Consider the following 243,793-nt stretch of genomic DNA (forward strand, 5'->3'; position numbering starts at 1 on the left):
ACTAAAACTCAAATGGCTGGCTAAACCTGTGAGAGATTTATTTTATGTATTCACTTATTGAAAAATAGATTGTTTTTATATAATATATTCTGATTACAGTTTCCCCTATCTCTACTCCTTCCTGATCCTCTCCATGTCCACTCCCTTTCTTTTTCTTTTTCTTTTTCTCATTGGTTAGATCGAAGGGGAGGTATTCCCCCTCTAGGGACCCTATCAAGGGACTAGGGAAAGGGCATAGGCTGGGAAGAAGGAGGGTGGGTGGTACTAGAAGGAGACAAGAGAAGGGCTATAGTGCGCACACAAAGTGAATAAATTGTAATAAATTAATTATTTAAAAAAGAAAACAGTCTCCTAAGGGATTATAATAAGATAAAACAAAAACTGTGATATTGGAGTTGGGCAAAACAAATAAGGAAAAGAGCCCAAGAGAAGGCACAGGAAACAGAGACGTACTTGTTTCCACACTCAGGAATCATCATGAAACTGAAAAGCTTCTGTAAAGCAAAGGACACTATCCTCAGAACAAAACGACAGCCTACAGATTGGGAAAGGATCTTCACCAACCGTATATCTGACAGAGGGCTGATATCCAGTATATATAAAGAATTAAAGAAGTTAAACACTAACAAACCAAGTAATCCATAAAAACACTTAACTGGAAGCCATAATCTAAGGACAAGGCCTGGTGCAGACCCATGCAAGTGCTGGGCCTGCTGCCTCCATCTCTGTGAGTTCATATAAGCGTTGATCATGTTGATTTAGAGGGCCTTGTTTTCTTGGTGTCCTCCACCCTCTCTGGTTCTTACATTCTTTCTGTCTCCTTTTCCCTGGGGATCTCTGAGCTCTGAAGAATGGGATTTGATAGAGACAGCCCACTTAGGGCTGAATATTCTAAGGTCTCTTGCTCTCTGCTTAATGTCTGGCTGTGGGTCTCTGTGTTTACTCCCATCTGCTGCAGGAGGAAGCTTCTCTGGTGATGGCTGCAGAGGCCACTAATATGAGTATGGCAGAATGTCATTAGGAGTCATTTTGTTGATATGTATTGCTTCTGACTTGTTCATTTTGTTTATTTATTTGTTTTAGAACAGTGGTACTTGGTTTTTACTCTAGTCTCTGGTTCTTGGTAATTCAAGCAGTGGCAAGTAAGACTTGCATCTTATGGAGTAGGCCTTAAGTTAAATCATATATTGGTTGGTTGCTCCCACAAGCTGTGTGCCACCATTCACTGCCTTAGCTTATCTCTCAGGCAGCATACCAATTTGTGGGTTTGTGGGTGACTTGGTGTTTATATTTATCTTTTGGTAACATGCAGAGCACCTTCCAGTACCAAAGACACTAGCCAGTAGGGGTGAAGCTCTCTGTAGGAAGTACCTCAACTTCTCCACGTTCAGTGAGTTGTTTAGGTGTTGGCTTCAGTAATGATGCCTGGCTGTCAGTTTGTGGAGAGCAACTTATAGTCTTGGCAACAACCTGGGTTATTTGTGGATTCACATGTGAAGTCCGAAATCACTGCACCAAGACCACCACTCACATATGCAATGGGCAAGAGTGTCTTATTTCAAGAAAGCCTGCACCAAGGGTTTTCAAACCATTTTACAAAATGGTGACCCTAGACAAAGGTACACAGGCCTTTTTATAGGAACCTAGGAAAAATCTAGCAAGGGCTACATAATCTAAAACCTCATTGGTGGGTGCCAGGTGGTTGGTGGTCTGCATTCCTGTGCCATGACCATTTAACTACAGGATGAGATAAGGCTGCCCAGCATAGATGCCCCATCCTGAGATAAGATATTTTCCCATTCTTGTGTTATCTTTAGGCTGTTCCTTGAGTAGAAAATATTATGGTCCTGTTCCTGGAATTGGTGGCCTATGGCCTAGTCCCTGGGATGGGTGACTTATGGCCTGATCCTAAAATGTAGACAAATTGGAGCTTATGTCATCCTCTCACACACAGGACCCCTTTGGCCAACAGCTCAGTTAGATGTAACCCAGTCCGGATACTGGCATCTTTATTTGGTGATAAGAGATGACCACTTGGTGCTATTCCTGCAATTTACCATTTTGGACCAAATTTGAAGCAAGCTTTATTAAATATTAAATACTAACCAATAGATATGGACTTTGGTCACAATCATTCCCCAGAATTTTCCAGTTGAAATGGCTTTGAGCAGGGCTTATGAGGACAAACCTATAGGCTACCATACTTTCCCGTGAGGCTTTGTTATTTGTTAAGAACTAAAATTCCTGGCAATCCAGGAAGTTACCTGGTTCCTGGGCAGGTGGGGACCACAGGTTAATTTTGAGCATTACATTGGGACTCTGTCTCCTCCATTATTTGACAATTTCACTTGGATAGCTTTTTTATATGTATATATTTTAGGAAGTTATAATGTATACAGTTCCCATACTACTTCTCAAATGGCCCTTAATTTTAGCTGTCCCTGTATTTCTTTTCCTCTTACCCTCCCCAACTGACCTTCAGCTGTGCCTCCAATCCATCTATAATTATCTAATCTACGTCCCTTTCCTAATGAGATCTGTATGTACCTCCCAGTCCATCATTCTATACCTAACCTCTGAGATTTATTTTAAATTATCAGTTACATCATTTGAAATGGGAAGACCCACTTTCAATCTGAATCTTTTTGTTTGTTTGTTTGTTTATTATTTTGCTTTGTTTTGTTTTGTTGACTTTTTGAGCAAGGTTTCTCTGTGTAGCCTTGTTGATCCTGGAACTCACTCTGTAGACCAGGTTGGCCTCAAACTCAGAGATCCTCCTGCCGCTGCCTACCCCTCTTGAACACTAAGATTAAAGGCATGTGCCACCATTGCCCTGCTTGATCCAGATCATTTGAAGTAGGAAACTCCACTGTTAGTTGGGATGTACTTTCTGGTGGCAGTCTATACAAAAGGACATGGAAAAATGTAAAATTTGCTTTTTGCCTATTTGCCCTCACTCTCATTGTCGAGTTTATTTCTTCACTGGCATTAGAGCCAACTTCTTCAGGATTCTGAAGTAAACACAAGACTAGCTGAGACATCTAGTTGTATAGACTGAACAACTACTGGATTCCCAGGCCTTCCATAGTAAGATGCTTATTGGTGAACTAACCAGATCACAGCCTATAAATATTCTAATAAATCTCATATATATATATATATATGAGAGGTCCAGGCCTGACCCCCAACAAAAGTCATCAGTCCCAGGAATTAGGCCATAGGTCATCAATTCCAGGAATAAGACCATGAAATTCCCTACCCAAGGAATAGCCTGGAGGTGACCACGAGAATGGGAAGGCATCTTATCTCAGGGTGGGGCGTCTGTGCTGGGCAGCCCACTGACCTAACATTCCTGATAGATAGCTCCCTCAGTGTTAGTTCATTAGCCAATCATTTTGTAACAAGCTTGCCCTCGCTGAATGTCACCCAGTCTTGTAATTGCTAAGCTGGGAATTCCTTTTTCTTGCTCAATCCTCAATAAAAACCCTGCCATGCAGCTGCTCGGGGCTCTCCTCTCTGATCCACTTCATTGGTGATGGTGAGAGACTGAATTTAAGCCCAAATAAAGCCCTTTGCTCTTGCATATGTGGTCTGGCTCCTGGTGGTCTTTGGGGAGCCTAAAATCTGGGCATAATATATTAATTCTATAAGTTCTGTTCTTCTACAGAACCCCGACTAATACACTCTGCTATTCTGCTTTTCTCTGCTCCCAACAGAAAGCCATAGCCATGTGCAGTCTGCTTGATTTTCTTTTTGCTTTGTACTCTTCCCAATGCCTCTGTATGTTCTTTCTCTTTTACCTCAACAATAAAAACCTCCTAATCATGGTGCAGCCTTCTCAGTGGCTTCCTTACTGTGTCCTGGCTTACAGTGAGTGATCTGGTGGTCATAGCCCATGCCTTTAATCCTAGCACGTGGGAGGTAGAGGTAAGTGGAGTTTGAGGGCATCTTGCTCTACAGATCAAGTTTTAGTACAGACAAGGCTGCACAGAGAAGCTCTGCACCCTACAGAGAATAAGGAAACATAAAAAGAACAAGACACAGAAACCATGTCTATTTGAAAGGATCCTATGAGGGACTAGGAGATGGCTCAGTGGTAAGCCATCCAAACTTGATACCTAAGTTTGGATCCCCAGAATCCACATAAAAGCAAAGGCAGACACAATAGTGCAGACACTGGAATTCCAGCATAGCAGTGAACAAGAGCTCAAGATGGAAGGTGAGAAGTTTGCCTACAAACTTGCCTACAGGCAAGTTTGCCCTGTGTGTTGGGATCCTTAAGCAGGCATCTCTACAGCCAGCCCCCAGGGGACCCGACGTCAGGCATTTGTGAGGCCACCTGCAGACCACATGCAACCACCTGTGCATTCGATGGGTCACCTTATAGTGGACTCGCCCCTCCTTCTCTCTGTTTCTCTTACTGTCCCTCTCCTTCCCACCTTGTGCAGAGATGGTCTCTATGACACCCCCCTCTTTCTCCTAAGAAACCTCCCATGTGGAACCAGTCACATGGGTGTGACTTATGAACCTGCCCTATAACACACAATCCTAACACTATGACCTTCATACACACATTGTAGCAGACATATACCAACACATATACCAACACACACACACACAATTAAAAGAGAAGAATCTAACAGTTTTGCAAGAAAAGGTTCCCAATGAGCGTAAGGATGGGAATTCATGCATTAAAAATGTCCATAATGAGAAGCACTCTTCATTAAGTCGTGGATTCTAACTATAAAAGGAATTGCTTTTCTAGGGTGAAGTGGGTGGTGAACATTAACATGTTGGAAGGACAAGAAAAGATGAGAGGGTGAGGAGAAAAGAAGGACTATTTGTGGTAAAATTTGGAAATAGTAGAGTAAAAGGCACTATACTGGTTGATATGCATTACTTCCTTGTACCCCATTTTGTTCAAAAAGCAAAACAACAGCAAAAAAAAAACCTTAAGGTACTGGCTTCTGAAGCTCATTGAAACACAAATCTCTCATTGTGGCCACCACAAAGGGGTGGGGACTTCCTTTCTGAGTGGACAAAGCCAGATTTAAAGATAGGGCCAAGCCATTCAGAGGCAGGAAGGTGGGGCTGTTCCTCGAGGGCTCCAACCCGGACAGTCTCTTTGATCAACTACAAGTGCAAAGCAGTGACCTCCCAGTGAGCCAACAGAGAGGAAGTTCTCAGTTAGGGCCTTTGTGAGAGGAGAAAGTTAAAATCTAAGGCTTATCACGTAAGATAAAATGGCTCTCTTTCTGCAACTGGAGGGAGGGAGAGAGAATTTAAAATACTTTGGTGTTATTTGGACTAATAGGGACAAGTATGTGAAAATTGCTTCCTCCTGAGATGACCATTTAAAATGAAATTTCAGATAAAATAAGTGTCTATTGCACAGGGTCCTGATGAATAGTCAAAACATTCTAAAAGAGAAAAAAGAAGTTGTTAGTATTTATTGAAAAAAAAGTCACGTATACAACAGATCCTATATGAAAGAGTTTTATTGGGGGGTGGAATTAGGTGAACCATTAGGGCAGAGAGAAAGAGGGACAGAGATGGAGGCAGGGGGTGCCCCCAAAGAGAAACAAAAGTAGAGAGATCAAGAGAGCGACAAAGTGGTGGGTTAGTCTTAGTCCTTTTTATATATCATGAGCAGCTGAACCACATCTGCCAGGTGTGTCTGCCACACATAGGAGGGCAACACATGATGACATTATAGGTTACTAGGCAACCCAGAAGCAGGCTGCCTATATGCTAACATTCCTCCTTTTTTCTATAAATTAAAAAAAGAGAGAGAGAAAGAGAGAATGTTGGACCGCTTCTCATGTAAGGCAAGTTATGACAGACTAAAGAATCAAAACTTAGATTTTTTGGGGGGGGTTATTGAATTAAAGTTAAAAGCACAAGCCTGAACAAAGGACACACAGGTGGAAACAGTCCAGCCACCTTCAGGGAGGAACCAGCCTTACTGCATTCTTTTCTTGCCCACTAAAGATACAGTTGCTAGGAAACCAGCTCAGATCACCCCTCTCCCCTAGGACAGCCTAACAAGGGAAGCCAAACCATTAATGGTTTCGGGGCCTTCCAATAGCTAATCAATTCAAAATGCGACATCCCCTTTTGTATTTCAACCAATAGACACTTGCCAGGCAGGAATTCCCCTGCTTTACTGGGAGGGACCGGACTCTTTAAATCAACCACCTAACCTGAGCACAAGGTTCTGTTCTGCCCAGTTCAAGAACCCCAAAAGACCAGGAACAAACACACTCCACTGTAAATACATGAGGTTCTTTTTATTGTAAATTACAAGCTGCAGCTTGCCCCTCTCCCCCCCCCCCCCCCCCGCCGAAGCGGTGGGAGCTGAACGCACTGCACCCAGGTTAGTTGGGTGATTTAAAGATTCTGGTCCATCCCAACATGCCCAAGGCAGGGGCGATTCCTGCCTGGCAAGCATCTATTGGTTAAAATGCTACATTTTGAATTGATTGGCTATAGGAAGGTTCCCAGACCATTAATGACCTGGTGTCCCTCCCTAGGGGGATGGTCCAATTTCCTAGCAACTGTATCTCTAGTGGGTGGGGAAAGAATGCAGTGAGGTGGCCCTTCCCCTCAGGGCATTACTAGGTTTCTTTACCTACCTTCTTTAGGCCTTAATAATAGCTGCTAATTTATCTTTTGGTCTCTCAGTTCTAGGCTCTCAACTCCTACAGTGGTGAGGGTGTGTGAGGCCAAGATATAGCTTGTAATAAAAAGATCCTCATGTGTTTTGCAATGGACTTGACTCCTGATGGTCTTTTGGGGTCTCACAAGTAGGGCTCAACAGTTAAAGTATATACATGTAGAGTCATTGGAAGCAGCTCTTGGTCGCCATGAATGGGGGCCAGAGACAGAAAGAGAAAGAGAGATAGAGAGAACCAAAATGTCCAGATTAAATGGTGAAGAGGAGGGAAAGACCCTGCCCTGGAAAGTTTAAGGTAGAGTGTGGGGTTTGCCAGCCAAGCCCAACACCAAATAGGGATTAAGGAATTCTGGGAGAACCTGGAGCTGTCTGTTCCAGGCCTGTAGCACACCAGAGTGGCTACTCAAATACCTTACATTCAACCAAACACTAGAAACAAATGACTAGGTTCAGCTAACACTAAGTAAAATTATGTTCTTAAATGAAATTGTTTTATTTTGGTGGTGCTTGGGATGAAAATCAGACAATTGCTCTGTTACTGACCCAAACCATTCTCAGCCCTTTAAGTATCCGAGTCACTAAATAACTTTATCTGGTAAGCACCAAGGTCGGAGACTCAAAGGAATGGCCTTTTGATTCCGTTGTTGAATATGTGTGCTATTGTTATGCTCATTCATGGGAAATTCCTACTTCTGATCCATTGGGCACTGAGGAAATTGGAAAAGAAGGTTAATTCTCAAAGATGCAGCCTAAATTTTTTAAATGTTCACATTTCAGCAAATAACTCTCAAACTGCTGTAGCTGATTATAGCAGCATTAAGGCCCATTCAGGGAAAGCTATTGTTTCCCAGCCAAAGGAATGGAATCTTCCTCTAGGTGGAAACAAGCCATTGTTCACTTTCTTAAGACTTAGTTCAGTTGGGCTACTCAATGCCTGGCTAAGAGATCATCCTCTCACTAAGTGTGTGTGAGAAGTGGTTCCTACTTGTTGCTATGTTAAAGAGATAGAAGTAATAATTAGTGCTTTATGAGACAACATATTTTTCCCTCCCAGAATTCCTGCCTCCTTAGCCCTGTTCTTAAGAGCTGCCATGAGGTTCTGTTGGTTTGTCCACCTGTCTGAGTCAGAAACATTTTGTTTTTGTTTTTTCCTCTCTTCTTTCTTTCTGATGTTGGTCAGAATCTACGTATACTTTCTCTCTGACTTTCACTCTTTCTAATGCTCTTCTTTCCTTGCTTGACCAACATGTGGTTGACTCCAATACCATGCCCACTTAAGCAGCCTGGCTTTGAGAGACCAAAAGATAAAGTAGCAGCTATTATTAAGACCTAAAGTAGGTACGATAAAGAAGTTTAGTAATGCCCTGAGGGGAAGAGCCACCTCACTGCATTCTTCCCCACCCACTAGAGATACAGTTGCTAGGAAACTGGACCCTCCCCCTAGGGAGGGACACCTGGTCATGGTCAATGGTCTGGGAACCTTCCTATAGCCAATCAATTCAAAATGTAGCATCTTGACCAATAGATGCTTGCCAGGCAGGAATTGCCCCTGCCTTGGGCATGCTGGGAGGGACCAGAATCTATATATCACCCAACTAATCTGGGTGCAGCACGCTCAGCCAAAGCGGTGGGTGCTGTGTAGGCCCAAGCTGCAGCTTGTAATTTACAATAAAAAGACCCTCATGTGTCTTGCAATGGAGTCAATTCCTGTAGATCTTTTGGGAGCTCTCGAACTGGGTATAACAGCTTTATCTTTCTCTCTTAAATTCCCACCTCTGAATCTCTTTGTCTCTAAAACTCACCCTTGGTGGTTCATGAATTTCACTCTTAGAATTTGGCAGGATAAGAAATCTTATGTCTCTGTCTTGGGATGGCTCTGGTAGTCACCAAGTTTCCAGAAAGACACCTCAACATTAGGTTGAAGATGAGCCAATGAAATGGGCTTTAAGCTGCCCACAAAGATAAAAAGGTAAATGATAGTCAACACAGTTGTTACCTTTGGTTCTAAGGTAACTACTGAAAAGTAAGCTCTAGCCATATCTGAGAGCCCATCTATTACTTTTATTACTGATGGTATGGTAAAATATCTTCACAAAGTGTGTGCTTAAGGAAGGAAAGGTTTATTTGCTTTACAATTTCAGATTATTGTCTACTATAAAATGAGATGAAGTCTGTCTTCTCTTTATGGTAGCTGTCTGCCATATTTTCTTATACTAATCTGAAACTGGCTAGCAAAGTGTCATTGAGAATGTAACCAAATATCCAAATGCAGTGGCACACACTTGACATCCTATCACTCAGGTGACTGGTGTCGGAGTAGAAGAAATGGCACAATGGTTAAGAACATTGAGTGTTCGACCAGAGGGCCCAGGTTCAAATTCCAGCACCCACATGGAAGTTCACAACTGTCTATAACTCTAAGATCTGACACCCTCATACAGACATACATACAGCCAAAAAACCAATGTACATTAAATAAAAATAAATAAATCACTGAAAAAGAAAAAAAGTTCAAGACCAGCTTGAGCTACAGAGCAAATCTGAGACAGCCTGAGCTACATAGTAAGATTCTGCTTCAAGCAAAATATGACCAAATATTACAAGGAACAAGAAGAAATTAGGTAAGAATCTTGAAGAAGGAATGAGAGGAGAGAAAAGTTAGGAATCAAAGAGGAGAGTGAAAGATAAGAACAATTATATAGTAGAAAAAAATTGATAAGCTATCATATACAGATATTTTAATGGTTTATAGTCACTTAACTGATGCAAGCATATTCTTATGTTAGCCACATGCATCAGAAATACCTCTTTACTCATAACAATATGACTATGACCACATGTAGTAGAAAATCAAGTAGAGTCATTGTTTCTAGTGAAAACATCAGAATGAAATAGTTGTTTTCTGGAAGTCCTTAGACCTTGAAGAATACTTGTAGAAAATAGTGATTGTTTTCCATCATTTACAGAGTTGGTTTTTTGAGGGAGGGTTACGCCTTTGCATGACTTTAGTCACAAGGCAGTCCTGGCAACCCCGGAATGTCTTCCATTATAGATTACTGCAAACAGTGCACAGTGAGGACAGAAACTGCAAAGGTGAGGTGCTCCTTCAAGAGACACTGTAGAGGGTTTGGGTCTTAAAAAAGAAAACATTTTGAGTGAGGTAGATATAAAATAAGTGTAGATGAGGGCTGGAGAAGTGGCTTGGTGGTTAAAAGGACCACTGTTTAATTTCCAACACCTACACAGTGGCTTACAAACATCTGTCACTCCAGTTCCAGAAGACCCAATGGTCTTTTCTGGCCTCCAGGGAATGTGTATATAATACACAGACATTTGCAACCAAAACACCCATACATACAAAATAACAGTAACTAAAGTAAGTATAGATGAAAATATGCATACCTATGCTTTAGAAATGGATTAAAACTGAAGAAATGTTTATCTAGGGCTATAATGTATGTGTATGTGTGAAAACATAGACCCAGGTGTTTGCATTAGGGAGAAGGTAGGATGTTTACACAATCCCTACACTGTATTCCTGCAACTTAGTGAACGGGGGTCTAGCTTCATGGCGAAGCACTTGCCCAAGAGGTACTCAGCACTGGGCTTGATCTTCAACACTGAAAGAACGAAACAAGCTTGGCAATGTCATAGTTCCTGGATGAAGTTGTACACAAAGACCCTTTCTACCACCCCCACTCCCACCTCAATGCCACCCCCCCAACATACATACAAGGCTGCTGCCCCCAATTCAGGCAGACTCACTCTGCTCAGGTTCAGGCCACAACAGTCAGAAGAAGAGAAATCCCCTGCTACACCAAAGGCCAAGCTAATGCAAGAAGTCCAGTCCCCAACCTGGTCAGAGATTCCCTGGTGTATCAGAGGTCATGCAGGCCACCAGAAATCCAGGTCACAAAGACCAGAAGACCAAAGAGGAAACAGAAATTAAGGAACAACATACCCATCTAACAAAGACAAATCCAGGAACCAGCACTTAGACCTATAATCATCCCAAACTCAGATGCCTAAACCCCAGTGTAAGAACATAATCAACAACAGCCAGGAAAATATGGCACCACCAGAGCCCGGCTATCCTACTACAATACTACAACAAGCCCTGAATATTCTAACATAGGTGAAACAGAAGAAAATGACCTTAAAACCAACTTTATGAAGATGATAGAGCTCCTTAAAGAAGAAATGAAAAAAAAAATACCCCAAAGTAATCAAGAAAAGGACAAATTAAAAAATTGAAAGAAATCAAGAAATGCCTTTTAAAATGCCAAGAAAGAAAAAACAAGCAACAGGTGAAGGAAACTGTTTAAGACCTGGAAATGGAAATAGAAGCAATAAAGAAAAGACAAACTGAGGGAATCCTGGAAAGGAAAAATCTAGTCAAGTGAACAGGAACTACAGACATAAGCTCACCAACAGAATTCAAGAGATTTAAGAATCTCAGGTACTGGAAATATGATAGAGGAAACAGAGTTACCAGCCAAAGAAAATATTGAATCTAAAAAATTTGTAACACAAACCATCCAGGAAATCTGGAACACTATGAAAGTACCAAACACAAGAATGATAAGAATCAAAGAGGGAGAAGAATCCCAGCTCAAGAACCCAGAAAATATATTTAACAAAATCATGGAAAAATCTCCTAACCTAAAGAAGGACATGCCTATAAAGGTAGACAAAGCTTACAGAACACCAAAGAGATTGGACCATAAAGTAAGTCCCTGTGCCACATGATAATCAAAACACTAAACACACAGAACAAAGAAAGAATAGTAAAACTTGTAAGAGGAAAAGGCCAAGTCACATATAAAGGCAGCCCTATTAGAACTACACTTGGATTCTCAATGGAGACTCTAAAAGCTAGAATGGCCTGAACAGATGTCTGGAATACTCTAAAAGACACCAGATGCCATCCCAGATTACTATACCCAGCGAAATAATAGCCATAGATGGAGAAAACAAGATATTTCACGACAAAGTCAAACTTAATATCTATTGATAAATTTAGCCCCATAAAAAGTAGTAGAAGGCAAACTCCACCACAAGGATGTTAACTACACCCACAATTACACAGGTAGTAAATAATTTCACACCAGCACACCCCAAAGAAGGGAAATACACACACACACACACACACACACACACACACACACACACACACACATTACTACCACTACCACCACCAAAATAACAGAAATTAACAATCATTGGTCATTGACATAATCTCTCAATATCAATGGACTCAATTTCCCCAATAAAAAGACATATGCTAACATAATGGATGTAAAACAGGATCCATTCTTCTGTACAAGAAACACACATCAAAACCAAAGAGAGAAATTACCTCAGAGTAAAGGGTTAAAAATATATATATATTTAAACAAATGAACCCAAGAAGCCAGCTGTTATAGCTTTTTAAAACACAACAAAATAGACTTCACATCATAATTAATCAAAAGAGATAGAGAAGGACATTTCATACTCAACAGAAAAATCCACCCAAATGACGTTTCAATTCTTTTTTTTTTTGGTATAATTTTTTATTTTTATATTAATTAAAGTTTATTTACTGTGTGTCCCAGCTGTAGCCCCCTCCCTCACTTCCTCCCAACCCCACCTTCCCTCCCTCATCTCCTCCTTGCCCCTCTCTAAGTCCAATTATAGGGGAGGTCCTCTTCCCCTTCCATCTGACCCTCGCTTATCAAGACTGGCTGCAATGTCCTCCTCTGTGGCCTAGCAAGGCTGCTCCTCCCATGGGGGGCTGGGAAGGTCAAGGAGCTAGCCATAGATTTCATGCCAGAAACAGTCCCTGTTCTCCTTACTAGGAAGGCACTTGTATATTGAGCTGCCAAGGGATACATCCCAGCAGGGGTTCTAGGTTACATCCATGCATGGTCCCTGGTTGAAGAATCAGTCCAGACAAGCCCCTGTGCCCAGATATATTTGGCCCTTGTGGAGCTCCTGTTCTCTCCAGGTCTTACTAACTAGAGAGTTAGTAAGGAAAGAAGAGAGTTCTTTCCTCTCTTCCCTTCACGCTGCCCAAAGTTTGGTTATGAGTCTCAGCATCTGCTTTGATACACTGTTATGTAGAGACTTTCAGAGGTCCTCTATGGTAGGCTCATATCTTGCTTCTCATTTTCTCCTACTTCCAATGTCCCTCCTATTTGTCTTTCTAAGCAAGGATTGATCTTCTTACCCTGGGTCCTCCTTGTTTAGCTTCTTTAGGTGTACAGATATTAGTATGTTTATGCTATCTTATCGTATAGGTCTATTATCCACTTATAAGTGAGTATAAACCATGTGTGTCTTTCTGCTTCTGGGATACCTCACTAAGGATGATCTTTTCTAGGTCCCACCATTTACCTGCAAATTTCATGGTTTCCTTGTTTTTAATTGCTGAGTAATATTCCATTGTGTAAATATACCACAATTTCTGTATCCATTCCTCAACTGAGGGACATCTAGGTTGTTTCCAGGTTCTGGATACTATGAATAAAGCTGCTACAAACCTGGTTGAACAAATGTCCTTGTTGTGTACTTGAGCATCTTTTGGATAAATGCCTAGGAGTGGTATAGCTGGATCTTGAGGAAGCACTAATTCCTAATTGTCTGAGATAGCGCCAGATTGATTTCAAAACTGGTTGTACAAGTTTACATTCCCACCAGCAATGGAGGAGGATTCTCCTTTCTCCACAACCTCTCCAGCATGTGATGTCACTTGAGTTTTTGATCTTAGCCATTCTGATGGGTTTAAGGTGAAATCTCAGGGTCGTTTTGATTTGCATCTCCCTAATGGCTAAGAACGTTGAGCATTTCTTTAAGTGTTTTTCTACCTTTCTACAAACCTCTACAGTGAGTTCACTGTTTATCTCATTACCCATTTTTTAATTGGATTACTTGATTTGTTGCTTTTTAACTTCTTGTGTTCTTTATATATACTGGATATTAGCCCTCTGTCAGATGTAGGGTTGGTGAAGATCCTTTCCCAGTCTGTAGGCAGTCATTTTTGTTTTGACGACAGTGTCTTTTGCTTTGCAGAAGCTTTTCAGTTTCATGAGGTCCCATTTATTTATTGTTGATCTTAGAGCCTGTGCTGCTGGTGTTCTGTTCAGGAAGTAGTCTCCTGTACCAATGAGTTCTAGGGTCTTCCCCACTTTTCCTTCTAACCGATTTAATGTGTCTGGTTTTATGTTGAGGTCTTTGATCCACTTGGACTTTAGTTTTGTGCAGGGTGATAAATATGGGTCTATTTTCATTTTTCTGCATATAGACATCCAGTTGGACCAGCACCATTTATTGAAGATGCTGTCTTTTTTCCATTGAATGGTTTTGGCTTCTTTGTCAAAAATCAAGTATTCATAGGTGTGTGGGTTTATTTCTGGGTCTTCTATTCGGTTCCATCGATCCACTATTCTGTTTCTGTGCCAATACCATGCAGTTTTTACTACTATTGCTCTGTAGTACAGCTTGAGATCAGGGATGGAGATACCTCCAGACGATCTATTGCAGTACAGGATCGTTTTGGAAATTCTGGGTTTTTTGTTTCTCCATATGAAGTTGAGAATTTTTCTTTCAAGGTCTGTAAAGAATTGTGTTGGTATTTTGATGGGAATTTCATTGAATCTGTAGATTGCTTTTGGAAGAATGGCCATTTTCACTATCTTAATCCTACCAATCTATGAGCATGGGAGATCTTTCCATCTTCTGATATCTTCTTCAATTTCTTTCTTCAGAGACTTGAAGTTTTTCTTAAACAGGTCTTTCACTTGCTTGGTTAGAGTCACACCAAGGTATTTTATGTTATTAATGGCTATTGTGAAGGGCGTTGTTTCCCTAATTTCTTTCTCGGCCCTATTGTCTTTGGTATACAGGAGGGCTTCTGATTTTTTTGAGTTGATTTTGTATCCAGCCACTTTGCTGAAGGTGTTTATCATCTGAAGTTCTCTGGTTGAATTTTTGGGGTCACTCATATATACTATCTTATCATCTGCTAATAGTGATACTTTGACTTCTTTTTTTCTGATTTGTATTCTCTTGATCTCCTTTAGTTGTCTTATTGCTCTAGCTAGAACTTCACATACTATGTTGAAGAGATATGGAGACAGTGGGCAGCCTTGCCTTGTCCCTGATTTCAGTGGGATTGATTTAAGTTTCTCTTCATTGAGTGTGATGTTGGCTATAGGCTTGCTGTATACTGCCTTTACTATGTTTAGGTATGTGCCTTGTATCCCTGATCTCTCGAAGACTTTAAACATGAGTGGGTGTTGGATTTTGTTGAATGCTTTTTCCACATCTAAGGAGATGATCATGTGGTTTTTCTCCTTCAGTTTGTTTATATGGTGGATTACATTGATGGGTTTCCATATATTGAACCACCCTTGAATGCCTGGGATGAAGCCTATTTGGTCATGGTGGATGATAGCTTTGATGTGTTCTTGGATTCAGTTTACCAGTATTTTATTGAGTATTTCTGCATCAATATTCATGAGAGATAGGTCTGAAGTTCTCTTTTTTTGTTGGGTCTTTGTGTGGTTTAGATATCAAGGTGACTGTGGCTTCATAGAATGAGTTTGGTAATGTTCCTTCTGTTTCTATTTTATGGAATAGTTTGAAGAGAATTGGAGTTAACTCTTCTCTGAAGATCTGGTAGAATTCTGCGCTGAAACCACCTGGCCCTGGCCTTTTTTTGGAAGGGAGACTGTTGATGACCGCTTCTATTTCCTTAGGGGATATGGTACTATTCAATCTTTCTACCTGATCTTGACTTAATTTAGGTAGATGGAATCTATCAAGAAAATTTTCCATTTCATTTAGATTTTCAAATTTTGTGGCATATAGAATTTTGTAGTAAGGCCTAATGATTGTTTGGATTTCCTCTGTAGTCTGTAGTTATGTCCCCGTTTTCATTTCTGATTTTGCTAATTTGGATATTTTCTCTCTACCTTTTAGTTAGTTTGGCTAAGGGCTTGTTTATCTTGTTGATTTTCTTAAAGAACCAGCTCTTGGTTTCCTTGATTCTTTGAATAGTTTTATTTGTTTCTAATTGATTGATTTCATCCCTGAGTTTGATTATTTCCAGCCGTCTACTCATCTTGGAGTATCTGCTTCTTTTTTTTTTTTCTAGGGCTTTCAGTTGGGCCATTAAGTTGCTTGTATGAGAAGTTTCAGATTTCTTCTTGGAAGCACTGAGTGCTATGAGCCTTCTTTTTAGCACTGCCTTCATTGTGTCCCATAAGTTTGGGTATGTTGTGCTTTCATTTTCATTGAATTCTAGGAAGTCTTTAATTTCTTTCTTTATTTCTTCCCTAACCAAGCTTCCACGTATGTGCAGGCTTTTTGCTGTTTCTGTTGTTGTTGAGGTCCGGTTTTGACCATGATGGTCAGATAGGATACAAGGGATTATTTCAATCTTCTTGTATCTGCTGAGGCTTGCTTTGTGACCAACTATATGGTCTATTTTGGAGAAGGTTCCATGAGGTGCTGAAAAGAAGGTATATTCTTTTGATTTTGGGTGAAAAGTTCTGTAGACATCTAGTAGGTCCATTTGATTTAGAGCCCCTGTAAGTGCCCTTATTTCCCTGTTTTGTTTCTGACTGGATGATCTGTCCCTTGGTGAGAGTGGAGTGTTGAAGTCTCCCACTATTAAGGTGTTGCGATCAATGTGTGATTGCAGTTTTAATAATGTTTCATTTACAAATGTAGGTGGTCTTATATTTGGGGCATAGATGTTCAAAATTGTGATGTCCTCCTGTTGGAATTTTCCTTTGATGAGAAGGCAGTGACCTTCCTCATTTTTTGGTTAATTTTGGTTGAAAGTCTATTTTATTAGCTTGTTTTCTTGGTCCATTTGCTTGAAAAATATTTTTCCAGTCCTTTACTCTGAGGAGGTGTTTATCTTTGTTGCATAGGTGTGTTTCTTGGGTGCAGTAGAATGTTGAATCCTGTTTCTGCAACCATTCTGTAGTCTGTGTCTTTTTATTGCAGAGTTGAGTCCATTGATGTTGATAGATAGTAGTGACCAATGACTGTTCCTTTTATTGTAGAGTTGGTGGTCTTACTGTGTTTCATTGCTTGTTTTCTTTTAATTTTTGTTCAGAAATTATTCGTATCCTATATTTTCTTTGGTGTAGTTATTTTCATTGGATTGGAGTTTTCCTTCTAGTATCTTCTGTAGGGCTAGGTTGCTGTGTAGATATTGCTTAAATTTAGTTTTGTCAAGGAATATTTTGTTTTCTCCATCTATGTTGATTGAAAACTTTGCTGGGTATAGTAGTCTGGGTTGGCATCTGTGTTCCCTTGAAGACTGTGTGACCTCTACCCAGGCCCTTCTGGCTTTCATAGTTTCTGTTGAGAAGCCTGTTGTGATTCTGATTGGTCTACCTTCATATGTTACTTGACCTTTTTCCCTTTCTGCCTTTAATATTTTTTCTTTGTTCTGTAGATTTAGTGTTTTGACTACAATGTGACGTGAGGTATTTCTTTTCTGGTCTAGTATATTTGTTGTTCTGTAGGCTTCTTGTTTGTGTATGGACATCTCTTTCTTTAAGTTGGGAAAATTTTCTTCTATCATTTTCTTAAAAATATTTTCCGGTCCTTGGAGCCTGGAGTCTTCTTTTTAATCTATTCCTATTATTCTTAGGTTTCGTCTTTTCATGGTGTCCTTGATTTCTTGGATGTTTTGTGTTTGGGACTTTTCCGATTTTACTTTTTCTTTGAGGGAGGTATCAATTTCATTAGTGTAACTTCACCACTGGAGATTCTCTCTTCCATCTCTTGTATTCTATTGGTGATGCTTACCTTTGTGGTTCCTGATCTTTTCCCCAAGTTCTTCATTTCCAGGGTTTTCTCTGTTTGTGTTTTCTTTATAGATTCTAATTCTGTTTTCATGCTTTGCACCATTTCCTTCATTTGATTAAATGTGGATTCTTGTCTTTCTATAATGGCTCCTATTTTTTTTTTTTTGTTTCCTCTCTATATGCCACTAATTATTCCTCTACATGGGCAGTTATAGTCTTCTGTATTTATTTGAGGAACAAAAAGAGGAAATGAACAGAGCTCTCAAATAAATACAGAAGAATATAACTGCCCATGTAGAGGATTAGATAAGCAATTAAAATAGGCCTATAACCCCTAAGGAAGTAGAAGCAGTCCTTAAAAGTCTCCCAACCAAAAAAAGCCCAAGGTCAGATGATTTTAGCAAATATTTTTACCAGACTTTTAAAGGAGAACTAACATCAATACTCCTCAAACTATTCGACAAAATAGAAACAGAAGTAACATTCCCAAATTCATTTTATGAAGCCACAGTCACTCTGATACCTAAACCAAACAAGGATTCAATAAAATAAAAAAATTACAGACCAATTTCCCACATGGACATTGATTCAAAAATACTCGCAAATTGAATAAAATACTTGCAAATTGAATCAAAGACCATAGCAAAAACATCATCCACCATGATCAAGTAGGCATCATCCAAGAGATGCAGGGATGGTTAACCTTATGAAAATCTGTCAATGTAATCCACCATATAAACAAACTGAAAGAACACACACACACACACACACACACACACACACACACACGTTTATCTCATTAGATGCTGACAAAGCATTTGACAAAACCCAACACCCCTTCATGTTAAAAAGCCTGGGAGAGATCAGGGATGCAAGATGCCTGCCTAAATATAACAAAGGCAACATAAAGCAAGGAACAGCCCACACTGAACTAAATGGAGAGAAACTTACAGAAATTCCACTAAAATCAGGGACAAGGCAAGGCTACCCACTCTCTCCATTTCTATTCAGTACAGTACTTGAAGTCCTAGCTGGAGCAATAAGACAACTAAAGGAGATTAAGGGGATACAAAATGGAAGGGAAGAAGTCAAAGCATTGTTACTGGCAGATGATACGTTAGTATAACATAAGTGGCCCCAAAAATTTTAGCAGGGACCTCTGACAGCTGATAAGCACCTTAAGGGAAGTGACTGAATACAAGATTAACTCCAAAAAAATCAGTACCCCATCTAAATACAAAGGACAAATTGTCTGAGAAAACAAAACAAAACAAAACAAAAACAACCCAAGACCCTTCACAATAGCCACAAACAATAAAAATATCTTGCAGTAATCTAACCAAACAAGTGAAGACCTATATGATAAAAACTTGATGTCTTTGAAGATGGAAACTGAAGAAGCTATCAGAAGATGGAAAGATGTCCCATGCTCATGGATCAATAGGATTAATATAGTAAAAATGACCATCCTATGAAAGCAATCTACACATTCAACACAATCCCATCCAAAGCCCAACCCAATTCTTTTTTTTTTTAAGATTTATTCATTTACATATATGAGTACTCTATTTGTATGTATATCTGCATGTCAGAAGAGGGCATCAGATCCCATTGTAGATGATTGTGAGTCACCATGTGGTTGCTGGTAATTGAACTCAGGACTTCAGGACAAGCAGCCAGTACTCTTAACCACTGAGCCATCTCTCCAGCTCTCCAACACAATTCTTTACAGACAATACCCAACTTTATATTGAAAGCCAAAAAGCCCAGGATAACTAAAACAATCCTGTATAATAAAAGAACTTCTGGAGTTATCACCATCCCTGATATCAAGCTGTACTACAGGGATATAGTAATAAAAACCGCAAGGTATTGGCATAAAAACAGACACGTTGATCAACAGAACTGAATCAAAGACTCAGATGTAAACATAACTATGGATACTTGATTTTTGATAAAGAAGCCAGAAATAAACAATGGAAAACAAAAGCATCTTCAACAAATGGTGGTGGTCTATTTGGATGTCAGTAAGTAGAAGGATGCAAATAGGTCCATATTTATCACCTTACACAAAATTCAACCCCAAGTGGATTAAAGGCCTTAATGTAAAATCGGATACATCGAACCTGATAGAAGAGAAAGTGGGGAATAGCCTTGAACTCATTGGCACAGGAGATAAGTTACTGAACAGAACATCAATAGGGCAGGCGCTAAGATCAATAATTAATAAAAGAGACGTCATGAAACTGAAAAGCTTCTGTAAAGAAAATGACCCAGTCAATAGGACAAATGGCAGCCTACAGAATGGGAAAAGATCTTTACCATCCCTACATTCGACAGAGGGCTAATATCCAAAATATATAAAATCTCAATAAACTGGACATTAAGAAATTGAATAATCTAATTAAAAAAAAGTGTACAGATCTAAGGAGATAATTCAATAGAGGATTCTCAAATGGCTGTGAAACACTTAAATGCTCAACATCTTAGCCATCAGGGAAATGCAAATCAAAATGATTTTGAGATTCCATCTTATATCTGTCAGAACAGCTAAGATCAAAAACACAAGTGACAGTTCATGCTAGCGAGGATTTCTGTGAGCAGGTAATACCTCAAGTAGAGAGACTGAGACACCAACCCAGCCGCAGAACCTTCAACCTACAACAGGAGCCTAGCAAAATCATCATCAAAGAGACCAGAGAAACTTCATCCAGAGACTGATGGGGGCAGATCCAGAGTCCCACAGTCAAACATGAGGTGGAGCTCAGGAGGTCTGTGGAGGAGAGGCTGAAGGAAGGATTGCAGGAACCAGAGGGGCCAGGGACACACTACAAGAACATGGCCCACAGAATCAACTGACCAGGATTCTGGGGAGGCACAGAGATCAGGGAGCCTGTAGGTGTATGACCTAGGTCCTCTGCATATATGTTATGGCTGAGTAGCTTGGTGTTCTTGTGGGAATTCTCACATGGGAGTAGGGACTGTCTCTGACTCTTTTGCCTACTTGTGGGTCCCTTTTCCTCCTACTGGGTTGCCTTTTGCAGCCGTGACGTGAGGGTATGTGCCTGATCTTACTGTAATTTGTTATGGCCCATTTGGTTGATGTTTCTGAGAAGCCTGCTTCCCGCCCTCCCCTACCACCACCTGAGGGGAAGGCAGAGAAGGGGTGGATCTTGGCAAGAGGATAGGTGGGGGAGAGACTTAGGAGGAGGGGAAAGAGGAAAAACTGGTAAGAACATAATATATGAAAGAAGAAAAAAAAAGTCATGAGATGGGAATTCTTTATCTTCTGATTTTCTGATTGCAAAAACTGTCCAACCTTCTTCCATTCCACAGGCTTATTTCATTGATGGTTCATCTAAGGGTACAGGAGGGAGTCATGTTCTAGATAGTCATCGATCTATTCACACTTCTTCCTCAGCCCCACAGGCAGAACTGGCTCTTTTGATTCCTCTATTAGTGAAGGAAATACCCAAGCTGGTGATGCACTAACCTGCCCCATTTTTACTGTTGAAGAAAGCTGGCAAGAGGTGTGCATCTGTCATTGCAGATGTATCCATTGAAACATGGACTCTTCTTCATCATCTCCAGCCCGCCCATCAGGGATGAAGATGGAGGTGAGGAGACAGTAGAAGTCACAAGAAAAAATAGCAAGCCTCCAGGTAAAGAACAAAATGACAGGTCAACCTTATCTGTTGATATAATATTCTTTTGAAATGTATGCACCTTACCCTTGTTCATTCAAATGCTGATTTCTCCCCACCACTCTCTGGTTTCGATCTGGATATTGCATTGTGATACTTATTCTAAGCATCCTGTCTCAACTGTGTTGTAAACAGGCCAAGATAAAACAACTAGCCATAATGTTGTACAAAGGGTGGAGCCAGAGGACAGGAAAGAGGGGAGGAGCCAGGGGGCAGGAAATAAGTGGGAGGAGAAGGGGCAAGAGGAGAGCTAGGAGAGAGAGCTGGAGAGGTCTTGGAACAACGTAGAGAAATGGACTGTACCTAATATATCACAAAAAGCAAGTATTGAAAGGGTTAGACTAACTTTGTAACCTATATGTCTTCTAAAGCCTATAGTTTTGAGTTTTAGGTCCAGGTTAAGCTAAAGCCTCTTAGTACCTTTCCAGAGAACGGAGGAATGTGACCCTATCTGTGAGGACAGATATAAAAAAAGCAAGCAAGCAATGACCTTCACTCAGCAAAAAGAACGACCAGACCCTTGTCTTCAAGATAGTGTTTCTTAGCAACAAACCAAGATGGCCTCAATCCTTCTTCTGAGTAGCTCCTGACCTCCAGCCAAAGGCCAGCCCTAATCTTCAAGGATGAGCTAACCACCCCACATTCAATTGCAGCTGCATCCACACTTGGCAGGACTGGCCAAGCTTGAGCACATAAGACTAACCAATTATCTTACTTTATAGCTTCCTCATCCAATTGCCAAAACTGCAACTTCAAATTTCCCACAATTTTTCTTTTAAAAACCTAAAGCTTTTGTCTCCCAGGGCCACTCTTTGCTGACCAGCAGGGGTGACCTCATTGCACAATGGTTAATAAACCTCTTGCTTTTGCAAGCGTCGTGGTTTGGGGGAGTTTCTGGGAAGGGCGCAATCTTGAACTCCTGAGCTGTGAGACCCCAGGTCTTACAGTATAATGGGTAAAATCTAAATGTTAGGAAACTATGAGGGCTTGGAGGTTTAGGAGGGAGTAACTATTGCCCAACATTGTGTTCTAGGTTAACTTCTGTGTGGTGATTTGGTTATACAGCTATTTAGGATTAACAGCAAGTGTTACCAGAAGATATATCAATAGTAAATATTAGCGTCACCTACAACACTTATCCTCAGAAATCAAGTCTGCCCCCCTAGGCCAAATGAAGGCTCTATGCACCAAGGGAGAAGTTACTTTACTGACATCTCTGTTTATGGCTGGACCCCTGGATTGTAATAGACTTCTTCACTCATCTGGAGAAAGGACTTTAATTTTTCCTTAGGATTTGAATCACTTCCCATTTGCATCAGACATCATAAAATTTGTATTTCGTTAAAGGCAAATATGGGATTACATTCTACAAGATGCTGGAACTACTAATCATATGGGTCTCTTTTCAAGCTGTTCTCTAGATTTTTCTCATCAATATAATAATGTAACTAACAGTACTGGACATAGTTTGGATCTCTGTTCTTGGTGGCAGAGTATTATACACAATGGTTTCACTGCTCTAATGGTCAGGATGATTATAATTTGCTTGTTTATAGGATACTCACGAATCAAATGGCAATTAGATTTATGTACAACACCTCTAATCAAAAGCAAGCTGGACATCCTGCTATTAAAAAACAAAAAAGGAAGAGATGTCAGAACAGTCCAAGAATGGAGCTGTGCAAGGGGAGTCCTCAAAGCACAGAATTATTCTTGGAATGTGTTTTCATGCCACAACCAGGTGTAGCAGATAGGAGTGTACTTCAGCTGTTGTTACTCATATGCTTCTATGGAAAAACATATCTTTTCCACATGTGGCTTGCTCTTGTGATTGAACACCTTACTCAGGTGATTCTTAACCCTAAAAGCATAAATTGTCGAATGCTCTGAATAAAATGGGCTATTACTCTAGAGTGCCTCTCTTTTAGGGTCCCCGCTCCCAGGTTCATGCTGTCAACCAGAGCAGTAAACAGCAGTCATATTATTCACACACACATGAAAACTGTGCCCCCTCACTGGTTGCATCTAGCAGATACTTACATCCTAGAGACAGCCATTTGGCTCTAAAGCTTCGTCACTTAGGAGTGTAGAAGGTTAGTAAGATAGAAGGAGAGCAACTACAAGTAATGCGCCATGGTTTTGTGCTTTTGGCAGAATACAAAAGGGATGAGAAGAACATTCTTTTAGAACAGGTGAAATTTCTAGAATAACCTTTCCTTTTTCTTCAAATCTAACCCTTCTGATAGAGTTAGCATGAGCTGGTGAGTGGGAGGGTCACCTTTCGCTTCCCTTCCCAATTCCTGGCCCCCTATCTCTGTGCACTCAGTCCAGCTTCTCAGACTCTTCCTTACATCTGCTCGGGAGAAGACTATTTGATCTCGAAATGTACTTAAGCAGGCTGATCCTTAACTGTTTTTTATCTATTAAAATATAAATGCTCCTTTTATGGCTGAAAATATTACTCAGTCATAACCTGACTAAGCTTGCTCAGTGGGCACAGGGCTCTGGGTCTAATCCCAACAGTGAAAACAAAACAATTCACAGACTGTTTGCAGCTGGATATCTACAACAAAAAACCAAACTGTTCTTTTAGTGATGTTGACTATGAATGTCATTCTTGCATCTCTGTATTCCAGGAAATAAAAAATGTTATGTCCTATAGATATTTACACTGAGACAAGGAATGGAGAGGACAAGTGCTACGTGGAGCCTCAAGAAACGTGGAAGAATCTGAATGTGGTTTATTTGCCGCTAACGTTAATGGTATTAATTTCTTTGACTCATTAAAGAGCCATGAAAAGGAAAGAGGCTAACTCTTTAGCCTCCGGAGGCCCAGTCATGTAGAGAAACCTTTTCTTCATTTCAGTAACAAAAAGCATGCACAATTCATTAAAAATTTAGACAAGGGTTTATGTTATATTTATTTATTCTCCAGCTTATACAAACTGGATGTAGAAGCATAAACATAGTACATTTCTACCATCTTCAACAAAAATATAACCAATATGTACAATTATTGTATTAAAAATACAAAAGGGATACAGACTCCACCAATGTCTTTCTAAAAGACATACAGGTACAAGTAGTATCAAAAGTATGAGGAAATCACCAGTTAATTTTACATTCTGCACTTGACATCACAGAGCGAACTGATATTAGCAGTCCTATGTTCTACAATTACTTAATGTTTAGATAACATCTGTGCAATTTGTGATAGAGCTAGATTTTTGTCTTTCTATATGCACATGAGGTCCATAGCCTATAGAGTAAACCTGGCAGTAATGCATATTACATGTAAAATTACAAATGCGTAAGTGACCATGTGATACATAAGTAGACAAACGCCATGACATAGAAGAGAATTATTAAATAAAGCACTGACATTGTTTGACACAGTGAAAAAACACTGCAATTCGACCTTTAAAATTTGAAGCTATTTACGTTTATCTACTGATCAATATGATCAGCTGAATTTCATGGAAAAATCCAAGACCAGCAGCCCCTCACATGAGTACTACTCGGATTGGCAGCCTTCACTCTTCCGGAGTCTGTGCAAAAGCAACACAAAAATACAACGGTGGGGTCATTTTCAGTCCTTCTAGGGTTAATAGCAGCTGTGAGCAGATGGGCGCTACATTTAGGCCTTCTCTTATGCAGCGTCCACGAAGCCACTTACAGGTCAGTCTTTTGTGACTAACCCACCTTGAAAAGGCTGGTGTATTTAACCACGTTTGTGACCTTTAACCATGTTTAAAGACATACTCTCTGGTGCCAATTCAACAAGGGGAGGCTGTCTTGAAAGAGCAGTACGAACAGCTGGCATTTGCTCCAACACCCCAAGCTGCTTCACTGCGATGCTATCCAGTTATAAAATGTTTCTTTCTTTTAAAAAATAAAAACGAGAGCTCTAAAAGTCTAAATTAACAAAACTCAAAAAAAAAAAATCAGTAAAGAACATCAACACAACAACAACAAGAAAACAACCATAACTTAAAAACAGGGGTTGCCATCCATTGTAATTGAGCAGGACACACTCTCAAATAACACCGCCCTGCCTCATAAGGCTCAGACAGGACACAAGTCCTAGGTCCCCCCCTGGCCATGTGCAAAGAGTTTTACATTAGAGCCTCACCCACTGGGGAAGGAGCAGGTGAGCAGTCTTGGTATTTAAGTAATTGGCTAACGTTTGATGCTTCTGGGATAGGGCACTTCACGGGCAAGGCCAGAAGGACGTGGAAGACAGGGTCACTGCCAGGTCTCCCCTTGGTGCGGCCATACCCTGTCTGGCATATTTGGTTTTTCAGAAACCTAGGCTGGCAATCCTACTTAAGGTTCAAAATAATACTGTAATCATTACATGGATATAACATTTACTCTCTGAACACAATCTTTAAACTTATTTTTTTTTTTTAAAGAATATTGTAAACAAGTGGACAAGCACTGTACTCAAAGGATTTCATATCTGTCTTTGTCTTCCTTGGTGGGTTCAAGACCCCAAGTAGTTCAAAGGCTAGAGTTTCTCATCATCCAAATGAGATCGAGGGCTAGGACTGGACTGAAATCTAAGAGGAAGATTGAAAGCTCCTTCCAGGCATGGAGAAGTGCAGCCAGAGGGGATCACCTCATGGCGGTCGTGGAATTCGGAATGATGCTGCGCGATGTGGCAGGCAGCAGCTCGGAAGCCGCTGGGCTGTGCATTCCAAGCGACAAGTCTGCAAAGTGCCAGGGCGATTTCTTCACAGCATTTCACATGCAAAGGGGAAAGGAAGGAAGGGAGAAGAAGCCCCATGCTGCTTTAAGGCAGGGAAGGAGGCAAACTGGTCCACCATCCTCAGGATGTGCGCGCCAAGGCTCCAGTGCTTGGGACGTCTTCTTGTGCTCTCCTACGAGTGGCTCACTCTGGCTCAAGAAGCCTGCGCCTAGACAGCAGACACCTGTTCGTCTTCTGCAAACACAGCGAGGGAAACCAAAATAAATAAAAAGCCAACACCTAGAAAAGTTTTTGTGTGTGCTATGTTTACTTAAGTTAATAAAAATACACATTTAAAGAAGCTCACTTAAACCCCTTGCATTTCTGGCAAGCAACTATTCGTAGTTTTAAAAGTTTAAAAATGGGGGTATCACCAGGTACAATGGTGTATACCTATACTCTTCAGCACTTGGGAGGCAGAAGAAGGCAGATCTCCAAGTTTGGGGCCAGCATGGTTTACAGAGCAAGTTCCAGGACAGCCAGGGCTACACAGAGAAACCTTATCTCAAAATAAAACAAAACAAAACCAAAGCAAATAACAACAAAATGGGTACACCATGTAAATCTTTAAGCCCATACACAAACTACGTATAATAAAATCCACATAAATATTTTAGGGGTGGGTTGAGACAGGTTTTTTTCCATGTAGCCCTGGCTCTCCTGTAACTTCCACTGTAGGCTGGCCTTGAACACAAAGGGATCCTCCTGCCTCTGCTTCCCAAATGCTGGGATTAACTTTGTGTACCATCATACCTGGCTTACGCACACTAAAAAGGCAGGTAGATATGTTCATTCAACTATAATTCCAGCACCTGGGAACTGAGGCAGGAGGGAGGATCTGAAGCCAGTGTGGCCTGTCTTAAAAACAATTGTGATGGCCAGTCTAGGTCGTCAACCTGACACAGCTGGAAAGAGGAAACTTTGATTTGAGAAACTGCCTCCATTAGAGTGGCCTATTGGACATTTTCTCGACTGTTGTTTGATATAGAAGGGCCCAGCCCACTGCAGGAGGTATCCTCACTAGGAAAGTGGGTTTAGACGATACAGGAAAGGTAGCTGAACAGAAGCCTGGGAGTAATCTGGCAAGCAGTGCTTCCCCATCATTTCTGCCGCAGTTCGTGCTCCGACTTCCCTGAATGATGGACTTTTATCTGGAGTGTAAGATGTAATGTACACTTTCCTTCCCCAGTTCTTTTGGTCAGAATGCTTTTATAACAGCAACCAACTAAGACGACAATAAATAAGTAACGTACACTGTTTGCTTACTGGTTGGGAAGCTATTTGTTACTTAAGCTGTAAACCAAGATGTATTCTCTAAGATTTATTTTTAACTATATGTACGCCCATTTCTGTGGGAGGTATATGCACAGTTGTCCATGGGAGCCAGAAGAAATAAGTAGATTTCCTGGAGTAATATTTTAGGCAGTTGTGAGCCACACCTACATGGGTGTTAGAAAATGAACTTCGTTGCAAGATCAGCATATACTCTGAACTACAGAGCCATCTTTCCAGGCCTTCCTTTAAAATTTTTTTTAAAAAATTGTAGGCGGTGTGTCTGTGTGTGTGTATATACATGAGTGCCAGTGTTGGGGGTTGGTCTGAAGCTCTGTATTCAAATGCTAAATGCTGGCTCCCAAGACCTGGTTGCTGCCCAGATGCACACATTCTCAAGTACACTGAGTGATGCTGTATAAACTTTGTCCACCAATATTCTCTGATTGGTTAAATAAGGTCGCTGACCGCCTGTAACTGGGCAGAAGAGAAAGTAATAGGCAGAGCTTAGGTTCTCAGGCCTGGAGGTCAAAGAAGGACCATGAGGCTGGGAGAAGGTGAGAGAGAAGCAGGAGAGGAAGCTAGAGAGAAGAAAGTCGCCATGGGGCAGGATGGACCTTGAGCAGGCCGTGAGGGCTGGCTGGCCTGATGGAACAGAAGCGTTTCAGGCAGGAACAATTAATGCAAGTAACTTGGGGTGTGTACCTGGGAAACAGCAAAATAGCTCAGAGGGTTGATATCTGCCCAGTTATGATGCTTTAAAGCTTTTATAAATTCAAAAGCTCTCTGTGCCTTTCATTCGAGAACTAAATGGTCTGAAGTAGGGTAGAAAACTCAGATATTTAGAAGCACAACTCCAGTCATGTCTATACCTTCTTACAAGTGAATCTAATAATTGCTGTACTTCTCATTTTATTATTATTATTATTATTATTATTATTATTATTATTATTATTATTTTTCGAGACAGGGTTTTTCTGTGTAGCTCTGTCTGTCCTGGACTCACTCTGTAAACCAGGGCTAGCCTCAAACTCAAGAGATCCACCTGCCTCTGCATCCTGAGTGCTGGGTTTACAGGTGTGTGTCCTAACAGCCGGCCGCTGCACTTCTTAAACTAAAGAGAAGTTCTTCCCAAGAAAGAGGAAAAAAACAAAAAAGCAAACATATAAAGAACAAACTCCAACCCCCATCTACATCAGGCAGTTAAAAGTCCTGGGGCCACCGACCTCACCCTCCTAAGCTGCTCAAGTGGGAACCAGAGCGGGCAGTGGGTCACCCCAGGAGCGGTGTTTTGGGGTGGGGGAAGCCTACCTTCCTCCTCAGCTCCGGAGGTGAAGCCTTGTGGTTGGAAGGGTGCAAGGCGCGGGTCTGCATCGCTGGGCTTGTGCCACTGCGGCTTGCTGCCTGACCGGCTCGCTGCAGGTGGCGTCTGGCCGGGTCCTGGGGCCTCGGTGGGTCGTGCCACCATGCGGGACCGCTGCAGGGCCACGTTGTAGTCAGGAGGTTTCCTGGCTGGGTGGCAAGGTCCCTCGGGGAAATCTGCAATGGGGATTCCCACGTATCCTGGAGGCGTGGGAGGCGGCTCTCGGTACCTGCCTTCCTTCCGTGCTGCAAAGACAGGGCAGGTGTCAGATATAGGGCCTCTGAGGCTGCATAAGGTGCAGGGTGGAGGCACCATTCCAGATGGCAAACTAGGCGGTCTGCAGGAAAAACCCACCAGGTCCTTTCTGTGTAGTGGTGTAAGCACGACACAAGGCTACTATTGCAAACCAGGGGAGTTCAACTAAAAATGGCTGACATTAAAATTGCTGAGCACCTAACTCTTAGCCCTACTGTGACTACTAAAACAAACAAGGCACAAGCCTGCAGCATATCAGCATGGGGTAAATATCCCCTTTCCTCTTCTCTTCCTGTACTGGAGAGGGAGAACAGTTCATGTTGGCTGAGTATTTCACAATATTATCAAATGGAGAACCAGCTCCATATTCCTCTAGGTCCCTAGGTTTCACTTTGGAAACCATTAAAATAAAATTAGAAGAATGCTACAGGATGACAATTTAGAAAGTCCTGGATTCCTCTGCTTTACTAAAAATTCATTTCGTTAATGAAAAACCATTAATCTATGTCCTGCAACATGAAATTTGTGAAACTGGATACAATTCATGCTTTCTATTCTTGATTTTGTTAGGAACTAGAAACCATTTTTTCCTTCTCTTCAGCAATAAAAATTCTGAGAATTAGTTTGTTAACAGAAAACGTCTCAAAATAATCAGCCTAAGAACCCTGAACTGCGGCCTCCTGACTCATCTTTTAGGGGTATTAAATTTGACATCGATATGTCACTTCGTTATGTGGCCACATAACTTTTTCCTCACAAATACAAGTGATGCTTGTAGGGGTTATATTCGAGAAGTTCTTCTCTATGCCTGACAATCCACTTTGCAGTTCCCCTAGGCAGACATTCACACAGGCTGTGGAGAGTGTAGCTGGAGACTGGGGGAAACACAGTCTTTCCACCAGAAAGGGCACCAGCATCTTTCAGGTGCTCCCGATGCACTGGCACTGTCCTTTGCAGAAACCTCTTCCATCCTCACGCTAACCCTACTAACATAACACTACGGGGATTAGAGAGATGGCTCAGTGGTTAAGAGCACTGGCTGCTCCTGCAGAAGACCCGGCTTCAGATCCCACTTGGCAGCTCACAACTTTCTTTAACTCCAGCTCCAGGGGATCCAACACTCTCACACAGACATACATGTAGGCAAAACACCAAAGCGTGCAGACTAAAAATAAAGAAGCCATTAAAAAAATAATAAAATTAATGAAGCTCCTTTTAAGAATGAGCAGGCAGAGCAGAGTGTCTGAAGTGTCATGGCAGGGACTCCAGGGCGGCCTGACACCCAACACCCACCCCGAGCTTTTACTCATGTCTCACTTCTTCACTCATGTTCTAGGACAGGCAAGGAATTGGTTGAGTGGAGAAACAGTGTGTCTGTGTGCATAACAGAAATCAACAACAACAACAACAAAAACCCTCAATATACAAAGGACATAGAATTGTCACTACAATTCTAGGGGGCAAGAGAATAACAAACTACTTTTATAAGTTTCCACGAAAGGAAAATACTCCTCTGTGAAGAATATAGGCACCCACCTTGATTTTCAGGTGAAGCGAAAACAAAAGCAGAGATGGTATCCACCATATCCATGCTACTGATCCTGGGGCTAGGCTTTATCAGATGTGTGACTGCGCGCCTCTGAGCACAAAACCCGGCTGCTAGGCCCTAGTCCTGTCACAGCTCTGACCACATAGCTGATGCCGAACAGTATGTGGCAATGGACAAACCGAGGGGGAGCCAACACCACAGCAATTACGCTACACCTACGGTTCAGGTGTGCCCCAGTGTTCCCTTTCCACACTCACCAATGAGCCCCTTTGCAGTGCTTGGCGTCACAGCTATGTGTGCGGGCATAGGTACAGGTTTAGCTTCCTCTGTAGTCACAGGCACCAGGCTACTGCTTTCCGCCTCAATGGAGACGTCCTTGCCCCCCCTTCGCTTGATAGTGCCCGTGTCTCCTTCTGAGTCTTCTCCCCAGTAGCCAGTGGAAGACGCCCAGCTTGCCCGGGACTGGGCCTGCTCCAGACTCTCTCTACTTTGATTCTGTCTGTTGTATTTTGTGCTATGATCAGAAAACATAATTTGGTCCATATGGCCACCAGAGGCCCATATTCCTGCAGCGTCCCCTGAATAGTCGAAGTGAGTATGCCCGAATGGCAGTGTTTCCCAGCTCCTCTGGTGCTGGATGGTCTGTATGTTGTCGTGGGAACCACTTGAACACGATGTCCAGCTCCCACGGCCACTGTCTGCAGCATCGAGGGAAGCGCGGTCCCCTTGGTCATGGGAGAGCTCTTCCGCACTAGGAGAGGAGATGACAGTCGCTGTGGCATACAGGCCTCGGCTTTCAGACCCTGGGGCATATGACCTACCCAGGAAAACAAAGAAAAGGTGTGAAGTCTGTTAAATACCTTTCTGCTGACTTCCTGTTTTGTTTTGAGACAGGCTCTTAGTTTGAAGTCTAGGCTGGCTTTGAACTCGTGAACTTCCTACTTCAGCCTAAATGTTAGGATAATAGGCATGAGCCACTACACCTACAGAACATTTTTCCTCTAGTAAAAAGACTTTCCTCCATCCCAGAGTGAGGAAGAAAGTACTCCTGACTGGGGTCAGAGTGGCGGGTTCTGCCATTTCGTTCATTCTGCTCCTTACAAAGCAAAGAGAGGCACTTGTTTCAGAAAAGGAGCACATTCCCAATAAGGCTTAAGATGGTAGAATACGCTCTGGTGACCCATGAAAGCAGCTCAGATGAAGGCTAGGGTGTGTCCTACTGTTACAGTCTTCTTCCAGCCCAGAGCCACAGTGACCTCCTAGAATAAACACAGCTACAAAAGCAGACTGTACAACCAGAACAGCACGGCACTGAATAAGAGACCCGCAGCAGGAGAAAAGAAAGAAGGCTTACCCTAAGCTGTATTGATCAGGCTCAATCAGGGCCCGGCGCTCCATCCTGCCCACACCTAGGTTGGTTTCCACAATGCTGACAGAATGCCTCTGGCGCCGTTCATCATGCAGAGAGACTGGCACGGAGTCAAAAGAAGAATTGCTGACGATACTGGATCGTGAAGAAATTTCACTGTGACCAGAATCTGAAAAATTATCCACAGTACCACTGGGAGCCAAGGAATAACCTGAATGAGAAACATAAATTCAGTAATTAGATGCTTTAGGCTTCTAAAATTAAACAGGCCCACCAAACGAGCAAAAATTGTATTGTTGACAGTGAGATGAGGGTTTAGTCAGAATCTTACAAGTACCTGGTGACTGAGATTAAAATTTTACCCTAATAAAGTATAAGTTACTTAATTCAATGGTCAGAGAAAACTACTGTTATCCACCATAGATAAAGAAGAAGAAACTATGGCGTGCCTTGACTATTCTTGCTTCCTTAGCTACAAAAGGCAGTAAACCCAGCTGAACACAGTTTAAAGACAGGGCACCTGGCTAGCATGCCTGGGGCACCAGTTCCATTCCCAGCAGCATAAGACAAGACAGACAAGACTTCTCTCTAAAACCTCCCAAAACTAAATTCCATCAAGGAGAACGGATCAGTCTCAGAAGTGTGGACCCAACCGTCAAACTGCTGTCAGTTTTGCTTGTTGGTTTTTCAAGACAGGGTTTCTCTATGTGTTGCCCGGGATGTCCTAGAACTTGGCTGGAAGGCCAGGCTGGCCTGGACCTCAGAACTCTACCTGCCTCTGCTGGAATTAAAGTTGTGTGCCACTATACCTGCTTTGAGTATCTTTTTTTGGTTTTTGAGACAGGGTTTCTCTGTATAGTCCTGGCTGTCCTTGAACTCAGACAGAGATCTGCCTTCCTCTGCCTGCCATGTGCTGGGACTAAAGGTGTGCTCCATCACCACCTGGCCTTGAGTGTCTTGTTTTCAACTGACATTTTAACTTTTAGAGGATGGCACGAAAGTTCAACAGGAAGTATCCACACATTCTTAAAATTTTAAGTGGACACATGAGTAAAAAAGAGTAAGATCTGATTAAGATATTTTTGGATTTCTGTCATTTTTTTCAACATTAATAATGTATTCTTGGCTGACCTACAAGATAGCTGTTTTGAGGGACGCAGGGTGCATTTCCCCAGCCCAGCACTGGTAAGTGGCTTAATAGATGTTCATTTCCTGTGCTGAAAGGACTCAACTCTGAGCTGTTCCTGAAAGCAATTTTGAAGGTCACAAGGTTCAGGAAGAGAAGGAGCTTGCAAGTGACATTTTTATGTTTTTAATGAACACTTTCTCAGTCTTTCTCAGTGCTCCATTTTTAACTTTCCATAATAATACTAAGGCTGGTAAACAGCGATAATCCCACACAATGTAAACGTCCCCTCTTTTAGGACTGGAGTCTCCTAGACAGCCCAGGTTGGCCTCCTCCAATCTTCCCGTTGCAGCTGCCTTTTAGGACTGGAGTCTCCTAGACAGCCCAGGTTGGCCTCCTCCAATCTTCCCGTTGCAGCTGCCTTAGTGTTGGGATTAGGGGCCTGCACTACCTCACCTATCATAATATAAATTTTTTTCAATGCCACTTAGAAAACAAATACAACAACAGCAAAACCTGAGCATCTGAATGACAGATTCTGTCCTTTCCGTCCACATGGAGGCCTGATTTACATTCTAAAGGCTACACAGGTCTTGATGAGATCTGGCACTGTCATTTACAGTATGTCTTTATAAGTCACACTCTAAGTTCCAACACACAAGGTTAAATTCCTCCTCAAAGAGTCTTCTCAAGGCTTGGTGCTTGGGGATTCTCCATTTTCTCAGCTCTGAGCTAACAGCTTTCCCGCCAGGTTTGGTTCTAACAGCCACACCCACCCTACAGCTCCGGGGGCACTGCCAAGCAGCAGACCTCAGCTGTCTTCCACTTCCACCCAGCAAGAGGAATGAAAAGCACTCCTGTTTGCCTCAGTGAGGCCTGGAGCCCCCTCACAGGGATGCACTGGGCTGGAGGGCTACAGTAGGCAGCTCTGTCCTACACGCTTAGCTCCTTTCAGGAAAACAATCTCCTTCACCACAGGCTAACTCACACTCAACTGAAAGGCCAGGGGAGGGAGCAGCATGAGGAGCTGCAGAAAGAAATTATCAGCTATTTTAATCTGAGAAAATATCAGCCTAAGGATAGATGTAGTCTCTTGAAAACAAGAAAGGCAATCAAGACCCACATTAGCATAAATGAAAAAATAAGGAACATCAAGTTTTCACATTTTCAAGGCCTCCTCTATATTACTGTGGTATGTCAATTTAATTAGCACAAATTTTAATATAAAAATAATTCTCTTTACACTTATGTTTAGTAAAAAAAGGGGGTACATGGGATGGGGGAGGGGAAGGCTGGGAAAACTGTGGTCAGAGTGCAATATAAGGGAAAAGAATAAAAAATGTAATAATAACAGAAAAATCTTTCAAAGTTTGCCAGCGGTGGTGGTACATGACTGTTGATCCAGAACTCGGGAGACAGATGGCTGCAAGTCTGAGGCCAAACAGGTCTACTTGGTCAGTTCTAGACCAGGCCGGACTCACAGCAAGAGCTTATCAAAAAACACAAAACACTCCCCACCCACAAAGTAAAATGTTTCAAATAGTTACCAAGTAAGCGCTGTCTATATCTAAAAGAACTATCATGAAAGGGCTGAAATGAGAAAATACGATACTTGGTGAGATAACCCAAGCTCCGAAAGACAAAATAACGATTTCTTCTAGTGTGAATCCTATCCTCTAATCTGATTTCTTGGGTTTGGCTGTAGCAGGAAATGGATAATCTGTCTGCACTTTTCTGTGGTGTCTTATTAGCACACTACTTGTAGAGTCTGTCTTTGATAGCTGGTTAAGGGGACCATAATTTTAAAAATACCAGCATTCTTTCAATCACTGTCACATCACGTTAGATCATTTGCCTACTGTATTAAAGCTTCTACAGTGAACTGCTCTGGAATCAGCAAACTGTGTGGGCCTGAGAAGGGCAGGGTCACTGAGCCCTACCTTTCCTGGGAGAGCTCTGAGGCGAGGTGGGGGGTGATGACAGCTGCAGAGATGCATTTGATAGTGTGTCATCTGTTTGTTTCCTGTGACGCTCCAAACTCCCTTCTTCAGACAAGGACAGGATTTTCTTTAAAGCTTGTGGAGAGTTTATGCCTACAGAAACAAGACAGTAATTCAGGCACCCATTTTAGAGATGGGAAGGAGCTGAGGGTGTGGCTCAGTGGTAGAGCACTTGCCTAGCATGCACAGGCCTTCAAACAAACAAGCAGACCAAGTAAAAACAGACTGAAAGGATGTTATTAAATATTAGAAGCCTTCTGTAATGTCAACGTTCAGTACTGCCAGTTCCAATCTATTTACCATCTCAAGGTTTCATATGCTCTTCTAGTGTACGGAGCCAGGCATGGGGTATGTGTAGCTTAGTTTCTGACTCATTATCGGACTACTCTTAACAGACTGTGTTTGATATGTTACTCAGATTATGAACCCCAGTCACCGTATTTATCCAGCAATGTTTTGATAAGCAAGAGTGAGGGGGAAAGCCAAAGAACCAGACAGCACTTGAACTAAGGATGAAGGCAGCACATCCCATTTTAATTCTAGTTGAGACTCAAGTTTGTGTTAGGAACAAGACATTTTGGTATATTTGTCAGCTCCGAGGAAGAAGTAATTGGTGGGGGTTGGGGTGGGAACAAAGTAAAGGGTCAAGAGTTAACAGGAGCTAAACAAAAAATTTTAGTTAAAGGGCTCTGAGGAATGCCATGCTATTAATATTTGATCAAATAAGGAGAGGGAGAAGAAGGCAGGAGACAGCGTGTCTTCTGTACTGCACTCCAGAAGCCCACAAGGGGTTTCTGAAGGGGTAGATGGAGCCTGCGGCAGTACAGGAGTTCAGAAGGAAGCTGGAGGAAACGGAATCGCCCATACCAATGCAGTGAAATGAGGAAGTCACATTAAAATGCTTTATAGATTCATTATTTTCAGGCTGCTTTTGAACAACCAAGACATTTCTGGAAAGTCGTAATAGCCTGAAATTATCTTCTGTCAGGACTGATTTTAATGGTCACAGACCCATTAGGGAGGAGTCAACAAAACTCAACCCTTCAATGCATCTTCTATATTAAGGGTTTGATGATATTTTGTTTTATTTTTTACTTGTTTTGAAACAGGTTCTCACATATCTCAAGCCAGCCCAGAATTCTCTATGTAGCTGAGGAAGGCCTAGAACTGATCCTCTTACACACTGAGCCATCTCACTGACCTAAGAATGAACAGTTTTGATAGAAAACTATTTCCTTGGCCAGTGTCATACACACTTTCCAAAAGACTTCCATTATCTTTCCGTGGCTGTAGACGAATAAAGATGCTACACCATAGCAGCCACATTTGGCCTTTCAAAATGGTTCTAGTAATGATCTATTTACTGTTTGAAACAGTGCTTCACTAAGGATCTCTAGCAGGCATTGAACTTACGGAGCTTGGATATGCCACGAACTCAGTGCTCCTGAATGCTGGAGTTACAGGAGTATATAACCACACCTCACAGCTGATGGCTCTTACTAAGGTAACAAGATGCTGGAAATGTTTAGAACAAAACATTTCATGAAATAGAATGGGGAAAAAAAACTCTTAATATCCTTAAATAATTATTTTATAATGCTTTATAATACATTGAACTTAATATCTTAGGATGACAAGTGACATCTCATCCACATTAAAAAGCTTATAAATTCAAATGAACCCAGAAGATATTTTGAGAGACATTCTCTTTGAGAAAATGGGAGACAGCTTTATATTCAGGAGCGCCTACCTCACGTTAAATATAGCTAATGGGGTATTTCTAGATAAAGAGAACGACAGTATTCCATATGCAAAGTTCAGCACAGAAGAGAAGACAGAATCACACAGCAGAGGATTGAGGAACATATATAGAGAATACAGGTAATAGAAAAAATATGTAATTCATCTTGTTTGTCCTAATACGAACACAAGAGTTTGAAAGGGAAAATATGTCAAGTAAAGAGTCTCATTTCCCCAACAAACCCAACAAATGACAAAGTCACACATCAGGAGGAGAGAGCACAGGAGGGGCACACTGACTCCTATGAACTCATGAAATGGGAACAAGTTTCCAAATATAACTTAGAAGTTATGTTCTAATTGTTTTCTTCTACATTGATTCAGAATGAAGAACGGTTGTATGGAAAGTCATTTTGTTGTGTAGTTAGCAGAGAACCAGAGAGAGGGGTACTGCTCTTGGGAATAAGATCCCAGATTTCCTTACTGCTCAGGTATTAGCTGCATCCTTTGTCCCCTAAGTTATAGAATTAGTCATCAATCCTCCTTCATGCCTGGCATGTACCTTGGTTTAATTCCCTAGCCCCAAAAATAGAAAATAAAATCACTTCAGACAAATAATTTAACTTAGATATTTTGCCTAAACTTCTGTAGTTTATTGATCACATAGCAAAATTTGTTTAAAGGATGAATGTTAGTGAGGCCAACTTTTGTATTTGTTAAAGCTTAAATCAGTAAGAGTACAAAGTCTCTTGTGTGTCACCCCTTATTTCTGCCATGACATATGATGTAATGATTAAATAAGATGAACCTACAAAATGGAAGGCTGTTTTGTTCAAACTAGTCATCCAACAGGGAGTAATATTCAGAGTATATAAAGGACCCAAGAAAATAAACACTACAAAAGTTACATTAAAAAATGAATTGACAAGTACACAATAAGGACATTTGCTCAATCATGTTTGTAGCAGCTTTATTTGTAATAGCCAGAAGCTGAAAACAGCCCAGATGCCCCTCAACTGAAGAATGGATGCAGAAAATGTGGTATATCTACACAATGGAATATTACTCAGCAATGAAAAATAAGGAAATCATGAAATTTGCAGGTAAATTTGCAGGACCTAGAAAGGATCATCCTAAGTGAGCTGTCCCATAAAAATAGCAGAAAGACGCACACGGTAAATCTGTACATCTAAAGAAATTAATCAAGAGAGAGGACCCTGACTAAAATGCTCAATCCGCATCCCGAATGGCAAAGAGGAAGGACATCAGAAGAAGGAGAAAACAGCAAACAAGCTAAAAACCTGCCACAGAGGGCCTCTGAAAGGCTCTGCCCTGCAGACTATCAAAGCAGACGCTGAGACTTATGGCCAATTGTTGGGGCAGTGTGCATGGAATCTTATGTACCAAGTGGGAAATTGTAAGATCTGGAGAGGACAGGAAGTCCACAAGGAGAGCAACAGAACCAGAAAATTTGAACACAGTGGTCTTCCCAGAGACTCATACTCCAACCAAGTACCATGTACGGAGATAACCTAGAACCCCTGCACAGACGTAGCCCATGGCACTTGAGTGTCCAAGTGGGTTACATAGTAATGGGAAGAGGGACTGCCTCTGACATAATCTGATTGGCCTGAGGGGGGAGCAGCATTACCAGGCCACAGAAGATGACAATGCAGCCACTCCTGATGAGATCTGATAGACTAGGATCAGAAGGAAGGAGAGGAGGACCTCCCCTCTCAGTGGACTTGGGGAGGGGCATTCGTGAAGAAGGGGGAGGGAGGGTGGGATTAGAAGGGGAGGAGGGAGGGGCTTATGGGGGAATACAAAGTGAGTAAAGTATAATTAATAAAATAAAGTAAATTTAATAAAAAAATGAATTGAACAGATAATTCTCCAAAGAAATGCAAATGGCCAATAAGTACATGAAAAACATTCAATATCCCTATCCATAAAGGAAACCCAGGTCAAAAGTACACTGAGATTCCATCTCACCCTAGTCAGAATGACCAACATTAAGAAAACAACAAGTGCTAGTGAGGATGGGTGTGGAGGAGAATCCCTTATACACTTAGCAGCAGCCTCTATTGAGTCAGTATGGAAGGTCCTCTAAAACTAAACAAGCACCAGCATCTGACTCATCCATACAGGTGCCACCCACATTTACCACTGCACACTTCAAAACAGCAAAGGTATGGACCCTGTCTAGACACTATCTACACAGGAAGAAAGAACGTATGGACATACACATAATGGAATACTATTCAGCCACACAAAAGAATGAAATCAGGTCATGTGTAGAAAAGTGGATGGTGGGAGAGACCACATTAATTGAAATACTTCTGACTCAGAAACACAACTATGCAGTCTCATTGAGGACAAGAAGACATTAAAGTAGAACCGGGACTGTTGGGAGAGGACATGGGAGAGAAGAGGGTGACAGAGGTGACTAAGATCACAGGGTATTAATACATATACATTTATGACAAGTGTTACAGTGAAACCCACTGTACAATTAATAGATGCTAAGAAAGAATGAAACACTGTTTATAAAAATAGCCATGAAGCATAACATGCAAAATGTTTGTCTTATTAGAAGATGGTCACAGAGAAATAAAATGCCTTAGGCAATGTTATCCAGGATAAACATTATTTCCCAACTTTGTTGTGGATATAAACATGTCTTTGTTAAATCCCAGGTGTGGGATATGGGAGTGATTCAGATGGTCCAGAGCAGTAAACAATGTACCTCATGCTGGCTCTAAGAGGAGCTCTTTGCCAGCTTCAGATGGTTTAAATCTTGAGGACTTTGGAAAGAGAATCAATGCCAGAGCCCAGAGAGTGTTGGGGACCTCAGAGGAAGAACAAGGCTGCTGCTGCTTCCCCCCTGCAGCTCCTGGGTGCTGTTGTCACAGTGAGACAAGAAGTTGTAGATCTCCTGAAATGAGGACTGGATCCAATGAACCCAATGACCCTAACCAGCAGGAAGCAGCTAAGAGAATTGTGCCCCCTCTTCCCACTAACCCTTTCTCGCTCTTACCTGGTGTTGGGGTGTTGGAAGGGATAGAGTAGGGAGAAAGAGATATAAGAACTGCAAATAAAAGAGTTTTTAAAAAGTACGCCAAGACAACCTGAGGAAGTTGTCAGCAAATATCACCTGTACAGGATGCTTGGAAACTTACCAAAAGGCGGCAGATCCTTCACTGGCACCTTCTTTCGTGAGGGGTAGAGGGACACGGCGGGCACCTGCAGTCCCTGGCTGACCTTAGGTGGTGGCTGTGTCAGCGGCTGCTGAGGCTGCGCTTTCTGCTGTGGGCCTGCACGTGGAGCCACCGGGGAGGTCTCAGACTTGACAGGCTTCTTGTCTCCGGGGTTCTTGGGCACTGGTCATTGTTTGGGGTGAAAACAGAGCATAGGGATATCAGTGTAATATAGAGCCAAGTTCTGGGCCACAGGGCCTGTGCTGCTAGATCACCAGCATGTACTCCCATCCTATGGCCACACTGAGGGCAGAGAGAGGGGACACCCTAGCTACTCAAGATTAGGGGTATTGCAGGACAAGGGTATTTATTTGCCTTATGAACAGGTGGTCTCAAAGAGAATTAAGCTGCTGGGCAGCTTAATTGTTTATTTATAAAAATAAACAATGAGGACAGTCCAATGCCAAGTGAATGTTAGAAACACAAACATGTGGGCTGGAAAGTTGGCTCAGCAGGTAGGGGGTGTTGCTGCCTAGCCTGACCATGGGAGCTCATCGCCAGAACTTATATGGAAAAAGGGAACCAACTCCCACAAGTTGGCCTCCAACCTCCATAGGTATAGCAAAACAAACGTTGTAAATCAATACATGTTAAACAAACAAACAAGCCATACATGATAAAACCGAAATGGGAAAAAATCAAGAATTGTTTTAACATGGCACCTGAAACTCTGTGGCACACTTGAGATGGTGAGTGCTACTAACTGTAATCTACTTAATGTAAAATCCTCCAAGGATGCAGCAGTATCTTTGAGCCAATGGTGGTCAAGGCTGCTTAGGAATTGCAAGATGGAAGGTCCTTTCCAGGAATACTCCATGCTGGACGCGTCATGGGCAGAAATGGCTGACGCCACATGCTCAGAGACCAAGGGTGAGAAAACTCAAGCTGCCCACCTAAACTAGCTCTGAGTCATGACATGTGGGACCTTCCTAAGTCGTGCGTACGGCTTGCACTGAGTGTGGGCCTAGTACCTGTAAGGCCAGAAAGGAGCACTGGATCCCCTAGACCTTGAGTTTTTGATGGTTATGAGCCACTGTGTGTGCTGGGAACTGTACTGGGGTCCCCTGCAAGAACAGTGAGTGCTCTTAGACACTAAGCCATGCACTTGGTAAGCTGAATCAGGTGATCTTCTCAAGTTATCTATGTCACATTTAAATTTTCAAGAAAATATAATTCAGATTTGCCCACAGAAGTCCCCAGAGTGTCCTTAATGCAAAATGCTTTAATCTTATAGAAACAGAGAGGCAAGTTCTCCACGTAGAGACTGACCACATTTTCATTTTTCGTTTTTTTTTTAATTTTTTTATTAATTACACTTTGTATGCCCCCATAAGCCAGATCCCACCTCCTTCTTCACGTATGCCCCTCCCCAAGTCCACTGATAGGGGAGGTCCTCCTCTCCTTCCTTTTAACAGTCATGTGTCACCATGTTGTCCAGGCTGGCAACTGAAACCCTGGGCTCGAGGGATCCTCCAACCTTAGCCCCCTCTGCAGCCGGAGCTACAGACATGTGCCACCTTATCTGGTCCATAGCCTAACTCGTTCTTTCAAGGTTGGGAACCTGCAGATCAGGCTGAGAGGAGCTGCAGTGTGCAGTGTTATCACTGGGTTAGTCATCAGGTACCGATGCTGTCTGGGCTGAGGAGGACCCAGTAGCGGGTTCACCAGTTAGTGCTGCACTCCTCTGCCCCAACAATCCCTAACCAGGTGACACATCACTTTGAGAGTTCTTCTGTGAGAAAAAGGCATGCCCACTGGAGCCACAATCACCTCTCTGTCCCCTGCCTGTGGTGCTGGCTATCAGATGAGGCCGAAGGAAGGGGGTTTGAGCCGGAGTCTGTGTACCGCACTAACGAAACTGGACACTAAGCTACGTCGAGCATAAGGACGGTGTGTGCCTCTATGCTCGAAGCCCCCTTCAGTGCTCCGGCGTCACAGCTGGGACAGGCTGCGGCAGCTCCGGGGGGGCACTCACATGTGCTGGTTGCTGGCTCGCACTGCAGCGACAGTGTCTGCAGGCTCTCCTCATCCATCTCCAGCTCCAGGTTGGACAGGTACTGCTTCACTTTCCTAGCCATCTGGGCATCTTCATAGAGCTTTTTGGCATTGAGGAAGGAACTACGGCGCACCCTCTTCTTATGCCCGCCTGTCTGAGCAACATCCAGCACTGTGGCATTGGCACTGCCCTGACTCAGCGACCTGGAAGACGAGAAACAGGAATGCAACTCTCTGGAGAAAGGTTTGGGCTCACCTGCCGGAACCGCCAGTCTTGTGTAAAGACCCTATGCTTCACACATATACACAAATACGTTCGCATATGTTCTGTTCCTACCAGTAAATTCTACTTTTCATCTCACAGAGCACTCAAAGTCCGTTCTCTCACAGAAGCCAGAAAACATATTGCATATAAAAGCTCGTGCAAGGATACTGAGCAATCACAGTGACAACTTACATAATGAAATTTGGTTTTCTTAATGGGGTATCTTACACGGATTTAATTAAACTCAGCTGTACTGTTCACAATTTGTGCTGTTACTCTGTGGGTTGAATGCAGTGAGTTTTTAAACAGTAAATCTGTTAATACAACGGTCATGCAAACGTAAACATATGTATGGAAACTAGTACATGAATTGTTAAGAATTATTTTTCAAAGGGGGCTGACTTGTATAGAATGAAAACAACAGTTAGTTGAGCTGTCGAAAATTTGGTTTTACGGCATGGGGGTGGCAAACAAGACCACATTCCCTTCTACATCTGTGCAATCGTGTTTCGGCTGCACAGTTTCTTCCTTCTAAAAGCATGCTTTGCTTCCCCGCTTCCTTGGCTTTTTCATTTCAAAACACATTATATTAAAAGGCAATTTTTCTGATAGCCAAGAAATATGGTCTACATTTTCCCAGAATAATTATCAGTCATTTTCCAGAGTAATATCAATCATTTCACAGCTCTTGTGGACCTGACTTCAGCAATGCCCCGACAGATTAAATCTGAAGTCAGTTTGTATCTAAAATTCTGATAGAGTGAGAGGGTTAACAAAAAAAAAAAAAAAAAAAAGGAAAAGAAAAAAGCAAAGCGTCAGGAAACAGAGCAGGTAAGAAAACAACGCAACAGAGTGAGCAAGAGCTGAGTGTGCAAATGCTGTGCACTTACCCCAGACTCCGCCACTTCTTCTTCCTGTGAGAGCCACGGAGATTGAAGCATGGGTGTAGAAAGAGACAGAAAGGTCACAAGCTCAGAAAGAAAGGACCAGACTTTTGGACAAGCAGTTCTAGAAGCCCACAAACATTAACTGCATAGTCACCTCACACACATCCACTGCAAACCTCTCTGTGGTCAAAGCACCGCTGCCTCCCATTTGCTCATTCCCTCCACTGAACTGCTGCTTCCTGCCGCAACAGATAAACTCGCTGTGCGGATACTAGGACAGCTCTGTTCCAGTCCGTGCTACACATTACAAGCTCTAGCTCTGCAACTCAGGGTTCTAAAGAACAAGAAGCAAGCTCTTGCACCTAACGTTCAATTCAAACGGTCTGAAGGACAGGCTGCACAGCTGTATCTATCACATGTGCCCTGGATGTGTGAGAGACATCACCAAAGACAGAGGCCTGAAGGTGAGTCTGTCCGCACATCCTAACGTAACTCCTGAATTCAAGTATTCGGCTTTTCCTCCCTGGGGGCAGACTCACTCTAACCTTTCTAAGCCCACGCACGCCAAGGCCAACAACTCCCTTACCGGGTCCTGAACATAAGGGCAGGGTCCATGTTGACGGAGGCCATTCGACCGACGTGACGGATTTCTTTTGCAATCATCCTCAGCTTCTCAAAGTTGACCAATCCATCGACTTTTGAGTCGTTCCCTGAGATTAATAGAGGGAGAACAAGAGGTCGCATCGTGTTTGTTCTACGCTCCCACCTGGGCAGACAGAGCCCTCCCATGCTCACCCTCATGGAGGAATGTGAGGTCCTTCTTGATGACGGGGAACAGGGGGATGACAGGAGGTTGTAAGTTCTGGCCACTCAGGACATTGCGGTACTTTGCCATGTTTCGGGAAGGATCAAACAGGTCTTGCAGGTCCTGGAATAGCTTTTCGTATTTATTGGGGAGTTTTTCCCACGTGGTTCGTAGTCTTGCCACCGGTGCCAGGTTTAGGCCGCTGGAGAGAAGAGAAGTGGGATACGATTAAAGGACCTTCCCTGAAACAAAGGGAGACATACAAGGCAACACCTCCGTTCATAAACTTCACGGGCATGGAAGTTTCCAGAATGGCTAAGAAGTTCCTACAAAGTCTGTCTAGGTCTTGAGAGGCAGCTAAAATCGAGGTCAAGGCCAAAGCATTTGCCTTTATATGTATTAATTTTATGTTCAATTAACATTTCTAAAATTCATTCACTCACTCACTCGTTCATTCATGTGAGTATGTTGGGGGTGGGGCTGTCCCAGCAAGAACATGAAGGAGAGAGGACGACTTCCGGGAGTCAGGTCTTCTCTTCTAACAGCTGGGTCCAGGGATTAAACTCAGGTGACCAGGTTTGGCAGCTGGCCCCTTACAAGCTGGCCCTTCTGTTTTGATTGCTTGTTTTCTTTCCACTCAGGGTCTTGCTGGTATCCCTGGCTGGCTGTACTGACCAGGATGGCCTCACACTCAGGGATCTGCCTGCCTCTACCTCCTGAAGCATGGGGACAAAAGGTATGCACCACCACACCCAGCCAGCTGGCCCTTCTGTATGCTCTCTTGATCTGCTCACTCGCTGCTACAGTATGGATCTGAACTGGGCCCCAAGAATCCTTGTGCGGCTTAGTCCACAGGGCATTTAATACTGGAGGTTGTAAAACAACTTAGAAGAAACTAAGTTGGGAATGTGGCAATGCCTGTAATCCTGAGCACTGGGGAGGCTGGAGGATCATACACCTGAGACCACTGATCTCCAAAGTAAGACCCTGTCTCCAAATAGGGGGGAGGGAGACTAGTGAGAGGTCCTGTGGAATTGGGGAAGGTGATTCCCCTATCCTTCCTTGTTTTTATGTTCCAGTCACAAACAGCTTTATCCCACCAACTGCTTCTGCTGTGATAATCTACATCTTACCACAAGCCCATGCTCAATAGAGCCACATAATTGTGGATGGAAGCCTCTAAAACAGCTGGCAAATGAACTTTTATTTTCTTTATAAAATAACTATCTCAGGTATTTTATTATAATAACAGATAGCTGACTAGCACCCTGATAACAAAACAAACAGAAGATAAGAACTGTTAATTTGGAAATATTTTGTGTTCATGTGTTCCCCTCCAAATTTGTATTTTTTTTTTTGCATTGCTAAAATTTACCATGTAATGCTGAAAAACACTTATTTATTTGTTTATTTGGAAGATAGGGTTTCTCTGTGTAGCCGTGGCTGTCCTGAATTCTCTTTGTAGACCAGACTGGCCTTGAAGTCACAGAGATGTCTGCCTCTGGGCCCCGTAAGTGCTGGGGTTAAACGCATACACCACCACACCTGGCTTGGGATACATTCATAAAAAAATGTGGTTATGTTATATAATGTTATTTTTAAGACATTTATCTCAGTGGTTCTCAATCTGTGGGTCATGGCTCCTTTAAGTGTTGCACAGAAATTCTGCATATCAGATTATCATGATTCATAACAGTGGCAAAATTAAAGTCATGAAGTAGCACCAAAATAATTTTATGATTGGAGTCACCACAACCTTATTAAAGGGTCACAGCATTAGGAAAGTTGAAAACCAGTATTTTATCATATGGTGCATATAGTGAAAACATATAGTGCAGTGGTGTTTCAACACATTTCATAAAGGAAACACAGCCATAAAGACGAAGAGCACAGTGGCTGGACATCAGAAGCTGTCAAGGACCAACTAAGAGCCACCATCAAGGCTGACCTTATATGAGACATTGCTAGGAAACTCGGGGTGGACCAGTCATGAAGCATTTGAATCAAATTGGGAAGGTTTGAGAAAGCTCCATAAATGGGTGGCTCACGAGTTTGGGGAAAATCAAAAGGATCATTATTTTGAACTGTCAGCTCTCTTATTTTCTGCAGTAACCAATGAACTACTTCTTCATCAGACTCTGAAGTGATAAGGATTGAATATGACGATTAATGGTGACCAGCTCAGTGCCTGGAACTAGACAAAACTCCAAAAGCACTTCCCAAACTAGCACCAAACAGGTCATGGCCACTGTTTGGTGGTCTGCTACTGGTCTAACCCATGGCAGCTTTTTGAATCCTGGCTAAAACCATCACATGTGAGAAGCATGCTCAACAGATCATGAGTTGCACCAACCAGAACCTGCATTGCCTTCAGCAGCACTGGTCAACGGTCTCCATGACAACCACCCAACCACACAATGGACACCAAGGGTTGAACAAACTGGGCTACAAAGTCGACCTTTATCCACCAGTCACCTGACCTCTACCAACCATTTACAGTTTCTTCAAGCACCACAACTTCTGTAGAGAAAATGCTTCCACAACTATCAGGATGCAGAAAATGTTTACACTTAGTTGAATCCTGAAACACACACTTCCGGAAAAGACAAACTTGTTTCTCAGTGGTAAGAATACTTTGACTGTAATGAGTCCTATCTTGATTAACATACATGTTTGACCAGAATTTGATGTGACAGCTCCTTCTGCAACAGCCTCACATCTACACAGAACACTGTTTGGCTCCTAACAAGTACTTAAAAAAAAAAAAAAAAAAAGACTGGGTAAATATCCCATCACAAAAATTATACTAGCCATGAGTATGAAGACTACAGACAGATAAAATGTCTAACAACTATTTTTAACACCACTTGCATTTTCTCCTAGCCCCACTGTAGGCACTTTTAAAAGGGAAGAAAGTTAAGAAAGTTAACTTTGAACAAGTATCTGCAATAGTGCTGTCAGATGAAATTTCAGACACATCATTATATCGCTCAATCCTGTTGATATTTGGGGGGAGGGGAAGCAGGTACACAGGATTTTACACAGGATTCAGATATTCAAATAACTTGTCAGAAGTCAGAGTAAAAAAAAAGATTGAATAAATGAATATGCAAGTAAGCGGTAGGCACAGATTTTGGTCTCCAAGCCATGAGAGATTTTTTAGACAGCTTTTAGTTCTGATTTTAGGTGCATGTGTGCATGCACAGGTGTTGTGTATGGGGTGCATAGCTGTATGCATACGGAGACCAGAAGTCAATACGGGAGGTGTTCCCCTCTCTCTCTCCACCCCATGGGACAGTCTCTCTCGTTACATCCCGTGGTCAGCATTTCTGCCAGCCTGCCTGCCTAGTAAGCCCCGGATCTACCCGCCTCTGCCTCCCCAGTGCTGGTGTCGGGGGCACTCCGTGCTCGGCTTCCTCTTGGATGCTGGGGATCTGAACTCAGGTCTGCAGGCTTGTACCGTGAGCATGTCACACACCCACGGCACCGTCTTTCCAGCTGTTTTGAAAGTTTAAGCTGAGGTATAAGAAACAGAGGAGGGCGTGGCGCAATACCAATCCCCAACATCTGGAGGGGGAAAAGATTTAAAATCAGAAAGAACTGGTTGTTGAATCAGTTATACCTCAGTGTGCATGAGGCTACAGATACCAGCAGCACACATACACCAGACAAGTGTGAACTATTATTATATTTCTGTAATTACATTGTGTCCCGAGACTGAGATTTTTCTCTTAATCTGCAACGTCAGCTTCACCTAGGACGGACACCCTTACCTGATGATTGCAAACATGGAGTTGAAATTCTTGCATTCTCTACAGTGCAGCGCAATCTTGATGAAATGCTTAATGATCTTCATTCTCTTTAGCTGGTTTGTCTCCCGGAGGATTTCAGAAGCCACCCAAAATGTTTCCTGGTTAATGACTTCCTCAAATTTCTTCAGGTTGGCACAGCTGGTTTTTGATTTGAGCTTGAAGAGATCATCTATGTATTCAGTGGGCTCGATGTTGCGGAAGAGCTCGAAGTTCCTCATGGAGAGCTGTGTGGCCACCTCCACAGTGCTGAGCTGAAGCAGCGAGATCTGGCTCTCCCGCAGCAGCTCCTGGGCATCTTCATCCGAGCAAAGCGTTTCCGTTTCCATGTTGTTCTTCAGGTAGTACCTGGAAGGGACAGAAACTCATCAGCAGTCCAGCAGAGCAGCGGGCCTGGGGTGGGCGTGGGAGAGAGCTAAGAGAACGATGCAGCAGTTCTTTTTGTCCAGAATGGGCAGTCCAGATGCTGCCCCAGCCACCAGGTCCGCGTTGCCAGCTCGCAGCCCCACCAGGTGACATCCACCCACTCAGCAGGTAAGCAGAGCTGAGCCAACACAGGAGATGCTCTTGTGCCAGTTCCGTAGTTCTTTTTTCCCTCCCTGCCATTGAAACACTGTTGGCTGTTTCCCAAAGGACACAGAAGAGAGCTGTTGACCAGATTAAATGAAGATCAATTAAAGGCTGTGACTCAGTTTCCCAGTGAGTAGGGAATCTGACAACTGCTGGGTCTATACTAGCTCAAATGAAGGCTCCTTATTTATGTAATAACAGCTGGGCTGGCAGGATGGCTCAGTGAGCAAAGATCCGCGTCATGCAAACTCGGAGATGCAAGTCCACAAAATTGTGTTCTGACCTCTACACACATGTAGCCCATGAGACCTTACAAACACAACACAACACAACACACACACAATACTGGGAGGGGGAATACCTAAAGCAATTTATTTTCCTCTACCTGATATTCGAACAGACTCTAAGTGTATTAGATTTGTTTTACACGAGAGTGCTGTGCCTCCACATTTGTGCACCTATGTGTGCCTGCTGCTCTCAGAAGTTAGAAGGAAGCACAGAATCTCCTAAATGGTTCTGATCTCTCACCTGGGTGCTAGAAACAGAATCCACATCTTCTGCAAGACCAGCAAGTGGTCCTATCGCTAACTCATCTCTTCTGCCCCGAGGTTTTACTTCTCAAATATCTAGATTTTTGTGAAACTCTAGTGAAGTGGAGGAATCACCCTAATTTGTCAGGATGGGAAGCAGGCAGCTGCAGCCTAACAGCTGGTCAATATGGACAGCAGTGTGACCCGCCTAAGAAACTCGATGAAAACAGTACCCTGACATTTGCTCTGTAGCTTAGCTATCTCCTTTTTTGGCAGGCAGATGCCTTCTTCAAGTGAAACTCTATGAACAAAGACACATAAAAAGCCCAGTGGGGGTCCGACTAAATGGACTTTTATGTATTTCACAAGGCATTTGGGACAGAGAAATATGCCCTGTCCTGTAACATGTACAGACTAGTGTTCTCACTGTGGTCACCCATACCCTGATTCTCCTGACTCATGAACGAATGGGAGTCGTGAAGCTCAAACTCAGTGGAGACTTGCTTGGCTACAGATCTATCAATGCATTCGCTGAGGATGCCCAACCTCTAAACTCTTAAAGAGTAGGTGAGAAAGTCATGGTTTAGGCCCATAGCATGTAAAACTCAAGAACAATAGCATATTCCCAAGAAAACTAGAAAACAAAAACAAAAACACCAGTTACTCATGTGACTAATTTCCCTTCAGCGGGAGAGTGCTTGGCATGGCCATGAGTTCAAGATTCACCACTGTAAAAACAGAAGTAACAGACACAGCACAAGTGTTGTGTCTTCAGCTTGGATGCAGGCTTGGAGAAGAAAGGACTGTGCTGAAACAGATGAGTACCTTCCGCTCAGCTGGATTCTGTCGGCAAGCTTGGAAAGCTGATCTGGGAGTCGGCGCTGTTTGATAACTCCCTCTGGTGTGACGGAGACCTCACACAGGGAATACTGGTCTGGGGTGGCAGTAACGGCAAACTCTCTGATGGCCTGGATGACCACTTCCTTTGCCGTGGTGTCTTTACTGATCATGATGTATCGGCTTTGCTGGTCGGCCTTGAAAACTCTTAGTACCTGATCTGGCAAGTCTGGGGGAAGGACAAGCATTAGGGGTGTTAACAGATGGTAGCATAATTAATTAAAGTACCCCCCCTCCAAGGGTGATGACATCTCCCTCCCTGATAGGGCTGTGACATGCTAACTGCAAAACCGCATCTTCCCCTACAGATAACTGCATGGTTAATAGACAAATACAGACACGTGAGCACATACACAAGATGCCATGTGAACATAAAAAATAAATAAAATCTAAAGTCAATCTTCATTATAAGGAAAAGCCCATTTTTAGCTTACCTACTTTATTTACTTGATATAACTTAGTAATAAATGCACAGCGTGTTAGTCTTCGATTTATCAAAGGGTCAACCACACCAAAATGATTTTCAGAATGCAACAACAAACTGGTCTCAGTGTTTGGAGTTTGAGATTCATTCTGGACCTTGGTGGATGACAGCCACCCATGCCAACCCACCAAACATGCACACAGCGTCGGTCAGGACTGCATCTGAAGGAGAGAGGTCTATGAGAAGGCAGGGAGGCCCGGCACTCACCAGGGGTAGCGCTAAAATCCAGAATCCGGTGGTGTGACTGCAGCAGGTCAGGGTTGCTCGAAGACAGCGTCCCACTGACAGGCAGGGCCGCTGGGATGTGCTTGGTCTGCCTCAGGCCCACGATGCTATCATCTTGAGACTGACCAATCCCAATGTCACTGCAAAGAACAGATTTTAAGAAAGAAATTATAGCAAGGTAAAGGCTCTAAGTCGTTATAGATCATGAAATACACCGTCTTCATTTAAACTTGCAGTTAATGTAACACTGTGAAAAATGGCTGGAAACTGTAAGGTTGTTATGGCAAAACATAGTCCAACCAGTTCACTATCTCTTAAACAGATAGTAGGTTTCTCTAAAACCTGTCTTTTTAATGAGCCATAACCATAACCAATATTCCCTTTTCGGTATGAAAGCACAGTAGGGAAATGTGCTCCTGTGTCTGAATGAATGCGTAGAATGAACCGAAGACAAAGCACATGAAAGAACCACTCGAGTTCTTTGTACCAAGAGCTTGGCCACAACCGGCCCAGGTGCTTTACGATCTGGTCTCCAATATAACGGACCTGGGAAACCAGACAGGGGAAGAGAAACCCCAAACTGTCCTTCTCATATTCTTCTAGGTAGAAGACCAAATCAACATGAAGGCCAAACGTGAAGAAAACCTGACACAGACCTTGCCTCTTAAGGACAGAGCATGAGCATGAGGGGGTAAGGGGGGGCATGGACACCCTGCCTGGCACTGAAGGGCTCTGCAGAGGCACTGGCTCACTTCTAATCCTCCTCTCAAAGTCTTAGTTACATGTTCAGATTCTCTGGAAAAACATGAACACTGTTGATGGCTTCAGACTCTTTGTGCTTATGGAAAATTAAGTTACTTTTTTGTGGTTACTTTTGTATCTGTGAAGGGTCTTGCAACATGGCTGGGAGGGCTGTGGCTCTAGAGCCTCCTGCTTGTGCCTCTCAACATGGAATTACATGTGTGCACCACCACACCTCAATTGTGACAATGTTCAAAACACAACTTGACAACAAATGAAATTATTTCTTGATGGAAAGATAAAGTGTTGCCAAAAGAAAGCATACAATAAAACAAGTATACAACAAAAAAATAACTAGATCCTATGCAACTATCTATAGTTCTAATTCCATAAACACTTAAAAAAAAGAATTCTACTAAAACTGGGATATAAGTTGTGTATCACAAATGAGACAATTTTAGTATAAATTTTCCTTTGCATACAGGAGAGCCCAGGACAAAAACCAAAGTTCTGCCTAAGCACACACAGCTGGGCATATAAAGACCTAAAATATTAATGTTCTGTGCATGATAAATGTCTCTACACTAGTGGGATTTTATTTTTCAATCACATAAATGTCTTTGCCAAAAATATGAGATGTGGCTATATATGATAACTGTGGCTAAAACACAGGCATGTCTGACCATGTCAGTCATGACAGAAATGGCTGTGACCATCAGGATACTTCAGGCACACCCTTAAATATGTTTTCTCACTGCACTTTCCAATAACTCATGCAATAAACTGACCCTCACCCGGCTTCTTGATGCCTCACCTGTACCTCAATACCCACAGACATAAGGTTATTCTTGGACTGAAATTTTACACCTGTGAAACATCCCTCTTGGGCATATCCTCTTGTCTACCCTCTTGATCTGGCTCACTGTTACTGAAGCAAGTCTGCTGATTTTAAGGTTTGTTGACTAAGCCTTTCTTACTCCCGGTTCACTTGGCTTTGCTCTTTAACTTACTTGGCATCCCAATTTGAATTCTATTATGCTTGTGACCTGCTTCTTGCTCCAAGCACATCTTATATGCACCCCTTGCTACACAATAATTCATGCCCTCCCTTGCCAATCTGAGAGTCTCTAGCTCCTTACCCTCTGTAATATAGGTACCATTTAAGGAGGGAAAAGGAATGTGTCTGATAACTAGGACATTTCACCTGGTTCAGTGATGGAGCACTTAGCATGTTCAAGGTCCTAGGTTTCTCCTCAAAGCTCCATAAACCTGTGCTGATGTCCCGATAAGCTGACATGGTAGTCAGAACTAAATTCAGGCGATTATCATATGGCAGATGATCCAGTTTCCTGAGCCTGTGTTTAAAGATTACTTTCCTTTCAACACTGATTTTTCAAATTGTTTTCATAAGAAAATACTTAAATGAGTCACACATTTGTTACAACAGTCCCCTAGGGTCTTAAGTCAACATAGCTGTTGAGCATCTTTGTAAGCACACACAGCCACAAATCCACACCCAACTTCATACTGCATTCTCCACCAACATCCTGACCTGTAGATGGAGTGCAGCCTGCTTCTCCCATGTCCAATCTCTGGCAATACTTACTTACCAGGGTCACACTTAGTTGAGGTTTTTGTTTTTCTGTTTGTTTTGGTAAAGGTTCAAATTTAACTTTAAAGATCTTTTTATTATTATCCTGCTAATGATTCTGCTTTGAGATGACTTTATGTCTTGATCCATTTAAAACTAAGTTTTTATCAAGGAGAGTCTCTTTAAAAATTGATTTCCTAATTTTTGTAACTGTTACTGTCCCAATCCACTGTCTCTAAGAAACATACTCAGGATAAACATGTTCTCAATTTCATATTTATAGAACATCACACAACGATGGTTATCTTTAGGACTCACAGAATTTAGAAACCACCAATCATTACTCTTACTTTAATTGGATAATGTAAATTTGACAAGTATTCAATAATGTTTTAGGTCATACCTATCTAGTTAGTGACTAAAATTTTTATCTGAAATGTAATTAAAGAAGGAAAGAAAGAAGAAAAGACAAACTTGTGTATATGCATGCACACGTGTGTGTGACAGTATGTGTGTGAGGGTGTGCATGTGTTTCTATATATGTATGTATGAAGTGTGTGTGTGTATGAATGTTCGAGGATGACACTTTATTCTTTTCAGCCAGGGTCTCTCCCGGAACCTGGAGCTCACCACCGTTCCCTCATCCACCAAGCCCAGCAATACGCTTGTGTCTGCCCTACACAGTCCTACGACTGCAGACATGTGAGAGATCTTGCCTAGCCTGGTGCTGGAATCTGAACTCAAGTCTTCCAGATAAGGGGCATGCCCTCTTACCAGTGAGCTGTCATGCCAGCCTCTGAATGCCTCTATTTATTGCTTTTCTTTAGAGCCATTACTTTATCAAAGAAATAAAAAGGCCAGTATCAATAAAGTGTAATTGATGAAAAAAAAATAGCCTAATATATGAAGGAGAATCTGTCAATACCAGTTGTAATATATTTACTAATAGCAAGAAAGTTCACTTCAGGTTATAACTTATTTGAAAGGTATAACAGTGTTGAGTATTAAAATATTCTTTCCACCTTGAAAAAAAAAAAAAAAAAAAAAGGCCAGTATCTTTTCAATTTGTAGTTTGGGGAATATGTCACTAAAACATTTACATTAGTAACTGAGCTTCATAAAGAGCATCAGACTCAAAACCTACAATGAAGAAAACGGCAGCAGACAAGCAAAGCTGAGCAAACTCAGGGACACCTAAAGCTTGGGTCGTCTGAGCTCCTGACAGGCACACACATCCAAGAAGAAATCCAAGAATGCAACTAAACCACTAACTCTAGAAGCACCCGAGGGTGAAGGAAAGAGGCCTGAATTTGGTTGATGATGTCTTTCCAAACAGTTAAGTAACTGAAGAGGGGGATACAGCTGTGATGAACATGGGTGACCATAAGAAGCAATGACTGGTGAGCAAAGAGAAGAAGCTGGGGAGGGGACACCAAGAAACACAGAAGCAGTGAAGCAATGGGGTAGGCAGGAGGTCAAGAAACCCCTTGAAGAAGTTCAAATGTGGGCAGTCTCAGCTGCCTCATGTGAAAACTGGGAGCAGGCAACCACGTGGCAGAGCAGAGCTAAGCAGACTCAGCTCTCCATGACTGCTTCTAAGACACTCTGCTGAAAGGGCTTTTACTGGACTCCTAGGCATCACTCACTACGTCAACACACTTCTGTACAGGCTTCTACTGAACACAATAAATTAGGTGCTGAAAATGACTCCACATACTTGTATGGTTTCTGAGGTAAGATGCTGATCCGTGTCTTGTCCAGGATTTTCTTTAACTTGTTTCTTCCTCCCACGGTGTTGGCTTTACTCTTCTTGTTGACCTTCTCAAGCCCTATCACCTGCTCCACATCTACGGCGAGGTCTGGTATGGAGTAGCGACTGGCCTTCTTGATGTCTCCGATTTTAGGGAGGTGGGGCGCACCGTTTCTTTTCTCTTCAGACAATCTTGTCAGAAGTTCTTTAAATACTAAAACAAAAATACCACAAAAACATTAACCTCAAAAAAGGAAACAATGTTGGGCGAACAGTGGAGCTCACCACTATACAAGAAGTGCACACTAGCTATAAAAACCAAAACCCTGTAGAAAAACTAGTCACTGTTAGATGAGCCTAAAAACAAGGAAGAAGCCTTTCCACCTGCAGCATGACTGTATTCATCAACAGAAGACAGGTTTTACTGCTCAAAAAAAATCACTCCATGGTCCTCAAGTTGATTCATTTTTTTCTAAATATAAATAATTAATACTTACACAAGGAATTCTATATTATGCATTTCAGCATGGCCGTAGAAAACACTAGAATCCTTACAAGTTTAATATTTGTAGAAATTTCTTTTTCCAGGATTAATATTTAAATATGAGAAACAAACTGCAAAAGCAGTCTGACTTCGCAGAATACTCACCAAATAAGTTGGTTTTCACAGTGATGGACAGATGCGTGTTATTTCTAAGAATTTCCATTGCCTTTGAAAGCTGGATATTTTCAAAGTTTTGACCATTTACTTCTAATATCTAAAAATGAAGTTATAAAACTACTGTCAATATCACCATTGACTGAAGAAAAACAGGCTCTGAAATTCACATGTACCCAGGGGTAAGCCCTCTTACCTGATCCCCACGCTTCAAGCCTGCTTCAGTCGCTTTGCTACCTGAATCAACACTATCCACAAAGATGCCAAAGCCCTTTTCAGAGCCTCCCAGTAAGATGAAGGGCAAGGGGGCTTCCCGGGATGGCTTGGTTAGTGTCATCAATCTTCGTTTTGCTTTAGCTGCACATGCAATGTTTAACAGCCTTAGATGTCCACCCATTTTCTACAAGAGTTCAGGAAGAGTTGCATCAACTCAAGGACTAGCAGAGAAAGATAAACTTAACACTATTCATAAAAACTCACACATAGTACCTCTCTTTCCAGATTATTTTCAAATTCTTCTAGAAATCGAGTCATTGCAGGATCTCCTTCAAAGTCATTGAAGTGATTATTCACCCACAGTAATACTACCCGTGTCACCTATAAAAGCAATTAAGTTCAGTATGTTTTTTGTTTGTTTGTTTGTTTTGGTTAGTGGTAAAGATTTGTGATTTAAATCACTTTAAAATCTGTAATTTTAAACATTTTGTGGAAAAATATTGAACATGAGAATAAATAAAAATAAACCATTAAGCATGGATTTTACACTTGTAAAACAAATGACCTTAGGCACTGGAGAGATGCTGCGTTGATAAAGTGCATGAGGACCCACACAGATCCATTTAAAAAGCTAGGTAAGGCAGCGTGCTTGTAACTGCAGTGCTGGGAGGCAGAGAAGGGAGCAAGCTGGGGGCTCACTGGCCAGCCAATCCAGCCCCCGTCAGGGAAACTGCAGATTCAGTGAGGGACTCTGCGCAGAGAATAAGGCAGAGAGTAACAGAGGAAGATGATGCGTGTCAACCTCTGCCCTCCAAATGCACACATGTGCACATAAAAATGTTCACACACAACAGCAACTGACCTTTTCAAACACACCTTTAAGTACTGACTGATACTGCTCTGCCTTGGGGATCTTTAAGATCTGTGGAGATATTTAGCCTACATTGCTTTATTTTCAAAACATGCAATGAAACCAACAGGTTGGTACAAAATTGGACAGAAAGTAAGCGCACAGTGGTAGACTAGATAAGGAAAACAGTCACGATCCAGAAAGGTCTGTGTGGGGAAGGGTTGTGAGAGGAAGGAGCCAACATCACTCTGAGCAGCTGATCATCCGGCGTGGCCTTGACAGAGCTCACAAAAGCTGAGGGATGGTCAGGTTGGAGGAGGGTCCCAAGGCCTTAGCAGCACAGAGGTGGGCTGCTCCAGAGCTCCCAAACATCTAGCGCCCACCACAGATACACTGCACTCCAAACCAGTGGCTGCAGAGCCTGTGGCATGCAGGCCTTAGGTTATGTCCTACCACATTCCGAGGAGGCCACAATACTGGCCTCGCATAAAAGGAAATGTTCTTGTATTTCATTAATTAATCTGCACATAACTGATGTCCCAAATTTTATCTTTCAGAAGTTCACATTTAGGGGCTAAATTAGACTGCATTTCCCACCTTATCCCTGAGGCTCGGGTCATTGAACCACTCCAATAACTTCTTTCCCACTTCCATCGGGCTGGATAGGAAAGTCCGGTATGTCAACAGGAAGTCTTCTATGAAGGTTGGATCCACTACAGAATGCTCTTCCACCAAATGCATGGTCAGCCTCTCCGAGGTGCCCTGCGATAGTAAGAGGTCTAATCACCATTATGAATGGATGACGGATACGGACCCCCAATTTCAAACCTTTCACATACAACAAGCTAGGTAGCCAGACGGATTAAAAAATAATCTGTGGCCATTTATCAACCAGTAGCCAGTAACAGGTATTACACTGGTTGGCAAAGGAAGGGGGAGTGACGGGCAGAGTGAAATCTAGTGACACCTGTGTATGACGGTGATACGGTGAACCTACCACTATGTATGACAATCTAAAATATTTAGAAGAAGAAAGAGTGAAAAGGGCACAAGAAAGTAGTCAGCAAAGCTCTTTTTCCCTCCTAGTTAGCCTACCTTGATGACGATGTGGCCCTTCCTGGTTCCAGTCCGATCGAGTTCCCGGTGCTCCTTCACCATGACTATTTCTCCTTCCTCCTCAACCTTTTGCATGTTCTTTTCTACTTGGTTCAAAATACGGCAGTAATCTTGCTGGGCAATGCAGACAAACTGGAATAAAAGGTGAGCACGTGCTAATGATGAAGGGCCTGCAAAAGACCTACCTGTCTAGTGACTCAGTTTTAATGATTTAATACTGACATTTCCCTTCATCGTGCTCCTACTTTCTAAATCAATGCAGGAATGAACCTCAGTCAGACTTCTCTGCTTTTAATGCATTTCCTACTCAGTGCGCTTTTCTTTTTTAAGTTTATATTTTATATTAAAATATCTAACAATCTGAAATCTCAAAAACCCTCTACCAACCTTCGGTTAGAAAACACTGGTAAAAAGAAAAACAATCATAGGAAAAATATACTAAACAATTAACATTTGGCTTGGGCAATTTGAAAATGTTAAAAGAATGTGAAAATAGTGGCTTTAATTAGAGATTCAAACAGATGTAAGTTGGAACAAATATGTAACTGTGCTGGTCATATACATGGACAACAATTTTAGTCACCATCTTGCTTTAAAGAAGGTCACAGATGAAGTCTTGTATGTATGGTATTTCAGAAGGTTAATAATTTGTATTAAAGGTAATCCTCGCTCTTAAGAAAAAAGAGTTAACAGCAGCATGCTATCAGTCAATTATTACTCCATGATAATTCTCCATGGCTTGTGCGCTTGCCCGGGTCAGGGGTTACCTGTGCTTCTGTGGGTTTGCTGTGGCAGCCACAGGAGGACATGTGCTTCCCTTTATTCTCGAGACAAGGTCTCTCAATGAACCTGGAACTTGCTGGTTTTCTGCTAGGCTCATGACCTGCAAGCCTCAGGAATCCCCGTTTCTAAACTACCTTCCAATGCTAGGGTTACAAGTGAATATGGCCACACCCAACAGATTAACTCCAGTGAAATAAAAGTGGCAGATTTTTAACCCAACAGCATCATCTACTGACAAATCACCCAGGCATAAAACAAGCAACCATCTGAGTTAAATGACATGGTGGATCAAATTGACAGACACAGGACAGTCCATGAGTTTGTATAAACAGGAGTCAGAACAAACAGAATTGAAATAACCCTGTGTGTTCTACCTGATCACAACAGAATAAAACTATAAATCAGAAGTCCTAGATACTCCAGGACATTCACAACATCATGGAAATTAAATAGCACACCACTGAATGATGCACAGATAACTGAAGAAACCAAGAAGGGAGTAAGAATATCCTTGGAATAAAAGGAAAACAAACCACCCACACCAACAGGAGACAATGAAACAGTTCTGAGAGGAAGGTTTAGATCTCTGAGTGTCTGCATGAAGAAAGCAGACCTAAGCTGGGTAATGGCATACACCTTTAACCCCAGCACTTGGGAGGCAGAGGCAGGTGGATCTCTGTGAGTTTGAGGCCAGCCTGGTCTATAACAAAGAACAGGATTGATGTTGGAGTAAACAAAACTATATTCCACCTGATTAAGGAATGGCCCAGGACCAGATAAGTTCACTGCTGAATTTTTCCAGATTTCAAAAAGAACTAATTCTTATTTTTGTCAACCTAGCTCACAGTCTTGTAAGGAAGGGACTCTATCAACCTCCTTTTACCCCAACACCAAAACAAGACACAGAAACAAAACAAATCTCAACTTAGAAACCAAATTATAAAACACAGAAAAAAAGGTCACAATGATCAAGTCAGTATTATTCTAAAGAAACATGAATGGTTCAATATATTCATATCAGTCAATGTTACAAATCATATAATAGGACTGGAGGACAGAAATCCAATGGTCATCCTGAGAGATGGAGAAGCCTCTTGACGAAACCCTTCGTATTAAACGGCTCACTTTCTTTGGGCTTTTTTGGGGGTGGGAAGGGAGATCTTATTGTTCTTCTAATTGTATATTGTGGCTTCTATTTTAAGGTGTTTTTAGATTTGTTTGTTTTTAAAGAGAGAAAAATAGGGCACAGAGTTGTGAAGTTGGGAGAAGCTGGGGGAGGGGAAACATTTTCAATAAAAATATATTTTTTAAAAAGCTCAGAATAAGCCGGGTGTGGTGGCACATGCTTGTAATCCTAGTACTTGGAGAGGCAGAGGATGGTGGATTTTTGTGAGTTTGAGGCCAGCCTGGTCTACAAAGCAAGTCTGAGACAGACAGAGCTACACAGAAAAACCCTGTCTTAAAAAAAAAAAACAAAAAACCTACAGCCAATATTATATTCGATTTCAGAAAGTCACAGATCTCTAGTAAAACCAGAAACAAGACGATGGTGCCTACTTTCTCTATTTTATACAATATAGTACTGGAAGTTTTAGCTAAAACAATAAGACAAGAAAAGCAAATAAAAGAGATATAAGCAGCAAAAAAAGAAGTATCTATCTGTCATGACACAGTTCTATACATTAAAGGCCCCAAATAAACAACCTCAGTGAACTGGTAGGATACAAAACTAATAAATAGAAATCACTAGGCCTTCCTATACCAGTAACAAGCTAACTGAAAAAGAAACCAAAGAAATAATGTCATTCACAAGGCCATAAAACAAAACAAAAAACAAACACAAGAAATAACCTCAACACACGCACACACACACAAGCAACTTTTAATTAAACCTAAACCAAGGCTATAAAAGATCTCTCTAATGAAAGCTTTAAAACACCAAAGAAATGAACAGAAGACACTGAAGACGGAAAGAGGCTCTTGGACTGGAAGAATCGCCGCTGTGACATGGCCATCCCACCAAAGGCAGGCAATCTATAGATTCAATGCAACTTTAATCAAAATGTCTGTGATACTCTTCACACAACTACAAAACACTCTAAAAATTCACACGGAAGACAGGAGGCCACGAAGCCAAGGCAATTCTGAGTCCTGCTGCAGGTGTGCGTGGTTTCGGGTTGTTTTTTACTAAAAATCAAATCCACAGTGCCATGGATCTCATACCTGGCAGTCATCCACCTTTGTCCTCATCACGCCTTTCATGTGTTCTTTGTCCATGGTGGGTGAGACACCAAAACTGTTTCCCATGCACAGTATTTCTGCTTTACCATCTGGATATGTCACTTCCACAGAACCATTGAGAATCACTGACCAGGAATCCAGCTGAGTAAAAAAAAAAAAAAAAAGATAACACTGTGATCACCTGGCTTAAATGACAGAACAGCCCTCACTAGCTTACTGGATTTCCTGTCTTAAAGATGAAACAAGTTAGCTGAAAAATCATTAAAGCCCAGCACAAGAGTAAATATTCCCTAAAATGACACGTGAAAAAATGTCCTCTATATATCAAAGGAAATGTAAAGAAGATAAATTGGTCATCACAGCCTCAATACAAATAGCATTTTTTTAAAATATATATAACTAGGCTTTTTTTTTCTTTTCTTTTTCTTTTTTTTAATTTTTCATCAATTACACTTTATTCATTCTGCATCCCCCCATAAGCCCCTCCCTCCTTCCCTCCCGATCCCACCCTCCCTCCTCCCTCTGCATGCATGCCACTCCCCAAGTCCACTGATAGGGGAGGTTCTCCTCTCCTTTCTGATCTTAGTCTATCAGTTCACATCAAAAGTGGCTGCACTGTCCTCTACTATGGCCTGGTAAGGCTGCTCCCCCCCAGGGGGAGGTGATCAAAGAACAGGCCAATCAGATTAACAAATAGCATTTTATTCTGAGGAGACACAGTGTATTTATGATATATGGTGCAAAAAGTGAAGAGCTAAGACATCACAAAGTCTCGAGGCGGCAGTGTACCTCAGGGAGAAGCACTTGCCTAGCGTATGAGGGGCCCTGATTTGGGCCCCAGCATCAAAGCGACACCAAGATCTCCAGCAACATTGCAGAAAATGGTGCCACAATGGAAAATGGAAGAATGGACTTTGAATGCGGTGAGTGAATGAATGTGTGGTCATCAGTTTCCATTTACTCAAACTTGTTACTGCTGGGTTTTTAGAAGGGAGAAACAGGAACATGGTTCTGGGTGGGTGTCACCAGTCCTCAAGCTCTCTAAGCAGTAGAAACACCGGCTGACCTCTTCTCCATCGTTCAACACAATGGTTCCAGCTCTTTCCACTACCGCGAACACCATCACGGCACAGAGCTCCCGTCTCACGGACATGGTCATGTTGGCAAAGGCAGGCAGCTGGTGCATAAATTCCAGGAGTTGTTCTGAAAAGTAAAACCATAATTTATACTGAAAACAAGTCTTCAAAAAGAAATACCCCAGAAGGACAGAGTGAAGGGCTTCGGGCTTCCTCTACCCTAGATAACGCCATGCTATGTCTACATCTCAAGCCCTACTCTACATCTCAAGCCCTATGCAGAACGTTTCAGTACAGACGGCTCCGGTAACCAGTGGTGGGTGGTACTCCAGGATTCTGTCTAATACGAGAAGTCTTCTGAGAACTCTCAAAGTATAACTTACAGATAGAATAAGTTCTGTCTGGTGAATAGTTGTGTTCAGGCCATAAAATGCTTTAGTCTTGTAAGTAGCAACAAAATAATTCTGCAGTAGATGATCCACGCCCGAGCACCAGATAGGAAGGAGTTACGGCACTTATAAATGCAGTGGCCGAGTTCATAAGTAAAAGAAGATTATAAGACAATAAATTCTCTTTCAGAAACATTTTGAGTTAAATATGTACTTAGACAATAATGGGAATCAAGTATTCCTCTAAGTATGACTAAAAATGAAGTACACACTATAAATATCTTTTACTAATAAATGCTATTTTTAATGGATTATGTCTACTAAGGCCTTCTACACACTGGACAAGTACTTCACTACTGGTGACATCACCAGCCCTGCTAGAATGATTTTAGACAATCTTGCAGAGGTCTGTTCATTTGCTTCTTGCTAAGATACCTAATAATATTGAATGAAATCAACCTGTGAACAGAGAATAGCACTGACAAACGCAGCTGGGTAGGAACTGCCTGTGTCATAGGCAGGAATAAAGGTTAAGGAGAGATAAAGGTCTAATACACATGTATCCCATTTTCCAGATTCAGTTGAAATACCAAATTCAGGGGCTGGAGAGACAGGAGCTAAAAGCGTATACTGCTCTTGAAAAGGACCTGAGCTCAGTTCCCACCATCCACATCACAAAAGCCACAACCACTAAATACCTGAGTACCTACAAAGCCATGGTTTGTAGAACAAAACCAACTATGATAAATTCATTTTCTTCAAAGTACTAAGACAAGGGCATACATCCAGTGATGTTTGGGGACCCAAAGGCAAATTGTTTTCTTTTTTTCAGTTGCTAAGACAATGTTAGCAGTTTCATCTGCTTTGGCTAAAATGTCCATTTGTGTGTGTGTGTGTCTATGTGTGTGTGTGTGTATGTGTACCCACATCAGCTCTGTCACTTTGTTGCTGTGTAATAAGGTTAGCTACTGCAGAGGTGTGCATATTAGAGAGCAGGCCAGCCAGCTTCATGTTTATTTGGAGGAATATGAACAGCTCCTGCTTTCCAGGAATTCTGAGAAAGAAGACGTTTCAGATACAAAATAAGTCCTACATTTCTAGGAACAATAGACACACTGTCCATACTTTAAAAATCTCTCAAAACCATTCTAAAATTAACACATTAAAGAGAAGATACATCATTTAGTTTACAAAAAAAGATACCTTCAAATTGATGCATTTATACATAGTATTTAATTAAGCTTTTAAAATGCCTGTGGAAACTACTCTAGAATGAGAGCAGATGTTGAACACAGAGACTTTTCCTAGAAACTACAATAGATGGATTTGTTTTTAAAAGTTGGTCTAGAACAAGTATAGTGGAAACTAATTTTGGCCATTGGAAATAGATGAAATAAATGTGTGACCCAATTAAACCAAACCAACATTTCCCTGGGCCCAAGCTTCTGCCTCCTTGTGTTGGGGTTACCTCTGAAGAGAAACACGCCCTTCAGGAGGGAGTGGGCGCACCTGAAACCCAGAAGATAAACAAACATGGCAAGTCTAGGAAACCTAAACTCAGCTTCACCAGGATCCTTCTCCTGGGTTAAGGATGCCATAAAGAACTGCTGGGGGAGGACAATGGGGCAAACCCAGGAAAGGAGTCTCTGCCCTGCTCAGCTTCCTCCAAGTCATGCAGAGGGTTCCAAAGCTGTAGCTCTCATTAATTGTCACCTACATTCAGGTGGGGTTTTCAGTGATATGGCTGCCTTTGAGTCATCCACATCCATATTCCTGTAAGTAGCCCCTCACCAATATTTCTGTCACTAACCTCAAAAAGAAAGCTCACTGGCTCATCAAGTTAGATTTTGGCCCACGTATTTCTTTGGCATATCTCGAGTTTCCAGCCTGAGGTGTGAACACATGACAGACAGGAAGTCTGTCACACAACTCTAGGTCAGTCCAGCCGCTGCTCCATTTTCCTCTCAGAGCTCATTGCAGTAGCCATATCTCCCCAGCCCCCAGCACTTGTTCCTCAGCTTCCCTTGGCAGGGCAGGCTCTCATCTCCTTTCTTTACCCTGAGCTGCCAAGAACTAAAAGGTACCCTACCACAGGAGCTAAAAGACTCATTACCAGCACATGCTTTTCATCCCTCAGTGGTTAGCAGTTTCAGTAAATGACTTTAATTAGACACATGTAATTCAAAGGGCTGCCTTCCTCTTTTCCACTATATGTATACAGCTTAAATTCCCACAGTTTTCCCATGAGTGTGGTTGTTTAACTGGAACACAGGCAACAAGTTACTCATAACTCCCCAGGTCTGATCTCACTGACATTGAGTTCACTGAATTCTTCAAATATGCACTGGCTTAAATAGTTAATCAACTGTCATATAAACAAATCACCTGGGATGGGTAGAGGTAGTTACAGACCCTACAATTCTGGTGGGAAATGACTCTAGTCATCACCCGGTATTTTTAAGCAAAAAACAAAACAAAACAAAAAACCCCTAGGGTTGCCTATGCATTCAAATGCTATTAGTAAGCAAAAAAAGTCCTCCTGCTCCTATTGAAAGGGAGACAGAAAACCCCCTAAGGTTTTTAACTTCAAGGTGCACTTAAGGCCTCAACCACTACAAATCTGTGTTAGGGTTTTGCTGTGATAAAACACCATGACCAGAAACAACTTGAGGAAGAAAGGGCTTATTTTATATCTTGCAACTCTCAATTCATACTTCATCACCTGAGAGGAAAGTCAGGGCAGAAACCCAAGGTAAGGAAGATACCTGAAGGCAGGAAGCAGAAGCCATGGAGAAACAATGCTTACTGGCTTTCTCTCAACATGGAAGTTCCCCAAACAGCCCACCTGACAACTCACTGGCTTTTCAAGCCCAAAGTTCAAATGCCACCAAAACCCTGCAAGAATCACATGATTGGGTCTGTCACAGCAATACCCACAGTACCAATTTCTGACTTTGGGCTTCCATTACAGTGATAAAAAACCATGAAAAACTCCATAAGCAACTTGGAGAGGAAAGGGTGTGTTTCATCTTACACTCCTAGGTAACATTCTATCAGTGAGGAAGTCAGGGCAGGAACTCAAGCAAGACAGGAACCTGGAGGCAGGAACTGATGCAGAGGCCGTGGAGGAGCAGTGCTTACTGGCTTTCTCCCTAAGGCTTGCTCAACCCGCTTTCTTATGAAACTCAGGAACAGCTGCACAGAGTGAACGCTACCTACAATATCCCATTAAGCTCCGAACACGCTGCGTTTTCTAGTCTGATGGTCCAAACTCTTTCCACAACCTTCCCCCTGAACATGGTTAGAGCTTTCACAGAAATACTCCAATCCTGGCACCAATTTATGCCTTAGTTAGGGGACTTTTATTTCACCTTACAACTCTCAGGTCACGGTCCATCTCTGAAGGAAGTCAGAGCAGACCTGGAGGCAGGAACTGAAGAGAAGCCATGGAGGAATGTTGCTTATTGGCTTGCTCCCCAAGGCTTATTCAGCCTTTTTTCCCCTCCTTTTCATTTATCCTTCTATCATACACTACATTCTTATTTCAGTTCCCCTGATCCCAATTCTCCCCAACCTCCCCTTTCTCCAAATCTAAGGCCCTCTTTACCTCCCCTCAGAAAAGACCAGGCCTTCCATGGACATCAACCAAATACAGGACAACAAGCTACAGTAAGACCAGGTAGATATTCTTTCATCAAGTTAGATATTCTTATACAACCTAGGCTCATCAGCCCAGTGATGGCACTGTCTGCAGTGGGCTGGGTCCTCCTACATCAATTATCAATGAAGAAAGTGCCCACAGACTTGCCTACAGGCCAATCTTATGAATGAATTTTCTCAGCTACAATTTCCTCTTCTCAGATATGCCCAGATTGTGTCCAGTGAACCAAACCAAACCAAACCAAATAAAATAAAACAAAACCCAACCAGAATATTATCTACAGTCCTTTAACTTGGGAGCCTGAAACAGGATAGTGGGTTTGATGTCAGTGTGGGCCACATAACAAAACATACCTAAAACAAAAAAAAGCAAGTAAACAAATCCCACTGCATCATGATCATCTTAATTAGAAAGAATGATAGAAGAAAATCTGAACTCCACAGCCAACAGGCTACTAACTACCTCACTTTGCTATTTTCTTCCACCTAATTGCATCCTCATTCATAAGCATAAGCCAGGACCATTTGCTCACAGAATAATGCTTATACGAAAACTGCTGAAAGTAATACTGTGTTAAGATTACTTTTGGGCTGGAAAGATGGTTCAGTGGTTGAAAGTACTGTCTCCTTTTTCAGAAGTCCTGAGTTTAATTCCCAGCAACCACATGGCAGCTCACAACCATCTATAATGAGATCTGGTGTTCTCTTCTGGCATGCAGGTGTACATGCAAATAGAATAAATATACATATATATACTCATATATGTACATATACATAAAATAAATAAATCTTTGAAAAAAATCCTACTTTTAACTTAGTTAGAAGGGGTCACAAATTTAGACAGATGTTATGTGGAAGTTTCATTTTCAATATTATATGTAGATACTAGGACTTCTTTTTCATTTCTTTTTTTTTGTTTTTTGAGGCAGGTTTTCTCTGTGTAACAACTATGGCTGTCCTGGAACTCTCTCTGTAGACCAGGCTGGCCTTGAACTCAGAAAGATTCACCTGCCTCTGCTTACTGAGTGCTGGAATTAAAGAAATGTGTCACCATACTCCTTTCAACAAGTATTTTTTAACCCAAGGAAGAGCTTTTGCAACCACTATTCATACTAAGGGGACCCAGAGGACCCTGGCTTTGCAAAGCCTTCCAGACATGGGCTGTGGTGATTAGTACTAACCTCTCGATATTTCTGCCTGCTTCAAGGGTGCCTCAAGCACTTACCGATATCATCGTCAGTCCTGTCTATCGGGTCCTTCTCCAGGCAGTCCCTCACGATGTCCCTGCTCATCAGAGGGTCTGATGCCCTCTCAATGTCTTCCTCATCATCGTCGTCCTCAGAATCAACTGCCGTCTCTGGCAGTCCACTCAGGTCCATGTCACCAGCCTCACTCTCGGTGGCCTTAAATCAGATGCAAAAACAGATTTTAAAAACTGTTTGAAGTAAATCAATCTCGGGGGCACCCAAGTGGTAACAACGATTACAGCTCACAATAATTTGCTGTATTTCTATTTCTACACTTGGTTGAGAGTAGGTATCCAACAAGACGCTGTGCACAACATAAGAGAAATCTCAAAAGATGAGTGGCTATTTCCTATTAAAATTATGGGCAAAATAATTTTTGCCTCAGAAATTAGGATTTATTATAAGAAATGCAGAGGGAACTATAAAGTAAGAAGATAGTATTTGTTTTCAAAAGAGATGACACTAAGAGTTTAACAATTTCCTATTTTGAGTGACCCCTCTTCCAGGACTGCCTGGAAGAATTTTGCCTATGTAGGTCTTCTTGAGAGGATGAGCCATAAACTCAACGTAGATTGATAACCACACAGTCCACACATTACAACTACCTGGATTATTCCGATGGCCACTTGAACTTCAAATCACTAAACAGAGCAAAAGGCTACATATATACACCTGAAAGTATAGACTTCTCTGTTCCATTAGCACAGAGCTAAACAAACAGTTTGACTGCAATAAAAACACTAGTAATGGAATATTCTCTTAGTTACGAAAACCACTCATTTCAAGATGATCTTCAGCCTGCTTTGAAGACTGAAAACTACCATCCTTCAGGTCAATCTAGTCTTTAATGATTTATTGTTCCAAGGCATCCATCACTTTGGTCTTATGCTGTAACCACAGAACTCACTAAACTGCTTCTGCATGCTCAGAATGAATTTAAATACTTATTAACTGCATCAACTGTGAACATCATTGATGTCTTTTTCACCTGAAAAAGTAAACTTAGGAAGACAGTGTAAAATTAACCTTGGAAGAAACATGTTATTATAAAGTTTACTGACTTAAAATCATAGAACACATGATGCTCAAAGATAATACAGATAATTCAGAACTGGCCAATGTAAAAAAATTGAATATTAAGTATAATAGCAGACAGGCACTGAATACTTTATATGCTAAGCAATGCTGTAACCACCACATACATGTCATCTTATTTAATCCTTAAAACAAGTATGAGCTTTGTCTGTACCTCTTAGTATTCTCTAAACCTTCAGATGAGGTTTTTCCCCCAAGGTCATGCTGCTGCTGAACCATGAAGTGAGCAGAGACCCCAGGAATTCTAACTTTGGGTCTTAGTCATTTTCTTATAATTTAACTCAATATTTACAGAATGAGTTGCAGAGCTTCGGTTCTACAGTTCTGGGGATGGAACTCAGGGCCTTGGTATAGGCAGGCAAGTGTTCTGACACTGGGCTTCACCTCCCACCCTGCAGCATTTGCTTCCTAACATCTCGGTTCATATCAGGAGCATGAGATCTTCACCTTCCATCTTGAAGCAATCCACAAGCATCTAAACAATTTCCCTAGAGCACCACTTCCAATCGCATTTTTAGCTCGGATTATAGATTCTAAACTAAAGTAAGTACATGGTAAGAAAACTGTGAGAGGCAAATAACTGAAAACAGAAAAATCTAATATCTGTGAAGCCTCCTGAACAAGGGCCTTGACATGTCCAACCACCGTAAGCATAGTTGGTCCCGGCAACTCTGCTTGTCAGACGAATCTACCTGTCAACCAAAATGGGAATACAATGCAAAGCTGGAATTCACCAACTCTCCTGTGGTCCTATGGGGAAAGAGAAGAGCCAGGACACTGCTGCATGTCAGGGGTGTGGTCCCAGAAGACAAACCAATCAACATTACTCCCCGCCCCCAACTTCAGAAGCCTACACTATGACAATCTGCTAATCTGTGCTTGTTTTCATGCCACTCAAGATTACGTAAGACTCATCATCCTGTTATTTCAAAGACACCACCAGGCTCAGCACTCTGTGAAGGGGCACTACAAGGAAACAAATGGAAACAAACAAAAAGTCTTTCTTTTAAATAATAATTTGTGTGACTGAGGTCATGTGTTAATTTAAAAATAGGTAACATGTTAAAATACTAAATAAATATATTTCATGAAGAAATCGTTATCATGTAGATGAAATGCATTTACAATTTTTGTTGTTTTTGTCAACCGTCCCCTGCAGGTACTGGAATGTGCTCAACAAACTAGGTGGGCATCTACTGCCCAGCCACAGACTCAGTCTTTCCTTAGATTTCTCTTCAAAATCTGCTCATGTCTTTGTTACTCTTATTTTTGACCAGACTCTTGGCAATGTGTTCCTGAAGTTTTTCTCTGGTTTCCTTTATTATCTTTTGGCATATTCCAAATCGTACTTGTTTTCCTTAATGCACTGTTTCTTCAGTTCAACATGTCGCCATTTGTGTTGCAAAATATATGGAGCAACAAGACGTTGAGTCTTGTCTGTCCTGGTCCTGGGCTTCTTACCTTCTTTGACTACAGGATTTCTAACAGCATATTGTTGGACATCATCTTTATAGAGGCTGAAACACTTTTAGATTCTGCTAGCTCTTTTGGACCTTACTGCCAAAGCAGCATCTGTCAGCCTAAGAATACTCTTCCCCCACAAATAACCCCCTTAAAAAAATAGCCAAGTGGAGAACTCTCAGGCTGGACTCCACATCCATTCTAAACAGACTCCATCTCCCAAGTTGTCATAGAGAAGATGGCCCGTACTGCACAGCAGGTACACTAAGCTGTGGGTAGAAGAACAGCTTGCTTCATGGAAAAACCTTGTTTTTTGTCTTCATCACTAATTCAGACCACATAATCCTCCCACTTCTCATCCACAGCATCATCAGCCACTTCTGGAACCTGCTGTGGTCACGTGGCACGGGAAATATGAAGTTTGCATTCATCATTGTCCACTTCAATGATCTTTCCAGCCAGTGGCAAGGAAGGAGAAATTCATCTTGACAAAGCTGACCTCAAAATAAGAGCCTTCTTTAGTTGTCTATCAGACACGGTGAGTCCCAAACACTGAGTGGATCCCTCTCCAGCAGGAGGGCTCCACCTCTCTGAGCAGTGCTCACTATGGCTATGTGTGATCTAATCTTAAGGCAATGACAAAGGATCCAGTAACTTGGAGGACTGTTTTCATTTAAAATAAACAATCCATTTAATTTTAAAACAGTTAAAACTCCGTAAGAATACTTGTATGAAGAATGGGTAAGTGAAATTTCAGAAATTCATTCTTCAGAATGCCATTCTTACAAGAATGGGAGAAAGTCAGTTAACTTACTGAGTGCAAGTTGGTTTCCCTGATGCTTGATGCAACAGCCTCTGGTCCGCAGCTCCAAACGCCCCCCCCCCCCCCAGTCACTATGTGACTTTATCAAGTCACTGTGTCTCCATGAGCACTGGTTTTGAAATCTGTCACCTGGGGCTATGCCTTCTTATCCCTCACAGGAGGGTCAGGAATAGTCTCCCTCTGGGGCACACATTTCCACCCTGTTCTCACATGACTCTCCTCTCTCCAGAAGCCAAGAGCCCTGCACACAACTTATACTTGCACAATTACACAAGGCCTTTAAACTGTTGCTCTAAACTCACAGATACTTCATATTTAAAAGGTAGTCTGATGGCAGGTGTGGTGGCACACGCCTGTAATCCCAGTACTTAGGGAAACAGAGGCAGACAGGTATCTGTTAGTTCGAAGTAAGCCTGGTCTACAAAGTGAGTCTAGGACAGCCAAGGCTACACAGAGAAACACTGTCTCAATACAAAAACAAAAACCAACAAACAAATACAAAGGTAGTCTGATTATATCTGTTGAAAAACCTAAGAAAAAGGCTTACATCCTCCAAAGTAATTTGCCTAATATAGCTTTACCTCGTCACTGACATTTAATCATTAATGTTCTTTTAAATAACATCAGATAGGTGAATATAACAGGGCTTATTTAAAACAAACTGCATTAGACATATTACTGTGAACATATTTACAAAAAATTTACTTGGCATTTTTAAATGAAACCAAGAAAGACCTAATGAGACATTTAAAAGACTGTGTGTGTGTGTGTGTGTGTGTGTATGTGTGCACTTATATATGAATGTATGAATATGTGTGAGCTTATATGTACACATGGAAGCCACAAGAGGGCATCAGGTCCCTTGAAGCTGGAGCTACAGGTGTTTGTCACCTGGGTAAAGGGATCTGAACTTCAGTTACCTCATGATAGAGTGTTCTCAATCACTGAGCCATCTCCCCAAGCCCCAGACAGAAAATGGTAAATACCACAGAGCTCTCCTGAACAAAAAAGAGGAAGCTCTGGGAGCTTGAATGAAAGATGAAGGCATTTATCCTGATCTCATCATCACTGCTAACATTTGAAATAAGCTCTTTTTAATTTTTTTTGTATATTAATTACAGTTCATTCACTTTGTATCTCAGCTGCAGCACCCCTCCCTCATTCCCTCCCAATTACACCCTCTTCTCCCATGCCCCTTCCCCAGTCCACTGATAAGGGAGGTCTCCTTCCCTTCCATCTGACCCTAGCCTATCAGGTCTCATCAAGACTGGCTGGACTGTCTTCCTTTGTGGCCTGGCAAGGCTCCTCCTCCCTCATGGGGAGGTGATCAAAGAGCTACCCACTGAATTTATGTCAGAGACAGTCCCTGTTCCCCTTACTAGGACACCCACTTGGAGACTGAGCTGCCATGGGCTACATCTGAGCAGGGGTTCTAGGTCATCTCCATGCATGGTCCTTGATTGGAGCATCAGTGTCTGAAAAGACCCCTGTTCTCAGATTTTTTTGGTTCTGTTGCTCTCCTTGAGGAGCTCCTATCCTCTCCATGTGAAATGACTACCTCTTACAGAGTTAAGTTCAAAGTAAACTTAATGAGTCAAAACGATTTCCAAAGTTGTATTTAGAAATGCAGAAATATTTCTTTTTCTTACTCCCCCCCCTTTTTAGAGGGGAGATGTTGAAACACTGCAAGTTCGGAGTCAAATTATCTTGAATTACGTTTAGCTCCCAAGTAGGCATTTATTATCCACCTCTCTGTGTGACCTGACATCTTTTGCCTATTAGGTAAATCCTTTGGAATGTAGAAACAGAACACTAGCTCCCAACAACTAAAAAGCTAAGTAGGCTTTGTCTGTCTGGGGTTAGTCCTGCTGTGAAGAAATGCCATGACCAAAGGCAACTGGCAAGGAAAGGGCTTATGTTGCTTATACTTCCAAATCACAGCTCATCATCAAAGGGAGTCAGGACAGAAACTCAAGCAGGGCAGGAACCAGAGGCAGGAGTTGATGCAGAGGCCAAGAAGCTTGCATAGCCTAATTTCTATAGAATCCAGGACCACCAGCCCAGGGGTGCCCCACTCAAAATGGGCCTGGCCCTGCCCCTTCAATCACTAATTAAGAAAGTGCCCTAAAAGCCTTGCCTTGCTACAGCCCCATCTGATGCAGGCATTTTCTCAATTGAGATTTCCTCCTGTCAGATGACTTCTCTCAAGGTGACATAAAAGTGCCCATACAACTATCCATGACAGGATATACATAGACACAGGAAGATTTCCCCACTTTTCCAGGACGTGTCTACCTCATGTTCCCACCAATGTGCTTAAAAGCAGTTTTGATTTTCTTTATTCTGTTACTATACAACCTCATGAGATTATTACAATATTAGAACATGGAATTTGAGGTAACCTTGGGTCTGTGTTTCTGGCCCAGGGTCACTCATATTTGGCTCTAAATTGATGTTGTATTGCCTTTTCGGTGAGAGCTGACTTTGTGTCAACAGTTACAGTATTCAACTTGGAGCCCCAAGAATAATCTTTTCACAGGAGGAATCACCCTGATTGGAGCCAGGAACCAACACAACAGCACGGTCCTTTGTGCCTAAACTGTACACTGTTATCTCCACAGGTGAATTTGAGGATTTCTTTCTGGGAGTCGGGCTTTTCTAGGTTTGGCGGAGGGTCCACTTGTTCATGCTGAGCTGATTGCTTATGATCCTGTTGGGTGAGGATTGCTTTTAAAGTCTTTGGCTTAAGATATCCATTTCTGTTTATTTGTTTGCTTTGGAAGCACATATATATATATATATATATATATATATATCTTTGTTTGCTTTGGAAGCACACACACACACACACACACACACACATACACACACACACACACACACATATATATATCCCGGGCATTTGGTATGATATTTTGATTTTAGGGAGTGTTTCTAGTTTCTTTTTGTGTCTTTGATAAGACACTGTGACCAAAAGCAATGGGATTTTAGCTTATACCCCCACTTCATGGTCCACCATTGAAGGAAGTCAGAACAAAAGCTCAAGCAGGAACTAAAAGCAGAAGCACCTTTTTACTTGAGTCAGACTTATATACCCACTCTGTCTATAGACAAACGAATGAAGCATTTAGATTAATAAGAACCAACTCTGTTGTAACCACTCTAACATTCTGCCACCTGGCAGTAACTCAGGGGTAGAGCTACTTCCTAAAACAGACAGAGCATGGCAACGTCTGTGAAACATAAACAATGCCTCATACACATATATAGATCTTCTTCGTAGGTCTCATCTCTAGGAATTTCTAACCTCCAGGAAGCAGGTGAGAATGAAAAGCCCTCCATACCTGGTAGATATCAGAAAGACTGCTGCTGCCGGAGTCACTGGTGATGCTACATCCTGAATGGCTGGAGGAAACGTGGGTCACCTGTGGGTGGAGGCTGTCAGTGAGGTGTAGTTTTGTGAAGTCTGCAGGGAGCTATGGAAGTAGCAGAAAGAAAAAAAAAAGAACTTATAATTTGTATCAAAAACTTCAAGGAGACAGTTTTAAAAACTATGATACTGTACCCTGATACAGAGCACTGAGCCAAAATGTTATTAGAAAAGATCTATTTACAAATCCCAAAACTCTTCAGTATTGTCCTATTAACTCACATCACAAATGGTAACATTAAGAGCATACAATGAACCTTAATAATATTAAATTAGATGTCTAAATAGGTGGGTTAAATGATTAAGGGAAATGGATGACCATTTAATTTGGTAAACTACAATTTTCAAGTAACAAATAAATGAACAAATTATTCTGGTTCTGTTTGTTAGCAAGTGCCAACCAATGCAACTTTGTTACACTTTGTTACAACAGTTTAGACAGCCAAGGAAACAAGACTTATGGTTCATTCATGCTCAAATAACGTTTAAAAGGTTTTTTTTCTTTAATAGTTTGCAGACAACATTCACTTATTTACACACACACCTCACTCTACTTGTTCACATTTACATATAAACCATTTCTTGAACAGATTTCACTAGATATCCCTCAAGTGTTTTGAGCACACCTGATAAACACAAGAAAAAAAACACTATTCATTCAACAAATATTTACTGAGCCCCTTCCCTTTCACCATGAATGAGTCAATTAGTGAGACTGAGAAAATCCTGCTACATCTAGAATCTTGCACTCTTATCAGTTTTTTCTCTCCCTCTCTTTCCTTCCCCGGTTTTCTAAGAATACCAGAGTGGCCTATAACTCACAAAGATCCTCTGGCCTCTGCCTCACGAGCAATAGGATTAAAAGTTGTGTCCAGGACAACTAATAGTTTTGAAGCATGAAAGGAAACTAGATTTGTGTACAATATATCAATATCATTGACTAGTAATGCATTAAAAAACATACCCTAGCTGGTATGGTAAGACACCAATAATATTCTCTTCTTGCTGCTGCATACTGATCCTATTTAGCTAGTAAAATCTAGTACAGGCTTGCCTTAGAAACATTCTAGGCACTGCTCGGACTCTCATCCCCTCTCCAAAAATGTGATTTTGCCACATAGTTTAGAATAAGCTTTCCAAGAGAGATGCTTGGGCTTTAAGCAATAAGCTCTGACGCCTGAAGCAAAACAGATTTACATTCCACATTCATTCAGACTTGCCTAGAGACCAACAATCTCTCTTATGTACATACACTTAACAGTAATTACGAGTCTGTCTGGAACTAATTTTTAAAAAATTTTGAGAAAGTATAGAAAACTTAAACATGAATCTATTACATAGCATACAAGTAAACGCCAAATAAAAACTTCTATGTTCATAGAAATCAGAGTAGTGAATTTAAAAAAAAAACATCACAAATATTAACTGTTTCACGGAGAGTGTGATCACTGAAGATGCTGTGAAATACACATGACTTAGGAGAAAAACAATTTCTTTACAGGCACTTTCACAGCCAGTAACTACAAAAGAAATTCCTGCAATCTAGTGATTATCACTTACAAATGTGACTCGGATTGACACATGCCACACCGAATTTTTAAAATTAACTACATCAAATAAAGTTACAACTGCCCAGTGAATTTTTTCTCACTAATAATTGTTTATTCAAGGCTCACAGGCTCCTCTCCCTGCTCACCTTTCCTGTCCATCTTTACTGTGTGGAGAAGACTGGGAACAGTCAGAGCTGGAGCTCAGGACAGCACAGACCAAAGCTCAGAGCAGACCAGCCAACAGGAGAGACCTGCCCAGCTTTTATACGCTACTGGGGACTCACCTACACCTGCTCAGCTTCTCAGTATCATAGCTAAATGGTTCCCTAAGTCCAGAACAACAGTCTGTGGACTAAAAGAAAAACAGTTTTGCTCTTAACAATCCAGCTCCATTTACCAAGTATGTATGCTTCCCCACTAGGACAGATGCTCCGTTAGGAGCAGGGACAACAAAGATGAATAAGATGTCTGCAATCCAAACTACAACCTCTGCTAACCCAGAAGTCACTGAGACAAGAGATAATGAGCAGCAGGGAAAAAAATTAAAACCTATCTTTTTAAAAATGTATTCTTAAGTGCTGGAGATCTAACTCAGGCAAGCTCTCGACCCCACTGCTGCTCTATGGCCCGGGTCCTCTCGAGTTGACCCCACTGCTGCTCTATGGCCCCGGGTCCCCTCGAGTTGACCCCACTGCTGCTCTATGGCCCCGGGTCCCCTAGAGTTTTAACTCTTTCCCCACCATCTGTGTTCCTTGGAAGAGAGAAAAAGTAATGATGCACTAAACTGAGAGTACATGGTAATTAAAGATTTTCGTACATTAGAAATGCAAATGCCTTGTTTAAGAAACTTAAAAGTCTTTCGCCATAAACAGGAGCAACAACACAATCTTAAGTGATGTTGGACATGGGGATGTATCAAGGGCAGGGAAAGGCAAATGCTGTAAAAGGTGTCGCTGTGAGGTACAGTGGCATGTGTTTGGCATGGCCCTACCACGCCTGATGTCATTATCCCAGAGGCTGCTGGGATAATGACAGTTCTTAAGAGTCAAAAAAAAAAAAAAAACAAAACAACAACAACAAAATGTGGGTGTTGGGAGTACTGAGGCTGACAGGTGCAAGCTCCAGGCTCCAGCCAGGCCTCCCAGTAATCAGAGAACCCTGGGGAGAGTCCCCAGGAGTCGAGATTAACGTCTTCTAAAAAGGCAGGCTAGCTCTGACAGCAGGATTCAGCGTTGAGGCCTGCTCCAGCTTGACCTAGTGCTCACCTCAACTGTCACTACACTGTGTGATGGGCATCCTATCGCACTGAAATATACTTCTGGTAGACCACAGCTTGCTTGTTTGTTTGAGACACAGCCTCACCACATAGTTCTTGCTGTCCTGGAACTCACTATGTAGAACAAGCTGGCCTCTAACTAACTCACAGAGATTATCATACTTGACCTGGGCTCCTGGTCAACAAGGACAGTGACAGTAGATTTCTACTATCCTTGCTGTTTGGAAGTTTATTTGGTTTTCTTTTTTTTTTTTTGGTTTGTTTGTTTACTTATTTTTTTTTTTTTTTCCCAGACTGGGTCTTTCTATAAAGCCCTCGCTGGCTTAGAACTCATCCGCCTGCTTCTGCCTCCTATGGGCATGCATCATCACATCCTGCTTTAGACTACAATTTTTACAACCCACCATTAGATGAATAACTGGACCATAGTTTAGCCACCAACACTGCTAAATAAATAAGGAAGAAGAATATTTAGACCCGGAGCTGGAGAAATTGCACAGCAATTAAGAGCACTGGCTGCCTTTCCGGGGGCCTGGGTTTGAATTCAAACACCAACATGATGGCTCACAATCTGCCATAACTCTAGTTCCACTGGATCTGACACCCTCTTCTGACGTCCACAAACATGAGACATGTACATAGTACACATACATACATGCAGGCAAAACACTCATCCATACACATTTAAAAAAATTAAGGAATATTTAAGCCAGGAATAATTTCATATATTTAAATCAAATTATCTTAACCTTAGGTTTACATTCAGTATAGACATGTCAATTAAATAAATCTAAAAGAAATCATAGTTACTTGAAACTTAGGTACCCTGTGTCATGTTTTATTTAATTGAGAACACACAGGGACACTGCCCTGGTGGCTTTAAAAGGCTCTAAAGGACTTAAGCCTTACATATGATCAGGTGTTCCTAATCATCACTGTTGTGTTATCTTAATAGCTGGCATTTATAAAATCACTAGTTAATAATCTCTACTCAGAACACACATGGAATGTGCAGGAATATCCTTGTCTTGAAGCTCACTGTGACCCTGTAAGACTGGCCCAGAGCCCAACACGAAGGGGCTGCCTTCCTTCCCTCACCTGCTCTCTGTGGAGAAACCCCAGGCTAGGGATTAGCTGAGTAACTGCTCCTCAGACCCTCAGTGCAGCTGGGAAACATTCTGCGGGATTCTATTACCAGGCATGAGTGTTTGTACTCCACAATGCAGATCATATCTTAGAGGACAAGTCCAGATATATCGCTATCAACTCAGTGTGACTTAGCCAGCATTTTTCTGAACTAACCTCGGAACTGCTTTATTTCAGGTATAGAGTATAACAAGCCTTGGGAGATGGCTGCGATCTATCCAGCCTTCCCAAGCAGCTTACCCTGAGTAACAAAACCAATCAATCGTTAGTGACTAAAGACTAACCTCATATCAAGTAGATCAGTGAGGATTTACTGAAATGCATCTGTTATTCCCACCAGCACTGGAGTCTTGTGACCACCCTTTATGCTCTCCTTGTTAGGCTCCAGAGGGAGAACTGCTGTGACCCTGGGTTTGTTTCTGAAGTAAGAGTGTATGACAGTAAATTCCCACACATCTGTCACATTTTTTGCTGTTTGGGTTTCTGAGACAGAATCTAAGAGTACACTCAGGCTGACGTCAAATTTAAGCTCCTCATGCCTCAGTTTCCTGAGTGTCAGGGTGCAGGAAAGGGGAACAGGGGCTTTCTCTGGCATGAACTCAGTGACAGGCTCTCTGATGATCTCCCTCTGGGGGAGGGTGCAGCCTTGCCAGGCCACAGAGGAAGAAAAGACAACCAGTCCTGAACTCAGTTTTTAAAAGCAGTTCTAGGAGCTAGAGACGGCTCAGTGGTGAAGAGCACAGGCTGCTTTTCCAGAGGGTCTGAGTTCAATTCCCAGCTCACAACCATCTATAATGAGATCTGCTGTCCTCTTCTGGCATGCAGGTATACAAGCAGATAAAGCACTCATATACATAAAATAAATAAATCTTTAAAAACATAAAGTAAAAGCAATTCTAGCTGTTTCTGTTGGCATAGACCTCTAATGCCAACTACTCTGGAGGCCGAGGCTGAGATCACTATGGCCTGCCTGGCTATAGTGTTTGTGAAATGCCAACTCAGGCAGTTTAGTGAGCCCCCCTCCAACCCCCAAGTGGAGAGCTGGATGCACTTCAGTGGTAGAGCACCTGCCTGGTTTAAGTTCAATCCCATCACTACCAAAAACAAAATAAACTTAAAACCCACTCCCCTCACTATGTGAATGTAAGTTTTCTTTTCCTACTAAGGATCAGCCTATAATGCTATCAGTTTATCTATTTTAGATAACATCTGAAGAATAAACACTATTATTCATCATCATAATAAATTTAAGTATTCTACAACCACTGAACCCAGGCTCTACATATAAACCTGTAGCTGAGTGCTTCATCGTCAGTATTCCAGAAAGGAAACAGAAACAGTTTTGTGCAACATAAGATTTCTTTTCTTCTTTTTCTTTTTTCTTTTTTTTTTCCTTGGGGGAGTGGGTGTTAGTGGTGCTGGAGACTGAATCCAGAACTTTTTATGTGCCAGGAAAGTGTTTGACCACACATCTCTAGCTACATAATTTGAATGTCTTTGCTTACACACATACATAATGGGAAGAAGTGAACGTCTATCATGAGATATTAAATTGGCAAGTATTGTAATTTTTTTTCTAAGGAATCCTGCCAAACGCTAACAATCTACAAGACGTTAGGAACCTCTTAGCCTTCTACTGAGTATAAAAGGCCTAAGCCTAACATGAGACCCACACAGGTCACCCTCAGCTCTCCAGCCTCTCAATTCCAGTGGTTCTGGACAAGTTAGCTTACATTTAAGCACTTGTTTCTTCCATGAAATAAACAGCATGTAATGAACTCAATCACTGCTTCCTTCCTCAGTGATTTGCTCATCATTGCTCTACTCATGAGAACATCATAGGTGCTGTCATGGCTAAAACATTATTAGGCTCATAGCTTACATACTATACAGCTCCTGAAAGTCTATATAAGACTCTCAATAAATGATGTTTGCGTAGAGCTCACTGCTTAGCCAATCCTGACAAGTAATGAACACGCCTTTCAAGGTACGTTTATCATTCAATTACCCTTCTTTAAATAAATGATCAGGTTTTCATTGCTCAGAATTCTTTCAAAATGAGTAACATCTCAGTCGGTGGTTCAAGTGTACAGTCTTATTACATCTAATTGTAAATGCCTACAATATCTGCCCAGATGGACACTATCTAAGCACGAAACTTGTTTCTGCCCCATAGATGCTGCCTCCAGGATGGCCTGAATAGAAATGTCACTGGGGAAGCTAAAGAGGGCCTGTGCCCTATCCATCAGTTCTTCATCCTCTGCTACAGTGTTTTAGAAGCAAGTGTCACAAGACTTTATACAAGGATAGGGCTTATGTTCTTAAGTCTTCCGCGTGTCTGTCTATGCAGGAACCTCCATGAGCTGAGTTGAATTTTGCTATGGGTTGAGTATCTTCAATCTGAAAGCCTGAAACTGGGCACTGCTGGCATTACAGGGAGAAAATGCCGCATCTGACCTCACGGTATCTGTCAAGACTTAGGCGTGCTAACGACATTGTGTAAAATCACTTTTAGGCTATTTAAGGCACATGTGAAAGGAATGAATTGCATAATCGGAGTTGGGTCTAAGAGATCTTATGCACAGAGAAACAGTCCTGCCCCATCCCCCACCCTACCCCATTCCCCCCCAATAGAATCCCAAATCAAATGATCCCATGCATTCAGGGTATAGGACACTCGACATGAGTACAGGGGTTTTCTCCCAAGGCAGAAAGTAGTTTAGAATTGGAAACCTTATTGGTTACACTATTGGACAAATCTCTCTCTCTCTTTCTCTGACAGGCTGCCCTTGAACTCACTAGGTAATGAAGGATGACCTTGAACTGCTGATCTTCATTCCCCTACCATGTTTGGGATTAGGCATGCTGGGGATGGATCCCAGGGCTTTAGGTATACTAGACAAGAGCTCTACCAACATGCTTACTCCACTGGCCAATTTTCCTAAAATCTAATTCCCATATTTGTAAGATGGGGGTAATCTGAACATAAATGGATGCCTGGTATCTCTGACACGAACAAGTTAGTAAAACGATAGAAGAGAGGCCTCAGTCATAAAAGATGGATACTCCCAAGCAAACACTCTGGGAAAGTGTTTTCTGTTGGATGTTGAAAAGAAGCATTGGGTAGAAGAACATCTACATGATGTTCAGCCCAAATGGAAAAAACAGAAATCTTCAGTGGAATGACAGAGTGTATGATTCAACTTAAGTACCATATATTCTTAACTGCTAAATCCCACTCTTCCAAACTCAGGAAATAAAACTGGCTTTATCCAGACACTAAGTGCCAAACTCTTTTCTAAGTTATGAGATATGCATATGTCATTTCATTTAACTCTTACAACAATCTTAGAAAGTCAATAATATGGAAAAAAACCTGAGACACAGAAAAGCTAAGCTGTAGAGGTTCTCATTATCACAAAACAAATCCACCCAACTTCCACCTGCATGACTGGCAGTGACTGTGATGTCACAAAGGCAGCCAGAACCACCCATCAGGCTATAAATCTCTAACATTTGTGCTATCTATAGAGATGTGCAGATGCTACTGGCACACTGGTATGGGTAGCTGTGTGCCATAAATGGCTCACATGTGCTTCGTTTATATTAAATGTTCTTTGCAGCTTAGCTGTTTACTACTTTCTTTTTAAACTGATCTTTAAAATACTTATGGAAATATGCAACAAATGCACTGTTAAGGCCACATGCCCAGGAATCACCACTGAAACTGTGTGAAACTTCTTCAGGTCCGTTATACTGATGCTGTCATTCAACCCCATAGTTTGAGGTCGCTTTTGCTTTATGTTCCTTTTTGGAAAAGTACATCTCTATTCAAGGCTTTTCTTAAGGTAAAAATTAACTACATAAATAACAAAATAGTGGTAGTAGTAGTAGGCTTGAAATAGATAAAAGAAACTTTTTCTATGATAGCTAATTACATTGGAAGTAAAACCTTGTCTTTTGCACATATGTACCTAAAGATTGAGATTGGGTGGGCTGATGCAGTGAAGAAAAATCCCTGTGATTTTTTTACTCACTTATAAGCACTTGTGCAATAAACAAAAATTCCTCTGAGAAATTCCAAACTATTTCTGGGTCAGGTAGTCTAAGAATCCTCGCTGAAAAGCACGACAACTGGTGAGTCACTTTCTCAAGAAGCCCGAATGTCTAAGCCTCTGTGCCCCTATCTGCTTTCCTTCCCTTTCCTTCTTCCTTCTCTGCTCCCCATACTTGAATCTGTGTGAAGATTATCTATCAATAAACTCCAAACTTACTTTATAAAAGAAAAAAGAAACAGGGCAATTACTGGCAGTCACGGACTTGAAAAACAAATTTGTGGTCTGGAGAGGTAGATCAGCAGCTAGAAGTGCTTGCCAGGAAAGTTTGACTACAGTTCAGTCCCAGACCCCACGTAAAAGCAGTGGCACACATCTGTAATCCTAGTACCCCTGTGGGGAGCCAGAGACAGGAGAATCTGTGGGAAGCGTACCAGCAAGCAGTACAGTGGCAGAAACAAGAGAGACCCTGCCTCAAACAAGGTGGAAGCAGAGAACTCTGAAAGGTGGTCCTCTCACCTCTACACACACACACTGTGGCACACTCACTGTGGCATGCGCCCACCCACATTCACACATGCACACATGCTACACAAGTAAGAAAGAATACAGATTTTTAAAAGCCACCTGGCTGACATGTCACCTACTTGAAATCATAGAGGTGGCTCCTTTGCATGTCCTCTAACGTTAGTGACAACCACTGTCATTGCTTTGGATGTACACACCAGCACCTGGGCGGTACACTGTCTGTCCTACTATTTAGGAAGAGCCCAGGTGCTGCCCTTAACACTGCAGATAAGGAAGCTCAAACCAGCCTGTGGCTTGTCCAAAGCCCCAGGTAAGGGCTTCATGTGTTTACAACTATGTATAAAGGGCAGAGATTGAACAAAACACGAAACACGACTACACAGTTGGGCAAAGACAATGTACTCGGTAACATCCATCAGGACCAAGCTTGAGTTCTCAGCCTCTTGTTTTCCAGAGTTCCCTTGATGGCTGCCATGGAAGCAGTACTCCCTGAAGAGAAAGGAGCTGCTGGGAATATCAACAGGCCTTTTCTAGAACCAACCACAATGCAAACTTGATGAGCCTCAGAGGGACAGTGCTTAGTTATCCCAGATGAGAAAAGGCTCCGTGGAGTCCAGGAAAGAGAAGCTTAAAATCAAGAGAAAGATTCTAAAGGGCTCTACGGAGGATTCTAAGCTGCGCTCCTCATGAACAAAACTAAATGAAGGTATTCCCTTAAATTCTCAAATCCCTTGTACAAGATGGCATGACATTTGCATATGACCTCTGTGCATCTCTCCTAGACTTTACTCCATCTCCAGATTATTTGTATCTGCTATAATGTAGATGTTATACAGAGTTACATTGCATTGTTCCTAAAATAAAAACCTCAAAATATTTCCATGCTCTATATAGGTGTAGTTTTTCACTTTCAGTATTGTTGATGAAAGGCTGATAGGCAAAGCAAATCAACTGCAGTTGGTTTAAGGAGAAAGCCTCACACAGAATCACAAGTCTTAACTAGCAAGTAAATTTGAACTATTTGACACTCTACCATGTGCACACATGCGCACACACACACACAGATGTACTTAAATCTACATACAATATAATGGCTAGACTGGCTAGGTAGTCACTAGTACGCTCTTTTGACAGATACCTAGATAACGTTTCTCATCTTCTCATAAAGTTACGAAGACACCATGTTATGAGTTGAAGTCTTTGGTGATACGAATAATAAGGAGTGATTATGCCACTTCTATACCTCATTGATGACACTTTCCCCAAAGACCCTCTCTAATCTATTCCCTCCCTTAGAACGCCTCACTGCTGAACATGCTTTAAAGGAGGCTAATACTTAAGGCAGGAAATGCCCACCAGCCAAGAACACTGGATTTTACACAAAAGATAATAGACTTCCATTGTATTAGACCTACCATATTTGGTTTGGCTTGGTATGACAGTATATATGAACTAATGAAAGCTATGCTTATTTTAATGAACTTCCTGTGGAAAATTCAACACAATGAAATTTTTAAAGTATTTAACTTTTTTATGGAGAAAGCTCCGATTAATATTCAGAACAACACCTCTATAGGATCATGTACAATCGGGATTAAACAAATACTAAAGTTCATTTACTTATTCAGTTTATTATGAGGTCAAATATTTACTCAAAGCCAGGTTTGCTAGCTACAGCAAAAAGGAAAGCAGACTCCATGCTCTCATGAATCTAACAACTAATACATGGAGACAAATAATTAAAGAGAAAACTGTCACTTGGTGGTAGGAATAGCCTTCACCAATGATGAAAAGTAGCTGAAGTGACATGACGTCATAGCCATGGTGACTAGCTTCCCTAACATGTGATACAGTGAATAGTTTTTGTTTTTTAAATTGCAATTATTTTCTAATGGAGAAGTTCTGATCATACCACCTTCGTCAAACACATACATGTGAATAAACATAAACCATGTATATAACATAGGTTTTCACATATTTACCCACAGCATTTCTTATAAAGTATACTTGGTATAAAACTAAGTCCAGCAACATCATTAAGCCAAGAAATATAATGACTTGTTTATGAAAAATTCGTGTGCTGCTTATTCATCCTAAAGCTATCATCTTGGCTAGGCACAGCACATGCCTTTGATCCCAGGACTCAAGAGGCAGGTGCACCATGAGATGATTCAACTGTGAAGCTCAACATTATATGGGTATATCAGAAGATATGTCTGACAGGCACATTACCTAAGTAATTTTATGAACTGAAAACTCCTTGCCATCTCTCCTATTTCATATATAAATACAAATTCTATGCATGTCTCCACACATGCTCGCCTTAATCTTAACAGACAACTTAGATTCTTCTGCTCACAACCACTTCTCAAGAGCCAACAAGAAAAATACTATATATTATTATTATTATTATTATTATTATTATTAACCTAACACCAGATTTTCGTTTACATCAGTGAATAAAAATGCCCACTTTAGGATTTCTTTCAAAGAATGGTAAAGTATTTTACTTCACATTTATTTCTGGGGGTTTGGTTTATCAGCCCTGGCATACTAGATAATTCTGTAGCTTTGGTTGTGTGGAGGGCACTAAGACCTGAATGAACATTTGTGTGTATTATTCAGTGTCCAAGGCTAGTAGGAACATATTCCTAAAAACTACAAGTATAAGAAACTATTCTTTGTCCTTCATCCTTCCATTTTCTTTTCTCGAGACTGGCAAACCTAGACGCGCGTAAAATGAACAATCAAAAACATGCTGTGGACACAAGTGTGCACACTCAACTGGGGTGGCAGGTGCCACCCTGCTGCCTTCTGAGGCCACTGCCCAGCTTCTGCCCTTGTCTGCCCCTCTCAATGACTTCACATCCCTTCCTATCTTTTCTTCATGCTTTAATTGGAGCAAACGCTGAAGACATGATAGAAAATCCATACTTAGTCATGTCATTCACCTGACTATCTTTTACTGGCTTTTTTATATTGTTATTTTTTATTATTATAATTTATTACAATTTATTCAATTTGTATCCTGGCTGTAGCCGCTCCCTCTTCTCCTAATCCCTCCCTCCCTCCTCTCCCCCTATGCCCCTCCCCTAGTCCACTGATAAAGGAGGACCCTAAAACCCCCAGCTCAGATGTAACACATAGACTTAATATCCAAGTGGGCTCCCTAATAATGGGAACAGGGACTGTCTCTGGCATAAACTCAGTGGCTGGCTCTTTGATCACCAAAGGCTGCTCCTGAATGAACATTTATGTGTATTATTCAGTGTCCAAGGCTAGTAGGAACTCCTGGTAAGGGAGCAGCCTTACCAGGCCACAGAGGAAGACAATGCAGCCAGTCCTAATGAGACCTGATAGGCTAGGGTCAGATGGAAGGGGAGGAGAACCTCTACTGGCTTTCTTTATACTTAGTACACACTCCTAAGAGTCTCAACTCACTGCTTTTCCTGATCATTTCCCTTATCTTTTCCCATCAGTCTCTGTGCCGGGTACATACAAAATTAGTTTAGATAATTTCAACCACTATGCTCCACATTTCCCCCTCCTGGAAGAGTTCTCTCTCTCTCTCCCCTCCCCTCCTTCCCTTTCTTTCTTTCCTCCCTCCCTGCCTCTCCCTCTCTCCTTGCTCATTTTCTCATCACCTCAAACAAATTTCTGTGAGATGCTTCTATGACTTCTAGGATACCCAACATCATAGAATTTTCAGACCCTGCAGAGCAGCTGCTGGGTGTGCCTGCAGTGAACACCCTCTACCATTAGCCTCAAACTTTCATACAACTACTGTCAGCCCCAGTGTGGAGCCAACGGCACCTGGTCTGCGAGAAGTTGAGCAAAGGGGCCTGGCCTCACTGCTCTCTCCCCAAGATCTGTTGCTGTCCCTTTTACCATCAATCATATGGTGCCATTAGGATACAACTGAATGATTTTTACAGCACAGAGCAATGTAACTCTCTTCCTTTGCGAAATGAAGCAATATGGTTAAGCAACATATTTTAGATTCCCAGAAAGCCAGGACAGAAGAGTTAAGAATGGAACTTCTCAAATTTGTAAGTTTTCAACTTTCTGACTTTTGGATTGCAACAGAGAAGCCTGGCAGATGGCTCACAACTCTACTGAGAACTTCAACACTCACTCTTTCACTTAACTATTCAATAAGCCTTTGCTTAGAGCCACCAACAAGAGCCCACCATGACTCAGGAACGATTGATGTCAGCGATCAAGACTGGCAGAATCCCTCCTGCCTAAACTAGAGCTTAAGGGTAGTCTGGGAAGGGAGGAAAAGAACAATAAGTGGAGGAACTTGAGGTGCTAATAAGGACAACCAAAACTGGTGTGTCACTAAGGTGAGGTCTGGGGATGGAGGGCAGTGACGATCGAGTTGGGAAGGCTGCTCTGAGAAAATGGCATTGGAGGTGAAAAGTGAAATGAACACACAGGAGTCAGCCAAACCAAGAGCTGCAGGAAAAGCAAAGGACTGCAGGACTGGGAAGTCAGGAAAACTGTAGAAATTAAAGCTACAGGGTGGTGGGGCAAAAAGCGGGAGCTGGCCAGGGAAGAGGCAGTACAGTGAAGAACTGTGATAGCCACAGTTTGTAGTCTAGAAGGTAGAATGTAGCAAAGGCTAGAATGTGGCAGCGGGGACCAACACCACTAAAGCCACAGGGAGACATGGTGATAGCCAGTTACGGTTCATAATACCATTCTGGAAAGGGCTGGGGTGGAAGTGAGAAATAAGTCCAGCTGTAGTGCCAATGCCATGTAGACTACAACACACACAGTCTCTCAATAAACCAGACAGCATTCTGCAGGGGCCTCAGTATTCCATTATTCGACTCTTTCAAAAATTAAAATTCAAAGCTCTGTAAAGGGATCAAATATACACCAAGGATCGCCACTAAATCTTAAAATTCAGTACTGTTACATGAACAGATAACCAAGTTTCTAGAGCACAAGTGGTTAGCCCAGCTGGAATTCTCAATCACTATAGAATGTTACTTTATCAAATACAGACGCTTGTTTTGATCTGTACCTAACATCATCACAGTCCAGCACGGGCTTCGATGTGAAACCAGTCAGCTTCAGGTTGGCTGAAAAAAATCACCTTCATGCTTGGTAGTCCTTACTCACCAGTGTGGACCAGACAAGAGATCCACCCTCGCACCCAATCACAGTTGTGACTACAGAGAGGGCTGGGGCAGAAGAATTTCAGTGACATGGAACCCTAGGCAAACCCAAGTTGTATAAAAACACAAGGCTAGACCCACTAGGATTTAAAGGTTCATTCACCACCATCTCTTCATTTCAGTTTATGAAATGGTTATTTGGAAATAAATCACTTATGTACAGCACTGCTTGCACTGAGAGTTCAGGCTATACTTTTATGCAACACAAAAAATTTAAATAGCACTCAAATTTCTACATTGTAACTAACATCACTTTTATAACAATATTCCTTTTAAAAATACTAAAAGGAGCAGTGACTTGGAAGTCATTTTTGTGTTAATTGTATATACAAAAATTAACATACTGTTTTAAACTTAATTTTGTTATATATGCACATTCATATGGCTAAAAAATGTAAGGTCCAGCTCACATCAGTTAGGAAGGCAGAGGGTCACTTGATAAAATATGACTCCTCAGTGGCTTCAACCAACACAAAGCAAGCAAGCAAGCAACAGCAAATGCCTGAGTTTCCTCTCTTACACTCGCCACTGGATATATTCAGGTACTGACGCTTCCAAGACAGTTTGCTGTCTGATATGATCCAAACCTAAATTATCCCTAAGTAGAATGTCTGAATTCTAATACTTCATATAATCTAAAACTTCCTAAACATTGTATACACAGAAAATGTTTGCTCCCAAGGTAAACAATGTTTATTTCCACTTTTCAAAGTATCTAGAACTTGCAACAAAATCCTGATAATCAACAGTCCTAACCCTTGCTGCCATTAGTGCTGGAGATGTGCATAGTCAGTTGCTGATATTGCTGGCTACTTCTGCCTTTAGCCCACACTTCTATTTAAGTTTAGCCACAAGGGGAAGGGAAAACACACTTTCTATTAAACAAGTACGTGTGAAGCTAAATTATCAATGTTTACTTATACCTCAATTTTTATATTTTTATTGATTTACCCCTTATTAATTCACCATAAATACTTATGCCGTGTTTTCTTTTTTAAACTCTGGACCAGTGGTTCTCAACCTTCCTAATGCTGCAACCTTTCAGCACAGGTTCCTCATGTTGTGGGGAAGCCCCAACATAAAAATATTTCCTTACTACTTCATAACTGTAACTTCACAGATGTTATGAATTATAATGTAAATATCTGATTCCACCCATGGTTCAAGAACCGACATGGATATTCAAGGTAGAGAGAGTAAAAAACAGAAAACTCAAGGGGAATTCAAGAATTACAGTAGAAACTACCTGGCACTGATGCACTAGGAGAGCGCCACCAGCTGAAATCTCAGAGTAAGGAGTCAATAATGAACATGTACTGATTTTTAGGCAAAAGAAACACTTAGCAGGCTAGCTCTGAGTTTGCACCTGTTCTGTGAACCAGACAAAGGTCCAAGGGGAAGAGAACAGAGCGGGTGATGGTGTAACAGGCACTCACCGCTGCTTTTGCTACATTCCACACCGCACTGTAGGCCCCCTTAGGGAACTCCAGCAGACTGAAAGCCTAGCACCTCTCTTTCACTGTGCTGTCTGCTTCTTTATTGCCACACTGGTAACTCAAAGGGAATCTGTCTACCTAACCTATGCCATCCTCCTTCAAAAATGAAGTACGTCACTGTACTAAACGTAAAGGTATCTCAGATTCCAGAAACAGCAAAAGCTTCCCAGGACAGAGCTGTCCATTCACAAGGACACTCATTTATGATGGTGAGGCTGTACCCTGGATAGCCACATTGCTCTCAAGTGGTAAGAGCAGATTCAGAACTGAGATAATGATCAACCAGAGCACACTTGACCCAGACTACTTCATTAGGCATACCTCTTTCTCCCTATCCCAGTTCTTTCTTGACTTAAGTCTAGAGCTCAGGTTAGCTTCCGAAAGACAAACCTGGGATCTCTGGACCCCTTTTTCCAATGCACTTACTGAAATGGTTTTCAGTTTTCCCCATGACTTATCTCTGTCTCTGACAGAGATGGCTTCACTGCATCTGTTGGACTACTGAGCCAGGCTTCTGCTCTGAAGCTAATCAGGGAATCACATATTACTATAATATTAGTTATAATGATGATGATGATCAAGATGATGACTACGATATGAGGAAGATAGCATTTTGACACTGTAAGGGATAGATTCTTTGGGGCATCTTTGGGATTGTTAAGAGCCAGTGGATCAGGGAGTTTGCTATGAGACTGTGTCTTTTGCTAAAGTCAGAAAACTAAATCCATAAAGACTCACCAACATAACTGCCTAAACATGAATAGAACAAATATGACATCAATAGATATATCAATGTAGACAGGGAAAGCCCAGAAAGCCCCATCCCTATCCAAAGTGCCACAGGCAACTAAGGAGTGCTGAGAGTGGGGGAATCAGTGCTTCCCAGGGAAGAGCACACAGATTGGTGGTCCAACACCAAACAGTCACCCCTGAAAACAAACACACAAGCAACATTATCCAGGCTGAGCAGGTTGTATTAAGGAATATATATGTCTACACATAGAAGCATTACAACAATTAATGAAAGAAAAAAAGAGGTCACGAATTTTAAAGAGAGCAAGGAGTAGTATACGGGAGGGTTTAGAGGGAAGATGGAAAAGGGGGAAATGATGTAATTACATTATAATCTCAAAAGTGAAAGAAAAAAATTTCAATAATTAAGTAATGTTAACAGGAGATGAGAAACTCAAGCTGTTCTTCCTTTTGAGTTAAAGCATTAATTAAAAGTTGTATGTGTGTGTATACACATGTCATTTAAAAAAGCCATAGAAATATAAAACAGTTGACTTCTGTTTTTTAAGTAAACTTTGGTTAAACACCTAAGCTTCTGCTATTATAATCTTCTAAAGAAGTTGGGGCATGTGTAGTATCCCCCCAAGACAGAAATGTAATCAAAGTTCATGAAGTATGAGTGGTGCTGGAGAGTCAGCATCTGGATCACTGTCTTTGAAAATAAACCTCGATCTTCAGTGCTTTAAATGTTGCCCACAGGATCAACACGCTTCCTAAGACAGGCTCCTTCCTTAGGTATCCCACTACAGATCAGAACCAAGAAAAACTGAGACACACACCAAGTAAATCAGATATGTGCTCAACCAAACAAGGTCTGGTCCGGTCTTTCTACTAACTGTGGAAAACTAAAAAGCAAAATGGGAAAACCAGAGGAATGAAAAATAGTCTCTAGGGAACATTAGAGAGTTAATTAAGGTGGGGGGGATATGTTTAATTACAAGGTGAAAAATCAACTTATACTATGAAAGGAGGGAGACGGCAATACATTATCTGACTTCCAGGAGTTTGTATATTTCAGTGAAAGCAGTTCAAATCTGTGAGAAATTTTTAAATGAACAGACTTAAATACCCAGCCACATTTAAGTGGGGAAAGAAGGGACAGGTTACTATTGGAATAAATGCCTTCAAATTTTCCTATGACAGTGTCCCTTATCCCTGTAAAATGAGATGAACAAGTAGCAACCTTTCATTACTAAGTGACTCCTTTCCAGGTGACCATTTACCAGGGCCATAAACTTTTTTTTTCCTTTTTTTTAAATTAAATTTTTATTTTTTTAATATTAATTACAATTTATTTACTTTGTATCCTAGCTATAGCCCCTTCTCTCATTCTCTCTCAATCCCACCCTCCCTCCCTCATCTCCTCCCTGCCCCTCTCTAAGTCCACTGATAGGGGAGGTCTTCCTCCCCTTCCATCTGACCCTAGCTTATCAGGTCTCTTCAGGACTGGCTGCAATGTGGCCTAGCAAGGCTGCTCATCCCTCAGGAGTGAGGGGGAGGTCAAAGAGCCAGCCACTGAGTTCATGTCAGAGACAGTCCCTATTCCCCTTACTAGGGTATCCACTTTGGATACTGAGCTGCCATGGACTCCATCCACGCAGGAATTCTAGGTTATATATAATACACATGGTCCTTGATTGGAGAAACAATCTCATAAAAGACCTCTGTGCCCAGATATATTTGGTCCTTGTAGAGCTCCTGTCCTCTCCAGGTCTTACTCCCCCTTCTTTTATATGATTCCCTGCACTCTGCCAAAGTTTTGGTTATGAGTCTCAGCATCTGCTTTGATACACTGCTGGTAGAGTCTTTCAGAAACCCTTTCTGGTAGGCTCCTGTCCTGTAAACTTTTATCTACTCATTTACTTCTGAGATGTTCAATTTCTTGATTCCCAAAGGGTTCCTTGGGGCCTTGAATGACAGGAAGCTTCCTTGAGTTTTTTTTTTTCCAGGACAGGGCTGCAATGGGTGGGCTCAGTGGAGCACTATGCTCCTGGGCTAGAAAGACACAGGGTTGGCTGATGTTAGGACAAGCTCTGAAGGAACAACTAATATTCTGGGGAAAATGGAAGGAGAATCCAGAACAGAGGCTGAGCGGGGTGGGTTTTAGAGCACTCAGGTGACTTTGCCGACACAGAAACTTTAACTAGAAGTTGGTCACTAAGGCATGGGCAGTTTCACTGTGACACAGCAGGAAGCCCGACATGTTACACATAGCACATGAGGGTTTGGGCATTAGCTCTTCTGTACAGTTTCTCTGTCTTTTACTGCACGTAAATTTGGGGAGGGGGTGGAGAGTGAAGTCATGGCTCAGTAATCTGGCAAGGCCCTGAATTCCACTGTAAAGAAGCATCCATAAGAAGCTGAATCTGAGTCACTTAATATCAGGCTTCAGCTAAATTCTTAAATGGTTACATAACAACACTAATTTCTTAAGAACAAGAAAGGTTTTCTTTTAAAAAATATGTGATGGCTTCAGTACTTCCTTTCTGTTTTTCAGCTGAGAGTGTTATGTCAGATCCTTCCTCACATTAAAATTTAAAGCACATACATAAAATGCCTTTGCTTTTTCTCTTAAAGAATGAAAACTCACTCCTTAGACTGATGCCCATTATTAGTCAGATTTCCCAAGTAATGTCTTTCTTTTATGCTAAGCAACTCACTTGTTTCTCTAGGACCGCGACTTATGTTAGCAGTGTATGATAAAATAGGATATATTCCATTACATAATAAAAATATCACTAACTTTACATATCATCAAATAACTGTATTAAACACCACTAGCCCACATTTAACTCCCAAGTCCTCCCACCACATAGACAGTGCATCTGAGGGAACAGCAGAAGTTTTCACGCGAGCCCTGACAGTTTAACACACGCCAGGCACAATTTTTGAATTTGGGAAAACGAATATGGAATATTTACTTAAAATTAATTCATTCTCCTTACATGTCTATTTTATTTATTTCCTAAAACTGGCTGTAGCAAAATTGGGGGGGGGGGGAATTTCTATGTTTACGGTAAACCAAGAACATCCTCATAGGTGCTTGTCCTACCAGAACAAGTGTCACAGCACCACACAAAGACATGCATGAGCCAAAAGAGTGTCCTCTCACTACTGAAATGGGGAGAGAAAAATCAGATAGAAGATACCATCATGACTTCACACAAACACTGTCTTTAGAACAAGAAAGCAAATAATCATGCATTCTTCCTTCTATGCTCGGCATTAATTTAACTTTCAATTTGCACAACTAAGAAGTATACAATTCCCACATCTTGGCCTTTAATTTTTTTTCCTTTTCTAAGAAAACAGCACTTATGAGCTCCAATAATAATTGTCTTACATTCCCCAATCATGTCATAATAGCAAAGCAGTGTATAGCATAATACAAGATGGCACATTTAAATGCGACCCTGAATTGCATGCTTCTGCAATCTCTGTTAAGTTGAGAACAAATAAAAAGATTCTACTTAGATCATTTATCTAAGGAAAGGTAAACTAGAAAGATCGGCTTCCAGAAGAAATAAAATACATACCATGATATAGTCTCTTTCGTTAGGAAAAGGCAAGAAGAAGGGATTTAAATTAAGACCTGGTGTATAAAAGCTGAAAGCATAGAATTTGTATCCACATAATGAACTGATGTCTCCTCTAAAGACGTCAGATTGCTGCTCAGCTAAACTATCTAAAAATACCTCCTTGCAAACACACACGGAACGACTACAAAGACAGGTCTTACTAAGCAGCTCTACTTGCACAAAAATCACTTAATAAGTGAGGAAAATGGTGAAGTACTTAGATAAAAATTAACGCGATTTTTTTCACATCAACTGTGATTCTTTTATGAGCTATTTTGCAACCAATTCCAATTTGAAGAAAGCAGTTAATGATCTTAAAAATGAATTGCAGTTGATCTAAGATGTCCAACAGAGAATCATATCCTATACTCCAAACTGGACCAAAAAAAGTAAGTCTCCTTGCCAGGTGTGATGGCCCAGGCCTGTAATTCTGGCACTTGGGAGAATGAGGAAGAAGGACTGAAACAGTTCAATGTCAGCTTGTTTTACACCAAAAGTTCAAGGCCAGCCAGCGCTACATAGAGTGATACTGTCTCAAAGTGAAACAAACAAAGAGAAAAGAACAAAACAAAGAAATAAATTTTTGGATCAAGATCACATTGAAAACCAAGAAAAAGAAACATTTATAGCTGGAGAAGCAAGAGGAATTCATGGATGACAACTGAATACCATCCATCCCAGTGGCACATGTATGTAACTGACAGCACTTCATAGACCAGGAATAACAGTTCCAAACATTTAAATAATCTCTGAGTGTCACACAGTTAGAGAAGAGATGGGGTTGCTCCCCACTCATAAAGGACTGGTGAGGATTACAGTTAAGGGAGGAAACGAGCAATCACATGGAGTTAGCTATGCATAAGTTTGCAAGAAGATTCTGAGAACATGAGCTGCTGAAAACAAGCTTTTAAAATATTTACCTTATTTGAAACAAGCTACCATCTATAAACTACAAAGAATCCCATTATTGCCTCAATATATTTTAGGAATCATCATACATGAAGCACGTTGTAGAGTGATGACCATAATAATTTTCAAAACACTTGTAAGGTAGCAAGTATAATCATCATCTCCATTCTGTAGAGAAAACAAAACTTCAAGAGGTTTGCACTAACCATTGCAAATCTAGTCTGTTTCAGAACGTGCCTAACCATTGTATAATTAGACAGTACCAGAACAAAAAATCCAACAAATTTTGAGGTCCCTCACTACCCTACTACCCAGGGAAAATAACTCCAGGGATTGAACCCAGGGTCTTGCCTATGCTAGGTACGTGCTCTATTAATTAGCTACATTCCCATCCGTGTATGTGTGTGTGTGTACATCAAATGTACTCATTAGCTTTACTATAGATCACCTGAAGGTGTGTGGTTTTTATTTCTGTGACAAAAATCTCAAGAGAAACAACTTATGGGAGCAAGGGTTAATTTTGGTTCACGGTTTCAGAGATTTCAGCCCACAGCCACTTGGCTCAATGCTGCTGGTCCTGTGCACAGTGAGGCAGAGCACCACAGCAGCACACTGTGGAGCCCGGAAGCTGGAGGAGGTATCTGGGGATGTGATAAAGCGCTCAAGGGTAAGGCCGCAGAGACCTGCTTCCTCTAATCCAGCTCCCTCTCCTAACTGTCCACTCGGCCATGGATTGGTTCATCAAGGGGTTCCTCACCCACTGGTGGAGAAGGAGCCCCAACGCCAACCACCTAACAAGTGTTACCAGCGGAGGACAAAGACTTCCGAGAATAGCCCTCCGGAAAACACTTCATCTCCAATCACAACAGAAGGCAGCATCTTTGCCCTCCGGAAAACACTTCATCTCCAATCACAACAGAAGGCAGCATCTTTGCCCTCCGGAAAACACTTCATCTCCAATCACAACAGAAGGCAGCATCTTTGTTACGGCAGCCTCGATGGCACTTGGGGTACGGAATAACAGCGAGAACAGACGGAGGTGCAAAGCCAGCCCTTGAAGCAGCCCTTGAAGGAGGCGCTGCCCGGTGCGCAGCCCTACCTACCACGGCCCACACTCTTCAGGGAATGCGGGCGGGGCCAGAGCCAAGCCAGCGAAAGAGCAACCACCCTCCCCGGATTTGGGTTACTCTGCTACCGGCAGGTGAAAACACATTGTAACATAGTTTGCTGTTGTTTTTAGAGGTGTCCAGAGAATGAGCACTCTGGTTGACGGGGGTTAAAGACATGTTACAATTGCGACCAAGGTGGATACGATTATTTCTTTAATTATATTATACACAGCTGGGCTGCGACTGGGCTAAGCAGACTCAGAAACTGTCCTCTAGATAACTAAAATTAATGAATGACTTAACTGGAAACAAATGAGGAGAGAACTCCATCATCCAAAACTGTGAGCAGGAGCAGAATTCTCTAAACTCACGTCTAAGAAGCAGGGTGGCACAGAAGCCCCTGAGAACCACATCTGCGGGCAAGCTCAGCTAATTATATGTCTAAAAGGTTAGACTCATGAGAGAAAACCTTCATGTAACGAATTTGCAGATTCTTCAGAACACATCCTACCAAAGGAAAGGTAACAGCTACTACAGCACTCACATGAAATTGCTTTGAAACCAAAACAAAGAAAATCCGTTCTGAAACACGGGAGTGGCCATGCTTGTAAATTCTGTTAAAAATAATAATTCACAGACCCACAGAAAGCACCCACCACACACACACACACACACACACACACACACACACACACATAAATTGTCCACGCGGTGATCATATGTCCACAGGAAAAGTCAGAGGCCCTTTATACCGTTTCTCAACAAAGCTGCATGTGTATATCTGCATTCATGCATGGTGCACCAGGCCTATGTGTAAACACAACTCCCATGTGGGAGACAAGATGGCCAAGGTTTGTATCCACGTGCTACTTTGGGGGCATTACTTAACTTCTCCATGTATACTGAAGCCACAGAAAATTTACATTGTTGTACAGATTGAGATGACAAATAGAGGAGTTTAAGAGACAGAGATGGGGGGCCAGAGAGATGGCTCATCAGTTAAGAGCACTGACTGCCCTTCCAGTGGACCTGATTGCAATTCCCAGCAGCCACTTGGTGGCTTACAACCATCTCTAACGAGACCTTGTGCCCCCTTTTGGCATGCAGATGCACATGCAGACAGAAGGTTGCATACGTAAGTGTATCTTTTTCAAAGAGAGACAGACAGAAGCAGTGACAGTGTGACTGTTGGCTTCTTACTTTGGTACTGAGCTAGGAAGCAGAGGTTGCCTTTGAGGTACACACTGAAGAGGGGCCAAATGAACCCAGGAGTAGGAAAAGCCTAGAGAGGAGAAGTGCCGCTCTCTAACATACTGTCTGCTGTTGGTTTGATACCTTACATCTGCCTCTTGTCTTAACTCCACAAGCTCCGTACAATGGGGGATAAATGATACCTTAACGCTGTAAGAACTGCTCTTACCATGCACCTGTCTTCACACAACACTATGGTCTCCATTTTTACAAAGATTTTGTGTCACAGGGTCAAAGAGCAGGTGGTAAGACAAGTCAGTCATTAGCCCAAGTTCTGGCCCCAGAACCACTTACAGTTACTGCACTGTGGGTCATACTAATCCCTTCTCTGCATCTTTGTTCACAGACGACAGAACTGAAGTATTACTGCTACTGTTGGCACACATTTTTAGAGGCATTGAACCCTACCCCTGCACATCCTAGACAGAAACGATCACAGAGCTGCAAGCATTATTTCCGAGAGGGCCTCTCTATGCAGCACCACACAGACTTCTGAACTACAGCATTTAAGCCGAAATGAGAGCGGATTACATTCAACTCCATATCACCATGGGCTTCTATATTTGCTTGCTTGAGTTGCTCTGTCTGGTGAGACCGTGTATCCCAGTGTTAGTCTAGACAAATCTGAAACTGCCTGGTCTTCTGTTTCCACCTTCCAAGTGCTGGCATCATGGGCATCAGTGTTCTCAAAGCTCCAAATTCTACCTGCCAGAGCACCGTACTCTGTGTGTCCTTCCTGTGACCCCAGCTGTCCCCACATCTCCTCCAACTGTCCCAACACAAAACATCAGGGAAATTTCCATTCATAAACAGCCATGACAACTAAATGCTGGCACTCAATTTTTTTTTTGACAAGTTGAATCTGTACCAAGGAGGCTAGAAAGGCTAATAGACACCTCAGCCTACAACCGCCTATATGCCACTATTATTGCATGGGAATGTCATGAAACTAAACCTACAATTATATTAATGGCTAACATTACATTTAATTGATTCTAAAAATTTTAGTATCTCTGAAATTAGGATCCATCTTAGAAGTAATGAAAAGAAGGTTTTGTTGTGTCATAAAGGAAGGAGGCAATGGTATGTTAGATAACAGCTACCCCCCCAAGACATTTTTGTTAAAATACATAATAGTAAAAAAGTGAAGGAAAGTAATGCTAAGAAATGTTTGAGCCTTCCACCTGCTCACATAATATAGTCAGCAGTAAAAAATAATTTAGCATGCTCAGGTCAATAGAGACGGCTTGAGTCTACTGGTCACGCTAAAACCCAACCCTACTCATGAAAATTATAAGAGCAGTGGCACCTTGGGTACAACACACATCTTGTGTTAGAATCCTGCCACTTCATGTAATTTTGCAGCTCATTTCCTCTGCCTCTCTAAATCCCCAATGTCATTTCTCTCTTCACCTCTTTTTCAGGTGATGCCATCCCTCATTTCTGCTAAGCCCCCAGACACACTTCCTGTGTGCTGCTCAGTTATACATGCCATCCCTATGTACTGCTGTGTGCTTCCTGACACGATACCAGCACTCAAGGATAACCTGCTGCACCAGACGTGAAAACGTGAAGGTATTTTTCACTTCTTTTCTAGAACTCTGAAGTAAACCTACAATTTTAAAAAATGAGTTGTTTCATTATTAATATTCTTTTTTCACAAAGCAAATAATCCAAAATTCAAACTCTTCACAATGGTAACGAAATGTAATTTCTCTCCATTTATCACGATCTCAGTGTTGTTGTAGAAGACAGAAAGCGTTCTTGCATGAAAACATACTTTTTTAAACTACATGGAAATTTTTATTATCATAGATTTTTCTTCTTTGAGGACTGCCTACACATTTAAAGTACTCAAAAACCTAATTTTTTATTTCATCAATGCAAGGTCTCACTATGTTCCTCAGACTGCCTATAGGCTTGTGATCCTTTCATTTTAGCCTTCCAAAGTGATGGGATATACAAGCACATCTGATTTACATGGATTCTTTCCAGCCCGAGCCCCACCCCCACCCCTGACCCCTGAGACTGGAACCCACTATGTAGACCAGGTTGGCTCACCTTGAACTCAGAGCGATCCACTTGCCTCTGCAGTCTGAGTGCTGAGATAAAAGGTGTGTACCACTATGCCTAGCTATATGTCAACTTTTAAAATATTATTCAGCTAACAATGAAAACACTTTTATTGAGTAAGAACTATGATCTAATCTATGTTCTCCTGTTGGGGAGAAACATAAAGGAGATTTAAGTTAAGCATATTTGTTTTTCTAGAGCAAAACAAACTACACTGACTATCATCACTGTTCACTTTCATGGTTTATTATTCAACGAAGAGCTTCTTTAACTCCTAACTTATATTAGGTCATTACTTCTTTCAAAGTGGTGAGGAAATAAAAAGAAAAATATAAGGGGAAGGAATCTGGGAATGTACCCAACAGCACAATGAAAGATATATCTGATAAAGGCAAGTTATTGGTCACAACTGCTTAGCTGGGACATTTGTAATTTAACTTTTCTTTCTTCTGATATTGCACTATTCACATCCTATAACTTAAAAATTTGCTTAAGCGTCCCAAAAAAACCACAAGGTATGAATGTGGTAAGAATTATTAAAATCATATTGTATATTTTCCTATAATAAGGGCAGACATTTCAAGACGGGGTCTCACCAAATGACTGGCTGGCCTCGAATTCACAGAAGTCCTCATAGCTCTGCTTCCCCAGTGCTGGGATTAAAGGTATGCACCACCATGCCTGGCTTCTAACATTAAATGAAAGTCTTAGCTAAGTTTCTCTTTCAGTTAGAGCCATATAAATAATGTTGTATAATACTCAGGCTAGCTTTCAAAATGTTAACAAGAAAGGCTACAGTACAAGCTTCAAATATATTTAATACATTTGAATATAAATATATTAAATTACTAGCTTTTAAATACAACATATATATATAATATTGGGGAGAAAGGTCTAGAACAAAAACCATTATTAGGTTTTATGCTATAGTTCACTATGAAAACATTTTCACAATAAAAACGATCTATATACCAGTATGCTCTTATTTAAGATTTATAATAATATAATCTACAGTAATTTAAAATGGCAGTGGTGGTGCATGCTTTTAATCCCAGCACTCAAGAGGCAGAGGCAGGCAGATCGCTATGAGTTCAAGTCCAATCTTGTCTACAGAGTGAGTTCTAGGACAGCAAGGGCTCCACAGAGAGAACCTGTCTTGATAAGCCAAACATATATGTATGTGTATACACATATATACAAACATATATGTATGTGTATATACATATATACACACATACATGTATTTGTATGCTGTGTATGATTATGTGTGTTGTATCTGCTGTCATGTGTGTGTAGGTGTCCACGGAGGTCAGAAAGATGTGTTGGATCTCCTGGAGCTAAAGTTACAGGAAGTCCCAGGGTGCCTGGTGTGGATTCCATGAACCAAACTCAGGTGCTCTGGAAGAGGAGCAAGTGCTCTTAATGGCTGAGATGCCTCTCCAACTCCTATACTAATACAATAAGCAGGTTTTATCTAGAGAGTGAAATTGGATTCTTTTTTCCATCCTTGTCTGCATCAGGTATACATGCACATTGTACGTTTGTTTGGGAAACAAGGTTGATGTCAGGTATCTGGAATCTTCCTCAATTGCTCTTCCACCTTATTGTCTGAGTCGGGATCTTATCCAAAGCCAGAGCTTGCAGAGAAAGTCAGTTGCTCAGAGATCCTGGGTCTCTGCTTTCTGAAGCTAGAATAAGAGTTGGGTATCTATGCTCATTAGGCATTTACGTGGCTTCTGGGAATCTAAACCCTGGACATCGTAATTGTGCAGCAAGTGCTTTAACCACTGAGCAATCTCACCAGCCCTATTTTTTCCATTATAAATCATGCACAGGACTACCAATAGATGAGGTCCCTGAGCTAAGTGCTGCCTAAATAACAACAACACAGAATCGGCACAGGTAAATATGCAAAGTATTACAGTTTTATCTTCTAAACAAGAAAGATTTGGTGGGCTACTGTGATGCTCCATGGGTGAAGGCACGTGACATCAAGCCTGGTGACCCGAGATGGATCTCCAGATCCTACACAGTGATGGAGAGAAATGATCCCCATAAGTTGTCCCCTCATATCTCTATGCATGGTTCATTTGCACACATGTGTGTACAGATAAATAAATAAATACATAAATGTAAAACAATAAAAATTAGTTTTGGCAAGTGATACTTATAAAGTGGTATAATTGTATATTTCCAAAAATGCCATTCCTTTCAACAAGAAGCTTTATGCATTTGTATTTTAGATAATAGTGAAGGACCAAAGGCATCCTTAAAAGGCATGCAGACACTCATTGGATGTTCTGTCTACACATTCTCAGGGACTGGAAACACTGGCATGGACTGCACTCATCTCTCTGCCTCTGCTGACCTTGCCCCAAAAGCCACCAGCCCCAGGCTCTGCAGCCAGAGACCCCAACTTTAAGGCCCTTCTCACAGAACTCTCACTCCACAACACCCACAAAACCTGTGTGCCAGAACATCCACACTAATTTCAGTATGGCTGAACATCTGAGGAAAACAAGAAAGAGCACTTCCATGTATGACAAACACTGAAATCAAAGTTTAAAAATGTCCGGTTTAGGTTACTTTCTGGAGAAGAGGTGGGCAAACCGAAACTCTACTGGCCTATACTCCCACCAGCCTCTGTTAAACAATCGTGTTACATTGCCTTCCCTTATTATGAAAAGCATGATGCCGTGTCTGACGCTTTAATAAAACTCGGTGAAATGCTGGCCTACTGAAAATGAGCCATAATAAGGTGTCCACTGTAATCTGTATTTTTAAGACCTCATAAAAAGCATTTAGAAAATTAAGGCAGTTATCCCAATAGTTAGTATATGTCTCCCACCCCCTACAAATTACATCTGCTAAAAATAAGCTAAACAGCTACTTAAGCTAAGCAAAATTTTAGCTTTCACTAAATATCAAAATTAGAAATGAGATTATAGGTTACTTATATTTACAAAGACACACACCTCCCTGTGTATGAAATATGAACATGTATATGAACATGTATAAATGGGGGTATGCTTCAGTCTATCATCAAATCAAGTCTATATAAACAATAACGCATCTACGTACCCTTCTCTACAAGCCAATATAATCTTAGTAATAAAATTTTCACCTCACTTTGTCAATCAATAAAATACAAGACTGACGTGCGCCCCATGTATTTTTGTAATCAGCTTTTCTGATGAACAGGAGGGTCTGGTGCACTGATATGAAGTCATCTGCAGCATGTAGAGTGTTTATGTAATTACTGAAGAGTGAAAGAAGAACAGAGAGGCACACTCACACTGTGAGAACAAGATTCTATATATTATCTACCCAATCTCCACATCCTCCCCATCTCTCTCTCTCTCTCTCTCTCTCTCTCTCTCTCTCACACACACACACACACACACACACACATACACACACAATATGACATGACTGCATGTAAAGCCTATGATTTGAGGTTCCTTTTCTTTACTACACAGAAATGGCAGGGTGTGAATTAGTCCAGTTCTTGTGTCATTGCCAACAGGAAAGACTATGGGCAAAGGCTGTGAGCTCACAGGAATGCCCTGCCTAGTGCAAAAAGCCACTTTTTCTGAGTCCTCTGTTATATCACAAATTTATGTGCATTAGAGTGGCAGATGTGCATTTATGTTAACCCAATTTGTACATTAACTTCATAGTCTATATTCTGAGAACCAGGTACAATTCTTTTTAAGTACTCTGCACAACACTCACACCACTACTAAGCACTGGGACTGCAGTACTGTAAATGTTAATAATTGCAAACATGTTTCCAAAACCAAAGGCCATTTCCTAATGAAGAAATAAGCCAGGCATGGTAGTGCAAGCCTTTAATGCCAACACAAAGGAGGCAGACACAGGAGGATCTCTCTGAGTTCAAGGCCAGCCTGATATACCTAAAGAGTTCCAGGACAGCCAGGGCTATGCAGAGAGATTCTGTCTCAAAATCAAACACCAAACAAACAAAAAGATAAGAGAGAGCAAAGATCTTAGAACTAGGGATGTAAAAGAACCCTAAAGACACATTTATAAAAGTTCATTTAAATTACTCATATATGAAATTGTGTGTATATATGTATATTCACCTGGCTATATCTGTATCATACATAACTTACTTTATTTTGTAAATCTTTTTTTAAGTTCATAACCAAAATCCAAATGAAGTCAATACAGACTAGATATCCAAATAGGAAAGCTGTAAAAACACAAAGATTACTGCAGATACAACAGCAGCAAGCTGTTCTCTTTTCTTCAACCAAGATGGAGATCAAACATGGCCTCCTCCATGCTAAGCTCATGTTAACAGCGAGCCATTCCCCCAAGAGGAGGTCTTAACAGTTTACCTGATAAGATATGTAAGACTGTAGTATAAAAGAACATGGAAGCCTATATTTATGAAATGAGTGTACTTCTAACACTAAACTTCTGGAGCATCTAATTTGCTGAGAATTATTTTTCAGTACTTCAAAGACCTAAGTAAGGTAAGACACTGAAATTATGATCAGTGATCCTGTAATAGTTAAAGAGTTAAAGAAAAAAACCGATTGAGCTTCTAATAATGTACGTCAAGCACTCTCTTTTTCACTAATAAATCGATTTTATTTTCAGGTACTTTAAAATGGATCACTACTGAATGATATTTAAAAGCAAGTCTATGAAGTGTGCTGCTTCCTTTGGCTGATAGCGAAGCTTTCACTGATGTCTGCAATACAACGGAAAAGACCTTTTTCAGAACTCCACACATGTAAGCCGCACATGTAATGCCTTGGCAAGTTTCTAAATATATTTCTTCCCTTCTAACAGGGCTAAAAAGATCTAATTTGTTGCCAGGGTTTCTTGGCCCAAATCCAAGGCAAGATGACCTTGTCCTTGAACAATACAATAGGATCTCACTTCCTCTGAGCCTCTCCCTGAGCAAACACTGAGGAAAATCTTCCCAAGAGATAAGTTTATTTCATCTCAAGAAATAGATCTGTCATAATAGACAAAATAGGGATCAGATAAGAGGAGAAGGAGTTTTAACCTCTGAGAAGGAGTCCTAACTCACTACCTATAATTAGTTCTGGAGCTGTTTTTCATTGTTAAGGACAATGCATCCATCAACAACCCTAACCTACACTAACAGACAAGGTCAAACTGCTGCCTTGAGGAGTGTGTTCTTTTATCAATTAAGTGTTCTTAAACCTGGTCTGGTTAACATACATGATACTAATATGAGGTCTTCAGATTATAGTCTTTCATCTCAGCTACAGGCAAATGGACCTAGCTCTCCACTCTAATACAGGTCCTGTCAACAGGGCCGAATCTGCTGTCCTTGGATCCTGACTCTGTACAGGCCCCTGCTCTGAGTCCCACTTTACTCTGCCAGCTTTGAAAAGCTTTCTTTACCCTGTATTCCTAACAGGTGACAAACAGTTTTAAATTCCAACCATACTCATAACACAGAGTACACAAGTGGGGACAGGGGGGACTCATTCAAGGTGAGGTTTCTCTAATCTCCATAAAGAGACACATTTCCACGTACCAATCAGAAGAAATAACAAGATTAAATGTTTTGTATCGTGTGCTCCTGAATCCCTACTGCTGAGACAGAGTACCAACAAAGCTGGAGATGGAACAAGTCAGGCCAAGCAAAGTGCAGTGAGTGCAAGCTGAGAAACCAGAAAGGAAAATGAGCCAACTGTTCAAAAATCAGACCAGCTTGCCTGAAATTTTAAAGAGCATAGAAGAAAATCATCCAAAGAGAAAAAAAAAAATACATTTTTTAAAAGGCCCTTAGAAATTTAGACAATATAAGCTAAGTGATCTTTTATCTTTTTGGCCAGGGAATGTATGGATATAAATTCAAACACTTGGGAGGCTAAGGACAGAGGGTCTCCACCCCACCCCCAACAAAGGAAGAGGAAGAGAAGCAGCCTCTTCCTCTTTGAGATGTATTTCCAGTGGTAAAGTGTCTAGAGAACGCATGAAGCCCCAGTGTCCCTCTCCAGCAGGACATACACTAGGCGTGGTGGACACGTCTATAAATCCAGCACGCAGGAGGATCAGAACGTCAAAGTTATCCTCTGCCAGCCTGAGATACAGGAGACCCTGATTCAGAGAAGAAAAAAAGAAAAGAGGAGGGGGGAGGCGTGGGGAAGGGGAAAGAGTGGAAAGAAATGATTAAATTTATCTAATGGCTCATCCAAGCCACAGCTAGCATACACGGAGGGAGGTGGTTAAGTGATAAAGCTGGTGGCAGATGCAGGAACAGCAAACGGTGTATGCCTTCACTGGAGCCAAGTGACTATGCTGAGGTAATTAAAAGTTATAGAGGAATGGCTAAGGAGACAAAGATGTGACATTTCTGTTTACAGTCTTAAGCAGCAAGGGAGGAGAAGTGGCTGAGGCAGGAGGATCACTACAGTGTTAGCTGGGCAATATAGCAAGGTCCACGCAACCTCCAAAATGAAAAGAAATACTTGATTTTCTGTTTCTCATCTGTGGCTTAAAGCAATGGTGGGTAGGTTTATTAAAGAGCTGGGGCCTGGGGGTGGGGGCAAGGACGCAGAAGGCCAGGAGGAAGACCTGGGCTAAATGATGTTCTTTCCAGGCCATCCCACTCCAGCCTAGAGATAACTCATTTCAAAAACGAAAGATGAAGATTGCCAAGTGACATGCGGTTGTCCTAAACACTTTCATTGCAGTATCACTACTTTCCTAATCAAGATCGTGATGATGTCTTGTGTGCCAAGAATAAAAGGGTGGGGAAAAGGACAGCGCTTTTTTAAGCTTTGCAGTCCACTCGTTAATGCTGCTGCCAAGATAATCTCGTTTACACAGGTGTGTAAACGACGGGAGATTTGGCCTCACGAGTGAGGTGAGCTTAGGTGGTGGTAAACTTAGACCTAAGTTTAAGGAGGGTTGACAGCCTGGGCCGCAGTGATGGCCAAGGCATATTGCAAAGTACTGTGTACCTTTTTCTTTACTTCTGAAGGCAATTCTATGTCTTTCTTCAAAGCTCTGTTGTAGGAATTTAGTAAGATGCTGTAAGTGTGGTGCCTGATGTCCAGTCAATGCACAGCAGTGACAGCTATTGAGGTCATTCCTTCCACGTAAAGTAGCCATATTCCATTCTGAACACTGCCTTGTCCTACTATTTAATCATTACTTGAGGTATGATTTAAAATGAAAACAATGCAAGAATCAATACTTTCTGTACACTTGGAAAAAAAAAAAAACAACCAGGTTGTGAGTTTGAAGGTAGCAAGTCCATTATGTTAAAAGTGGCCAATTTAAAGGATTTACACAGTTTCAAAGTTGCCTCAAATTGTAGAAAAAAAATGATAAGGGGATTAAGGGGATGTACTGAGTAAAGAAGACATTTTGTCTGGTTGATTTTGAGACAGGGTCAATGTATGTATGTATGTATTCAAGCTGACCTTGAACTTGCAACCCTCTAGGCTCAACCTCCCAGTACTGTCATAGGTGTGTACCATCAACCTGGATTGAGTAGAGCCTCTTAAGGCTATCCTAACATTTTCTTCAATTTCCAGAGGCTGTGAAAGCTCTTCCCATAGAACACTGATTTGCGATTTTTACTAGTTTCAACCATGTTTTGTTTTGTTTTCTAAAATGTAGCTTTATAACACATCTCTGAAATGTGGACAAAGTTTTATTTTCAAGATGTCACAAGGTATCTGTATTTACAGAATGGCAACATTCTTCCAAGGACCAAGCACTACATAAAATTAAAGCAGTGCTGTGCTGATGGATTTCTGTAATTGTCCTCTTCTTATCAATGGCCCCACAGAAAGGGGCTGGGAATGAGAAAATACACAAAATTTAAATGTTTTAAAAGCTCAAAAGGTTAAATAAGATTTTACTAATCCAAAAACCCAATTAAATGAGAACACTAAAAGTATTTACTATGCATCTGCTTTGTGCCAAGCAACAGAGATGTCCACTGAGTGAGGCAGAAAATGAAAAATAAAATCTGAATGATGTCGAAAATTCTTACAAAACACAATAACCGAGGCCCTCAAACAACGTTTTCATTGTCTTAGTACCATACTTCCTGCTATAATCCCAGGCCAAGGAGGCATTTAAAAAGCCACAGAGTATATATTTGGTGGAAGTGAGCCTAGAGAAGCAAAACCTGAGATATTTTTGAATTTGGTGGCAGTGACTCAACTAAAGTCAGCAGTGACATTTTTCTGATATAGCATTATAGGAGGGGAAAAAAGCCTTCTGATCCATCCTGGTCTTCACTGTGGACTGAGCCACCACTGCCTGGGGGTCAGAGTGGGTACCCCTTTCCCAGCGCCTTCTACAGCCTTCTGAAGGCTGACTGTCAAGTGACAACCTGTCGATCAGAATGAACCAGACAATGGTCGGCAGCAAGACCTTAGGATTACAAGCTGCCAGCCCTGTGCACTCTGTGCTTCCGGTGGAAATCCTAGTATTTCATTTGTTTAGTAAGATACAAAGTACTTGTTGGGAAACAAGTCTGAGTGTGAAGTAAACCACAGCCAACCTGTCAATGAGCTGGCAAGTGGTGCTCTCTAGTCCAACAGCTCTTGTTTTCACAAGACTAAGAGGTTTTGCTTCCTTGACCAATCAATGGTTTTTTAATAATTTCTTTATTAAATGTATATCAGGAATTTAAATGCTGACCCTTCCTATTATGGGAAAGGTTAAATGAGAGAGGTGCTCACTGAGTTTATGATCCGAATACTTTGAGGTGCCTCAAGCACATATTAGCAACCACTCTTTGGAAGCTGTAACTACAAGGAGCTGAGTGCCAAAGACCTGGACTAAAATCAAACTGCAGTGGAAGTTCTCTTTGACAACCTTTCTTCCGTGAAATGAGGTAAATGGTTGCTCTTTTCTAGATTAGGTCTGGAGAGATTTAATCATGGAAACATGCCTAGAGCTCCACCAGGGCAGGGCTGAGATAAGGCTGGCAAGCAGCAACAGCTGAAGAAGTGGAGGCTCATTCACCAGGTGAAGTGCCACCCAGGGTCAGGGCAGCTAAGAGACTTTCCTACAGCCAACGGAAGTGCTCACCAGTTAGTGAAGACAAAACCAAATTCCACTCACAAAACTAAAACTAAGTACTCTAATCCATGACATCCGGTTTACAAATTTTCAAGATTTGAGTGGTTTATATCTATGTTTTACAGTTTGACACTATTGGTTGGCATCACTTCTTAGAGTACATTAAAACTAATTCCTACACCACAGTGTACAAGTCTAGGAGATGTAAGGAGACAGTTACAAAACGCTTATTTGCCTTAGTTTGAGCACTTTAATGTGATGTATGTTATATATATTACACACACACACACACACACACACACTGCAATATCATAAACTGGCAAAATGGCAAAGAACCCTGTGACATGGTGACACAAGAGTAGCACACAGGAGTGTACATATTCCTGGGACAGGAGGGTCTGACCTGCAGTTAGACACAGAAGTGTGTGTCTCCCAAACAGCAGCTGCCTGTGGGATTCCAACAGGACAATCGCACAGCTGGCTCACGGGACCAATTACAAAGGAGCAGTGATTTTTTCTACGGCATTAAAACAATATAGTGTACTCTCGTCACCAACCAACAAATGTTACGAAGTCAGAAGGCACCACCATAGTTTTATCACCGAATCAACAGCCACAGCCCCCACCCTCCCACCCGCCTCCACGTGCGTCCCTTGCCAGATTCCCACGGGCACAGAACCTCTCATGTTTCACTAAATTCAACCAAAAAAAAAAAAGATTTCTCAAACTGCTTGGGCATTTAGTGAGAACTACATTATATTCTAATGACAAAAATCAGTTGTCCGATATTTCTCACTGCTATGGTCTTGCTTAAATAAACTGCTGGTCTCTGCTTAGATGTTTAGAAATCACAGCAAAATTGAAGAGCCAGTGAGCTGCAGCTCACCCTCCGTCCCCTGAGAAGACTGTCACTGCCCTCTAAAGCACAGCTTCCCTGGAGAAGAGCACCACTCCATGGAAAAGAGCTCCCTGGCTGCCCCCCACACTGCTCGCCCCCCAGCCGCGCAGCCCGTGATGCCGGCAGTGCCCGGATACTTACGGACTGCTTCTCCTGCTGGCCCAGAACTCCATGGCTAGCAGGCGCGGCCAGTGGTTTCATAATGAAGAAACATATGCTGAACTGAATTTACACATCATGTACCAACCTCTCACGATGGCAACTCACCCTCTACAGCGTGAAATTAAAAGAGAAAAAGGGGGAGAAAAAAAAGAGGGAGGAGGGAAAACCAGGCTGCAGTTAAAGTGTCACTACTGGTGAGCCTAAAAACCCTTCACACTTGTAGGCAGAAAAGGAATCCGAACAACAGTGCTCGGCTCCATTTTTATCACACTGAAACTCTAACCCTCGGAGGCTCTGACAAGGCCGAAGGAACCTCACCCGGCCTTCAGGCTTCTGAGAGAACGAGATCATTTCTGCAGCTGAAGAACAAGAGGCAAAAGAAAAGGGGGAAAAAAAAGCTAAAATGGCTGACTGCACACAGACTCCCCTCCAAAAGGCTTAATACACAATTATATTAGCCAGAGTGGTGAAAAGCCAGTCTCTAGCATTCAGCCAAGCATTGTTAACACTCTTGTTTCATTTGCAATCACACATACAGACCCCTCCAACCGAGAGAGAGAGAGAGAGAGAGAGAGAGAGAGAGAGAGAGAGAGAGAGAGGAAGAGAAAATCAGGGCAGAGCATGTGAATCAGGACCTCCTCCCTCGCTGCTAATGATGCTGACAGTGGTGACCAGTGATCTCTGTCCCACTCCACTAACCAAGTCTGCACAATTAATCTCAGCAGCATGACACTGATGGACATTTAATTTAATGATGTCTGTCCCTCACACTCCACACAAGCATGCCTGCTAGCCGGAGTCACTGACAGAAACACAGTACATGCACACACACACACAATCTCAAGAATCATGAGTCTGAATGCAATACACCAATATAATTACATTATTGTGCTTACTTTGGAGGACCATGGCTGCAGGCAGTTGGCATAGCAACGCACAAGGAAAGCCATTTCCTGGGTAGAGAAAGCTTCCTTTTCTAAATAAAAAAAATCCCTCTTAGGAAACAAGCGGCATTGCTGCTTCCCGCAGAAAGCAAGACACTGTAGTCTGTCTCTTAACCTGCAAGCCTCACACTCGCTGTGGTTCTAGTGATGTAAGTGGGTTTCTCTCTCTCCCTCCCTCTCCCCATATACGCTGAAATATTCAGCTCAAATGGCACACACATTCCTTAAGGCGCGCCCCCTCCTCTACTTAACCATTTCACTCATTAAGGTAGCGATGGACAATTCAGATAGAGTAACAAGCTCTTGCCTGTATTATATCAGCGGCTGTAGGTTACGCAAGTCTCAGAGGGATGGAATCCATTGATTGCTGACTCCAAATAATATGACTGAAGACAGGGTGGGAAAACGGAGCAAGGACTTACTTGAACAGCTCTGAACTAAAATATGATTTTTCTTTTCACCAAGGTGGGGAGAAAGGAATCAATGTGAACTCTACCCACCTCAAGTATTAGAGTGCCATAGTAAATAGGAATATCTTAAAAATTCATAAAATGCATGCTTAGCAACCTTTGTTAAATTTAGAAGATGAAACCTTCACACACACATACACACACACACACACACACACACAGATGCACATATGGTCTAGTCAATAATATTATAATAAACCACCTGGTCTGTTTTTTTTTTTTTTAATAAATGAAAAAAAAAACTTGTAGAGGTGGAGCTGAAATGAAATGAAAATACATTGTGCTTCCACAAACTCTTAATTTCACCTGCACAAACAGGTTTACCTGGGAGGCTGCATTACAGCTCATGAGGAATAGACTCTTCCTTCAGCTCTCACAATCAGCTCTACTGTTTCCATAAACGGTTATGGAAAATATGTCATCTTTGTCAGCGGCCTCTGACACTGGGACTCCCTACTGGGTCTCCTGTCTATCTGAGACTGCATCCATCCTCTTGTTCATAACAAAAGGCAGTTATTCTTTCCACCAGCAATGGTAGGTTCTTCTCCCTCCCGCCCGCCCCCTTCTTAGGCTTCTTATATTATGCATTATCTAATCTTTACAATTTGAACATACCGCTCCCAACCGAATTTTCCTCTATCGACTTTTAAATGTCCATGTCTCCACTACTCAAACACAAAATTAAACCGGACTCTCGCTTAGACATATTTTCCTGTCTGCAGTCTTAATCTCTTCCCACTCTTCATAACCGAATCTTGCAAGAAATCCTCATTTCAGGTTCTCACTGTTTTTCCATCCCATATGTCATGCAGATAAAAGGCCACTTCGATATGATACATGTTTGTACATGTTTGAGTCATCCTCAACACCCATTCCACCTGGCACCCATCATACTGTTTCACTAAACCATCTAATTTTTCGTTATCTCTGCTGCTCTCATCCCATTCCAGGAATTATTATTTTGCCTTTAAAACCACAAAAATCAACAGTCTGGACTCACTGTGCACACTACACACTCAGCCCATTTGCCATATTCCTTCCAAGTTCACTGAAAGCCAAAGCCTCATCACCTCACATCTACCTTTCTTCTTCTATGTTACTTATACACATTAAAATGTACCATTGTACCAAACAGAAAGAAAAAATAAAACTCCTCTCATCACAGCTTCCAAGATTTGCACACTTTTTGCCGGTGAGACAGCTCAGTGGGTAAGTTGCTTGCTGCCAAGTCTGATCCCAGGCCCACATGGTGGAGAAGAGAACAGCTCCTCCCCTCCCCTCCATCTGTGAGCTATGGCACATGCATGCAAATAAACACATACATGCTTAAAAAAAAAAGGCTCACATGCTCATACCATGCTCACACTCGCTCTAGACCGATTGGGTTTCCCTTGCTTCCTGGATAGGTATAGTGGCCTTTGTAGGTTATTTCCTCCACCTGAACACTCTCATTTTGTTTCTCAATCCATTTCAAAATACATATTGGTAAAATGCCCGCCCAGGGTTATCACAACACAGTTCAGCTTAATACAGTTGTGATTTAACATTTCGTCACAATACTATTTAAGCAGTTGCTCTACTGCCCCATATACACTCTAAGTACATGATGGCTACTACCATGTCTGCAAGGCATGACTGTGCTCAGAGCCGTAAGCACAGTGCGCAGCATGGTCACCCACAACTGAGATGAATGGATTCACCAAATTTTCATAGACTGGGAAAGACCACATTTCATCCTTCACACCACATCATGCCAAAATTTCAATTAATGTTCTGTAACATATATAACTTAAAAAACAAGTGCATCAAAAATAAGAAATTGAATCAAAATCAACATACACACGCACAGACTAAAAGTATATACATCCAATGGTACACACGTCAGCCTTCAAAGGGAGTCCACACTACAGCAGGGTAGACCTGGAAGGCAATGGGCTAAGCGCAATAAGCCAGTCAGGAGAGAGCAAACGTTGTAAGCAACTTAGCCTGGGTATCTAAGCTACCCAAATTTTAACTGGGATTTGCCAGGTGCATGGGGGCGGTATTGATTAGTTATTAGTTAGTCTGAGTTTGGAAGATGAAAGAGTTCTGAAGGTGGATGGTGGTTACATTAAATAACCATGGGAATTACTGAACTGTATACTTCATGTAAACTTAATTGTCACATACACACACACACACACACACACACACATACACACACATCAAAATATGGAAGTGATCAACTCAAGATCTAGACAATCAAACTCCACGTTTTTCATCCAGCCCATATCCCAACACATCTATGTGCCAACAAATTTTCAAGTTTCAGTAGCCTCATAATGACGGTGTCTTGACTTATAATAGGAAGGTTTCCCACTTACTCTTGCCTCTCTCTGGAAATATGTGTCACTTCTCTCAAGAAGAAAACTAACCTAATCGGGATATCTGAGAGATGACGTCAGAAACTCACACATCCTCAGGCACCACAGCTTCTCTGTGCTGAGGCTGGGCATGGCGGCTTCAAGGTCTGGCTCCATGCCCACAACATTCATGCCTTAAGACTCAGTACTAACAACTTGGACGTTTATCAGCCACACTATCTTACACATGGACACAACTATGCCAGGTATGAGTTATGAAATGAAATAAACCCAAGATTCGAAGAATACCACAGTACAAATTTATATGAGCAAAGATAAACTGTGGCCTGGAAGTACCCCTAACCTGTGTTCTATTCACTCCATCTCTTAGCCATCTAGACTTAGTAACATTAAACAGATCTAGAAAAAAAAAAAAATGAAACCCTTCCTGCCTGTTAAGAACTTCAGTTTTAAAGAAATTTTAAACTCCAGTTACAAAGTTGAAAAAGTAGCAGCCTCCCTAATGTAAAGGCATCCCTGCTAAATAAAATGCTGCTGCACTCCTTCATGCTTTCTCCTTCCAATATATTTACTATTTATAATTACTACAAAATGGGGGAAATAGTCTGGAGAGTGAACCTGGCCCTGTGCACATGCCAGGCACACACGCTACCCCTGAGCTATATGTCAGGCCTCTCTTTGCTTTTATCTTGATATACCATCTCAAGTTCCCCAGGCAGAACTTGGACTTACTCTGGAGTCCAGGTAAGCCTTGAAATCTGTGATCCTGTTTCAGATTCCCAAGTAACTGAGATTACAGGGTTGAGTCGGGCATGGTGGTGCATGTCTGTAATCCCAGTCCTCAGGAAGGCAGAGGCAGGCAGATCTCTGCTGTGAGTTCAAGGCCAGCCTGTTCTACAAAGCGAGTCCAGGACAGCCAAGGCTACACAGAGAAACCCTGTCTTGAGAGAAAGAGAGAAGAGAGAAAGGGGAGAGGGAGAGAGAAGGAGAGGGAGAGGGAGAGAGGGAGAGGGAGGGAGAGAGGGAGAGAGAGACAGAGAGAGAGAGAGAGAGAGAGAGAGAGAGAGAGAGAGAGAGATATTGTAGGGTTGAACTACCAGGTCCCTCCTGATAAACCTATTATATCTTAATCCTACATTTTCACATGATTTGTTTCATCCCTGAATATACTTTAGAATATACTTCTGGAACTGGTCACAAAACAATACGTCCAAGTCACTATTAAAAACAAGTTAATTATGATATAAAATATAAAAGAAATAGGCATACTTCCTGACACCTACAAAGTGTTAACTACGTATTTCAGTTGAATCTAAATTAAATGCAGGCTTTAAAACTCCTGGAAGCTATGTCAGAATTATCTAATGAGGATGGCCCAATACCCTCCAGAGACATACTCTGAAGGAACCTTCACTTTAGGTGGTTTCTCTCGTCAATAAATAAAACTTCCTGACAGCAAATGACTTACATTGCATGTGACTCATAATTGAGAAACTAATGTGGCAACTGATGTGTGATTCTATGCTCCACAGTCACGCACAGCACTGAGAAGAAAACGGTTAAAGACGACAAAGTGTGGAGAGCAGCAGAGCGGGAACAAAGCCTGAGTCACCAGAAATTCCAACACTGGACTTTGAGAAATTCGACTTATTTGAAAAGCGAGCAGACTTTAATAGCAGACTGAATAAGGCTTACTTCATTTCCTTGAACCTATTTTAAGAAGAGCCTAGACCTCAACCTTGCAGTGTTCAAGGTTTCAGAGATGGAGTCCTTGAACGCTGACTGAAAACCACCTCAGTGGTTTCTCAGGCAAAGGCTTCACACGGGCTTCCTGCTATAGTTCATAAAGCCACACTCTAAACATGCAGGATTATACCTTCACTGCCAATTTGTTATAATGTAGTCCTCTGTGACTAGTACATTTGCATGAAGACAATGAGCTGTTTATGAGCCCTCTGTTTATTTAACAAAAATGGGAAATACTGCAAGAGGAACTGTATTATAGGTTAGCTGAGGTCCTGGGCCATCAGAGGATTTTACTTCTCATAATGATCCTAGAACATGATACACAGGACTTGTTCAAACAAAGCATAAACACCTAAGCGATTCCACTTACACTTCAGAAGTAATGTGTGGTTACCACAGCCTTTAACGTGAGGAAATGGGTATTTGTTCTTTTAATCATTTATTCTTATTTGCACTTAGAGAAGGAAAGAGCTAGGGAAGTGGACAGGGTTCCTCTAAAAAAAAAAAAAAAAAAAAATGCTCTAGCCAAAAAATTCTGAATGTGTCAAGCATGATTCCTGAGAACCTAATGTAGTTCCAGGTTCTATCATCAGATATATGAAAGACAGGATGTTCTGCTGTAATCTGTGTTGAGGGGTTGTGTGAATGACCGCATCCTAGCTATCCTGGAGAGACAGTATGTAAATGTAGGCTAGCGTCAGAAAACACGACAGATATTTAGGAAAACCATAACAAGCTGAGTAGGTTTAAGGTAGAGAATGCACTCAGGAGAAGAAGGCGCTGCACAGCAGCTATATTAAAATAGAATGAGATTATCACCTGGAGCTAGCTTCTGGCCTAGGGATGTCCACTTCTCCTCTCAGCTCCAGGACCCATCTTGTAGAGAACCATGAAGGCCCTGTGCGTGCGGCCTCAGTCTCCGTGAGCTCATACGGGCTTCGACTGTCTGTGTTTAGAAGTCCATGTTTCCCCCACTCCCAGCCGTACATGACCAGCACAAAACAAACTCCTGCCTCAGCCTCCTGAGTATCAAGAATTACAAGAAAAGCCACCATACCTAGCTGTTACATGGGTTTACTATTTAGCCCTTCCCTGTAAGAAACAGTAACTGCTATGATTTCCCAAGTTCTCACTCTGTAGCACACAGGTAGGTATAAGTCTGACACACATTACCTAAAGGACCATCTCCCAGACACCAGAACTCATGGTAAATATAAATCTTAAGAGTATAAATGGTGGTGACTATATAGAAAGATAATTATGAACTATATTGCTTTAATGGTTCAGTTGGGAGAGTCTTCAAATCCTTACTATGTTCTTAAGCAATATGGCTGTTACTGAACACAGGTGGTAGCAAATGAGGAGGAAAAGCAATATGAGACAGAAGGTTAGAAGAAAAGACCATATTGATGCAAATGAGATATTTTTTTCCCTAGATGATACTGACACTGAACCTCAGGCCATTTGCTATATTTATATATTACTATGTAACAGCGATACACCCAGCCCTCTCCTTACTTTGTGACTGACTACCCTAAACTCTTTCATGTTGTGTTCTGTAGGAAGTGTTTGGTCCTTATGGTCCATGAACTGATTATCCCATTGACTCAAATGCCTAATAAGTTAAGAGTAACCGGCCAGGTGGTCCTGTTACAGAAGAGTTTTTGGCTCCCTACATTACTTGTGCTCTTTCAATCTTCTTAAATTACCTAAGTACTCCTAATATTTCCTGATGGGGAAACAAGCAATTTTCTGAGAGAGATTTTCCATCTCCACAAGCAATGACTAATTTTAGAAAGCTACAAATTATTTGAGAATTAAAGTGTATACAAGGGTGGGGACATAGTTCAGTTGGCAAAGTACTTGCCTTGCAAGCATGAGGACCTGAGTTTGATTCCCAGAATCCACACTAAAAAGTTAGGCTTATTGGTGTACACTTATAATCCTGTATTGGGAAAATTGAGGCAGGTAGATGCCTGGAGCTTTCTGCCTGAAAGACTGACACTGACTCAGAAATGACAAATAGGTAGGTAGATAAATGGATAGATGGATGGATGGATAGATGGATGGATAGATGGATGGATGGATGGGTGGGTGGGGCGCATAGACAGACAGAGAGATGTAAGTGGTGCCTTTAGAACAGCACCTCTCTTTATCTTGACTTCTACACACACACAAAAACACACATATACATTGTACACATAACACATATGCAGTCATCCACAAGCACACTCCCACAATAAGAATATACCTATGAAAGGACTTTTATCAAGATTTTTACTTTTCCTATTACATACACTACAAGACATGTTAATTTGTCATCCCTTTGTTATAAAGTGGTACTACTTACTAGTAAGAGCTCATTACTGTACTGCAATGAATTAGAAAGGCTAAAGGTGAGAGGAGAAAGTGCTTTATGGATTGTGCTAACAGGGAAAAACTTTGCAACAACAACAACAAAAAACACTGAATGAGCCAAAGCTTCTCACTGTACGAAAGTAACTGTTTCTTCAGGAATGACAATTGAATGATGGTGTCTGTTTCTTTAAAAATATTTAAATAGTAGACTTCTAGGGTAGTTAAATTATTTGATCTCCATCTCAAAACAAATATTAACATTAAATGGTGTAAGAAACAGTGCATTTAAAATTCATTTTTTAAAATAAATTATCCATGGGCTGGAAAAGGAAAAGTTATGTCAGACTCTATGACTAAACATTCACTATACACAAGAAACCATGGACTCCGGACCTGTCACCTCCTCTCACGGGCCTCTGTGGCTTACCTCCTAGAGAGGCAGTACTGCCTGGTATGGTGAACTGAGGGCTTAGCTGACAAACATCCGGCAGATCGTTACATCATAAACATTCAGGAATGGTCATTCTGTTCCTTCCAACATAGTCTAAATGTCTCACGGACTGAAGTTGGGCCAGCTCGGCAGTTAGCGTCATAGATGGCTGGAAACAATAACCTTGTGCTGATTTCCTCACCCGGAACCCGAATGCAGGTGGACCCGCAACACCTGCACCGATCGCACTCCTACAGGAATTAACGAACGCCAATTCTGCAAATCTGATGCAAGGACATCAACACAGAACCCAGGAGGCCTCGTGTTGTTTAAAAAAAAAAAAAAAGCATAAACTATATGAACTAGATACTGTTTTCAAAGTCTCTCCTAACTTCATTTTTTAAAAATTTCTTTTCACATTACTGTTCAAACTCAAGGATTTCATGAATTCTAGCCAGCAATCTAACTCTGAGATACCACCCCTCCAGCCTAGAAATCAAATAGTAACAAATAATTAGTTTTATTTATAAACAACTTAAAATTTAGAAATAAGAATCCAAATACTTTTCAAAATAATTTTCAAAATGATTCAGTGGCCTTTGTTTTAAAAGACATTGGTGATAACTTTAAATGGAAGCACTAACAGATGTTTCCAGGAAGAGAGCTGCTCAGGCCCTCCTGTCTTACAGGGTTTCTCTGTGTAGCCCTGGCTATCCTACACTCACTTTGTAGAACAGGATGGCCTCGAACACATAGATTAAGTATAAAAGTATACTTAATACTTTCAAGTATTAAGATCCTTCCGTCTTAATACTTAAATGACTAAAAATTAATTTAAGAGATAATATCTCTAAATAGAAAATCTTTTATATGCTACAGAACTTTTAAATACTTTATTGAAAAATAACGCGGTCTACTAATATGACCACATGTTTAAGACAACATTCACTGTTTCCTCACATGAATAAATGAACAAATTTCAAAACACAAACCATATCCCTGTCTCCTAAATATTTAACAGAGCATTTTAACCGCCCAATGAATACATAGCGAGCTATACTTTGAAATGAAATTATCCTCCACTACAATGCCGATATTTTAACACAAAGGCTGATACTAGAATATTTATCTAAGTATCAGCCAATTACAAATTAAGAATCACTAACAAGTAAGTGCAGAGGTGAATTGGATTCAAGGAAGACATAACACTAGAACCTCTCCATGATGCATTTCACAAAATAACACATAAACATGCATCTATAATAACATATTCAGAAGAATATCACATTCATTTATTGAAAACACAGCTGACCCCAAATATAATATGCCTAGGACTAGAAATAACAGACCACAAGTGAACTTCAGAACTTATTATGGTCAGTTCAACAATGCCTAGATGAAAGCAGAGTCTGCTCCTCATAGGAGAGGCTTACTGATGAGCAACTTTAGAAGAAGCGTAGCCAACCCTACTTTCTTGTCATGTTGTGTTTAACAGGAAATAAATGCTTCCTTTTAGGACATAAAGCGAAAGAAAAACACACTAAATCAAAAATATTAAATATTTACCCATCAATCCAATGGTAATAACAAAAACACAGCCAAGTGCAAGTAAGCTATCAACACTAAGATACAGCTCCTAGAAAAAGTGTGTTATTTACAAAGAAGCCAAAGCACATAGACGAACACCGAGTTTATTTAAAGTAGTATTCCCCCCCAAATTGAAAAGCGGTGCATGAACCCTCTCTAGAGGCATCCTTTGGAACAGGGAGCCCTCAGCTCCTGAGGAGAGGGTATAGAGTGCCTCCAGCCTCCTCCCGGACTGGCTCTCCTCTCACGGTTTATTTTGCTTTGTTAGCCGATTCTAGATCAGATTGGACTGCAGGGCACAGCACAAGCAGTTAGACACACTTTGAGATGACAAAGGAAATTAGCCACCGTGTCTTAACTCACACAGAACAAGAGGTAGAAAAAGACGAGCAGCAGCATCTTTATACAAAGGAACAAGAGGAGCCAAGGAGAAAAAAAAGATGATGACATATTCAAAGGAGACAACAAGAATGACTGAAAAAAATATCGGTTAAACCACATTTCTGGGTTGGTTGTTTACTTATCTTTTATTTATTCATTTTTTTCATACTGAAACAGTTTGCAATAAACCAGATCACCAACTGTTAAAGAATGTTGTTTAAACTATTTATAGTAATGACTGGTGTATCAAGAGAGGAGTTAAAACTATTTTTTTAACCATGCTAACACACAAGACTGAAACCATGATGGGTTTTTGTCTGCTTGTTGGTTGAGACACAGTCTTTCTGTGTAGCCCTTGCTGGCTTGGAACTCACTCTGTAGACCAGGCTATCCTCGAACTCGTAGTACTGTTCTTACTTCTGCCTCCAGGTACTGGGATTACTGTGTGCACAACCACACCTGGGGAAAAACCCAGCTTTGAAATTTATTGACAGATACCACACCAGTCATAATCTTCAGCTTAATGGGCAGTTCAAGTCCAGGATGCAGGTCATAATCACCTTAATGGGCAGCTTGAGTCTAAGGCTTTTTAGGGAGAGGGGTTTTCCAAGTAAGATTCCTAAGGGAGAAAAGGCTCTAATAAGAAATGTCAAAAGCTAATTTATATGTAGTAACTACAGAAAGACTTTGGTAACAAACATAACTAATACATGTAAACACTGTTTTAGTTTGCTTTCTGTTACCGTGATAAAACACTGACCGAAAAGAGCAACTCGGTGTTGCATTGTCTGCCTTATAGGTTACAGTCTATCTTTGAGATGCCAAGGCAGGATTCCAAAAAGGAACCTGGAGGCAGAAACTGAAGCAGAGACCATGGAGGATAAGCCACTAAACTACTTCCTGGCTTGCTCCCAGGGGCTCACTCCAAGAGGCTTGCTCAGCTAGCTGTCTTATGGCCCAGCGGGTGGGTTCTCCTGCTTCAATCATTCACTCTCAAAGATAATACTGTACAGAGGAGCCCACAGGCCAATCCAATGGAGGCACTTTCTCAGCTGAGGTCCCATCTTCTCAGGTGGTTCTAGTTTGCATCAATTTTACCTAAACCTAATCAGCACAAATGCACAGGGTCCAAGAACTGCCTGGCTCAGCGCTCCAACACCATCTTAAGACAACATAGCTTTGTGTGGGGCTCCCCGTTTCCACTTTCACTGGGCTTTGTAACTAATATATGTCTAGTCAGTGCCTCTGAGATAATGAGGGAGATACACAGACTGCACAGGCATCCCAACAGCTGCACAGCAAACTGAGTCACACTCCTATAGTGCACGTTTGCAGCGTGACAGCCTCTGCAGACGCAGGCACAAGTTTCTGTTTCTCCTGAATTTTTAAATTATTTTATGTTTATGAGTGTTTTGCTTGCATGTACATCTATGCACCACATGCAAACCCAGTGTTGGATGTCGGTCAGAAGGTGGTGTTGGATGCCCTGGAACTGCAGCTGCCATGTTGGTGCTGGGAACTGAACCCATATCCTTTGCAAAAGCAAGAGAGTTCTTACTTTCTGAGTCATCTTTCCAGCCCATGACTCAATTTCTTTAACTCAACCAGAATCCTCCTTTCTTTCCCTTTCCTCTTTTCCCCGCTTCTCTCTCTGTGTTTCATTCTTCTGAAGAACCTAAGTACACCATTCTATGTACCAATGAACAAAAATTCTAAGCGTGGTTCTCAAAGTGTCATCTGAAGATTCTAGAGAGTACCTCACACTGTGCCATGGAGTACGAGGCCAAACCATTTTCACCACAACTCACATATCATTTGACTTTTACTTACACTGATACTAATAATGATGTGTCAAAACAAACTGGAAAAGCAGTGTCATCTCCAGCAACTATCACTTCTGCTGCCTTGCTGTCATCCATATTACCAATAAAAAACAAAAGACAAAAAGGAACAAAAACTAGATCATACAAAGTGTCCCTGATAAAGCAGTAACAGTCACTAAGTCTTTTCCCTCTGATACAATGAAAAATACTCATACAGAGCCTTCATAACACTCAAAGGTGTCATGGCTCAATTCTCTCAAGGAACAAACAGGCACGTTTATTTTGGGTTCTGAGTAGAGCTTACCCCCTGTTTTAATAGAACTCATTAAAAAAAAAATGACTGACGGAAACACTAAGCTACTCAGACAAGGTGGTTATCTGGTTGAAGTTCCTTTTCTTGGTTGGTTGGTTGGTTGGCTGGCTGGTTGGTTGGTTGTTTTGTTGGTTTTGTGGAGAGGGTTGATGACTGGTTCTGTTTTTGGAAGGTAAAACTTGAAACAGCCAGAGCCTTGTTCATGCTAACCACACACTACCACTGAGCTCTCTGTGATAGAAAATAGTGCCTTTGAGATATATGCCAAAGAGTGATACAGCTGGACCTTGGAATGTGGGACTGCCACACTGATTTCCAAAGTGGCTAGGTAAGTTTGCACGCCCATCAGCAATCAATGACTGTTCCCCTTATTACATGTCCTCTGCCAGCATAAGCTATTGGTTTTATTGATCTTGACCATTCTTACAAGTATGAGATGAAATTTCAAAGTAGTTTTGATTTGTATTTCCATGATGGCTAAGGATAGTGAAAAGTGTTTCTCAGCCACTTGAGTTTCCTCTTTTGAGAATTCTGTTTAGATCTATACCCCATTTTTAAGTTGGTTTGTTTTCTTGATATCTAGTTTAAGTTCTTTATATACTTTAGATATTAGCCCTCCATCAGATGTGTACTTGATAAAAATCTTTGCCCATTCTATAGATTACCACTTTGTCCACTTTTTTGATGGTGCCCTCTGCTGTCAGAAGCTTTCTATTTTCATGAGGTCCCGCTTCTTTATTTTTTTAAAAAGATTTATTTACTTACTACGTATACAATGTTCTATCTGCATGTTCACCTGCATGTCAGAAGAGGGCACCAGGTCTCATTACAGATGGTTGTGGGCTACCATGTAGTTGCAGGGAATTGAACTCAGGCACTCTGGAAGAGCAGCCAGTGCTCTTTAGCCTTTGAGCCATCTTTCCAGCCCCCGAGGTCCTATTTATTAATTGTTGAGGTCTCTGATCCATTTGGAGTGCATGGCGATAAGTAGGATTTTATATGCATTCTTCTACATAAAGCTAATCCAGTTTGATCAGCACCATTTGCTGAAGATGCTCTCCTTTTTCCAGTGTGTGTTTCTGGCTTCTTTATAAAAAACTAGGTGTCCTCAAATGTGTGGATTTATGGCTGGGTCTTCAACTCAACTAATCAGCATGTCAGTTTTTATGTCAATACCATACTGTTTTTATCACTACACCTCTGTAATACAACTTGAATCTGGAATACCTCCCACAGCTATAATAATTCAGGATTATTAATTGTTATCTTACATTTTTGTGTTTTCAGATGAAACTGAAAATTGTCCTTTCAAGATCTATGAAGAATGACGTTGTAATTTTAGTAGAGACTACACTGAATCCATAGACTGCTTTTGGTAGGATAGTCATTTTTACTATATTAATACTACCAATCCATGGGCATAGGAGGAGATCTTTCCATATTTTGATATCTTAAATTTCTTTTTACAGTATCTTGCAGTTTTTATCATACAAGTCTTTCACTTGCTTGGTAAGAAATACCCCAAGATATTTTATATTATTTAAGGTTATTACAAATGGTGTTGTTTCCCTAGTTTCTCAGACCATTTGTCCTTTGCATACAGGAGGGCTACTGATTTTTGAGTTAATTTTATATCCAGCTACTTCCTTTAAAGTGTTTATTTGCTGGTGGGATTTTTAGGGTCACTAACATATATCATATCAAATGAAAATAGATTGACTCTGACTTCTTACTATCCAGTCTGTATCCCCTTGGTCTTCAGCTGTCTTAACTATTCTAGCTAAGACTTCAAGTACTATATTGAATCGGCTTGGAGAGAGTGGACAACCTTGGATTCTTCCTGATTTCAGAGGAAGTACTTTGATTTTCTCTCCATTTAAGTTGACATTGGCTATGGGCTCACTGAAAACTGCCTTTCTTGTGTTGAAGTATGTCCCTTTTATCACTAATTTCTATAGGACTTTGGTCATAAAGGAGTGCTGGATTTTGTCAAAGTCTTTTCCTGAATCTAATAAGATGAACATACGGCTTCTGTCTTTCAGTGTGTTTATATGGTGGATTATATTTACTAGTTTATGCATGTTTAACTATCCCCACCTCTCTGAGATGAAACCTACGATGAAACCTACTTGATCATGGTAGAATATCTTTGTGATATATCTTGGATTTGGTTTCTAAGTATTTTATTGAATATTTTTTGTCTCTATGTTCCTAAGGGAAATGGTCTGTAATTTTATTTCTTTGTTCAGTCTTTAAGTGGTTTGGATATCAAGGTAACTATGGTCTCATAAAACAAATTGGGCAATGTTCCTTCTGTTTCTATTTTGTGAATTAATTTGAGCTGTACTGCCATTAGCTCTTCTTTGAATGTCTGGTAAAATTCCTCACTAAAATCATCTGACCTTGGACTTTTTTGGGGGAGTGTTGGAAGATTTTTAATAGCTATTTCTATTTCACTAGAGGTTATAGGTCTGTTTAAATTGCTTATCTGGTCTTGATTTAACTTTTTTTAGGTGGTATGTTTTGAGAAAATGATCCATTTCTTTTAGATTTTCCAATTTGGAAGAGTTTAGTATAACTTTACAATTATCTTGCTCCTCAGTGTCTGTTGTTGTCCCATTTTTCATAATTTTGTTAATTTGGATATTCTCTCACCAGCTTTTACTTAATTTTGGATAAGGGTTTAACAGTCTTTTATTGATTTTTCTCATAAAACTAAGTTTTTGTTTCATCGATTCTTTGTATTGGTATTTTTGTTGTTTGTTTCTATTTTAGTGATTTCAGCCCCATATTTGATTATTTCTTGTTGTCTGCTCCTTTTGGATATGATTTTTTTGTTATCATTCTAGAGCTTTTCAAGTGTACTTTTAAGTTACTAGTATAAGAGCTCTACAATTTTTTAATGTAGATACTTAACGCCATGAACTTACCTCTTAGAACCATCTTCATTGTGTTCTAAGTTTGGGTATGTTATATATTCGTTCTCATTCAAATCCAGAAAGTCTTTAATTTCTTTCTTAATGTCTGTCTCAACCCATATTTCATTTAGTTCAGTGTCCACGAGTTTGTAAGCTTTCTGTTGTTTCTGTCTTGACATCTAGCTTTAATCCGCACTGCTCAGACAGGATACACAGTGTTATTTAAATTTCCTTGTATTTGTTGAGACTTGCTTTGTGTCTGAGTATTTGGTCAATTTTGGAAAAAGCTCCATGAGCTGCTGAGAAGACAGTACATCCTTTTGTGCTGGGGTGTAAGATTCTGTGACTATCTACTTGGACCATGTGACTTAAGACATCAGTTAGCTCCAGCATTCCTGTTTCTGTCTGGATGGATGACCTGTCCACTGGTGGGAACAGGGCACTGAAGGTCTCTGCTTTCGGTGTATAAAGGCCAATGTGTGACTTCAGCTGTAGTGGTGCTTCCCAACTTGGCTGCTCTTGTGCACGGACTGCAATGTCCTCTTGGTGGATTTTTCCTGGAATGAGTATGGAGTGTCCTTCCTAATCTCTTCTGAAGTCTATTTTGTCAGATATTAAAATAGCTACACCAGCTTGCTTTGTAGGTCCATTTGCTTGGAATGTCTTTCCATCTTTTTACTCCGAGGTGATGCCTATCCTTGATGTTAAGGTATGTTTCTTAGATACAGCCAAAGGATGGATCATGTTTTAAATCCATTCGGTTAGTCCATCTCTTTTTATTGGGGAATTGAGACAATTTATGTTGAAAGATACCAATGAGCAGTTTGTTGACTCCTGTTATTTTGCTGTTGTGAAGTGTGTGTGCTTCCCCTCTTTTGATTAGCTAGTCTGGGATTATTCTTTGGTTTTAACATGGACTGTCTTACTTTCTCCATTTATGATGATTAAAAGTTTTGCTAGGTATAGCTAGTTCTCTGGGGTGGCATCTGTGATCTCTTAGAGGATGCAGAACATGTGTTCAGGCCCTTCTGGCTTTTAGAGTCTCCATTAAGAATTTGGGTGTTATTCTAACAGGTGTGCTTGTATATGTTACTGGCTCTTTTCCCCTTTCAGCTTTTAATATTCTTTCTCTGTTCTGTATATTTAGTGCTTTGATTATTATGAGCCATGGGGACTTTCTTTTCTAGATCAGTCTATTTGGTGTTTTGTATGCTTCTTAAACCTTCATAGAATTCTTCGTTATGTTAGGAAACTTTTCTTCTATGATTTTGTTGAAAATATTTTCTGTGCCTTTGACCTTGGTTTTTCCTCCTTCTTCTATTATTCTTGTGTCTGGTCTTTAAAGAGTCCCAGATTTCCTGGATATATTATACCAGATTTTTTTTAGATTCAACACTGATGTATCCATCTCTTCTATCATGTCTTCATGTCTGAGATTCTCCCTTCCATGTCTTGTTCTATTGGTAAGCCTTGCCTCTAAGGTTCCTGTTTCAGCTTCTTAATTTTCATTTTCAGATTTCCCTCAGCTTGGGTTTTCTTTGTTGATTATAATTCCCATTTTCAGATCTTGAACTGTTTTATTAATTTCCTTCTATTGCTTGTTTGTGTTTTCATAGATGTAAGGGATTTATTAATTTCCCCTTTAAGGACTGCTATCATATTCATACAGGCTATTTTAAGGTCATTTTCTTATGCTTCAGCTATGTGGGAATACTCAGGGCCTGTGTAGGGTTGCTGGGGCTCTAGTGAAGACATCTTATCTTGGCTGTTATTGTGTTTTTGTGCTGTCATTAGACAGGTGGAACTAGGAAGTTTGTGAATCTAAGTGCTGATTTCTTGTCTTTATTGGGTGGGTGTTTTCTTCCTTGGTTTCTATTGCCCCCTCTGGTTCTTAACAGAATGTGGTGGTCTGTTACCTGGTAGGAGATTCTTCTGGGATCCTGACAGGTGTGGCCACTGGGGGTTCTAAGCAAAAGGTATTTCTAGGTATTGGGGGCTGGCACTTAGGAAGAGCGCCAGCTATTGGAGTGGGGTCTGAGAGGGTACATGTCAGAAAGGAAAGCAGTGCATTTCCATCAGGATCTGCTTATGTAGTTCCCTGCAAATGGGGACAAAGAGTGAGAAGAGGCCACAGCACAAGTTCTGCTACAGAGCTGAGGATGAGACTAGGGGATTAGACTTGGAGGAATGAAGGGAGAGGTAAAGATCTGCAGTTAGCCTATTAGTTCTCCTAGTCAGAGTGGCCTGCAGGTTCTAAGCAAGTGGCTGCTGGAACTGGGGACTGGGGTAAAGCAATGAGGTGTGGAAGGAGGGAAAAGGAGGCTTCAGAGCTAAGGATGAAACTTGGAGGATTGGCTTTGGAGGAGCAGAGGGAGAAGTGAAGATCTGCATATAACTTACTTGGTTCCCTAGCCTAAGTGTTCTGTTGGTTGCCAAGAACTAATTATTTTTTAAAACTTTTTTTTAAACTATTACAAAAGGCTCCACAGAGATGAAGATATGAGAATAACACACATCAGTAACACATTACCTTTCTTATTTTTGTTTGTTTTATAAAATAGTTATGTGTTTCTTAAAATAACACTGAACACTGATGTTAATGGCTTAATGACTTATTAACCTTTAAGCATTTTTTAAGATTTATTTTATTTTATTTCTGTAAATGTTTTGCTTGCAAGAATGTATGTGCACTGAATGCATGCAGTGCCTGAGGAAGTCAAGAAGCCATTTGAGCCCCTGGAACTGGAGCTATGGTTAGCTGTGAGGTACCAGAGTGGGTGCTAAGAATAGAATCTGGGTCCTTTTAGCTGCTGCTAAGCCATGTCTCCGTCCCTTTTACCACTGTGTTTAACTGATGAGTGACTATTCACTCTTTCTTTTCTTTATTATTTTTAGGGTTTTCAAATCAGATTTCTTTATATAGCCTTGGCTGTACTAGAACTCACTCTGTAGACCAGGCTGGCCTAGAACTCAGAGATCCACCCGCCCCTGCCTCCCAAGTGCTGGGATTAAAGGTATGCGCCACCACCTGTCCAACGCCTGAGAGGTTTGGAAGTGTTGGTGTAAGAATCTGAAATGAAAACAGTTTAAGAAGGGCTACAGCCAGACAATAAGCAGCCTCCTAGACCCTTAAAACAACCATCAGCAGCTGCTGCTGATCTCTGTGATTCAGAGTGACGGACTCACAAGACCCTTCTGCCTGACAATCTTGCTGAAGGGTTAGCTGCTCTTCCTGTAAGTGTGCCAGGTCAAAGTTCATTCCAGAGGAAAATAAACTGAAGCTGCCAAATGCCCCTCAGTTTAGTAAGGCCTGTGTCAAGAACAGGAAGGTCAAGGCTACTCTGCCTCCCCCCACTGAGCTGATGACTGTTTATTGGATAAAGTAATAAATGACAAATCACCGTTTCTCTAAACCCTTTCCTTGGTGTTCCCCAAAGTTCTGATGACTTCCAGAACTTCTGTAAAGGTCTGGTTTCAAGCTTCGTACAGAAAGTACAAATAAACATGCCTATAATTAGTGGAAAAGAAATGTTACCTTTTGAGTTTAACTCTATTCCTTAGAAGCTGAACTGTTGACCACCACTGCCCTCAGCTGTCTTCTCGTACACTCTCAACTTTCAGCATCTGAATTACGCCCCTTCCCATCCAAATCAGCAAGTGCTATTTCAGGACCCCTTGAACTTTACATGATCTAGTCTCGGCCACACCACAGCAAGGCACTGCTTGTCTTCCAGCTAAGCCCCTAAAGCCTACACGGAATTGCTTTAACATAAACAACTACCTCTATTACATTGTACAATCATTTTTTTTCCCCAAAATACGTTTTTCAGTCTATGACAAAATTTTATATTACAAAAACATATCAAAGAAATGGGTAAGTCCAAATTAGTTCAAAATCCACTTCTGACTTAATATTGCCAAAATGTCTGCTGAAAAACCAAGGCAAACGTAATGTTACATGCTGCTTGTTTTAACCAAGAGAGACCAATAAAAAAGACTTCAAAACAGACAATTGTATTATGTAAAACATGTCTCAATAAAGTTATTATGAAAAATAATGTATTGTAGGCTTGCTCCTAATCAGTTAAAAACACACAGATATAACTGACAGTCACTAAGTCTTTCAAGAATAAGAAGAAATTTTTACATTCACAGAGATACATATTTATATACATATTCATTACATTGGTATGCAGATGACTTAATGTTTTAAAATCATTCTTATATAAATAACTAAACCATTTCCTTTCACAAATGTCTTAAAACCTAGCATGTACACATTCCCTTAAGAGCTAGCATGTCACCCAGAGGGTTAACAATATCATTTGGCCATCAATGCTGTTTTAACACTGGATTCCAAACTCAGAACATTTTTAATTACTCATTAGTATGCCCACGGAAAACAGCCTATTTGCAACTGATAGCCATTGTAACAAGACCAATTCAGCACTGATAGAAGATAGCAAATTCGGTGTGTCCAAAAAGGAAAGAATTTTCAAATGAGCTTGTAAAACCTCATGCTAGAAACAGGGCGGGGTAGAGGGGCACATGATGAAAATTGAAGCTGGCAGAGACGGAAGGAATCTTTGCTGTTGCAATGCAAAGCAAAATTTTAACCAACTATATTTTAAACACATACAGGCAGAGAGAGAGACAGAGACAGAGAGACACACAGAGAGAGAAAGAGAAAAGGCGAGAGAGGGAGAGAGAGAGCGAGGGAGGGAGCTACCCATGGTCACACACAGTAAGAGGCAGGACAAAGTGGTACTGATCTTTCTTGACAAACAAATTGCTTGAAATATTGCATGACTTGCTACACAACGCTGTTATTACTTTCAACTGGAAGATAGGTCCAATTATGACATCAATACAAGCTCTCTTTCAGAGTGGAATGAAAGAACAGTAAATCCCAGTGGACACCGGAGTTCTCTAGCAGAGATGATGTAATATACAAAAATAGACATCCTCCAGCAGAAGCTGAAACTTGGGTAAACAGCACACTGCATGCTATCCTCAACTGCCTTGCATGAATTTGCAATGCGTGCTGTTAATAGCGTGAGAGAGATCGTTCTACGCTTTAAATTCTTTCATGATTTACATTTCAATGTCTATCTCTGCTCTATAGCTTAACTTCCTAATCCATACTAATGAAATTAACATAAATACCTGATTATAACTGCAAAAGAGAGAAAAGGTCCCTCCCTAAAGCAAGGAGAATGACAGCAAAGCAGCAGCTCTCACAGGCTGTGGTTTGCCAGAAATTGCAGTACAAGGTTCGGTACCGTCTCCTCCACCTATTGTTTAGACAGCTTTCTCTGAGAACCTTTCGGAAGGATTTAAATACAGCATGATCTGGGTGGCGAGGAGCCGGTTAACCTGCTGACAAGGAGCATGCAAAGGGTACTTCTTACACTCTCAAAAACCACTAGTGAAATCCAAAGCATCTGTGTGCACGGATCACAGCATCTAGAGCCTTTTCAGGGTGGGGTTGAACATGTCCCTCCTCACCAACATTCTCCTCAGTCATCCCTCAGTATCAGCTCAGCCTTCACATTTTCATTAAGCTTTCCTGCACTAAAGAATAGTCTGCTTTGGCCTAGGGGTGTGGTCAGTTTGTGGAGTGCTTGCTTAGCACGAACAATGCCCTGGATTTGAGCCCCAGCACAGCAGAACTGGGCATAGTGGTGCATGCCAGGGATCCCAGGGCTTGAAAAGTGAAGGCACGAGGATTAGAAGTTGAGGGTCATCTACACTGGCAGTTACAGACCAGCCTGGGAGAAATTCTTGACTCAAACAAAACCACAAACAAACAAACAAAACACAAAGCCTGTCTTGCTTCAAACTAAACTACTCCAAACTATGACTCAAGTGTTTGCACTTTATATGGCGAACACACACACACACACACACACACGCACGCACACACATTTACTGGGCAGAAAGTGCTAAAATGAATAAACTGGCACTTTAAAGTTTTACTTTTGTTACATACCTATTTTCTTTTTCCAAGACGTATTTATGTGTATGAGTGTTTTGCTTGTGCATATGTCTCTGCACCATCTATGTGCCTGGTGCCCACAGAGGACAGAGGAGGGTATGAGATCCCCTGCAACTGGAGCTATATAGTTGTGAGCTATCATGTAGGTACTGGGAGACAAAACTGGGGCCAGACAAAACTGGCAAAGTGATGTCCTTCACCCATGAGCTCTCTTCAGCACCTATTTCTACTTTTTTCCACTTGAACCCTCACCCTTATCCCCGTTGTCAAGTTCACATGCCATTTCTGCTTCTACAGCTTAATCAGGTCCTTTTCCCAGCTTGGAGGAGGCAAGTTTATCAAAAAGTGAATCTCTGAGCAGGGCAGTGGTGATGCAGGTCTTCAATCTAGCACTCAGACAGCAGAGGCCAGTGTGTCTCTGAGTTCGAGGACAGCCTGGTCTACAGAAAGTTCCAGGATAGCCAGGGCTACACAGAGAAACCCTGTCTCAACAAAACAAGTGGATTTCAGTACAACACGACCTCCTCTTTGGTCTCTCTGGATTTTCCCAAAAGTTTTTAGTCTTTCAGCAGATGAAATTATATGAGTGATCTATTTCTCCTTTGGCATGACATTACATTATAGCTGATCAGAGAGCCATTCCTGATTCTTCCAAGTGCCCAGTACATGTCGCTCCATACTTATATTTTCCTATGTTTTTACTATCCGTATTTCCCCGTGAAACTACCAAGCGAAGGGGACAAATCACTTGAGTCTGCCACAGATCTAAAATCAGTAGCCAACAAATATCTGTCAAATGAACAAATCTGTAGAATAAAATGCTGACTTCTTCCTGAATGACAAAGGAAATAAAAGTTTTCCGAAACTCTATCCTACTGTAATTACAGAAAGATACTTGTGACACCAATGAAAAGAAACCCTTTTGCTTCAACTAAGCAAACAAATGCTGGGTGGATAGATAAGGGAATAAATGTTTAAAACTAGTTACAACACTACCCCTATACTTACATAATTTTATGTGTGTTAAAATACATCTTTAAATATATACATTATAGTTTAGTTAAGAGAGACATGAACTAAGGTAAACTTTGAAGTTCTTAACATTCTAGAAAATTTACTAAAAATATAAGTCACAAAATCTGACATAAAGCACTTTTTTTTTTTTTTTGAGCTAGGGTTTCTCAGTGTAGCGTTGGCTATCCTGGACGTGCTCTGTAGACCAGGCTGGCCTTAAACTCACTGAGATCCACCTGCCTCCATCTCCATGAGTGCTAGGATTACAGGTATGTGACATCACACCTAGCTAAAGCACAATTTCTTATAGTTAAATAGCAAATACCACATCAAAATAAGGAGGCATTGAAAAGTTACTGAGAAAGCAAACCATGAAATGGGTGAAAATACTTAGAATTCTAATTTAAGAATAGCTCAATCAAAAAAATCTCATATCAAATAGAAAAATGTGCATAAAACTAAACATTGTAAACTTTTTATATCACTAACTAATAACTTTTAAAACCAAACCTACCAAGGAATCCTTAACTGGATACATCAACTTAAATATATTCCTTAAAAATACTGTAAAATGATGCATGCGTGAGGTTACTGTTTTATTTCTCCTATTTTAAACAGCACACAAGGAAAAAGACATGTTGAAAAATCACAAAGTATTCTCAAGCATGTTTAATTGTCATGTTTTACATATGAATTAAAAACAGTTTAACTTACAACATGGAAAAGTTTTTTTTAATTTCATTTAGAAATGTGTAAGATATATGCTAAAACCACTGATATCTTATATGGCCATTAAATGAAGTAGGATTTATCTGACACTACAAAAAATATATATATATTTCTAACCAGGTATGCTAGGATACACCTTTAATCTCAACACTCAGGAGACAAAGGCAGGTAAGTTTGAAGCCAGCCTGGTTTACAATGCTGAGTTTCAGGCTAGCTAGTGAGATCCCATCTCTAAATAAACAAGAGAGAGTGAGACAGATCAACCCATCCTATGAAAAGGGGAGCTGATCTTCCAAAGCCTCATCCCCATGTCTTGTGTGTACGCCATACTTAACAGATGCTGGCAGTAAAAAGTATTAAGTCATGTTGTATCCAACACATTAATTCAATGTAATATTTTCTACTACTACTGCGTACCCACAGAACTCAAACCTGACCTGCTGAAAAGCTGGACACCTTTAACATTTGCAGAAAAGGAAGGTCATCAGAAAGGATATGAGGCATCTCTTCCCATATCTAAGAGGCTGTTTTCATTGCTTTAATATTCATGGCTGACAACTTGAAACTATCCTTTATCTTGTATTATATTCACATTCAGGGAGCACACAGGAGTGGAACAGTGTGCCGATGAGACGGGGGGAAAACACAATATTCACAGGTAGGACACGCTTTCTTTAGTCTCTGGTCTAATTTCTTCCTGTTCAATGTTTGCTCTTCCCAACCTGGAAAGAGTAAAGAGCTCTCTCTCCTTCTCCCCATTAATGTAGAAGAATAAAACACACCGAAAGAGGTGTGGGCCAAGTTCCAGCATGGCTCCAACCAGGTAAGTTAAGCATCCTTCCTCCCAGTCAGCTCCCCTACCTGCCCTCTCTCTCCATCCATCCTTGCCATGGACCTGGGATCTCCTGCCATACAAACATGACAGGAACAGCCTGAAGCAACAAAAAGTGAGACAAAGTTTTCTTTCCTTCCTGCTCTTAAAGGTAAACCAATGCTAGTCCACGACCAAGGAAAGTCTTTTTAGGAGCAGACCCCAAATTTGCCAGCCTCAGCCAAGACCGGTGTTACTTGCTTCCATAGTCTCCTCACTGGGAGGCTGATAGTTCAAGCCACTCCTTTCTTTATGGTCACCTTAAGAGCAGCCTCAAGCACCACTCACCAAAATTAAGAAAATGTTAATGAGAATTCTCTTCTCACTGCATATTAAAACACTTACTCTCTCTGCAAACCTTACATGCTTGTCTTGCAAAAATTTCCTCACTCAACACTCAACACGGACTGCATCTTCACAATTCTGACCAAAAAACCATTAAAATTTGTCTTCAACTATCACAGCATATCTAATTTTAAGAGTTCATAAAGTATACATCATTGTGTGTATCTTAAATTCAAGTTTTAAATCAAAATTAGGTTCTTAATTTTTCATGCCAAAAAAAGATAAATCACTTTGTGGATTATATAATTTAGAAATTATGTGTTATATAATTTAGAAATTATACTGTCATCAGGCTTAAAAGCTGGATAAAAAAATTACATTTATCACATCATTTAAAAATCAGCAGTTTCAGGCTGGACAGATGGTCAGAGGTTAAGAGTGCTTACTGTGCAAACATGAGAATCAGAGCTCAGACTACAGCACTCATGGAAACATCAGCACTTGTGTGTGTGTGTGTCTGTGTGTGTCTGTGTGTCTGTGTGTCTGTCTGTGTGTCTGTGTGTGTGTGTCTGTGTGTGTGTGTCTGTGTGTCTCTGTGTCTGTGTGTGGGTGGGTGGGTGTGTCTGTGTGTGTCTGTGTGTGGGTGGGTGGGTGTGTCTGTGTGTGTCTGTGTGTGGGTGGGTGGGTGTGTCTGTGTGTCTGTGTGTGGGTGGGTGGGTGGGTGTCTGTGTGTGTCTGTGTGTGTCTGTGTGTCTCTGTGTGTCTGTGTGGGGGTGGGTGGGTGTGTCTGTGTGTCTGTGTGTGGGTAAGTGGGTGTGTGTGTCTGTGTGTCTGTGTGTGGGTGGGTGGGTGGGTGTGTCTGTGTGTCTGTGGGTGGGTGGGTGGGTGGGTGTGTCTGTGTGTCTGTGGGTGGGTGGGTGGGTGGGTGTGTCTGTGTGTCTGTGGGTGGGTGGGTGGGTGGGTGTGTCTGTGTGTCTGTGTGTATCTGTGTGTGGGGGTGTCTGTGTGTGTCTGTGTGTGTGTGTGCCTACGTGATTCGGAGCTAGACAGAGAGCTCAACAGTTAAGAGCACTTGTTCTTGCAGAGGACCCAGGATCAGTCCCCAGGAACAACGTGGTGGCTCACAACTGCCTCTAACTCCAGTGATAGGGAGCCTTTTTTATGAACCAGGCAGGCAGGTGATAGACATACATGCAGGCAAAATACTCATACACAAATTAAAATTAAAATTAAATAAAAATCTTGAAAATAAAATTTAAGTAGGGTATGGCCCTGCGCACACCTCCAGCCCTAGCCCTGCTGAGGGCAGAGACCGGAGGACTGACTGCTGGGGCTGCTGGCTGCCAGCCCATGAGAAAAGCAATCTCCAGGGTTAGCAGGAAACCCGACCTCCACGGAACAAGGCAGGGAGGGGCAGAGAATCCCAGATTTGGGCTCCATACACTTGCACACACCCAATCACAAACATGCGCACACACACGACAGCCCCACATACAAATAGCAGTTTCTAAGAAACTCTGCACCACCCACGCCACCTGTGAAGACACACATGCATCCCCTTGTGCAGAATAGAAAGGGATTATCTCACTTAATTAGATATTGTACATTTGTGATTTCAAGGAAGGCTGCCACAGTACCCCCCAAAAACAATTAGTAACAGATTTCCTCAACATAAACACAATTACCCCAACCTTTCTCCTGTACAGTAACACATCCATAAATGTTCCTCTTGCTCAACCATGTTCCAGAGAATCATCAGTTTTTCTTCTATAACTCCAAATTCCCTAACCCAAACATGAGCCACAACTTCAAAAGGCCAACTCTGAAAATCACAGATTAGTTTTTGCAGGCATTAAGGAACAAGTTAGGGTATTCGATTGAACCTCCTGATTAAAATGTGGGCAAACCAAAGCAAGAAATCTGGTTAAAAGTAAGGTGCAAATAAGAAAACACAGAGATTTGAAGCTCCCATTTCTTCTTCTTCTTTTTTTTTTTTTTTTAAATAAGCCTGTTGTTTTTTGTTTTGTTTTAATGTAACTAAAATTTCCCTAGCATATTTCCCAAATGCTCTCATACTGGGAATTCTAAACTTACTTTTTCATCAAAAGAACAATTAAAATGTAAGAAATTTCCCATGAGCTTTCCCACACACAAAAAAAGGCAGGGCAATTCCAATGTCCGTCTTTTTCTTATTTGCAAAGCAAGGTAACAATAACAACAAAGTGCTTCATTCACTTTTAACGATAGTTAAACTGCACTTGCATTCTTCACGAAGGGACTAGCCCATCCGTACAGCACAAAAAAAGCCACCTGTGCCACGACCTCCACCTAAACCAATGCTTCCTGGCTGCACATACGCGTCACCCCATCAGCGCAAAACACAGCAGAACAAGACCAAGCAAAGGACATCAGCACTACAATTCATTAGTAACATTGCAAATTTACACACAAACTTAGATTAGGGTTAAGAAACCACACAAATTACAATACCTGGGATTTAGTGCATTCCTTTGAGCCAGAATGAAATGAGTGCCATAGAGGAGGAAAGGAAAAGAGGAACATTGTCAGACATGCTACACATCGCATCTGCCGAAACGAAGATCGTGTTCACATCAGTGTAGAATGGCAGTCTAGGATTAGCTGTGCGTACTGTGCGGTGCTTGCTAGCCTCACGCTGGTCATTTCGATTCACCCAAGCACACCTGTGCAACTCACCTCTCCGAAACCAGCTCTCCAACCCAGCCCTACTACACTAGCCAACATTTGTCCAAGACAAAGAGATTTTGTTGTGAACAAAATGATTTACAGCAAATGAAGAATAATAGTTTCCTTTTAAATCTTTTTTTACATGTCTGTCAAACATATAGGACAAATTTTGAATTCCTCATTAAAACCTGTCTAAGCCAAATAAATTATATATGTAATTAAAACACAATTTGTACCTCAAAAAGTACCCAGTATTTTGAATTACAACCATGATATTGCCAAGCTTAATTCATTTAGAGAAATTTATACCAGTTGGTCACATATTAGTAAATACTGAGAAAAATTTTATCTTAATATTGAATTGTTCCTAAAAGTATCTGTTGACCAGATAACATACCATTAAATAAAAAGAAAAAAAAAATTTAAATCTTACAGCAACACACAAAATACATTTTAAAAAACAGACCAAGAAAGGGTAACGATGTATGGAAGGGTAATGAAGTAGCCCTTGAAAGACAAAACAGGGCAGACAAGAGATGACCCTCCAACTTGAATGCCCCACATATGCCCATCAGGCTAATCCAATCAACATTTAACACCGAGCAAGGAAGTCCATGCTCGCCTGACCTTCTTAGGGTGGAAACTAGGTTTGAGAAAATAATTTCAAAGCAGAACAAACAGTAATAATATTAGTATCTCAAAATATAGTAATCTACCTTAGAGTACTAGCATTTATAATTTTAATATGCATTTCCTTCTTTCTGTGATGTTAAACCTATACCAAAACCAATTACCTTCTTCAACTAACACTAGTAGTAAGAAAACAAAAAAGTTTGTGATTTCCACCCTCCCTCCCTTTTCTACCTTTTCACTTTATTTATGTATTTATTGGCTCAGGGTATTGGTCTGAAGCCCTGACTGGCCTGGGATTTGTTATGTAGAATAGGCAGGCCTCCAACAGGCAGCAATCCTCCTGCCTCTGGCTCCTTCCCAGTGCTAAAATAACATGCAGACACCACCAGGCCCAGCTTCTTTCAAGCTTTTCTCTTCTTTCTGATGCCCAAGTCTCTCAGACAGACAGATAGATCTGCCTTTGTGGTGGACAAAGCTCAGTTTTTCTCGAGAACTCAAGCAAATGATTCTCCATGATAAATTGAAACAGTGCATGGAGTAAGCACATTGCAGGTGTTCAAAATCCTGTTAAAGATTTAAATACAAACAGCTTTCGACGAAATAAGTGTGTAAACAGGGCACAAAGGGTGTTCAACCTAAAGATACTAAAAGCTGAGTAAATGGTTTGGTCTACATAAGTTTTCCACTTGTGCTTACTGGCAAAAAGAAAAACTGGGAAGTGTAAAACAGTTCCCAAGTTAACCATTTTTATGTATCCAGTCATAAGCTACTGGCCACATTCTGTTTCTCAGGTAAAGATAAACCAACTTCCGTATTATGACACTAGCATAAGAATCCTGGGTCCAGTCATTTGAAAACACAAGAAAAATGAGGCTCTGGACTGGATTCATGGAAGTTTATATAAAACACCATGTCAGCATTTCTTCAATGTAAGAGTATATTTATCAAATCTTACGAAATAAGTGGCAACTAAGTGATCCCAGCGTCTAAAAGGATCTGTAAACTTGTGTAGCAGAAGCGTTTCAGAACATCTTAACACTGAGGTATTTCTCAAGTCATTTCAGGTGATTCTCACCTCGGTTCTGTGCACTGAACAGAGCTGAGGCAATAGTCTCACAATAGAGTAAAACCCCATAAAAGTAGTATGAAGGCTTTACACATGTATACTAATAAAAGCCAGAAATGGTATGCAAAGCAGGGGTGCAAAGCAGGAAGCTGAAGTCTTGAGTTAAGGGAAGAAAACTTAGAAAACACCAAGTATTATATGCTCATCTCAAAGCCTACCTCAGACAACAGTCTAAAAAATGAAAGAACTAAGCGCTGTCTCTTCACTTCTTGGTTTAATACTTCCTGAAATCTATTCAGATGAGGTGAAGTGAGCTTCCACCAGAAGAAGAAAAAGCAAAATTCAAGGGAAAAAAAAAACAAAAAAACAAAAAAAACAAGAACAGGTGGAGTTCTGGGCATTCTGGGACCGCCAGGGGTACATAGGGAGAGCAGTCTCCAAATAAATATGTGAATAAATAAATAATACAAAAATAATCAAAACAGACAATTTAACCATCTTTTTACACACCCCTACCGCACACACACACACACACACACACACACACACACTGAGGAGAAACACCAATTCTGCACTTATAACTTACCGTATGGTAGCCTCTGGGTAAAGGTGGCTTGCCCACAGGGTAAGAGTCCACTGTGTCAATAATTGTTTGTCTTTCCCCTTTCTGGTTGATTTTCCTAAATCTTCTTCGAGACTGTCTGTGGGAGGCTTGGCGCTGAAAATATTCTTCATTTTCATCCATATAGTCCACCTGAAATAAAGTCCCCAAGATATTTCATTTCTCCAATCAGAACACTTCACATTAATACTAGATCCAAGAATACACTGACAGTCTACACTCACTCACTTTGCAGACAACTCTACACAGACTTAAGTCAGTCTACACCTCTCTGAAGCTAACTGGCATTCTGTGACTCTTCCGTGAAGAGGCATTCTCAGTTCCACTTAGGACATTCTGGGTTACTCTTGAAGTCCCTGTAGTTTCAGGGGAAGGGACTTTAAGTGGTTTCTGTGCTGACTTATGAGTCAAAGAGGTCATGGGATACGTTACCACACTTATGAATGCAGCTACTGCTCGTCATAATTTTAGTATACAAAAAAAAAATCAAAACTGATGCATTTGAGGAAATCAGTAACACACCCCTCCCCCTCACCCCCAAATCCTGAATGATTCAACTAGCATAGCCAGCAGAACAGCTCCAGGAAACCAAAGTTCCTCTTCCGGCTTACACAGCATGGCTTCAGTTTCTTTTTGTTTATGTAGCACTGCTTTAAAAAAAAAAAAATCCTTTTAAACATCTGAAAAAATCTAGAATCTAGTGAACACACTAACAGAAAAGAAGTGAAGTTAGTCTGTTCATCACTTATGTTCAGGATTGTGCACATTCTGGCATGTTTACCCTCCGCTCACAGCTCCTACAATACTGTCAAAGAATGAAACCCCAGGAACTTTACAAGAAAAAAAAGTTGTGCAAAATCAGCACTGACTGGGGTTAAAAAAAAAAAAAATCTCAGTTTAAAATTTGGAAAGTCCCATCCTCATTCCTCAATTTTCATAATCCTAAATTTTACCACCACCATTTTCTTTTCTTACTTTGTAAGACTTGGCCCCAAATGTTTACTAAGTTTAGAGAGGAACTTCTTATTGCTGACAAAATTCTGCTCCAACATCACAGGGGAAATCTGAAATTGTCTCTGAAAAACTCGACCTAGAGTTGCCTACCAAATACTTAACCAACTGTGGTCAAGAAAGTTCCACCATTACCACTAGTTGGGCATCTTTTATTTTACAAGATTTTCCTTCCTGGATAAGAAGACATCTTGAAGGAGGCTAGTCAGAGCTGGGTACCAGACTAGCTTTTCTTACTTTTAAAGGAGTACCTAATGGCCTCTCCTAAATCATTCTTATGCAGTAAGAAAGAAGGACACAGATGGTTTTTCTTTAATGTGTAACAAAAAATAATTATGTTACCAACATCTTTTTTTATCATATCTTCAATCACACTAATGTGAGACAGGGCTCTGAAAGCGGCCAGGGTTTTAAATCCCCACTGTAGGTCTCCAGTGTCCTTTCAATTAAGGGAATCAGGACTGCCTGATGTTACCTGTGGCTTAAACACATACATATGTGATTCACTTAAAGAAACTTGTTCAATGCAAAGGCCACTCAGAGCTAAACATTTGCAGTTCCAGGGTCCCCCAAACTTCAGTTAAAAGACATCACCCAGTGATTGAGTTAGAAAGATCAACACCAAACACTGTCCCCTTTCAACTATCTTCTGCATTTGAATTTTGTGAATAATTTCAATATTACAATTATGAATAAAAACATAATTACTAGGTAAATCTGTTATAAAATATAATGCTTTATGATGAATAAGTAGTTTGTGAAAGAGTTTTTTTTTTTCAAATAAAAATACTACTGGAAAATAGAAAGTTTTTAAAGAGATATTCTTACCACAATCATTTCAGAAGGCTCTAGCACAATGCATTCACAGCCACGCCTAAAGCTTCCTGCAGAACGCTTGCCAAAACTAAAAGGGGTGAAAAAACAAAAACAAAAAACAAAAAACAACAGACTCAGGGATCAAGAAACATGAATTATGAATTTAACCTCTAACTAAGAAATTTTTTTAATTTCAAAAATTATACATTAAAGGTGTCTTTAATCATTATTACACAAAGAAATAACAATAAAATAATTTAAGTTCCTAAGTTTCAATCATATTCTCCTGGAAATTTTTTTCAAATTAATGATGTAAGTAAAGAAGAATTAATATGAACATGTTCTGGTGATGGACTGTTTGAAATCATTCCCTATAAGGTGAAGTTTTAGAATATTCCAATACAGACAGAAATGGCCCCATTGAAAAACTACAAAAATGTTTATAAAGTTTGTTACAGGCAATCCATTTTTCTACGTTAACATGTGCAGACTAAACATTCCTTTTACATGGGACTGTAATTTTTTTTTCTAATTTTCCTGATCAGTTTATTCTAAATGTTTTAAGAAAAAGATACCAACACAGGATTGTTCTTTCTTGGGCATAAAGTGATACGCAATGTGCAAGAAAAACTCTCCCTCTAAAAAGAAACAGTTTTTAAAACTTCAAAGAAGATTGAAAACATATATTTCACTGTGTTACATGTATGCATTTTAGGAATATTTTATTTATTTTTCTTAGTATACAAAGTAAAAGCAAAAGGTTTCACTATAAAACCTACACACATATATAGGTGCTTTTATCTGTTTAGCCTCCTATTACCCTTCATCCCTTCCCCATTCCCTCTGATCTGCTTCCTTTTCTCCCACTTTCTTATGTTTTGTGCTTTTAATATAGAGTCTGCATCTGAGAGAAAATATGTGGCATTTGTCTTTCTGAGAGTTTATTTCACTTAACATGATAATCTCCAATTCTCCATTTTCATACAAATGATAAACATCTGTTCTTCTTTATGATTCAGTGAAAGTCCACAGTGTGCACACCATACTTTAAACACCTTTTAAACACACATAAAAAACTTTCCCAATAACTAATTGTAACTGAGAACCTCTTCCTAACCCCAGGTTAGACAGGCATTCTGGGATACTTGTATGGAGATTCTTGTTCCTTTTATAAGGCCCATATATTATGACATACAACATTTCACATACTAGGAACCAGGATATGAAAATCAAGAGGAAGAAAACAGGAAAGCATCTAGATGACATCTAGTCACTGTGACCACTTCATCTGTCAATTTTATTCTTTTACATGATTTCACTAGTCAGAGTGGGTTCTTTATGTTTTTTTCTGGGCAAAAACTTATTTTATGAAGAGCAAAAACAGACTTGTAGATAACACCACTGAAAAATACTTTTAAAAACATTGAAATATACATTCAGACATATTCAAACATACATATTGTAACATATCTTATACAGTAGAAAATTTTGCCAATTAAGTCGGAGAAATGGCCTAGTGGTTAAGGCACTTGTCATGCAAGCAAAACTGAAGTTCAGATCCCAGATTCCACTGCAGATTTCACCATAGCAGTGTTGTAAAAGCAGGGTCGGAGGATCCCTGCAGCAGGCTGCCTAGTGAGACCAGCCATAACTCAAAAGAGTTCTGGGACTGACCGAGAGAGACACAGTCTCAAGGACTAAAGAGATTCCAGTCATCAGCCTCAGAGCATTCAACTTGAAAAGTCATTATGACATACTAGTAAAACCTGCAACACGCTTACCAATATCATCAATTTACATAACTAGGTAAAATGTATATTGTATATTTAAAGTGTGTTATTAAGTAACATGACATCAAAATCCAAAAGTGAATGAAATACTGTGCGGCTCAGCATGGGATGTGTAATTAGCAAAGGCACCGCCCAGGTTTGATTGCCAACACCTCAGAATAAATAAGCACAACTGTGAGATTCTCAGTTGTCATATTTTATTCCACTTCATACCCAGGCAATTTTAGAAGCACAACCGCCTCTTTTGAAAACGATCATAAATATTTGTAATGGAGACAATGGTCCTCAGTACTTGATAAAAGAAGTCAAAACATGCTGCCACTGGGCTCTGCACGAACTTCAGCAAGTAAAGGTGGATCCCAATCTCTAACGTTAGCAAACTACATATTATTTCTGGTGAGAACAGTTCTTGAACAGTTCCCCACGTCTTATTCTATACTGACAATCCTCTTACCTAGCAGGACTTAGTTTCCAGAACTTCATGGCTTTGAGTTGTATTAACACTGTTGCTTTGGGATGCAAAGTTCACACTATATAAAACATTCCCAGGACAGTCTGTGGGATGGGAGTTACAGGTGGGCCTGACACACTGCAGCCGCAGACTCACATCCTGTAGACATCACAAAGTTGTCAACAGGAGAGACGATTCTCCACCAGATTAATTTCTCAAATATGCAAAGGAGAAAGGCTAGCTAGCACCCTCAGATACATCTAACCAAGGCATTTGTCTTTTTAACAAACAGCCAACTGAGCTGGGGAGATGGGTCAGTTAGTTAAATCCCAGCTAACAATGTAGGATCTGAATTAGGATTCCTAGAGACCATCTTATAGAATCCTGAGGCTGCAACAGTAGTGTCAATATGCCCCAGTGTTAGGGAAGGGAGCCAGCGACTCCACTATCTGTACAGCAGAGCTCACGGCGATGAAATCCACAATGGCCACCCGTGGATGCAACTCTAGAATCCAAAAAAACAGTACTGTGTACACATTAAATAGAGTTCACAGTGTTGGTGGGAATAGTCAGGCTCCACAGCCCAGGCTAGCTCCAAACTCATCCTCCTGCCTTCAGCCACATGACGCAGAATGAATGAACCTTGGAAGTATCACATTCAAGGCGACAAGCTAGTCATAAAAACTCCACTGAGAAGAATTATCTAGACTAGGCAATTTCACAGAGGAAGAAAGTGAGAGGTCACTGAGGACTGCGGGGGGGGGGGGGGAAAGAGGGACAAGGCTCACAGCTCACTTCTGTTCGCTTTCACAGCTTTCGGTTTCTTTACAAGACTCAGAGCTTGAGTAAGAAAGCAAGACCTCAAAGCAAGCAAGTAAAGGCTGGATATGGCGGAGTGTTTGTCCAGCACTTCAAGCCCCGACTATGATTAGGGAGCACCCGAGTCCCCACCAAATGATACAGTTGTGCGAGGCTGGACCACGCCACTAAGAAGTGCGAAGCAGCCTCTTTCCACTGGTCACGAAACGCTTGAGGGGCAGCAGCTATGAAAGGAAGACGTGGGAAGAAATAGGGAGAGCACACTTACACCAAATACTTGGGTAGTGCTCCAAGTAATCAATTAGACCTGTTCGCTTTAACTCAAAATAATCACAGTTCTCCTTTTGTCCATGGCCAATACTAAGACTCTCCCATGTTTCTTACAAGTACATTATTTTGCTAACGGCTCCTCTTAATGTGTTCACTGGACGTGTAACCAGTATTGCCAACATAAACCCTTTAATTAACATAAGAATTTACAAAAAAATTCACAAAATATAGCCACCATTCCTTAGGCAGTTGACAGCCAACGGAAGATGAGTATTCAAACAGCTGCAAACCAATGATAGGCAGAACTGGCCTTCAACAAGAGGCAGAACTCAATGGCCAGGCCTACTTAGCAGCTTAGTTGAGTGGGAAAAGACCACTCAGCATTTGCAATTCACAGAGCAATTCAAGTTCAGCAAAATCACACAGTGCAGTCAGAGCCTTAGGTCAGATGAAAATACGCAAAGATTTGAATGTCAAATCCATACAGACCAAGTGTCTTCAGGCACTTACAGCTGGGGCTGCAGCCCCCAGGTAGGTTGCCAGCTGCTGCTTTGAATTTTTAAAGATGTATGGTTGTTTTGTTTACATCTGAATTAAAACACTTTAAAAGTTATCCCAGTCTTGTAGTAGTTTCAGTTTTTGTGTGTACCTGTGTGTAAAACAAAAATTTGTGTGTGGGGGGTGGGGGTGGGTGGGTGTGGCTGTGCATATGCTTATCATCACTCACCAAAGTTGCTGGTAAGTCTTGCCTGTAACATTCAAAAGTCTGTTGGCCTTCCTCCATCCTAGACACTGGCGTTTGACAAGCAGCTATGAAGTTGAAGAGGGATTAGAAAAGTGTGACGTGTGTTTTTAGGCAATGCTCCTGGCATCACTGTAACCTGCTTTAAATCCTTCTAGGTTGTTCTGTGTGAACACACTGCACAACTCTGATTTCAAGTCTTCAACTTCAATGTGATTCCAGATCATTCTTCTGATCTTTACTATCGAACAGCCACAAAGTGACAGCGAAAAGTCACACACGTCCACGTCTGTCGCCCTGTTGGTTCTCCCACCTTAGGAGAGCCCCATCACCAGCCACCAGGTGACAGACCACAGCAGTCCATGATCCCATCCGCTGGAATCTTTGCACAGAACAATTTAAAAATTAAGAATTACAAATTAACTCAATTCTTCAAATCAAAATAAACCATGGGAAAATGTTTTTTTTTTTTTTACAGGTGCAAATAGCATGACATTATAGCATCCAAAATATACAACCAAAATTCACTGTAATTCCCTACTAGATAGAAGCCCTCGAGTCCATAACCAGAAAGCACAGGTTTGAGAAAGTCAGCCTTACCTAGTTTGTGTAAGCTGCCACGGAAGTTGTAAGACCGGCGACCCTAGGGTTCTGCCAGCGCATTTTTTCCCAACTCAAGTCAAGTTGAGTTTTATTAGAGCGAGTGTCCTGGAAAAGGCGGCAGCTAGACGCAGAGGTGTCCTTTATCAGTGTCCCTAACCTCACCCTGTATATGGGCCTCCGCATTCTTGTGTGCGTCAGAACTGCTTGGCGGAATGTAAGTTGTCTGCATCGGAATGTAAACTTACTCATGTCAGGGTCTATGACCAGAAGATCACAGCAGAACAGTAAAACTGACTGACAGGCAAGTCAAATTCACCAGATGATTAAAACTGTCAAACTGCAAGACAGCCCTTTCTTAGCTCTTCATTTCTAGAAAGTGATCGTTATTGAATTTTATTCTTTTTATAAAACTAAGTAACTGACTAAAATACTGATAGCCAACCAAAATTAACTGATGTATTGATGACGTCAAAGAAAGAGTTGCGTCCCACTGTCAGAACAAAGCATGGCAGTCAGTAGAAAGTCTCTGAGCAACTGCTGAAGCCCTTAACTTCATCCTCCAAGTCAGGAGAAAACTCGGCAAAGTATGATGAAAAACTTGCCATAAAAATACTCTGAATCTTTTTTAATGTCTTAGCTTCACTCAAAAATTAGCAGGCACTTTAAAATGAAACCATACACCAAGTAACATACAACACTGTGTTTGTGAATGGGAGTGCACACGTGTGTGTGTGTGTATGTGTGTGTGTGTGTGTGTGTGTGTGTGTGTGTCTGGGGTGGGGGTAGGGGGAGTCACAAACTGTGCCAATAGAATGGACTAACTGGCTAGGACTCCCTACGTATTTGGAAGCCACACACACACTTGAGCATCTCGCCTAGAAACCCTCCACCACCAGCAAGCACTCAAAGGCAGAGTCTGCTGCCTCTGCATAGGGAAGCCCATCGTTTAACCTTCACTTACAAGCGCAGCACAAACAAAAATAACAAGGGCTCCTCTCACTGCCTCCCCCTACCGTCCCGCCCCTTGCTCAGTCCCTTGGGAGAAGTACTGAGCACCTGGTATTTGTAGTACGAGCATTTGAATTTCTAAAAATCCAACCTGCACTGTCTTCAGTGTCTTTGAAGCCCCGGCACAGCAACAGAGCTGCCGCCGTCTACTTCCACGGGGCCGGCGCTGCGGCAGCGGCAGCGGCAGCGAGCGCTCCCATTTCCCAGTTAGCTTCTGTTGAGCTTATGCCCTCCCGGCTTGTGGCTCTAGCCGAGCCAACATTCCTTGGGAGGCGCGCTTCCTGCTTCCATGACCCACCCACCTCTCTGGGCTGCATTATGTATGACGTGTGTTGTATGGGCACTTTTTCCGCATACCAGCCTCATGACCTCAGCAGCTGCCTGACAGACACTCTTTATCAATTTCTATTAATTCATTATCCACTTTTGTAAGTCAAGGACGAGCAGGGAAACCGGCAACGTCTGTTCTCCCGAGGAGTCTTCAAGGTCAAATGCTCACGTGAGCTTGCGGCTGCAATTTCTGTTATTAACAAGTACTAAAGCATCGCTAAGAGCCGGTTGCTTTCCACCAAAAAGGAGCTCAACTCTATGCCAGCAGCCAGAGGGATCAGCCTGGTAAAGACTGACACACGCTTACATCACCACAGACGGGCAGGGCTGGGGGAAGCTGCCTGGCTCTCCCTTGCAGTTGTTCTTACCTGACACTCTGCACCGCACAGAGGAGGTTTCTCTCCTGCCGCAACCCAGGCCACCCTGGGACAGTGGTAATGGGGGCTACACTCTGCACGTGGCTATGTCCTCGTGACAGGTCGGCTACGGTCAGCTCAGCCAAATGGATCTGCTGCTATCATTCTACACAGTGGCACAAGCAGGTCTCTGCTGATCACCGTGCTTCGGCACAGACACTGGCCAACTGGTTCTTTAAAAGTTTTGGTCCAAGGCAAACCCTCCCTTCAGCACAGACACGTGCAGTGACACACACAAAAAAACACCTCTTTACTGTTCACCATTCCCCTGTGCAAAACTGAGCACATTGAGGCAAAGACAGAAGACAGCTAGCTCCAACTGTCCATCTACAACAAACCAATTCTAGTAAAATTCAAGGAAGAAGGAAAAGAAAAACATTAAGAAGTATGTAATGAATCAAAAGGGACAGGCGAGTTGATGAGTGACTCACACTGACAATAAAACAGAAAGAACCTAACATCATCTCAGGAATAAAACCTGAACATCCCAGTCTTGAAACGAATTTACACGAACATTATGAAATCACAGCCATGTATCAAACACGGCACACTTCAAGAGGTAAAATGCTAACTGCGTCTTTGTAACACAGGGCCTAAACAAAACCTGTTTGAAAGGAGGAAAAGAACACTCACGCACACATATAATTTACTACAAAGTTAGCAAGTAATACAATGCCAATTTGTTTGGCTCAGCTGAGGGAAATGAGGGCTTTTCTCATGAATCACACAAGTGGTATGAGTAAATTGACTGTTCCTTCCATTTCCACCAAAATGCAACACTGTTGACATTGTTTAATCTGCTTCAGAGTTTCTCTGATAAGCTGAAGTGGTAGAATCCTTTGATTTATTATTAAAAGTTTGGGATTAAGACTCATGAGCTATGTGAGACTTAGATTTGAAAGAAAAAAAATTTTAAAGCCTGAAATTAAAAGATACTCTATGCTCACGGCCATGATGTCTGCCTTCATCCAGGCAATGCAGTCAGATCCTAACCGGCACTCTCAATCCTGATAAATCTATATGGGAAGACAGAACTACAAAAATTATACTAACAAAGAACAAAATTGGTATTTATAACAAATGTATCACAATGTATACACAAATACAGACAAACACACAGAGAAACTCCAGATCTGATTAGGTGGCTTTTGAGGTTTTTGTTTTTTTAGTTAAATATTTTATGTAAATGTTTTATAATTAATTCAGTGTTTTGTTTTGTTTTTTAAGCATGCAAAGGTAATTCAACAAATTAAGAAATATTCTTTTGGGACAGGCAAGATGGCTCAGACAGAGGCCACAAAAGTCCTGTGACCTGAGCTCTATGCTCAGAACCCACATAAAGGCAGAAGGAGAAAACCAACTTCACAAAGCTGTCCTCTGACCTCCACATGCTCATCCCATGGGAAGCACGGCCTCACATACACATACACATACATACCTCAAAGGCTTCTAAGTACTCACTTAATAAATTTTCCTAAAACTATAGCATTCCACATACAAAATTAAGAAAGACCACTCTGAAAAATTAACTCAAAATAGATCTCAGACACTAATGGAAAAACTGATAAGATTAAATTTCTAGGGAAGAAAAGCATAAGAATAACTGTGACACCAGCCTAAGATGTCATAAACAGGACACCCAAAGTAAAAAATACAAGTGAGATTTGACAAAAAACAGTTTTCAATTAAAATTAAAAGCCTCCAGTTTAGAGCCAACAATATGGCCGGAGATAAAGATATTTCCCACCAAACCTGGGACCCTGAGTTCAATCCTGAGTCCCTCGAAGAGAAGAAGTGATCCCCACTGACAGTCTGTCATTTAACTTCCCTGTGCCTCTGTGCATGCACACCACGCATGAGTACACACACACAGTAAATATTTAAAGCCTCGGCTTTTAGTTAAGAAAATGCAGGTAACCGACTAAGTTTTTAAAAATATATTTAACAAAAGAATTGTATCGAGAATACACAAAATGTTTACAAGTCAAAGTAAGTAATCGAGTCCTTTAAAAAAAAACAACAACAAGAACAGAAGATCTGAACTAAATTCACTAAAGAAGAAAAAGTAGTAGCTAATAACACAGAGAAGAAAAAATCTCAGGCTGGTGTCATCACAGCTCACTAGATCTTTTGCCTGGTACAGCCCAGCTCAAAATAAAACCACCATGACAAAAGCAAAAACACAACAACAAAGTCACACAGCTATTAAAATGGCTGACATAAGGGTGTGACAGTACAGCGCTAGAAACGATATGAAGCAGCCAGACACCGCAATGGCCGTTATGGATGAAGGAACTACAGCCACTGCGGAAAACAGTGCGGCAGTTCACAATGTAGTTCGATCAACATCACATAACACAGAAGTAATAAAAGCATGCTGCCTGCATGGATACACACTCAGGAACATTCACACAAGATAAAAGCAGCCCAAACTATTATTCACAAATTAATACTTTGTGGGAGAGCCATACTACCTCACTTCCAAAACTCAATGGGCTCCAGGAAATTCAGCATTTGTGTTGGCACTGGCAGCACTGCAGAGCCTGCTAAGACAGGCGGGGAGGTTCTTCTGCACTTAAGCGTTAGGGTGGGCAGGATGGCATGACTTTAAAGCTGTCCAAGTCTGTCCTGTTGCCTTCAGACATAACTATACAAACCCCTCTTTTTCCATTTGTGATCTCTCTGTTTACCCTCCCTCCACCCATCTGAAGGTGAACCAGTTAACAAGACGCCCTTTTCATGTCCTCAATTCTCATGTTTGTCAATGCCTGTGACTCAATATACCTAAAATAAACTGTTCATTTCACCTACCTCACTTCCTCAGTGTTTGGTTAGAGCTATCAAAGGCACCATTCCTTGTTTAACAACCAAGTTAAACAAGTCAGAAGCAGCTCTAGCTCCTCCCCTGTCTGTAATTCTGAATTACTGTCCAAAGCCATCATCAGTTGACATCCAGCGACTCTGCCACACGGCCCATCAAGCTCTCTCCTGAAAGAAATGCCAATGAGGGCCACCACTACAGCACACCCCGCCGTAGGGTTGCTATCTGGGTCCCCAGTCTCCCCGACACCTTCTCGTTCCAGTGAGTTCACGGTTCGCACTCTCGAAAGTTAAAACTCATACTTACCGGTTCTGAGTGGTAAGCAAGTAGCTCTTCTCTACAATGTTTCAAGACTATGGTTACTTCATATTGACAGAGCAATGAAAAATTCGCTTGAGCCACAGGGTACTTTCCCATACATACTAACTTACATGAGCTAAGGACTGACTATGAAGCCTGAAATACCTTTTTCCCAGTAACTCTTAAGGCTAAGACTCCAAAAATTAGATAAATTAAACTCACAATCAGATGACAGTATAAAAAACTGAAATGAGATTCTGAATTATGGTGAATTAGTGAAATGTTTCCTTAGACATTTATATGCCACTGTGACAAGAAAACAGTCACACAACTTTCATATGTATCTTTTCATATTCAACCCTGAGATATATAGTAACTTAGATTAATGAAATGGAATATAATCAATCTGATATTTTTATTTTGTAACTAAATTAATTTTAATGCTTTTTAAAATATTTCTCATAAGTTCATCTTTATGAGCCTTCATAGTAAAATAAAACAAAGGAAAGTGTTTTACAGGATTTGAGCATTGCTTTAATTTTCAAATTAGCTAAAACGTTTTTAAAAGTAAAAATGCTGGGGTAAGAGCAGTGACACATGCTCTAAATTCCAGCACTCCAGAGGCAGAAGCAGAGGCAGGAGGAACTCTGTGAATTCAGAGCCAACCTAGTCTACAATAGCAAGTTCCAAGCCAGCCTGGGTTACACAGTGAAAATCCCATCTCAAAATGCACAAAAAAAGCAAATTCATAAATAAATAAATAAATAAATAGATAAATAAATAAATAAATAAATGCTATCTTAATGAAATTAGATATTAACAACCTAAATCAGTTGTAGCTTTATATAAAAAAACATAAATAAAAGATAAAATTTATCCCAAAACATCTAACTCAAAAATATGATATAAAAGCTATGGTGGCTACTCTTGGTTGTCAAATTGACTACATCTGACATTAATTAAAACCCCAGTGGCTTGGTACACCTGTTGAGGAATTGTTTTTTTCTTAAATCATTGGAAGTGGGAAGACTTACTTTTAATCCAGATCTGTTGATATGGGAAGATCCCCACCTTCGGGAAGCAGCCTATATAAAAGACTACAGAAAACTTGAAGGAAGCCCTCTTTGCCTGCTGCCTTCTTCACTGCTGCTGGTAAGTGCATTTCTTTAGTGGCATTATAGCCTACTTCTTCAGGATGCTGGCATATACTGAAGACCAGACACCCAGCCTCACAGACTAAACAACTACTGGATTCTCGGACTTCCTGTTGGTAAACAACCACTGTTGAACTAACTGGACCACAGTCTGTAAGCTATTCTGATAATCTGACATACATATATATGTATATATATATATCATATTATCAGAATAGCACATATATGCATATATATGAGGTTTATCAGAATGCGTGTGTATATATTCTATCTGTTCTGTTCCTCTAGAGAACCATTATGAACACAAAAGTGTCATTTTAAAAACGTTTTATAAACACAAAAAAGCATTTTTGCTTTTTTACATTTAAAGTAGAAATGTACATTTACATAGAAAAGATAAATTCTATAAAGTCATAATTGTGTTAGCAAAATTAAGAAACAGCTTAGGAAATAGTATTTATACTGTGTGTACAGTTCTAATTGGTAACTAAGCACATTAAGAATCCATATGATACTTAAAAAGCACTTATATACCTAAGCCATGGCTTCATTGTACTTATTCCAACTACTGCTTTCAAACAATTTACAGTGTGTTAGAAAATTGAGTGGGGCACATAATTACTTTAACAGTTGAGTTAATTCTATTTTCTCTCTCTCTCTCTCTCTCTCTCTTTCTCTCTCTCTCTCTCTCTTTCTCTCTCTCGATAAAATGAAATACATCATCCCAGAACTATGAAAGATATCCCAACTTCATGAAATTTAGCAAAATCCTTAACTAATACTATTTCCTATTAGGATGTCCAATGCAAAGTATTTGTTTCCTTAAAAACAAAATTAGTTTCAACGTTACAAATTTAAGCCATACCCTGAACTCACACAGGCCACACACTACCTGACCATTCCTCTACTCCTCCTTTGAAAATAACTGACACAAAAGCAAAGCTGAGAATCCCTATGTAAGAAGTGACAGACACACAATTCAAACATTTAACAGGAAAAATCAATACTGTGTTTCACTGATATGTATCAGATCCTAAGAGCTTCATAAATACAATAATGGTTTTCTTCAAGAGAAATACAACCATGACAAAATGAATCATCACACATTTATAACAAGGATGGAGAAGCGCAGCCCTGATCCTGAGGCATATGATAACTGGTACAACAGCAAACACACACACACACACACACACACACACACACACACACACACACCTAAAAACCCTGTATTCTAAGGCCACTTACTTGATACTAGCAATGCCAGCATTCCAAGTACCACAAAAGCCTGTATTTATATGTACAGCACATCTGTGTGCTGTAGTTATAGCAACCCAATTCCCAGCCTGATCCAGCAACTGAACTCCCTCCCTAGAGAACAGCTTTGCTCTGCAACTCAGGTATCACCTCAGAATACGACTTAAGAGGAGAAAGAACAGTCCAAATATGGTGAAAGTTTTCTGAATATTTCAGAACTTTTATTAATACTAAAGCAAAAGGGTGCAATACTACCAGAAGGGGTTGTTTTAATATAAGCACTAGTGTCTCTATGTATTTACTTTAAAATTTAATGTCAAAATAAATTTTATTTTTAAGTTGAAACAGGACATACCACATCTACAATTAAATTAACTGTTCTCAAACCAAATTCACCCTTGTTTCACTGTTTTCTTTGCCTTATTTGGAACTGCCTCCCAATATTTCCTTAACACCTTTAACATATACCTTTACCATGTGCCTACCATAGGATTACTACAAGTTGATCAACCTCAGGCAAGGCCCATAGTAATCCAGATGATGCAAGACCTATGACAGCGTGCGATGCTGTTTAGAAGCACAGACAAGTCTGATCTACTAGCAGAGAAGAGAGTGCAGACAACGCACAAGAATGGTAAAATGCCAACAGGTGCACAGGAGACAAGTTCACAGACCCCACTAGCCATGTCTCACTACAGGATAACAGACTACAAATCCTGGGATCTTGAAGGGCCATGACTGTACACTATTTAAGCATCTGGCTTGGGCATCATATTCAGAAAGGTGAATTTCTTCCTCTCTTCATGCTTTGAGATTTGAGTTCAAGATATGAAACCAAAGCTCTGAAGCATCTTTGGAACCGTGGGATGTTCCTTCCTGTATACGCTGCCACTACAAAAATCATCCTGGGTCATTACCCCAAGGTTCTCACCCAAGAGAAAACCTAGCCTCCATCCCCCATTTATGCAAGCAAAACTAACTACAATGAACACACTAAGCTAACTGACGCCTGGCAGTACATTCAGCACACAGCACACACACTTCCTGTGAGCCCTCTGGGCCCTCTCTTCCATTTTGCTACTTCATTCTTTTTCGTTTTAAACTTTGATTTGTTATTACTCTGTGTATCTAATGAGGATTGAAGGCACCTCAAGCTGAGCTCTGTCACCAGCCTTCTTACTGCTAAACCCTCTGGCTGCTGCTTCTCCTTGTAACCCCGGCATTAAATAAACCATAGGTCATTGAAATGTGCTACACTCCCCCCCACACACACACACACAAACATGAGAATGTTACCATGATGCTGTTACAAACATTTTAAATTTATAGAGAGAGGACAGAACAGTTTAAAAGTACAATTCTGAATCCAGAGGATTCAATAAACTTTATTTTTAAGTGGTTGCTGTATTTTTGGCACCCCCTTCCCCTTCAACTAACTTCTAAATAGTGAACTCCCAACTCTGTAAATTGAGGTCCATTCACTTTAAGCCTAAAAAAAACAAGGGGCAACACTTTCAAAAACACATATTCACACTTGAGTGAACACACATACATACCACGGGTTTTGCTAGCTCAGTAGCATCTCTCATCTTTTTCCATCCCTCCCCACGTGCCCCCACTTCTGGATTATTTCCAACAATGCAAATACACTCTGAATCATCTGTGTAGCTCATGCTACACACACATGCACACACATTTGTCTATCTACCACTTGCATGCCCTGTCCCCACACAGCCCCGAAAACGGAGTCAGAGCCCCCAAAACTGGAGCTCTGGACATCTGTGAGCTACAATGGGGGTATTGGGAATCAAACCCTTAGTCTCTGAGCCATCTTTCAGCCACCCTGGTGACATTTCTTGATGATAACATTTTCTCTTTCACCAGTTCAACTCTTACTTTCTGTTCTGGTCTGAACTAGCGAGAACAACCCAGTGGTACTAACTCCCAGGTGTGCCCCACGCCATTCCTTAGCCAATCCTTAGCCCCACTCTACTGACATGCTACTGAACCTCCCTGCACCAACAAACCAACCTTTTCTTTCTGGAAACTTTTTTTTTGGGGGGGAACCTCTGGTAACATGACCTCAGGACCTTTGCATAAGTCTACCCTCACTCCGCAGTAGTGCTCAGAAGGAGGAAATGCAAGGAGCAGGTTAAGAGGAGTAGGACAGCTCAGGATAACACCATGCATGGGGCTGTGAAATCTCTTGAGGAGCTGTAATAACTGTATCTGGTTTCAGAAGTCGGTTGTGGCATTTTTGTTATCATATTTTGCAACCTCTTTGGCAAGCAATTCCTTAGGAGATAGGACACTGTTGAAACACTATTCTTTAGAGAGTGATTAAGATTCTGCTTTTTTGTTGTTGCTGTTGGGTAGTTGGTTGGTATTGGCTTTTTTGTTTTGGGAAGAGCAATACATGCAGCACTGATTCTTGGTAACTATCTGCTAAACAGAATACTTCACCTCTGAAACCTACCACTGGGTTAGCTCCGGCCCAGCAGGCAGACTGACACACGAACTCACACAAAGAAATGGGCTTTTATGTGTGTGTATGCTTTGATTATTATCACAGACTCATTTACACACATATTCTTATGTTTGTAGATGGAGATAAAACTAAACATCTTTAAATTAAAAAGAAACTCCTCTGACCCATGTGCCTAAGTGACTATTGTCATTAACAGATGAACTACAAGCTGGAATCACTTTCTCCAGCAAAAATATGTGACAATGAACTGTGTGACATAATGCCTGAAATCAGCAGCTCTACACAGCCTGACTAATTCTGCCACCAGCAGAGGCAGTCCATTCCAGATCAGGATTTAAGTGCTGGAGCTGGGGAGAAGGCTCAGTTGGCAAAGCACTTGCCATGTCAGCACGAGGACTTGCATTGCATTATTCACACAAGAAGCCAGTTGCAGCAGACTCTGTAACGTCAGTGCTGGGGTGGAGGAGACAAAAGGACGGAAACACACCAGCCATCCAGCAGAGACCCTGACCCAAAGTATAAGGTGGAAAGTGATGGAGAAAGGCAGCCAACAATCACCTTCTGGCTTCCATATGCTGTGCACACACTCATGCACAAGCAACCACACTACACCAAATGAAGGAAAACACCTATGGTTTTTCTTTGAAAGAAAGAAACTTTAAACAATGTATCTACATGTTGCTTTCCTCTCCATGTAGCTCTGGCTGTCCTAGAACTCACTATGTAGACTAAGCTGACTTTGATCTCACAGAGATCCTCCTAACCTATGCCTTCCACCTGTTGGATTTGGCAGACACAACCACACCTCTTGGAGGGTTGCTTAACCTAATCCTTAAGTCAATGATACTTCTCACAGGGAAGGAAGGGACTCTCATTTGTGGATGTTAGCTGTTTTTGCAAGGGAGGGGAGGTGTGAGATGGGGTTCTCTGTGTAGCCCTGGCTACACAGATAGTTACCATCCTGGAACTTGTGGTCCATAATGACCTAAACCTCAGAAATCTGCCTACTCAAGTGCCGGGATTAAAGACATTACCACCTCCACCTGCCTGTGGATATTAGCTTTGAATCTTCAGATATGTGTGTTTCGTTGGGAAGAGCCATGGAGGTCAAGAAATGAGTAAAAGGCCATGGGAGACTGTCAGGATAGGGGAGATAGGATCAAGTGCTAAAAAGGCTTAAAGGGGTAGTATGTTTCTTTCTGAAACTCAATGAGGACAGCTTTAAGAAGATCTATAATTGTTGCTGCTTCCCCCCATTTCTCCTCAACATCCAGTCTCAGCCCTCCATGCTTCACACTTCTACTACTGTGATTTCACCTTACCTTTGCACACACAGAGCTTGCCAAACCCATTCCCCATTTCTCATTATACATACATGCCTTATGGACACACTTAATATCCAATAAAGTCACCCCTGTGCAACATAATTTTCTAGCGAATTATTTTTTTTAATGCTATGTCACACCCTTGATAAAATACCACATGACTTTTAACAACTTTGTACTTTTAAAAGACACAGCTGGTCCTATGGCTCTTTATGAAAACTATGGAACATTTAAACTTGTCTTCAATCTCTCATCATGTAAGTATGGAATCACACACAGACTGTTTTACTCTCTTTCACTATTAAAAAGCTGGCAACTTCTCAGGGCAATCCACCGATTATCACGTAGCGTTGGCACGCAGAAGTGTGCCCGTGATTTTCTGCTCAAGCAGTGCAGTGTCTGTCACAGGAAACATAACGAGAAGAATGCGGCGGCCTCTCAGGACTGATGAGTTAAATGTCTTTTTTCTCTACTTATCCTCATTATAGCTGTCAGCTCTAATTTAAAATGTGATTATTAAGAGGACCACACCACCCTTTCAATTTTTAAAGACTGTAGATGTTTGCTATCAATGAAGAGAAGCACTAATTATAAATGGACACAGTCAACATGGCACAAACAGGTGCTGTGCACACTCCTTCCAACCTCCTGCTAATGCTGCCTGAAACAAAAATCCGTTGACTGTCCTGGCTTTCGAATTAAGTTCTGAGGTTTGCAAACCAGTCCTCTCACTATCGACACCACTACCAAAGTTTCTGCCCCTTCTTCACCTGCACATTGTTCTCCTAATCCATGTAGAGTAACTCCATCCTTCTGTTGTCACTAAAGCTACTGTTGATTCCTCCTTGGTCCCACCTGTGTACTCTCACTCATGTGCTTCGCTATGTCCAGATTTTCTTTCTAAACACTTGCCAACGGTGTAAATGATAAATCAACCCAAAATTCACCTCCAAGAATTGTCCTTGATTATAGTAACAGGCATTAAAATACCTCTACATTTGAAGGGTTCTGCCTTCCACATTTTCTCCATCAGTTTCTACTGTACTGCCACCTGTTCCATGACATAAGGCAGCTTTTTTTGTGTATTTCATACACAATCCCCTCACCTTCCCAAACATGAGAAAGTTAGGTAACAGGCTTCCTTGATATGCTTCAGGGTTGGTTGTGTGATCACTCTGTAGTACACAATGAAAGTTTTCATTCAAGTTCGAAAAAAAACATGGAAACACGATTAAGAATCCATTAAGCATGGTCTAAAATGAGACAGAATAACCCCAAAATACAAAAAAGACCCGCAATCCTGGTGATACTTCACTGACAACATGGTGCCCATTGAAAACAGACTTAAGGCACCTAAACAGATTAATTTAATAAATTATATGCTAAGCCCCAATCAATGAAAGTCTCTGATGCCTTCATTACAATCCTTTTTGCACCTTCCAAGTACAAAAGCTAATGGCTTATGGGTTAATGGCCTTCTTTTCTTCCTTCAAGCTTACAGCCTCTACCATGACCACAGCATAAACAGGAAGGGAAGAGACTGTATACCAGCTGTTCTATTATGAAGGAGATAACTTTCAAAGATATGAAAGTGAAAAGGCTAGCTAAAAACCAGGCTCGAACAAACGGGCTGCAATTAGCATCTCCTCCATGGCGATCCACAGTGCTGTCTACAGAGACAACTACCCATGAATCTCTACTGCAGCCTTTATCAACAGCACCAGCACACTGACTCTTTCCTATTCAAACCACCTCAGAACTATTCCTAAGGCAACAGCACCCAAGGAAACAAACAACTCCAGCAGAGCAAATGCCACCAGGTGCAACATGAAGCCTATATATAGCTCTGGCCTGTCACTCAGTCTGAAAGACTGCTTCTTCATTCCATTAAAATCCTGACTCACAGGCTTCTGACATGAAGCCAGCGAGAGCTTAACTCATGTCATCCTTCAGAATACTGAGTCCAATGTGCTCACGGAACGGGTCTGAACTGCAAGTCCTCGTTCCTGCAGAGCGGCCGCCTCTCTGAACACTGGGTTCCTTCCAGGAGCTGGAACAAGCTGTCACTTGACTGACGGTGGCTGGGAAGATGCCACCACAGGCTCCCCATGTGCTCTAGAGTCTCGTCTGTAAGTTTCGTTTGTGCTTCGGATACTCCACCAAGATCATTACAATCTTGAGGGCGCTAATCTGCATCCTCCAATGTGCATAAATTCCAAAACACTCATTACAGTAGGACTCATGGTAAACTTAAAGATTTGTCTATTTACAAAATACTGAACTAAACTGTGGAAAGTTATAGACACTGAAAGATATTAAGAGTAACCCTTTAGAAAGATGTGTTTATGTTATGAAGCAATATTCACACTCTCACACACACATACACACACTTTCTTTAACCAATATAAAGATGAAAAATTATATGCAAAGAGTGTTCTCACTCATGTGGACTACCCATGAACACGTAACGCTGCATACTAAAAGACAGGTTTAGAATGAAAAACGTTAGAACATTAAAGAATGACCATCTTGGATGAGATTTCAAGAAACTGACTCCTTTTCCATTGGAAATGTATATAAGTTCATTTGTAATATCTTTTTACACCAAAATCACATAATTTTTACAAATATCCTAGAGCTCAGTATGGGTTTTCTCCTGTCCACGTGTCCATGTCCCCATGTTGTGTGTTTGTAAAAGAGGATTACTATTTGTCCTTCCTCTGGGAAAAGAATTCCTAGAATCACTCTTAGAACCCAGAAGCATTCTAAGGCTGGCTACACACCCAAAGTGCCCTGGCCTATACAATGCTCCATGAAGGAGAATAGTGAAAGCCGATGACCTAACACAGCAAAGTATCCCTGGCAAGCTGGGTGCAGTACAACATTCTGGCTGCTTGTCTGTTTGTCCTAATCACTTTATTAACTTAATACTACTATTAGAACCAGCACTGAGACAGCCCTACCATAAGAACAGCACACAAACAGGCTTCCTCACCCACTGATCATTTTCTCAAAATAATAAAGCTTGCCAGTCTGATCTTGGGAAGCAAAAGGTAAAGAGGCAGGCAAACCTTATACTCTTTTACTTGCCCTTTGACTGCCAAGGGCCACCTTCTCCCACTTTCGGTTACCTCTCCCAGGCTAGCCTTAGTCTATAGTGTAAAACCACCTCTCCCCATGTTTCACTGGACCTGACTTTTTATGGAGAAAAAAAAAAAAAAAAAAGCTCAGATCTGTAAAAGAAATTATTTAGACTCCATTTATTTTATTTACGTGAATGTGTACGCCTATTTGTGTGTGAGTGTGGGGAGCAGAGGAAGCTTTGAGGGAATGTGTAAGCAGTGGATGATGTCCTGAATGAATGTGTTATTGGCAAGAGCCAATGCCTTGGACTTGTGGAAACCGGCAAAGCTTTCTGATCCAGGTAGAAGCATTAACAAACAGCTGATCAGTGTGTTCAAGAACTAGCAGCTGCAGCTGGCTCCTCCCAGCTGACTACAACCTACAGATACCTCCTTCCAATACCAGCTAATGCCTCCTCCCTGGCTGTGCTTGACGTGTGTATGTGCACATGAATGCCAGAAGAGGGTGTTGGATCCCCTGGAGCTAGAGTTACAGCAGGCTGTGAAAACACTCAGTGTGGATGCTGGAAACAAAATCTGTGTCCTTTGAAGGAGCAACAAAAGTGCTGGCTCCTGCCTCTAAAATAAATTCTTAACATTACCCTAATCCGTTCAAGGTTTCTTAACCAGAATATAGTTGAACATTTTCCCTGACAGAGAGATAAGATTATATGTTAACCAATTTAAATATTAGTAACATAAAATACTTTGTTAAAACCAAATAAAGGGCTATTTGTGATAAATTCAATTAGAAAGAAATCTCTCCTGAAACTCAGTAGCTAACCTTAACACAGGTGGGCACGATTTAGGAGATGAGCCTTCCTGGCCCTGATTAATTGGCCCAGAGGTGCACACGTGCCCCAGCTGAGCCAATCAGATTACATCCAAGGAAACCAGTCAAACAGCGTAAGTCTTAGCAGCACAAGGTCATAAATCAACAGTCAGGACACGCATGCCAAAGTCATGGGGAGAAGAAGCACAAAGCCAAACCACACAGATGCAAACCAAGAGGCCATATGGTCCTTAGAGGCAGTGAAGTCAAAGCCAGTTCCTGGCTTCATTTCTAGTCCCTTGTGGTCTCAAAAAAACGTTCTTTTCTGTAATCAGACGTTTACATCACTGCTTCCCAGAGGTGAGGTCTTCTTTACCAAAGTCAACTTAAAACTATTTGCTATGAACAAAAATGTCCCAAAACACAGGCATTTAACAAATTTTCATGTCACCAACATGTTTTCACGCATCCCTTGCTAAGGAAGTTAGAACAGTATTTATGACATAAAACAAACTTTTTCTTTTAAGTTGTATGTGTAACAAGGCCAATGTACTGCTTTGCTTTCTATCAGTAGACTAATTTGGCAAGATAAATCAGTTATGCGGAAAAGCCTCAAGATGATCACTGCATTGTGTTTATAACATACCTGCTTCTTGGAAGAAACATGGATTCCTTAATGAACACGGACCCAGAAAGGAGTATATACCAGCAGGTACCAATATCATCAGGACTGGAAAAAGAAAAAAAAAAAAGACAACAGAAATCAGATGATAATCCATAGCAAAAAAATGAAAACATATATAGCAGATGGTATAATAATCCATGCTGCACACAGAATCACAAAAGGCAACAGCATACAACATACTTAAAATACCATTACTGAAGTATCATAGGTGATCTTCACACTGTTACCACTAAAACATTAATGTAATTACATTTAACTGTAGTGTACTTAAATGTTTTAAATTTTCCTTACATCTATCAGCACCTGTCATTCCAAGTTTTATTTCTCAGTCTAGTTTTTTGAGTACGAAATTCTTTCACTCATCAGTGAAACAAAAAACACAGACAGACCTGCATGGAACTTGGTCTATTCAAGCCTTTCCCTATGTGCCTTGTTGTCACCTTCTCCACACACAGTATTCTCTGCATTTCTTCATGTATTACAGGTGCAGTAATTAGACAGATGCTTACACCTTCTTACAAAAAAAAAGTAGTACAATCTCATGAACTTTCTTCCCTTTGTGGAAAGTATCTCTCCTATTCGGAGACAGCGCTGTGCACAAGACTCAAGCCACCCCCTGGTGGTCGTTTCAATTTAACCATATTAGGGTGGGGGAAGGTAAGTGATCCTGAACATTGTGGTGTCTGTCAAGGTGTCGGTATTAACCATGTCTTCCTCAACACAAGGCAACTGGAATACAAGGTTCAAAACTAGTTTCTACTTTTTCTGATAAAAAGATAAAAGCATTGTATTAGGAAAGATTTTTAAAGGTATTTTAATCCATTCTCACAAGGCTGCCTTTGAGACAAACGGTGGTACTGAGAAATGAAATTTTCCTTCCAAGCTTTAAACATTTTTTAATTATTTCATGTGTTTGGGTCTTTTGTTTGCATACACATCCACGAACTACTTACTACATGTGTGCCTGATGTCTACAGAGGCCTCAAGGGGGCTATGAATGCCCTGGAACTGGAGTCACAAACAGTTATTAGCTGCCATGTGGATGCTGGGAACTGAACCTGTGTCCTCTGGAAGAGTGGGCAGTGCTCCTAACCACTGAGCCATGTCTCCAACCCCAAGGGAAAGCAAATCTCAGGAACATCAGACATTAAAGTTTATCACCACGCACACAGCCTGAGGCAAGTTAACAGGATTAAGCGTGTAATGGTGACTGCATACAGATAATTATTCCATCTTTTACAAGCATAATGCACGACACCAAGGCCTGTGTGACACGGAAAATGCAACTGTGATTGGCTTTTTAGAGAATTCAAATCTGTCACCTCTAAAGGCAAATGAACACAGACAAAGTGTGAAGTTTATCAACTCAGTCTCCCTGTCACCCATCATAAAACACACACCAACTGACAGGCTACCAGTGTTCAAAGGAGATGAAATACCTTGACAGCAAGCATTCGGGCACCCTGAATAGCCACTGATTGCTGCTTAATTAGGTGTGACTCTTTCTATCAGGAAATCTATGGAACAGACTTGAGGGTATGAAAATGAGAAAATGGGTCTCAGTCACGATCACCCACATGAAATTCTCTGGCAGGTGCTGTCCCAGTTTGGATAAGCATCCTCCAAAGGCCCATGTGTTGAGGACTTTGTTCTGAGACCCTCGTGCTACTGGGAGGTGACGGAGCCCTTAATATTCGGGGCCTGGAAAGAGGGCATTAGGTCACTGGGGTTGTGCTTTTGAAAGGAGTTGAGGGACTCGGTCTCAGTTTACTTTCACCACAGAGGAAGTTTTCTCAGCCACCATTCCTCACCAGGATATACTAAACTGCACCTCACAGCAGCCCATAAACAGTGTCCGTTAGCAACCGTGAGACAAGAAAGAGCCTTCTCCTTGCATGTTATCTCTGTTTTGTTGCAATGATGAAACTCAAAGGCATCAAATTGCAGTGACCTTTGCAAATGAACTAAAGGTAATAGATATGAGTAGATCTCTTCCCAAGAGACGCTGGGGCCAACCTGCAGAAGTCATGCCTTCTGAGTGAGCATTTGCAGAGATAAGCAACCAGTGCTTACTGAGCACACAAACCACTTACTGTGTGCCAAGACAGACATGGTTTCTTCACTGTTGTACTGTCCCTCTCAGGATTCGAGGTTTTTACCGTAGTAAGCTAACAATAACTAAGAATAAAAAAGAGTATATCTTATTTTAAAGATGTTCTGGATGGAGTGAGCTAGAAACAAATCCTTCCTTTGTTTGGTATCCACCCTCTACAGAATGTGTTCACTTTCAACTCTGAAAACTCCACGTTTGAAGCCTCCGTTTCTGTGATGCTCTGGGCTCTCACAAAGCACTGCACCAGCCCTGCCCAGCCTCCTATCCTGAGTATGTCTGGAATAGCTCATACCAGAGGGTCTTACTTTTACATGTGTGAAGTAAAAAGTTTGCTTTTTAGTAACAAAACTAGAGTTGTAAGAACAATGTTCAGTCCTGCAGTAGAGCAGGAAACAGTTCTAGGTTTACTATCAATCCGGACATGGTGGCGCACACCTATAATCCCAGAAGGCTGAGGCAGAAGAGTCTAGGCCAGCTCACTTACAAGGAGAAACCTTGCCTCTATAGATAAACAAACATACACATAAAACTGAGATCTCTCCTGCACATACACTGGCAATGAATCTAGTTAACAGAAGACTGACAATACAAATCAGAGTAGCAGTGGTAACAATGTTGTCACTGTTTTCAGGACTAACCCAGTCCTCTTAACTTTGATAAATTATCCAGGATACTAATCTTCCAGATTATCTGTCCCAATCAATTCCCTCATTTCTGATCACTTAATGTGAAGTTGATTCTTCAATCAACTTTGTGTCTTTTAAACAAATATCCTAGATGATAGTCATGGACAGGTCCTTTATCAAAGGTCTCTGTAATGAACCCACATGGAGGGGGGGAGCAAAAGAAAGCTATCCTGCTGTCAGTATTCACACAATTTGACATATATGTATTAAACAAATCAGGTTTCGTGGTTTAAAATAATGAGCTAAGAGCCATATTCAAGGGTTGTTGAAAAGGCAAAAACTACCACTGACCGTTTCTAAATAACAGTGTGAACCAATAATGATGGGCAGGAAAGAAAATAAGAAGAGTAAGGAACACCAAACAGCAAGGCTATAACAGGTTTTTTTAATATCTGAAATATATCTGTAGCACATAATCATAGCTGAAAACCAGCTGTTTCAATGATCAAAGTAATTTTTTTTCTTCCTATGAATGCTTCATGTGGAGTATATGCTAAGAAGTGTAAGGGGCCAGGTTTTGAAGACACTGCATCAGAATATAGGAAGTTTCTCATGCTCTTTTGGCTGTGTTTATGACATGAAATTCAACACGTGTTTATTGTAAGTGTAGCTTTCCTACTGTTAATAAATGTGCTCTATTAAAAAAAAAAATCTCTCAAATCTGAGCCAAATGCACATGCTAAGAAGATTCACAATTTGCAGAAGGGTCTAAGAAAGAGAGAACTATGGTAGTCACTGAATTCAATTCCAACCCACCCCCTCCTACGATGGACACAATGAAAGACACAACAGCCTGGCAGTTGACGAGACATCCTAAAAGACTCCTGGCTTTGTCATCAGCAGGAAGAGAAAGAATAAAGTGCAGAAAAACAAAAGGCAAGCAGATCACAAAGGGATCATGATGCCTTCCAGAACAGTCAGACTAAAATCCGTTGTACATGACCTGTCCTGCCTCATGCTCAGCCAAACTGCAAGGTTAAGTCCATAATCAGAATGCTATCACCTCGTTCTCCACTGTGCTTTAACATAAGCCACAGAGTGCTGGCTGCTTCCCTGTCTGCGCCATCAGAACTCTGCCTCTCTGCCGGGAGGCCTGCTGCTTGTCCCACCCTCCAGATGTCTGGAGTGGTTGGGACCTCTGAACGCCAAAGCATCTACCCATCCCATCCAGGGTTGTGTTTTACGCTGCCTCTCTCTCCTCCAACTAAACTGACATGGCCTGTGCTGGTTAACCTGACACAAGCTAGAGTTATCTGAGAGGAGGGAACCTCATTGAGAAAATGTCTCCATAAGCTTTAGCTCTAAGCTATTTTCTTAACTAGTGATTTATGGCTGAGGGCCACGCCCATTGTGGGCGGAGCCACCCCTGGGCTGCTGGTTCTGTGCTCTAAAAGGAACATGGCTGAGCAAGCCATGTGGGGGGGCAAGCCAGTGAGCAGCATCCCTCCATGCCCTCCGCATCAGCTTCCACCTCCAGGTTCTTGCCCTGTTTGAGCTGCCGCCCTGACTTCCTCCACTGATGGACTATGATCTGGAATTGTAAGCCAAATAAATCCTTCCCACCCAACTCGCTTTTTGGTCACAGTCTTCCATTGCAGCAATAAATAGAAAGCCTGACTATGACAAGGGACCTTGCACTGAACAGAACTGTGTGCCTGGCCAGCAATATCTAATCAGTATCAACGCTCAGGTAGTTGAGACCAAGACACACTTGTGTTATAGTCACAGCCCTTCGATGGGACAGAGTCCCTGAGCAGACCACAGGCAGAAAGTAAAGGCACCATGCAGAAAGCTCAAGGATGGTGGTACTCTCTCTCTCTCGTTGGCCACATGATTTTAATGAAGTTAAATTCTGAGGTTTAGGTCCTCAATCTTGAAAGCAGGCATCACCAGCTTCTTCACAAAGTTACTTTGGTTTTAATACAACCATTTAGAGTTAAAAGGGCACTAATTCTCTTTGCTGCCTCGGTCTGGCTACCTGACAGCTGACACTCATTTAGCATAGCACACTTTTCTACCTATTCCTTGGAGTCTTTGAAAACCCCGATGTCCCTGCTTTTGATAGTACTGTTTCTCTGGTAAACTTAGTTTTTATCACCATTCAAGTTCGTCTGAGTGGTTGAGCATCTCTCTGGTAGAGTGAGTCGCTTTCTTCCTAGCTTCCTAGCTTCCCTGAGTTCACAGGGCACAGTCACGAGGGCGGGGATTAGTCAGTGTTTTCCCCATTAGCCTCTGACTCATCAGTCCCGTCAATACATGTACTCCATGACACCTGGTTGCTGGTTAGGACATTTGTTTGTTAAACTGGTCTCATTTGTAAAGCGTGTGTTTACATACGTTTATTTATCAGAGCACCCTGGTGCATGTATGACAGTCAACTCAGAGAAGCAGATTCTCTCCTTCTGTAGGACCTGGAGCATCACTCAGGTTTTATCAGCCTGGGCAAGCAAGAACTTTTTCTAACTAAACCATATTTGCAGGCCCATTCCTCATCAAAGTCAAAGATGTGACCTTCAATTTTAGAGTTAAGCTCAAAGAACTTCGTAATATCCTCCAAGCCCACGTGGTGGCAGTGTCTGTACATGAGAGTGTGCCTTGCATGCTGTTAGAACAGGAAGCTATTGTAAACAGTCCCGCTGAAGGTAACAGGATGTTGAAAGAGTGACACTAATTTAAAAAAAAAAAAAAATCAAGTGGAGAAAAAAAATCATTATCGGGCCAGAAAGCAACTTCTGAAAAGTCTATTGACCAGCTAATAGGATGTGAGCCCAGTCAGCAGGTTTGTCTAGTCACCAGGAAGGCAATGACAACAGGCTGGAGGAGAAGAGGGCTGCAGGAGTGGGCTATGGGGAAAAAACGACATGGAGGCTCACACAGCAGAGAAAGTGACGGGCCGGAGTCACAGCACCAAACAGAATCCACAGCTCTCCAAGAAAGAGTGTCATGCTGCCATGGACCAGCAAGAGGGAGCCATGAAACACCTCTCTGTACTTCAGTGGGCATCTGAAGTCAGACCAGTAGACAGCGATCACAGAGCAGTGGAAAGCAAAGCCAGGGTCACATCTGTGGGTCGGAGCCGAAAGGAACATGTTTCCCGTGGTATGGCAGAACTGTCACCCCTACCAATGTGAGGGGCAATGCAGAAAGAAAGCAAGGGTACTGGGCCGCCCTGGATGGAAGACCACAGCCCCAAGCTGCTGGCACCCAGGGAAAAGCAGACAGCACCCTAAAGGGCCCCGCAGCAAGTGGAGACAGCAGCTCCACAGCCTGCTTCCCTGACTGTCTGCTCACTAGGTGACATCAGGTGAACGCAGAGCTCTAATGCACGGGGCCACAAGATGGTCCCTTAACGGAAGCCCTGAAGAAGGCCAGGAGCTTGCAGTTTGCTGGCTAACACTGTGGTTCTTCTTCTGACCAGCTCAGACTTGTACTCTCAAATATTAATGCGTAAGAAAGAAAGAAAAAAGAGAAAGAGAGAGAAGAGAAGGAAAGGAAAAAGAAAAACCTACACCAAAACCAACTTTCCTTGTCTATGATAAATCATCCCGGGACTGCTCTGGTCAAAGATTTTCAAGACCAAGACCCCTGGAGGCCCGTCCAGGCTCACTCGCTACTGCGGGAGCTGGGCAGGGTTTCCTGTGAACACAGTGTTCCAGGCCTGAAAAAGTTCTACCCCTGGCTGCCTGCCAGCAAGCAGATGGCTTTCCACATACACAGAAATTTCAGTCTTTCTCACCATAGGACAACTATTATTGTTTATTACAGAGTCTGATAACTATGTTTCTTTTGCTCCTTTGTTCAGATTTTAAGCTATCAACTCAAAGACAAAATTTCTATCAATTACTTTTGTGTAGTTAATGAGACAAGCCAAAGCTCATTAGATAAAACTGTTGCCACACATCCAAGCAACTACTCAAGCCAAAAGAAACACACTTGCAAACATCATTTAATTACATGTTATTTGTGTATTTCAGAAATATTTCTAACAAGTTTTAAAAAACAAAAAACAAAAAAAAAAAACCAAAAACCTTCAGCACTTTTACTTTCCACCCTCAGAAGGGCAGTATTTTATAATAAATACAGTTCATTACACTAAAATAGATGTAATGATAATGTCCATGATCCGGAAACAAATAACATTTAGAAGATAGAAGGTATTTCCTATTTCCCCAAAGTTCTAAAGTGTAAGGAAATTACTTCACTTTGAAAAGCTGAGTGAAGGTTGGGAGTGACACACCTGTGTTTCCAGCACTCAGGAGGGTAAGGCAGGAGGATCACTGCAGGTGTGAGGTCAACCCGGCGTTCCAGAGCAACCCAGGCTACAGACCGACATCTTGTCTCAAACATAAATGCATGTAACTAACCAAAAGACAGAACAGAAGCACCATTTCAGTGTTTGCGTTTCTCAAAATCCTTATTCTACCACATGACACGTTTGAGATTGACAAAGTAACGACAGGGAGAAGTACAAGGACTGGTAAATACTAGGACCTTCAGCCTTACTGAAGATACGGGGGAAAGTAGACATCAAACGATAACTCATTTCAACAGCATAGTGAACAGTATGAAACACTGGACTAACAGAGCCAGACATTGCGTGGGCTCTTGATGCTGGCATTCTTAAGCTAACAGAAGTCACTTGGAAATGAAACAGCATTACACTAGGAGTTATGAAGTTATGCAATGAACATTTTTCAACAAAGATGTTATAAACTGCATAACAATAAATCAAATCAGTGACTCAGCTGCATTAAGAGCAGAGGGACAACACGACCACAGACTGGAGGAATAATCAAATTTAAACAGGCCGTCCAACCTGAAAACTGACTGGGGGCTGCTAAGGGCTAGTAACTTATGTGCCATAACTTCATCCTCACAAGACATCCGCCCTCACCTGGGGTAATTCGGCTCTCACAGAGGCAATGATAACCTGCAAACACCCAGGGAGATCTGAGCCCAATCTGTCTCAAATTGGCTTGTGGCATTCCCAGTCCACAATGAATGCATACAAAGTGAGCCTCCTCGAACCATGAACATCAAATAATGGTTTTTATTCACTGGACAGTCTCACAGACAACAGAAAACCAAATACCTAAATAAACATGCAACTTGCAGATGACTAGCCTCATCTATGGTAAAGCTAAGTCTTTAAAGATAACATGATGTTTCTTCAAATAAATTAAAAACTTATTTTTGTCATTTTGTCTGTATACACATAAGCATGTGTTAAAATTCTTAAAACCTGGACAAAGAAGATATTTTAAAAAGGCAGTCGCACGGTTCTGGGTAAGAAGGGAGAAAAAGCCTTTTTGCAAGACAGGTAAAGCAACACAATATGAATAGCAGATGAAGCACTTACTTTGTGATAAACAAAGCTATAACGTAAAATAAAACCTCAGCCACATCCAGGAAAGAGAAATTGTATTATGCAGTCACTTGGGGTGGAGAAGCAGACAAAAGAGGAGTTTCTCTATGGTAGGAGACCCTGAAGCAACTTACAGTTTGTAAGAAAAGGCAGAAGAGAATGGGTAGTCACTGGGCAGGACAAGGATCTCTCTTCCTATTGGGAGCAGAAGAGAGACAGAGGCAGTAGAGGCAGGTAGTCAAGTACTGAAGAGAAAAAGTAATGCCGCAGGCCAGGTTCATGGAGTGAGGACAGCAGCAGGGAGGTGTCTGCCCTACAACCAGAAAGCCAAGCCAACACGTAAACCGAATGCTAAAAGCAGAGAGCCCTCAGCTGAGTCTCGCTAAACTGCACATTTACAGATTTAACGAAAAGGCTTTACTTAAGCAAGACTGAAGAGGCCTCAAAGCAGCTGTTTCACAGAGGAACAATTTCCTCTCCTGAAATGAAGAGATAAACCATTAAAGTGCTATGAGAAGTCTTTTAGAGATCAAAGAACCCAGTCAATCCGGATGTGGAAAAGGATCACTGAGGCATGGCTGTACATAGGGAAGGTCCAGGTATGCGCACGTGTGTACACTTTCTCCAGGGGCTGGCTGCTTCTTCATAAGGTTTTTAACGCTTCAGTTACAACTGCCCTGTGAATACAAATGAGGAGGTCGGCCAGCCGGCTAGGAAGAGGCAGAGCAGACTGGCTTGACGAACTCAGTCATAACGCCACGCTGTGAGACAAGCCAGTCTAAGAATCCCATCAAATTCCCAGCTGATGGCATGTTACGGTTTTCACTACTCTGATACAGGTTTGTATCTCACTTCAAGTTAAATTTTATTCTTTTTAAGCTTGTATGTATGGCACACACACACATGTGTGTGCACACCCACGCATGCAAATGAAGGTACAGGCATGCCACACGGCACCTGGGGAGGTCAGAACTCAAGCTCAGGCTTTCTTCCCTGCCTTCTGCCTTGCATGAAACAGGGTTACTGTGTTGTTTTGCCCGTGTGCAGCAGGCTAGCAGGACCTGGAGCTGCTGGGGACTTTCCTGTCTCCACCTTCTCTTGCAGCGGGAGCCTTGGGATTATGGAAGTATGCAGTGAAGTATCCAGCTTTACAGCCTTCTATAATTTGCCCGCAGGCCTTCACACTCACATCACAAGTACTCTCACCACGGATTTATCTTCCCAACCCTCAGATTAAATTTTTACAGACAGTTCTAAATGAAAGAAAGTTCTGTGATAGCTGGCTTTAGCTGTCAACTTGATAAAATTACCTAAGAAGAAAGACTCAAAGAGGGATGTGCTAGATGGGGCTGGCCCCTGGGTATCTATAGGCAACTGTCTTAATGATGTTACCTAAGGTGGGAAGACCCAGCTGTGGGCAGCACTAGTGCCTAGGCAGGGAATTTGAACCATACACGAATGGAGAGATGGAACCGAGCAAGAACAAACAAGAACAGGGCTCTTGACTGCAGCCATGTCATTAGCTACACCACAGTTTCTCCACTGTGACTTCCCCACTATGGTGAAGTATTACCTGGAGCTGTGAGCTAAAAAACACTCTTTCTCCCCTAAGTGCATTCCCTGAAAGTATTTACTGCAGCAGCAAACAGGTCCTCAGTCTAGGAATTTAGCATTCCCCCAAGACAGTAAAATACTCAGCTTATGTTACCAGGGACAAGGCAGTTGAGAGGATCAGAATGCAATTTCTGCTGTGTGAAGTTCAACTACTTTGTGTAACGTATTTGTTTGCCAGGGTGTCACTCTGACCCAGGCTAGCCTCTTTCTTGCTCCTCTTTCCCTACCTAAGCCTTCTGAGCGCCAGGGTTCCAGGCATGAGCAACCATGTCTGCAATGATTTTACCTAACTTTCTAAAGCTGACAACTACAGTCCAGCCCTCAAAGGCCTTCTCCAATTTTTGAAAGAAAAAAAAATGCTATTTTATCAGAACTACAACTCTATCCCCCATTTCAACACAATGCAAATGGTGACCAGTGGCATATTGTTGACTTATGGTAAACTAAGACACCAAGAGAGTTAGGGCATCACTGTCATAAGGTAAACAAAGCCTTAAAGCAGCTAAAACTTTGGAGGACCAAAAAACAAAACATAAATCATCCCAGCAATGCTGATAATAACCCTGATACCATCAGCTAACACTCCTGTGCCTTCTCCAGAGCTGAACACACCCTCAGGAGGAAATCAAGAGATCTCAGAAGGGCACATGTCCGTGGGAGGGGTGCACTCTCTCAGGAGGGATGCAAAAGTCCTGAGAAGGTGTGCCCGCGCCCTCAGCAGACACACATACAACCTGAGAAAAGATGCTGGTTGAAGGACTATGTACATCTTATTCTAGAGAAATTACATTATTGTTTTGTTCTATCAATGAGGAAAATGTAGTATAGTGCTGGATCAAAAGAACACCATATTTGGGCTGGAGAGATGGCTCAGTGGTTAAGAGGACTATCCGCTCTTCCAGACATCCTGAATTCAATTCCCAGCAACCACATGGTGGCTCACAACCATCTATAATGTGATATGATGCCCAGTTCTGGTGTGCAGGTGTACATGTAGATAGAGCACTCATTTACATAAAAAGAATACCATATTTATCTCATGAATTATTAAAGCCATAGCACACAAACAGTAAGGAATATGGCTCATCATCTCTTGCTCATAAATGCAAAGTCTGAAAGTCTTTGATATTCTGACTGTACTTTTCTTCACACAGAGCTCCAGGGAAAATGAGATCCATCACTTCTCTCCAAGGACCTCAAAGCAGATCTCCGGAAGAAGGTATTATTAGGATATTGTGGCTTTACATACACAACAAACACAGCTGTTCTTCAATCTACACTTACACAGACTAGCAAGAGCAGAAGCATGCCAGTTACAGGACCACAAAAGAAAATGCCTCGTTTACACTCTAAGTACATCAGCAAAATACCAAGAACCCAACTACACGAATCTGCAGTCAGACTCTGAGTTTTTATTATCACGAATCCAAGATGTACTGTGTATCCAGACTTCCCATTGCTCACTACCACTGGAAATTAATCCGAAGAGACAAATGTGAGCAACTGGGAGAACCATGTCAAACGCACTTCATCTGAGACTACTGGGATATGAGTGTGCATTGCCAGCAGGTGTAACAAGCACCCAGGATGTTTAAAAACACTGGCACGCCCCTAATAAAAAGGAGAATTATGGTTGTGTAGACAGGAGTGCTGGGGGGCTCTGGTTGCTACCATAAGCCCTTTGGGAGCACGGTGGCAGGGGGTAACTGAGTGTTCACTGTCAAATCAAGAACACTATCATTTCTAGGGCACCATGGTTTAAAAGGGGCTGGAAAATGTTGGTGGCTCAGGCAGGAAGAGAAGCTGCAAAGATCTAAGATCCGGCTTCAAGTCCAGATGCCACCTCAGGTCATGGGAGCTAGGGTAATGTCTGACCTTCTCAGAGCTCCGTTTCCTGCATGCGGGGTGATGAGAACTGCTGCCTCAAGAGCCGTCTACAGAGATTAAGTAAGCCAGTGCACGGCGTGCACTTACCAGAGCCTGCAGGAGGTACCGTCACAGGTCTCCCCCAGCTCACCGTCAAGTCACACCTCAGAGGGGAAGGACAAGACGACAGTGTCTCCCGTACAGAACTGCCGAGGCATGTACAATAACATTCCCTGGAGGCTTCCACCTGGGCATCTGCGCACCTACTCCACAGGCTCCGAAAGCAGGCAAGCACTGCGGCTCCTCACACCTCCGTTTCTTTACAACTACATTAAAAGCGTTTTCCTTTCGGTGGTCAGTTCTTGTTACCAATTATTCCTTGGTTAACTACTACACATGCTCTGCCATTGAAACACAACAGCTGCATGAACAGCAATCACTCTCAGATGCCGAAGCCTAAGAATGATGCCAACCCCTCCAAGCACTAACCCTGCGTGTCTAGGCCCCTCCTCCTGCAGCTAGCTCCTCAGCTACTGCCTTTCACATCCACTCACCCTGACACACCCCTCTGGCTCCCGTGCATTGTTGAATGTTGCCTTGGAGGGTACATGAAGGGTTGGGGGCACTTGTTCATAGGGCTTTGTTGCTTGAAACCAGACACCAAGCTCCATATTAAATGAGACCTGGAGAGATGGCTCTGCATCTAGGGGCTCCTGCTTCATGCAGAGCCCTGAGGATTGGCTTTGCAGTGAGAGACTCACACAAATGTGAAGTACATCGCTGCTCTTTCCAGGGCGGTTGGCAGCTGCCACCACTTCAGAGCACTGAGTGAAGCCTTCCGCCTGCATCTCCGTCTGCTCCACCTGCACCTCTGACACCGTCAATGGAGACAGCTCAAGGCCTCTGCAAACTATGGAACACATTCTGAGACCTGGCGCAAAGGGCCCCAGCGTCTCCTGAGGCTCCCTCTCTCCTCCTCACCCATCTCTATGCTCCCAAGTATCCCAATTTTGTCACTTTTCCTGTCATTCCATTTCTACCTTGCTCTATAGATTAGAAACTCCTTTGGGGAGTAGGTGTTTTTGTTTGTTTGTTTGTTTTTTCTCTTTCAGCACGTATTCCCCATAATGGGCCTGGAAAGGTGTAACTATTTTAGTAAGAAGCAGGCTGGGGTCAGCACGGCAGCCATCAAGGTAGATATTACCGACCAGTGAGTACAGCTGGGCAGCTTTATGCTCAGAACCAGTATCTGTTCCTCTGGATTGACCACCTTCCTTAACAGCCAGCTACTAGCTTTTAAGAAATATGCTCCACAACTTTAAAGAAATATTAGTTCAGTTTTTAGAAATAAAATATGTAGAAGCTCATCCCCTGTTCCTTGACTGAGCCGCCTGCTGTGGCTGGGGGAAGAGTTGTTTCTTACGCTTGAAGACCGAGCGCTACTTGATATTCCACAACAAGAATGGAGAATTCCTGACAACACGAAATCCTATCTCTACCTCACATGAGGCGTAAATATACACGGGAACTGGCCGTCTTAGTCCTGCAATTAGTTGAATGTCTCAGATTTCTCAACTATGGGAAGTCAATTAACTTCTCCAAGCCCCATCCTCCCGAAGGCTAGGTTAACTGAGCCAGGCGCTGCTAACCCTCCGTGACACTGAAGGAGCTGGCCATTGCGTCATACGATGTATAACAGAAAGGAATACCTACTAGTATAGAACTTCATTCGCTTCATGTCTTTCATATCTCACGGTTTCACACATTAACCTGTAAGAGAGAAGGACAGTAGCCATTAGAAACAGCCAAGAAACTCAAATAAGCCATGCAGTGAAATTTCAAGTTTATGACTTTCATATGCTCATTTAAATTATTTACCTTTAAAATGAGTATTGATGGTACTAGAATTGGAATTCAATAAAACAAATTAAAATCTGTCCCACCTATGTCCCAAACACACAATTCCACCTGTAGGCTAGAAAATGAAGCATCTAACAGGAGCCAGGCCTCACGTGTACTTTACAGGGTATTTCATACTTTGTAAATGGCACGCAGACAAAGTATGCTCCCCAAGATAAATGCATTAGAGAAGGAGTAGGAACCCAAGTCAGAAAGGAAACCCTATTAATTTAAAAAGTGGTAACACCATACACAACTCAGCACTAATGTTACTGAACAATACAGAAATTCCAGCCAATGCAGGCTTTTATTGACTCATTTTTATTATTTACAGTTTATTCACTTTGAATCCCACCTGTCGCTCCCTCCTAATCACACCCTCCCTCCCTTTGACTCATTATTTTATGATGAATGAGCAAATGGAGACTTCAGAACTGAAGGGTTTGTCATTTCAGCTGATACTACCATGATTTAAAAAACCTGTGAAAATGTGAATGTTTAAATATTCAAAATTTTCTCAAGAACATCATCAAAAAGTATCATATATATATGCGTAACTGTTTCTTCTCATGAAAACGCTGCCACCGTGACACAACATTCCAGCAACCTTAGATAGCTGTGACTCAGGGAGCACTGGGGGTCCATTTCTCCTGCTTGACCTCAACACAATCTCAGGTGCTTACTCCTCCTGCTATGCCTCCAGGCAGGGATTCAGCTTGATATAATCACAGCCATCTCGAATCAAAATGGCCATGACTGCCCATTGGTAACCCTGGACCCTCGCTGTAGTATCTCTTCAAAATCATGTAGATGGAATATGAAATTTTACAACACTGACTCAGATGCCATTAGAGTCAGCTAAGTACCTGATAACCTGGGTGTTAGCTTAAGAAAAATAAGGTTCAACTGGAAGGAAGTAAATTTTGTGCTGAATGCTTGGTAAGCCCCCTACTCCTGACCTGATTCACTCGGGCCTACTACGCTTGCCCTGGCTGGGACTGCAGTTGTACCACGGAAGCGTACAGTGTTCAGTCCTGGGCCCACCTACCTGCCCTCACTGCACCTTGGGGCTGGTCCTCACACACTGGGAGCAGAACATCCTTAATTCTTCCTCCAAACTAGACCTCCTGATGTCACTTAATTCAGAAGGCAGAATCAAACTCTTCTAAGAAAATGGATTATAGTTTTTTAGTCTTCTCTGTATAGTTACTTTTGTTAACATTTGTACTATATAGATTTATTTGCTTCACCAAAGAACTATCACAGGTTTCCTTGAAATCAGTCTTTTACATTGTTCTCAGAATGTGACTGGATTTCTCCCGAAATATAGGAAAGAAATTAATGTTTACAACATTGCAGTAAACAGGGCTATTTTATGTAATAGGATACAACTTTACCAAATTTCACTTGCAAAGTTTAAAGTGCTTAACAAATACCAAATGGGCAAGAAGAAGAAAACAACTTAGTAATCACATGACTACATTTTACATTTTCGGAGGCAGAGGCTCAAGAGGTGTGCGTGAGCAAAAGTAGAGTGATCTATCTCCCTGAGAACCGAACAGTGTAACAACTATGATTTGTTTCTTTCTTAATGATCCTGATGTGTCTGTAAAGTAATAGTTCATGCTGAGGAACATACTGTATTTCAATAGGATTTTTGTTTCCAACACTAACTATGGCTGGGCCATGTCTCAGTGGTAGTATGTGCCTATTAAACACAAGGCCCAGAGCATTTCTGCTCTCCCATCAGAGCAGAAACAGGGAGGATCTCTCAGTCGCTCACGCGATGGTTCTGTTCTTAAGAGCTTTCTGAGCTCTGCTCCTAACTGCCACACTTCTCCTCTAGGCAAATATGCTACCCCTAACCCACATGGATTATACATCCACAAATAAAAACAAAAACTAAAATCGTACTGGAACAATGCATCTGAAGATTCGAAGGGTCAAAGTGCACAGTATGGGCTCTGACCGCAACACAGGGGCACTGGCTGTCTGTCATGCCTGCTTTCCTGTTCACGTGTCAGCCCAAGGTAGGCTACATAAATAAAATAAAACCCCACTGGGAACCTTTACTCTTCTACACTTGCAAAGCTGTATTAAATTCAAGTAGCAGCTGGCTCATCCCTGTCCATCTCAGGTTAAGCTTACTTGACAAAATGCAAAGAAAATAACTTACCTAGGGGAAACAATATGTGTTTTCCCAGAAATGGAAGTAGTGCTCGTGTTTACTGGAGTCATGAGGCTTTTCTCCTTTATAACTCAGCCATGACCTCGTTCTAAAGATATATTCCATCTAGTCTGTCTGCTATAAATGAGAAGCCGGATATGTGAAGGGCTCACCCTTATAATGAGTCACTTTTTAAGGCTAGACTAAGCTATATTCTTGAGTTAATCAGTAACTTCTGCCAAAGAATCACCTCAGAAACAGCAGAGAGTGCATAATTCTGAAGCTGGATACTGGGTATCCAGTATCTTTGTATTACTTGTATGTTTCAATTTTTTCCTTAGAAAAACTGTCATCACAAAATACTTGAAGTATGCTGAGATACTACAGCAAGGATCCAGGATTACCAATGGGGGGGGGGGTAGTGTGTGCCTTTAATCCTAACACTTGGGAAGGTGTGGCAGGAGGGAGCCGCATGAGTTGGAGACCATCCTGGTCTAATGAGTTTGAGGACAGCCTGAGCTAACATAGATATACCCTGTTTGAAAAAACAAAAACAAGGAAAAATTAAATGAAAGTTAGACACTTTAAAAACTGCTGTCGCTACAATTTTTGAGTCATCTTCAAAAATCCCAGTTTTGCCCTTTCTAATAAAACCTGTCTGGATTTTTAAACGCTTAATCTATAATTGAGTTTAATTTAAATGATTTTCATTTAAAAATTAATTTCAGAAACATTCAATCCTCTTGATACTTTTTTCAATTAACCGACAAATATGAAACTGACATGCTCACAAATTAATTAGTGTTTAAAGGGTATTCCTTTCATAATTAAGAATGGCTGGCATCACAACTAGACAGAACAAAAGAAATAAGACCTCATTATATCTTAGTTGGCAGCTACCTTCCCAGGGTCATTTAGTTCCTATTGTACTTAGGCCAAGTCGCTTCTTTACCATGAAATCTGGGTAAGTATAAATGAAGCCAGTGTCTTACTGTACAACAGAAGTTGGGGACATTTACATGAGCATGCCACATTGGAACCAGTGTGATAGAAACTGGGATGGCCTCAAGGGGCCAGCCACACACCTAAGGCACTTAGTACAGTCCTTCAGAGATCTAGACCGTGCTAAAGCAATGAGCCTAATCACTTGCTGAATATTTTAAAACATGTATGAGTGCTGAGCTGTAGACAGACATCGGCATACATATAAAAGACAAGGACCTCTCACTCCACCTTCCTTGGTTTTTCTCTCCTTCTCTGTCTGTCTCTGTTTCTCTCTGTCATGGGTGTCCTCCTCCTCTCCTCCCCCACTTCCCTCAAATAAACCTCCTTGTATCAGGAAAAAAAAAAAAAAAAGCCCAGGAATGGCAAACAATGCCCCCTTTTGGTGTTTGTACCAACTGAAGCTTATTACTATCAGGAAGGGGAGGCAGACACTGAGTTAGAAGTGCAAGAATCTAACCATACAGAAATGCTAAAATATGCGTGACTACAGCTGAATTCAACCTTGCAAAGTGCATCAAAGCAAGCGCAGGGGTTACATCAAGCCAAGTATTCACATACTAAATCTTCTTTAAGCTCAAGTCTTACTAACAAGTGAACAGAGACCGGCAGCATTCTATCACTGTTACGTTAGTGAAACTACACACAGACCTTAGTTGGTGCTCCCGCAGGTTTGATAAGGCTTCCATGCCGTGTAAATAGGAGTACACTATTTCCAGGTCCTGTTCCAAAGAAAAGAATAGGATTATTAGGCTTATCAAGGAAGAGAATTTTTTTAAATAGCATGTTACAAATTAAAGTGTACGTTCTTTTATAGACATTAAATAAACATTTTCAAAAAAAGTTAGCCTGTCCAAATGCTATCCATTACAAGTGCTACCAGAACATACACAAAAAACTATTTTTTTAATTAAAAAAAATTATAAAATAATAATTATATTATAAAATAAACTCACTAAAACTTATCAAAGCAAATTCTTGACCAGCTGATCTTTGTTACATACTTTCTGCTGCTTACATCAAAATAGCAAATACGGGACTTTCATTTCAAAATATGGACACATATTTGCCAATATGATGATTATTCAAATTACCTTCTCAATATTAATGTATGATATTTTATAATCACTTAATCATCAAGCATGAATTTAAAGAAAATGTCTTATATTTAGATTTTAAAAAAGAAAGGAAAAAGTTTTTCTCTAGCTCATGATAAAAGAAAAAAGAGTCAAAGTCATTCATAAAAGTTCAGAATAGGTGAAGGTGTGAAATCCTATTTATAACCACATATGAAGGCCAGAAAGGCACTGGTATTACAGGATTGCAGTGAATACCTGAGGTTATACAGTTGAGGATACCAAGAACATGAGTAGGAATATTCTCCTCTAAATCCATCAAAATCTAAGATAAGGATATTGTAAGGTGTTTGAAGATTAAACTGCCTCCTTTTAAGCAATGGCTATGGAAAGTGACAACCCACAAGTCACACTGTTTACCCTTTTCAGGCCAGAAAGGCACGGGTATGTAGCACGACCACCATCACTTGTTTTTCACTGAGCTGCCTATGAAACTTACAATTTGCCCCATACCTATACTGCTTTTGTCAAGGAAAATACACAAAACTCCCCACATGCATTGTTCAGTGGGAAGTTCACACTGAGCGACCAAAATAATTTTAGAAAGAAAGAAGACTTTTACACCTAGAAAAGGGAAGTCTGAAAGACACTGAATAGAGGCAAGAACCTGGATCTCAAAGACAAGAGAGAAGGCAGCTGTAGGGCCTCAGCAGAGCTCGGGTCTATGGTTGCAAAAGCTTCCCTTCACATATACTGTCAAACCAGCATAAAAGGGGCAGTTCACTGACCAACTGGCACTTTAAAAATCTGCCAGTTTCATTAACACTACACTTGTTGTATTCCTGAATCAGTTACCTTGTATGTTGGCATGACATATGTGGACTTAAGAAGTTTGTCAGTGTGCAATGCTATATAGAGATCACACATAACCTATGAACAATTAACACCAGTATTTCTTTATATTAAGGCAATATCCATAACTTGTAAGCAGAGAACAATGAGCTATAGCCCCTGACATAAGAGAATGTGTTGGCAGCTGTTCCCGATTCTGCCACACACAACACAAAGACTACAGGAAGGGAGTGACACGCTGATTGTTTCACACTACTGAATAACGCCTGGCATTTTTCTAAAGCAGAATTTCCTTCTGAACCTACAGAACTGTAAAAATTAAACACCACACCTAAGCTCGAAGTTTCTGTGGGGGGAGGGGAACTTTTAAAATGAACAACACTCAAGCATCACATAGCCATAAAGTCCTGTCTGTTTCATGTACTTTTGGGGCTGGAGGGGGGGTTGTTTGTTTGAGAGGTATTTTGGGTTTTTTTTAATGTAATTGTTGTGTTTTATGTATATGGGTGTTTTGCCTGTGTGTATTTATGTATAACACAATCACACAGTGTCCACATAGGACAGAAGGGGGCGCTGAATACCCTGGAACTTGAATTATGAATGGTTGTGAGCCAGGATGGGTGTTGGGAATTGAACTTGGGTTCTCTGAAAGAGCAACAAGTGTTTTTTTTTATTAAATTTTTTATTTCTTTATAGTAATTACAGTTTATTTACTTTGTATTCCAGCTGTAGGCCCCTCCCAAATTCCTTCCCAATCCCACCCTGCCTCCCTCTCCCTGCCCCTCTCTAAGTCCACTGATGGGGGAGGTCCTCCTCCCCTTCCATCTGACCCTAGCTTATCAGGTCTCATCAGGACTGGCTGCAATGTCCCCCTCTGTGGCCTAACTAGGCTGCTCCTCCCAGGAAGGGTGGGGGGCTGGGGGAGGTCAAAGAGCCAGCCACTGAGTTCATGTTAGAGACAGTCCCTGTTCCCCTTACTAGGGAACCCACTTTGATACTGAGCTGCTGGACATTGCAAGTAGGCAAAAAAAGAAACAGGACAGGAGCCTACCACAGAGGGCCTCTGAAAGACTCTACCTAGCAGTGTATAAAAGCAGATGCTGAGACTCATAACCAAACCTTGGGCAGAGTGCAGGGAACCATATGAAAGAAGGGAGAGTTAGCCACAAGTGCTCTTAATTGCTGAACCATCTCACCAGCTGTGTCTTGGATTTTATAGATCTAAACACACCACAAACTTTTTAATGAATTCAACTCTCCTGTTTTTGTTTTTTTGTTTTTGTTTTTGTTTTTGTTTTTCAGAGACAAGGCTGTCCTGGCACTAGCTCTGTAGGTCAGGCTGCCTGCCTCTGCCTCCTAAGTGATGGGATTAAAGGCATATACTACTACCTCCACCACCACCACCACAGCAAACCTCTGCTCTTTGACCCAAAGAAAGACTAAAAAACAAAACAAACAAATCATGGCTGCAGGTGAGCTATAGAATACAAATCACAGAACGGAAGGAGCAATCAGAGATTAAGCTTTTCTCAAATGCTTTTACCAGTGACTGAGGACTGCAGTTGAGGTAACTAACAGGCAAGTGTGGGGTGGACACCTTTTCCCAAGGGGCAAGAACTATCTGTTGCCCCTGCATGTCCACTGTGCAAGCCAACCCCTGAACGCTAGGAGGCTTCCAGCAGAATAAGCAGAAAACTCAAGCTGCAGCAGACAACAAGCTCCTCACACTGAATTCTGGCCGCCTGCTTGCCCTTAGCTAAGGCTGCCTCTCCAGACCTCTCCAAGATGAAAGGAAGGAGTAAGTAGTGTAGAGGAGGTAAGGAGCAGCCCAACTCCTCACAGCAGCAGGAGCCTGCAGCCAGCTGTGGGAGCCTGCAGCCAGAAGTGGGAGCCTGCAGCCAGCCAGCAACAGAAGACTGCAGCCAGCACAGGAGCGTGTCTGCAGAGTACCACAGTAAGACTTTGTCCAAGGTACACAAGAGAATACATGGACTTCTGGAACGTATATTCTTGGATTATAATGTTCATTTTTTTCCTGCATGGACTCAGAAAACAAGGTTTTACTTCAACAAACTTGAAGAAAACAAAAAGCAGAGGCACTAAATCACCCAAAGCACTCCAGTTTCCACTTTCCCGGGAAAGTGAAGTGCCAGCTGAGACAGCCTCCCCAACTGTACTTCCTAAATCAAAATCCACAGGGCCTTTACTATGTACGTAAGACCCTTTAAAAATGCAAGCCATTTTCCCCAAAATTCTCTGGACACTGAGCATAAACAGGAACAAGTTGCTGTAACCAGGAAGCGAATTTTTTTAGAACAATAAGCTTTTCCTTCTACCCTATGAAGGATATCCGTTTTACAAAAATAGACGCCATTTCAAAGGAGATTAAAGTTAAAAAATCAATTGCAACCAAGCAGACAATGAGATTGACAGGCCAATTGGAATGTAAGTTTTCCCTGGACAAATAAAGTCCCTTTTAAAAACAAAGGCGTCCTTAAACACTTTGGTTCAAGGCCTACAAGCATGGGGCAACCCCCACAGGGACAAAGAGAAAGGCAAGAGTCTCCAGAAACTCATGCTTACCACCCTTAAGGGGCAGCTCAGCAAACAAACAGTTCACTTAAAGGTAGCTGTTGACATCTTCTGTTTGCTAGCATCAACACTGCAACAGCAGCACACAGCGCTTTTAAATGCCACCTTTGGTGAAGGGAAGAGAAACACCTCCTCCTCCAGCCCCATCAGGGACAGATGCGCATTCATAATCCCCAGGGTCACAATGATGTGACAATGATGATGATTAAAATGGAGAGAGGAATTACTTTATCTATATTATTAGTAAAATGCTTTTCCTTTAAAAAAGGGGTATATATATATATGTGTGTGTGTGCATGCAAACACATCGCACAGTATACTTGGTATGTCTTAATATATTTAGAAATAAGCTGGCTCCTCTCAGGACTAACTCAAGGGAATGAAGGCGAGAATGGTGTGACAATGAGCAAGCCTGTGACTGTCTAGAGCTAGAAGATAAACGTCTATGGGCGTGGGCACACAGAGGAGAGAGAGGGGCATCCACTTGCTGAGCTGTGGTCACAGGCCAGGCATTGTACTGATGCCAAGAGAGTCTCCCTTGGGGGTCCTGCAGACAGAAATGTAATTTATCCTTCTGAGCAAATGCTCAAGAGCAATGATCCAGAGATCTGTGTCTCCAACATTATTCATGAAGAGGGTAAAAGCTACGTGTTCAGTATTTCTGCACTAAAACGTATGCAAAAGCTATTCCAAGACTGAAGAAATACAGAGAATAGAGTCTTTGGAGCAGAATCAAGTCTTACTTTTCCTTCCCCAGATTTATGTGGCCCTGGAATGTGACTGAGATCGTATTTGTGAAGCAAAGTAAGGAATGCACAGGGTAGGCTGTGAGGCTCAATTACATGGAATTCTGTAGCAGTACAGCACACACACCATGCCTCAAAAACAAAAAAAAAAAAAAAAAAAAAGAACAAGATAACTGAATTTATCTAGGAGATCAGGATGGCTACACTCCTGATATAAAATTTAAAGTCTTTCTGAAACATTTACATGCATCAGAATTTTCACAATATATTCTTTTAGTCTGCAAGGATAGTCTCTATACTGCCCCCCCCAAAAAAAAAAGTCTAATGAACATAAAACTTACAAAGGGCCCCTAGAGCTTTCTGCTTTTGCGTAACCCTGGCTGTCCTGGAACTCATACTCTGTAGAGCTGGCCTTGAAGTCTGCCTGCCTCTGCCTCCAGATGTGCTGGGATTGAGGTGTGCAGCACTGTGCCAGGCTTAGAGTTCTCTGCTTTTTAAATTCAGGCTTTTAACTGCTGCTGTCACTGTCGTTACATAATTTTGTTGTTTAGGACTAATAAGGGCCCCATACATGAGCATGTACTCCTCCAGGGAGCTAAATCCAGACTTTTATTATCAGGTTTAAAGTGAAATGTGACCAATGTACAGTTTCTCATCTGTAATCACTACAGTTCCAAATGACTTGGTTTGAAAGAGGGGAAATAATTCCTAATTTTTCCTCCAATGTAGACCAGCTAGGAACATATTTAAGGCTGGCAAAAGCTAAACAGCACACACTGCAATATCTCCTCTCTGGAGGCTCCCACGTGCTGTATAACATTAAAAGTGAAATTTGCTTCTGCCGCTGGCATTCAGGGACCCTGGGTCCCTGGCATCAAAATGCAAGTCTCACAAATCCTTCTTAAAACCCTGAACGAATGCCATTAACTTATACTTGAACCCACAGACTTTTATACATGCACACACTTAAAATATTTACATTTTAATCTTTTAAATTTAAGCCTCCATGCTGCAGACACTGGAGCTATCTCTGAAGACCCAGTCCACTTTGCTACCCTTCTTGGATAGTTTTTCACCCGAGGATATTAGAAATTCAGGGTGGTATACGGTTTCTTCCAGGACTCTCTTCTCTCTGAGTAACAGTTTTAGGGCACCACTGGGGTATTGTGAGAGATAGTTCAGTCCACAGAGCAGCAGCAGCTACACAGACAAGCATTCCTTCAACACCCTTGCTAGCAGTATCGAAGCGTGTCCCACGGAAGGTAGTTCAGTACTGCACACGTGGTGCCCACAAGGTCCACAGAGGACACTGAAGCCAGACAGGAAGAGCCCAGGGACGTTGCCATAGCTGGGAACAACCCTGCTGTCTGATCAGGGTGAGGGTCCCTACCCCTGGCAGTGCCTCCTTGCACTGTCTTGGTGCATCAGTGGAGACTCTCACATTCAAGCCAGCCCACACTGGATTCTCCACCCAGCTAAAACGCCAACAATCTCTCCACCCATGACATGACCAGGGAGCTTTGGGAGGAACCTGCCAGCCTGCTCCCCAGTGAGGTCACCGCTTACACACAGACAACAGCCTCCTCCTGAGCTGCACCTTACCACATGGCTACCCTACCTGTGTCCCTACAGGAGAGCTCTATCCAGTCACTTGCAGGAGGCTGTATTTCATCTCCATCAGGGAACAGGCACCTTGGACAAAGATGCCACTGTTCCTTCTTCCACTTCCATCTAGTCTCTGCGACTGCCAGCTGACCACTGAGCAAGGGGAGATGCAAGGAAAGAAGAGGGTGTCTTCTCCGCCAGGGTGCCATATGTTCCCTCTAGACTCTGAGAAGGGTGGGGAGAAGACGGGAGAAATGGGCCTTTGGGATAGTCTGGAAAGGCCTCCTAAAGGGCTGAGACAATCCTCGAAACGGCCACATGGTGGCAGAATGGACCAACAGCCCTTTCTTGGGACTCAAGGAAAAAAAAAAAAGGATCACAAATTCAGGTCTCCCAGGACGAATGAGAGAATAATGGCTCCTTTGTCATGCCTCTAACGGGGGAACACTTCCACGGGCCCCCTGCGTCTAATTCCCAGCACCCCTGCTGGGTGATAAGAAGGATGAAGTATTTTAAACAGCCTCTCCACCCACAGGGGCTGATACAGGCTGAGCAATTAGATCCAAAGCTTGGGTCACTAGACTACTGAGGGGTTTCATGCCACCCCGTCACTCACACTCTAATGACAGCATACTTAAATATTTTTTAAAAAAAGGAAAGAAATCCAGAGCGTGGGATATATGTTTGATCGTCAATAAAATTCTTAAATATCTATTCTAACCCTACATCATGTGAAAGCAAAACACTGTGTTTCCAAGGTTACTAATTAACACCCAAAAGAAAAGCAATCCTCCAGGGCTGTGATTTCATCGGAAGCCCAGGGAAGCCTGGTAGCTGTGTCACCTACCTGAGGTCATCAACCCCGAGGACCTGATGTATCTCCTCAACCTGGGGCTTAACTCAAACTTTGGATTTTTATGAGACACGTGGGTGAAGAGCAATGTTAAAATGTCCTTGAATATTTTCCATAGGGGAGGGGAAAATCAACCTTTACTTTTTTTTTTAAGTAGGGACTTTGAAAGAAGACAGAAGGATACTGGACTATGGAGATAGCTCAGTTGCAAGCCTGACTTCCTGAGTTCAATTGCCAAGGCCCCCATAGAGGCGGAAGGAGAACAAACTCAACAAAGTCATCCAATTCTCTGCATGTGCACGCACCCACTCAAACGATAATAAAGTGTTTTAAATACTGATTACCTCCTTAACATGGAGAATGCAAACTGGACCTCAGAATTACAACAAAATTCACCCTGTCCCATTCTACTGAAAGTTGGTGCATCATGTCTCGAGCAAGAGGGGGCAGAGATAGGGAGGCGACACTCTCCCAGGCTCACCACGTGCTGAAGAAGATGCAAGGGCCAAGTGATGCGGCCACAACAGAAGCCATGGGCAGTTTTGTTTACAAAATGTGCATCGTTGTGCATGTAGGGAAATTATGTAAGCAAGCTGTTTTCACTTCTGAAGATTAAAGTTTCTCTTCAGCAAAATAAAAATCAACAATTTACATGTAACAACTTCATCCTGTGGACAAAAAGTAAGTGTCCAAATCAGTTCCTGCTCGTGAAGATCTTGTGTTTCCCTTCAGACAGTACCTTCACCATCACAAGCCTATAGCTTCCCAAAAGTCCCAGCCTCCTCTTAAGGGAGAAAATAAGCTCTGCATAAGATACCTTCATTTTAAAGCATTTTAATGTCTCAGCATGTGAATCCAAATTTTAATGTCATGAGAATAAATTAACACAATAGAAAATCTATCTGTATTCAACTGTGCTCTCCATCACTGAGTTACCATTGGTTGATCAACAATATTTTCAGTTAACATTTAAACAGCTGAATAAGTACAGCCTCCAAAAAGGTCAACCAGCTATGCGCGCGCGCGCGTGCACACACACACACACACACACACACACACACACTCCCCACTGAATTCTGGTCAATCTTTAATTTTTAACAATCAACTAAACACCAACTACCCTTAACACTTAAAAAACTCAGCTGGCTCCACTCACAGTCTGCTCTGGTTACACCTGCAGACCTCATGGGTTTCAAGTGTGCTAAAGGGGGTCACACATTCTGCCACTGAACTTCCAACTCTCTTAAAAGAACTGTGTCCACACATCCCTAGGGTGCCTGAGGTTTCCAATATTCACCTAAGTCCAGAGACTTCATCAAGAGCCCTGCAGTGGTGGCATGCAGAGAGAGGTCTTGATGGAGGCAAAGCGGTTTAGGTCACTGAGGACAAGACAAGGCAGTATATTTACTGCCTCTTAGTAAAGAAGTGTATGCACTCTCTGAAGGAAGCACATTTTAAATATAGAAATCTTCATAGCTCCCAATTTTCTAGGACAAAAGACAAAAATAATTCAACATCTGTTTTTCCCATCTTGCGTGATTTGCAAGGTCTCAAGTACCAATAGTATTACTTATTCTGAAACATTTTATTTCTCAAGCGAATCTCAGAAAGAGGCTGTAGACTACAAAAACATTAAATGTTGTTCAGTCTGGCCTCTTTCAACCGATCTGTGCAAGTGAGCAGCTTAACGGCACACACAGACCACCATCTAGAGAGCTGGTGGTGGGGGTCACCAATGGATTTCAGAGATGAATTGCAGACTTTTTAAAAATAATCAGTGTTTTAACCAACTGAAATAGCAGGTAAGTCTGTCTCTGGAGAATCCCTTCTTCAGTCACTACTTTGCAACCTCCTTCGAGGCACAAGTCACAGTCCTGGGAACCTCTGTACCTCTCCAGAGGACAAAGTGTGCAAGTGTTAGAACCTGTGTCTGGGCCAGCGCCATTTGTAAACAGATCCCATCAGTCTCCTAAGCAAACCCCACCCCCTCTGAAGGCGACCGTAATCCTCCAGGACTCAGGAGAGAGCGGAGATCTCGGAGTGATGAGATTCATCCCAGGAAGGCAGTCACCACAGAGAGGACGCCGCAGAGGGAGGAGGAGCAAGGATGACCCTGCTGCACAGGGCTTTCCCAGCAGATCAAGGAGTGAGCTGCTCTAGAACCAGGGCTACAAGGTGTGGGCGAGCTTGATTAGCAGTAGCTGCTGGAGCCTTGGCATCTACACAGGAATGATGCAAAGCCTTTTCCTAGTAAAGAATTCAAAGAAGGCTAAGGCGGGGTCTAGGGAGAAATTTTCACTACAGTGCAGCAAAATGAGAAGACAGGACAACATCGAAAGACCCTTAAGAGGCTAAAACTGCACTCAGGTTTAAAAGCACCTTTCTTTGGGGCTCATAAACTTCCCGTGTGGTGGCTGCTCCTCCAATGCCCTCACGGGATTACCACCAGGTCCGCACAGTTTGTCTAACGGCCTTAATGGAGGCTTTTACCCAGGTATCCCGATTTCTGAGTGATGGTCAGGAAGGTCACCAGTCTTGCTCAGTGAAATCCCCAAACTTAGAACCCTACCGTGTGTGGTCCCAGCCAGGCAATCCAACTGATGCACGAGTAGAAAGGCTGCAAAGACGCGGGAGTATTTACCTCTTCCTCTCTATGTCACAGGTCTCCAGAAAAAGCATCCGAGCTAGAATCCTCCTTCAACAGAGCTACTGACTTCTTTTCCTTCTTTAACACTGAGAAAACTTGAAACTAGTATTCTGAGCTTTTGGAACAGAATGCATATTTTGCTGAAAATATTGGATGACATTTCAGGCAGGGTACGTAATCAGACTAAGCCAGGGTGTACTCCATTCAGTCCTTAACCTGACGAGGCTTGTTTCTAATTGTCCTTGAATGTCTCACTCAAGCTTGTTTGAGCCTCTGCTTCTTTAGAGATAAACTAGGGATAACAACTGAGTCCAAGTTAAGATTTGCAAAGCCCTTCCACCATGCCCACACTTCTAACAGCTTTGCATTTCTTGTTTTTTTTGTTAATTTCTCATTTTTAAAGTAAAATACACTGATATAGCTAGCCCGGTAAGACTGTAGAGCTTAGGAGGTGGACAGCTGATAGAAAAAAAATGTAATCAGGGGCTGAAAACTTGGTGGTAGAAGATGCTGGATTCACTACCAGGCTCCACAAAAAGAGGAGGGAGGGAAGGAAGGAGGGAGAGAGAGAGGGAAAGAGGGAGGGAGAGAGGGAGGAGGGAGGGAGGGAGGTGCATGCAAGCAAGTGTTTGTTAAATTAGACCCTTCTGAACAAAACAACTTAAAATAGACAAAAAAAATTCTAAGACCTGAGCATGCCACCATGGGTCCCAGGAGGGTTTGTGACTTGTAACAGCACAGGCCTCAAAAACAGAAGAAAAGGGTAACATTACATTAGAACTCTGCCCATAGCCATCAGCGGAGTCGGAGAAATTAAACGCATTTTACAACCACACATCTGACACAGGATTAATAGTCAAAATATGCAAGAAACTCAACTCAAAAGGGGAAAAAAGGCAAGGAAGCTGAATGGATATTTCTTAGAAGACATACAACTGGTTGATGAGTATCTAAAAGACATGTCTGGTATTGCATGTCATCAGAGGAAAACAAACGGAAAATCCCAGATATCGCCACCAGCGTGGCTTTCAGATAAAGTCAAATGCTAACAAGAGCTGGTGAGGAAAAGAGAACTCTTTAAAGGGGAGGCAGAAAATAAATTAGTACATCACATGAAAGCAGTGTGAAGACTCTCAGAAAAACAAAATACAAATTCCACAAGACCGAGCACCTTGCACACATGCAAAGGAACTGAAGTCTGCATGCTGAGGGACATTGTACCTCCTGCTCTCTGCGGCATCATCACAACAGCCAAGACGAGGATGTAATTAAGTGCCCACTGAGAGGGGAGCAGACTAAGAAATATCACACACACACACACACACACACACACATACACACACACACACACACACGGGGAGAAGGACTGGGGCTGTGCAAAGAGAACAGAGTAAAACCCTCAGCCTTCACCTTTTTCAAACGGAAAGTGTTTTAAAAGTAGAGAACAGGATTTGAAAAGTACTAAAGAATGTTTAACTCAACCTAATCTGTATCTTTCTTAAGACAGACAATAGCAACATCTGAGAATAAGGACTCCAAACCCCGCAAAAACACTGCCTGAGGATGCCACCTCACAGATAAGCAAATTGGCACAATGCACTTTGGCCTTCAAAGAAATTTAGCCTCTCAAGACAGAAAGCAGATCCTCACTAATAGCTACAATGAGGATAGGAATAAAGCTAAGAACTGTGGAAGCAGAAGGGAAAGTTCTGACTCTCAAGATCAGCTGCTGCCTCTCCATCACAGCCAGCACGGATCAGAACACCTGTGTCCTATCCCCTACAGTTGCCTCTCCCAGCCTTTGATCTTCAAGCCTCTTCCAAACAGGTTACTATGGAGGGACAATTATAAAGCTCTCTTTCACTGGACAACTTATTGATTACCTACTACAAATTAAGGAGTGGGATTTTCACCCCATATTTAGCACCAGGTCCTCAGAGATGCGAGGTAATTTCCGGTGCGTTTTTATGGAGTTATTTACATTAAAAGATGTGATACTGACATAATAAAATAATACTAATTTTGTACTAATAAGTTTGCAAGGCCTTGGACATGAAATGCAGCTTAGCAAAGCCATGCTGTGCTGACCATGCGGGCGACCTGACATCCAGTGCCCTGTGCCTCCGTTGGCCTCCAGAGCCAAGAGCAGACGACACACAAAGGAGAAAAAGGAATGAGAGGACAGGGTTGGATCCTCTCTACTGACTGGTCACCCACAATGAAGCTCCAGGACTGACTGGGCAAGGTGCCGGCAGCATGCGTGCTGACCCGGTGTGGTGCCAGGCATGCACAGTCGTGGGCTCCTGCAATGCTGGCTGCCTGGTATTGGAAACACGTTTCATCAAACGTGTGCGGAAAGCATGCGGGCTCTGGAACACCTGCGTGAGTTCGGCTGGATATTTTCATTGATGGTAAACATTTACGCTCCCTAGGGAAATCTGGCATTTGACAAAATCCGACACCCACCCAGAACCTGGTTTTATGAAGTTATTTAAATTTATCCAGCTCCAAATACATCATCCAATGGCATGAAAAAGGGAGCGGCTCCACTAACAAGCCCTACATCAGTTCTCAACACGGCGTGAGCAACTGCACCAGGGGTTTCCCGACGGCTCGGCAGCACCATGCATGCGGGGCCTTCACTTTAGACTTCACTTGGTTGTAGCCAACCCAAACGGAAACACAACCATCACTAAACAACTAAGTACACGACACTACTTGTGCCATTTACCATCTACTTAAACTCAACTTATGCAGCGAATACTGTTTTATTTCTGATATTTCTGAAATGACAGAACTATATCATATGTATATTAATATGTGTGCAATCTCTGCAAACCCTCCTGATTACGCCAGTGAGGATTCTATCAGATATCCACATTTTGCTCCAAAACAGCTATCATGTAAGTAAAATGCCGTATCCTACCTGAATACCTGGAGTGTGGAGGGGAAAGTAGGCTGGGTCAGTAAACTTTACACTTTACCTCCCAATGCGTGAGGTACCCCTCCACTTTTTTTAGTTTTGTAAAAATTAAATTTTTACAAATCAAAAAATACAAAAGTACATAATCAGTGATTTTTTTTTCCTCTTGTATCTCTTTGGTGTATCTTGTGTGAAACACACATCATTTAAGCACACGGAAATTGCACATGAAATCATACACTCTTTAATCCATTGGTGCTATTTTGCAATACTCCCATAAACCATAGCAGTCGGAATCTATTATCATAAAAAGATAAAAATCACTGGCTAAAATAATCTACTGAGGAAGAGGCAGAAAAAAAAATACAATCACAAGAGGAAGGAATGTGCAGCTGTGCAAGGAACTTCAGGAAAGTCAACAAGTGTGAGTCCAGCCATTTCTGCCCCTCTGCCTTCCCACAGGTCTCTTCAATTGAAATTCACACTAAATTTCCAAGCAACAACTAACAGCCATGCCCTTGACATTTCCCTACTTTTCACGTGTGCACTTTTTTTTTTCTTTTATCTCGTGTGTTTCCTGTTGTATTTCTCATTTTGGGTGGCATGGACAGTTTGAAGACACTTTTTTTTCTATCATATACAACAATAAAATAAGAGACCCAACACAGCATTCTGGGATTCTGGGCTCTCTCCTTGCTCCCTGCATAATCCCAAAATTTCTTTCAGCAGTGTTAATAACCGGCGTTCATCAGTGTTCTCCCCAGGCCCAGGCTCTCCCAGATCCCCTGCGTACCCCCCAGTCCAACCTGACAGGACTCAGCCCCTGAATGCTATCAGGCTCACCACTCCTCCACTCTCCTTAACATTTATCTGTGCACCGGACATTCCAGGTTTATGGTATTTTTAATGTATATATGAAATACACCAGGACTAAGACAACACAGACACTACTGGATGATGATCCTGTGGAAGTGTATTTTATCTCTCTCTCTACTCCCACTGTCCCTAGGAAATGTCTAAAACTGCTCAATTCTGGAACTCAGGCAGCAGGGAGGCTAAACTCTCCTGTGTGGCTGAGCCCCATGAGATCAGCAAAGCGGTAAAGTTGTGGCCAAAGTCAGAGATAATACACCCTGGGCCAACGTTTATTATCTGCAAAACAAAGACATCTTCCCTCTAGTAGCACTGAGGTGACCTGAACTTCCCGAACTTGGAGGCAACCACTTTGGACGTTCCACTTGTTTCTGCCACCATCACCCTCCCAAGCAGCCCCGACTTAGCCTGCAGCACTAGGCCTGAGTTTAATAGTACTGGGGATCCAAATTAAGTCTCTGCGCCTTCTTGACAAGCGACTGACTGAACATAATTCAACTGCTCCTCCTCATCATCATCATCCTTCCTCCTCCTCCTCCTCTTCACCCTCCTGATCATCCTTCCTCCTCATCCTCTTCTTCTCTTTGATTTTTTTTAAGTTTCCAAATGACTGATGCTCAATATCCAACCTGCTGCAATAAAAACACCTGCTTCTGTACTCAATCCAACATGAATCTTCACAAAAAAAATCTGATCAAAAACTTTTGGACAGAGCTGGCACCCAACCAGAAGTTTCACCCTATTGACCAGTACTTGTGTATTATCCACACTACAAGAAGAGGGGAAAAAAATCACAAATATCACCAACCTGTGCTCCTAAGAGACAGTCGTGGCAGAGGACTCCAAAGAAACAGTGTCCTCAGACACAGCAGGGCTGTGTACATGTGAACTCACAGACTATGGCAGCACACTCACAACTGCAAGCCAGAGAAAACCCCAGCAAGGAGAAGAGGAAGTAGACACAAAGACCCAGTCCCAGCCAAGAAGCAATTTTAATGGGCCCCTGCTGAGGCAAGGAAAATCTGTTTTCCCCAATGGAGTTTCACTGGTGTATCAACTCTACCAGGGCACACCATGCTCAGGAGTAGCTGGCCAGCACAAAACAGACTCCATATTTTCTGTGCACTTGGTTGTTGTTGCTGTTTTGCTTCCCTTTGGTATTTTTCTTTTGGATTTCTTGTTATTGTTTTGATTTGGGGTGTTTTCTTTTTGAATGAAAGAAAATACAAATTGGATGTGTAGGGAGGTGGGGAGAATCTGGAAAGAGTTGGGAAAAGAGAATGTGATCAAAATAAACTTTATAAAAAATTTTGTTGTTGCTCTAGTTGTGTTTGTTTTTTGTTGTTGTTCTTGTTTTTTTGTTTTGTTTTGTTTTGTTTTGGGTTCTTGAGACAGGATTTCTCTGTGTAGCCCTGGCTGTTCTGGAACTTACTCTATAGGCCAGGATGGCCTCAAATTTACAAAGACTGGCCTGCCTCTGTCTCCCGGTCCTGGGAGTAAAGACGTGTGCCACCAACACCCAGCTATGAAAAAAGTTTTTCAAGAGCAACAAGTCAAAAGATCTTTAGGCATACCCCCATAAATACATATAATTATTGGGTCAGTTTTTAATTAAAAATAAATGAAACATTTATTACAACAAAGGTTAACTTTAACCTATATAAAGAGAGATAAAATACATAGAAAGTTACCACCAACCATATTGGTATGTTTTCCTATGTTCAAAATCTACTATGTGCCAAGTGAAGTATTTGAATGCTCTATGTGATGCACCATTTTATTAAACAGGACCCTTTTTAATCGATCATTTAATTAATTAGTGTTCAGCAATAGTTCAAGAAAACAACTAAAAATTAAACATCAAGATAATTATTCAGCCAAGCGCAGCTGGCACATGCCTGTAGTCCCAGCACTCAGGGAGGAAGAGGCAGGCAGATCTCTGTGAGTTCAAGGCCAGCCTGGTCTACAAAGCTGGTCCAGGACAGCCAAGGCTATACAAAGAAACCCAGTCATGAAAAACAAAACAAACAAAGACAATTATTCATAGCTGGCTTTATGCAACTGACATCATGTTAAATAAATTTACGCCACAGACCTTTTCCCCTCCTACAGAAAAGGAAAAACTCCTTCAAGAAACACAGTTTTTTATGTGGTCTTTCCAAGTTTGCTGAATAGATTCCAGCATTGAAGACTTCAGCAGCTTCTGTAATATTCTGTGTTTTCATACTTCATGTTTTAAAACTGTGCTTGACACTAATGCAAAACAGCCGACTGCACTAAACCACAACATACCCATGTACCCTTTTACAATTCTGGTGACCAGGTTACTATTTCTGTGCTTTGATATTATACTTAATTATTTTTATAGGAATGTCATGTCAGCAGCTTAGCTATCTAACAACCAAAATACTGGTTTTAAATCTGTTATATCAAGCCATTAAGCTATAATGTATCATATCCTGAAGTTACATGAAAGGTAGTCTATTTATTTGGAAAAAAAAATAATACATATCACACATCTACTGGATTAGAGATATTTTCCATAACAACTCCTATACATAATTTACATTTAATGATTCACTAAAGAGAAAGATCTGTCAGTTCTCTCACTTGCTCTCTCTCTCTCACATACACACACACTTCATAATAAGCAAGATCATTACTTTATATCTGCTACGGGAAAATTTTCAAGTGAAATTTTCTCATACTCACTTCTCCCACTCACATTCTTTCATACTCTTGCATTGTTCCTGTTCATTCCCCTTCCCCTTTCCCCTTAGCAAAGAAAAAGAAAAAAGTCGTGATACAAGTTATAATTTTGTATCCAGCAAACTTGAAACTAAAGTCAGGCTATAAGAGACCTCACATCTACCCCTGATGCTGATCCAACTATGACACAATCTTTCAACAATCACTTTTGCAGGAAACTAAAATTTAAGGCCATGATCAGAAACAGCAGTTTAGGAAGAAAAACAACTCCAGTGGCAACATCCTGTTTTTTAAAAGGCTGACATCTTGTATGAACTACCATACACCTTGAAAGAAGATGAGTGACAATTTTAACGGCCTAAGATCTGAGCTTCACACATGGCATCGGCACTGGCATCGTCCCCACCAGCCAGTCCTTCAGTGATGCTATTGGCTATAATGTGTCCTCTTGCTTTGCCGAGTTCCAGATCCTCTCTAACTTTTCAGCAAAGCCTTCTTGGCAGTGTTTCAAACCACACAGTGTCTTCCAGCGCATAGTAAGCCCTCAAGTCCAATGTGTTGAACCAACCAATTAAATGGTTCTTCCAATTCACTGAAAAAGTCTATGATTCTCACCACAGTGCTGAAACACATTAACTAAGCACTACGTTTTCTTAACATGTCCTAGTTTACTAAATTGATATAATTTGTGGGTAGAGTGAATACTATTTTTAAAATCAGATCTTTTATTTTTTATGTAAGTCTAATTTGTTTTTTGCAACAAAGCTTTAAAAAAAATCTACTTAAATCTCTTAACACCCTCCCGCATTTCACTGGAGTTTACATTATTTCCTCCCTGCTTTATGCAGTCAGAATCACTGGTCCCCTCTACTGTATCCACAAGTAACCTGATACTTCATCAAGACAGTTACTCAACTCGATGTTCACAACTCACATACACCTCTCTCAGTAAAGCAATGTCACCAGGAGCACCTATCACCACATGAAAAATTAACAGAATGATGGTAGTGGAACCTGGCCCCAAGAAATGCAATCCAGTAGCTGCCAGAATTTTAGAGATCTGTAAAATAAATTAAATACCCAAGATATTAGAATAATTTTCAGTTAATTCAATAAACAAAATAACTGAACTACTTATTTCAAACTCTCACAAATTTTAGAGGTAAGGTTATCTTTTCTGAAATAATATGAGATAAAACAGAAATTACAATTAAGCCCTTTACACAAGCCAGCATGAGAAGTTGTGTCTATCAGAAATAGTTTCCACTGGGAACAGATGCAACAGAAAGACAACTCTGGGCCTAGGCTTCCCATCCCTACTGTCCAATGATGAAAACGTATTACAATAGATAATAACAGGACCAGAGAGATGGCTCAGAAGGTAAAGACACTGCCGCCACACTTGTGTGACAACCCAAGTTCTATTCCTGGGACCCACATGGAAGAAGGAAACAAACTCTTGCAAGTTGTCCTCTGACCTTCACATAAGTCACGGAACGTGAAATGTGCAAGTGTGTATGTGCATCTGTCTGTGTGTACTTGCATGTGCACACACACACAAAGGAAGGACAGAAGGAAAACAGAAAGGAAGGACAGACGGACAACTAAGAATACTCCTTGAGGTGTATGTGATGAGCACTGGTAAGAAGGCCGAGCTTTGAAGTCCACAGCTCTGCCACTCACATGCTTTGTGTTACTGACCTAACAAGAGCCCTGCTTGAAACATGGTGGTACATCAGGAGGATTAAATGACAGAACCAGCTGGAACCTCAGAGGCCGGTCCGATAAGATGTGGCTGCAGCGGTGGCTGGCATTTTGATGGGCTCCAGAACCACGCTCATCAGTATGCAAAAGTAACTTGGCATAAAGCATGTAACTTTAATGTGAAACATGTCTCCTTGGAAAGTGAAAAATACTTTTCATAACAATTTTAGCTGTTAGCAGCAGCAAAGTAAGTTTATATTAATATTTGCTATATTTTTCATGAACATTTAAAAATGTGTTAGGGATGGCATGCCATGGCTGAGACTCCAGAAATCACATCAGCTGTGATTATCTATTCAAGATCTTCTCCACAAGACTGCCCATTGTGGATGCGGAACTCGACCTCCCTGAGTACCTGTATGCAACCAGTGGTTGATGGGGACAGTATAGACTCTGGTGAGGTGCTCCCATAAACAACACTAATGAGAATCATTGGTCACAAAAAAAAAAGAAAGAAAATACAAAACTGTTCAAGATGCCTTACAAATGAACAGAATGCAATGTTTGCATGCTGTGTTCTCTGCAGAATTTTATAGTCTGTACTCTTTGAGACAGAAAGCTTAGATCTAGGAGATAGTCTAAATTACCATACGTCTCCAGAGAAAGAGAACAGTTTGAACTCTATTCAAAGAACACCATTCTTGCTTCTCAACCCAAATACATCACAGGTCAAGTTTAATCCATATGAAGATAAGCAATTACACATGGCTCTAGTTAACCAATTATTCCAACCACCATCACGGAATTCTCCCTTGGATTCAGAGAACACTTTCACAGAAAGATACCACAAGGGATTACAAGTTACACATGACACACACCTTTAAATATAACCAAACTATCCCTGAAGAAAACTACTTCCAAATACAGTTAAAGTGTGTGCTAAGACTTCCTGACATTGGCACCAGAGAACACGCACTAACATCCAGTTTTACTAACAATTTTAATGCACACTGAGCATTTACTTCCTGAAAACAAATTCATACAAATACCTCAGAATATTTAGAATGCAGCATAACAAACAAATGACTCATGCTTTACCCAAGAATTAGTAAACATCCAACAAGGTCCTCTTCTCTCCCATTTCAGCTCTCCAACCATCATCCACCAAAAGCAGTAAAAAACTGATGTCTTCCGTCAAAACCTGCAACCTCAGACTGCTTTAGTGTCCATTAGTTACAATCCTGATCACACAGAATTAACACAATAAAAATACAACGGAGCAAAGCACGTAAGAAACAGCATTTCTTCTACTTTCTGAGATCACTTCTGTAAAACACACATGACACAGATATCCATCCACACTTGCTACACAGAGAAAAGAACAAATGGGCATTTTACTAAGAATACACGACTCAGACACGGGCAAGCTCCGCAAGCTTGAGGTACACTTTCTTTATGTTGGCTAATGAAAATAAAGGAAACTCCAGCCACAGTCGACACTGTGTGGGAGACACAATCTCACATCAGAAAGAGGTGCGATTCGGTCCTAGGATTTATCAGTGCTTTACCTCGGTAAAATAAACCACAGAGGTTCCTGGGTTTGGCAGAGAACTAAGATAAAGATGTGACACAGGAGCACAATGCCTGGCTTCCCCTCACTATAGTTTAAAACAGTGGTTCTCACCCTTTCTGATGTTGCGACCCTTTAATAGTGCCTCATGTTATGGTGACCCCAACCGTAAAATTTCCATGTTGCTACTTCAGAGCTGTAATTGTGTGACTGTTATGACTGAAATGTAAACATCTTCTGTGTAAGCTATCTGATGTGTGACCCCGAAGGGGGTCTCGACCCATGGGTTGAGAACCACTGGTTTAAATTAAGATAAACCTGTGGTCAATTGTGTAACTGACATCCTGGATGAAATCCCATCTGACTGGAAGAAGAAACAAAGCAGTGTGTAACTAATGAGTCCACTGCCGCATTTCAGGGTTACACATTTGTGCTGAGGGGACTCTCCTACCCAACAGAAGAATAGAGCCCCACTGGCCAGAGGGAGAGTGACGATGTCTGTGTAATAATTGCCTCACACCTCCCCACAGGCGTGGGATCACCTGATACTCTGGAACAGCGCATCCCAAGACAAGGAGAAGAGACACAGCTGCGCCCACCCATAAATAGCATGCATGTCTGCAGGGTGACAGCCCTGTCGGTCATTCACACCACCACCAAAAAGTTCTTCATGTCTAAGAAGTGATCAAGTTGGAGAATTTCTGAATTCTGAATACTGGAAGGCCAAACTATAAGAAAGTACCTAACAAAAAAGCATATAAACTGCAGAAATTGATGATCAGGCTGATAATAGGTAGCTCCACAGAGCCAATATATAATCTTTTTGAAACAGATCGTTGTAATTTAATCTCATGAGCTCAATATTTACATGAGCAATTTTTCAGTGGTTAACACTAATTCAAAATGTATTTTAATAGAGCTCATGGGCTGGGCTGGGGCTTGGTGGTAGACTGTTTGAGGAGTTTGTAATGAACAAGATCCTGTGCATGTCCCCCAGCATGGAAAAAAATAATAATCTCATACAGATGTAGGTGTGTATCTTTGTGTGCGTTAGCACTCTCAGACAACAAAATGCCTCTGTGGGCAGTCTTCATGGACACATGTGTAAGCTGGCACCACTATGAACACCCTCCTCAGAAGAAAAGAAATCTTCCCAAGAAGACACTGACACCACGACACATCCAAATAGAGCGGAATTTGAGCTTGTGAACTTCTTAAACATAAATCCCCTTATGTAAAGATCTGAATGATCCAGAGGAGAGGAGGGGGGAATGGGCTGGCAAGGTGTCTTGGTGGATTAAGGCACCTACCACCAAGCCTGCCGATCTGAGTGTGTTTCCCAGAACCCACAAGTGTAACGTGGCTCAAGTGTACCAACACACACATACACACACTACATCAAAGTGTGAGGGGAGGGGCTGAGAGGGAAAGAGAGGGGGAGAGGAAAAGGGAGGAGTGTGTCTGTGTGTGTGTGTGTGTGTGTGTGTGTGCGCGCGCGTGTGTGTAAACAACACAGGTGGCAGGAAGGAGCGGGGAGGAAGCACACTGCACCAGATGCTAAGTGGAATCCTAACTAGGGCATTACCAAAAACAAAAACAAACAAACAAAAATACCTTGAAACTTGGACTAAAATAACCAAGGACAGTTTCTGTTTCTTTCAACCTCTCAGATCCAATTCCAAAAATATTGTTGGTAAAATATCATCCTTCTCAGTAATAACAATTAGGGCACAAATTTAATCAAATAAGAAGCCATACAGATAGTGCTTTCCTTCATCCCTAGTATGTTTCCCTACGGCTGTGATAAAACACTCACGAAAGGCAACTTGGAGAGATTCTCTCTGGCTTATACTTTCAAATGGATCACAGGGCATCACTGAGGGAAGCCAAGGCAGACAAAGCAGGAACTTAGAGGTGGAAACTACAGCAGAGACCATGGAGAAACATGTCTTCCTGCTGGCTTTTTTAAACAGCCATGGACCACCGACCCAGGTGGCCCCACCCACAGTGGACTAGGCCCTCCCTAACATCCACACGAGCACCCATGCAACATAGAGAGGCACATAAAGACCACCACACCTCAGTTCCTAGGACTCAGTGCTGGGGGAGGAGGGAGCTAGAAAACAAGCTGTTGTCCTGTCTCACCTTGGCCAAAAATGTAGCACAGACATGCTAAAGATTAAAAATTGTCAAAACTTCTTGGGTTTAGTGTCTTTGAAAAAAAAAAAACATTAATAACCTTTACCATAACTCAGAGCTGGCAAATATATGTCTTTCAAACAACCCAACTGATGGAAATGAACCCTGGGAATAGGCCAACTGCAAACTTGAGTCCCTCCCTCCCTCTTTCCTCCCCCAGCTCACTTGCTTATGCAACAGGACCACCTGCTTAGAGCTGGTGCCACCACAATGGCCTGGGTCCTCCCACACCAATCATTAATCAGGAAAATAACATCTACAACAAAATCTACAGGTCTGATGGTGCCAATTCCTCACATAAGGTTCCCTCTTTCCAGGTGACCCTAACTTCAGTTAATTTGACAAAAAACTAACCAGCACAGTCTTCTCTTCTGTTAGCTCCTCTGCCCTGCCCTGGCCTTCCTGCCTTCTTCCCCCATCACTCAATTTTTGGCAGTCTCCCTGCCTCTGGCTGGTAAGCACTGAGACTACAGTGTGAGAAACCAGTCACTACCACCTGCCTCATTCCAAACCCAGGTCCCCACCCAACCTGCATGTTGCTGCCATCAGAGAAGGAACGCAATAGAACTGCATCCATCAATCAACAGACTTCCCCTCCTTAGATGACAGAAATACTGGGATTGTTTTGGAAACCCAAATAAGAAAGTTGACTTTTGGAGGGACAAGGAAATGCACTGCAAAACAGATGACCGGCAGCCAGTGCACCACCTGTGGTCTTGTAAAATGCTTTCTTTTCAAAGCTATTTATTCCCCCTAGGCTCCCAGACATGATCAAAATCAAAGGCATGGCTCTGGGTCCTGGAGGGACATCGCCGGCTTCTCGGCCAGAAGGTAGAGACCACAATAAACACACAACATGAGAGTGTCCTCCACAATGAATGATACTGTGGAGCTTCCTCCCACTTGGCAGCAACCCAGGGAGATGGCTTTCTAGCTTTGTTTTCGCGGCCACCCAACCATCCAGCTCTTCCACCACTGTGACACAGCAATTCTATTCACCCTCATCCAGCCAAATGCACACTGAGATCCCCACAAGAAAAGGGAAGAGCTGCAGTCCTGGCCTCCTGGTTAATGGTGCCTGCAAATGTTTCTTGGCATTTACAGATCACCAAGTGTCTTGGGATGAGGTACAACTACGCCTTATCTTCTCATCACCCTCAATGAACAGTGCAAGAGTCTGGAAGAGTCAAATAAAGTGAGCAGTGAAGAGGCACAATGCAAGCCAAATGAAATGTCTCCTCAGGTGACTGAGCACTGGGGCCACGCGGCCTCTTAAGTCACAGTGTTCTCCTCAGCCTTTTCTACTAAACTGCTCATCTGCAGCCCAGGAATCTGCATTTTTTCACAAGCAAAACTGGCTTACCTCTACTCCTTTGTGAAATAAAAATAAGGACTTTTGAAGAAATCACTAGATTCCTACAGTGCATAAGTGGGTGCCTGGTCAAAGTCCCAACATTCCCGACAAAGCTGCTAGTATCTGTGATGTAGCCCTGTGATAGCAGAATTCTCCTTCCTTGGATCATATTTTTTAAAATGTGTGTGTTAATAAATACAATAAGTGTCTGCTATCCACTTTAGAAAACCAAACATTGGTTACATGAGGCATGCTGCCAGGAGCCTGACTTCAGGATCTGAAAGTTTGGTTTCTGTGTTGCATATGTAAGGAATATGATTTCCTGGTTTCCTCACTGCACTTAAAGTAGGCAGGAGCTAAGATAGTTTAGCACATTTTCCTGCTTTCACAAGGATCTGGTTCAGTCCCCAGAGCCACATAAAGGGAATGGTTATAACATCAATAATAAAGGAAAATTAACATATCTAAGTATTTTCCCTTATATCCAAATTTTAATATAATAAGGTGATTTTTCCTACTTTTACTCTTCTCATCAGGCATACTGTTAATATATTCAGTGGTGTAAAACTCAGGTGCCAAATTCAATGAATAGTTACAACGGTGCTCAACTCATAAATGCCACCTGTTTGAAAAGAAGCCTTCTCCGTCTTTGAGAAGGCATCTTATGAGGTAGCATCTTCAATGCTCCATTCTGCAGATAACCATGTGACCTCACATAGAGTCATTTGCCCCAAATCACACAATTTAAAGATGGAGATAATCTAGCACTCTTAACCACTGCCATGAACTGTATTTTTCTAGCATAAAAACATCCAGAATAAAATTGATCCCTTTCCTTCCAGACTCTGTTAACTCGAGATCCTCTAAGTTAAGAACAATTTCCATGATTCCAATTAGGTCTGTCACATTGGGTCCTGTCCAAGGCAAAACTGGAACTGCCTCTGTAAGCCACTCATCCACTCTACCTGATAGTTCAGATATCCTGGTATGTCTGGCCAATGCGGAGGGGTTTGGTTTTGTTCTATTTTTTTAATTCTATGTAAACTTTCTTGCTAAGCCCAACTTTCAGAATGCTTTCTGCCTATGGCAGCTACACTCTATTATTATTCACAACTGCGTTTCTAATAAATGTAATCATATTTTAGCACACATCCAGCAGGACATAGCTTCCCACTGTTTTGTTTTGGTTTTTTTTTACCAAGAGAACAATGACCTAAGAGCAAGCACTGTTAGTCGGCCTGCCTCTGCCTTCTGATGCTCCAGGACATTAAAGTTCACGTCGCTTGGCTATTGCTGAGTGCAGTAACTAACTTGATAACGGATGCATTTAGGTTCAGATCATGGAGAGCAGGGAGAGAGAAATTATGAACACAGATGATTCAGCTTGATAACATAAACCGCTGGCTTCCTGAGAAAAACGAACCCTAGCATTTTATCTGTGCCTACTTTTCTGAGTTTCCAGAGCAGTGGCATTGCAAAGGTGACGTCTCCAAAGCTGCTCCTTATACATCCTCTATGCTTCGCAACCACAAATGACAAAGACAATGTGCATTGCTTTTCAAAATCGCACATTGCTCTTACTTTTAAAAATGAGTCCCCTGTGAGGCACAGGGTGCATGTGGTGTCGTTCCCTGAGAAGTATGAGAAGGAACAAATGGAAGCTTCCTGCCTTGTGCAGTATCACACAAACGGATTCAAGGAGCTTCTTCTGACATCAATAGCGAATTGACTCAGGTAGGGAACAAGTACACAATGCCCAATGGTGGTCCCCCTAGAGGAACAAATAGCACTGCTGTGTTTCCCTACCTAAAACTTCTGGAAGAAGCTCAGCATCCTCTTTTTTTTTTAAGTTCTGCTTAAGATAAGCTTACCGTGATGAAAATTTCTACCTCTCAAACAGAAGAAATGTCAAAGCTTTCATTCTTCTTAATTTCCTAGAGCCTAGAATATTCTCAATGTCCAGGGGTTCTCAACCTTCCTAACGCTGTAACCCTAATACAGTTCCTCATGCTGTGGTGACCCCCCCAACACAAAAATGATTTTGTTGCTAGTTAGTAACTGTAGTCTTACTACTGTTAAATTATAATGTAAATATCTGATATGAAGTATATCTGATATGCAGCCCCCGACGAGGTCACGACCCACAGGTTGAGAATCGCTGTCCTAGATCTTGTCAAAACAAGGAAAAGGAAATACAGAAATGAGTGAGCAGCTGCCTGTCAACTGAAATGTAAAATGAAAACTCGTGGATGGAGCCTTCCCCCACCTTGCCTTTAGCACTTCTGTGGGTTCTAGGCAGAAGGAAAATGAGTGCTTGACACACCTGCTCATCTTATTTACCACGCAGCTAGACTTTGGGCTTGGTGACTGATGGCGGGCCAGCTGCTCTTTCCAGAGCTTTGCGGTCTTGGAAGAAACCTGTGTGACCTCAGCACGGAGTCAAGAGCTCCTTAACTCTGCACAACAGCAGCTTCCAGAAGCCCCGGAGCATAAGAGCTGTTTTATTCCTATAACTGACACTAAGCACCAGGATTTGGCCCTTGAACCTTCTTCCCACCCTGTCAGTGCTTTGGATTTCCCCTCGTTAGGCTTAAGTCTGACACACTGGTGACGGTGCTTGATGAAACTTCTTAAATTTTCTCTCTGACCTTTAGTCTTCATACTGGGTCTTAGAATAACCATGATGTTGAGTCAGAGAGAGTATCCACTAAGAGAATTTTTTTTTTAAGATGTTTGTTTTGGGGGCCTGGAGAGATGATTCAGTTGTTAAAGGCTGAGCTCATAACCAAAAGAGCAAAACAATGTCTGTTCTTACGCAGCATCCCTTTGTAGTCACTGTCATTGTTATTTGGAGTAGTGCATGCCTAATCAATATATTTACCGATTTCTCTGAGGTGCCAATAGCAGGATACAAAAAGCACCACATTAACTCGGGCTGTGCTGAATGAACTAAAAGAAGTTTATTCTGGACTTCAAATGCTGTTTCTCAGCTTCCTCTCACCTACGTATGATTCCAAACAGCAGCAACAACAAAACCTCACCCTCTTACCAGAGACTAAGGTTAGTCCTGTACCCAGTAAGAGAATCCTAGTAGTCATAATACAAACTAAAAGTCTCTCTGTGTTAATTTCTGGGCTCTGCATTAGAAAAGTTATAGGTGTTCTTAATTTAAAAAAATTAAATATCCACTGTTTCATATCTGAAAATCGATGTTTTAAGTAAATACACAAGCTACTGAGAAGAGGCTTATACTGGGGCTTTGAGATATAGCTCAGTCTGTAAAGTGTCTGGCACTCAAGCACGAAGACCTGGGTTCAAGTCCCAGAAGTTCCATAAAACAGCCAGGGGTATGCACCTTGGTGGAAGGGCCTAGGGATACGGAGTAGGAACTGGAATGGAAGCTTCCTCCCCAAGCCTGGGGAGGAAACCCAGCTGAAGAATTACTTGGACACCACCCACGTGCAACAACACTGAGCAGATAAGACAAGCCCACGGATGCAATGGTGGCAAGCCTGTGGTGGCGTCATCAACACTTTCCAACTGTATTTGGTGCCTTCTCCACAAGAGGGATTTCATGTCTGGTACCACAAAGCCAGTCAAAAGCCTACAGCTGAGGAAGCTGTGGGGTCCTCAGCGGGGAAGTTACCATAGTTTTGCTAAGTGGACCTGGTATGGCCATCAAATTGCCTTCTGAATAAGTATTTGTAACCACAAATTAATGTTCCTGTCAGCTTTGGCCAGAAAAGCTCCTTTTTTGCAGTGGTTTGCAGTGGTCAGCAGAGGTGGCCGAGACTCAAAACTGGTCCAAGGATTGAGACTAAATTACTCAAATGCCCAACCATATGTGAGACAGCTTCATTACCCTTTCAAGGCTCAGGAAACATGGCAGAGAAGAAGGAAAAGCACATGAGCGCTTCAGAAAGGGGAGGAGGCAGCGTGATGGCTGTTGCACTCTTGAACTGTTGTAATGTCATGTGTGATGTCATGAAGAGAGTGAGGGCTTGCAGAACCCCATCCCTCCCGGGAGGATTTACATGAAATTAATGGTCGATGGGGGAGACATGTTTGCTGTAGTGCTGTAGCCGCTGAAAAGGGTGCCATGTTCCTGTAAACAACTCATGAGAAGCTCACTGTGTCACACATTTTTTTTTAAGGCATTAAAGTTGAAAGAAAAGGTTATGGTAAAGAAGGCAGGGACTAATGGGAGGGGGACAAGAGAGTGTGGGGAGTAAATATGATTATGATAATGCATCCATGCATGAAAATGTCACAATGAAACCCATTACGATATATAATTTATACATGCTTTTATTTTTTTCTTTAAAACCAGTTGTGGTAATCCCAGCACTTGGGAGGCTGAACCAGGAGAATCCCTGTGGTTTATTGTTCAACCAGTCTAACAAACTCAGCAAGCTTCATGCCAGTGAGAGATCCTGTACACCAAAGCCAAAAAGGTGGACAGCTCCTGAGACAGCATCCAAGGTCCTCTCGCCTGCACACACTTACATACCCACATCTACACACGTCTGTAACCATGCAAATGTGCACACATGCACATATTACACACATCTACACACACCTGTAACCATGCAAATGTGCACACACTTACATACCCACATCTACACACGTCTGTAACCATGCAAATGTGCACACATGCACATATTACACACATCTACACACGTCTGTAACCATGCAAATGTGCACACATGTACATGTACTCACATCTACACACCTCTGTAACCATGCAAATGTGCACACATGTACATGTACTCACAAACCAAGAAAGCGCTTTACATACTGCATGTGTTTATAGAAAGTTATATAACTGGTTTCTAGACAAATGGTCCCTATCATGCCGAGATCAAACACTGCTATCACTAACACACATCGAAGCAGAACTTGTCTCTATCCACTCGGTCTAATGTAGTTGGTTGTTTTTGTTTTTTGTTTTTTTTACATTTATTTATATATGGAGGGGGTTGCACACAGTTACGCAGGTGCATATGAAGGTTGGAGAAAAACCTGAGGAAGTCACTTCTCCCACCACACGGGGGATCAAACCCAGGTCAACTTGGGGCCAGTTGTCTTTACTTTTGGAGTTTTTCCACTGGCCTAAATGGAGATTTCTTAAGCAACAAGAAGCCTGAGTGAATCTGAAATCGAATCATCTCCGAGAACCTAAGAAAGTCACCAATAGCTCCCTGCACCTGACTCCAAATATGTTTAAAAAAATAAAAAAATGCTTTCCTGGGATGCCAGACTATAATCACATACTGAGTCAGGAGGAATCAAGGTCAAAGCCCTCTTGGGCTACAAAGTCAGTTCAAATCACCCTGGACACGGCAGTGAGACCTTACCTTCAGATTAGAAATTAAACGGGGGGTGGAAACATCAAATATTAGCAGTGTTTCAGTGGACTGGGAGAGGGACACGGGTGGGGAAGAGGAAGGGTGGGATTAGGAGGGGAAGAGGGAGAGAGGTACAGGGGGGATACAAAGTAAATAAACTGTAATTAATAAAAATAAAAAAATATATTAGTAGTGGTGGAAACCCAAGATCCTAGAGCTGAATAGTCCCAACTTACTGAAAGCACCACAGGCTAAAGGAGTAAATCCACACCCACCAGCCGGGGTGCGCCCCTGCTGGCCAGGATACTTAGGGACTTCCAGGGTCAGAAACGGTGTAACAGTTAACGCTCAGTCTTTGATCCCTCCAATAGGAATGAACAGCTAACGGATACCCTTCCTTCATGTAATGAAATGTGTTCACCCTTCCGTAAGGTTAGCTAATTCTTGATGGCATTTAAAATTAATCCTTTGCTTATACGTTTACATGGCTCCCTTCCTGGAACACCCTTCAATTTCTTCTGAAGTCTGGGTCCTTTCTTAAAGAAGCAACAAGATTCTATGACAGGGCTTGGGATGCTACATTTGTCAGGGAAAGCTCAGCCCTCCTGTGCTGAAAGGTTCCTCACCATAGAAACCACTGGAGGCTCAGTTTAAAGAAAAAAAGATCTGAAGAAAAGGACTCCTCTAGTCTCTGGCTATATTCCTACATTGCTAAGCTTTGGTATAGTCTAGAACAGAGATACATGCCTACAATCCCAGCACTTAACAGACAGAGGCTAAGGCCAGAGCATCACAAGTTCATGGCTAGCCAAGACTAGTAGCTCAATCTTAACTCTGACTCTCCTGGCCCCTACCATGAAATAGGTACATACACATACACACACATGCACACACGTACACACACACTCCATGTACAAACACACACGCACACCACACACCATGCACACATATACAAACAACACACATGTACAAACACACACACACACACACAAACTGGCTGATTTTAACATTTAATAAAAATACATCCTCAAAGTTAAAATGATTTGACTGGCTAGTCAGTCTTTCATCTCAGCTGTGTTATCCCTAAAATCAGGAGCGGTGGTTCTCAGGCTTACCTCCTCATTGGAAGCACCTTGGGAAGCTTCCAAAGCCTGGTCTCTGCTGGGGACACAGCTCAATGACTTGCTCACTGGGTGAGGCTCTGAACTAGCTGCCTGTCACCACAGAACTAAAAGTGAGTGGCATGCAAGGCTTGATAGCACAAGAGACTACATTTAGCTCCTATCGGTATGTGCACATTGTTCCCGGCTCTGTGAGGAGTGCCAGAGGGAACATCCCTGAAACAACAGCATACCCTGCACCCAGGTGCTGGAGAGAACCTGGCCCCCTTCAAGAACTGCTTGAGTCTAGGCCTGGACTAGAACAGGAGCCCGCAGCACTTAGCAGCGGAAGAGCAAAGCCGGTGCATGCAGAGATGGGAATGAGTCGAAAGGGCTCTACACCCAAATGCTGGGAAACTGTGCGAAATACCCTGTAATGTTATAATTCAAAGAGGCACTGTGCCAAAAGCCATGCCGAGATGACTAAAATCTAGTTCACGGAATTCAAATGCAGCACTGCAGTCTGTAAGGGAGCGCCACCCTCCCTCCAGGAGCGAAGCCTAGGACTCTTCAGAGATGTGCTTCCAAAGAACAGAAGCTCCTGCCAGGGACATGTCCAGAGAGAGACCTGACAAGCGCTAACTCAGCCAGCAATAAGGTCTCCAACAGCAAAGCGGCAGCAGTGGCTCTTCGTGTCTTCTATCTCGGGAGCACCCACAACCACAGCCCAACTAGAAAGAAAATACCAGAGAAATGCCAAATGAGCAGCATCTAAAAAACTGCCGAGGAAGAGACAGCGCCTAAGGAGACGAGGTACCCTGACGGGTCCAGAGCACAAGAACAAACTACTGAAAAGAACAGCTGAATTCAGTACAATTGGAGCTTGATTAGGAAAATACGCCACGAGTCATTTTATTTACTTTTCTACATTTTTTCTACATTTTGTCTTCTGTACCTAATGTGAACTCACAAAAGTTAGGGCGTAGCCTGCATTATTTATGCAAATTCATAGCCACAGTCTAACACAGATTTCAGACACAATGAATGCTTAATACAGATGTATTGATTATAAAACCAAGTTTCTGGGGCTGGAGATGTCACTTGGCTGGTAAAGTGTTGACTTAGCATGAAGAGGCCCTGGGTGTTGTGTTGTGGCCTGTAAATCTCAGCACATGGGAGGTACAGGAAGGAAGGCTGGCACAAGGGCAAAGCCATCCCGGGCTACACTGTGGGACAACATCAGAAAGAAATTTTAAAAAAACCAACGATTGTTTTTAAAAAGTCATCCTCACAATCTTGAAAAAAAGACTCCTTAATCCATATTATAGAGACATGAAGTCTGGCTGCTGCTGCAGAAACTGTGAGGATGATGATGGCAGAGTTTCCAGCCCTTCATAACGTACGGTCTGTGTGCGGCGTCTGAGACAGGCCGGCAGAGCGGATGGCAGAGGCTGGCACTGGGTGTCTTCTTCCATCACACCTCACTTTACTTATCAAGACAGTGTCGCTCTAAACCCATGGCTCACCCATTCAGCTAGTCTTGCTAGTCAGTATGTCAAAGGGTTCCCTGTCTCTTCTACCCAGTTGCTGGGGTGAAAGGTGGGTACACACACTCTCCGCTTTTTATGTGAGTTCTAGGGCTCCAAATTCTGGTGCTCTCAAATGCACATCAATGTTCCTAAACAACGGGGCACCCAGACTAGCCTCCTGCCTCAACCATCGTGTGCTGTGATTACTGTTCTTGAGTCTGCCCACCAGCCCTACCTCTGAACACCGCCTGACAAACCACAGCGCTTCCATGCCTCAGAGAGGGTGACGACACAGCGAGGGTAACCCCACGGGGCCGTTATTAACACATGGCCTGGCACGAGAAAAAAACCAGAACTGTTTGTTATCAAGTATTATAATTTCTAAGATAGAAAACTATCTTACCACACTGAAATAAAAAACAAAATTATAGAACTGTTTGAAACGATCGATCTCTTCTTCATAGGGTGGTACACTTTACCCCTTGGTAACCAAGTACACGTCTCTCTGGTTTCTGAACAAATCATAAAGTATTCTAGTAAGTCAGCCCTTCCCCCACAGCAGCTGTCGTGTGAAACTGACTCGCGAAATGTAGACACAGAACTGAAACATTTCATCATCTGTCCAAAACCACTTGCCAATGTGCCTGTAGGATCTTCCATCTTATAATTTATTTTCAAAATAAATTGCTTATTGGTTTCATCAGAAATCTATTGGGATCCAGTATATCTGAAAGAATGGTCCTCATTTATCAAACTTAAAAAAAATCCAATACAGAAAGAAATAAAGCAAGATATTATTGGTATGATCTGGGGGCGGGGTTCTAAACGACATCAAAGCAAAGAAAAATAAATATCCAAATTGAGCCACTTTTAAAAACTATTCTAAGTCAGGTGCAGTGGTGCCGCCTGTAATCCCAGCACTCAAGGAGGCGGAGGCAGGTGGATCTCTGTCAGATCAAGGCCAGCCTGGTCTACAAAGCAAGTCCAGGACAGCCAAGGCTACAGAGAGAACCCTTGCATTGAAAACCCAAAAATAAAATAAAATAAAAATTATTCTAATTTAACATTCTCTGTATAAAATGAAAATAGATATTCCTGTTTAAAAAAACCTGCCTAGTGACATATACTCAGAGGCATAGGACAGTCTTCTGCCATCCAAACAGGTCATCAGGTCATCAGCAACAGTCACACCCTGAAACACAACCTACGCTCCAGGATCCCACTGTTTTTCAGCCTGTCTGTCCTCTTGATATTCCGTATTTCTGGGTGAAACAAATGAAACTGCTGAAATTTCCTTTAATACCTACCAGGAAAAATAGGAAAATACATTCAAACTCACAATCAAGGAAATGCTAATCTGATATTTCTCAGATCAGCCAAATTGGAAGTTTAATAAAAAATTCATTGCAGGAATGAATTCTTACAAACTGCTGGTAGAAATATAAATAGATACTGCATTTTCCATGAGCCATTTGGCAATATCTATCAAAATATTCAATATATGCATACATATTCAATAATTTCACTACTAGGAATTGAATCCATAATCATCTCACAAGATACATCTATATAGCTTGAATGAGAGTGCCCTCCCATAGGCTCAGATTTGAAAGCTTGTCACCAGGGAGTAGAACAGTTTGAAAGATGAGGAGGTGGCCTTGTTGAAGGAAGTGTCACTTGGGGGTGAGCTTTAAGGTTTCAAAAGCCTATGTCAGGCCCTAAGTCTGTCTCTCTCACTCCGTGTCTCTCTTTTCTCTTCCTCTTTCTGTCTGTTTCTCTTTCTGTCCCTCTCTCTATATCTGCAGATCCGGATGTAAAGGTCTCCGATACTTCTATAGCACCGGTCTGCATGCCACCATGCTCCCTGCCAGGATGAGAATGGACTAAACCTCTGAAATGGTAAGCAAGCCCCCAATTAAATGCTTTCTTTCCTAAGAGTTGCCATGGTCATGGTGTCTCTTCAAAGCCATAGAACAGTGACTAATGCAATCGACAAATGCATGCATGTACATGGGGTACTCACAAAAATAGCACCATGTGTAAGACCTCAAGGACTACCAAAGCGACATTCATGCAGAGGACGGCTGCACGCCCACTGCTCAGCATGAGGGAATCCGATGACAGAAATCCAGAAGGGTAAGAGCTACGAATACAGAATGAACCTGTTTGTCTAAAACAGGTAACTTAGTAAATGACTGACATCATGACACTTTCTCAAGTATGTGAAAAGGCGCTGAAGAAGGGATACCCAGTAAGGAGTCATTCTTCGTGCTGCTTTAAAATGGTTTTGCATGCTTATGTACTCTTGCTGTACAGAGAATACTTCATGTGCAATGGTTCAGTATCAATGCCCGCACATTTCCTTGAACAATGAGATGGCATTATTAACATGTAAGCGTCTCCTCCCAGCCCTCCAACAGTAAACAACTTTATTATACTGTTTTACATGACTCTGATGGCATCTCACCCCCACTTCCCCACAGCTACAACGGTCCTACATACCACCCCCTTCATCCAGGTCTGCTTCCCCAGCTTGGAGCAAACCCTGAAGGCTCGGTGTTTTTAACACATGAGACTGTCACCGCTCATCTAGCATCTGATGATTACGAGAGACACACCACAAACTTATTTTAAGGAATGGTAATATTACTGGGATTAAGATGCAGCTTCTAAAAACAGCTGCTCTGGAGCAAAAAGATGTCTCCAGTTTTGAGTCTTTGCTGTTTGTCTGCTTGATTTCTGGGAAGACAAATTGCTTTTGAAGTATCTCACCTGCCACTTTCCTAACCTTCTCGAACACATGTATGTAAACAGTGAAAAAGATGGCTACCTCACTACTGAAACTGTACTAACCATACTAAACTACAGAGCATTTTTATTAAAAAAAAAAAAAAAAAAAAAAGAGGAAGTTGCCAAATTGCCAGGACTGATAGCATACACCTGTGACCTCAGACTTGGAAGGCTAAAACAGATCATGAGTTTGGGACCAGCTTTGGCTATGTAACAAGACAATGGAGACAGACAGAGAGAATGAGAATAAGAATGATAATGAGAATAAACGATGGGCTGGCAAATGGCTCAGCAAGTAAAGGCACTTACCACCAAACCTGACAACCAGAGTTCAATCCTCAGGACCCACATAATAGAAGAACCAACTCCTGCAAGTCCTTCCCTGACCTCCAGAAGAGACTCATACAAAAGTACACATACATATACATACACACACATAAATAAAATGTAATAAAATAAATTGTGAAGAAGAGGAGGAGGAGAAAGAGGAGAGGAAGAGAAGAAGAAAAGGAGGAGAAAGAAACAAGAGGAGAAAGGAGGAGGAGTCACCAAGACTAAACTAGGAATGGCCGCAAACATCTTTAATCCAAGCACTCATAGGCAGAGGCAGGAGAAGCTCTGTGAGTTCAAGGCCAGCTCCAGAATAGCCAAGGCTGCACAGAGAAAACCTGTCTGGAAAAAAACCAGAAAAAGAAAAATAAAAAAAAAAAGCAAGAAAAAACCCTCAGAAGATGAGTAGTATCTTCTTCACAGTGTAAACACTGAGACTAATACAATTAGACACAACTGACTAATCTGGGAGATGAACTGAACTACCTTCTGAATCTTGTCAGCTGCATCATGCAGTGTTTGCTACCTCAGGTATCCCCCTCAGCACCAAAGGAAGAGCAGGAGCACTCTGGTCAGCCACGTTCTCACAAGGCTGACTCTTAGCATTGGGCTCCCATTTCCCTTTCAATCCATCTCTCAGCAGTAATTCCTGTTTACCGGATTTCTTTCTTCCTGTTCAATGGCTCCACCCCTATTCTGACAGAACCAAAAACCTGAAGGAATCTATTTTCAGCACACACACATTCACTGAGGTATTTCTGGCCAATCAACAGGATGCCCGGTTGTTTACAGCTGGCAAAAACCCGCAGCTTTGTTCACTGTCCACTTGGTAACACCAAACGCTTCCATCTTCTGCACCAACAGAGAAGTGCAGAACACTATTGAGCTCAATGGCCTAACAATGTAAGGATTTGCGAAGTTACCAGGGGGAAACCTTCAAGGAAAAAGACGCTGAAGTGTTCCACATGTGGGGTTCCATGCAGCTCAGAGGAAGAGGTCTTAACCAGCCAGTGCCCTGGGTTGGTTAGATTTCCAGCACAGCAGGAAGAGAAGGAGAGGGGTTAACATACAGGAAACATTGCTCAAAACTCTCTGGAACACTCTCTTGCCATTCTACCTTTAAACATGTGTTCTCTGCTCTACAGGGGCTCTTCACCAAACTCTTACAGAGGTTTGTGAAATGAGACCAAACAAAGGCCAGAGAGGAGGGAAGCAGTTCATTTCACAGACCCAACTTCTTGGTGCCATTCAACTGCATCCATATACTGCACACCCATACTACCTCACGACCTGCAAGCACAGCCCCAGGCTACAGGCTAGGCTCTCAGCCCAACAGTTCCAGCACACAGGTATGTTTCACAAGTGCCTGGCATGAGCCGGAGGGTCTCGGGTGTGCAAATGTGCGCTTCCTATAACTCCACGTTGAGACTTAACGCTGAACTCACTGACTTCACTACAAGCTGCTGCCTGAACAGATGTTCAGAGCTTGAAACTCTAGTTCATGGACACTTTACAATGTCCTGCCTCACCTATTTTGTTTTATTTTGGAAATTTCCTTTTTGTGGCAATGAAATAGGTACCCTTCCGTGCACATGAACCACTCTGCTGGAGGACTAAAGGAGCAGTAGCACATTAGGCTGCAGTCTGTGCTTCAGTGGTCTCAGCTGCCTTCCTATGCTCATTGGCTACACTTGACGGATACATAAAGTCTACTCCTTTATGGGAGGCCATTTCCTAACCCTGTCAGCTGCTCCCGACCAGGGAACTTATTCTTACGGATAAAGCAGAAGCCCCCACTAACTACTTGGAGATTGCACTTAGGCAAAGTATGACCAGGTGCGCCATCTCTACTTTCTCTCCACACACCTGCCTTCATTTCAAATGCTGAAAGATGAAACTCTTCAGTGTGGTAGGAAAAACTACAACCAAACCAAACACATCAGCACACACAACTCTAACTACATTAACTTGAGAAACTAAACTCTGACATCTGCCTTCCAACACTCTATGAAAAGTGGAACACTTCAAACCAGGTGCAATGGCAGACACCTGTAATCCCAGCATTTAGGAGGTAGAGACAAGAGAATCAGAACTTCAAGATCATCCTCAACAACATACCAGGTCAGTCTAGGCTCAGAAATAAAAGGAATACAGAGGAACTACTTTCTACGTATGTTTTCAGGTGCTTTAATGTACACATGTCCATTTCACATCTTTGTGCATGCATGCTGAATGGGTATGCACATCTCTATCCATCCCAGATGAGGCTGGGTGCTCATTCCAGCAGAGTACTGAGTGGGATAAAACAGCAATAAAATCTTTATTAAAAAAAAAAATTCTCCTACTCAAGTATCTCCCCAGGAGCAGAAGGAGGAAAAACCATAATCATGATAAATTATGTGAGAAAGAAAATCTATTCTCAATAAAGAGGGGAAAAAGCATCTCCCCAGAGAATAGTTATATTTGATGTAACAAGCCACATTTTGTGATAAAATTAAATTGTAGTCATCAGCATTATACTAAAGAGTAACTCAGTGTGTGTGAAAGACAATTACAGCACGAAAATGATATGCAAATTAATAACGAAGTTGAATCTGTATGTGGGTACATTTACCCTACTTAAGGACATAAGATTCCAGCACTTTAGCTGAATGCTAATTACAAATGAGCAATTTCTTAATTCATTAAATCAGGGTAAAGAAATGTTAAGAAATTAGTTGTTCTTCATGTCTCCAGGTAAGGAATCACAAACGCTTCTCAAAAACAGCGTAAGCATTTCAGAAATTTAAGAGTGCCTGCCCAGTACATGGATGCATTATTTTTCACTAACTCACTTCCGTTTCCTAGAAAGATACCTAGAATATGAACCCATAAAAAAACACGCCATTTGTTTACTTTCACACATAGGAAATGCTAAAGAACCCAAATATTTAAAACTACTAACAAGGTATTTCTAAATTGTGTTGTAGTTTTCTAAATTCCCCATCTCTTTGAGGCCCTGACTGCACGATCATATTTGAAATAGCCCTCTTTGGAAGTGGGAGCCTGTGGGACTTAACTTGAGAACATAACAGCATGATGAGCATTCACTGGGGTTATTATTCTTTTTGAGACAATTGTTCACTGGAAAACTTGTTCACACACTTCCTCCCTCCATCCAACTGCAAGCAAAGAGTACGTACAAACACAGAAGGAAGCAGACCCCAAGCCAAGCCAAAGGCCCTCTCTACAACATGAACTGGACAGATCCCTGCCTGGGAGCCCAGTCTCCAAACACCTGGGAGAAAAAGTTTCTGTTGTTTAAGCCAACCAGCTTACGGTGTTTTCGTAATGGTAACCCAAACAGACTAACAAAGTACGCATCTTAAACCAATGTAGGTCCTGAAACGGCGTTCACACACTCAAAGGGATTTCCAGGTGCCCTGAACACAGCTAAATAGTCACTACCAAAACCATCACTTTTCTAGACTACAAGGAGCCAGCAGTGCATATAAATCCAATTTCTCACACAGCCCAAACACTGAAAAACACTAAGGACAACAGTCCTGGATCAAAACCAGCCCTTTTCATAAAGCTCAGAGGAATGGCTACCAGCCCCCTGAGAGCTCCCCTCAGTAGCATGCTAGCCTTTCTTCATGCCTGCACAACTGCAGAAGGCTCAGGTTAACAAGGGTCATCATACTTCCTCATGAGTCAATGAAGTTACATTTTATCTTATATAAATTCACTTATGAAAACTGATGTGTCCTTCAGCTACCAGAAATGAGAATAAAACGGAAGTTGCAGAAAACAGCCCTTAAAGGTATATTCCGTTTCTAGGCAACCTCTCACATGTCTCACACACGGTACCAGACAGCCACGTTGCTCATCTCTGAGGATGAGCAGGAGCCATGTCCGAGTTAAGGCTATAAGTCTCCAGTCCCAAAACCCCAAGTCGCATACCCAAACCAATTCCCTTTAAACTGGAGGAAGCACCCCAAATCCGACTCTCCCGAACTGATTCACTATCATTCCACCTGATCTGTGAAGGCCTCTCCTCCAGTGTCTGGCACGTATCCCACAGGTGACCCCCCCTCCTGCGCCAACACTACTACCTGACATCACAAGGCAACTACATCGGCACATGAGCATCCCTACCGCTACCCTCTCCCACTGTTTCACTCAGCAGTTCACGGGGAGTCTGCCAATGGTGCCACCAAAGTCTGTACGGGCAGGATTCCTTCAAAATCACGCCTCCTACCACCAACGCCAACGCCTCCCACCTGACACTCACTGCCCAGCCCGGAAGTTCCCATTCTGGGGCAGGCGAGGGGCCACCTGGACATCTCCACAGCACTGTGTCCTCTGCTCATTTGGCTTGCTCCCTCTGCACTCAGTCCTATCCAGACACAACTGTATCACACTTGGCATCTGTCAGGCTGCAAACCTCACACAGGTGTAGCTCCCTCATGAACAAAAGCACTACAACAGGGCTGTGTCCTCAGCAGCCACAGTACAGCGTGGCACAGAGGAAAACCCCTGTGAAAATTTTAAGTTGATTTCTATTTTAATAACTCATAGAAGTAGCAAGTATTTATTACCATCTGCCAAGGTACAGATACTTCTATAGCGACATTCACGTAAAAGAAAAAGGAAGTTTTAATGTCTATTTTAGTACCAAATGTTCCAGGCCAGACTCCTTCCTTCCCCACACAACTCTGAAAGGCTTTGTGTGTGCTGGGGGTTGGGCACAGGTCGCCATGCGATGCTGTACCACTGGTCTGCACTCCCAAGCCCCCTGGAGGTTCCCAATGTGCACCCCAGCTTCATGTTTACCCTGGCTCTTCTCCTGCATTGTCAGCAAATCATACCATAGAACACTTACATAACAAGAAAATATTTTCTTAGGAACATACTAACAAAAATACAAGGTGGATGACAGAAATAGATGGGTTTTTTACAACTTTTAGAACACTATTTACTACATCATTTAGAAAACTGCAAACTTTCATTATTAAGTAATTTAAAGCAGCATTTAACATATAGATTTGTTGACTGAAAACATCATAATCTATAATAGCTGCTACAAATGAAATTTTTTTGCAGAACGTTTTCAAGTTAAAATGTAGCCTTCCCTGGGGCTGGAGCAGGCCCAGCAGTTAGGAGCACTGGCCGCTCTGCCCGCTCTTCCAAAGAACCCAGACTCGATTCCCAGCACCCACATGGCAGTTCACCTGTCACTCTGGTTCCAGACAACCTGACACTGTCTTCTGTCAAGCACGGGAACCGCGCACGTAAGTGTGGTTCGGAGACGCACATGTAGGAAAAACGCCTGTACAAATAAAAGAATAATAAATATTTATTATTAAAAACTGGCCTTCAGGGGCTGGAGAGATGGCGCAATAATTAAGAGCATTTGCTGCTCTTCCAAAAACCTGGGTTTGGTTCCCAGAACCCATGTCAGGTGGCTCACAACCACCTGTAACTCCAGCTCCAAGGGATCAACACCTGCTTCTGGCCTCCTCGGGCACCCACACGCATGTGGAAAACACAAAGACATACAAATACAGAGAGAGATATATGTGTGTATATAAATAAAATAAATTCTGTTTGTAAAAGTAGCCTTTCATGCAACAACATACTTGCATCAAGAATAGATAAAGAAAGCCGGGCAGTGGTGGTACTTGCCTTTAATCCCAACACTAGGGAGGCAGAGGCAGGAGGATCTCTGTGAATTCAAGGCCAGCCTGGTCTACAGAATGAGTGCCAGGACTGTTACACAAAGAAACCCTGTCTTGAAAAACCAAATGAACAAATAAAGAAGTACTCTCAAAATCAAGGAAAACCAACATTTTTGGTTTTGATGTTTGACATGATTTATACGTAGTTCAGGTTGGCCTAAAACTAGCAATCCTCCTGCCTTTGCCTCCCAATGAAAGGTATACCAGCTCCCAAATCTTTTAAAACAATATTTTATCTACTCATTGAAAAATCTATGCATACATACAATATATTTTGATGCAAAGCATATGCTATGAACTTTCTCCAACGCCTCCAGGGTCCCCTACCCCGCTGCCCTCCCAACCTCAAACTTCTTTTTGGTTGGTAATGTGGCCCCCTGAGTCCAGTTAGTGCTTCCGACCTTCACATGGGTGTGAGGCTTTCCGCTGGGGTGTGAGCAACCTAGCAGCAGACATATCCCCAAAGGACAGGGACCAGCCCCCAAACTGTTACCACAAGAACTGCTACATGCCAGGTAAAGTCGGCAAGTTAGTATGACCGCATTTATCACCTAACAGTAATCTCTTTCTTTTGATAAATATATTCTAAAGCATTAAGAGAAGAAAAACTGTGTAACAGGCACAGAGGACCTCTGCATCACCCTGGCAACTTTTCTCTGTACACCAGAATGTATTTTAAAACAAGATATGACATTCACCAACAAGATACAGATACATAGTGAGTCCACAAGGAGGTTCTCAGCATCAATCATTAATCTCCCCATTTTTCTGGTACAGAGGATCAAAACCAGGATCTCATGGATCTCTGTTACTGGCCTCTACACTCCCCCAACCCGACTAATCACTATTCATTAAGGACGTGCTAATTCAGACACAAATATTTACAGCAGCATTATTCCCATGAGGCAAAAGGTAGGAACAACCCAAATGCTCATCAACTGATGTGTAGATAAACAAAATACAGTATATACATATACTAGAATGTTTGGCCTTTTAACAGAAATGCTCTATTGATATGTACTCTACAGTAGGTGCAGCATGAAAAAATGCTGGTTGTTTTATAATACATGCAAATCACTCCACACATATAAAATATCCAGTAATAGGAAAATCTAGGGGCAGAAAGCCTGGTGGTTGGTTTCCTTTCAAAGTGATGGAAAATGTTCTTAAGCTGGCGTTGGTGGTGGTTACATGTTTCTGTGAAAATACTGAAAACAGTCAGTGGTGCTCTCTAGAGTCCCAGTGAACCTACAGCTCACTGCCTGGCTGGCCAACGAACACCGGGATCCTCTGTCCCTGCAGCCGCATTGCTGGGCTGAGGCCGGCCACACACACACACACACACACACACACACACACACACAGCGCCAGGCTGGCTTTTTACAGGAGTGCTGGGGATCAAATGCAGGCCCTGAGGCTTGTGCAGCAGACTCGGCACTGACTTCCCATCTCCCCAGCCTAACTTATGATACTTATTAAATGGTAAAACTACAGAGATAGAAATCAGATCAATGGGTGCTAGGCAGGGCTGGGCAAGATTAACAATAACAGAAACTACACAGGAGACTTTTCAAGACAGCCGAGTGCCTATGTGGTTCCTCAGAAGCTGGAATACAGCACATGGGACCATGGATGTAGCTCAGCTTTAGAACACAAGCTTATCAAGGAGGAGTCCTGGGTTCCCACCCAGTTCTAACATAACCACAACACACAAGTATACGCTTATAATCCTGTCACTTTGGAGGGGAAGCAGGAGGATCAGAAAGCCAAAGTCACCCAGAGCTACAGAGTAAGTGAGTTCAAGGCTTGTCTAGCCTATATCAAAGCCTTTTCCAAAAACAAACCAACCAACCCACATGTTAAACACACAGCCTTAAACTTGGAAAAGGCTGGGGATAGAAACTGCAACCAATGTGGAAGGAAGGAGGGAAGGAGGGAAGGAGGGAAGGAAGGAAGGAAGGAAGGAAGGAAGGAAGGAAGGAAGGAAGGAAGGAAGGAAGGTCCTAATTCAACAGTAGTACTGTAAATAGCAAAAACTTGACAGGCCCCCATGGTCCTACAGAAACAGACCAGGTATGTATGAGGGCTTCTCATTGCAGCCCTATGAAGAAGCTAAAATATGCTCTCTCTGGCACTTGAGGTGTTTATCTAGAAAGAACCTCAAACCCTATGTTCTGCTAAGTCAGCAAGGTCCACTGAGAGCACTTCAGAGACACGACGTAAGAAAGTCTCCGCAAGAATACACAAGCGCCTAAAGCGCCATCGACAAAAGAGGACACAGAGCCTCCAGGAGACAGTGACACGTCCCCCATGCACCCTTTCCTAGTTTTTTAATGTGTGAAACCTTACAAAAAAAAAGGAAAAAAAATTATGTAAAACATTAATTTTAAAAATATACAGTGGAGGTGTACCTCCAAAGCCCTGAAAACATTCCAGAGACAGAAATCACTACCATGTGCACTTAGAATGCAAGTTAACTGTCGATTACGAGAAGAAAACGAGCAGCCACGGAGCAAACTGTGTACTTAACCTTCCTTCCTGACCCAGCATCCCACAAAAATAGAAGAAAATAAGGAGTGTGAGAAAGAAAAAAACAAAGAATGGTTTGAAAAGAGAAATTATAATTTAAATGGAGGGTGAGGTAAAGAGAGAGGAAAAATATCACAGAAAAGGAGTTGAGAACTCAAAATACCTTTCAAAGGTCTCCATGCTGAGGTGTTGAGACTGTCTCTTGACGTAATGAAGGTGCTGTCTACATACCAGAAGACCAGAGAAACAAAAGGCCACAGACGAACACACAAGTTCTTCAAGTCAAAGACTCAACAACTATTTAAACATACACACCCATCACAGCCAAATGCCAGAATGGATTATTTTAGGATTTCAGAAACGGCTAGGACTCCTTGAGATCTCACATTCCAAAACACATCAACTTGAATCTGTCATTCATTTTGTCCTTGAGACTGTGAGAAAGTCATAAAGGGATGTTGGAGGCAGGCATGGTAACACATTCCTGTAATCCCAGCGCTCAGAACATGGAAGCAAGAGGAGAAGTGCAAGGCCTAAGCACACAGTGAGTGCCAGATCAGCCTGACTTACATAGCAAAAGAATTACAGCGTTATTCCAGTCACATAACTTAAGATCTGAGATCCTATATGAGATGCAGTCTTTTGGACCAATTCTCAGGATATATGAGTAAATGTTTCTCAACCCTGGTCAAATTCTAATCCAACTAGTCTCCGAATGAACAAGGCTGTCAGGCAAGAATGACTCACAAGTGAAGCCACTATCCTTAACTTAGGGCAAAGGTTACAAATGCCAGGAATGTTTTACTCTACCACGCAAGCCAGAACCCTGCTGCTCTGTCCACAGATGAGAGGCTTTTCCCTGGGCATTTTCAGTCTGGAATTGAAAGCCAAGATTCCCACCTAAGCCCCTACACCAAGACTGTGTTAGCAAGGTCCACACTGAAACTTCACAACGAATGGAAATAAGAAGCCTGCCAATTCTGTGTTCCCCACAATCCCAGGCTTCTGGCTAGCTTACGTATGGGTGGGTGGGGAGGAAGCTGGGGGGGGGCTGGTTCTCTACCACAGACAAAGCAACCAAAAAGATGATCATCAATATAGCTCAAAGTACCAAAGCCTGAAAAACTCAACTGGACTTTTCCTCACCATCCCAAAACCCTACTGGTGTAATTAACTACACACATATATACAGATAGACAGTTAGAGAAAGAGAAATAAAAAGAGAAAAAGAGAGAGAAAAGAAAAAAAATCAACGGAAAGGAAAGGAAAAGAGGGGAGGGGAGGGAAGAAGAGGGGAGGGGAATAATGATGATGGTGATGATGGTGATGACAACAATGATTAGAGCATCATTTCCAACTTATGGTTTTTTTCTAATTGAAAAAAAGGATACCTGCCATCCTTGACCTCAAGGGGTAGAGCCAGGAGGGTCCAAAGTTTAAAGTCATTCATAACTAAAGGAGTTCAAAACAGCCTTCGATGCAAGAGATATCAGAACAAGAACTTGTAAAAGTTCTCATTATCAACAAGTAAGATATCCCCAATTTTACTGTAGCATGAAATCAGACAATTATGTGTCCTTATGAAACTGGTCACCTGAAAATGGTAATTCCTGTGTTCCTGGAATGGGGTAAGAACTAAATAAGATCAATCGTAAGGAAACATGCAACCAACTTTCTGGCACATAACAAAAGCTTAGTGTCAATCACTTTTCCCCATCATTCCTTGGCTGCTCTTCCTGAACTATGTAATACCAAACACAGGACAAAGAAGGATCAGACAAACCAAAGCAGTGTATACTGTTACAGTGGGGTGACCTGACCAAGCTAACAGACATTTTCAAAGGAACTACATCTCAAAGTTAACTTTAAACCTCCTGACATCTAACATCTAGGGCTGTGCACTGCTGGTCCTCTCCACAAAGAACAGACAGTGTGAAAGCAACTCCAGATCCTCTTCCAGTTCTTCTGGACCACGCTGTGGTTGTGCTTGGGTGCTGAAGCATTTGCCTAGGGCACGTGAGGCCCAGGTTCCAGCCAGTACATGTGCGCAACACACAGACATGCACACAAAGGACTCTAGCCCACACTGGAACTGCCAACAGCTTTCTTTTTCTTTTGAGGTAGGATCTTTGTAGTGCTGGCTATCCTGGAACTCAATGCATAGGCCAGGCTGGCTTCTAGTTCCCAGAAATCCACCTGCCTCTGCTGGAATCAAAGGCATGAGCCACCACACCCACACTTTCTAGCTCCCTGCCTAAGAACAACTTCAAACTTAAATATAGAATCATGACAGATCTCAACAATCAGAAGAAAATTATATCCTTTCATGTCATACAATTACAAATATTTTATTCTAGAAATATGCCTTCCACTGAGCACACTTACAATGAAACACACATACATGATACACATATGCAAAGATTCAGAGACTCCTGAAAGTGGGGAACTTTGGAATCAGTTTCTTGGCAAAATGACCCAACCTACTTTAGATATACAATTTTACATGTACAAACAAGATCTTTACATGATGGTTTTTGTCAAGTCAGAAAACACTAAAGCTCTTTAAACACTCAACAGGAAACCTATCCTAACTAACCCTAAGGGAAGCCTAAACTTATTAACCCAAACAACCAAATAGAGAAATAATTTTAGAACATAGCTTTGTGCATGCCAGATGCTACCAGCCAATACTCAAGGTCTCAGCCTATTGCTCTAGGAATCTCGCACAATTCCAGTGCTCTCATTATGTCAATGACAGTAGGAACTGACCACACTCACAGAGACTTCCACTTGCAAATCACTTTCTCATAGCTATGTTCCCATGTAGCCTCCGGGCCACCTGAAAGGTTGATACAACGAAGAGTGTCCACTTTTGCAGTTGAGAAAATGAAGACCCAATGGAAGTTGTCATGGTCAGTCTGGAATAGCCCACCAGTCTCTCCTTTGGGTGACTCACTAATTAAAGTTAGAGCCCAAATGAACTATTACAGTGAAACTGGGGCAAAAGAAAAGCCAAGACATCATTAATCTCAATTTCTCCCAGGGTCTTACAGGAAAGTGAATCTACAACCTGGTATCTTCCAATTTTGATGCCATATCTGAAGGAAGAGTACAAGGTAGGTTTCAGAATCAAATAAAACCAATTGCCAACATAGTTAAATAAAAAGCAATTCACAATGCAGTCACAGGAGTTCAATTCTGAAACTCTGTAATAGTGACTTACACACTCATGATAAGTAAAATCTGCATTACTATCACCAAACAAGCACTTCTAAGAATTAATTCTGACTCACTCTTAAAATAATTACAGCCATGAATGCTACCTTCATGTCATCAGTAGAAGGCTGCAGATGTAAGCCTGTGGCCGAGCACTTACCTGGCATGCACCAAGCCCTGGTTTGATCTCCTTAGAAGTTAGAAGCTTTACATTGCTGCAAACTGGGCTGAACACTGTCAGTATTGCTTATACTCATCCTTAGTACACATTACATGTATTTAAATGTGTTTGTAAACTGCCTTAGAATTACCGTAAGTCATGGAAGCACAAAAGTTAATAACATAGTTTCCCCCTTAAGAAACGTTGTTGTTTAAAGGAGCAGCTAGGAAGAAGGCTACATCCAGACCAAGCATGCTACAAAGAGCAGGTCAGCATCTTTCTCCACAGCACCGAGGTCATGCTGTAAGAAACTTACAAGAGGCTCACCAGATGAGCTGAGAACATCTGTTTGAGCTTCAGGAGGCCAGGGAGGCCGCTCTTTTGTCAAGAAGTGCCATCCAAGAGTGGGTTCGGCCTGGTGTAGCAATGAAGACGGAGATGCAGAGGATCACTGCCATCTGCAGGGACCATTTCCCATGGCACCTACAGTCCCCACACAGTCACTTCAGGAAGAGCCAGGGAGCACGGGCCCTGCTGCGGGGATGTCCAGATTAGTGCCATCGTTACCATGAGTGAGCTTAGGCCCCCGGGCAACACAGTACAGAGTTCAAGATCACCAAAACCCCAGCACCAAGAAACAACTCAATTTTGCAACTGGATGTTTGACATCTCCCCCAAAACAAGATAACCAGTATTTTCTCACTCTCAGGCCAGGACTGGGGTCTCTGTGCCCTTATCAAAGGAGGGACCGTGGACAGTGATGTAACTACATACGTGCTCTTCACTTCCTGAGAAGTGAGGATGAACCCAGTCTCACCTACCTGCTCCCTCCTCACTTCTGAGCATGAACAGGCGGGCCACCTGCACTGCCAGACTCTCAAAGTTCCTTCAGTGTGCTGCTGCTGCTTATCACCTCTCTTGGAGACTCAGTAGACAAGATCAGCCCTCTGGTATCTTGCCCCATAGGGTCTGGGGACCAAAGAGTAGCAATGCTACTGGTCCTGTGGGCTCTAGTAAAGGCCCCCGGTGGCCTCTGGAGTTGTGGCTTGAAGTAATATCACCTGTCTGGCTTTTTAGTTTGCACAGCTCTTTAGTTTCCATTCATCTACTGGTAGTAATCAATAATTAGCAGATGTACACATTTTCAAATGATCTGGGCATCTCTCCCCACACCTAAGCCAGCAGAGCCCACCATGACACCTCAACCCCTTCCAGGTAGACCCCACATTCCCTTGAAGGCAACAACTGGGAGGGAGCAAGTTTTCCACCCGGAGCTCCAAGTAGTCGGACTGCAGGTCTCAGGTTCTAGACCCTTCACTCCAACTGCTTCAAAATCTAAGGGTGTCGGACAACTGGCCTGAGGAAGGCCAGAGGGAGATCAGCCTGGAGCTGGATTCTTAAGTGCCAGGGATGGAAGGGACAGAGCCAAGAGTGGGTTGGAGACAGGACAGTTTGAGGGAATGGGGAATCAGGCAAAGACTTCCGAGGGTCACACAGTGGAGAGGGCGTGGAAAACAGAGAATAAAAGATTATTTGAAAATGTGTACATCTACTAATCATTAATTACTACCAGTAGATAAATGGAAACTGAAGGGATATGCAAAGTAAACAATAAGGCATAAATGGCTCTGGGGAGATGGTCCAGTGAGTGGGTACGATGCTCGCTATGAAAGCTAAGTGAAGCAGGCAGGCATAATGAATAGCCCAGCAACCTGCACTCCACTTGGCTTGGGCTATGCACACAAACGCCAACACTGCACCTAGCCCCTGTTGGCAACCTAGGATCCTTACCTGTGTCAAACACTGCATTGTATGTGCACACCACCCCAAGCAACCCTAAGCTTCTCCACCTTTTGACAACCATCAAAAACTCAAAAACTGGGCAGTTTCTTTGTAGAAAGTAAGGGGTTGATCCAGCCTAGACTAGTTTTCAATAAACACAGAATGAGACAAATGTTTATCCTCTGGGTGAACATTTAGGGAAACCCATCATTTAGCATCTTATGCTATGCATAATTGGGAATGTATATGATTAAAATCAGACACACCATGAGAAGCAATAAACAGTGGCTTATGTAATTTCAGCCTGCCAGTGACAACAGAGAAACACCATGCTACACCCCTCACAAGCAGGGCCCCCTCCTCTAAAACACTAGAAAAGGAAAGCCCCACCAAACAGAAGTCACGAACCTTGAGCACATTCATTCATGCGGCTGCTGCCACTCTAAACTGCATCAAGTTTCCTTGCAACTTTGCAATCTGTGTGTCCTTATTTCCTTCTCCAGTAAAATGCCAAAAATCTAGAAATAACCAACTCAAAACCCAACTGGTAACATGAGGACATGAGTTCAAGAACCCACATAAAAAGAGTTGGGCATGGTGGCACAGTCTTTAACGCCAGCACTGAGGCAGACAACCCAAAACAGGGAGCTCCTTCAGAAAGAGATTCTGTCTCAAAAAAATAGAGTTAACAGAGGAATACACATGACATAGATCTTTCAGCTTCCATGTGTACAAGAGTGAGCTCACCTGTACACACACATACACACACAGAAACACAAAAAATAAGACAATCCCATAGTGAAATTCAACTCCCAGCCCAAATGACCAGAATACTTCTTCCTGCAGAAGTGAATGCTAACTCTTTGCATGGAGATAACCTAGAACCCCTGCTTGGATGGAGCCCATGGCAGCTCAGCGTCCAAGTGGGTTCCCTCGTAAGGGGAACAGGGACTGTCTCTGACATGAACTCAGCGGCTATCTCTTTGATCACATCCCCCTGAGTAGGGAGCAGCCTTACCAGGCCACAAAGGAAGACAATGCAGCCAGTCCTGATGAGACCTGAGGCTAGGGTCAGAGGGAAGGGGAGGAAGACCTCTCCTATCAGTGGACTTGGAGAGGGGCATGGGAAGAGATGAGGGAGGGAGAGTGGGGTTGGGAGGGAATAAAGGAGGGGGCTACAGTTGGGATGCAAAGTGAATAAACTGTAATTAATAAAAATAAATAAATTTTTAAAAAAGATTAAAAAAAGATAAAAAGGAACAAATCAGACCGGCCTGATGACTCATGCCTGTGATCCCAGAACTTGGGAGGCAGAGATCTCTGTGAGTTTGAGGCCAGTCTGGTCTACATAGAGAGTTACAGGACAACTAAAGCTATGTGGTAAGATCCTGTCAAACAATCAATTAATAATCAATGGAGCAAATGAGAGTGAAGCAGGAGAGCTGTGCTAAGGACACTAGCATAGTTCAAAAGGTGCTGGGCTTGGCTGGGGTTCTTACTGATAGACACACAGGACTGTTGGCATCAGTATAGCAATCAGATAATGAACAAACACCTCCTCTCACCAACCCCAGTCATCCTTTCAGAAAACCAACGCAAGCCCAGCAGCAGCTTACCCAGAAGACAATGCGGGACCACTGCTTCCAGCCACAAGTATGACTCTTAGTAATTCCCAGCCACATGAATGGGCTCATCTGACAATGAGAAAAACAGCTTTGGAATTTCTGTCTCTAACACAACACCCAAGCTGTTCTAAACAACATTTCTCTTCATGCAACTACACTCATCCAATCAACTCAGAAAAATAAAGAAACTGGAGTCTTACCTAAAAGTATAGTTAGAAGGGAGGAGAATACATGCATTGTATTTTTAATACTATTTTTAATCAGTGTTTTTACTATCATCACAGAGGAATATTTATCCATACATTAAGTTAAAAAGAAAACTTGGGAAAATTCTGAGGCAGACAGTAAAAGGATGAGGCTTTTTTTTTTTTTAACACTTGACAAAGAGTTAAATCAAAATCATTCAAAATATGTTATATATTATGGAAACTATAAGACAAATTGCACGGCACAGGCCTGTAATTCCAGATATCTGGAACAGGAAGAATCGAAAGTTAAGGCCTGACTGGGTGCAAAGGTGGAGCACTTGTCTCCTATCCTGGCATCCCAAGGTACCACAAAAATAAGAAAAATAACTGTGGGGGGGGAGGGGCAAGATTATACATGGCTGAGACCTTCGTATTTCTCTAAGAACTTCCGTCCAGCTAATGAGAGTGACAGGCTGTTTTACACCACATTCACTGAAAAAGCGAGGGGGAATTCCTCAGGATGCCATTTGTATTGTTTCAATTAACTTCTTGAAAACTCATTCAGTGTTTATTTATTCCCATCCTTTAAAAGAAAAAAAAAAACTGCAGAAACACACAAAATATATTCTTATACTTGAGGTAAGACTTAAGCCAAATCAGTTATCAGTCCTTTCCGAAGACTCTGCTAACTATGCTTTCAAAACTAACTGCGGTGATAGATAAAAACATAAAGGCGATTATCCATCCCGGGGAAGGTTCAAGTGGCTGAAGAGAAGGTAAATGCTGGAGCACACGTTTATGAACGCTGGTTTGGTACTTTACACACTGCAGCAAGTCCCTCCCTGGCATCTGTTGTGAGGTGGACTCAGCACCCCTGAAATAGGGGCTGCCAAATTCCACCAGGGCTTCCCACAACCGTCACAAAGCCCATTCTCTTAACTAAGTCATTTCACGTCTCGCCTCCAAATCCCACCAGAATCATCCCTCTTCTTGACATCCACTGACAGGATTAATTGGCATGGCTGTGCAAATTATAATGCTAATCATTTAAAAGATATCTTTGTGGCTGCCACAAAGTAAAGCTGTACCGAGCCCACAGCACACACAGACATGTTATCATGGCACACGGAGACATGCTCGCCTAGCACATGAAACACATCCCACAGCATACCACAAAGAGAACAGAGAATAAACTTAGGGGAGTCCTATTTGGATACAGGACAGAGAAATGTAAACAATTTAATTAAAAAAAATTTTTTTTACCTCTGAATTCAATTTCAAGGTTTTGACAACATGCCTACAATCACTGTAATTGAGTAGTTATAAAATACCTGAACACTAGCTAAATGAAAATTAGAAGGTCTGGAGTACAGCACAGTACTGATCTTGAGCAGAGCACCTGGGACATGCCGGACACTGGGGCCTGGCTTATGCGATGGACTTAGACAACCCACAATTGTGTATTTGTTTTTATTAAGGAAAGCCTAATTCAGAAAACTGTATCAAATCATTCACTTATTTTAAAATTCTAGAAAATGTAGATAAGTTCAAGAAAGGCCAGAAAGCAACAAATAACCTAGACAAAAAATGATTCCTTCCTATGAGTAAAGTTATATGATGCGGAAATAACCACACTGTCAATTAGATAGACAGGTAAATAGATAAATAGATGGTAGATTAGACAGATAGGTACGTAAACGAAGGTAGGTGGATGAATGGATAGAAAGACAGACAGACAGATAAAGACAGATGCCTGATATCAAGAAACTTTGTACAGTTTGGTTCATAAAGGCATCTGTGGATCTGAGTGGTGGCACACACCTGTCCTCCCAGCATTCAGGAAGCTGAGGCAGAAAGATAGAGTTCCAGTCACTCTGAGCTACCTAAAGTCTGTATAAAAAAAAAAATTAAACTAATAACAATAATAATAAAAACAATAACAATGCTAGTTTGAAAACCAATTCCCTCTTCCCCAGAGTATATTTGCAATATGGACTAAGAGATATTTATTAGAATTATTAAAGCTTTGGTCCTTCCTTGACCATATTTGGGGAGAAAAAAAATAACTGAGAAAGACAAAAGAGCTTTGTTCCTCCTGTTTCTCAATAACAGTGAAATTATGCCACATCCCTCTATTCATTTCTTATAGTTCCTCAGCTCAGACTTCAGGCTTATAACTACAGAAGATGGACTAAATACCTGAACCCTGCATCAGCTAAAGTTCTCTTCTGAAGCTCAAGAGACACACCTGGATGCAGCAAAACAAAACAAGACAAAAGCAAAATAAGACTGTAATAATCCGCGTCCACATATACTCCTAACTCCCAGTGACCTCCCTACCCACTCCCCTCACCTGCCTCAACCAGCCTTTTAAAACCTTACTATCTTACTTGTAGAAAGTACAAAAAAGCCCAAATACCTGTCTTTTCTTCTCGTCATAACTTATTCAAAATCACAAAATAAAAAACACATAATCATTCATTTTGAGGCAGAACCTAAGCCACTGCTGGTCCCTCTTTGTCCCAAATCTGTGTTTCCATTAAAACTCATCTAGACCTGTCTCCACTTCTAAGTCGCTTTGAGTCCAACCTATCTGGTGCAGATAGGACCATTAGAAGTATTGCAAGAGCCTTGTTCTCCTCGACGTTCACATTCATCCCTTGCTGCTGAACTGTTCTCCACAGGTACCCTGACTTCTGCTGCCCACCGCACACCAACACACCAAAAGTTCCCACTCAAACACAATTAAGACTTTTCTGGCCAACCGGAAGGCAAAGAACCACCAGAAACTCCTTTAAGCACCAGGAAGTTAGCAAGATACTTTTTAAAAATATATTCAAAGTGTAAGGGAAATAACATTTTCGGCAAGGCAACAGTGATCTTGCTAAGACTTTCTCCCCTTTAAACAGGTAACTTCTACATACTCACTCAAATGAGTCATAAGCTTTTACTGTTATTACTGGCAACATGCAGGACTAAACTAACTTCTTTCTTTTTGAAGGCACTGAAGAAAGCAAAGCTAATGGATGCATAGAATTTTATTTCCTACTACCGATTTTAATCAGCCAACAAGTAAACTGTTTATCTCTAAGGTAATAAGTTTGTTTTCAGTGAAATGAAAAAAGAAAAAAAAATCTTCCATCCAGTCAAATTGCCTTGAAACAAGCAAGGAATGTAAACAAACAACATGTACAAAAGAAACACAAATTTACAATATGGAGACTGTAATCAAAAAAAATCAAGACAAAGAAAGTGCTTGTCCCTAACAGTCAGGTCAGCCAGGACATGCCCACTCCTCACACCAGCAATTACATGAAGGAATTTTCCACTTTGGGGGCAGGGGTGGAAACAGTGCTTGGAGGTGACCTCCAGGCCACACTTTCTCGGGCCCTAAGAGGCAAGGCTGGCTTGTATAGGGCTCAGCCCAGTGCCTGCAGGGTGACAGCAGCCTCCGTCGTGGAGAGAGCGACCTGCCGGAAGACCTGCACACAAGCACTGACATCCGCCAGAGCCAGCTCACCTCCACCCACGGGACTGATTTTTCAACATGTGCTGGTTTTGTCCCGAAGACATGGAGAAATTCACTTGATCTGCTTTGGTAGCTACTTCCTTTCCTCAGAAGTCCAAACTAGATTTGGGATTTCAAATGTGTTTTTAAGGGCGAATTTCTTTTTTCTAATAAAAGCAGGGTGTGAAAGATAAAGTCAGCGGGTGCAGTCTCTGGCCTCTGGCCTCTACATGCCATTGCACCTACAGAAACACACACACACACACACACACACACACACACACACGCCTGAACACAACACAAATAAACACTGTCGCCCAGTCTGGCAGCTGCCCCCCGGAGGACCAGGCGCCTTGGTGCGGATATTCTGAAACTCCTGTGTGGGTATCCCCACTAGCACTTAATGAAGTAGACTGGGCTCCCGTGGCACATCTACCCTACTCTCTACAACTGTAAAATCATTATTTTTATACTCCGTTTACTACAAAAATAGTTTGAATTTATGACATAACTAAATTAGAAAATTTAGTTTTTGTCTCTAGATCCGAGTTTTTGATTGCTCCTCAGAGAATGAAAACTCGCAAGATTCATTTTACTGTTGAGGACATTTTAAATTGCAGATTGATTTACATGTAAATCATGAATGGGGTGATAATCAGAAACATACTTACATCCTCCAAAGAAGTTTTGCTACCTACTGATACATATTTGTAAAATCAGTCCTAATGTATTCTAGTAATTCAGCATACTTCTTAACATTCACCTCACTGTGTTCCTCTTTAGCCTTAATCTTATTATTTTTCCTTGAGAGTCTCTCACTGGACCTGGAGCAGGCCACGTGGGCTAAACTAGCTGCCCAATGAGCCACAGTAGCCCTGCCTCTGCCTACCCAGCTCTGAGATTACAGCCACACCTGTCTTTTCACATGAGTGCTAGGGTTCATTTTACTGCTGGGGAACTTTGAAATTGTAGATTGATTTACATGTTATATGAATGAGGGTATAATCAGAAACATACTGATATCCCTCAAATAAGTCTTAGCTTATGTACTGGTTTGTACAAGTCTCAATAAAATGCATTCTAGGTAATTTTATCTATTTTCTCACACTATACTACTGAGCCACCTCCCAGGGCCCTGCTGCTATTTGTGTCTACAAAGAGTGCTTCTATAGAAATTGAGCCAAAAATTACTGCCCCTTTCTGGCTTCTATTTAAGTTTTAATATTAGTAAAGAAGTCCATAACAATTTTTTCCTTGCGTCCACCAAGTCTCAAGGAAAGCACAAGTCTTTAGCACGTGTTAGCTCCAATTTGTACTCAGCACTGAGCCTTGAGGATGAACACTAATGCCATCCCAGGAAGCTCTGGTCTAGTAAGGCTAATTGGTGGGCTTCAAGTTAATCTGCTAAACAGAAGTCTTAGGGAAGAGTAGAAGCCATTTATCCTCTTTAGATATTCAGTTTTAAAAACTGTGTTTTGGTGAGGCTTAGAATATGCCAGAATCATGGCCCTTGTGTAGACAAGTAAACAACTTGTGGGGTCTAAGGCCTCTTTTTCCAGTAGCCTTTCTTAGCCATTAGATTCTAATAGGAAATTAACTAATCCTACTACAAATCACCAAGAGTAGTTTATCTACATACATCCTGGTGCTATCAGGAAAACCTTTATGGCAGTATGCACTTCAAACAAAAATATCACACATATGTATGCCTGCATGAGAGCGCACGCACACACACACACAGAGGGAGAGAGGAAGGAATGGAGGCACACGGGGAGGAATAGGCCAGGCTTGTAGCACAGGCCTATAAATGCCTGAAATCAGCTACTTTAGAACCAGACGGACACAGATAACAAGTTCAAGGGCTACCTGGGCTAAAGAGTGAGCCAGCGTGGGCAATGCAGTGAGACTGTGTCAGGATAAAAGGTGAAAAGAGGGCTGACAATATAAGCAGACCGTTTGCCGACCATGTGCGAAACCTCATGTTCAACCTCAGAAAAGGCAAAGATAAAGACCAGGAGACACAGGGGAGGAGAAAGGGAGGATTTACAATTTTATAAACAGGATCAATCTGAAACAAAAGGAAATGCTTGCAAAATGCCGTCAGCCAGAATCTTTTCTTCTTTGTGTGTTCGTGTGTGGTGCATGTTCACACTGGTATGTGCTCATGTGTGCGGAGGCCAAAGGCTGATTTCAGGTATGACGCCTTGGTCACTCTCCACTTGTCTTCTGAGTCATCACCTCAACTGGGATGGCTGGCCAAGGAGTGTCTCAGGGATCTGCCTGCTCTGTCAGCCCAGTGCTGGGGTCACAAATGCATGTCACCAGCCTGGCTCTTTATGTGGGTGCTGGGGATGCCAACTCAGATCATTTCACTGACTGAGCCATCTCTCCAACCCTAAGCCTGTATTTTATATTTTTAAAACAATACGTCACATGTCTTGAAACCAATTATCACGCGGTATTTTATACGTAAATATTTATCCATACCTCTCATCCACTAGTGTACATATCCTTGTTTGGAATTCTGAAAATAAACATACACCTAAGAGAATCAAGTGGATGTATACATCACATGATCCTGTTACTGAGCTACACTAATGCAGCTCTTTAATCCAATAAGACTCTCAAAGCACTCTCCAGAGAATCGCTGCATAAACGTCCTACCATCATCTATTTCTTATGCAAAGTAAACAGGACAAATACTATCAGCTCACAGTATCCATTAATCTTAATCTCTTTCTTCCCTGCCCTTCTGTACTATGGAGGCTTTAAATACCCAACCTCCTTTGCAGCCAAGAGAATCAGCTGACAAAGCTCTAGCCAGTAAGAATTTACACAATACCTTGCAAAATAAAGACAGGGCTGGGGGCGTGGCTCCACCATACCGCATTTGTCTAGTAGGGAGACCATGGATGGGAGGGCCAGGGTATTCATGAGCATATGATGACAAAAACTTTTGTCAAAGGGATTCTCAACCTTCCCTTCCCTGGTTGAGCACTTAGTCATCACCTGATCTTTAGTGACACTAAGCAGAACATGGCACTGCTGACCTTTAGATGTCTTAAGCCACCAGCCACTGAATGTGCAGTGCTGGGTAACTTGTAGATTAATATAACTCTAATGTAATCAATGCCATAATCAAGTCTACCTAATCAACCTGGGCTATAAATCACTCAGAAGCATAAACCAATTTTACAAAATAGTAATAAAAGGTTATCTATGAAAAAGGATGACCAAAGTAATAGGTGCCAAATGCTGAAAAACAGTAGTAAGCATAAATATGTCTAACCACACTCTACTCCAGAGCCACTACATCTGTGATCTTCACAATATGGATACCGACACTACTTCTGCCCACTGTACTTTGTGCTCAATCTTTAATGAAAAGCTAGCAAGAAAGCTAACTGCTCCTGCAAAGGATCCTAATTCAAGCACTTACACTGCCTGTAACTCCGGCTTCAGCACAGACAAGGTCCTCTTCTTGTGTGCAACATGCCACACACATTCATGTATACACAATTTAAAACTAGCAACAGTTAATCTTCTAAAAATCTTTGACAAAAACATAGCTAGCACAGTGAGCAAAAGCTGACAATATAGTCCAAGATTATCATCTTTCCACTTTCATAAAGTGTGAGAGCGAGTTTAGGTGGCCAGACAAGCATGTGGCAAGCCAATGTCTGGGCCACACTGTGTTAGGGGACTCTTTTAGTCCCTGAAGCCCCAAAGCCTGAGCCCCTCCAAGGCTAAGTAACTGGCTCTAGCAATAAAACAGTATGCTGACAAGTCCAGTATCAAACTGCCCTATCTCAGGAAGAAATACGCTAAGCAAAACAGTCCCATGATAAACCAAAGATACAAACTTGTAATTACACAGGAAAACAGCCAGGCCAGCTCACAGTTGACAGCAGGGACTTTTAAAGTGAAGTGGCTTGACTATGATGCCTGCCAGTTTTCTTAACTGTGCTATAGATTTAAACCACACCAGAGAAAATGGAACCAAGGCAGGAATTCCCACCCATCCCAGCTGAACTCTCCAAGGAAGATTAGATTTGGAGGTTCAAATTTAGGAATAAAGAATTTTTGGTTCTCAGAGTACACTGGCTAAGTCTAAGAGAAGTTTGTGGTATCCCAAGTCCACGGAATACGCATACATAAGATGTTTGTCTCCAAATCTAGACTGTCAATTTCTTTCAGCTCCACAAAAATTGTGGGGAATTGGATACCAGCAAATGCAAACAAACTAAAATGCTGTCAATCCTATCTTACCTCAACTCTTGTATTTTATGATACTGTACTCAAAATTTCTCAACTCATTAGATCTTAATACTATACTACTTGTTTGAATATACATAAATACAATTAAGTGGTGTCTGAATACAGTACTTTAAAAAATACTTAAGACTATGACTCAAATATTCTTTGCGTGCATTTCCTATTAAATTTGAATATGGTTAACAGAAAAGGTAGCTGGGCCTGGCAGGGCAGGCCTGGCGTCCCAGAGCTTGGGAGGGAGAGACAAGATGATGAGTTCTAGGCCCGCCTGAGCTATCTACTAAGTTCAAGGCCAACACGGACTATGAGAGATCATGTTTCAAACAAACAAAGAAAGAATAAAATAAATTAAAGGGAGAAGCCCTGTGTTCAATTCCCAATACCACTAACAGGGGTGACTACTAATGACAGGTATAGCAATACAGGCCAGTAACTCCAGCATTATGGAAGGTGAGCCAAGGTTTGCAAGTACAAGGCCAGCTACTTAGGGGGACTGTATCTGAAAGCGAAGTTTGCAGCTTGAGAGAGGGAAAAAAAAAACTCAAAAATGTTTTACCTTGAAGAATTCTAAAAATTATATGCAAACAATAACATGCTACGTGGATTTTATGCCACGTGGATTTTATGCCACATGGATTTGCTTCACACCTCAACGTTTATCACATGGTTTTCATTTTCATGAGGTTTTAAGTCACTTCAAAACCTGGCCTGAAATTCCCCCTTCATTTGTTCCCACAGGTGCAATTAGTAAAACTATCAAACAAAAAATTATTTAAAATATGTACTAATATACTCAAATATACACACATATGTTTAAGCCCAGCATCACTCTATACTCAGGTAGCTAAAAACCATCTGTAACTCCAGTTCCAAGCAACTGGACGCCTCTCCTGGCCTCCAAGAGCATCAGGCATTCACATAGTACGCATGCGTACATGCAGACAAAACACATTTTAAAAATAATAAAATCTACAAAACAACAATGAACTAAGTCAGACCTAACAGCACTAACTGGGGATGCACTGCGTATTCGGGTGCTGATTCCTGGGCCCAGAGATCTGGTTACAGTCAGATGTGGACATTGTCATTATTATTGAAGAATCTTCTGCCTCAATGTTGTGCAAAAATTGTCCATCATCAACTCTGATTGGTTAATGAAGAGCTGAACAGCCAATAGCTGGCCTAGAGAGTGGAGGCGGGACTTGCAGTCCCAGGAGGAGGGTCCCAGGTGGAAGAAGAAGGGGCTCGAGGAAGAGAAGGTCGCCATGAGGAGGTGGCCATGAAGACCCTGACGCAACAGGAGCTGCCAGGGTGAGTCTAAGATGGTGGTTGTCTGCCTGAACTACACACTGAGTTCAAGGCCAGCATGGACAACTAATAAGACCCTATTTCAAAGATACAAAGTTAAAAAAAAAAAAAAAAAAAACAAGGAAAACACGCACAGAGATGGAAATAAAACTCAGTGGCAGAGTGCTTGCACTAGAGCACAAGGTTATCAAAGTAGAAAAATCAATTCCCAGCACCACAGCAACAAAAAAGTAAAAACTTAAGATGAAAGACGCGGGGCTCCTCATGAAGAGTAAATCACTAGTCAGGAAAGATTATTTGAAATTAATAATTTGGTAGTTCCTCTCCAGGGTCACAAAAGGGCTCTAAAGGTTACATATCCTTCAACTTTCCATTTTGAAAGGTTTAGTCTAAAAAGGCTTTATAGGGGCTAGAAAGATGACAAGTGTAAGGCGCTGAATTCAGATCGCCAGATAAGGTCACAGGAATCTCTGAGCCCAGGGCTCCTACGCAGAAATGAAAAAAGGCGACAGGAGACTTCCAGAAGCAAGAGGACCAGACCTGCCTCAAGAGGACCAGGCTATCCCTGAGGTCACCCTCTGACCTCCACGGGAATCCCTTCCATATTCATGTATACTCCTTTGTTCTCTGTCTCTCTGTCTTTCTTTCTGTCTCTCTCTCACTCAAAAGTAAAACAAATGAAAAGAGCAACAAGATAGTTCAGGGATCCCATGTCCACTTCACTGAGGTCTTCTGAGGGTAACATATAAAACAGGCACAAGAAAATTTAAATACTCAGATTTCATCTGAAAATGGTAAATTTATTTTCTGTTTGTGACCCAAACTCCAGAATCCCACGCTGAACATGGTTATAACATTTTTTTCACTCTTCTCCAATCTGTGACAACTTGTGTGTTCCTTCAATTTTCATATCTTCAACGGTTCCAAAAAGTACTGCCCAACTGTTTCACATCACATTTGGATCTGCTTGATGTTTTCTGAAATTGAGTAGGTTTTTCCATTTAAGGTTTGTATTTTGTTTAATGTATATGAGTGTTTTGCCTGCTTGTAAGTGCACCATATGCAACCAAGTCTGGTACCCATGGCAGTCAAAAGAGGGCACTGGATGCCCTGGGACGGAATGACAGAAGGTTGGAGGCCAGGGATTGAACCCGGGCCTCTGCAAGAGCAACAAGTACTGCTGAGCCATCTCTCTGACTTCCTGAAGTTTCTTCTTCTTCTTCAGTTCTGTGTTTTCTGAGAGAACCCTCACTCAAGATTCCTGACTGGCTGTTGCCTATTAACAGTCTGCTCTCAACCTCCACAGGAGTGCTCCTACCTCAGCCTCCTCAAGCAGCACTCACATTCTCCATGCATCCTATCAGGAGACAAGTGATGTGTAGACAGCTCACCGCTGGCGTGTCTCAGTTCTGGTTAGTAGAAGGAGCCACAGAGTCACCATTTATTGGGTATCCCTGCTCTGTAGAGCCTGCACCCCTCTGGGTCACCAGAGCAACTGCAGAACGCAATGTTTGCATTCAACACACTCTTACTTTGGGCAGACCACCAGTGAAAATGCAGTGTATCTGACTCCAAAAAACCTTATTTTATTTAATAGCGGTCCCAAAGCACAAGAGTAGCTATGCTGACAATTTTATTGGAGCATATTGCTATAACCGCTCTATTTTATTACTAGTTATCACTGTGAATCTCTTTCTGGGTCTAATTTATAAAATAAGTTTTATTATAGGTGTGAAGGTATAGAAGAAAATGTATGAAAACTTTTGGCACTGACTGCAACTCTGGTCATCCTCTCAGGCCTTGGATAGACAAGGAAGGCCTACAGTATGTCCATAAGACTTCCTGATGTACAGCAAGTGATCTCTTGAATGAAAGGCCATAATGATGAAGGCTAGTTTTAATACTTTCATTCCTAAGAAAATAATAATAATAATAAAATGATGGCCGTCTACAGACATCCCACACTATGACAACCAGTGCTTATCCAAGACATGACCTCTGGTCTGCACTCCATGAACGTTAGAGCATCCCCTCTTCACCATCTCCATTTAAATCCATCTGGCCAATACCAGGTCTCATTGGTACTTTAGGAACAGGGGGCCATATCATTTAGTGACAATGGTAGAAACTTGAAATCGGTCCCAGAAAGTCCCATACTGAATGATTCCATCTACGCAATGTTTTGAAACAACAAAATTATAGAGGAAAAAAAAGAAAAAGCAGATTACTAGTTCCCAGAGGTAAGGGTGGAAGTGGTTATTAAAAACATGAAGAAATCTCAGGATGACAGGAAATGCCTGCAATATTAGCACTTCAAGCTTACCCTCAGCTATGGAGTGATTTTGAGATCGGCCTGGGCTGTACAAGACCATATCTCAAAAAAATAAAAATGAAAAATTATTTTCAAACAAATGCCAAGGAGAGATTCCTGTTTCCTTTGTTATGCAGCGATTGCTCTGTACAGTCAATGAATCATGCCACAATCTGCAACACAGCTTTGCCAGGTACTACTTACAAAAGGACAACAGCACTTCCACGCTATACAACTGTTTCAAGTGAAAGGTTTAATACAAAAAATGAAGCCGAAGCCACGCAGTGAGAGCCTGCCTCAGAAACAAAAAACAAAACAGCATGACTGGCAAGACTAACCTGCAGCCAATCGGCCTCATGCATCCAAAAACAGGTCTGAATGCAGCCCAACACATCTGTAGATGGCATTATGCCTCAACGTCAAAACACTGAACATGCCAATCTGCCCCTCCACAAAGCCTGGCCCACCAACACTGCCCTGAACATAACTTTCCAAGGACTGAGGGAGAAAACGAAAATGCCTGACTGTAAAAAGCAGCACACTCACACTTCCATAGTAAATTACCAGGTAAATCAGAGAAACAGTGCTTCTTTTCTCCACTAAAAGTATACAAATCATCACAATTAGCGCGCCTGTCGCTTACTTTCACCCACAGAAGGTGCTGGGCGTACACACTAGCATGTTTTGACTAGCTATGGCTCCCTAACCTCTGGCTCTAACAAAGCCACCGAAGAGTGATGTGTGCACTTCAAATCGCTCCTATTCCTAATGTGCCAACATCAGCTAAGCAAACATGGCTGGAGGCGTGCCACGGCCACAGTCTGGCCACTGGATGGTCCCTCAAGGCCATGCGAAGGCACGACTGGGAGGGAGTGGAGATGCAGGAAGCGGGGAACCAACAGGAGGGCTCCAAGATCTCCAGCGAAGAGCTTCTAGTTCTTTCACCAGTCCCTTCTCCTCCCTTTGCTTCCTGACCAATAGGTGGGCACTTGTCTCTGCAGGACCATCTGGAAGCCCACCATACTCCCAGCCTACCTAATCTTGTACTTCCACAGCTGAGCCCAAACAAACCTGTTCTTTTTATCAGTCACCTAAGGTATTTGATCTAATAACACAAGATGATTAACAAAAAGTGTAACAACTGTTTTCCAACACTAGCTACAATCTGATCACACTGTATCACCAGCAGTCAGTAGGTTTCCATATAATGCACTCCTTTCCCCTAATAAACTTCAGAACACCCACCCCTCCCCCATCTCTCCCAACAGTGCTGTTTAGAAATCACATGGCCATTATGGATCCAGAAATACTATTACATTTGCCAAGTTACCTCATATAGGTGATAAGTTATGATAAGCCAGATGCAGATGGCTCCTTACTTCTGGGGTTCAAAAGGATTTGTTGGTGTATGGGTATGTTTGTTTGTTTTCTTACACTTACATAAGTGAAACATTCAAAAGAAACCCTGCTTGAGATAGGTTTTGAATTTTGACCTTTCCTGGACTAACAGTATGTGTTACGCTATTCTTTCAACTGGAAAGCTTGCAGACCACAGGCATCATGAACGTAAAGAGCACACACTCAGCAGTACAGTCTTGTTAGGCTGGGGGGATTCAATACGTTTTTCAGTTTGCCAAGATGATCTACTTTGTTTTGGTTCAGCTGTCATTAAGACCCACAATGAATTCCACTGAGTGACTTTGCAAAAAAACTATGTCCTGTACTCTTGGGAACTCTGACAGCTGCATTCCTGAGCATTAGCAGCTAGGCCAAAAAGGTTAGCAAAAAAAAAAAAAAAGCAGAGGGGGTTTAATGCAGAAAAATAAAGTACGATACTAACTAGGAGAAGATGAGATGAGAGTTATTTTACACATACTATTTTGAAAGTAAATATTTAAACACACCACAGAAGCAATTTCAATGGTCCTGAACTCAACACGTTAATAAAATGGTTTAACAAAAAAATTATTGTATGAAGCCTTGGGGTATAATGTTATTTGTAATTTATTTACATCTTTTACTTCACTAAATTGCCTTAGTGACCACGATTCTCATTTAAGTGATTAAAGAAATAAACCCAAGTCATTGAATAAAGCAGTTAGTTAGCAATCCTGTTTTTCAACAGAGGTGCACTGAAAAGTATCAACAGAATGTTTATTGCTCATTCTTTTCAAGGGAGTATATTACTTTAGAATACAGTGCCCCATTGAGTAGAAGGAAGACAAGTTTCCAGACAAAACAATACAGGGTAAACACTGGATTAAAGACTTTTCCTCTTCTAAGAATATCAGGTGAAACAGTGGAAATCTCTTAGCTAAAATCTCAGGTGTTAATTTTTTCTTGTATTTCTCTTTTCCCCCCCTTTCCTGTAGCATGCCTAAGGTGGCTTGCCACTTTCCAGATACATATGAGACATTTGTGTTTTTTGAGACGGGTTTCTCAGTGTAGCCTTGGCTTTCCTGAACTGGCTCTGTAAACCAGGCTGGCCTAGAGCTCACAGAGATCCACCTGCCTCTGCCTCCCCAAGTGCTGGGATTATAGGTGTGCCCAAACCACGCTGGGTTCATATGAAAAGTTTCTAAGTGTCAAAGTTGCTAAGACTCTTCAGCCCCAGATACAAGTCACCAACTGCTCAACTACATTAGTGTAGTTATCAAAACCCCTTTGAAGCAACTGACTAACCTAAATACAGAACTTGTCTTCAAAGAGTCTGGCAAAGGATGGAGGCTGGCTAGGGAAGAAGGAGGAGCTGAACCCAACAAGAATAAATAAGTTTTCTTAAAAAAATGTTTTCATTCATTCTTTTCAAGAACTTTCTGGCTTTGCCTGTCACACAAACTCCTTTATGAAAGTCAGTACTCAGAAACAGGATACTCCACAGCAGAGCTTCCCTAATTCTTGTTCTTCCAGCCGTATTAAGCTAAACATCAATGTTGTTTTATTATTAAAAAAAAAAAAAAAACCTGCTCAAGCATCTATGAGAATACATTGCATATGGAAAAGCTGGCACAGGTGTACCAACCCAGCTTTTCTACTCATGGAGATCTCCAACTTCTGGATGATTTCTGACAACTCGGGTAAGGATGGAAAAACATTCGTATTTCTAACTTATTTCTCTTTAAATCGATAAACAAACGGTGTGTGTGGGGGGGGTGCACTGGTAAAAACCAAATGAGCATCGGAGTCAACAGGGCTGACACTCGAGGATGGTCACTGTGTCCAGCAGCTCTCTGTTTGCTTCTCCTGGGGTCAGGTGGGGAAGACAGACTCCCGATTCTCAATGGAGCTAAGTTCCTTAACTTGTAGGGGAAGCAGTAACACACCGGGCCAAGAGTCCTCCCTTTCTAGGGCTGGTTTCTATATCCACAGCACTGGCACGGGAACAGGGAAACCTAACAACAGTCCATTCACTTGGCCAATCCACAGGCTGTCCAAGTGACCCACACGCCCACACCCCACCTCTCCACCCTACACACACACACACACACACACACACACACCTCTGTTAATAGGTTTAATCGTTATTCTAACTAATCAACCTGACACACCATTTCCCGCTACCTAATTTCTACTACAGGCCTCTGACATCACTTTCTGACCAGCCTTCCTAGGCTCTCCTGTCCTCTGCATGTGTAATTTCACTCGGCACTTCAAACTCTGCTCTTGAAAAGAACTGAGAGATCTCATGAAAGTTGCTTTGCCTACACAATAAACCGGTAGTGACTTTTCAAAAGCAGAAAATGGGTACAACTGGCAGTTTTAACAAATACTGGGGATGAAGGCCCATGAAAAGGAACTACCAGAGAAGGGACCAGATCAAAGGGGGGCATGCCCAGATCCCGATAAAAACTACCCTTTATAAGAGCACTTCTGGAGACACTGAATGCTCCTACAAAGCTATGCCCATCTCCCACAGATTTGGCAAATGTAATCTGTACAACGCAGCCCACGTGTGACAGCTCCATCAAGCAAAAGGAAAACCATCAAAAACGGTACCAGGTGCCATTCTTGGGGCTTGTCCAAAGGCAGCCAATGAAGCTTCTATTTTATTCTATTCTCCCGCACATTAAAAGATGATTCTCAGGGATGGGCAGCATTTGGATTTGCACAGATGGTACCCAACACCAGACAAGCAAAGCAACTGTTTCCAAGTATCAGATCCTCCCTGTGTTTGCTGGTCCCAAGGACCTGTAGACCTTCTTTGCCTACAGGGTTGGCAAGCAGGGTCTCCTGTAGTCACCACCTCAACATTTAGGAAAATACGTCATTATCCAGTAAGCAAAGGAAAACAAACCACATTTTTATAGCGCTCCTCCCTCGCCAATCCAACTTAAGAAAAATCAAATGCAACCCACCTGCAATGCCTCTATTTAAAAATAAAAGAAACCCGAAGATAAACAAATGTATAAAGATAATCTAATTTTGATCATGTTATGCAAACCAAAAGAATCTGTCCTGCGAGGAAGAGGGGGGTTGAATACGTCTGTTCTGCAGTTATATCTACATTTAGAATTAAACGCGCTAGCCTAGCTGTCAACTTTTTTCCCTCCGGTGGAAAACAACACTTCTCTTTCAAGAAAGTAAAGTAGTAAATAAAGACTGGCACCTGGAGCGTTTCACTTTACAAGGCCCACCTCGATCCGTCCATCGCACAACCCTTCAAGTTCCTTCTTGCTGCTAATTAAACACCCCTAAACTCTAAAGCTGGGATACATGCAATGGGGTAACTTAGCCTGCAGTCAGGGTGACAACAGTATCTGGCGGAAGGGAGCTGAGACCCCCAAGACTCAGAGCCCTAGGAGAGTGGGGCCGGAGAGACACAAACCCTATAGACAACCAGTCCCGCACCCATGGGCAAGGTCAGCGACAGGGAGCGCAGCGTAAAGGACGGCGGAGGAGAACGTCTGAAAAGAACGCCCTTGGAAGTTGGGGCAGGGAGGTCCTGGGTGGGGGGAAACGGATGCTTCCCCAGCAGAGGAGCGCTGGGGCACTGGAAGGGCGCAGTCTGCAGACACCAACCCCGCGGCGGCTGGCGGCGCGTCTCACCTGGGGGGTCCTCTCGGCGGGGTTCTTCATCACCGCTTGGCGGAAGCTATTATCCACGTAAGACGCCATCTCCCCCTGCGGGGCGCACCGGGACAGCTCCACACACTCTCCGGCCTCCCGGCCCAGTGCCCCTGCCCGAGGCAAACCGGCCCAGGCGCGGGGCCGGGGCGCGGACTGCACGGAGGGTCCGCGCAGCGCGGAGCTGCTCTCCTCCCGGCCGCCCGCTGTCCGCGGACTCGGACTCGGCGGACTGCCCGGCTGCGCTCAGGAACGGTCTAGGTTCGCGCTTGGCCCCGGCGGCCGAGTTATTTTTAGGGAGGTGCAAGCGACGGCGGGCGGGGCCTCTCCGGCGGGGCCCTGGCTCGGCTCTACGCGCTCCGGCCGCGCTCGCTCTGACGCGTCCCGGGTCCTCGCGCGCCGCTCGGGAGGGCCGCGCGCCGAGCCTGGGGAGCCGGGGCTCAGGTCTGGGCGCCCCCGAGCCCGCTGGCCTCGGCCGCCGTGGCCGCGCTGCGCCTCCGTCTACTGTCGGCCGCGCCTCCCGACTGCTGCTGCATCCCCGCGGGCCGCGCAGCTCCGGCCGCCCGCCCCCATCGGCGCCCGAGCGCGGCGGCTCCCCGCGCGGACCCCGCGCTCCAGGCAACTTT

At 41.9% G+C, this 243,793-nt stretch overlaps 1 protein-coding gene across 10 annotated transcripts; it reads right to left on the reverse strand.

Annotated features, from left to right (window-relative positions):
• Window positions 1-24,099: 24,099 nt before the first annotated feature.
• Rapgef2 (Rap guanine nucleotide exchange factor 2) lies at window positions 24,100-243,502 on the reverse strand. Of its 10 annotated transcripts, none has more exons than XM_060378454.1 (30): window positions 243,150-243,502; window positions 177,333-177,403; window positions 173,327-173,383; window positions 159,931-160,014; window positions 139,632-139,707; window positions 137,757-137,924; window positions 135,256-135,273; window positions 73,381-73,512; window positions 66,636-66,813; window positions 61,352-61,488; window positions 60,268-60,426; window positions 57,241-57,393; window positions 56,743-56,907; window positions 55,569-55,676; window positions 55,276-55,479; window positions 55,071-55,179; window positions 54,389-54,635; window positions 50,322-50,479; window positions 49,559-49,799; window positions 47,598-47,981; window positions 43,815-44,026; window positions 43,606-43,729; window positions 43,023-43,046; window positions 41,848-42,071; window positions 39,795-39,995; window positions 34,816-34,968; window positions 31,735-31,960; window positions 30,638-31,131; window positions 28,525-28,821; window positions 24,100-26,136 (listed from the first exon to the last, which is right to left on the reverse strand). In XM_060378454.1, exons 1-30 carry the CDS (start codon window positions 243,216-243,218, stop codon window positions 26,111-26,113), a joined length of 4,899 nt encoding a protein of 1,632 aa, XP_060234437.1. In that variant the 5' UTR covers window positions 243,219-243,502; the 3' UTR covers window positions 24,100-26,110. The 10 variants fall into 10 exon arrangements, with proteins under 10 accessions (XP_060234437.1, XP_060234434.1, XP_060234435.1 ...); XM_060378451.1 differs by having other exon boundaries at window positions 30,638-31,197; XM_060378452.1 differs by lacking the exon at window positions 135,256-135,273 and having other exon boundaries at window positions 30,638-31,197.
• Between the last annotated feature and the right edge of the window lie 291 nt (window positions 243,503-243,793).

Source organism: Meriones unguiculatus, chromosome 2, assembly GCF_030254825.1.
Source record: "Meriones unguiculatus strain TT.TT164.6M chromosome 2, Bangor_MerUng_6.1, whole genome shotgun sequence".
NCBI classification, from domain to species: Eukaryota; Metazoa; Chordata; class Mammalia; order Rodentia; family Muridae; genus Meriones; species Meriones unguiculatus.

What these genes read in the sequence shown, in the direction of transcription:
- Rapgef2 (XM_060378451.1), bottom strand. Translation starts at nt 243,218, where the DNA reads ATGGCGTCTTACGTGGATAATAGCTTCCGCCAAGCGGTGATGAAGAAC. An exon ending in TTACCTCAGAAACCATACAA is followed by an intron (nt 50,480 to 54,388) that starts GTATGTGGAGTC and finishes TGTTCTTTGCAG; the next exon opens with TGACATTGGGATTGGTCAGT. An exon ending in CCTGATCAATACAGCTTAGG is followed by an intron (nt 31,198 to 31,734) that starts GTAAGCCTTCTT and finishes TTTCCTGGGTAG; the next exon opens with GTCATATGCCCCAGGGTCTG.